General features: G+C 53.0%; 5 protein-coding genes and 1 long non-coding RNA gene across 15 annotated transcripts; 3 read left to right on the top strand and 3 right to left on the bottom strand.

Moving 5' to 3' along the window:
- Positions 1-42,449: 42,449 nt before the first annotated feature.
- On the top strand, positions 42,450-71,463 carry FIBCD1 (fibrinogen C domain containing 1). Its single transcript, XM_042913806.1, has 8 exons — positions 42,450-42,548; positions 49,056-49,130; positions 49,696-50,175; positions 53,430-53,589; positions 53,963-54,099; positions 65,390-65,486; positions 70,518-70,697; positions 71,204-71,463. Exons 1-8 carry the CDS (start codon positions 42,477-42,479, stop codon positions 71,461-71,463), a joined length of 1,461 nt encoding a protein of 486 aa, XP_042769740.1. The 5' UTR covers positions 42,450-42,476.
- Positions 71,464-80,346: 8,883 nt separating this feature from the next.
- ABL1 (ABL proto-oncogene 1, non-receptor tyrosine kinase) lies at positions 80,347-230,397 on the bottom strand. 10 transcript variants are annotated; one of them, XM_042914296.1, is made up of 13 exons: positions 230,040-230,397; positions 229,579-229,648; positions 229,031-229,431; positions 116,770-116,943; positions 115,914-116,209; positions 107,399-107,671; positions 99,956-100,040; positions 98,944-99,121; positions 97,008-97,192; positions 94,517-94,669; positions 93,227-93,316; positions 92,712-92,876; positions 86,605-90,069 (listed from the first exon to the last, which is right to left on the bottom strand). In XM_042914296.1, exons 3-13 carry the CDS (start codon positions 229,164-229,166, stop codon positions 88,352-88,354), a joined length of 3,453 nt encoding a protein of 1,150 aa, XP_042770230.1. In that variant the 5' UTR covers positions 229,167-229,431; positions 229,579-229,648; positions 230,040-230,397; the 3' UTR covers positions 86,605-88,351. The 10 variants fall into 10 exon arrangements, 9 of the variants coding, with proteins under 9 accessions (XP_042770234.1, XP_042770230.1, XP_042770226.1 ...); XM_042914292.1 differs by having other exon boundaries at positions 229,031-229,759; XM_042914297.1 differs by lacking the exon at positions 229,579-229,648.
- LOC122205662 (pyroglutamylated RFamide peptide) lies at positions 80,664-81,146 on the top strand. Its single transcript, XM_042914302.1, has one exon. The coding sequence runs from the start codon at positions 80,664-80,666 to the stop codon at positions 81,057-81,059; it is 396 nt and encodes a 131-aa protein (XP_042770236.1). The 3' UTR covers positions 81,060-81,146.
- Positions 104,999-107,405, top strand: LOC122205663. The gene is made up of 3 exons (XR_006196182.1): positions 104,999-105,299; positions 106,412-106,505; positions 107,124-107,405. It is a non-coding gene; the product is annotated as an uncharacterized LOC122205663 (long non-coding RNA).
- A 4,104-nt stretch (positions 230,398-234,501) lies between the features above and the next one.
- EXOSC2 (exosome component 2) lies at positions 234,502-243,649 on the bottom strand. Its single transcript, XM_042913497.1, has 9 exons — positions 243,495-243,649; positions 242,112-242,213; positions 240,413-240,458; positions 240,100-240,189; positions 238,751-238,816; positions 238,194-238,262; positions 236,646-236,822; positions 235,624-235,752; positions 234,502-235,085 (listed from the first exon to the last, which is right to left on the bottom strand). Exons 1-9 carry the CDS (start codon positions 243,614-243,616, stop codon positions 235,005-235,007), a joined length of 882 nt encoding a protein of 293 aa, XP_042769431.1. The 5' UTR covers positions 243,617-243,649; the 3' UTR covers positions 234,502-235,004.
- Positions 243,650-251,760: 8,111 nt separating this feature from the next.
- On the bottom strand, positions 251,761-266,051 carry PRDM12 (PR/SET domain 12). Its single transcript, XM_042913934.1, has 5 exons — positions 265,829-266,051; positions 263,769-263,959; positions 262,182-262,337; positions 253,489-253,600; positions 251,761-252,170 (listed from the first exon to the last, which is right to left on the bottom strand). The coding sequence occupies exons 1-5, from the start codon at positions 266,049-266,051 to the stop codon at positions 251,761-251,763; spliced, it is 1,092 nt and encodes a 363-aa protein (XP_042769868.1).
- Between the last annotated feature and the right edge of the window lie 13,453 nt (positions 266,052-279,504).

Raw genomic sequence — 279,504 nt, 5'->3', positions numbered from 1 at the left:
TTTGAGCCCCGGGGCGGGAGGCGGGACATGAGGGTCTCGTCGCCCCGGTTTTTCCCGTGACGGATGCGGCAACAAAGTCACCCAAGGCGGAGGGAGGATTCGTGGGATGGTTCCTCACGGTTCCGCCTCCCCATTAACTCTGCAAAGTGCTTCAGCTGCTGATTTCTGTTTGCTCTCAAAGCAGAGATTGTAACCTGATGTTTGTGACCAAGGGTACTTGGTGTCATCACAAGTATCACCTCCGAGGGACCTTCCCTGTGCCCCTCCCCCCACTCTCCCCATTTGCTCTGCGTTCATTAAAATTAGTAAATCACAAGTGGCGCCTGGGTGGCTCAGCTGGTTGGGCCACTGACTTCCGCCCCGGTCACGATCTGGCAGTTTGTGAGTTCCAGCCCCGCCTTGGGCTCTGTGCTGACAGCAGCCTGGAGCCTGCTTCAGATTCTGTGTCTCCCCCTCTCTCTACCCCTCCCCTGCTCACACTCTGTCTCTCTGTCTCTTAATAAGAAATAAACGTTAAAAAATTTTTTAAAAATTAGCAACTCACAGAAGAAAAGCCACATATTTATATCAATGGATGGATAAAATTGAGCAGCCCTTCCCCTGCCCCCCCCCCCAATAAACCTCTAAGGAAAATAGAAATAAATGCCCTAACATGCTAAGGACTATTTTTCAGCTGCAGCCTCTGCAGCTAGGGTTCCTGATGCAAACTAGGTCCTGCCAGCCAGAGGTCCTTGCTTGTGATTTGGAAGGTAGAAGTGGGCAGAGGTGGATTTCTCTGGTGGCAAGAGGGGTCACAGAGGAGGAGGTTTCCTGCAGCAGCATGCTTCCTGTATCTAGCTCCCTGGGGTGGCAGCAGTAGGGGTGTCTTGGCTCCTGTTTTCTGGCCCCTAGATTGCACTTAAAGGGTGAGCTCCCAGAGCCTCGGGCGGTGGCAGCTTCCCAGGTGGGTCAGTTCTGCAGTGTCCTGGCTGTCAGCCCTTCCAGGCCTTCCAGCCATCCCCCGAGCACTTCATTCCCTGCATTCAATCCTTCCTGTTGGAAATACCTAAGCACCTGCCAAGTGCTTGGCCCAGAGCCCAGCCTGGAGTAAGGGGCGGGGATGGTAAACTGCCATCACTATAATGAAGACAAGGTCGTGCAGGCACCGAGAAACAGCCTGATGATGGTCTTCGAAGACATGTTCTTGCTGTTTTCTAAGACAGGTGGTGGCCGTGTGTTTATAGTCCTTTGTTTCTCAGCAAACATATATCGTTGCCCACTGTGTACCCTGCACTGTGCTGGGGCAAGGGCACAGGGGAGAGTTAGACACCTCTCTCACAGCATCTCTATGGATAGATGTCCATGAACATCTTGGGGCTTGGGGTGTGGGTGTGGGTAGGGGTGGCTACTTCTGCCTGGAGTTGGAGCGTGCTTTCCAGAAGAGGTGATAAGTAAACTGAGTCATAAAGGAGGAGTAGGGGAAAGGGTAGGAGGCACAGCATGTGCAAAGTCTCAGAGGTGACTGCGTGGGGCCAGTCTGTTGTGTATTTGCAGCTCTGGGTTGGGGGATTGGTCCTGGGGGCTGAGGCCAGGTGATGTGGAGTGCGGGGCTCCGGGGTGATGAGCTGGGGCTTCGTCTTGCAGAGGGTCTGCGGGAGCTGAGGGTTCATGGGGGCAGGGACTTCGTGTGCCCCCCCTGGTGTCCCCAGGGTCTGCACCGAGTGTAGTTCAGGGACTGTTTGGGGACGAGCAGGAGCCACACAACTGGTAAGGGCTGAACCTACAGGGACTGGGCAGGAGATGATGGTTCCTTCAGGTGGTGCCAGCTGGGTGTTCACCGACCTTGCCCAGTTCCTGGCAGCAGGACCATCCTGCCTCTGCTGGCTGTCTCAGTCGGACTCAGCTCCCGGGAGGTCCCAGGCTCCCACTTGCCTCCTGCTTTTCCAGTGTCTCCTGCCTGAGCGTCACACGCAGCTGCTCACGTTCTCCCAGGAACCACCACCAGGTGGCGACATTGGCCACACTACGGGACTGGCCCCTCTCGCCCCCTGGCGGCCAAGAACAGGTCAGACGTAGGTCCCTGTGTGGTGGAGGGGGGGTTGGGGGGTTGGGGTGCGGGAGGATAAAGTCACTGGGTCCAGGGCGCTGGCTGTGCAAATGGGGAAACTGAGGCCCAGAGAGGGGAAGTGGTTTGCATGCATGAGCCCCATGCACAGAAGGACATAACCAGGTCTCTCCCATCCCAGGATGGGAGTCAGGGAGGGGCTCAGAGCCACAGATGCCTGGAAGCAAAGTGTGGTCCCCGAAGCGTGGGGGTGTCTGTGCACCCACAAAGTCTCAGGACAACTCCCCAAATCTGCATGGCAAAGGGACAGTGAACACCTCTGTGACATCAGGAAAGGGACCTTGAATGAGCAGAACTGTGGACATCACCATTTCGGACACTGGACAATACGAGGCGCACTGCCAACTGTCCATCAAGAGAAGGCTCGGGGTGTCACCTCCCAGCAGACTCACTCATCATGGCCCAGTAAAGGCCCTGCCACCAGGGGCCCCTGTGCACACTTGTGACTGACTAGAAACCTGGTCTTTGCAGGCCATGGAACCTAGGGGCCACGTGGCCTCAGTTTCCCCACCGCTAGAGTTTTCAGGCCCAACCCCATACCCTGCCCATGGTCCTAACCCATTTCCTAGTGGTGGCAGCGAGCCCAGGAAGGCTCTTCAGCAGTGGAGCCAGAGAACATTTCCTTTAGGAAGATGGATAGGGTGGAATCCCGGGGGCCAGCATGGAGGTGGGAGGAGGGGCCGGAACCTGTGTGTGGCTGACAGGGGCTGGGCCTATGCTGGGGACCTAGGGAATCTCTGCAGAGGCCCGGCCGCCCGCTTGGGGCAGTGAGGAACCGTGGCAGACTTCCCTCCCTGCAGCCCACCTACCAAGGGTTAACACCTTCCAGGCAAAGAACGGAAGGAGAAAACCGCTGTCCTGATTTGCTTAATGAACGTTAATTAAAAGGACAGAAGATACCAGACTCCTTCAGGACAGAGATGAAAGGCCTGTTAATTAAATCTGGGGAGATGGGGCCAGGACCCCGCTGATCCCACCTGACAGCTCCTCCTTGGAGCCCGGGATTGGGGGTGCTAGCACAAAGGGAATCGTAGCCCCCTTCCCCGGCCTTGAGGCCCTGCCCTGATGGTCACTCGGGTGGGTCCTGCCCCTCTGGGGTGCCTCGTTTTCCCTACCTGGACAGCAAGAGCATTGGCCGAGGTGGTTTCCCATGACACCCCATCTGGCTCCAAGGCTCTGTAAGTCTGTGCTCTTTGTCTGCGTGTCTGGGCCTCAGTCTTCCCTTCTGTTAAGTAGGGAGACTCTACCTGCTCAGCGGATAGGCAGACAAGGCGTGACATCAGGCTTGGGGATCTGCCCCGGGGAATTTAGTGACTGGCTATAGCTGGCCCCCGGGCCCGTGCTGCCAGGCCCAAGCCCGTCTGTCTGCACCGCGACCACCTTCCTGGGGCACCATCCTGTATCTCTCAGCAAGGACAAGGTGGCCACCACAGAGGCTTCCTGGGGGTCGGGCCTGGGCTGAGTGCATCACATGCCCAGGTAAGCGTAAACAGGGAAACTGAGGCTCAGCCAGAGGCAGTCCCTTGCCCAAGTCAGTGACGGAGCCTGGATTCAAACCCCAATGTCCCTGGCTCCAGAACCTATGCTCTTTTCTCCTTGACTCTTGTTTCATTCATTAATTCATTCCTTCAGGGAGCAGCTGTGCTGGGCGCTGGGGTTGCCACGGTGCAGGCAGTGGGTGGTCCATGAACTCAGGGGGCTTCCTGCGGGATTAGGGAGGGAGACGGTGACCCAGGAAACAAACTGATGAATCAGGTAGTGACAGGTCACGGTAAGAGCCACAGAGGAAATAGATGAGGGGATGGGATGGACTCCAAACGGGGATGAATTTTAGTTTGGGCAGTCAGGGGAGGCTTCTCGAAGGAGGCGACAGATCGGCAGAGGCCTGCAAGATGGGATGGGGGCAGGGTGGGAAGGGAGGGCTCCCACTGATGGGAGCTGACAGGGGGCCCCTCCGCTGTCAACCTCATGGAGCGTCCTTTCCCTGGAGTTAACACGTTCCGACAGGCCGAGGGACATGGCTGGCCTCGGGTATGGCACCACTGAGTCCCCCCACTGCTGCTGTGCCCAGCCAGAACAGGCCTGAGCCCAGAATGAGTCAGCCCTGGGAAGCCCTTCAAAGGGAGGGGGCCCAGAAGGACAAAGAATGCCCCTCTTCTGGGTGGTTTGGGGACCAGAGTCTGGGCTACAGAGGAAGCTCCCTGGACAGACATTTACTGTGTCCATGTGCCAAGCCCTGGGGACGGAATGATGGCAAAGCTGTCCTCGCACTTGGGGGACCCAGATGATAAACCGGTGATTATAACCCAGAGCAGTCAGGTAAGCCCTGGGGCGGTGAGCACCCAGTCTAGAAAGGCCAGGGAAGTCTTTCTGGAGGAGGTGGGGGTCAGCGGAGAGCTGGAGAGGAGATGGTCAGGAAAAAGGGACGGGGATGGGCATTCCAGGAGAGGGAACAGAAGGTGGAAGGCTCAGAGGCAGAACTGTGCAGGACTTAAGGAAGCTGTGTGGCCGGAGGTGTGAGTTTGAGAAGAGGCAAGGTGGCGTGATAGAGGTGGGAGCCGGGGGGCGGGGGTCAGGGTGCAGCACGACATGTCCTGCTGAAGAGCCCACACTTCACCTGGCGGCAGCCGGCGACTGTGGGAAGGTTTCAACAGAGATGAGACGGAGCAGGTTTTGTCCTGGAAACCCCTCCCTGGCGGCTGCAGGTAGAAGAGAGTGGGCTGCAAGGGTGGGCGCGAGCAGTCTGGAAGCTTCTGTAGGAGTCAGGGAGAGAGGGTGGCGGCCCGGACAGGAGCAGGGGCTGGGCGAGCTCTGGAGGTCCCGGAGAGGAAAACCACCCGTCGGACCGGAAGGAGGTCTCTGTCTGGGCCACCTGGGGAGGGGTGCTGTCCTGAACTGGGGCACAGGCTGAGAAGCAGGTCCGGGGAGATGGGGAGGTCACTTTTAAGTACTGACAGCATCTGTCCTGGAGATCATCCAAGAGAGGTCTCCAAGAGGCCAGACGCTTCTCCCTGCTTGGCCCCTCCCTTGCTGTGTGTCCTTGGGCAAGTCCCTTCCCCTCTCTGGACCTCAGAATTCCCACCTGTATGCTAGAAGGTGGCACAGAATGGCCACTGAGGCCTGTCTGGAGTGGCTTCCCCTCCCTAAACCTCTCCCGGGGGTCCAGGCTGCCCCCTCGCCGGCGAGAGCCTCCCCCGCTAGACCCAGCCTCTGGCCCCTGCTAGTCTGGCTCCTACTTCCTCTGGGCACACAGGGTCTAGGACAGCAACCCATGGCCCTGGGACTCCTTGAGGAAATGCCCGTGGCCAGGTCCATGCAGGCTGGCCCTGCCACGCCCAGACCTTGCCCACACACAGCTGAAGTGTGTGAGGTGCTGTTCATGGATGGGCCCAGCCAGGGCTCCCGGGGCCGTGGAACCCACCCCGTGGGTAAACATCCAAGCTGCCCCCAGTGTCTACTCCCACCCCGGACTAGGGATCCCTTGAGGGTATCCCTGACTCACCCCCTGGGCAGGTGGCAGACTGGGTGCCCACGCGGTATGAATGAACGGATGATGAATGACTGGTGAATACATAAATAGTACGTGAAGAAAGGGCCCACACGCCCGCCGTCCTCTCCCACTGGCCACGCTTCCCGGCCACGCCGGCCTCCTTCCCCAAACAGAGCGCATTCCTGCCACGGGGCTTTTGCACATGCTGTGCTTATGCCTGGAGCCCTGTTCCCGGAGATCTCGGCAGCCCTCCCTGCCCCAAGTTCCCTGTATGAAGAGGCCGTCGTCCCAGAGCTCCTGACCGTCCCCTGGGCGTCCTACCGAGGCACGCTGCGTTGTTTTGCTCCCTAACCTTCGCCACGCCGGGGGCGCCAAATCTGCACTCGCTGGTTTTCCTCTGGTCTGTCTCCTCCATCAGACTGTGAGCTCCCTGAGGGGGTGGGCTGTGCTGCCCTCCCCGCCCCGGCTCAGGGCCCAGCAGGTGCCCGTGTGGGATGAATCAATGGAGACGTAGTATCCATCGGGCGCAAAGCAGCAGGAGCAGGGGCGCAGAGTGACCGGCTCCGTGCAGACGCTGGTCCTCACCGGGGGTTCCCCCTGCAGGGAAAACCCGGCCATCAGACATAATTTCATTTCAGAGCTTTTTGTGCTGAGGACAAGGAAACAGCAATTATAAGTCAGCAGCAGAACCCAGCAAGGAAGGGGAGGGCACGGGAAAGCAATACTGCCCTCCAGCTGCCCTGGGGATTCTGAATCGGTGCTGTGAACACCTCTGGGACCATGTTGGGACCCCCAGGCCTGAGTTGGACCCCGTCTGTCCCTAGGGCCTGGCACCACCCTGCAGGGGCTCCCATGGCCTTTGGGTAAAGGCAGCCCCTCAGACCTTACCTCCTCAAATCCCAGAACTCCTGCCTCATTTGGCCAGCCTCTTCCAGACACTCAGACATACTAGGTCCCCTCCTACCCCAGGACCCTTGCACCTACCAGTCCCTCCATCTGAAATGCTCTCTCCCTGATTCTTGTTCCTCCTCTTGGCCTCAGGCTCAGGATAATGTCGCTTCCTGAGGAAGCCCTCCCCAGTAACCCGCTCCTGATTTCATGTCACCTCTAATAGTCATTATCAGTCCCATGTTCTTTGTTCCCACTAGACTGCCACGCCCGGAGGGCAAGAATCGCGCAGTTTCCTGCTCTGTTCCTGACACACACCCCAGGCAGGATTCACACGAGGTGGTCAAACGCAGGTGAGCGAGCGAGCGAGCGAGGGAAGGAAATCGGGTGCAAGGAAGGAGGGAGGATGGACAGAGAGCGGGCAGGAAGTAAGGAGAAAGCCGTCTGGCTGTGAGGCCCAGGCCGTGGTTGGGCTCCTCTCCCAGCGTGCGGGCCCTTTAAGGGGGTGAAGGCCAAGGGCAGGGAAGAAGCTGGCGGGCCCATGACGGGGAAGTGATCTACTCCTGCGCCTCTGCCTTCACGTGGCTTTATTTTGAAAACGTGAACTTTACAAATGTCAGGGAAAGGTGGGATTCTCAGCCGGGGACCCGGAGAAGCCGATTAGCATTCCCCGTGCCAGCGCTAATGGGGCCGTGCATAGGCTGCGGGAAATTTATGCCGCCTGCCGGGGCCGATGCTGAGGCCAAGGCAGGAGAGTCTAACACATAAAACGGCAAGGCTGTCAAATCTATGCGTCCCCCAGGAGGACACGGGGCCACCGTGGGGACGCCCGGAGGACGGGAGGCGGGCGGAGTATGCCCCGCAGGTGGTGGAGGCCACGGGGGGGCCGGGTGGGGTGAGGGGACCCCCCTGTTTGCTGCACCCTGGGAGGGGTGACCCCTCATCCTCCCTCCATCAGGCCGGGCCCTATCCCTGCCCACCGGGCGACCAAATCGTGCTGATTCCTCCTCACGGGGCCCTGCTGGGGGCGGGGGGCATGCTTCCGATGAAGAGACAGATGGTCAGGGAAGCAGAGTCACTCAGCTGGGTGGGTCAGGCCGGTTCTCTCCGACTGTTAGCGGCCTCCTTGCCCTGCCCTCCCCCACCTTCCCCAGTTTCCAAGACAAACCTCGTTTAGGACGGTCCCCACCATCAGCGCCCAATTAGAGTCCCCTCCGAGCGAGCGCGTGGAGGGAGTTCTGCATGGGCCTCGGAGCACTAAACACACCCTTCCCTCTGCTGGAACACCCTTCCCCACCACACCTGCTCCACGGTTTACTGCTGTCTGTGCCCACCCCGCGGCAGGGGAATTTGGGTCTTCAGCGAAGAGAATTCTTTGCAAATCCCCTTTCGGGCACTGCGGGGTCTTGGGGATGTGTTGGGAGCTGTCAGCCTTCCATCTGGATCTCTGTGTGTGTGTGTGTGTGTGTGTGTGTGTGTGTATGTGTGTAGGAGAAGGGACAGTGCCCGGATCTGACAGGGGAGGGAGGCCCCGGGAGCCCCGGGCCACGGCAGGGCTGTCACAGGCCCCACAGCCTGGCTGGGCTGGGGCCAAGCAGGGCTCAGAGCCCACCCTGGGACCGGGAGACACAGAAGGTGAGGGCAGTTGAGGGGTTGGCAGGTTCGGGGCCTCTGGCCCCTCGGGGACAGTCCCTGAGGGGCTCAGGAAGATGCTTTACAGATCACTCCAATCATGGGTGCAGGAGTCCGTATGTGACGAAGGCCCCAGAGCAGCCAGGGAGGGGAGACTTGAGGCTGGTCCCCAAGGCTGTCCAGCTGTGTCCTCCCGCGGGCCGCGTCCTGTCCCTCAGAAGAGGCGGGGGGCCTGGGACAGTGCCGGGGACCAGTGATGACCCCGGGCCCCAGCCACTGAGTGCTTCTGTCACCCCCAGAACGGGGCCTTGCTGAGGGCAGGGACGCGGTCTGCCAGTTCCCGAGACTCGTCACACCCTAAGTGCCGGGTCAGTGCTGCGTATGGAGTGCATGCCCAGCCCTGTGCCCTGAGCCGTGCACAGGGTCTCCTCCATGGTCGAAGCCACCCCTGCTCTCAGATGAGGCGGCCAGGCTCGGGGACGGGGGACCTGCCCGGGCTCCCAGGGCTCAGAGGTGTGAGCGCTTCGTTCCGAAGACGTGGTTGGACTCCAGAACGGAAGCACGGCTCGGCCGTTGGCTTGGGGTTCCCGTGGGAGGGCCAGGCAGGGGGCACATGTCACGAGTCGGCCGTGTTCTCCACACTCAGAAGAGCTAGCGGGGACCGGGCCTCCGGAGTCCCTGCGAGCCAGCGGCCAGAGGCTCGGGCTTGGGTCCTGAGTGGGGACTCCGTGGCCTGGTGACAGACAGAGGCCAGGCAGGGAAGCCTGCCAGCGGAGGCCCCTAAATAACGGGGAGTGACCAGCATGTCTGCTCCCTGTCCTAGTCGGGGGACAGGCTCTGCCTTCATAACGCGTGATCGATGGGCCTAATATGGGACTGGAGACGGCGGGCTGGCAGCCCCGGCCCGGCCCGCCGGCTGCCATTTGCCCATATATTTATTTATTTATGCATTCTCCTCGGTGGCAAAAGCCCAAAGACAATAAAAGAAATTGAATTGCATATCAGATGGGACATCAGAGGGAGATACGGCCATAAATCGCGTCGTATTTATTCCATAAATATCAGTGCCTCCCGAATAGCCAGTGCCCGTTATGAAGTTATAATCAGGAATCTGGTCCCACGACGCTCACCACGGGCTCCTCCCCCACTAGACAAACAGGCTGGGTCCCCAAAATAAATAACGGCTTCCTCTGGCCACCTGCCCCCCACCGAGGCAGGCATCTGCGTGCCCGGACGCTGCCTCCGCCCCAAGCAAGGAGCAGAGTCTACAGGAAAGGGCAGGAGGAGGCTGGCTCTGCAGTGTGCCCAGGCCCCGGGGGGTGGGAGGGGGAGAGTTAGCTTCTCCAGGCCCTCTCCCCCCCCTCCCCCTGCCCACCTGCCCCGCTAACCCCTGATCGGAGCCGTCACTCCCTCCTCTCTCTCTATGCCGGTTTTCTGCCAAGGTATCCTTTCCATTCAGTAAAATGCACACGGTAAGCGTGCAGCTTGATGAATCCACGCACGTCTTCCTTAGCGCTACGTCCCCGTCGCGGGCGCCCCTGCAACGGAAGCTGCACTTCTGTCCCCTCGGGTCATCTCGCAGGTTCTGGAATTTCGGCAGCCTGCAGTCGCGTCGCTTGTGTTCTCTCGTGTCTGTTTTCTCGCGGGTCCTGTGTCAACTTCACCTCCATCCTGGGACCCAGATCAGTGCCTGGCATAGGACGGAGACTCAGCCAGTGTGGGTGGAACAACTGAAAGGAGTCAGCGGCGGGTAACGTGGCATTTTGACCTGACTCTTTTTAAAGGTGGAGGTGAAATTGACACAGCACAAAATTAACCATTTTAAAAGTGCGCAACCTGGCGGCGTGTGGCGCATCCGCGCTGCTGAGCAGCCACCGTCCCCGTCTTGTTCCAAACGACAGCCTTTCGGACGTGGCCTCATCAGCCTGTGACGTGGCCTCACTTTCTCTCTTTAGCAACCGATGTGTCTCTGAGGTCCTCTCCGGCTCCCTCCCAGCCCCGGGTCTTCGTGTGCCCTTGAACTTCTCTTCTCCGGTGTTTACGGATCGTCCAAATATCCCACCTTGAAGGTTGGCTGATGTGCCCAGCGCCCTTCCCGGGGAGGGAAGCGTCTGGTGGGGCTCCCCCTCCCCGCCCCCTGCTGGCCGCTCTGCCTGGGTCCTCAGGTCCCCTGGGCAAACTTCGGCTCTGCCCGTCTCCCCCGTGCCCCTGGCCTCCCTCATCAGCCTGCAAGAATCTTTCCTTTCCTTTCCTTTGGCTAATAACTGGGGCAGGGGAGGAGGACCCAATTTATTCCACAGCAAATAAAGAGCTGCCATGATAAAGTTGGGGGGAGAAAGTTGAAAGGAGGAAAAATACCTTGGGTAATGACATCTCCTGCGTCTTTATATTCGGAAACGGATCGTTCTGGACGCGGGCAGAAGGCCTGATTTAATATCCTCATGGAAAATACTGCACCTGATCCAATTACCACGGGAATTTTGATACAGTCAGCAGTCAAGATGAAACGTTCAGAGGCGCTCGCGGCAGGAGGAAACACAGAGACCGAATTACCCCGACTCCTCTGGGGGCATATAAGCGGTTCGGGTCACGGTAAGGGCACCTCGGGCCAGGCTGGGGGGCTCGACTGAGGCCAGCGTGCTGCCGTCGGCCCCCGTGGCCACGCTGGTCAGTCCCTTGGCAATCCGTCACGTTGCCTTCTAGCCAGCGGGAGCCCTTGGGTTGGAATCCCGGCGTGGCAGGCGAGGGTCCACGCGGAGAGGTGTCCCCACGCACCCTTGCCAAACCCTGACCAGGCTGCTGCCTGAAAACCCCTCCGTGTGTCCTCCTGGCCCAGTCTCCAGGCCACCAGACTGGCTCTGGCTCAGCCACCTGTCAGTTCTCCCTATTACGTGCACTCGGAGCCCTTGCCCTTTGCTGCACAACATTGGCCGTGACTCTAATCCAGAAACATCCGAGCTCTGCCTATTGAACATCCGTCTCCCCCCGCTGGATTTGGGCTGCACAAACATACAGGTGCCAGAGGCTGCTGCGTCTGTCCTGTGCTGGCCACGCAGCCTTGGGGAAGGTTCTAGGCTCCCTGAGCCTCAGTGGACTGACCTGCACACATCCCGGAGGGGGCAGGAGGATCCGGCAAGATGCTGATGAGGAGGAATGTGATAAGGAGCGAAGGTTCTACAGCCAGGTTCTTCGGGGGCCATGACCCTGCTGTGCCACTCACCAGCCCCACGACTCGGTTGCCTCATCTGTGAAATGGGTCATCATGGCAATTACACCGGTTAATATCTATCTAATGAGCTCCATAGCAGGGTTACCATGTTGAGTTCCCCACCCCTTCCTGGATTTTGGTGGAGCTCCATGTATCTTTCCCCCCCTTGAATGGGGCGGCGACTAAAAGCCCTGGGGTGTCCCCACCATCGCAGAGCTGTGGGGCAGGGCCTGGATCAAGGCACCAAGTGTTTCCCACCAGAGTCAGACATTAGCCCATTCACCACTAACCCGTGATTACAGCCGGGTCTGTTACCTCTGGAACCCACCTCGTAGGAAGGGACACGGCAGACCAGGTACACAGGAGGACGTGCTTGTTTGTTTATTTATTTAAAGCTTAGTTATCTTGAGAGAGAGAAGGAGAGAGCACGCGCAAGCTGGGGAGGGGCAGAGAAGAGAGGGAATCCCAAGCAGGCTCCACACCGTCAGTGCAGAGCCCGATGTGGGGCTCGAACCCACAAACCGTGAGATGATGACCTGAGCCGAGATCAAGAGTCAGACGCCTAAGTGACTGTGCCACCCAGGCGCCCCTGTTTTTTTTTAATGTTTATTTATTGGGGGGGGGGGCTGTGGAGGAGCAGAGAGAGACAGTTTACGTACTGAACTGTGAGACGCTGACCTGAATCTACGTAGGATGCTTCACCGGCCGAGCCACCCGGGCGCCCAAGGAGGAACGTAACCTCCTGAGCGAATCAACAACCTGGGTGGGCTTTTGTGCACCGAAAAGATTACCCAGACAATGACTTTGATTTTAAACATTAACATGTGATTCATGAACGTTACACATTCAAAAAATGCACCTCTTTCTTGAGCTTTTAAGCTCACTTTACATACTTACTATTCTATTTCTATTTACATATTTATAAACTTAGCACATTTGAACAATCCTTTGTAAGGGCCCTTTGATTACTGTTTGGTCCCATTTATAAAACTAGTTAATCAAGCGCCTTTAAACATTTTAAGCTGCATGAAGAAGTTGAACGTGTTCCATTTCTTTTTTGGTATATTCAGTGGTCTGAGAACCCAGCCTCTCTGCAGACGGAAGCATATGGTTCATACGCTGCATTTATAAACGCTGTTAACATCGAGCACTGTTTCTGAACTTCCCCAAAGCGCAACGTAAAACCCCAATTCTATTTATCGTTTATCTTTTTTAATGTTTGTTTGTTTTTGAAGGAGAGAGAGAGAGAGAGAGAGAGACAGAGTGTGAGCAGGGGAGGGGCAGAAAAGAGAGGGAGACACAGAATCCGAAGCGGGCTCCAGGCTCTGAGCGGTCAGCACAGAGCCCGACGTGGGGCTCGAGCTCATGAGCCGCGAGATCACGACCCGAGCCGAAGTCAGACGCTTAACTGAGCCACCCAGGTGCCCCTAAGACCCCACTTCTAAATCAAGCGCTCACTTCCATATTTTATTTTTTTATTATTTTATTTTATTTTTTTTTTCACTTCCATATTTTAAATTTAAATCACAAGGCTGGGCTAGTATCTTAATCAGCAAGATAGTCTTGAAACTTAGAAACGCTCACACCTGTGCACCCTCAAGATGAAGATATTATCGTTACCGTTTTGATTCTCTTAAATGTGTCTATTCTCTTTTTTTTTTAACCTTATTTACTTATTTTGAGAGAGAGAGAGAGAGAGAGAGCACGAGCAGGGGAGGGGCAGAGACAGGGAGAGAGAGAATCCCAAGCAGGCTTCATGCTTTCAGCGCGGAGCCCAACGCGGGGCTTGAACCCACAAACCGCAAGATCACGACCCAAGCCGAAATCAAGAGTCGGACGCCTAACCAGCTGAGCCACCCAGGCGCCCCTTAAATATGTCCATTCTTGATTCTAAGCCTTCTTGAGGTTGAACGATGCTAGCCTGGCACGGGCACGATTTTGCTGCACCTACCTAGAGATTTGAGGATTGCGTTCTCAGCTGGCTGAGTGTTTTAAGGACCCGCTGGCCTGGCTGGGGCGCCCACCTGCCCAGCCTCCACCTCCCGGGGCCTGGGCCCAGTGCTGGCCTCCCAGGGGCCCCTGGCTGGCCAGGGTGAGCCCCTCAGCCCTCATTCTTCTCTCTGCTCACGCCCCCCATGCCCCACTTGATTGGATTCCGCTAATCGGTTTACTGATTCATTCTCCCCTGAACACTTCATATTCCTCCTCTCAGTTAGGACCTCCGCCATGGAGGACGCTTAATGACAGATGATTGGATTCTGTGTGCCTCCCAGGGCTTTTGTCACACTTCTGAGGTCACCGCAAGGACGGGGGGGGGGGGTGGGGGTGGAGGCTTGGCCGCTACCCAGGAGGAAGTGGCCGCGAGGAGCTTGGCTGCAGGACCACGCGGCCACCTCAGTCTCTCCACCTTTGCCAGTCGATGTCCGCGTGTCCTGGGCCGCCAGAAGCCACGGAACACTGGGACAGCTGGAAGGAGGGTGGGGAAGGCCTGGGGCTTCGAATCACCCCAGCCTGGACTGCGGGGCAGTTGGCTGCTGGCTCTCTGCACCTCACCTGTGAAGCAAACCGCAGACAAGTGGGTCTTAGAGCTTCCTCCTGGGCAGGGTGGCTGTGAGCACTGAGAAGGGCCTGGTAGCCAGTGAGCCCCAACTAAATGTCAGTCCCTTCCAGGCGGCAGCTGCATCCGGAGCTCCACCCAGGAGAGGCTGGGACGCGGCAGGAAACACCTGCTGGTGGGAGGGGCTGCCCGCAAGAGTTCGCGCTCCTCCTTCTCAACGACCTGGTCAGCACTGGGGCTCAGAGAGGTTAAGTAACTTGCCCACAGTCACACAGCTTAGAAAAGGTGGAGCTGGGGGTTGCCCTCAGGCCAGTCTGAACCCTCCGTCCCTTCGTCTTGGCCCCGGTGCTGTCCCCCTCCCTGTGGCTGTGGGCCCCCAAATCCCGGCTTGGGCCGGACGAGACGGAAGCAGCAGGAGGAGGCAGCCGTGACTGAGCTGTTTACACAGCGGAGAGGATTCCCTTCCATCTCCCATCACTCCCCCTTCAATGATCTCACCACCAGGAACCCGAGAGAATCGGAGCCACTGTGAAGGAGGCATCTCTCAGATGAAAGCTGCAGCCGGCATCCCCGCGACAGGGGCACCTGCTGGCGACGGGGGCACCTGCTGGCCCCTCGGCCCCTCTCGGGGAGGCTCCCTGGGGAGGCTGGGGGATGCGGGAAGGGCAAGGTGGATAGGGGTCTCCTTCTAGCCTCCCCTCCCTCCCCGCCAGCGCCAGCCATGGCCTGGGAAGGTTGTCTTGGTAACTCGGGCTGAATTCCTGCTTACCATCTTGCTGGGATTTCTCTCCCTGTGATGAAAGGCTCGTGGAGGGGAGGAGAGGCAGAGCCAGCCCAGCACCCTCCTTCCGGGGCGCTGCTGACTTCATAAGAGATGCCGCTTTTCTGCAGGAAGCCTCAACCGCAGGCTCATGATGTGCGGGGCGGGGTGGGGGGCAGGGGCAGGGTCTTCCTGAAGCCCGGACCCCCACGGGGAAAGTCCTCAGGTCCCAAACACCCTCCCGGGCTGGAAAACCCCAGGGCGAGCCTGTGGCTCTGGGGACAGTGGAGGCGGGAGGCTCTTAAGAGGGGGCACAGCAGCCTGGTGGTTTGCACAGCGCTGGATGGGCTGGGGCCCCTCTGCTCACGGGCTGGATGGCCTTTCCTGCCGGGTGCCAGGGACGTGATGGCTCCCTGGGGCAGCCCCATCCACATGGGCCAGTGACACCATTGCCAGGATGCTGTGGGATGACCGTAAGCCAGCCTGACTGAGATGTCCACCCCAAGAACCACGGGAGGCAGGAAGCTGACCAGCTTCCTTCGTCTCTTTCTCTCTCTCTCTCTCTCTCTCTCTCTCTCTCTCTTTTTAACCAGCTTGCAGCATTGCAAAATCATCCGCCTTGGACTCAGAAGGAGCTCCAGACAGGGGGTGCCTGGGTGGCTCCGTTGGTCGAGCGTCCGACTTCGGCTCAGGTCATGATCTCGCGGTTCACGAGTTCAAGCCCCGCGTCGGGCTCTGCGCTGACAGCTCGGAGCCTGGAGCCTTGACTGACGTGCCCTGCTATCAAGGAAGAGCATGCCCCACCCCCACCCCCGCCCCGATCTTTACATATGTGGCCATGCGAGCCCAGGGAGGTGACACGACTTGTCCTGGGCTGCCCAGCCACTTGGGTCTTCTCTAGCAGAGGTGGTGGCTCAGCACGGGGGTGAGAGTCTAGGTTGGCCCCACCCGTGGCTCTTTCCTCTGCCAGCTCATCAGCTCCGGCCTCTGTTCGAAGAGACCCTCGCATCCCCCCATAGTGAGGATGGCCTCACAGGCAAACATCCACACTCTAACCAGAGCCCACGTGGCCTAAGCTGTGCCTCCGGGAAGTGACCGTGTCAGAGGCCAAACCCCGTCTTGTAACTGACCATCCCCTGAGACACGAACCCATGACCCGAGTGTCAAGGCGGCTATATTATAAGCACAGAGCTGAGGATGAGAATTTCTCTGATGGGAAGGGGATGGGGGGATGGGGTCGGGGAGGGGTGGGCACCGTAGACATTTTCTAAAGCTGCTTCCTCCTTACCACGGTGCAGGAGACCGGGGATGTCCCCCAGGGCCGGGGGAGGGGGGCGCGGGCAATGCTTCATTCCTCAGTAACGTTGCTGACCACATTGCTAGGTGTTCCCCACTAATCAGAAGAGACTATTTAGTGAGCGCTTGCTGTGTACCAGGCCGTCCCTATGCTAGCTGCACGTTGTGGGGAACGTTATGTCCATTTTACAGATGAGGTAAGCGAGGCTCAGACAGGCAGAGTCACTTGCTATCTTCGGTGGTTCTTCCCAGGGCGGGCCCGTGTCGAGGATGTCAGGGCAAGTGATTTTATGAAGGAAGTGCTCCCAGGAGAAGCCAGTCAGGAATGGAGAAAGAGGACAGAGGAAGGATTAGAAGGCCAACAAGAGCTCCGCTGAGGTCCCAGGCTCAGCCTGATCCCGTGAAGCATAGATGATACCCTGGTGCTGGTCCCATCCCAAGACCGGGAGAGGAGCTTTCATACCTGCCCGCCAGCCAATGGCTGTAGATGGACGACGGGGTCCAGGAAAGGGGACTCAGGGACACCGAAGTCTCTACCCTATTTGCTCTAAGTCATGTATCTGGCAGGCGACAGAGCCAGGATTCAAACCAAGCCCTGTCCCCACCTGGGGTTCTTTTTTTTTTTTTCCCCCTTAAGTTTATTTATTTTGAGGAGGAGAGGGGCAGAGAGAGAGCAAGACAGAATCCCAAGCAGGCTCCGTGCTGTCCGTGGTGCCGGATGCATGGCTCAGTCACGCGAACCATGAGATCATGACCCGAGCTGAGATCAAGAGCCAGATGCTTAACCAACGGGGGCCATCCAGGCGCCCCCAGGCCCTGGGTTCTTAACTACCGCCCCACAGGCCTCACCTCTTCTTAAGCTGATGCTTTGGCTTCACTGGGAGGCCGGCTCCCCCTGTCTTTCCTGCTGTCTCCAGGAAGCCAAGAGGCCATGGTGCAGAAGTGACACGAGCATATAATCGCACGCTTTTATTACACCGCGTATCTACCGCGCTCTATCACATGGCCTCACCACAGAAAATACGGCACAGGGTCTCGTGTATTATTTATACAAGGAGACTCTCGGTGGGAGTGCAGGGGGCGGGCAGCCTTGGATAATACGCAGATGGCTGGGCACACTGGGAAAATCCCCCGTGCTCAGAGGAACAATTAGACACTCCTGACTTAGGGCCCCTCTCCGCGCCTGGCAAAGCAAACAAGCAGACAAATGAGTTGATTTAAAGAAAATGACTCTGTAAATGAGGTTACGGTTGGTGCAGGGATATGGCAGGAGGAGGGAGGTGCTGGATAAGGTGTGTGAGCCGGGGGCACAGGGGGCGGAGCTGGGCACCGGCTCCACCCATCAGCCTCGCCATCCCGTCCCCACCCCCAGCCCCTCCCCCCCCGCCCCTCCCCCCCCCCCCTGCCCCGGCAACCCCCACAGTGCTCTAGGGAGTGAGATCCCCGCCCCCTCCAGTTAGACGTGGGCACGTGACCCTTTCTGGCCAATGAAATCCAGAAGGGCCGAATGTGGGCCCCTCCCAGGCCAGGACATTTAAGTGCAGGTGTGGGACCCTCTAGGCGGTCCCTCGACAGACGGCTGTCGGAAGCCTGAGGGGTGTGAGTGAGGCACAAAGCTTGGCACTGGGGACCCACCGAGAGTCTGGGCTTGTCGCCGGCCCGTTGTGCTCATAGAGCAATTTTACAGCTAAGCAAACAGCTCAAGGGCATGAGGGAACTTGCCCAAGGTCACACTGCCTGGGAGTGGGACAGCTAGGGCTGAGATCCAGTCTGCCTCCACCAGCCCTCAGTGGCTCCCTTCTGTCTCCAGGGACAACTGATTTTTTTCAAAAGACGGTTCTGTCAGTAGGTCCTGTCCAGCCACATTCCAAGCGTTTCTCAAGCCTCCATCCACTCTGCCTAGACCTCTGGGCTTTGGGGTGGCCGCCCTGGTCTTTCCCTGGGCTCCTCCTCCCCCTCCCGCCCCTTGCAAATCCGCTCTCCACTCAGGAACCAGGTCACCTCTCCAGACACGCGTCTCCTTGCGCCACGCACCGTTCAAAGCCCATCGCAGGCTCCCCGGTGCCCCAAAGACAAGGCCTGCGTGCCACAGGCCTCTGGTGACTTCCGTACCTCACTACACCACTCTCCATTTGGGCTTTGCCCCAGCCACACCTGCTTCCTTCAGTCTCTCTGAACACCACACTCCTACTGCACGGGCTTCACACAGGCTGTTCCCACCACTTAGAACGCTTGTCCCTGCAATCTTAGCCTGGCTCGCTCCCACGAGGGAGGCTCTGGAGCCCAGGGGTGGAACCCAGAAACCGTGTGCATGCGTGTGCATGCCTGTGTGTGTGTGTGTGTGTGTGTGCGCGCACGGGTGCCTGTGTAAACTCCACCTTCCCTCACACCTCTGCCCGGATGCCCTCCTGCATCAGCCACGCTGTATTTGCTTGTCCACTGTCCTCCCCTACGGGGACATAGGCTCCCTACAGCTGGAGGTTTTGCCTTGTTACCGTGTACTTTGAGTCTAGCCCAGTGCCCGGCACAAAGAAGGCATTTAGTAAATAGTCACTGGTTGAATGAAGGAAGGAATGAATGCCTTGCATTGGTGGACACCATGAGCGGCCACAAGTCTATGAAGATATATTTGATTTCTCTACCCGTCCCAGTTGGGACACAGACCCAGCCGCCCCCTGACCTGGGGTCTGCACCCGCACCCAGGCCGAGACCCACCCTCTGTGGACAAGCCACCGCCCTTGAGAGTCTAACACCGTTGTGAACTCCTCCTGGCTGCACCTGTTGTCTTGTGCTCTGGGTCCGTGCTCTTTGAGGGTCGTGTGCAGAATCCCTTGCCCCCTTCCAGGAGGCAGGCCTAGAGCCCGTGAGCCCGTGCCCCACGCTGGTTGTGGGTGGTAAAGACCTTGGGCTTCGGGGCCAGAGAGACCTCCCTGCCAGTTACTTTCTCCGGCCGTGGACCTTGGACAAGTCCCTGGACGGCTTGCTGGAGGCCTCAGCCATCTCCCCTGTCAATGGGTGTAAAACAGCACCGTCTTCCAAGGCCTGTCATGGCGATGTGGGGAGCTGACGTCCAGGTATGACCTCAGCCACCCAGTCCTGCCCTTTGGACCTGCAGCCCCCCGGCAGGGGGGCTGCCGACAACAAGAGATTCACAGGGTGTGAGAGACGGGTCAGCCCTCCACAGACACTTTCTCTCCCACAGAATCAGCCAGAACCAGAGGAGCCTTGCTAATGGAGAGTTTCCTGTCTGGAAGAGACGACTCACCTGTCAGCGTTCTGGAGGAGGATGTACCTGTCAAAGGTGTATCACCAGCATCACTTGAGAATGCTGTCACCCGAGGTGGCCCCACCTCGGGAGAAGTGGCTGACGTCTCACCGGGCCGGCAGCTGTCTGGTGCAGGGCTGTGGGGTATGAACGATGGCATTTGGGGTGATTACCCGAGGGGACACGGGACGAGCCTTCTCCCTGAGCCCAGGGAGCGTTTCTAGACCTTCACCGCCACTTTTTTTTTTTTTTTTTAATGTTTATTCATTCTTGAGAGACAGAGAGAGACAGCATGAACGCGGGAGGGTCAGAGAGAGGGAGGCACAGAATCTGAAGCAGGCTCCAGGCTCCCAGCTGTCAGCACAGAGCCCGACGCGGGGCTCGAACCCACCAACCGTGAGATCATGACCTGCGCCGAAGTCGGACGCTCAACCGACTGAGCCCCCCCAGGCGCCCCTCACCGCCACTTTTTATATTAAAGTCCTTGCCACGCTTCCGAACCTCTGGTTCTCTTGCCATCATCAGCTACGGATGAGCAGAAGTGCCTGGAGGTGGGACAGGAGTGAACGCGGCTGTGTTTAAATGGCGCCTGGGGGGGCTCAGTCGGTTGAGCGTCTGACTCTTGGTTTCGGCTCAGGTCACGATCCCAGGCGTGTGAGTTCAAGCCCCGCGTCGGGCTCTGCGCTGACATCATGGAGAGCTTGGGATTCTCTCTCCCTCTCTCTCTGCCCCTCCCACTCTCTCTCTCTCTCAAAATAAATAAACGTAAAAAAGAGAAAATAGGCTACTTGGGAAATGGAGGCTGGTGGGGACGGGGAGCTTGCTTGGGGGTGGGTAACTATGCTTTTGCCCACTGCCCCCATCCTGCCTTGGACCCGATGCTCTGATGCCTCAGTTTACCCCCTGGGTGCCCACACGACTAGATTAGTCTTCTTCCCGGGCATGCCGTGAGGGGGTTCGGACCTGGGCGAACGGCACAGGCCCCTGGCCGTGGTTGGTGGGACCGTCCAGTCGCCCTGCACACCACTTCCTGCATCAGTGACACTTCCCAGCTGGAGGGTTGGAATCGCTTTGCCCGATGCTGGCTGTCGCCGGCACAGGCGATGGCCGCCCGCAGCCTGGGAGCGGCCGGGGCTGACAGAGACCTCGGGGAGGCAGGTCTGGCATCTGCACAAATGGGGAGGGGGGGGGCAGTGGACCCGGCTGCCCCTCTGGTTGGGCCCCCAGCGGGCTGTGTGGCCTGGGCAGCCCGAGGCGCTGGCTGCCACCCCGGTCCATCTGCCGAAATTTCAAAGGCAAATGTTCTGAGAAATAATGGGGCTTAATAAGCCAGGCTGATCGATATTCCATTGAAGGGAAAGGCGAAGGAGAGGGAGAGAGGGGGAGGGGGAGGGGGGGGAATGACCCAGAGAGACCTAGAGAGACCTAGAGAAACACAGAGTGTAACAGAGAGAGAGACAGAGAGAGAGAGAGAGAGAGAGAGAGAGAGAGAGACTCATGCACAGAGAGACACAGGCAGAAATACACAGAGAAAGAAGGAGGGAGAGAGGCAGGTACAGACAGTAACTATACACACTGAACAACGCAGGGGTACAACAGAGAGAGAGAGATGTAGGGCCCCCCGCACCCCCACGACATGCACAGAAACAGAGTCACAGGGGGACCCCGGAGGACGGCGGAGGGATGCAAGGGGTCAGGAGGAGGGCTGTGGGGGTCTGAGCTGCCTCAGGACCTCGGAGGAAGCCGGGCCCAAGGTCAGCCTGGCCGCAGGGGTCTTATCCTTGGTCCTCAGGCCCTCGGGCAGCAAAGTGTGTGGCCACCCCCTGTCCCAGTGCTCAGGACACAGAATGACGGGCCCGGCCGACAGCAGTGCCTAAGGTCATGGTGACAGGGAGGGGTCCCGAGTGACAGGGCTTCCATCGGCAGCTGTACGACCTCCCGCCCTGGGCAAGACCCCGCGTCTGGAGTTTCCTCCCCTACATCTGCAAAATGCCAGGGGTGGGCACCAGAGTGGCTGCGAGGGTTTAAATGAGCAGCCTGTAGTCCAGCAGCAGCTACCCTTTCTGGAAACTTCCGATGTGACAGGCCCATCGGAGGACCCAACAAGCATCCGTGGGTTAGGCACAGCAATGCCCGGTTGCAAGGGAGAGAGTGATTTACCCGAGGTCCTGCACGGGCAGGAGATGTGAACACAACCTCTGAACGTGTTTCTACGCGGGGTCGGTGCCCCGGCAGAGGTGGGAGTAAGGCAGACCCAGCAGCCTTGTCCCTCGTTAAGGTTGGGCTAAGGGCTGGGGACGGGTAGACGTCCACCTCTGGGGGCAGAGAGCCATTCACTCACCCACCCGCTCCCTCCCTCCTCCATTCACTTCCGGCCTTACTAGATTACTGATAAATAAAAATTTTAAAACGAGCTGACTCTTGTCCTTCCCCGTGTTCTTCAGAGGCCTGTACTGAGGGTTCTCGGCCGCCTATAGAATGCGCCTTCTCCAAGCCCAGAGACCATTTGGGAACCTGTCTGTCTGTCCCACGCACACGCTCCCTGCGCTGAGGTGCCCACGAGAAGTGCCCGAGGTGGGTCTGATCTGAGGTCACACAGCTCGTTCTGGGATCCCAGCCTGTGCTCTCGGCTACCTTCCCATCAGTCCGGGACACCTCACCGATCTCCATCCCGCACCCCTCGGTCCTCGCTCATGGCCCTGTAGGCGCGTCTCTGGAGTTCCCTCCCGGGACCCTTCCTCTGCGTGGGGCCAAAGATCTCCACCCCTTGCGTCTATGAATCGTCCCCATACTTCAGTCGAAGCCGGGGCTCCACTCACCTGCCCTTTCTCTGCAGAGCCCTGGACTCTTAACAGCACCACCCTCCTGTCCCAGAGGACGGAATTCATACAGTCAGGGGCCACTCGGCCGACTTTCAGGCTGCCCACAGTGTCCAGTAGCCTCCAGGCTTTTCCTGCATGGCCCTGGGGCTCAAGAGAACAGAGGGTTTGAGAGAAACCGTCCCCCGTTCGACCTGCCTCTTCAAATGTATACTCCCCGAAGTCCCCTTCCTTAAGTAGACTGTCACCTGCCCCTGGGTGTATGTCAGGGGAGTTTTCAAAAGCTGGATTCCTGGGTCTCACACAGCAGATTCCATTCCTTCCAGCCTGGACCTATGATATTTTTTTTTTACAGTGGTAAAATGCATATTACATAAAATTTACCATTTTAACCATTTTAAATGTCAGTGGAAACAAATACATCCACGACGTTGCACAACTGTTCCTACTACCTTAATTCCAGAACTTTTCAGCACCCCAAATGGAAACCCCATACCAAGTAAGCAGTCAGCCCCCATTCTCTCCTCGCCTCCCCCCCTCCTCGTCAGCCCCTGGAAACCACTAATCTGCTTTCTGCCTCCCTGGATTGGCCTACTCTGAATATCTCATAGATGAGGAATCATACAATACGTGGGCTGCTGGGACTGGCTTCTTCAAGGTTCATCCTTGTGGCAGCAGGTGTCAGAACCTCATTCCTTTTTTTAATATTATTTCTTTTTTAACCTTTATTTATTTTTGAGACAGAGAGAGACAGAGCGTGAGCGGGGGAGGGGCAGAGAGAGAGGGAGACACAGAATCCGAAGCGGGCTCCAGGCTCCAAGCCGTCAGCACAGGGCCCAGTGCGGGGCTCGAACTCACGGACCGCGAGATCGTGACCTGAGCCGAAGTCGGACGCTCAACCGACCGAGCCACCCAGGCGCCCCAGAACCTCATTCCTTTTTATGGCTCACTGTTTCTCCGTCACGTGGATCTACCAAATTTTGTTTATCCATTCATCCTCCGATGGACACTTGAGTTGCTTCTGTCTTTGGCTATCGTGAATAACACCGCTACACACCTGGGTGTACAAGTATCTCTCTGAGACCCTGCCCGCAATCCTTTTGGGTGTATCTCAGAAGCGGACTTGCCGGCCGTGCGATAATTCCACTTTTGATGTTTTGAGGAACCCCCACGCCGTTCCCCACAGGGGCCGCACCATTTTGCATTCCCACCAGCAGGGCACAGGGGCTGCAATCTCTCCACATCCTCTTCAACACTTGTTCCTGTTCTGTTTTGGTTTTCACAACGTACGAGCCGTCCTAATGGTACGAGGCAGGATCTGGTGGTTTCGATTTTCTCTTCCCTAATGGACGCCTCTTATTTCCTTTTCTTGCCTAACTGCTCTGGGGCAGAATTACGGTTTTGCTGGTAGTGTTTTCTCATTCTCCGGGCGTGGGGCGATTCTGCTGAGCAGCCTGTGGTGTGAACCCCTGGCTCCCTCAGGTCTGTGTCTCCCCATCTCACGTCAGAATTCTCAAAACGGAGGCCTCAGGCCCTGTTTACATGTCGCACACAGAGAAGACAGATGCCCAAAGAGGGGAGGTTCTCCAAGGCACGGGGAGGTGGGCAGCAGAGCCAGAAGGGCCCAGGCAGGGTAACGGGACCTCAGGCACTGCTTACAGTGGCACCTGTCCTGACCGGAACGGACGCCCGCAGGTTGGTGAGTGTTTTCAAGGTCTCCTGGCCCGGGTCTACCTGACTCCAAAGCCCTTCACCCCCGCCTTCCAGGCACAACCTTGTAGCCAGGGGTTGGCGAACTATGGCCCACAGGCCAAATCCAAAGTTAAGAACGGTGTTCACATTTTTAAGGGATTGGAAAAAGAAATCAAAGTGGAATAGGCAAACCCTAAAATATTCACTGTCCGGCCCTTTGCAGGAAGAGATCGCTGACCCCAGCTTTGCTCGGACTTTAACGCTGGATCCCTCTGGCCAGGGGATGCCAGAGGCTTGGGGAAGAGCCTCACAAGGGCAGTGCCTTCCGGCGGTGCCTTGTCAAAGCCCAAGTGCTAGCCGAGGAATGAGGGACGGCCAGGCTCCCCTCCGCTGCTGCCGCAGCCCCTGTCTGGGTCCCTGGCACCAGACTTCAGCTCTGGGCAGGCCAACCTTCCCCCATCCCAGGAGGAGGTAAAAAATGTGACACCTCAAAGTGGGACATTAAAATTTAACGGGGGCAATGCATATTTAATGGGGCTTAACAAAGCATCCTTAAAGACATCCCAGACAGCCCCCCTGGGGGCGGGCGGGGGTAGGCTGCTGAGAGCGGTCCTGCCCAGGCAGGCTTGCTCCCTCATCTGTCTGTGGTGGCATCGTTGGGACAACTTGGCATTCTACGCTCCTGCCAGAGCCAAGTGCGGGCCTGCGGGCTCCCAGGGAGCTGCCCTTTCATTATTCATACTATGAGGGTGTCTGAGGAACAGCGTGAGCAGGGACACAACTCAGGCTGCCTGGCCCCATTCCAGGAAGCACCCCCTACCTGCCCCCACGGGCACGGTGACCCCTTCTCCCTCCGCCCTCTGATCCCGCCCTCTGATCCCTCACTCGTGGCAGGGGTCACTGCTGCGGCTGGAGGGTCAGCTGGAGACATCCCTAGGAAGGGGCGCTGGGATGGCCCCCCCAGGGGCTTTGGCATAAGATGGGCCCCAGTCACGGACTCCGAGGCCACTGAGAATCAGAGTCACCGAGTCTTAGAATCATGGCATCTTGGAAGGCTGCTACCGGCTCTCCTGAATCTGAACGGCTCTAGCAGCCCGGACTTCGGACCAAATCCCACGAGCACTGGGCTCACTTGTTTCCACCTCACTCCCCCGCCATCTGCACCATTTGGGGGCCGCAGCCTCCTCTCGGAGCCACCTGGACATCCCTGGGGGTCCCCGGGGGCTTCTCACAAGGAGCCCGCCGGCCCTCGCCGATGTCTCGCGAGGGAAGCTCCTGTCGGCCACTCTGCAGTCTCCCTGCCCAGGATGGTGGCCTGGAATTCTCAGGCTGTGGCCGAAACTCACCCCTGCGTCCAGCCTCGACTCATCCTGGGAACTCTCACCCTGGGGACCGGCCACCCAGGGCCGCCGCAGCCCACACCTGGGCCTCCAACGCCGCCTTGATTTCCCCCGTGGCGTGTTTCAAGGGCCGCCCCCGGCCCAATATGTTCGGTACAGAGTTTCCGATCTTGCCCCCCAAGACTGGCCCTTGCCCGAGGTTCCTGTTGATGTGATGGGACCCCCGTCATGGAAGGGTCTGGACCGGATACCAGCATGGGGCAGGGGTGGGGGTCACTCTCGACACCCCCGTCACCGGCACCGTCTCTCCTAAGCCCCTGCTGACTGTCCTCACTCTCTCTCCTCCTCCCCAGCCTGCTTGTAGTGTCACCTCTCTTGGCCTCTGTGCATCCCCTGGTCGCCCCCTCCATCCGTCTCCTGTCACCATCACAGTCAACTTCTCTCTGATCACGTGGAGCCCCTGTTTAAAACTATGAGAGTCCCTGGTTCTCTCCACCAGGGCGTGCAGGGGACACAGAGTCTTGTCTCCAGCACTTCCCCCCCCCACACACACATCCCTTCCGTCCCCTTCCCGCCCCGCCCCTCCCTCATAGCTGCCTGTCCTCTGGTGCCCCTCGTCCTACTCCCCCATCTCGGGGCCCCGGCTCCCTGCCTCCTCACCTGTGACACCTGTTAGCCTTCCCACCTCAACTGCTCCTGGTCACCTCCTCGGGGGGACCCTTCCTGACCAAGTCAGACCCCTGAGGGGGTTCCTGCCCAGCCTGAGGTTTCCGTCCCTTAGGACACACATCACAGAGGCCACTTGACAGCTTTCGGGTGACCCCTCCCCAGACAGAAGCCCGGCTGACCCACCGGGCGCCCAAGGGTGCTGGCTCTGCTGTCGGTCTCCCCACACGGCTCCCTGACCCTGGGTTCAGGTGGAGGCGCCCCACTCTGCCATTTAGTCAACTTTATTGAGCACCTGCTTTGGGACAGGCGCGGTCCCCGGGCCCTAAAGCGGCACTCGAGGTGGTAGCCCCAAGTGTCCCAAGTCGCCCACCCTCAGAGCAGACACGCCAGCCCTCACCTCCTCTGGTCGCCTCTGCCGGCTGGCATCGGGGTCCCGCTCACAGACATGAGCAGGCCGGCGGCAGGGTGGGGGGAGGGGGGCCCAGCCTCACCGGGAACCCGAGGAGCTCGGCTCATGGCCTCAGAATCCGTGACTCTCCACGGGCCGGAGTTTGGGTGTTGTGTCTACAGAGTCCCCACCCGGGCCAGGGTTAAAGACGTGCTTCCAGTCTCAGGGTCTGCAGGGCGACTTTGTGGGGGACCAAAGGCTGGAGGGGCCACAGGAGGCCGCCGGGGGCGCCGGGAGGGAGCCAGGGGCCCTTAAGCACCCCATCCCCCCCGCCCCCCAGAACGGCTCTGATGTGACACCCGGGGGCTTCCCTAAAAGATCTCGTTTAAGCAGAGCGTCGCAGCTGAAACCGAAGGCACCGGTCGCAGCTGAGGGCAAGGCCAGCAGGGACGGGAGTTCGCAGGGGAAGGCGGAGGGGGGCCTTGGCAACATCTGGAGTGCGTGGCCTGTCACGTCTCTGCGTTCTCGCTCGAGAGGAAGCAGGTGTCCTGGCAGCCTCTCCATGTCTCTCCAGCCCCCTCAGTGTTCCAGCCCCTACCAGACGCCCCACACCCACCCTCCAAGATGCCATCAGCCGTCCTCGCATTTGGGAAGTATTTTCAAATTCCTTTGCCGTTACTTATCTCTCTTTTTTAGAAAAAAAAAAAAAAAAAAAAATTCTCCCCAACATCCCGGGGTGTCTCACGATTCTTAGACTCCCTGGTCTTGAGACGCCGGTCGGAAAAGTCTAGGAGTCGGAGGTTCGGCATCTGGGGGACAGGCAGCTGAGCGGTGCGGGGCTCCCCGGCCACATGGGCAGCACAGCCCGCACGCAGGCCACCCGCCCTCCTCACTCCGGCCCCGGCCCTTCCAGCCAGTCGTGTGAGCCGAGGGCAGATATTCCACGGCAAGTTCCCAGCTGCTGGCTTCCGGGGAGAGGTGTTCCCTCCCCATCGACGGCCCGGGGGAAGCCTGTCCACACGGGCCACCCTGCTGAGGGCAGGGTCACTCTGAGCAGTCAGAGCACAAGGCCACAGCTCCCTCCTCTCTTTTTTCTGGGGGTCTGAGGGCCCGTTATTCCCCTGAAGGCCCGGGGGGGACGGCCCATGTGCTGGCTGCAGGAGGGGACCCCAGGTCCCCACCCCGCCCAGTTGAACCCTCCGTGGGCCACCTCACCACCTCCACCTGTCCTCTAGCGTCCGGCCCTGCGACCCCTTTGCAAAGCGACCCCATCACCCTTGTCGTCTTTGATCCGCACAATGCCCCGAGAGGCAGACTTGAGTAGCAGACGGGGAAACTGAGGCCAGAGAAGGGGTGTGACCTAACAAAGCTCATGGAGACCGAGTGAGGAGGTGACTGGCTAAGAAGACGGGGCGCCCGGGTACCTCACCCAGCCCAGGTTCCCCCCACTTCTCTCTCTGGGTCCATCAGACTGGTCACAGTGGGTACCCTAATGGTGATGAGGGCACTTCCTGGCTGTGCAACCTTAGGTGAGCGTCTTAACCTCTCTGAGCCTTAGTCGGGACTGGGTGCAGGCGCTGGCATGTGAGGAAATTTCGGTACAAACGAGTGTAGGAGAGAGAGCGAGAGCCCATGCTAGACATGAGTTGTGGGGGCCCAGAGAACCTTGGGATCCAGGCAGGGGACCACCCCGGCCACCCCCTGCCCAGGACGGACGTCCCTCACTCTAGAGGAGAGGGTCCACTGCATCCCATTGGGTTGGAGTCCAAAGCCCCCATCCTGCCGGCCTCAGATGAGGACCCCCCAGAGGTGAAGCACCTTCCTGACCATCGAATAGCTGAACCGTGGTCGTCTCGTCTCCCCAGGACCTGCCGCCACAGGGCTTTGCCTGGCTGCTCGGAGGAGACCACGCCCTGTCCCCCCCCTCGCTGTCACCATGGTGGTAAGGCCTCTCGGTAGAGGGGACCCCCCCACCCCAGGCTGGGCTGCAGCCCCCACCACAGCACCCAAGCTGTTGGAAATGGGGAAAAATTTAAAAAAACAAAACAAAACCAGATGCTCCTTTGAACATTTCTGGCATTCATAAGGCTAGGAGTTTCGTCCCAAATGCCACTAACTTCCTCTCCCATGCTGTCTCCTGCGTTCTGCTGTAAGCATCCCCACCCTCCTGGCCAGCATCAGGATGACAGGAGGGCCGGCACCTGCCTCTCCCTTCCTCCCTCCCCCCTCCTCACCTCCTCCCGTCTCTCCAGCCATAGAGCCTTCAGTCTGACTTGGTTTCAGCCACCCCCCCCCCCCCCACTGTCTCCCCCCGGGAACCACATTCTCGGCCACTCCATCTGGCCCTGTGCCCAGGCTCATATCTGATGGCCCCCTCACCTGCCCCCTCCTCCCCTCCTGAGAGGCCTTGGCCTTTGCCAGCCCCCAGGGGCCTCCTACCGAGGAAATAAGGCCCCAGCTCCGCACCGGAGAAAGGTGATTCATGACAGGGGCTCGGCTGCCTCCCTCCCTCCCTCCCTCCCTCCCAGGCTCAGCAGCAGGGAAGGGGCTGGGCCTCGCAGGGGGGCGTCAGGTGGCTGGCAGGTTGACTGGGAGGGGAGCGCATCATCTGCCAACCGGCAGGACAAATGGACACAGACCCAGGCTCCAGGCTTCTTTGGGGTCTGGTCAGGGAAAGAACCCAGGGAGGGGTCTCTTCGGGGCCTCGGTTTTCTACGCGGACACTGAGGGGATGTAGGCCGGATGGCCTCTAATAGCCCCTCTGACTCTGATATTGTAGGATTCTAGAACAGCCGCCCCATTTCCACTACCCTGTCTCCATCGCTAAAGGAAAATAAAAGGGAAAAAAAAAAAATAACACCCACCCCATCTAATCCTTTCCCGGCTTATACCACGCAGCTCAGCTCTCTTGCCGGCTCCTCTGGGGGATGATGGAAATGTGAATTTAAATAGAGTTATGTCAAAAGAACATTACCCGGCACAGTCCCAGCAGGGAGAAGCCCCGCCGAGTCGCAGAGGCAGGCTGGTGGTGCACACGTTCACAGGGGAGGCCAGCACCTTCGGACAATTACAATCAGGACAGCTTGATTAGCCTTCTCCCCGCCTTACCCCCTTCCCATGAATCTCCTTAATAGCTAGCTGCCTTCTTTTAGGGCGCTGGGGCCGGCCGCCGGGGACCGGCCGGGTGTGGATAATCTCCTGGTGGCACCATGATGCCATCCACAACTAATGGGGACTCCAAACCAGCTTTCCGGGTGGCTCGCTTTCCCCTCCTGGCTGGGGGCAGCCACCAGCCCGGGAGAGGATTAGCATGGCTGTCTGCTCTGAGCTGAGGGCTCAGGCGTGGGGCTCCAGGCAGAAGGGAGCTGGTGCAGGAGCTGGGGCCGTCTGGGAGGCTCCGGGCTCCCCTGCACAGCCCTGAGCTGACCCTGCACAGCAACCTCCCCCTTCCTTGCTCTTTGCCATCGCCCGGGCACCCTGGAAGGAAGGGACAGTCTGCCTTGCTGACTGCGGGGCACAGAGTAGGGACTCAGGACAGGGCCATCCTTCCCCTGTCCAGGGCTAGGGTCAGCTAGGAGACACGGGCAGGGCTGGCAGCATGGGCTTGTCTTAGAGGGGCCCTTGCTGGCCCTCAGACACACTCTCGCGCCCAGAGTCTCACGGTCTTGCCTAGGAATCACTGCTGGTTCGAACGTTCCAGGGGAGCCCAAACCATCCCATCCCACATGGCCGCGTGCTGACTCTTCTGCGGCCCCAGGATCCCATCTGGTGCCTTTGAGTAAATTAGAAAAAGGTCGGGGTGCCTGGGTGGCTCAGTCTGTTAAGCGTCAGACTTCGGCTCAGGTCATGATCTCACGGCCCGTGAGTTCGAGCCCCACGTCAGGCTCTGTGCTGACAGCTCAGAGTCTGGAACATGCTTTGGATTCTGTGTCTCCCTCTCTCTGCCCCTCCCCTGCTCATCCTCTGTGTCTCTCTTTCTCTCTCTCAAAAATAAATAAACATTTAAAAAATTAAAAAAAAAAAAAAGAAAAAGAAAAAGGTGCCCTTCTCAGACCCACCACCTTTCTCAGCCTTGTGCGGGGCACAGCCTGGACAACTGTTCCAGGCGACCCGACTCATTTCTCCCCCTGAACTCTTACAGTGAAAACTCCTCCTGCGTTATCTCCAAGCAGCTGCACATCCCAGGTGGGCCAGTCCCATCGGGCTGCGAACAAAGCCACTCTGGGTCTCGGTTTGGGCTCAGCTGGCCCACCTTGTGTGCACACCGTGCATAAAATGTTTATGACACTCCTTGGAAATAGACTCAAGGGCTCCAGATGGGCCAAGATTCTCGGTGGGTGACGGCCTGGCTAAGGGGGCCGAGGTGGGGAGGAACGGGCGGGAGCAGAGGAGGCACCGAGTGGAGAAAGGAGAGATCTGTGTGGTCCGGCACGCCCGACTGCTAAGCAGGACTTCGGGTTTTATCCTGTTGAAAATGGGGAGCCCTGGCTGCCTGGCGGGGGGGGGGGCAAGGGGGGAAACGAGAGAGGCAGCATTTGGGGAGCCCATGCTGACGGTGCCGTTTGGGGTAGATGGGTGCTGGGGGCTGGGTAACTGTAGCAAGGCTGGGTGCTGGGTTTGGCGAATGGTGATACAACCGAGTCGCCACAGACCGAGTCTTGGCAGGTTGAGTTGGTGCCCAGGCCCGGTGCCCGTCGGACCGTCTCCATGAGCTTCAGCACCCCGTCAGGCGCCTGTGGCAGCTTTTACAAACATCGGCTCCTCTCTCAGGGCGACCTAATTCCCCGGCCCTTGCGTGTGGACGGCACGGAGGGGCTCACTTCTAACGAACGGAGTGTGTGCGAGATGGTGAGTGGGGCTTCCCAAGAGTAGGCCGTAGAAGGTATCCTGGCTTCCCTTGCTCTCTTGGGTCCCCGCCTTGGAGGGAGCCAGTGGCCATCTTGTAAGGACGCTCAAGCCACCCTAGAGAGGGGGCCGTGGCCGAGGAACGGAGGCCTCCCGCCCAACAGCCCTGGGAGGGCGCCATCTTGGAAGTGGGCCTCCAGCCCCAATGGAACCTTCAGTTGATGCAGCCCCAGGCCATTGTCTTGACTGCCCCCCTCTGAGGGACCCACCAGCTGAGCTGCTCCTGCAGTCCTGCCCCTCGTAAGCTGTGTGAGACGATAAATGTTTGTTTCGTTTGGGGGCGATTTGTAATGCAGCAATCGATAACCGCTGCAGTATTTTTGTTCCCTTTTTTGTTCAGGCTAGAAAATCGAGTTGTGAGGCAACCCGGGCAGGGGGCCTGGTTTCAGCCAAGGTGCCCGGCTGGACCACCTGTCCCAGTACAAAAAGCACCTGTCAGGGAAGGTGTGTCCGAGGGGATGGGCCCAGGGCTAGCTGTAGAGCGTTGGTGTTGCAGATTGAGGGGGTCGTGTCTGCACGATCCCTTCCTTTCTCCCCCCGGCAAGTGGGGAGCTGCCTGGAGGCACGCGGAGCCCCTGTGGACGCCAGAGTCCAGGGGGGCTGCTTTATAAGGGCTCCGCACCTGAAAATCTATCCAGGCGGGCCAGGGGACTTGTTCGCTCGTTCACTCACTCATTCATTCATTCACTCACTCATTCATTCATCATAGCCAAGTCCCTACTCTGTGTCAGGAGCAACCCCATCTCCTCCAGTAAGATCCTCCTCCCCCATCCTTTCTGGAAAGAAGCTCAGACGTCCTCTGCAGGCACACAGGACAGGACCCGGGAGGTCAGGTGCAGACTCGGGCAGGTGGGGGCTGGGCAGAGAGAGGCCAAGGTGAATGTTTCCCACTGACTCCTGGCCGAAGACAGTGTGGGAAAGGAGGCGAGAGAGTCCGGAAGCAAGGCCAGAGCGGGGCCCCGGGGGATGAGGAGTCTTAAAGACAGTTCTGCCCTCTGACCCCATAATTCTCTTCCTGGGAATCCACCCTAAGGAAGTAATTAGTGAGGCCCAATGGTGATGGAGGGCGAGGCTGCTTGCTGTGTGTGGTTTACAGCAACTAGAAAATAGAAATACACGTCCAAAACTAAGTGGGGGGGGGGGGCTTACAAACACCATGTCCCCCAACCCCGACTCTGGAGTCCGACGACCCGGGCCTAAATCTCCAGTCTATAGTTGTATTACCACGCTGTGCCTCAGTTTCCTCTTCTGTAAGTGGGGAGAGTGATAGGATTCAGCTGCCAGTCCCTGTATGGGTCAGACGGTTAGCGCACGCAGCATGCCAAGGTCAGCACCTGGCACGTAGATCGCCTTCTGTACATATCACCTAAGATCATCGTTAAATACGCCTAACCATGAAGGTGAGTTTTGAATTTTTGGGAAATGGGAAATCTTCACAGTCAGGTTGTAAAATGTGCATACAGGGGCGCCCGGGTGGCCCAGTCGGTTGGGCGTCCGACTGCGGCTCAGGTCATGATCTGGCAGAGTTCGAGCCCCACCTCGGGCCCTGTGCTGACCGCTCAGAGCCTGGAGCTTGCCTCGTGTTCTGTGTCTCCTCCCGTCTCTGCCCCACCCCTGCTTGTACTCTCTCTTTCTCCCCAGAATAAATAAACATTTAAAAAAAGAGAAAGAAACGTGCATATGAAACCTCCGTCTGGTAAAACCTGACTTTAGCCCGAGGCCCTTCTCTAGGTCGAGGGCAAGCCCTGGTCACTGGGGCTCAGACGCTCCTGTCACCTCCGTCAGCGCACTTACCACGGCCAGCGTGTGGCACGTCACAGAGCTGCTACAAAGCCACAGGTCACCCGAGAACCTGCCGCATGGTCGTGAGAAGAAATGGGGGACGCGTACACAGCACCTGGCCACTAACGGTGGCTCCCCAAGGAGCAGGGACGTAAACACAAGCGGCTTATCTGGCGGCGATCACCCCAGGGTGAGCTACAAGGGGCGTGAGAAGGTGACGCAGGGAGGGAAGCCAGCCATCACAGGGACATTTCATCCTCTACCCGCCCAACCCCCTCCTCGCTGGCCGAGGGCCGTGGGTCTGGCACCTTCTGGAACTGTGGGCGCTGAGTGCCCCTGTGGGCAGAGATCTGACTGCGCCCACGACACCGGTTTGTGGCAAATGTAGGTAGAGTTTGCCGAGTGCCTACCCTGCACCAAGCCCTCAAGCATGCCCCCATCCTCCTTCCCGGAGGGCCTCGCCTCTGCTCTGTGTATCAGTCAGCTACGGCTGAAATACTGCTGCGTAATACCCACTCCCGGCACTCAGGGACTTACCACCGTGGCGTGTATTTTCCGGCTCGTGGCTCTGCCAGGTTCAGGCCTCTGCCACGCGTCTCCCAACCTTCTGGTACCTGTCTTCCCAGGCCTATTCCTCTCATGGTCCCAAGAGAAGGAAGTGCAGGAAGGGGTCTCTTAAGCTCTAGGCTCAGAACGCTGGCTGTTCCGCACGTTTGCACATAGTCCGGTAGCTGAAGCAAGTCACATGGCCAAGTCCAACATCAGCGGGGTGGGAGGCACAGGAGCGTCACCAGGCAGAGGGTGCAGATACGGGTAATTCTCTAACAGGGAGGGAGGAATTGGAAGCAGTAATCCCAGGTCCCCAGATCCCGCCGGCCACCGGGGATCGTCTGGTCTCATGGCTCAGAGTGGACAGCTCCAGCCTGTGAGGTCGAGCCACCTCTCCCTGGCACTCCAGACTCGGGTGTTCGATGCCCATGCCATGCCCTTCTGGGAGGCCCGGCAGGTGTCTGAAACGTTACGCGTTCAGAACAGAACTCCTGATCCCAGCCCGCACCTGCGTGCTTCTTCCCCCGGATTCCCGTATCTCGGGTATTCCCATACCAGCCTGCTTGTGCCTCGGACCCCTGACCTTGGCATCACCCTTGCTCTCTCTTCATCTTGCTGGGCACATCCACTCTGTCAGCCGGCCCGTGACCGTACCTCCACCACTTGTCCCATATCTGTCCACTCTTTCCGCCGCCAACGCCCCAGTCCGAGCTGCCTCCGGCCCTCACCAGAGGGGAGAGCAAGCAACCTTCTCACTGGCCCCTGCCGTCCCACCAGACCCTCCTGGAGCCCAGCCTCGACATGGCAGCCAAAAATGAACTTGCAGAAACACTGCGCCCCCACCTACCACCCTCTGACGGTCTCCTGTTGTGACCAGTATAAAACCCAAACCCATTCCCGGCCCCGTATCGTCCAGCCCTCCTTCCCTCTCTGACCTCATCGCTGCCCTGGGCTCCAACCACAAGGCCTGCTGTCAGGGTTTAACATGCCAGTCTCTTTTCTGCCTCAGGGCCTTTGCACCTGCTGTCCCCGCTCCCCGGAGAGCTCTCCCTCAGACCTTCCACGATAGGCTCCTTCAAACACCAGCTCCTCCCCAGCCACCCCAGCCACTCTATACGGCAGCACCCTGTCTTATTTTCTTAGAGCGCGTATCTCCATTTGAATGTATCTGGTTCGTTCGCTGGAATTAAGCTCTACGCGGCAGGTGCTCCGTAAATATTTGTGGAAAGAACTTGCCTGCGGATTGGACGTGGGAGGGGAGAGCGGGAGCTCTCTCTGGTCGGGGAAGCTTTCGGGCAGGGCTCCGGAAGGGGGCACAGACCCCACAGGAACCGCAGCTCTCGAGCGGTTGGGCCCACCGCGGGCGGTCAGCAACCTTCCGGGGCTTGGGGTGTGTTTTCCTGGGCAGAGTGCAGGTGGAGAGCGACCCGAGGCCTGTCCGCCTGCTGGACGGTATGGGCGTGAGGCCGGATGATGAGGAGGGTGCGAGGGTGACAAGGAGACGCTTCCCCACAGGCGAATGACCACAGGCCTGTTCTCACGGAGATTCGGGCTCTGACTTCGTTCTACCCTCGCACCGCTAGCGGGAGCGTCCGATGACACGGCCTCGTTGGGAGCCATTTGGCTGTGTTTTCTAAGGCACCAGCCCTCCGGTCGTCGGTGCCGGGTGGCGCGGCCGGTCGGGCGGGGCGGGTGGCTGGGGAGACGGAACGGTGATCGACGCGCCCCGGCACACGCTGACATCCTGACACGGACACACGAGGTTTGGCCGAGACGCCAGCTTCCTCGGAGGCGCGGGTGACAGCCCAGCGGCTCTCCTGCCACTGCCTTAGGACGGGCCCTCTGGCAGGCCCGAGGGGGAAGGAGGACACCCGCCGGGCCACCGTGCACGTCCCCAGAGCCCATGAACAACGGCCGGGGCGGGACGCACGTGCAAATGGGCACAGCAGCCCCATTCGCAGCAGCCCGAACGTCCATCAACAGGAAGGTGGCTAAACACACCGTGGCCGGGCCATCGAGGAAAGGCAAAATGAAGTTCCTATAGAAATCACGACTGGGGGCACCTCCGGGCGGCCGCGTGTGACCGGGAAAGGGGCCCGTGGGAACTTTCTGGGGAGGTGGAAATGGTCATCTAAACCCTACCTCTAAGATCTGTGCCTTTGATCACACGTATGTTAGACTTTGTCTTTTTTTAAAAAAAAATTTTTTTTTTTAACATTTATTTTTGAGACAGAGAGAGACAGAGCATGAATGGGGGAGGGGCAGAGAGAGAGGGAGACACAGAATCGGAAACCGGCTCCAGGCTCCGAGCCGTCAGCACAGAGCCCGACGCGGGGCTCGAACTCACGGACCGCGAGATCATGACCTGAGCCGAAGTCGGCCGCTTAACCGACTGAGCCACCCGGGCGCCCCAGACTTTGTCTTTTTTTAAAGCTGAGAAAAGAGGGGCGCCTGGGTGGCGCTCAGTCGGTTAAGCCTCTGACTGCAGCTCAGGGCATGATCTCACGGTTTGTGGGTTCGAGCCCCCCGTCGGGCTCTGTGCTGACAGCTCGGAGCCTGAAGCCTGCAGCCTGCTTCGGATTCTGTGTCTCCCTGTCTCTCTCTCTCCCACGCTCACGCTCTGTTTCTCTCTCTCTGTCTCTCAAAAATGAAAAAGCATTAAAAAAATGAAAATAATAAAGTTAAGACGAGAAAAATAGGTAAAAAAAGAAGGAAATGAACAGAGGTCAGAAACAAAAAGGGGGGGGGCAGGGAAGGGGCGCCCGGCTGGCTCCGTCTGGAGAACGTGCGACTCTTGATCTCGGGGTTGTAAGTTTGAGCCCCACATTGGGTGTAGAGATTACTTAAAATAAAATCTTTAAAAAAAAATTTTTTTTTAAAGCCAGGGCAGGGAATCTGGGTGGAGATGGGCAGAGAAGGAAAAACTCCATCTGTAGCAGAAAGGGAAGCGGACAGGAAAGTTTCTGCTATAAACGAACACCCGCAGGTCCGTTCTCATGAAGACGTGGTTCGAATTTATTCTACGTGCAAGATGAGGGCTTAACGTGGCCCTGGGTTCGAAGTGGGAAGAAAAGCAGATCTGGGGAAGGACAAACTCGCGGCCCAGGACACCCCGGATTCCCACCGATAAAGCTCTGACAAAGAGGACGCACACAATCCAAAATTACAAAACACGCCGGGAAACACGGCACCGTGACGAAGCTGGCAGCAGGGACGACTATTATTTCCCTGGGGTTAGCGCTCCGGGGACATCGAGGTACACGGTACCTTATAGTCACCGGCACAGAAAAGAGATGGTAAAGTAAGGCACGCCATTTTCAAAAGTGAGGCCACTTGTAGTTGGGACGGGGCCACTGCTGCATCCGGACTTACGAGATTTTTGCTTTCCGCACCCGGTTCCTTTCATTCGGTATAAACATTTGTCACCCGAGCGTGAGGTGCGCAGGGGTCCCCGCATTCCGCCGCCGAGGGTTCTGGAGAAGCGGGGTCAGGCGGCACAGCTCAAATTCAAGACGTGGGGTTCACGAGACGTAGAACCTTGAGCAAGGTACGCGACCTTCACGTACTCCCGTTGTTTCTGTATCTGTCCAGTGCGGACAAGAAGCAGCAGCTGCCTCTTAGGCTCTTGCGAGGAAACCCAATGAGGAAGGGTGAGTGGCCCGCAGGGTGCCTGGCATGGGGTAGGCCTTCCGGAAAACGGTGGCTACTGTGAGTGCTCGAAAATGAAAACCGAAATGGCTCAAGCTCGGGTCACCCGCTGGTCAGATTTCCTCCTTGGGCTGCATTCTGGACCTCTACGGCATCCCCGCCCTCCCCTCCGACGGCCGGACCCTTCACTCTGCCTTGCGCTGACCTTGGCATGGGATGGCAGCCATCCCTTCCGTTTCCCCCCGAACGCCCCGGACACAAGGCGGTTGAGCAGAGCCCTGAGGGTAACAGATGGGAAAGCTACTCTCAGCAAGAGCATACGCACCCCTGAACCAGGGCTGTGCTTCCCAGGCCCCCGTGTGGCCTCTCTTTCCCTCTCCCCCCCTACCCCTCCCCGGCCCTTCCCTGTCCAGCTGCTTTTGCAAAACCGTGCTTCTCCTGGGTTTCTTGCTTCCCTCCTGTGTCCTGCCCGCCCCCCCCCCCCCCCGGCCAGCCTTGAGCCTCAGCTTTTCGCACCCAAATAGTCTACTAGGATGTTCCCCTGCAGAAAAAAACCAGACCTCTGCTTCTGGCTTTTAAAATGACATCGTCCTTGGCTGCTCTGTATTTATTGAGCACTGACTGTGTGTCAGAGGACCTATGGGAAGGGCTGGGGCCACAGAGATAAATGGGCAGGTGCCGTCCTGCCCGGAATGACCAAGTTATCCTGTTCCTGCGCTCCGGTCCTAGCCCCGAGGACCTGGCTTCGGCTCGTCTTTCTCTGGTTACACCCGACGGACGCGCTGCGGGCTACCGCACGCGGCACCCCGGCGGACTCGGGGCGCAGCCCCACACCGCCCCCTCCCAGCACACCACGGCAAAAACGCACACACACACACACACACACGCACACACGTCCGCTCCATGCTAATTTTCGCCTTTGATGGCGGCCTCTAGACTGTCATCACCACTCCGTGTTGACAAAGCATAAAAAATAAAAAGAAAGAAAGAAATCCGCCCTGTCACTTGGATTCCCCTCCCCCCCCGCCCCCCCCCACCCCCGCCGGGCTTGGCAGCCCCCACCCCCGCCCCCGCCTTTGTATTATAGGTTCATGTCAAGGTATGTTGGATTCTAAATTAAATGTCAGCCCACTGTACCTTTCTGGCTCCAGCCGCAGAAAATGAGGAGACAGTGTTGGAGACCATCCAGGTGTTCAGCTCCCCGTGCCTAACCGAGAGGGGTGACAAGCCCATTGAATCACTGCACAGTCGCTTTCCATGCCACGGGAAGCCAAGATAAATTTATTTTTAATGATAAATGTGACTGTCAGAGTTAAGTTGAAACAGCTTTACGGCAAGATCCCGGTGCCCTCGGCAAGCGAGGGGCAGAGGCTGGGCGGGTGAGGGCCAGGGGTCCCGACCTCCCGGCCAGGCAAGCCCCCAGGCCCCACGGAGCCAAGCCCATTTGACATTCCGCCCACGTCTGCAGAGCCGCTGCTGAGACGTCGCTGGATGTCTCAGGCCAGCTCCAGATGACGAAGAGGACGGAAGCTAGTGACAGAGCAGGGCGGAGATCTGGGTTCCAGTTCTGGTTGCTGGGTGATCTTGACCAAGTTACTTAACCTCTCTGAGCTCCAGATGCCTCATCTGTAAAATGGGGGTGTCGGTTTTTGGTGAGGATTACATGAAATAAGGTATACTGTTAATGACTGGGACTCATTCATTAAGCACAGGCGACACGCTTACTGAATGGCAGTTATTCATTATATCATCTTATGTAACTTCCCTGACTCGGTTTTCTCATCCATGAAATGGGGATTGCAAAAGCTCCCGTGTCTGAGGGTGGCAGTGGGTCCAGCACAGAGCCCGGTGTGGGGATGATGTTCAACGGATCGCAGCCAGTCTGAAGGCCAACACCCTGAATGCCGTCACCCAACGATCCTGGTCACTTTCTTATCTCCTTCATCGGTTCTCTTCCTGTCCATTCCTCCAAAGCCGGCATCATGACTCACCGCCCTGTCCCCACTCCCTGCTAAGGGAGGTGCCCTGCATCAGGTCCCCTATGCTCATTGCCCCCCATCAGATTATGGTGGGCACCTGACAGAGGGCAGCTGTTATTGGCCAGCTGGTAATCCACAGTTGACATGTCCTGGCTCCAAATGAGGAGCAGGATGGATCACAGCCTTTCTCTCCGGAATTTAAACTAAAAATGCCAGACAGGAGCTTTCTGTTCGTGGGGCCATCACATCCAGGTGGCCACGGGCAAAAAAAAAAAAAAAAAAAAAAGTAGGAACATGTAGAATTGGTGAGCCAGAGGGAGGAGGAGGGTAAGTGGATGCACAAGGAGGGGGCAGGGATGCCGGGGTAGCCTTGGGTCTAAGCCAAGCACCCTGGGTTCCCAGGTTCCCGCTCTCCTGAGGTCCTGGCTGGTCCCCAGATAGCCTTGATCCCACGCCGGCCAGTTGGGAACACCTGCGCTCTTCCCTGGGGCTGTGAGGACACCAGCCTTGTCAAAAGGGAAGGGTGGGGGCACTGTCCCCTCTGTGGGGCCGACTTCGATTTTTCTTACGCGGATCTCGGGGTCAATGAACAACTGAGTGAGGGTGGCCCTCCCCTCTCCCCGAGACACCAAGTGTGTGAGGTGAATACAGCGTGTAAAGCACTGAGCAAATGGCTGCAGGCTCATGCCAGAGCTGCAGCAGGCCTGATTCTTCTCCTGGGGTGCCCAGGGGGTGGGTAGGCGAAGATCGTCCTTGACACACGTCCTCACTGCACCCTCTCAAGGGCAGGAAAGCGAGGAGCCTGCTGTCCAGCAGGTGAGACAACCGGCAGCCAGCAGTGCCAGGAGGCGCCGCTAGGTGGCGCCCACTCACCTGTCCAACTGTCCTCCCGCGGGCCTGGGAGCTGATCTCCAGCCAGCATCCTCGGGCTTGCACCTGCCGGCACGGCCTATTGTCACTGTCCATTCTCTGCCTTTGCTGTAATGCCTTCTTCCCCAGCCTCCAGACATCCCGGCCTGCCAGGCCTGGCTCACGCCTCTCCTTCTTCAGGATGCTTTCCCTGCCCCCTCAGAGCACGCGTTCCCAACCTGGGTTGACCCTCCGCACCACCCTGTTCTCAGAGTCTCAGTTCAGGGTTTCCCCCTCCCCAGCAGGGTGCTCTTTTGTCTGTACGTAGACACATCTGGAGTTTACCTCCTCTCCCCAAATCAGTGCCACAGACTTGCAGTCCCAGGCGTGTGCCTGCAAACTTCACAATTCCCCCACCAAGAAGGGGGAGGTCCTGATTTCTTTCCATGAGGAAACCAAGGATACAGACGACAGGAAATCTGCCCAAGGTCGTAGCTGGAAAGTTTGAAATCTGCTCCGGTGATTCAAGGAGCCCTCTCTCAGAATTTCGCAATGAGCCCTTCCAAAGAGGGTGCTGTTAATCTTTTGGTACACATGGGGAAACTGAGGCTCAGAGAGGCGCAGTAGCTTGCCCCAGGCCACACAGCCAGGGCTCTGTGCTTTCCGCCACACCCCTCTGAGCAAGCCAGATGACCCCCTCGGTCACCTGCCAATTCCTTTAACCCACAGGGAAGGGGGCGGAGGGGAAGAAGGGTGCGATCCGGAAAGAGCCTGGACTCCACACAGGTCCCGCGCCCCCCAGCCAGTGCTGTGGGATCCTCCCCAGCCACCCAGGCAGCCTCCCCGTGGGGCGCAAACGGGGTGGGGCTGCAGGTGGGGCAGCCGGCAGCCCTGGGAGGCAGAGGAGGCTGCGGCCAAACAGCTGGCGCGTTGCGAACCCAGCTGCCGGTGGGTGAGTGACAGTCGCTCAGACGGCTCGGGGGACACGGGGTCCCGGGGGCTTCGGGGCTCAGGGCGCGGCCACCGCGCAGGCTGGGCGCGGCCCCCACCCCCAGGCAGCCTGCATTGCCTGTGCGGGGCTTGGAGAGGGGCCGGGAGAGGGACGAAGATGGGGTGACAGACTGGCAGCCGGTGGGGAAGAGACGAAGACGGTGCCAGGGAACAGCGTGGCGGGCCAAGGCTCCCCGGGAGCCGGAAAACAGCTCTGGGGAGAAGCGGGGGGCGGAAAATAGGGGTGTCTACTCTGAAGCTGGGGGAGCTGAAGGGATGAAAGAAAGGCGCGGGGGAGGGGCAGCCGGCCGGGCTCCCGCGGCGGCCTGGGGAGGGGGCGGCCCGCCGAGAACGCGGCGTCGGGCCGTGTGGGCGCCTCCCGGTCAGAAGCCACAATAGCATCTCGTTAACCGCGCAGATTAAGGACTTTGTCAATTACCTCCGAAGGCCGCGCCGGGCGGATTAAATGCTTTTAAAAGTGCTGCTGGTGGGAGGGGGCGACTGAGAAGCCCCCTCCCTGCACAAATCCCTACTCTCCGGAGCAGAGGAGGAGGCGGGGGCTGAGGCGGTGCGGGGCGCGCCTGGGGGACGCGGGCGATCCAGCGCGCCGAGCGGCTCCTACTCGGGACCGCGGCGCCGGTGGCTGTGGCGGCGCGGGGAGGCAGGATCCAGGGTCGCGGACTCTGGCCGGGGGCGCCCCCAGGCCGGCCTCGCTGTTGGGGATCCGGAGGGGAAGGTCCCAACGGCCTGTGACTCCAGGACGGGGCGCGCTTGCCGGATCGGAGTCCTCGGAGACCCGCAGGGGGCGCACTCCGGCCGGCCCCACCCCCTGCCCCGCCGGGGTCCCCGGGTGAGGCCTGCGCCCCGAGGGAGCGGGAGCAACGCGGCGCCGCGCCCGGGAGACGCCCGACGGCCCGGCAGGGACGCCCACTGGGCCCTCCCGGCGCCGCGCCCCCGGCGCACGGTGAGTTGGCGAGGGTCTCGCCGGGAGGAAGTTTGCGAGGAGGCGCCGTCGGGGTTTCCCAGGCCCCTCCCGGAGCCGGCTGGAGGCGGGCTGGAGGCGGGCTGCCCGCTGCGGTTTGCCGCCCTCCCGGCTGGCCCCGGGGGCCTGGGGCCGGTTCTGCCCCTTTATCTGGGCCTTTTCGGAGGTGGAGTTAACTATCGCAGGCCTCCGGGGTGTGTGTGTGTGTGTGTGTGTGTGTGCGCGCGCGCGCGCGCGCGTGTGTGTGTATGTGTGTGTGTGTGACACAGAGAGGGAGGGAGGCCGGGGGAGCAATAAAAGGCAAAGAGAGTCCGAGACAAAAAAGACACGGAGATTGAGAAGGAAGGAGGGAGGAGGGAGAGGAGCGCGCAGGGGGAGGCGCGGGAGCGGAGAGCGGGGACCGCGCGCAGCGCGAGCGGCGGGCGGGCGGGCTGGCGGGCGGGCTGCTCTCGCGCTCCCGCTCCCACTGTCACCCGCGCATCCCCGCGCATCCCCGCGCACCCCGTCCTCACCCGCGCACCCCCGCACACGCACCCCCGTTGGCCCGGGCCGCCTGGCGCGGGGCCCCGAGGCGGGGATCTGGCGGGCAGAACGCGCCCCGCGCCCGAGCCCGCGCCCACCTCGGCGTCTTTGCGCTCCGCAGCGGCGCGCCTCGCCGGGCGCCCCCGCCAGTCCTGCCGGAAGATGGTCAACGACCGGTGGAAGACCATGGGCGGCGCTTCCCAACTTGAGGACCGGCCGCGTGACAAGCCGCAGGTACACGCGGGCCCGGTGCGTGGGGACTTGGGGCCCGCGCGGGTGGGCGAGGTGGTGGCCGCTCCGGCCGGCGGGGTGGGCGCCCAGCTCGAGGCTGGAGTTTGGGGTGCACCCCGCGAGGGTCGGGAGGCCTGGGGTGAGGCGGGCGCCCTCCTCTCCTCCTCCTCCAGAAGAGGCTTGAACTTGGGGTGCGGGGTGCGGACGGGGGCAGCACCCCCGCAGGAGCCGCGCGCTGGGGGAGAGGGCCCTCTTGCGCCGCCAACAGCCTCCCTGTGCGCGTGTGCAGAGGGGGTGAGAGACCTATAGTTCGCAGGGTGACCAGCCTTTTAGTTAACTGTGCGACCACAGACATCACACCCTCGCTGAGTGTGTTTCCACCCCTCGGCAATGGGCATCTTAATCACTTGCTAACTCTCCACCCTGGGCACCACCCTGTGCCAGGTGCCTGGCAGGGTGCCGATCCCCTGGATCTCCTCTGGACCCTTACACTTTAAACAGCTCTGTGCCCCCCCCTCCCCCATACAGTAAAGGATCGATAAATATTTGTCTTATGTGAGAAGCCTGGATATCATGATTCTCCGGTTTTAAGACAAGGAAAGCGAGGCTCAGAGAGGGTTGCTCCTGCCAGAGGCCGTGAGGCTCTGCTGAGATTTGAACCTGGGTCCGAGGTTCCACGTCTGTTCATTTGATCCTTCCTGCTGCGTCTTCAGGGGCAGTGGAGGGGGCAGGCTTGGAGGGTGCCCAGGGCTGTGCACTGGAAGGGGGGGGGGGGTGAGGGCAGAGCTCCGGGGCTGGCCAGAGACGGGGCTGGAGATTCAGAGCTGAGCGGAGGGACAGCCCTGGGGCTGCCCCAGGCCGGGTTGCCAAGGGACTGGGGCAGGCAGGCAAGATGAGGGGGCCCCCGCTCGCCAAGGAGAGGAAATAATGGGGCTGCCCGTTTTAAATTTCAAATTTCTCCCAGACAGATGTCATTGGGGAAAGAGCTGTTTGTGTTCGCAGTGGCAAGAAGGGGGTGGCGGGGGCGGGCCTTGCAGCCCCTCACTCTCCAGGGTTGCAACCTGCTTGTTCTGTCCGGACTGACAGGGCCGTGGTGTGGGGGCCCAGCCCTCTACAGTTTGCAGAGCTCTTTCCCGACCAGCTGGCCAACCTCACTTCGTGCCATAGCCTGGGGGTTAGGCAGAGATGCATATTCCCACGTCACAGGGTAACGTGGCTCAGAGAGGTCGAGGCACGGCCCAGATCACACAGCATGTTAGCAGGGGAACGAGGATTCGAACCTGGGTCTGACCCCAGCGCCTTCCAATGCCTTCCAGGTAGTCTGTTTCTTTGTTTCGGGCAGGTGCACCCCCGAGCCACTCTCAGGTGTCACTCTTCTGCTGAGATCTGACTTTTTACCCTCTTAGCAAGAGCAGTCTCATCTCCTAGACTCGTTCAAGGCCATCCCCAGCCTGACCCGTTCTCCTTTCCCATTACCCCCTTACCAGGACTGACTGCTTGTCGTTGCCAAACTCCAGCCCCACACTAGGCTGAACATTTTCAAACCTTTGCAGGTCCCAGTAGCATTTAGCTTGGGGCGCTCAGCTGCCTTTGTCTCGCTGCCTTGCTACCCACCCCCCCCCCCCCCCCCCCCCCCCCCCCCCCGTCTCTACGTCTTCCCCTGGGCCCAGGCTCCTGCCCCTCCATGTAGCTCAGACTGGGAGCTTAGGGGTATTGGCTGAACTGAAGTGCGTGAAGCCCTCAGCCAGGCGCTCTGGGTGAGGAGTCAGCAGGTGCCGCTGTGTCTCAAGGGGAAGGGGGGGGCTCCTGGGGGATCCGTTTGAAATGTGCCTTCAAGGCCTCCTCCCTCTGCTGCTGCCTGGGGGCACATATCCCAGCTGCCCCAGCCAGAGCCCCCACCCCTTGGCTGAGAGCTTGTGGCCCCAGGGTCCTGGGCCAACATCAAACACCGCCTCCTTTCCCCCCTCCCTTGGTGACCTAGCACGTAGACCTAAGCACAGTGACCCAGCCTGTGCCAGCCCCAGCCTCGTTTGAAGCTTCAGGTAAGAGGCAAGCCCGCTTCGTTAGAGTTGTCCCTTCTCCCCCTGGAGCGCGAAGGGGCTTTCACACCCTTGGGGCGGGAGGTGACGGTGGAACATTTGCCAGAGTTTGGAGTCTGTCAGATGAAAGGATCTAGGAATAGACAAGGTTCTCCTCTCCTGGAGGGCGGGGCAGGAAGTCCCCCTGTGACCCGCTCCTCCTGGGCGGGGTTGGGGCGGGGTGGGGGGAGGGGTGGGGGGAGCCTTGTTTCTCAGCAGCCCTGGGGTCACGCCACCCCAAACTTCTCGCAACATTGCGGAAAGAAAAAGAACTTCTCATCGGGAAGTTCTTCCCCTTGTCTAACCTAAACCCTGCGGCATTTAATTCACTCCATGACTGTTTCTGGAGTCTCCGCCTCAGCTGGGATGCACAGCTATGAGCCGGTGCCCCCGAGGAAGCTTACTTAGGGTCTCACGAGGGAAGCAAAAAAAAAAAAAAAACCCTCACCAGTCAGGGACTGTCACAAGGCACCATAAAGAAAAGCAACTGTCTTCTTGTTCCCTGGGGCTTGGGTAGAGGTCACTGTGTTAGGCAGGGGCTGGGAGACAAGGAGGGTGACGTAAGGGAAGAAGGGGCCCACGGGGGTGACAAGCCAAGGACTCCCTTCCGTCACTTTCCGTGCCCTCCTCCGGCCCCCCCCCCCAGCCCCACAGAGCTCACCATCTAGCCCAGCAGGGTGGCTGTGACCCGAAGGCAGGGTGGGAGTGAAGAACCACCTCCCAGAGGAGGTGACAGTTAAGCTGAACGGTATTTGCCTCATCCGTCCTGGAGGGAGACCAAGGTGTGTTGGGAGCCAGGAAAGGAACCAGGCAGGTGCAGAGCTGGGCAGGGCAGGATGGGGGAGGGGAGCCCGCAGGTGCCCTAGGCCTGAGGGCCCAGCGGGACCTGCCCTGGGGGCCTCTATAGCTCTAGGGGGGTTCTAAGCAGGACCTTCAGGAAGGGTCCTTTGCGGCCTCGTGGGGAACGGGTTGGCGGGGCCTGGAGGGCAGCGGGGAGACTGTCACAGTGATTTCGAGGCAGTTGACGGGCTTAGACTGGGGTAGGGCTGGGGGCACAAGGACAGAGCCGGGTGGCTGCCTGGGTGGCGGTGGGGCGGAAGGAGCCCAGTGAGGCACCGGCTTTGGAGGGGTGGAGGCCGAGTTGGTGCAGGGGATCTCCAGAGGGCTCAGGTTAGGGGTGGGGACAGAACCTGGTTCGGTGTCAGTGGGCCGGGTGGGCCATCAGGAGGCCAGGGGCTGTGGGGGGTGGGGAACAGACCCTCACGGGAAGTGTATGGAGACCGCCCTGCCCCCCCCCCAGATGGACCCAGAGTCGAGCTCCTCTGAGGAGTAGCAAAGGTTGGGGAGCTTGGAGCCCCCAGGAGGGGTGGACTTGGGCCGCTCTCCAGGCCCTGCCCCTCTGTCCCCTTCGGCCACTCCCCTAGGACCTTGCAAATGGCCAGAGGCTTCCGATGGTCCTCAGCATGGGGTGCCTTAAAGCCGAAGAACCAGCCCCTCATTCTAGGGGGTCTCTGGGACACCCCAACCCCATCCTGCCTTTGGCTGGGGTGCTCATAGGAGACGGGGGAGGGCTGTGCATTTGGATCCCACCTTGCCTGGCCTCCCCTGGAGGGACGTTTTTCTTCCTCCCAGTTTGATACTGGGAGCCCAGTCTCTGTCTACCGCGGGGGCTCCCGCACTGGCTCCCTGAGCAAACGAGGAAGAAGACCGGGGGGGGGGGGGACGGGGGGGGGGCGGGCTGGGCACGATGGGCTAGCAGGGCATCGAGGCAGCGCGTCCCTTCCTCTTGAGCCGTTTTCCTCCGCCAGACCCCATGGCCGCCTCTGGAGGCTGGGGACACAGAGGAGGCAGCAGGGAAAGACGCCAGCCCTCAACTGAGGCACCTCTGGGGTTTCTTACCTCCTGCCTCCCCTCGGCCACGGGGAGCCAGCCCTGGGGGCCACGCAGGGGACGAAGCCACGTCCCTCCAGCTGGGGGCTCACGTAAGCGGTTAGTGGCAGAGTGGACCTCAAACCCGGGGCTCCTGGCACCTCTCACGCCCACCGCCTGGGACACCTTCCCAGCATCCGCCCTCCTTGCCAGGGGAGGCGGGGGCCCTGTGTGCCCGGACCCCGGGGTGTGCACCCGGCTCTGCCACGGTCGAAGGCTGATAAAGCAGCCCCGGCCCCGTGGCCTGCCCTTTGCGCCCGGAGCCCCCCTTCTTATCTCGGGCAGATTTCTTTGCGAGACACGTAAACAGCAGCCTATAAAAACGAAAAGTACTTCGTGTTTAAGGTGATCTCAGAAGACTAATTCTCCTCTGCTGAGTGGCCTGTTTCATCTCCAACTCCGTCATCCCCCTGCCCCTCAGGGGACCCCATGTGGCTTTCTCGAGCCTCTTCCTCCTCTGCACCCTCCGTCTTCCCTCCAGGGACTGGGGGCTTGGGTGGAAGCAGGTGCGAGAGACGGCGAGGGTCCTGGAGACACCGGGGTGGGTGGGGGCGGATGCGGCTGGCCACTTTGCCTTGCCGGCCGGGGACCTTAATGCCATTCAGTTGGAGGACGTCGCTCAGAGCTGCTTGGGGCAAGGTGTCTCCCCGTGGACTCCGGGAGGGGCCTGATTGCTGACACAGAGCTTTGTCTCGCAAACCCCACACTCCAGACTCTGGCAAGAACATTGTGGGAAGACGTAGCCTCGGCCCGGAGGGTGTGATTCCAGTCACCGGCCCTGGGCTCAAATGCTGGGCCTCCCGCTCGCCTCCCGTGTGTCCTCGGCTCGGGCTCTTCTGCCCTCTGAGCTCTTCCCCGTGAATCCAGCCAGAGAAGGGGGCGCTAGGACGTTTCTGGGGCGGGAACACGGCTGGTGCTCGAGGCCTGGCGGTGCTAACGTGGTGCCCGCCCGTCTGCAAGGCCCTGACCTGCAGGCGACCGGGGGATTGGGGCAGCCTGGAGGTCGCCTTCGTTCCGTGCCCGGCCAGGAGAGGGGGCACACAGGGTCAGAGGCGGCCTTGCCCCGGGGTCCGGGGCTCAGCGTGAGTGGATCCCGGGGCCTTCACATCCTCCCCTTCCGAGCACGGTCACCGAGAAATGGCCTGGCCCATCTGTTTTTCCTCCCATCCATGTGACAAGCGGCAGCTCTGTGCGGGGTGGGGGGAGGCGAGAGCAGGCCCGGCCCCGGGGGGCTCTGGTGGTCCAGCCCAAGTCTCCCGGCTCCTGGGGACACCCAGTGAGTGGATGTTTGCATGAGTACACGAATGAATTCAAAGGTGATGACTGTGGGTCTTGATAAGCATCCCCCTCCCTCGGGGGGGGGGTGGGGGGGAAGGAAGGGGCATGGGAACACGAAGAAGAGCATCTCCAAAACTAGATTGGGGGTGGCGGAGGGCTGGGGAAACAGTCAAGGAAGGCTTCCTGGAAGAGGTGGCCGTCTAGCTGAGCCCTGAAGGAAGAGAGGGAGTTGGGTGGGCGGAAGAGGAGCAGGAGCCGTGGGTGCCTCGGGCTGAGGGACCAGCCTATGCAGAGCTGATTTACGTACCACCGTGGGGAGCCTTCAATTACACCTACAGGACCCCCCCCCCCCCCCCACCGCCCCGCGTCGGAGATGTGAAAACGTGCAAAAACGAGAAGGTGCACCCTGGCAGCAGTGACAGAGAGAAGTAACACTTTGGGAGGAAAATAAACAACCCAACGCCCCCAGATGCTCTGTGCACACTGATCGCCAGGCAATAAAAGCCGCTAATATTTATTGGACGCGCACAACGCGCCGGGCACGGTGCCAGGGGGTTCGCATACTAACTCACTTAAAGATGCATCGCGAATGCAGAAAGTTGAACACGGTGGGTGGTAGAAGGTGCCTGGCCCTGAGAGGAGGCAGGAGGCCGGGGGCGGGGGGGGGGGGGAGGGGCGGTTCTAGCCTGAGCTTGCCTCTGAGGTGCTGTGTGACCCTCTGGGCCTCGCTTTCCCCACGTGTCATGCTCCCCGGCCGCCCCCTTTGGGGCTGTGAGTGATTCGGCCCGTGCGTCTGGGTGCGCGGTGCCTGCTTTACTGACGAGCGGCCCCTCTGTTCTAGCTTCCTTTGTCATCAGCCCCCACGGGGTCCCGAGCCCACTTTGTGCCTCCTCCGCCATTTCCCGCTTTGGGGCACAACTGCCCTGCTGCCCCAACCCTCGCCTCCTTCAAGGGGGGGGGGGGCCATCCCTCTCTCCAGGGTCCCCAGGGCTGTTCTGCCTGTTGGCCCGCTCTGCGGAGACGGGGTGGGGGGGGTGGGGGTGGAGGGGAGGGGAGGTGCTGGGCCGGTCACCCTGCGCCCCCAAGACTCGTGCACGATGGCCTCGGAGGCTGGCCTGCACAGGGGACTTGGGATGTGGGTGCTCCAGGTCGAAAGGGACCTTTAGTGACGGGCACTCATTCCGCTGTGACAGTGTGACAATTCTCGTTGCTGTCACCGTTACAGCTCTCTCTTCCTGAGTCTGCACGGCAGACACCCACGTGTGGGGCAGGGCGTGTCATTATTGCCTCCACTTTACAGGTGAGGACGCCCAGACTCGCCGAGGTGAGGTCCCTCAGCCAAGGTTCCCCCCTCCCCCCCCCACCGGAAATGGCAGCCCGGGGGGCCTGAGGCCGTGGGAGCCTTTGGCCGCAGCCCTTACCGACCCAGGAGGGCTCCAGGGGGGAGGTGGGCCTGCCCCGTGCAGGCCACGCGGAGCAGGGCAGGGGCAGCGAGGGGAAGGGTGCCTCTCTCTCCATCGGTCTCTGTGCCTCTCTGCCTCAGTTTCTCTTTTCGTCCTCTCCATCTCTGGTTCCCTGCGTCTCTCACTCACTCTTGCTGTATTGTTGGTCCCTGTCTGTCTGTCTCCCCTCCGGGCTTCTGTCTGTCATCTCTGCCTTTCTCTCCCCCGTCCCCGAGAGGAAGGGGATCCTCTGAGTCTCGTCCAGGCCTCGCAAAGGCCAGAGGCCCCGTCCTGAGGCTGCCCGCCCCCCCCCCCTCACTGGGCAGAGCTGGAAGCCCAGCTCTGCCCCTGATGCCGCCCCTTCTCTCTCCTGTCCGTCTGTCTGTCCGTCTCTGTGTCTGTGTGCGCGGGGCCGGCCCGCAGTGGCCAAGCTGCGGCTACGTGCTGTGCACGGTGCTGCTCTCGCTGGCGGTGCTGCTGGCCGTGGCCGTCACGGGCGCCGTGCTCTTCCTGAACCACACCCACGTGCCAGGCACGGCGCCCCCGCCCGTCGTCAGCACCGGGCCCGCAGGTGCCAACAGCGCCCTGGTCACCGTGGAGAGGGCCGACAGCTCGCGCCTCAGCATTCTCATCGACCCGCGCTGCCCCGACCCCGCCGACGGCTTCGCCCGCCTGGAGGGCGCCCAGGCCTCCGTGCTGCAGGCCCTGGCGGAGCTTCAGGCCCAGCCGAGGCTGGCAGGCGAGCGGGAGCGGGAGCTTCTGGACACCCTGGCGGACCAGCTGCCCCGGCTGCTGGCCGGGGCCTCCGAGCTGCAGGCAGAGTGTGTGGGGCTGCGGAAGGGCCTCGGCGTGCTGGGCCAGGGGCTCGGCGCCCTGCAGAGCGAGCAGGGCCGCCTCATCCAGGTAAGGGGCCGGGTCTGCACCCGGGGTCCTGGGAGGGGGCTGGGGTGGCTGCCGCTGTGTCCCCGCCTGACGTCGGTGGCCTCGCTTCATCCCCAAGGGCCCCGGGAGCTGGTCCCACCTGCCGTCCAGCAAATGAGCCTCAGGGAAGGGGCTCCTTCGTCCGAGGCCACACAGCTAGAGGCACCAGGGTTCAACCCATTTCCTGCACACTGTCCAGGTGGCCCTGGGGGTTTGTGTAGCACCCTGTGGCATCTGAGAGTCCGGTCAAGTCCAGGGCTCGAGGGGCTTCCCAGGCGCGCCGGTGCAGGTGGGGCAGGACCTTCCCACTTCCCAATGGGTAGTGAATGGAGGTTCAAGGTCACGTGGCTGGTCAGTGGCAAGCCCTCTCCCCAGCCGGGCCTCGTGGCCGGAGAGAGCTGTACCCCCTGCCCAGCGCCCTGTCCCCCATTCATTGCCATCTGATGCTCCCAGCTTTCCAGGGAAGGAGGGACCAGCTGCTGGAGTTCCCACCGGACCCTTAGCCTGTCCCCACCGCCCCTGCCCCTCCCCCACGTCCCCTCCGCACCCGAGTCAGGTCCCAGCAAACACCCCGTAGATCTGGGGGCAGAGTTTCCAACACTGACCGCGCCTGAAGCACCGGCAAGAACTTCCCCTCCTAGATCCCCTCATAGGATCAGGGGCTTAGGGCCATCTCATTGGTTTTCCACCATTTTCCAGAAAAGAAAACTAAGACCCAGAAAGGGACAGTGACTTGTCCAGGGTACAGTGGCCAAGTCAGGCCCGGCATCTGGCCTCCTGATGCCCTGCCCACCCTCCGGCTTTGTACCCCGTCACCCCTGTGTCTCAGGTCCTTAGGGACTAGGAGGCGAGCCCCACCCTGCCACGGATCCCAGCCCCTTCCCGACCCCCGGGACGCCCAGGCATTTGCTCGCCCTGCAGCTCATGAGCAATAGGTCTTTTCCCTCTTCTGAAGGCCGCAGCTGGAGGAATTATAGCCCTTGTCGTCCTGTTTGGGTGACTGATGGGAAGGCACTTCCCCCTCCCAGGGTGGGGTGGGAGGTAGGGTGTTCAGCCACCCCCTCCATCAATCTGGGTCTCATCAATCTGGAGAGACCTCCAGGTTTTCTGGGTGATCTGCCCTCCCCGGGGTGAGTCTCCTCACCTGTGACACGGGGGCGACGGTAGCCTGTTCCCAGGAGGATTGTGGGAGCTCCCGACTGGGCCGGGCTCAGCTGGCATCTGGCGCATGAGAGACCAGCGTGTCTTTTCTTATTACGGTGGAAATTATTTGTAAACTAAAGCCGCGGTCAGCGGGGGGCCACCGTTGCAAATCCCTTTTTGGGATCGTAGTGGCAGGAACCACGGAGTGCTGGTTAATATAAGCACTTGGTAGCACAGTGGCCCCAGGAAGTGGAGATCGCGGGCCCATTCCACGGAGGGGCAGACTGAGGCTCAGAGAAGCAGAGGGCCTTGTTTCGGCTCACACGACTAAGTGCCCGAAGCAGCGACTCTGACATCACTGCCCCTAAAAGCTGCCGCGTCCCCTTTAACGCATCCGTGCAGCTCAGCGAGCAGGGACTGACTTTCCCTATTAATTCGGAGCATGTTTATATGTACATTTTCAACTTTAATCATTTGCTGCTTTAAACTGAGGTCTTCCCTGCCCGCCAGCAAGAGCGGGCTGCGCCTGAGTTTCTCGAGCGTGTCCGCTGGTCCCAGAAGGGTGGGCAGTACCCTGGAGACTTCACCGATGAGCCTGGTGATCTCTGGTGCCCACACCCTGTCCCCTGCGCCCTGGGGGCCGTCTGCATCGTCTGGGCCGCGGGGCTCCCCTCCACCCCCACCCCCACCTGCGGGACCTGTCTACAGGACACTACAGTAAAAGCCCAGGGTGGGATCGGCCACCTTGCCCCAGGGTCCCCCCCTGCCCGGCTCCGCGCCTCTCCCCCAGGCCTCAGCCCTCTCTGCAGAGGAGAAGCTGGCAAGGAACGTAAAAGCTTTGCGGGAGCCCTTGCTTCTGGACGAAACGAGAATCCTATTTTGTAAACTGCTGGCGGTGTGTGTTTCTATTTTCCTTCCTCCAACGAGCTATTGTCTGGCAAGTGACAGGTTCGGGTAGGCTCCACGTGCACTTGCTGGCCGGCTGTGCCCGCGACCCCGCCTCCCCCCTCCCTGTGGTCCTGCAGCCTCCTAGAGCCAAGCCAGGGTGGGGAGGTGACGGACCGCAGACCCTTCAGCCGGCAGGCACAGCCCAGAGGTCCCCGGGGCGGGCAGGGGGAGGGGGTCCGTGCTGCGCCGACCGAGCCACAGGCCTCCAGACCCGGATCTCGGGGAGGGTGGCTGTTAGCCAGCGGTGGGAGTGACACAGACCGGGGACTGAGCACTCGGGCCCCGAACACGTGCTCTGGCGAGCCACCCCACACACCCACCCCGGAAAACCGGGTCACTTGCCCAGCGAATGGAGGAAGGTCCGAGTCAAAACCCAGGGCTGACGCCAGAGCCTGGGTCCCAACCACTGCCCCCACCGTCCTGCCCCCATCCCGGGCACCCTATGTGCCTTTCCTGCCCGTCAACCCCGGGGAAGCGGCCTGAGGTCGTTCTCCATCAGGGACCGCTCCTCCCGGGCCTCAGTTTCCCCATTTGTAACCAGGGGACAGCAACTCAAGTCCTCCCTCCTGGCAAGGCTGTGGGGGTGAGGTGAGGCGGTGGACATGGGAGCTGTGACCCAAGAAAGTGGAGTTTGCGTGGGGGCTGGGCGGGGCGGGTGGGGTATCCCAGGGCCCCCTCCTGTTTGCAGAACCGTCACCCCTGCCTCCAGGGCCTTGCTGGGGGGACCGGGAGAGACCGGGTGAGGGTGTCTCATAGCCTGAAAGGTGCCTTAGGAATTCGTGGAACGAGGTGGGCCAGGTCCTGCGTGCCCTGCTGTCGGCCCCGCTTCGGGGCTTCGTTAAGTCACCCACCCACGTGTACCTGGTAAATGGGTGGGCTGGGATTTGAACCTGGTGCCAGGTGCCCACCTGGGCTTTTGCCTCCAGTCACCTCACCGGGGCTGAGGCCCCGAAATGGATGAGGACAGGGCCTGGGGCGCAGCAGGGGCACGGGTCTCTGTTGAAGCCCCTCTGTCCCTTCCCACCTGAGCCCCCATCCTGAGACCTCCTCGGATGGGGGCCAGGGCAGGGTGGAGACCTGCCGTCACACGAGGAGGGGCTGGCCCGTGCCGGCGGGTGCTGGCAGGGGCCCCCCGTGCTCCACAGCTTTTCTCCGAGAGTCAAGGCCACATGGCTCACCTGCTGAACTCGGTCAGTGACGTACTAGACGCCCTGCAGAGGGACCGGGGGCTGGGCCGGCCCCGCGTCAAGGCTGACCTTCAGAGGGCGCCTGCCAGGGGATTGCGGCCCCGGGGCTGCGCCAGCGGTGAGTGGGGTGCCCAGCTTTGTACCCCCGTGGTCCCTCCCCCACCCCCCTGATAAGGAAACGCTGTTCCTGTTCGCTCAGGACTCTCCGCAGCCAGGCAGCACGGAGCGCCCGACCTGCACCCTTCTGTTGAGCCCTCTCCCGGCCCACTGTGCCCATTTTCCAGATGAGGAAGGCAAGGCTCAGAGAGGGTGCTCACTCACCCAAAGGCACGCAGGGAGTAGCAGAGCCAAGGTCTGCCCCCAGGGCTGGTGCCCTGGAGCCCACATGACCCCGCAGGGTAGACTGACAAATCAGGGAGACCCAGGGACGGAGGGGGGTGGGGAGGGACACAGGTGCCAGGGCACCGGCTTGACTGCGTTCCCTGTCGCAGGCTCTCCGCCACGCGACTGCCTGGACGTGCTCCTGAGCGGACAGCAGGAGGATGGCATTTACTCAGTCTTCCCCACACACTACCCTGCCGGCTTCCAGGTCTACTGTGACATGCGCACAGACGGCGGCGGCTGGACGGTGAGTCTCCCGCGCTGCGCGGCCGGCTTCCTCTCGGCCCCGCAGACGCGCAGGCAGGCCGGGGTGACCCAGGGGACTGTGCCCACGATCCCGGCTACTCTGAGCGGCCTCTCACCCGGCCTTCTGCCCTTGGCCCAGGCCTGCCTGTGTGCCCTCTGGCCCCCACAAACCTGCCTCGAATCTCACCCGGGAACGCCACACCCCCAGAAACCTGCACAGGGCAAGTGGAGGCCATGAACTGAGGCCCCGCCGGGAGCAGATGTTAGACCCCGTCACCTGTCCGTGGAGCCACCTTCTGCTCCCCGATCCTCGAGCCTCTGGGAACACAGTGCTTGCCCCGGGAGTGTCGGGCAAATCGGGGATGGGCTCTGTGATGAAACGGGGCGCCTGTCGCCGATGTGAGTTCAAGGGCGTGTGTAGATGCTGTCTTCTGAGTTACCCGATACGTGATGTGTGTGTGTCCCCTTTTGGGGGGGGCACACGGCAGAGAGCAGAGACCCCGATGACTTCCTGCCAAAGAGCTGTCGTGACTTCCGTGACTTTCCTGCACCTTCTGGTTCCTGGCTGGGTGGGAAGTAGGAGCCATGAAAGGTCCCCACGGCCAAGGGAGGGCGGGGAGGGGTGGCCATGGGTGGCCCTGAAATCTCCCCGGAGCTGGGAGAAGGGGGCGGAGCGGCCCCTGGCTGGACTCTCTCAGTGACACTTGTGGACACGGAAACGTGAACTTCGTACATTTTTCGCGTACTCTCTATTATTCACAAGATATTTTCAGATATTCTTCTTATGCTTCTTAAAAGCCATTTAAACATGTTCCAACCATTCTTGGCTCACAAGTCAGGTAAAAACAGGCAGCAGGCAGGAGTTGTCCCGGGGGGCCGTGGTTTGCTGACCCCTCCCCCCCTCCCATTCTAGAGCTGGGATAGGAAGTGAGCTTGCCGTCTCTCTCCCACTCAAATCAGTGGCCTTCCAACCCTCTCCTGCAGCTCCGTCTTGGGGGCTGGGCTTCAACAGGGCTGCCACTGGCCATTGGGTGACTTTGTATGAATTAAAAATGCATGTCCTTTCCTTTTGGCACACTGGCACCCTGGGCTTGGCAAGATGAGTAGATGTGAGCCTTGCTTCTTGGCCAGATGCCCTAGAGCAGTGAACAACCTATACCACTGTCCCTGGACATCTGCATCCACCCCGAAAGCTGCTCAGCACCCCCCGAAGTCGGCCGTGGTTGGGATGCCCAGTGACAATGAAAGCAGGGCCAGTAAAGCCGACTTTTTAAGGATTCTCGGCCTCACATTTAATTTCAAAAATGGGCAGGTTTTGAGCACCAACTGCGTGCTGGGGGCTGGGGAAGCACAGAGATGGGGAAGGCCCTGCCGCAGTCGTCCCAGACAACTTGGCAACTGCGAGGATTTGGGGGCAAGAAGTGACGGTAAGCAGAGGTAGGGGAGGCTCTGTGCGAGCTTCCTGGCGAAGGGGGCTTTGCTGATAAGCCTTAAGAGGCCGGCGAGAACAGGAAGCGGGAAGGAAAGAGAAGGCTTTACAGGCAGAGGAAACAACCTGACAAGGGTCTGGGGTTCAGGAGGCACGCAGCCTCTCCAGGAAACAGAGTCAACTGGGGGCCGGGGCATGTGATGAGGTGAGACTGGGGCCAATAACCCAGACTGTGGGGTTTGGGCCGGGCGCTGGGGAGCCATTGAGGGTGCTGGAGAGAGGAAAGACGGCATAAGAACTGTGCCTCCGGAGCTATAACCCGACTGTGCATCCTTGAGCGGGGCAGGGAGAGTGTAGAGCAGGAGGCGGTTCCCTCATGCCGCCGACAAGCCTGTAACTGAGCCTCTGCCGGAGAGGTCGGGAGCTTGGCGGTCACGCACTTGGACTCCGGCATCCACAGCCGGACTCGGGTGTGGCTCTCGGTCCTGCTGTGTGATCTTGGGGAAGGTACTTAAGTTCTCTGAGCCTCGGCATCCTTAGCTGGAAAATGGGGATACCCACGAGCCTTACTTAGAGGTCTTAACGGCAAGCAACAGGAAATGGCTGATTTAAGCAGGAAAGGAATGTACCGGAGGGAGGCTGGGAGGCCAGAGAAACCAGCTCAGGGCCAGGCGGCCAGGAACGGAGTCCCCCAGAGCTAGCCAGGCATGACCTGGTCGAAACCGCCCTACCCCAGTGCTGCTGGCACGGAGCCCTGGGCACAGCCACACCTGGGCACGGACACCCCCACCAGGACGGGTCCGGGCCCGGGGTGCAGCCCGCGGTTCCTTTCAAGGAGATCCCCTGTGTCCCTGCCTCTTTGCTTCCCCAGCCGTCGAGCCAGCGGCTGTTCTGACTGGTGGGGCCGGGGCCGCGTGCCTACGACCCTCACCGCGAGGGAGGCTGAGAAAGCCAGCGGCTGGAGCCTTTAGCTGCCATGGTGGGAGTCATCCCTGCCTCCCCCCAAATCTCAGAAGATGGGGAAGGACGCAGGTTGACCGTGTGCAAGGCACTGGCGACCCAATGATGACCGAGATATGTATGACCCCGCCTCTTACCGAGCTCTTTGCCAAGAGGGCGTCCACCACAGTCCAGGGGACAGTCGTGGGGACCCGAAGCAGGGCACGGGGTCAGCCGTCTTCCAGGGGTCCCCAGATGGGCTCCCAGGTCTCTGCCTTTGGCACCTGGGGCCTCAGGGAGAGGCTGGCAGGACGCCTCCGTTTCTCACCAAGAGGCTTGGTGCCATCTCTGCTGTGCTGATGTCCAGGCAGAGGGGAGCGGGAAGCTTCTCCAGGAGATGCGTGGAGGGACCTGAAGGCGCGGCAGGCCGGACGGGGTCAGTTTTGAAAGGGGTCGGCTATCCTGAGCTGGTGGCGACAGGGGAGGCCCGAGTGAGGGCCTGGGGGCCTGGCGAGTGCGTTCAAGAGGGCAGAGCCGGTGTGAGAGCAGCTGAGGGTCCCCCAAAGACCCGGGGACAGACAGACCCACAAACCTCTCTTCAAGCTCCAGAGGAGAGCCCTTACGCCTCCCGGATCCGCGTCTGGGGGCTAAAAGCTCTCTTGTTTTCCTAACTCAGAACATCTGAGTTACGGTGCGGGCCTCTGGGAACCCCCTCGGCAGGCAGAGCAGCCTCAATGCGACAGCCAGTGCCCAGAAATCGGAGTTAAGGGTTAGGACGGGCCTAATGAAAGACCAAGGAGACAGCACAGGCGCTTCCTCTCCGGTGGACGTGACGCCAGTGTCCCGGAAAGTCCATCAGGATTTGGGCCGGGAGGAGGGCGACATCCAGGGCCCGGGCTGCAGGGGCCGTTACAGGGGAGTCGATGAGCAACGCCAGCCACCCGCCCCAGCCCTCCTGCTCAGACACCTGGGTCAGGGGCCCCGCAAGAAAGGCCGCTCTCGGCTGAGAAGTGCTCGTGAGCCCGATAAACGTTAATATCCATTTGGACTTCCGTCAAAAGCAATCTTTGCCCAGATACCTCTGGGCATCTGTCAGGATCACCTCCCTGCCACACGGAATCTCTCGGAAACTCAATTGTTGTTTGGGAAGGAGCCGGCGGCCGTCTCTCTGAACCCGGTACAATCCATCGTCATTAGGCTCCGTGTCTAAGCTGCCAGGCCTCACGTGCGGACACCAGAGAGCTCTCCCTTGGCGGACAGGGCACCCGGGGCTGCAGCCACAGCCTTGCTTCCTGGAGAGACCAGACCCGGCAAGCGTGGGGCTCGGCAGCCCCGTCCGCCTAGGGGCCGCTTCACGGATTATACACCGCTGCCCTGCCTGGTACCCCGCCCACCCAGCCTCATGCGGGTCCGTGGAGCTCACTGTCACACGGTGACTGTCATTTATTCAACCACCGAGCACCAACCACAGGCCAGAGGATTCAACGGCGAGCTCCTGGCCCGGTGGGGGGCTGGGCACAGCAGCTGACTTGTGTGAGGGCCGTAGGGGTGGGGGCCGGGGGCGTTGGGGAGGGCCCCTGACCCAGCCGGGGGCGGCCAAGAGAGGCTTCTGGACGGGGAGGTCCACGCGCTGGGGGATGAGGTGAGAACGGCGTTCCAGGCAGAGCGAAGGTGTGCCCGGTGTTGGGCACGGAGGTGGCAGGGCTCGGTCTGGGTCCGCGGGCGCTCTGCTCTGCTGGCCTCTGGGGCCGGAGTGGCCAGGGATAGAGGAGGGAGGTTTTGTCCCGAGGGTAGATTGGGCTCCTGCCGCCCTCAGGATTTCCCCAGGTGGGGAGTGGCCCAGAGACCTGGGGTCCCGGGCACGGCAAGGGGGGACGCGAGTTCTGTGCGCCCTGAATCGTTACTGCAGAAAGCAGGAACTGCCAGGTGGGAAAGAGGCCACGTGTGGCTCCTGGGGGCGAGGAGGCCACAGAGGCAGGTGGACACATGCCACAAGGCCACCTTTGGGCTGATGCGGCCACTGGCCCTGACTGATGAGCCCAAGCCTTCCCCCCACGCTCATCAAAGCCCATAGTGGCCAGGGGCAAATGAGGTCATGCTGATTGTCACGGCTGCTCTTGAACTTGACGCGTGCACCCAGCCCTGCTCCTGAGAAGCAGGAGGGAAGGCGGGAGGGAGGGGCCGCTTCCTGCTGACCCGTGACTCTGGGCAGGGGGCCCAGCCTGGCTGCCCACCATCCGTGTTCCCTCCGCACCGGTCACACGAGTGACCGCTCGCACCTGTGGCGGTGACGCGTCACCTCACTGAGCCTTACTTTCTCGTCTGCTAGACGAGGCTAATAGAGCGCCGTTCACGGGGGGGAGAGCGGCAGAGTCCTTCGCAGGCCGTGTCCCCGCGAGGGAGGAGCGGGGCGAGCAGGGGTCCGTGCCGAGCCTCGAGGATTCGTTCCCTGTGAACAGAGCAGCCGTGCTCCCTCCTGTAGGATCTTACGGTCCGCGGTGTTTACAGGGGAGGAAGAGTCACCAAAACCGGGGCCGGATGTCCCCATTTGGAAGCTGATGCGTGGGACCAGGCTGGCTGCTTCCAGCTCACCTCCCCCCTGGTCTTGCGAGACTGGGAGGGTCACATCCCCTCTTGGGGCGCCCCCTTTCTGGTCCGGCCACCAGCGTAGCCCTTGTGTCTTGTGTGGCTGCTTTGCAGGGCCTGGGGAGTGGGGTGGCCATGCCCAGGACGCGGGGTGGGCTTGGGGTGTCCCTGCCTCTCTGCCCTGAGGCACAGCCTTGCCCCACCGGGATCTGCCCGTGGCCGTGCTGTCCCTGGGCCCGATCGCCAAACCCTCCCTCGCCTTTGCATAATTACCAACCGGGGGTCACCGACATCGGGGCCAGTTCAGCCTCTCCTACCGCAGGAACCCGCAGCGGGATCGATCCTGCTCTGCGTTCCCACTGGGATTCACCGCGCGGCCGGCTGCTCCCACCGCCGCGAGCTGAGCGGCCCAAACCCCGTTCTGCACGGTGACCACGCTCTCTGCCAGGCGCTTTCCCGTCGTGCGAGGTCAGCGGCTCAGATATGCTGCTAATTGGCTTTGCTGTGCGAGAAAACTCTCCCCTCCCCACCTGAGCTCCCCAGGCAGGGAGGAAAATCCTTCCCTCACTCGGAAGACATCAAAGGAGCCACCACGGATGCAGAGCCCAGCCCGGCAGTGGGATCAGGCTCAGGGAGAGATGAAAAGCTTCCAGCGTTGCTCTTGCTCGAGCCAGGATGCGAGGCGCGGGGCCCAGCCCGGGACCCCCGGCCGGGGCGGGGAGGGGGCTGGACAGCAGGTGTGTGGGACCCTCCGGGGGGGGGGCACTGGCTCCTCCCCACTTGGGCTGAGGCTTCACTAGTCCTCGTGACAGGCCGCGGTGGCTGGGGGACCTGCTGAGACATCCGCGGGCCACCGCGTCCCCAAGCCACAGCCAGGCTCGGCCGCGGCTCCCCGCCGCCCTGCGGGGTCCTTAGGGCCGCGCACGCTAGTAACCGAGCGTGGTGGCTGGCCCCGCGTCCCCTCGAGCCATCTGCCGGGAGAAAGCCTGCCTCCCTCCAGAGCAGTTTGGGTTTTTGAAACTTTTGACGTAAAACGGGGTGCTACACGTGAAGGCTCAGTCTTGGTACCTTTCTTTGCGTTTGATAAACAGCAGCTCCCGGCAGCGTTTGCCAGAAGCCGGCAGGCACCGACTGCCAAGCCCGGGAAGCATGGCAGGGCGCCGAGCCCGGGGATACCACTTCCAGTCGAAAACAAGGAGTGGGCCCGCTTCCTTCTGGGCTCGGCAGCCAGTTCGGAAGGAGAGGGAGGCGACGTCGGGCACACCCAGCACGGGCGCCCAGTTTACGCGGTCACTGCACTGCGTCTTCGCCACAACCCTGCAGGGGCCGCTGGAGGGGCCTGGTTGCAGAGGGGGAAACCGAAGCGCGGAAAAGGACTTGTCCGAGGTCACACGGCCGAGATTCGAACTCCGCCCGGAGTTCAAATCCTGCCTGATTTGTTTTTTTCTTTTTAAAAAAATTTTTAACGTTTATTTTCCTTTTGAGGGAGAGGGAGGGGCAGAGAGAGAGGGGGACAGGGGCTCTGAAGCGGGCTCTGTGCTGACAGCAGCGAGCCTGATGCGGGGCTCGAACTCGCGAACCGTGGGATCATGACCCGAGCTGAAGTCGATGCTTAACCCGACTGAGCCACCCGGGCGCCCCTATAAAATGGCTTCTGTGGCAGCTTCGTCAGAGTCTAGGGAAAATCCCGGGTGCTGCCTCCTGGGGACCCTTCTAAAGTGGCAGAGACAGCCCCGCCCCATCTCATAGGGTTTGGACCCACCCAGCTCCCGTCCCTGGGTCTCTCTGACCACCTGCCAAGACCCTGCTCAGTGTGCGGTTCAGCTGAGCATCTCCTACTCCGGGAAGCCCTCCTGGAACCCACCCCAGCCCACGGCTTAGCCTCCTCTGAGCTCCCAGCAAGTGTAACAACTGTTACCATTATGGACCGATGACCAGCACATGCAACCATCACCAAATCTTTGTGGGTAGGGGCTGCAATGGCCCCCGTTTTACAGATGGGGAAACTGAGGCACAGGGATGGAAGGAGCGTGCCAGGTGAGGGGCTGCCGTGCCCCGGGACTGCTGACTTACGCGTCCACCTTTCCGGGGCCGTGAGCTCTCTGAGGGCCCGAGCCCGCCCGTGAGCCCAGCCACAGCAGGCGGGGCCGGGGCGGCGAGGCTTTCGTTCCACAGCACAGAGACGCCAAGACTTAGGTGGGCACACGGCTGGAGCCCCGGCGGAACTTGGTCTCCTGGATATGCCAGCCCAGGGCGCTTCCTGGGGCTGGCCCAGCTTAGCCACGCCGGGTGGGCTCCCGGGCCTGGGGCACCCCCTCCGCTTTGAGGAGCCCCCCCTCTGCACAGCTCACCACCTTCTTCTCCCCTGCCATATGGGAGCGCAAAGCCCCCCGTCCCCGGCTGAGGTGGGGCGGCTGTGGCCGTCCGCGAGGGCAGGGCCGGTGCTGGGGGGACCACGGAGCCAGGCTCGGGCGCCCAGGACAAAGGAGCCCATCTGTCTCCCGGCGGAGACAAACGCGGGACAGTCGGCCACTCCGCTCGGCCTTCCCCCGCCCCAAGGGCAGCGGCTCCTTCCTTTGGAACCGCCCGGTACCATCTGCGGGACCGTGTGGGCCCAGCCCTCCCTTGGCAAAGCCCCCCAAGCGGCACCTGCAAGACAGGCCGGGCGGCAGGCACTGGCTTCTGAGAATCCGCATCGAGAAAACACGCTCTGTCTGTCTGCCTCCGTGTCACCTGCGACGGCGAGCGTCCAGCATCGGTCACTTTGCGGCCGCAACTCAAGGGAGACGCCCCCGGGAGCCGGGCCACCGAAGATTTTAGCCTCGAGGTTACTCTGTTTCCCTACCTTTTTCCCCTTTTGCGGGGGAGCGGGTGGCAATTCACATCCTACTGGCGGGACAGACGGGACGGAAGCGGATACGTCCATCTTTTACACGCTCCCTCTTCGCGTCTTCCCGTCTGGCTGATCCTTGCTCTGTACTCGAAGGCCTCCTGCCCGGTGACAGCCGTCCACCCAGCGTCCCTGAAGTCCAGCTTGCGGCTCAGCCTGGGGCCCCGAGTCCGAGAAAGCGTACTCCTGGGAAGTCTGGAGAGCCAGCCGTCTGGCCTGGCGCACGCCTGGAACTCGCGGGCCCCGTGGCGCTGTAGCTGGCTTGAGGGCGAGGCCGGGGGGCCGAGTCTGAGATCCTGGCCGGTGCCGTCGCTCAGTGTTTTGAGCCAACGAGTAAGGACAGCCCGTGGCAGAGGCCGGCAACGTTCAGAGCTGTGCTTCTCAGACCGCGGGCCGTGATCTCTCTGCAGGTGGCGAGATCAATTGAACGGTTTGTGATCGATACTACGTTTTAAATCAGAGTGTGATAGATTAGGACAGGATAGAAAATATTAGCGCCCAGCCGTCTTACTAAGGGCAAGTATCATTCCAGGAAGGTTTGGTTTCTGATACAAACGCCTGTGGGTGTGCGCGTCGTCACGTAAACCGCGCCTCCCGGGGTCGTGGTTGTGAAGTCTTTTTTTTTTTTTTTTTTTTGTAATTTTTTTTTTTTAACGTTTATTTATTTTTGAGACAGGGAGAGACAGAGCATGAACGGGGGAGGGTGAGAGAGAGAGGGAGACACAGAATCCGAAACAGGCTCCGGGCTCCGAGCCGTCAGCACAGAGCCCGATGCGGGGCTCGAACTCACGGACCGTGAGATCATGACCTGAGCCGAGGTCGCCCACTTAACCGACCGAGCCACCCAGGCGCCCCAGTCATGGTCATGAAGTCTTAACCGCAGACCCTCCTCGCGGATGTGTCTGGGCCCTTCGAGGATCATGATTCATTACGCCTGCGGTTAAAGCGTTCTCGCTGGCACACAATTGCTGTGGCTTCTAAGCTGGTGCAGACCCAAACCGTCCGTCGGGGACGTCTGCCACCCTTGTTTGACGGCAGTGTGGTTTCCCCGGGGGCAGGGCGGCCCGTGCTCACCCACCGATGGTGCAGCCGGGCCGAGCCCAGCAGCACTCCGGCCTGTTACTGGCACCGGGAAAGAGGGGCTGAGAACAGGGTTTGGAGGTCGGCTCTCTGGAGGGAGACAGTTCTGGCCAGTGGCAAATAAGAGTGACGTGGGTGGTAGGACATTGGCCCCTGGGTGTCCAGCCTGGCCTTGGGCTGGGGTGTGAGGTGTGGGTCAGACTGCCCACTCCATGCTCACGGCCGCCTGGCTTCTGTCTGCTGTAGGGACGAGGGGGTCGGGGGACAGGATTCGGTAAATAAGCGTGTGCTCAGTGAGGACTCAACCCCGGCACCTGCTGTGGCGGGCGCTCGACACCAGCTCATCTTGGGAGCCCTGCCCCCTGCTCTTCGATCAGTCCTGCTTCAGGGGAGGGTGGGTGAGGGGCATGGAGGAGGGCACCTGTTGGGATGAGCACCGGGTGTTGTATGGAAACCAATTTGACGATACATTTCATATTCAAAAGATCAGTCCTGCTTCCCGCGTGGGAGGGGGTCCCCTGTGTCCCGCAGCCCTCAGGGAGATGCTCAGTGGGACATCTGAATGGATGAGGGAGGCGTGGGGGTGGGCTGCTGGACGGCCCAGGAAGGACATGCGTAGGGGGCAAGTCTGGAAGGAAAGCAGGGCATTCCTGGGGCAGGGGCTGCGGAAGAGGGGCAGAGGGAGGCCCGACAGCCAGGCCTGGGTCTCCATGCGGCCATTCTCCTGCAGCGGGCATGCACCGAGCCCCGACCGAGTGCCAGGCCCCGAGCGTCTTCTCCGTGGACCGCCACGGTCCATGGGGGAGGTGCTGCTGTGACCCCCACTTATACAGAAGGAAACTGAGGCTCAGAGAGGTGCAGTAATGGCCAGCGCTCTAGGTGGCGGGGCCCAGGTCCCCACCATCCCGCCCCCCGCCCCCGGCCCCCTGTCTCCCCAGCCCCCTCCTCCCTCCTCCCGCAGAAACGGGCTCCCCCCTGCCTTCTGCCTTCTGGAGGCTTCTCAGGGGAGCGTCTGAGCTTCTGCCAGGATTAAGCCTTTCAAAGGGCGCGTGCTCAGGGTCCCAATCCGGCCCGTCAATACCCGCTGCCCACCACCTCTCAGATCTCTCCGAGCCTGATCGAATTTCCTTCCCCAGCCAGTCCCTTCTGAGCATTTCCACCTGTCGGGGGCCGGGCCAGGTTTGAGGTAGCGAAGCCACTCCCTGACGTCACGGCTGCCCAAACGCCGTGACTGACGGGTCCCCACGGGCAGGGGCAGAGCAGGAGGCCAAGCTCACGGCAGATGATGCGCCAGGGAGGTTCCGGGCGACCGAAATCAGGCTGCTTAGTAATGAATCCGGCCGGCTGCTGGTGCCGCAGCCAAATCTCTAACACCTCGCACGCGGTACAGATGGAGGCGGGGGGGAGGGGGGCAGAGGGGGAGCGCGTGCTGCCTCGGCAAACAAGCAAGAAAAAGGCTTGTTACACAGAACGAGTTGGAAGGGGGGGGGGCGGGAGGGGGCAGCCAGGAACGGGATCGTCAGCGGATCCTGGAAATACTCAAGGCAGCTCTCTGGCCTGGACCAGCGTGGTACTTATTTGAAAGCAATTTAACCGATGGGATTCCTGACTCCCAAATCAAGAAGGTTATTAAAATGGAGAACAGAGGCAGCTCGGCTGCTCATCGGTACCGAAGTCACAGCCCCGTGGGCCGTGGACTGCTGTCCCCCCCGTCCCTAGTCACACCCCCGTGGGCTGCGGACTGCTGGCCCCACCCCCCACCCCCCAGGAGCGGCTGGGGCTCTGGTTCCCCAAGCCCCCACTGATCCCCGGGCCCCGGGCTTCTTATCCCGGGGGGAGGGCATGCGTGGCTCTGGCAGAATCATTTTTCGACACGGAGCTCTGGAGGCTTCCGGGCATGTGTGTGGGTGTTCTCGGTTTTTACCAACTCGAGAATGGATTTTTTGCTCAGTTTCCTTTTGACCCCGGGGAAAGACACTAGGGCCCTTGCCCACGCCTCTTATTTGACCAGTGGGGAAACTGAGGCCCAGGCCGGGGTGGGGCCAGTCCAGGGTCGTCCAGCAAGGCAGCAGAGGTGGGCCCGGAAGCCAGGGTTTCGGCACCCGGGCCTAGCAGGATTCCTTCCTGAGGGGCCGTTTTGGGGGTCTGGGGGCATTTAGTCTGTCCCACCTTGTGCCACCACGAAGGCCCCCGAGTCCCTGCTCTGCTCTGCTCTGGGTCCCGTGCCGGGGGCGGGGAGGGACCGGGGAGCCGGGCCCCTGCCCTCCGCAGGCAGGCAGGTGGAGGGAGTGCCTGGGGCCGGGGACACGTCGGGGTGGGCGTGGAGGGGCCCGGGGGCTGTTGGCCCCAGCTCTCCGTCCTTTGCAGGTGTTTCAGCGCCGGGAGGACGGCTCCGTGAACTTCTTCCGAGGCTGGGAAGCGTACCGGGACGGCTTCGGCAAGCTCACGGGGGAGCACTGGCTAGGTGAGGGCCGGGACACCTCCCTGCCGAGGGGACGCGCCCTCCCCGGGTGGCGGGAGGTCACGGTCTCCAGGGGCCTCCACACACCCGAGCCAGCTCCCAGGCGTTGCCCGGAAAGGCGTTCTGTGCGTTCAGCGTGTCTGCGGTCAGTGAGCAGGAGGCCAAAGGAAGAAGGGGCGCGGCGAGACGGGGGCGGGGGGGGGGGTCCCTTGGAGGGGTGTGTGCGTTTCCAGGCGGGACGGCCGGTGGCCATCCTGGATCCAGAGAGCTGGGGGCAGGGGCAGGGCTCGGTTTCGGGTACGGGGAGGGCCAGACCAACCCCCAAACTGCCCTGCCCTCGGGGGTCTGCAAACGCCCGAGGTGTGCTTGGGGCCCCAAGGCCACGACTCCCAAAAGAGAGGCCACAGTTCCTGAGGCCCCAGGGCACGGCGCTCGTTTCCCATCTTTGGCACACGGTCTGTGCGGAGCAGAGTGAGGGCTCAAAAAGCTCGTATCCATATTATGTTTAGATACTTACTATTTATTTTTAAATTCACGCAGCATTTAAAAATTGGGGTATCTTACATAATGTCATTCGGAAGCATAACAGCCATAAAAAATCACAGGTCTGAGGTCTTATATATATTTGGGAGGGAGTTGGGACTCGAGGTGAGGTTTTCTTTATTATTATTTGAGAAAGAGAGAAAGAGAGAGAAGTTGAGTGGGGAGAGAGAGAATCCCAAGCAGGTTCCATGCTCAGTGGGGAGCCCGATGCGGGGCTCGATCCCACAGCCCCTGGGATCATGACCTGAGCTGAAATCGAGCTGGACGCTCAGGTGACTGAGCCACCCAGGTGCCCCTGCTTTATGTATATGTAATTCACTGTTTTAAAGTGCACAGTTCAGGGTTTGTTGTTGTTGTTGTTGTTGTTGTTTTGAGAGAGAGAGAGAGAAAGAGAGAATGCAAATAAGGGCAGAGAGAGAGGGAGACACAGAATCGGAAGCGGGCTCCAGGCTCCGAGCTGTCAGCACAGATCCTGACGTGGGGCTCGAACTCACGAACCGCGAGATCATGACCTGAGACAAAGTCAGACGCTTAACCGACTGAGCCACCCAGGCACCCCCAGGGGGGGTTAATATATTCAGAGTTGTGCAGCTCTCCTAATTCCAGAACGTCTTCTCCACCCCAGAGAGCTCAGAGCCCTGTGCCCCCGTTAGCAGTCACCCCCATTTATATTTTCAATATATATTAAAACCGAGGTGCCTGGCTGGCTTAGTCGGAGGAGCGTGTGACTCTTGATCGCGGGGTCATGAGTTTGAGCCCCACGTTGGGTGTAGAGGCGGCTTAAAGACATAAACTTTAAAAAACAAAATAAACACACGGCACCGGAAAGACACGCCATGTTTGAATGGCGTCCCACACCCCAGGGCACACCGGCCCCCCTCTGGCCTCCCCAGGCATGGACATCTGGGAACGTCCCCCCAGCAGGGCTGGGGCAGCTGGGCAGGAGGGAGAGGAGGCGAGAACAAAGGCACGGGGCGTGTGGCCGGGCTCCAGGTGGGCGTCAGGAAGGTCCCAGGCCTGTAGGGCTTGCTTTCAGGGGACCTTCTGGGGGAAGGAGAGGGTCAGTCCCAGAGGTGGGACCGGGCACGTGCCCGCTCGCTGTGTGCGCAGAGGCACCCGGCTGGTGATCTACGCTGTCATTTGCCTTATGTCCGTCTCCCGCCTCCATGACTCTGTGATGCATGAGGACAGGACCCTCTCTGTCCTGACCTGCCCTGTGTCCCTGTTACCAGGAAGGAGCCGGCTGCAGGAGAGGCCAGTGTGGACTTCATCACCACGGTCTCTACTTAGTGCCCAGCCCACCTTATACACTTCAGCCTTGACCCCTCACACCCACCCTCACAGCTGCACTGCTGTCCTCCCCTTTTATGGGTGAGGAAACCGAGGTCCAGAAAAGAGTGGTGTGTGTGTGTGTGTGTGTGTGTGTGTGTGGGTGTTGGGGCGGAGGACGCCTGGGCAGGATTCACGAGCTTTAAAGTGTACCCTGAACTGAGTGAATGAGAGCAGGGGCGGGATAGGGGCCGGGGGAGAGAAGCTTCTAGGTGGGAGACCCTTCCCCAGTCCCTCGGCCCCACCCTGCCCCCAGGTGGTTGCATAAAGACAGGGAGAAGCTGGTGGGGGGGCTGTTTCCATATCACCACCCACCCCCTTAGAGCAGCGTTGGTGACCCTGCCACTCACGGCATCTTAATTGAAATCTATCAGCAGCCACCGAAGCTTCTTCGGGAGGAAGCATTTAAGCAGGGCCTTGATTAGCTCCTGGCAGACAGGGAGCCCTGAGGAGAATGTCAACGTAGCCCTCTACCATCCTGGCTGTTCCCTCCCTCTGCTTTTCCACACTCCCCTGTCCCCTTTCATCCAGGGTTTTGTCTTCTATTGAGTTATGGGAGCTCTTTATATATTAAGGTTATTGATTCTTTGTCAGATATACATGATACATATTTACTTCCAGTCATTTGTCTTTTGGCTGCTTTTTTGTTGCTGTTGTTAAATTATTGCTGATTTCCTAGATGTTTTAAATTTTTATGTAGCCAATTCTTGCCAGTTTTTTCCCTCCTATCCTCTGGGCTTGAGGCCCTGCTTTCCCCTCCCGGTTTTCTAAAAATGTCTCCTATCTTAACAAAAAAAATTTTTTTTCTTTAGTGTTTGTATTAGGTGCGGATCCGTAACCCATCTGGGAGTTTGTTCGGGGTGACGATAGGAGGGTTGGAGGTCTGAGTATTTTTCCTCTTTTTTTTGTCTTTAATTTTTTTTTAACGTTTATTTATTTTTGAGACAGAGAGAGACAGAGCACGAACGGGGGAGGGTCAGAGAGAGAGGGAGACACAGAATCCGAAACAGGCTCCAGGCTCTGAGCCGTCAGCACAGAGCCCGACGCGAGGCTCTAACTCACGGACCGTGAGATCGTGACCTGAGCCGAAGTCGGACGCTCAACCGGCTGGGCCCCCCAGGCGCCCCTTCCTCTCTCTTTTAACCCCCCAGCCGCCTCTTCCTCCAGCTTTGATGGCGATGGGGGCCCCGATCTCAGCTCACCATCCAGGGGCCCAGCGAGGTGGCGGGGGGCGGGGCAGGGGGGCGGGAGTGTCCTGGCAGGTCAGAATTTCTGCAGGGGCTGCAGAAACACAGAAAGTGAAGAGAGAGGGAGAGCAAGGGGGTGGAGACGGCAGAGGAACCCCGCAGCCCCCACCCGGCCCCTCCTCCGGGGCACCCTGCCCAGGGGCCCCTCGCGGGCGCTGGGATGGCCCGTCCAGCTTAGCCCAGAGGAATGATGTGCCAAATGTGGGCCTTTGGGCACCAGCCACCACTCAGTGATGGGGAAAAGGGATTCCCCAGCGTCCCTGCCAGGCTGGTCTCCCTCTTGCCCTGTCCCTGGAGCCGATGATCGGTCTCGGACAAGAACTGAGTAAGGGCAAGGCGTCTGGGCCAGTCTGCCTGGGTTCAACTCCTAGCTCTGCCACTTACCAGCTGGGTGACCTGGGCCCGCACCTTAACCTCTCTGTGCCTCATTTTTCTCACCTGTAAAATAGGGATAATGAAGCCCCTGCCTCGTTGATCATGACAGCAGGAGCAGCAGACACCCGGGTAACGTGTGCAGCGGGCCAGGCGCTGTTCTAAGAGCTGTACAGGGATTCTTTAATTAAATTGGACTCATTCTAATTCTGCTGGATTCATTAACCCCCGAGAAGTGCTCGGAACGGTGCCCGGCATTCGTAAGTGCCGTCCAGCTGGTGGCTGTTGTCGCCCCTGCCCTTACAGCTTGTGGAACCCGCCTGGCCCTTCATCTCAGCCCCGTGAGGCCCACTCCGCAGGTGTACCAGCCGGGGCCCCGAGAGAGGGACAGCGGCTTGCTCTGAAACTCCAGCCCGGGGGGGGGGAGCAGAGCAGAGCAGAGCAGAGAGAGGCAGGGAGACGAGACCCTTCTGCTCTCAGAGCCCGGTCCTGGCCAGGTCCCGGGAGAGTAGGGCGGGCGGGGTCTGCCGTGGCCCCTGCGACTTCACGGCGGCTTCTCCTGTGCCCCCGACCTAGACCGTGGGACCCAGGCTTCCCTCCGGCCTCGCTGGGGGAGGGTCCGCACAGCCTTCTCGCCCCGTTAGCTTGCACACCCCGGCCCCACCGATGGGTTTGGAGCTCAGGAGGGAGAGGCTGATGAAGTGTCCCTCGATGCTGATAAGTTGTAATTTTAATTAAACGCCCTCGTAATCAAGAGGTAATCAAACTGGCAGGGAAGCACCTTGAATGTGAGTGTGTGGGAGGGAGGGAGGGCGCGGGACGATGGGGGTGTGGGGGCAGGTACAGGGCCAGGCCCTGGAGACAGCAGGAGACTCAGCCCTCCCACTTCTCCCGCTCAGCCGCTAAGGCAGCATTTATTGAGCACCTATGGTGGACGGAGCCCCGCTCACATGCCGGGATTCAGCGTCAACGGGACAGTCCGTTGCTCTCATGGAGCTTCCACGGTGGGGGGCAGGCCGCGGGGGCACAGAATGATACACACCAACGGGGGGAGCAGCTGGGTTGGCAGAGGTCCTCGACCCAGACAGGAGGCCAGGCAGCCTTCCCCGGGTGCGGCCTGAAAACGAGCAGAGCATAACGTGGGGGAGTAGGGACAAGTGTCCCAGGCGGAGGGAACAGCACGTGCAAAGTCTCAGAGGCCAGGTTCAGGGAGATATATACGAGTCCCAGATCCTTTCCGGCCGGAGCCCTGAGTGGGAGAGAGGACGAGGGGGGTCGCCACCCCCAACCCAGATTTTCTGGGTTCCTTCTGAAACCTACAGTCTTTCTACTGACCTTCCACTCAAACGTTTGGAAAGCAGAGCCCGACTTAAAGCCCGACAGAGAAAACCAAACACGAGAAATGGTCGGTCCTCGGTTTGTTGCCAGACACAGGCTGGCCCGAGCCACGTGCCCTCGGCTCTCGAGTCGCCCCAGTTGCCTCCCGCGGGGGTCACCTTGTGAGCCCCTCCGCCCACGTCTGCCCTTCCCTCCCCGACTCCAGGGCTCAGGAGGATCCACGCTCTGACCACGCAGGCCGCCTACGAGCTCCACGTGGACCTCGAAGACTTCGAGAACGGCACGGCCTACGCCCGCTACGGGAGCTTTGGCGTGGGCTTGTTCTCCGTGGACCCGGAGGAAGACGGCTACCCGCTCACCGTGGCCGACTACTCGGGCACTGCAGGTGGGACCCCGGGGCGGCGGCGGGGAAAGGGGAGGGCAGGTGTGGGGGGACGCCCGCCAGTCTCCCCACTCAGGAGGTCAAAGAAGCCCCAGGCCCGGTGCTTCTGGCCTCCACCTTCAAGTCCCACCTGGCCCCCATCCCGGCAACGCAGAGCACCGGGGCCCGAACTGCTCACCCATTTGGCAGACGGGCAAAGGGAGCCTCGAGCCAGGCAGCAGGACACCCGGGGCTTGTGTTCCGCTGGGCCTCTAAAGTGTGGTGGCTGCACCTCTCTGGGCTGGGTTTCTCTTCTGAGGCGGAGGCAGGAGGGCAAGGAGAGGGAGCGCGTGAAGAAGCTGGGAGAAGGGACAGAGACGGCCAGGAGCCAGGGACAGCCCGGGGACCCCCAGGGCGGCACCGTGGGCGCACGCGAGCCGCACAGCGGGGGCACACGTGGGCCACCGCGCACGTCCAGGGGAGGCGCCCTGAGGACGCAGCGGCGTGCGTCTGTGTCTGCGCCTGCGCAGGGGACTCCCTCCTGAAGCACAGCGGCATGAGGTTCACCACCAAGGACCGCGACGGTGACCACTCAGAGAACAACTGCGCGGCCTTCTACCGCGGCGCCTGGTGGTACCGCAACTGCCACACGTCCAACCTGAACGGGCAGTACCTGCGGGGCGCGCACGCCTCCTACGCCGACGGCATCGAGTGGTCCTCCTGGACCGGCTGGCAGTACTCGCTCAAGTTCTCCGAGATGAAGATCCGGCCGGTCCGCGAGGACCGCTAGCTGGGCGCTCCCCACCCCGGCCCCCCGCCCCCACCCATCCCCGCGCCCCCCGTGGTCCCCGAGCCCAGCCCCACCCTGCATCTCCCCCCACCCCCGATGCCCACCTGCCCGCACGTGGCCGGCCTGCTCACGTGTTGGGGGGGGTTGTACGTCCCCTTCACGCTGTCCTCACCCCTCAGTTCACCTCTGCTGATGGGGGCGGGGCGACTGGACACCCCCAAATTCTGCCCGCCCGGACTTTGGCTCCTGGGCCAAGTGTCTTGACTTCCCGTGCTCAGCAGTCGGCCCGGCACCCCGGCAGACCCTCTGCTTCGCCCGTCCAGACACCCAGCGTTATGGGGGCACAGGGCAGGGGCCGGCGGCACCCCCAGCAGCCTTTTCAGGAGACGGAGGGAGTGTCTGGTCTTTCTGAGTCAGGTCCGAGGCCAGCCGCCTCTGGCCTCGAAATTTCACTTCCCTGGTGCCTGAGGATCCGGCCTCTCCCCCAAGGACCAGACAAAGGCTGGACAGCCATATGCCAACCCTTCCCCCAGGCCGGGGTGTGACTGCCCGTGGGGACTCCTACCCCGGGGCCAGTTTCCGGGAGCTCCCCCACCCCCACCCCTGTGTTCCTGAAGGCCTGGGAGGTCCTCAGTCCCTTTGGCTGCTGCGCCCAGCCTCCTGCCTTCCTGGGGTGGCGGAGCCCCACCCCACCCTATCCTCTTTCCCGCTGTAGGCTGGGGCAGGTCCTGAATCCTCTGGGCCTGGCCGGTGAGGATCTCTCTTTTCTGGGCTGCCGTGGGGCGTGTCCCACCATTCCCAGGGACTCCGGGATCCTAGGGCCCCCTGGCATCAGGCCTGCAGGGGGGAGGGTGGACCAGGAGGGGTTGGGTGGCCGTTAGCCCTTCAGCCCCGAGACTGCTGTCTCAAGTGGGGGCGGCTGCCCCCTGCTGGTGACTCTGGGCACTGCCAAGACTCGCTGGGCAAATGGGGGAGACTGAGGCACCACCAGACGCTCGAAACCATCTTTCATTGAATCCTCCCAATGCCCAACATACTATCACTCTACCCCTCCCCCTCCCCATAAGAACTGGCCAAGATGAGCGGCCCTCAACCTGATATCAACCCGCTGGGACCCCAATGCCTTTGCCCTCAGAACCAAGCACCGGGCTGTTTTTCTACGTTCCTACCTGTGGGGATTTGATGGGGGCGGGGGCGCTTCGAGAGGGCTGGAAGGTCACCCTGGGGGGCTGCCCGGAGGGTGGGCGGGAGGGAGGGAGGGGGTGTTTCCTTCCTTCACTGGAAGGCAGATGAAGACAGGCACATAGGGGAGCGTGGGCTTTAGCTCTCCCTTCCCCACCCACCCAAGTTTGCGGTTCAGTAATTACGTGCCACGGACCCGTGTGCCACCTGGCCGGTCCCCTGGAGCTCCACCTGGTCGCAGCCTCCAGCAGGGTTTCGCAGGACATCTGCTGTGGGCCGGGGCCTGCCTGGGCGCTGGGCAACACCGCATCCCTGCCCTGTCGGCCCCGCGGCTTGAAGCGAACGTGGCCGTGAAACAGACGGCTGCAGCCCAGGGTGAGCAGGTGCTGGGGAGCAGCCCGGCTGCTGGAGGGGCCGGGGAGCCGTGTGGGGTGGGGGAGATGGGGGGAGGAGGGCTCTCCCCTGCCAGTCCCCTTTCCCGTCCTCTAGAAGAGAGCCAGCCCCCCACCCCACCCCGAGCTGCCAGGACCCGCGGGCGCAGTGCAGACTCTGGCTGCGTGGGACCCCAAGTCCTCATCCCAGGGAGCCCCCTTCTCCCCCACCAGCCCCAGGCGAGAGCCGGCTTCTGCCGCCAGCCTTGCAGTGCCAGCCGCTGTTTGGAAAGTGTCGCGCGCTTTCTGATCTGTCATCACACAAACTCCTGGTGAGTGTGATGTTAACGGATTCACAGATGTGCGTGCGCGTCGGGAAGCTCAGGGGCGCTCCTGCCAGGGCTTGGCTGCAGAACAGACGTGTGCCGCGGCTCCGGCCTGGTGTGGGGACAGGTGCGGGTGGCCTTCAGGAGCATCCGGCCGACCTGAAGACACCCGTTCCTGCCGATCCGAGCGCGCCAGCCCCGCTCCCGGCCCAGGACTGGCACAGAGGGCTATGGCCGGCTCAAACACTGGCTGAATGGGCACTAAAGCCGTCACAGTGGGCCAGCGCACCCCCCTTCCTAAAGGGCACCCTTTGAAGGCTGGTGCGGAGCACAGAGGGTCCCTGAACACCCGCTCTGGGCCAGGAGGCTGTGCTGAGCAAAGCAGGCTCTGGCCCCCGGCCTCCAGGAGCCCGCGGTGTGAGGTCAGCGTGGATGGCCATCGAGTGAGCGATCCCAGGAAGAAGAGGGTGTCAGGAGAGCAAGTCGCAAGACGCAGCTCCACGGAGGACGGAGGGACGACAGATGCGTCCAAAAGGTCACCCGGGACCCAGGCTCATTGCACCTGAACTCCGTCTCGGGGGGCCTAAGCTGATGGTTTGACAGTGGGGGTCTGTGACCTAACCAACCCTCCCTCCCTTTCCTTCTTCCACTGATGAGGGGAACGACGAGTCAAGCAGAGGAGGGGTCTCGACACGGGGATCTGGGGGGGCAGTGCACGTGGCTCCAGAAGCTGCCGAAGGTTCCCTTCCCCCAGCACGGGTAGGTTCTGTGCAATCGGCCAGTGGCCTCACTCATTCTGCAACCCCCCTGCCCCAAACTTTGGACGCGTCTCTCGAGAGTTCCACCAGAGGCTGCCTGATGGGCCACCTGAGCTCGCTGCGTCCAGAGGGTGGATGGCGCCTGCACTTCCGCCCTTGGTGGCCTCAGCACCACCCACCACGGGATCAGGACAGCGCCAGGAATAGCGCCCAGATTGCATCGTCCCCTGTGGCTGTGTGCAACTCGGCTTGAGAATGTTCGTCTTGGGGGCAGAAACGGTATCACAGGCCTGCCTCTTCCTGCCCCCCTGCTCGCCCCACCAGCCACCCTCGGTCACACGGGCCTCTGGCTGGCCGGTCTGGGGCCCGAGCTCCCTCACCCGGGATTCGGAAGGTCGGTCAACAGGATCTGCCCCACGTCATGGCGACGGGGGGGGGCTTCGGCTAGGCCCGTGGTCACACCTCTGTCCCGTGCAGTCTGAGGAGCAACATGCCTGCGGGACACGTGCTAAAACAAAGGGCGCTAGGCTCTGGTCCATGCGGCCGGGGGCCTCCCCAGGGCCTGTCTTCACCTGCCTGCAGGGAGAGAGCTATCCCCAGACCCCAAGGGGGCCAAGCGGCTGGCAGGACTCAGCAGACCCAGAGGTTTGGGGCTGGACACGGGGGGGGACTGCCCGACTGTCCACACGCGGCTGGCAGGGTGTGTGTGGAGATGCTGGAGGGCCAGCACGGCTGCCGATGGACAGAGCGTGGTGCGGGACCGAAGCTGGTCTGGGCTGCGGACACTTGGCGTCGTGCGTCCCTGTCTCTAATAAAGTCTTGTGCTGACCCGGCTGCCTCTAACCTTGCTCGGCGCCCCACGTCAAGGCCGCCTCCTGCCCGATTTCCCCAGACTTCCTCACCGTCTTTATTTCTTTTGAAGAAGTGGTGTTTCCCAGGTAGCCCTGTGTCCCCAGAGGCCGCCCCAGATCCTTGAGCAGAACCAGCCGCACACCGGCCAGCAGCTGGGCCACCTCCCGGCGGGGGAGATCCTCCTGGGGCCAGGCGTCCGGGGACGGGCCCGTGCCTCCCACGGGGGTCCCCAGGGTCTCCCTTGTGGCCAAGACTGGAGTCCTGAGGAGCTGAGACTTGATTAAAAACAACAGTCCCTAGTGGCTATTCGTAAAACCAGTGTGAAGCTTGAGGACAAAATCACCCCCTGAGCTGATTTAATGAAGTCCAACATCTATCGAGTGCCCGTATCAGAGACCTGGTGCGGGGCCAGAGCCGGGATGTGCTGGAGCCCTGCCTGAGGCCCCCTGTGGGGGCAGCTGGAGGGTGTCTGCCCACCGGGCCACACGGGGGACAGAGGTCTCTGTCCCGGTGGCTGGAGGCTTCTAGGACATTCACAGAACGCTATCCCCCTTTCATAACGTGTCCCCGGCCAACGGCGTGCGGTCTTACCTTCTCAGTATCAGACCCACAGGGACCCCCTGGCTATGTGGCTCCTGGGCCAGGCCGCAGGAAGTCACCGAGTTGGTCACGGCCACCTGCCTCCCCACAGGCTCACGGGGCCAACTGCCAGGCTGTCACCCCAATACATCCCACTCTTGCAAGGTCACAGCCCTATGCAGAGAAGCAAGGGCCGGGGTGTCTTAAGGAACTGAGGCTGCTGTGAGCTTGGCCATCCTGGGACTTGGCCCTGATGTTCTAGGGAGGTTTCCCCGGGGAACCTCAGTCCTGGTGGAAGAAAGCAGGACCCCCTGAAACCTCTCTCCCATTTTACCCTGACCCCGTGAAAAGCCTCTGTTTCAGGAAGCCGAACGGAGCCTACTGCTCTCTGGCTGACAGCCTGAGCCGTCCTTGACCTTCCCACAGCCCAGAGCCTGTCGATCTGCTGCTCTGGAGGCCCAGAGGTCGTCACCTCTCCCATTGCCCATCCCCTGGAGGGAGTCCAGGAAGAGTACTTGAAAGCAATCTTTCGGGCCGGCTGTTCTTGGGGGGGGGACACCTGGGGACCTCCTCCTACTCACCCCCAACCTCACCCCCACCCCAAGCCCCAACACTCGGGACTTCCTGTGGCCTCTTTTCAGAGCTGCGGGCGCCGGCCCTGAAGGGACCTGGGTCATGGCGGGCCTCACAGCAGAACCTCTTCTTGGAGTTCGGCCTGTCAGAGAGCCAAGTGGAGATTTTCTCCAGGCGGGAATGGGGTGGCCCTGGGGTTTGACCCCACCCCTGCCCTCCCTACACCCCCCCGGCTGAGAAATTTCACAGAGCGCAGCTTGGGAACCCAAACCTCTCTTTTTACACCCACAAGAACTGAGGCACAGAGGAGGCAAGCATCTGGCCCAGGCCTCACAGCATGGTAGGGACCCACCGCGGGCCGCACCCCATCACTAAGCAGCACCCAATGTCACAACCAACCAGCACTAAGTAGGGAGATCAAATGACACTGCTCCTCTGGTCTCCCACGCACACACCAGCCCCTCAGGGGACGGAAGCCAGCTCTGCACCTGCTCCCGTCGGCACATGAATGCACCCGCCCCCTGCACCTGCCCATGGAGAAGCCCAAAGTCAATGCACACGGCTCTTTCTTGACCCTGTTCTCTCCAGACAAGACCGGGGGGAACCAAGACTTCCCGCTGCAGATGGGGCTGCAGACAGCGGAGGATGGGGGTTGGGCCTGCTCCCGCAAGGCCAAGTGCTCTGACCCTCTGAGCCTCAGACTCCCCTCTCCCCCTGCAGAGGGGCAGTATTCCAGCCCCTTCCTCAGGTTGATGGGGGACAGGAAGTGTCCACGAGGCCGTCTCTATTCCCCGTGTGAATGGCGGGGTGGTTCTCCACACCCCCCAGCACCCACAGGCAAAGGTGACGGAGGTCAGCGGGGGTGAGGGCCCCGGAGACTGGGGGAACGCCTCTGTGCTTGGTCCCCAGCCTCGCCGGAGCAGCCGGCTCGGGACAACGGCAGGGCGGCCTAGCCTCACCCGGCACCTGCTCCCCTCATCGCCCTGCTCACTCTCAGTGGAGGGGAAATCTAGGCCAAGAGAGGAGTAGAGGCTGGGGGCCTGGCTGGGCCCTTCACACCCCCTGCTGGTCTCCCCACAGGTGCTCCGAAGACACGGTGCTGGGTCACCAGGTGTGGGGACGTGGGCTCCTGGGGCTGCGGGAGTGGGCACCGGCCTCCCACCTTGGCCAGTGCCCGGAGAACACTCTGTAGCGCTCTCTGCCCGACCGGGAACCGCATCTCTGCTTAGCCGAGCCGACCCTCGCTCCTGAAGCAGACCCCGGGGTCGCTCTGTGATCGGACGCAGCGCAGGCAGAGCGAACAGCCGTGGGGTGAGCACCCCAAGTCGTGAGCGAGGTGTCCAGTCAGTGGCCATGCCCGGACCAGAGGGATCCTGCAGAAACACGTGGCCCGCAACGCAGCCCCCCCGACCCCACGCTCCGCCGCAGGGACGTGCGGGTGACAACGTGGGACGCTCCCCGCACTGATCTGTGAGCCCACCTGGGGAGGAACCGCCCGGGAACCAGCGCCCGGGGAGTGACGGACGCCGTGTCCCCCACTGTGGGTGCCGGCGGTGCAGAGAGCCACTGCCATGACCTTGACGACCCTCCCCAGCCCTTGCCGAGCCCCACACTGGGCTAAGGGCCTCACCTCCGAGCCCCGTCACCATGGCCACTCTCCGCTGAGGCTCAGAAAGCGAGGCCCTGCCAGCCACCCAGCGGACAGCCAGCGCAGTTTGAAAACCTTGCCGGTGGGTCCGTCCTTCCCCGAAAGGGAGTCGGGCACTGAGCTGGGTGCCGGGGTTGTGGGAAACACCGAGCTTCCTTTTTTTTTTCCCTTAAGCGGGCTCCACACCCAGCATGGGAGCCCACGGGACCGAGATCGAGAGTCAGACGCTGAACCGGGCGGCCCCACTCAGCTTCCCTTCTCAGGAACAAATGGACTGTGGTACAGGGGACACGGGCCAGGGGGCTCCGAACCCCTTCCGCATTCCCCCTCGTAGGAAGCAGCCCTCCCTCGTGAGGCCCACGGCCACGCCACCCAACACAGCTGCCCGCCTGACCGCCCACGGGAGCGGCTGTGCGGGTCGGGCGTGGGTGGGCGAGGGGTGGACACCGCCTCCCCCCGACCCTGCTTCTCCGAAGAGTGAGGCAGACGCGACGAACGCAGGACCGTGAAGGGTAAGGGTGGGTGTGCCACTCACACCTCTCCCGAGGGACTCGAGGGTCTGTGCCCGCGATGGCTGGCTAACGATGCTGGCTGCCCCGCTGGAGACAAGGCCTGGGCAAAGGGCAGCCCCCTCGGCTCCCGTCATCAGACCACATCCTGTTTGTGTTGGGTCTTTTATCGAGGCCGGCAGCAGTGCCCCCTCCTTGGCCACCAGCGTCCGCAATGGAATCCCAGGGTCAGGAATGTGCGGCAATCAGACCACAGGGCGGCAAATCTACCCGGGGGCCTATATAAAGCGGGAGAAGCCCGGAGTGGCACCTCCCAGACAGGAGCCCGGAGGCGCCCTGCCCAGCAGCCCTCCTGGGGAGCAGGCCCGCAGCACGGTGAGTACAGCCACGCCATCCCTGGAGGGCACCCTGCTCGCTGGACCCCTCCTCCAGGTCAGGGAGGTGGTGACCAAACACCTCCTCTCGCGGCCCTGAGATTGGCCACGGCTGCCCTCCGGGGCTCAGCCTCCGTCTCCCCCGGGGGCTTTTCCTGCCTCGTCCTCAACGTCGGGGACTGAAGTCCCGACTCGTGCTGGGGCCCATTTTCGGTGGCGGATGTCCCAACTTCCACCACCCCTGTTCTCGAAGGGGTCCACGACCCGCCCCCCGACGAGGGGAGAGAAGCCACTTCCTTCTAGGCATCGACGCACCCTTTCTCGAGACCCAGAGGCCATCTCCCGGCAGAGTCGTCCCCCAGATGGGATCCCGCCCGGCCCACAGGGCTGCCGGCTGCCTTGTGGAAAGCCCCCCACTCCGCCCAGGCCCTGATGGAGAGGCTTTCCCGAAGCAGGCGAGACTTGACTTCAGCTCCGGGGGAGGAGGTGATAGAAGTTAGAGGGCTGGATTTGGGTAGAGAGGAGGCTGCTTTTATGACTTTTTCAAAGCTTTCTGGCTGAGTTCCCTTTGAAATGTCTTCAAGGGAGCCATTTCTGGAAAGAGCTCTGGGGAGCCCGTGCCTCTTCTCCAGAACCAGCTCTTTTTTCCAGCCTCAGCTCTCCTCGGAGCACCAGCCAGCTCCGACTCGCCATGGTCATTACCAGAAAGGCTTCCTTTAGGAGGGAATGAGCAATTGCTGCCGAAGCAGGGGCATTTTGGGAAGCTCTATTTCTGTTTCAAATCCCCCCGTGGACTGCCATCCACGGGGTAGAGTAGTGGCTCTGAGTCACTTAGACCTGGGCTTGAATCCCGGCTCTGTCACTTATAAAGCCGTGACGTCTCGGGCACATCACCTGCTTGAGCACGGCCCCCTCTGTCACAGGGAGTGAGACCCTCCTGCGGGAGGGACGTGAGGGCGGCACCGGATGGACAGGGCCACAAAGCACTGCCCACACACCCGGTGCGCCAAGCTGTCCGGCCATTAGAATCATGAATCTCAGGGCCTCCACTTTCTAGTTGTGGTCCAGTCTCTTAGCCTTCTTGACAGTCTTCTCGGCTGAAAACATGCTTACTGTGAGGACAGTCTGCCGAGGTCACACGGACGGGGCTCACAGGTTTTAGCTCAGGGCCTGGCACGTGGGTGGTGCTCTGTAGGGATCACTGACAGCCCGGCCACGTCCACATGCTTCTCCCCAGGTGGGCATGTTAGGCCAGGAACATCAAATCCATTCCAGCTTCCGGGAGCAATTCGTTTCCGTGGTAAAGAGACATTAGGTCCCAGCTACGCGGCTTAGCCACACCCGTTTAGCATCGAGTTGAAGACTAAGACAGATCGATGCCATTCATTCCCTACCTTGTGGCTCTGAGATGATATGGCCCAAGAGTCAATAATTATTTGGGGCTCCTGGATGGCTCAGTCGGTTGAGCTTCCGACTTCAGCTCAGGTCATGATCTCGCAGTCTGTGAGTTCGAGCCCCGCGTCGGGCTAAGCGCTGACAGCTCAGAGCCTGGAGCCTGCTTTGGATTCTGTGTCCCCCTTTCTCTCTCTGCCCCTTCCCCGCTCATACTCTGTCTCTCAAAAATGAACAAACGTTAAAAAAAATTTTTTTTTTAAATTATAATAAAAGGAGACCGAGCCCAAGTTTGTGCAGCACTCGGGGGCTACGGGCACCCCCCCCCTCCGCCCGGCTGTATGCCATCCCAGCAGTGGGGGGTTATCCGAATGCTAAGCTGCCAAGGCCGTCAGATCCAGGGGACCACGGGAGAGGAGACTCAGCCTAATTGGTACAATCAGCTCCTGAGCCTGCTAAGAAAATAAAGGCCTGCTCCCCCAGCATAGTGACACTTCCTCAAGCTGCCTGCAAGTTGGGCTCAGCTGATCCCCCAGCCTTTGATGGCTGCCCGGGCCCTGGGAAGCACTTGACAGGTTGTCATGCAAGGCCCACGCGTGCAGCCTGTAACTTGTTCCTCTCTTTCCTCCCGGGCAGATGATAAGCCCTTACTGCCTGCTCCTCCTGCCGCTGGGCGCCTGCTTTCCTCTGCTGGGCACAGAAGAGGCCGCCGCGGGTGGCGTCAGAGGCGAAATGGGCTGGGCCCACCTGCCCGGGGGACACCGAGTCTCCCTCCCACAGGGCTCCCCCCGGCGGCCGAGAGCTCCGCACCCACTGGGCCCGCTTGTCACGGCCAAGGAGCTGCAGACGTCCGGCAGGCAGCGTGCTGGTTTCAGGGTCCGGTTTGGGAGGCAGGATGACGGCAGCGAAGCGACCGGCTTCCTCCTGGCGGATGGCGACAAGGCTAGCGGCCCGTTGGGGACCCTGGCTGAGGAGCTCAGCGGTTACAGCAGGAAGAAAGGCGGCTTCAGCTTCCGCTTTGGCAGGCGGTGAAGGGGCCAGGGCATCCTGGAAGGGGCTTCTCCGTGGACCCTCCCCGCTGCTGCTTCCAACCCCCCTGCCCTGTCTTCTCCTCGAGCCCGAAAGACCAGAATACTAAGAAGGCGTGAGGAATATTCTAATGAGTTCTTAGCAGTAGGATGGCTTAGGTGGGTGCTTCCTTTTGATTTCCAACTTTGCTGAGGCCAAAACCTGGACGGGGTCCAAAAAAGGAAGCAAGCCGCATCCCAGCAAGCACCGCCCTGATGTAGCTCACAGACCGCCGTCTGTTCCAGCCCCCTTCCCGGGTGGTCAGGTCTCAGCAGTCCCCTGGCCGAGCTGGCGGCCCGGAGGCTGGGCGGTGTCAGCTGCGCGGTGGACGCGGCTGGGCCATGAATATGAATAAGCAAAGCTGGCTAAGCCGAAGGCAGGTGGGCTGATGCTGATGCTGACAGCGGGGTAGTCAAAGTTTTGACAGTCTCCACAGGGACGTCTGGAGCTGACATCCATCCATAGTGGAGCCCTGACAGCGTGTTCCATCGGGTGTAGCGTGCGGTTCTGGAAGTTAAAAAACAGAAACAGAAACAATCTTGCTCTCCGTCCCATTAACACACGATCCCCTCTGGCAAGAAAACCCTGCTTGTGGTGTCGAGATGTCGTTCGGACCCGGCTGCCCCTTCCCTTCTGATACCTGTGCTCGGCGGTATACCTGTCCGGTGGGTGATGAACAGGGCAAGAATACATTTTTGCTCTGGCAAGGCTGCCCCTCGAGGGTTCGGGATATGAATGTGCCGTGTGTGTCTTTTGAAATAAAACTTGTAACTGCAAAACCGTAATGGGAAGCTAGCTCACCCGATTCTTGCCTACAGGTCCTCTGTGCCCCCAGGAATCTGGGTTTTTCCTGAGCTGCAAGTGCCTTAACTCTGGGGAGATGGAAATCGTGTTGCCGGCACCCGCACCTGTCCCAGCATCCCCTTAATTGGCAGCTGGTAATACCAGTGGTCAAAGGTGGAGGGAAACGCGGCACGAGGTGTATTTTCCTGCTGCACTCGACTGCTCCTTCCGAGGCTTTCTCAAAGCAAAGAGCATTCGGAGAACAACTTCTCTACCCCAGGGGAAGCCAGAGCTCAGCCTGGAGTGGCTGCAGGCCCGGGGCAAGGCAGAGCAGCTCTTTCAAACGCTGCTCTGCTGTGTCCTGCAATCCCATCCCCTGTCAGATACGGCCGCGTGATCCTGCTCCCTCCCAGGCTGGCTTCGACCGACCGAGATGAGAGCCTGGATTGATGTTACTATGGCAACATCTCCCCTCCTCCTTTCGAGCTGCAGCTTGGCCCTGTTCACAATTGAATAATTTTCCATTGAGCTGTCACAATTAATTGGTGGATTTTTATTAGCCTTTTAGAACCACACTGGGTTGGGCCCAGCTTGGCACCTCGGAGCATTTCACAGTGTTTTCCATTCTATTAGTGACTTAGATTCCCCGGCAGCAGCTCTCAATCCTCGGCAGCCAGAAAGCCACTTCATTAGGGGGTGACAGATCTGAGCCACAAAAGAGCCAAGCTGACTGGGGCGCGGAAATTGGGTGGCAGGGTGGGACAGGAACACAGGGATCCAAACATCACCTTGGGTTAAAGTGAGCTGCCTTCCCCTGGAGCTCCTCGCGGCTTCTCCCCTCCGCGCGCCCCGCCGGGACAGGCGCCAGATAGCGACACGGAGTCTGGGAGGCACATCGTACTCCCTTTGGCTTCTACCGCTGTCCAGGGAAGGGACGATCCGGGATGCGTCCTGCTAATGTGACAGACTGGTGGGGATGGGACACATCCCGGGGTCTTCGTCTGTTGGTAAAGAGAGGCAAACACTCAGCCCTCAAGCCACAGAGGGTAAACCTCGAGAAAATGAGTCCCAGCGTGTCCAACAAGGACAGTTCCGGAGCTGAGAATAGACATCGCAGGGTGGCCACGTGAAGGAAGTGAAATCCCAGCCCAGGCTCTCGCCCCAGTCTTGGCTCATTTCCACTTCGTTGGGGCGGGGGCGGGCAGTAAGCTGGATCCCTCCTCCCTTCACTCACTGACACATGCAGGGAAGCCAGAGGACATGCTTGTGAAAAGACCAGGTGAGATAGGACAGATCGAAGGCCGAGGGCAGAGGACCACCCTGCAGCCAGGTGCCCTGGTGACCCTCACTTGGCCAGTTCCTACTCTTAGAATGAAAGGAGCCACCTCCAGGGTCACTAACTGCAGGAACCTGGAGGTCACCGAGGCTGAGCTACTCTGGCATGCGTTTACCACGCAGTTTGGGAATACACTGGCTGGTTTCTAATTGAGTAGGATGAGATTAACCTCAGAGAAATCGGAGATAAAGAGGGGGAAGGGGAGGGCCTTCAGAGGGGTGGATATCCTGTCATCACTTTCACCCTTCAACAACCATCAGCAACAAGGGTATTCTTTCCAGTTGCTTGTACATTCGAGCGCAATAACCCCGAACATCTAAACGATCAAACCGTTAAGGGCATTGCTCTGTTCAGTCCACTCCCGCGCTGTATCTGGCGACACCACCTCTTCAGTTCCCCGCCCCTCGCTCTACCCCCCGAGGCTTGGTCGAGGTTTGGGGGCCTTTCACGCCACCCCCCGCGCCCTCCTTGGCGGGGACGATCGCTCTCCAGATTAGTGACGGTGAGGTTCTTTGGAAAACATGGACTTTGCAGGCAGAGATTAAGCTCCCTGTCTGGGTTTGCTCTAGCTGGTGTGATGGGATGGTCTCCTCCAGCCCAGGCACCTGTCTGCATCCTTTCCGGGTGTTGATGCAAGACGCACACACGAGAGCCTTCATCTTGGGCGTCTAGCTAAACACTGGATGGGGAGTATTTTTGTATTTTCCCCTATGTTTCAAACATTAATAAAAACGTTTTAAGAAAGGAGGAGGCTCATGGGGCAGGCAGCGGGCCATCCAGCAGCTGCTGAAGTAAATAAGGAGCCACCTTGTCCTAACTTTGCCCCAGGACCAGAGACGCTGCAGGACAGAGTCCCTTGAAGACCCCAAGTCAGGAAAGGTGCTTTTACCCTCCGAGCGGGGAGCTGGGGCCCTGCCCACGATGTTGGGTCGCCATCAGGGAGGTGGGTAGGCATGACAGGGACACCGTGGCCGGTCAGTCTTGTCCCACCTGACGCCTTCCGTGCCAAGGCAACATTTACAAATTGATTTCCCAGGACACTCCATTTGGCAATGCCTCCCGTAAAACCTCCCGACACCTGAGAAGCTGGGTTGGCTGCAATCCTGGACTTTCTTTTCTTCCACGACGGAGGGAGGAGCCCGACTGGAGCCCAGACCTCTTCTGCTGGCCACGCTGGGGCCACCTACCACCATCGACGAGTTAGTCCAGCACAATATGGCAGCACATGCTGTGTGACCCGGGGCAAGCTGCCCCACGTCTCTGAGGCTCAACTTCCTCACACATCAAATGCCGAACAGCGACAGAACCTCCCTCGTTAGAAAAAAAAAAGTGAGAGGCTGTCACGTGGTAACGCGCGGCGCATCTGTAGTGGCTGAGGACGCCCACGTGTGGGCTGTGATTTTAAGAAAACTCCCACTGGAGTATGACACACATGGAGAACGGGCTCCCACTCTGCGCACAGTTCCATTTTCACCAAGTGACAGACCCGCTGGCCGGCACGACCCAGACTGAGAAACACGGTGTCACCTGCCCCCCAAGAGCTTCCCTGCACCCCAACCAGGCGCGGCCCTCCGTCCTGACTTCTAACACGACACCACAGGCTAGCCGTGTTGCCGTAAATAAACGGAAGTTTCTGGCATCGCTACTGCGTGTCTGGCTGCTTCTGTTCAACGTTACGTTCGCATGACTCGTGTCCACGCGGGGTTGCGGCCAAGAGTGTTCGTCTCCGCTGCTCCGTAACATCCCACTAGGTGAACACATCGCAACGTTCTGCTCCTCTGTGCTGACGGCATCTGGGTGGTTTTCAGTCTGAGGGTTTTTTTCCTGAGATCCTCACTCTGACGTTTGGGCTTGGATTTTGTGAAAACAGCATCAACGGCAGCTGCTGGCCCTTCTGGCAGGCTTGACCCTCGGGCGCTCCTTGGTTCCGGACCTGCAGGGCAGGCCTCGAAATTACCCGAAAACCGTGTGTGCACGTACGTGGGTTTTCGGGGGCTCGATCCAGGTGCGCGAAGTCCTCAAGGGGCTCTGTGACCTGACAAAGGGCAGGAACCACTAGAACAGCCTGGAACGGCTAGACCCAAGTAAGTTTCTGAAGCTCGGGTGACACACGGAATGTTCTTGAGAGAAGACCTGTACTTCCCCCTGGCACAGCCACTGCGGTGACAGGCACGGGACACCAGGCGAGAGCCGTGCCCGGCTGCAGCCTCACTGCTGGGCGTCAAGAAAACGGGACAATGTGTTCTAAGAGGGCTCCGTGAAGACTCTGGGCCGGGCCCATGTCTGGCACGGAGGAAGCAGCCGTCGGCTGTGGCCGTCACTCCCAAGTCACTGTGCGTCTTCTTTCCGACGCCAGAGCTGTCCCTCGAGGAAGGCCCCCTGACTTGGGAGAGCTGGGGCCTGGACACGGCGTGGCCCGGGCCTCCGTGAAACGAGGGAGGGGCTCCTGCAGCCCCCGGGTGCGGGCACACCCCGCGGTCCCACCAACCCTCACCGCAGGCCGGCGGCCTCACCTCCGGCCCGAGACAGGCAGCACGGCGGCCTCGGAGGGTCCACTCAGCCGTGGTCCTGCACACGCTCTGGTGAGCAGGACCCGTGTCCCCTGACAAGGCTGCTGGCTTAATAAGTATCATTATCAGATAGCACCACTCACTTCCCTGACTGCCACTTTCCAAGCTGTCAGCTGGCGTTAAATGCAGGCCAAGACAAGGAAACGGCTGCACGTGCCCCCTCGGTCCCCTCGGTGGGGGGCTGGGAGAGGCCACGGCGCTGCAGGTGGCATTTCCAGGCCCCCTGCCCCTCCTCGTGCACACAGAGAAAGGAGACACGGGGTGGGTGGGTCACAGCGCGCGAGGGGCGCTTCGGGGGCCGGCGGGGAGCCGAGGCGGGGTCACAGGCAGAGGAAAAAGGCGCACCTGTGGAGGGACTAACACTTCCAGGCCAGTGGAGCCCAGGACGTACTTCCTCCCGATTCAATGACGCTGTGACGGCCTGACAGCTGGAACAGCCCTTGGACTCCTCTTCCTCCCGATTTGGAAGCAGGGCCCACGCCCAGTGCTGCGGGCAGATCCGTGTCAAGGACGCAAGAAGGGCCGGAGGCCAGGGCAGGGAGGGAAACCGCATTTGGCAGGCCGAGGAAGATGCCCGGATGCAGGATTCCCACTGCACTCCTGTAAAACCCACCCCGGAGCCTCCAGCCCCTTGAGGGCAACGAGGACCCCCCCTCCCTCCCGTCTGCACACCACAGCCCGGAGGGACAGGGAAAATGACAGACCAGACCCATCTGCCCGAGTTCTAACGTTGTAAACATTTATTTAAAAAATACTACGGAGAGATGTGGATTCAAAAAACAGAGTCATATACAGAAACAAAATGTACTGGACCAAAAAAAAAAAAAAAAGACACCATAAGCATTTGAGAAGGGAAAATAGTGGAAAACTATTTACATGTCATTTATAAAAGAGCAAGTCTATAAAAGAGTGTAATACCGAGATATAAATGCAAAATATAGTGGCACGTCATGTGAACAAAAAAAAATCAGTACCTTATAGAAAGAGGCGGTCGAGGGGACCTGGGTGGGGTCGGTTTTGCTTTGTCTGCAAGGCCGCTGGTGGTGTTCTAGCACCTCCCTCAGTCTGTGTGACACAGAAGTCTGGGGGGGGAGTGGGGGGGCAAAGAGGCGATGAGCTGTGAGGACAGCACAAATCGATGCAGAGGGAACCATCTCTGCCAGAGAAATAAAGAGCAAGTTCGGGTGATGAGGCCGGTGTGAGGTCACGGGGGTACGGGGGTGGAAGGTGGTCGCGCCTGGGCCCGGCAGGGGGCCCAGGCAGGTGCCTGCCCCCCTCCTTCAGCAGCTGCTCTAGGTCAAGGTCAAGGCGGCCTGGGCCCCTGGCTGGAGAGCCTGGTCCTGGGCAGCCTGGGGAGAGGAGACCGAGGCCTGCTCTTGGAGACACTTTCTGGGCTTCATCTGTTTGTGGTTTTCTCCATCCCTGAAAACCCCAGCAGAAACAGTGGGTTGCATGTTGGTTGCTCGTGGCGATTCAACAGGACATTGGCCTCTTAGCGCACAGCCAACAACGGTTGGGGCTTTGGTGCCACAGTCCTCCTCCTCCCGTGCACCGGCGGCCGGTCCTTCTGTGCCGGAGGCGACTGGGCTGAGCTCAGAGCCATGAAATGCTCCGGAAAACTAAAGGTTGGCTTGTCACACAGGAAAGAGCTCTGCATGAATCTACTTGGTCTCAGAGGAGTACAAGGGAGGAGAAGGAGATCGGTCAGAAATCAAGACCAAGTGCCTTTTCTGGGCACCTGGAAGCCTGAAAAGAAGGTAGGCTGGGCCCAGCCCCGGGCCATCTGGGTACCAGCTGTTCCCCCAGCCAGCCACCCTGCCTGCCTCCCCTGACCCTGCACGCCGGACTGCGACCCTCCTACCCTTCGGACTCCAGCTTTCCATCCAGGCCGAGCAGTGCCAGAAGACAGCAAGGACCCAAGGGCCGGCTGGTTTTAGCACCCCGTTTCACCCCCCAAATCAAGAGCTGTCCTTCACACGGGGCGATGTGAGGGCACCAGCCCCCGGCAGCTACGGAGGGCAGAGTGACCAGCTGGCAAGCGCTTCCCAGGATGTAGTTCTGGAGACGGGTCTTCTGCGCCGGCTCCCTCCATGGGGTAGGTGGGGAGGACAGCTCCTCGGGCCTCGGTGACAAGGCTCCTGTTCGGGGCGCTCGTTTCCTGCGGGAAGCGGAGGAGAAGGCATACCCAGAAGAGGGCCTCCAGAAAGACCAGCGGAAAGGAAATATGCTCATCTGCTTTCACCCCTGGCCGGAAGAGCTCAGTTCTGGAGCACTACGTGGGGAGGCGGCCGGCGGGCCGACCGGAGTCCACAGAGCAGGAACTCCACAGATAGAACTCGGGACAGAGGCGACTCAGGGAGCCCGGGCTGGGGGAGGGGGAAGTGCGGGACAGTTGGCACAAAACACAGGTAGTCGGGCTGTGTTCCACAGTGGCCCTTGGCTCCGTGTGGCGCAGCGCTCCCGGGCCAAGGTCCCAACTCACTGGTCTGGCGTCGGCCACTGTCACAGGCATGGGGAAGCCTTCACGCAGTGCAGGCGGCTCCGGCCGGCCTCACGCCCGGCTTCTGCTACCTCTGTACGATGTCACTGATCTCCTTCACGGAGCTGAGGAGTTTGCTGAAGTCCTGAGTGGCCGCCGGGCCACTCCCTGCTGTCGCCGGGCAGATCTGAAGCTCCCGGAGATTATTCTCCAGTTTGTTGATGGCCTCGCGGAAGGCGAATTTGTTCCTCATCTGCTGGATGGAATCCACATAGCTCACGCAGAACGTGTACAGGTTTTTGCCGGCTTCCAGCACGGCGCTATGGCTGGCCATCTGCTCGGAGTTCTTGGAGATGGCCAGGCACAGGGCCTCGGTGCCGTCCAGGACCACGCTCTTGGTGATGGTGCCGCTGGCGATCCGCTCCGGAGGCTGGCGGGTTTTCCGAAGAGACACGCGGGTCGATATGAGAGGGATGAAGGCAGTAGACGCGGGCTGGTCCCCGGCCAGGGCGGAGGCTGCTGACGGCAACGTGGAGGGGGCGGGCACCGCGCCGGCTGGGGCCCCCGCTGGCTTGCTGGACGACTGCGGCTTCGGCGCGGACGGGAGCGCGGGCTTTTTGACGCCCTCTCCCAGCGGACTGGGCTTGATGGCGTCACTGTTCACAGCATCCACGACCACAGCCGCGGCTTTCGTTTTCCCGCCAGTGCTGGCCTCCCCGGCCGCTTCCTGGGTCGGGTTCTGAGCGGGCTTCCCGGCTTTCCCCACGGAGGCCGGCGGCGGGGGCGGTGGGGCAGGTTTGAGCTTGGACAGTTTCCCCTTGTCTCTCCCTGGGGACTCGGAGGAAGGCTTGTGCCTCCTCGCTCTGGGCTCCTCGGCGGGGGCCTTGCCGGTCCCTCCGGACGCACCTGGCCCTGCTCTGCTGGCGGGGGGCACCGGCTCAGCTGTGACAGGTGTCCCCAAGGCACCGGACTTGGCGGTCTCGTCCTTGTGGGGAAGGCCAGAGGAAGGAGCCCCCGTGACCTGCCTGCGGAGGAGTTTTGGAGTCAGACTTGGGGGGCTGGAGCCCGGGCTGGACTCCCCCGCGTCTCGAAAGACCTCATCGGCTGCTTCCTCGGTCTTTTTCACCAGCCTGGGTGGGGGAGTCACCGTGCCTCTGGCCGCCTGGTCGGACCTGTTCTCACTCGCCCGCTTCCGAGGCAGAGCCGGCTTCTCGCTTTTGTGCCCTCCAAACGTGGACGAGTCGAACTGCCTGCCCGTGGACTGCAGGTCCCGAGGCAGTGTGACGGACCTCCACTCGGTGTCCCTGGCTCCGTGGGGCACGCAGGAGGCCGAGCAGGACCGCAGGAAGCGCTTGCTGGAGCTCCCGCCACTCTCCTCCTCGCTGGCTGCTAGGCGGCTGCTGGTCAGCGTACTGGACTTTTTCCACAGGTGGGGAGACCGGAAGCCTGCACCCCCGGACTCCCGGAAGGCTCCGTTGGGGACGCCAGCCCCGCTGCTGGGCTTTGGGGACTTGGCTGGCTCGGCTGCGTCCGAGGGTGGGAGAGCCGGTGCCCCGTTGCTGGTTTCTCGGCCCTCTTCCTCGCCGGCCCCCTTGCGCTCGGGCTGGCCGTCCATCTCCCGGAAGGAGCTGCTGCGTTTCGGGGGCGTTGGGGCCGTTTTCTTCTTCTTCTTGATCAAGGCACTGAACAAGTTGGTCTTTTTGTCTTTGGGAAGCAGGCGCTCATCCTCATTCAGGCCGCCATCCTGGGGACCTCGTTCTTTTCGAGGGAGCAGTGGAGACACAGGGGGCTCATGGTCCAGAGGATCTGAAACACAGTGGGAAGAGTTTAACAGCTTCAGACTAGAGGCTCCTTTGTGAGGGGGAATCTGGGGCTGGCCACCGGCTCCCCAGAGGACCAGCCACGGGTCTGGGCCCGGACAGGCCTGCGCGTGAGCACCAGCTCCGCCACCCTCCCCCGTGCCCCCCGCCCCCCAGCCAAGAGGCCTAGGCAAGGGACGCCTCTCCACACATCCTCAGCGTTCTCATCTACGAAACGGAGAAACAAAACCCACCCGTAGACGGGGCGCCTGGGTGGCTCAGTCGGTTAAGCGTCCGCCTCTTGACCTGGGCTCAGGTCACGGTCTCGTGGTTTGTGAGATCGAGCCCCGTGTCGGGCTCTGTGCGGACGGCACGAAGCCTGCTCGGGATATTCCCTCTCTCTCTCTCTCTCTCTCTCTCTCTCTCTCTCTCTCTCTCTCTCCCCCTCCTCCCTCTCTGACTGCTCCCCATGCTCACACTCTCTCAAAATAAATAAGTGAACACTAAAAGCAAGAAGAAAGACCCACCCGCAGCGTGGCTGTGTGAATACAATGCAACATAAGGAGGACCTGTCCCAGCTTCTGGCACGTAGTGGCTCACTGTTGCCCCTGTCGCTACTGGTGTTATTAGGAAGAGCACGGGTCTCTCTCCTTGAGGACGGCAGCACAGAAAGCCACAGCACTTGTCACCCCTGCACCGGGGCTTCCTTTACAGCACAGAGCCCCCTCCGTGCCACTGTCTGGGGCGTGAAACCCACGACAAGGCCGAGCAAAGGGTCAGGCCCCGCGCCCCACGGACCTGCCAATCATGGTTCCTCGGAGGTGGGGCCTGAAGGGAAGGGGACGCTCGCGGCAGCGACAATGGGTTATTATGCTTGGCAAACAAGGACTGACCTTTACAGATGTTTAAATGGGCATTCTTTACACACGAATAATAGCTCCTAAGAAATCTTTCTGGTGTTGCCAAGCTCGGGGCCAGTGAATGACAGAAGTCGCCCTCAGGGGGCGGCTGTGAGGAGAGCGGTTTTCTGTCAGCACCCGAGCAGCACAGGGGGCGTCCTTAACCGCAGCAGAGGTACAAGGGGGCGCCCCTCAGGACACCGGGTGGCACGCAGGACACCCGGCTCGGGGAAAGCTGAGGACCTCCCCAAACCTCAATCCAGCAGAAGGGGGCAGAGAAAGTGAGATTCTAACGACCCGTGCACAGCCCCATCGCAGGACCCAAAAGCCGGCCCTCTCGGCTCACCAGGAGACGACACGCGAATCCCAACGGCCGAAAATGAACAGGGCTATGTATCACCGGGCTTCTCATAAGCCTGAAGTTTCCACGGTGGCCTCTCCCCATTCCCACCACTGAATTGCCGAAATCATGACACCCGACAGAAGGACAAAGGTCCAAGGTTCTGGATGGTCTCTATGCCACAGCCTCTAGGGTGGGTGAGCAGGGCGACCCGGGGGGTGTGGAGGGAAAACATCGTAATTTGGATTTCTTTTCTTATATAAACCTTCTAAGTGTACGTTTTTGGTATATTTTAAGTTACACATATTTGCACAGTCATACACATCTACACCCAGGCTTCCCGTCTTTTTTTGTTTGTTTTTTTTTTTTTTTTTTTTTTATTTTTTATTTTTTTAACGTTTTATTTATTTTTGAGACAGAGAGAGACAGAGCATGAACAGGGGAGGGGAAGAGAGAGAGGGAGACACAGAATCGGAAGCAGGCTCCAGGCTCTGAGCCATCAGCCCAGAGCCCAACGCGGGGCTCGAACCCACGGACCGCAAGATCGTGACCTGAGCTGAAGTCGGACATTTAACCGACTGAGCCACCCAGGCGCCCCTATGTTGTTTGTTTTTTTAACTGACATGGGCACACAATATAAAAAAAAAAAAAAGGGGGAATCCTGGGACTACAGATCCTGCTATGGCTAAACATCCCATAATTCGGGCTTTGCCATGCCCCTTCCCACTCGCTCGGTCTGTGGTCCATCAGAGCATCCCCTAGGAGCCTCTACGAACCCAGATTTCTGCGGTTTGGGGGGAGGACGGGGGGGGCAAGCGCTCCACAAGCATGTCCTAACTCAAAGGAGAGCACGGCGCACGGGGGCCACCAGGTCCCCATCTGCGAGCAGCATTCCTGCGAGCATCCTGAGACCCCCGCACCACCCCCACCTCGCTGGCTCATCTAGGGAACGGTGGCCGACAGGATTTTGCGTCAGAGACCAGGCGCGGACGCCGGCTCTGTGCCACGGGCGTCTCTCGGCTCCGTCCGTCCCAGGGAGCTGTTCGTACCAGCGTTTTTGCCACAAGCTGCTCTCTACCTGGTTCAATGTTTACTGTTGCTGTATCTGCCCTGCAAGAGCAACCACAAATGCCGTGAATAATCCACGAGAAGGCGGGTTTGTCTTCCCCATCGGTTTCATCAGCACCTGTGCCTACCTGACTGAGCTAACTACCGAAGCCAATGGTTCCTGATGATTCCCAAGAGGAGGGTGGGCCGCCGTGGGGAACCTTCTTCTTTTCAAGCTGGACCACTGACAAGGAATTAGAGTTAGCCCGCCCGCCGTGCAGGCGCACTCACTGCTTCCCATCCGCCTACGCTGGCCCTGACGGTGTGGACCCCTCTGGGCCTGGTGGGGGTGGGGGGACGTACCGGTCTCTCCTGGGCCCTTGGAGTGGGGCGTCTCGGGCACGTCAGTGGGGTCTTTGTGCTCCGCGGCTCTCCTGGACGTTCTCGTCTTGGTGGGCAGCTCTGGGGCCTGCAGCAAAGTACTCGCAACCCCTCGCACACCTTTTTTCCCCAGTTCCTTTTCCACTTCTAAGAACCACCGAAAACAAAAACAAAAATCAGCGGCCGTTAGTAATGGCGTCAGTCTGGCGTTCTCTCTGTTTCTCAGGCAAGAGTGGTCATCCACGCGCAGGTACAGAAAAAGAGACGCAGATGCTGAGAAAACCGCACTCGGTACTTTCCAGAAAGGTGCGTGGCCACAAGACAGAGATCTCCACGCTCCACGCCTCTGCCCGGCCTTCTGGTCTCAGATAACTTGCTGGCCTGGGGCTCTTCTAGCCGGAAGTGAAGAGCTCCACCGGGCTGGAGCCCCGCCCGGCCGTCCCTTCCATCCCAACCTCTCGCCCCACTGCAGGCACCCCCAGGAATGGGCACTTTACCATCTGATATGCTGGACTCTTGGAACATGGTCTCAAAGGCTTGGTGGATTTCAGCAAAGGAGGGCCGGTCGGAGGGATTCCACTGCCAACCTGGACAGACGAGACCCAGGCAGACCATGCATGAGGCCCTGCTAACAAGTGTGGGGCTAGTAATTCTCCAGGAAGATCTGGTGATGAAAGAAGCACCCCACATCTTGCTAACCATCTTGTGCTGGGACAAGTGACAAATGTCACCGTGTCCTGCCACAGACATTAAGAATGCGAAAAGACCTTAGACACTGGCAGGAATATGGACTGTAGAGCCCCAGAGAGTTGTGACAGCAAGAAGTGCATTTATAAATCTTTTCCCCGGCCCCACTCAATCAAGTGCAGAGAATCACGGAGTCACGTGGCTTCCATTTGACCCTCACTTCTGGGTTATCGAAGTCTAAAGTCCTCACCAGTACAGAAAGGCTCATTAAAACAAGGTTAACATGAGGATGATGGACTGACGGAGGCTCGTGTTGGTAAGGATGCAGAATTAACTCTCCCACACTTCTGGTGGGAATACAAATTGGTACACCTTTCCTAGAAAACAATTCGGTAAAATCTTTCAGAATTTAAAACGCAAATAGCTCTCTGGACCAACAGGTCAACTTCCACAACTACTGGCACAATGTACGGACGTCTACGTAGGAGGGCGTTCATCCCGGCTTTGCTCACGATGGCAAAAGCCAAACACAGGTGTAAAACAAGGAAATGTCCATCAAAAGGGGAAGAGATGGATGAATACATCATTTAACGGCAAGCTAAACAGCTGTATAAAAATAAGGGGATGGAGAGAGGACGGGATCTTTGAAATATGGACATGAAACTGACGTGAGCCTTACGGCTGTGTGCAAAAAAAGTTGAGGGAGTTGTTTTACACACACACACACACACACACACACACACACACGAAATAAAACCAACCCAGGTGAATGTCACCGGGAGTATTTGCCTATTACAGCAGAATGTTTGGAGGCAGGGCCCAGGAATTTGCATTTTTAAATAAGACATCTAAGTTTGGTATCCATCCATCCCATTTCTGCATGAAAAACAGAAAGAGCCTCACACATAAATACTATGTATAAATAACGTGTATCGAGACACGGAATCTGAGTAAGCATGCAGCTGTTATATTAGTTGTTTCTGAAGAATGTGAATAAAGACAGGAAGGGAAATACTTTTTTACTTTAGGAAAACACTCCTGCACGGGAATTTCTTACAAAGCCCACACAGAAGTTTTGCCACCGGCTGGGGAAGACTCACATGCTCGCATGAGTTCGTAGACCTTCTCTGGGCAGCCTTCTGGGCGTTCCATGCGATAGTCTTTCTCTAGCAGCTCGTATACCTGGGACAGGTCAATTCCTGGGTAAGGTGACATACCGTAGGTAGCAATTTCCCAAAGCAGTACTCCAAATGCTGCAAGGAAAAAGAGAGAGGAAGGTTGTTCAAGATGTGGCAAATTTAACTCTCCTGCATTTGAAATTGGTTACCCGTGTAGTGGACATTATAAGCACCTATGCCCTCAGGGGGCGCCTGGGTGGCTCAGTCAGTTAAGGATCCGACTTCGGCTCAGGCCATGATCTCACGGTTCGTGGGTTCGAGCCCTGTGTCGGGCTCTGTGATGACAGCTCAGAGCCTGGAGCCAGCTTCGGATTCTGTGTCTCCCCTCTTCTCTCTGCCCCTCCCCCACTTGGGCTCTGTCTCTCTCAAAAATAAACATTAAAAAAAAAAAAAAAAAAAAAAAAGCAGCAGCCACCACACCCTCAGAAGCAGGCCAGATACCAACATTTTACCAGGCCTTTAACGACCAACAGCCCAGGACAGAACCAGACTAAAACGCACCGCAGGGGAGAAGAGACTGTACTGATCGGCCTCTCCAGGGTCTTTGAGGTAAGGTGACCATCTTTACTGGGATTTGTGATGCAGGGAACTTAGGGCTGGAGATCAGGACGCCATTTCTACTCCTAGTTTTGAGATCACCTGGCTAAGGGTCTCAGACGGGCCACGTCTCCTTTCGGGGCATATGAGATTATCTCCAGGGCCCCTTCCAACTCTAAACATTTCATAAAAATCTTACAAAATCTTTGAAAGCCCAGATTGTAGGTTTGAAATCCCAGATCCCACTGAAGGGATCCAAGGACCCCTTGGAGAATGCATGATTCAGGTTCAGGGCAGGAACGAACCTGGAATATCTTAATCACTCTAGACAGCACAGACGCCATCAAAGACTACAAGGGAGTCTTGTCAAAAGGGAGCAATCTGGCCAAACAGGAGACACTCTGCTTATCAATAAGGAGAAGAACTACCGTGGCTTAAAACACATCAGATACATCTAAACACGTCATACACATATATACGTATATATCATCACAAAAGGAAAAACCCAAAAAACCCCAAAAATGTACTTGGTCACCATCCGAGGGTATTAAAAAACTAGCTCGTTTGCGTGACCCCTGGTAAGCCCGGGCAAGGAGACAAACAACTATGCGGCCTTTCCTGTGTGAACTATACCCTGAAGTAACCCCACAGCAGATGAGGGTTTCGTCTGACAGCCGTACTGAGCTAAGCCGGGAACGAGGAGTGACAGCATTCGAGAATTACCGTCTGGCAACCCCTAATAAATCAGTGGATCTCGGCACTGGGGATTAGAAACTGCTAAAATCACAAAAAAGAGAGCAAATCGAGCAGTGTGCAGCTACAAAGCGCGGCACAGCGCGCCCAGTGCTCCTGCTAAAAGAAAAAAGTCAAACCCGAACGTGACCAAACTGTCCAGATCCCACTGCCCATTTAGTAGGGGTACCGAAGACAGAGGAACGCATTAAATCACAGCACGGGGTACAGCGTGGGAGACTTGCAAGGACACGTGAGGTTTCTTCCACAAACAGCGAGCGAGCGAAAGGCAAATACGGAGAGGGAGCCTGCAGACCAGAGGGCACTGACGGGGCATCAACCGTCCACCTTGTGTGGACAGTATCCGGATCTCAACTCAAACGGACCACGACAGCGGGACTACGAACACTTAACTGGAAACGTGAACACTGACTGGATCGTAATATTCAAAATGACGATCAATTCGGGGAGGAAGGGCGATGTGGTTACAAGAATAAAAAAGAGACACCTTTAAGAGACTCATACTGAAGTATTGATGGACAAAATCAAATGCTATCGGGGGTCTGTTTCAAGATAGTAAGGGTCGGGGCGGGGGGCGGGGGGCGGGGTACAGGGTTCAGGAGCGCCATGAGGCGACGGCCGGTAAAGCTGGGTGACGCGTACCTCGGGCTCACTGTGCAATGAGCATATGCTTCTTCAGCGTACGCTTACTACCTGCTGTAACAAGTTCTTTAACAAAAGACACAAATCAGATACTGGCACATGAAGCTTCAGGGGGCAATATCCTACGTAAAGCCCAAACCAAACTACAGAAAATCGTGGGTGCCTGCAGGCTGGGCTAAGTGCCCCCACAAACCCAAGCAGTAAGCTCGGGCTGGAGATGGGAAGTTAGGGGGCGGGGGGAAGGCAACCTGAATTATTCTGGAAGAAAACTCCGCTTTTACTTCATTTTGGAGAAAACAGGGGAGCAAAGATTGTAAGGTGAGAAAGGAAAAAAACGGTAAGAAAGAGAATTAAGGGATGAAGGAAAACAAATGAAGGAGTGAGAGGGAGGCAGCGAAAGGCAAGGAGACAAAGAAAACCGGGACAAGGAGCCCACGCTTGCGGGTGAGGGCCGACCGGGAGCCACAGCGGCAGCCCTTACCCCAGACGTCGGACTTGATGGAGAACTTGTTGTAGGCCAGGCTTTCTGGCGCTGTCCACTTGATGGGGAACTTGGCCCCGGCGTGGGCTGTGTACGTATCCCCTGTCATTAACCTGCTCAGGCCGAAATCAGCCACCTTCACCAAGTGGTTCTCCCCTACCAGGCAGTTTCGGGCAGCAAGATCTCTGGGGAAAGAGAGAGAGTTCAGCCGTGAGAGTTGTGGCTATCGCGTTCCCGGCTCCGCAAATCCACCGCCACTGAGGGAAGGCGCCCTCCCGACGACCGCGTCCAGTCCCCCGGGAACCTGTGCCCGTGCCTCAGCATCCGCCCGGGCTCCCACCGCGGGGAGAGGTAGCAGAGGGTGGGCGGGAGCAAGCTCATTACCCTGGGCCTCAGTTACCGCACCCGTAACACGAAGATGATGGCAGTGCCTACTTCGTAGGCTTGTCGTGAGTGGTCGTGACTTAATACGTGAAGCGCTTTAACTCACACCTGCCTATCTGCAATCACCTAAGGGTCTGCTGGGTTAGGACGGCTCTACGGCAGGCACGGGGGATGAAGGCACCAGCCAGTCCTCAACTGGGAGAAACTTCCATCGGAGGGAGTCTCCATGTGGCCTATCCAGACTTGACAGAGGACAAAATAAAATAAAGCCCATAGCACTCCGCCCCCTCCTCCTCCCCAAACTGTGTTTCCTACTTTCCTATTTCCTCCTGATGCGTATCCGAACGTATCCTAAAAATTCTCTCCCGTATAATCGGCTTCCTCTCGCCTCCGGATTCTCCCAGGGAGGTGGGAGTCTAATCTCTGGTTCACGGATGTTAACCATGAAATCACAAGGCAAAACGCAACAGGGGGATGCGACGAGGCAGCACCTTTAGGCGATGGCTGAAGGTAAGATCGCCTGATCGTCAGCAATCAGAGAGCAATTAAATACAGAAGACTTGTGCCTAATAGGATTTTGGTAAAGCGTTTTAAGTCTGTGAAATGAAGGGGGGACAGACGTAGCCATGCAAAGCGAACCACAAGTCAAGAAATCTCAATTTGCAGCCTCAGAGGGTTCACCCTTTGAGTGACAGGCGCATCGGAATCAGGCTCTCGTGCAGCACAGGAAATCTGTCTTACAAGGAAGCGCCAACGTCTCACACATTCTACTCTCGTCCCTCGCTGTGAAATCTCATGTACGGGTCTCATGCTTGAGTTAATTGGGGAGGAAAGTTCAGGGCGGTGGCGTGGAGAACGTCTTGTATAAAAGTCACCGGCAAAGCCCATCGGGTTCTGTCCTGCTCGGACAGAACCCTCCTTTGCCAGGAAGCCATTTCCACCAGCAAAGAATGCGAACAGCAAGATAATTGCGGCCCGCTTGAAGGTCAAAGCCCTCCAGGCTTTAGAACAGCAAAGGCGCTTAATTCAGGACCGCACTGACGCCGTCCTGACAATCGTGGACGCGTCCCCGGACCGGAGGACGGCAAGCTAAGCGGAGAATGAAATAAAGGAAAGGGGGGGGCGGGCGCAGAAAACACGCCGCTCGGAAACAAAAGCCACGCGCCGGCTGTACCCGCGGGGCGGTGTGGGTGCGACGCCAGCCCCCCCCGCGGGGGAGGTCACTCCTGGTGACACCGAGCACTCTGCCTCCCCGGGGAGCACGGACGCCTCTGAGGGGCTTCGCTGGATATTCCGCTCAGTCCAAGATGCTCCCGAGGGAAGTGTTTCTTACCGCGGGGATCCACTGCCCCGTGGGCCCAGACGCGCGCCCGGAGCTGGCAAAGTCAGGAACCCGGCGTCTGCCTCTGTTCCAGCGTCCAACGTGCCGCCGGCGCTGAGGCGAGAGGCTGAGCCCTCACGCCCTGTGGGCTGCAGCTTCGTGGAGGAGGCTGCCCGGGCCCCACGCCCGCTCCGCGGCGCCGCGAGGAGGGCTGCTCCGCCAGGCCCCTACCTGTGGATGAAGTTCTTCTTCTCCAGGTACTCCATGGCCGACGAGATCTGCGTGGCCATATACAGCAGCACCACAGCGTTCACCTCCTGCCGGTTACACTCCCGCAGGTAATCCAGCAGGTTCCCATAGGTCATGAACTCAGTGATTATATAGAACGGGGGCTCCCGGGTGCAGACCCCTGCCAACAAGACAGACATTGAGGGCTTCGGGGGGCCGCTCTGCTCCCGACTGCACAAGCACCAGAAAAGGACCCCTGAGGGGCGCCTGCGGGGGGGGGGGGGGGTTCGGTCGGTTAAGCGTCCGATTTCGGCTCGGGTCACGATCTCGTCATTCACGAGTTCGAGCCCCGCGTCGGGCTCCGTGCTGACGGCTCGGGAGCCCGGAGCCTCTGCTTCAGATGCTGTGTGTCTCCTTCTCGCTCTGCCCCTCCCCCGCTCACACTCCGTGCCCCTCTCTCAAAAATAAACATAAAAAAAAAAAAAAAAATTAAAAAACAGAAAAGAAAATGAAAGAAAAGAGCCCCCGAAACACGTTCTGTGTCTGCCCCAAAGTCTGGGGCCCGACGTCTAATACGGTCCCAAGCACTCGTGGCTTGTGATGTGTTCCTGTGGGAGGGAGGTGGCCACGCTCTTTTCTTCCTCTCGAGCCCCTGAACTCGAACAGAAGACGCCGCCACCGAGCGCAGAAGCGAAGGTCAGGTGCACACCCCACAGCCCACGTCACCCCCACGTGGCGACGTCTGCTCGCGGGAGAACTGCAGCGAAGGGACTCTCGAAACCTCTGGTCTCAGAGGCCGGCTGAGACTTGCACCGGACGACTTTGGGGTCTCCACTTAAAGCAACGGCCTATTCCGTCCACGCACACGCCATCCCGCATCGGCCTCCTTGCCACCATGGGCCGAGTGTCGCCAGAGGACAGACGTCCACGTCAGACGCGTTCCCCTCCTCTGTCATAGCGCCCGCATCACCCCAGGGGGCGTAAGAGAGAGGCCGTCTCTTGAGAGCTCACTCACCCAGCAACTGCACGAGGTTGGGGTGCTTGATCTCCTTCATCACTGCGGCTTCTTTCAAGAACTCTTCCACCTCCATGGTGTCCTCCTGGGGGAGAAAAGGGGAGGAAGTTGTCTCAGCAAAGAAAGTGTTCAAGCAGGAAAGCACGGCTTGAACGGTTAGTACCAAGTGGAGCCTCGACCGACAACCACCCCGGTTCGCCAGGGCCGACCTGCACGATGCCTGCAGTGGATCGATTACTGCCCCCCGTGGCGTAAAGAATTTTCCCCTTTGATGGGGCGCCGGGGTGGCTCCGTCGGTTGAGCGTCCGACTTCGGCTCGGGTCACGATCTCACGGTTCGTGGGTTCGAGCCCCGCGTCAGGCTCTGTGCTGACGGCTCGGGGCCCGGAGCCTGCTTCGGATTCTGGGTCTCCCTCTCTCTCTGCCCCTCCCCTGCTCACACTCTGTCTCTCAAAAATAAAAAAAACATTGAAAAAAAAAAAAAAGAAGAGTTTTCCCCAACAATAAATATATGTTGGCAACTTGCTTCTGGGGGCTGCTATGCAGAGGATAGTTCTATTTCCTTAAAGAAGGGCTGGTTTCCAAGGAGTCCTAAAACACTTAACATTAAAAAATACATATATATATATATGTATCACCTGAAGAATCAGAAATGTACCCAATTTAATGGAAGAGACCCTGACACAAAACGATACTATCCTAAAGAAGAATACCACCTCAAAACACTCTGTACCACAGAGGATGCCCGAAATGCAGAGCTATGGGGGTCTCAATGAAGCAATCAGCACTATCCACCGGGTCGATTTACGGGTTCTACAATAATCCTCCCCAGCAGCCCCCCTGACGACGGATTCACGGGTATCGTCAGAGACGTCATATTCTAGCAAGTTCACCGTATCTAAACGCCACGCGGAGACAAAGAATATTAGCAAACGCCCAGAGCAAACGTGATGCTATCCCCCCATCTCACGTGCTCTGGGTGGGGGCTCAACTCGAGGGGGCCTTGCCCCTGGCCCCACACACCACAGTTGGCCCCGTTACACGGGAGGCTTGCTGTGGCCTGCATCAGGCAAACCTCTTTAGGACTTAAAGAACCCACTGTCCTCTGACTGCCGCGACCAGAAGCCAGCGGGTGGCCAATGGCGTGGCCCGCGTGCGTGCGAGAGCCTGGCCACGAAGGCCAACGAGACAGGCAGGACACCACCCTCCGAGTTTCAACACGGAGTCCACGTCTGCCCGGAGAGAAAGACCGCGTGGCAGATGGGGAGTGAACGCCTGGAAAACTAGACTCGCCCAAGAGCAAAGCTTCATCAGGCTTATTTTCAAGGCGGAACCTTCCAGGTCGTGCCTGCCCCTTCAGGAGGCAGAGCACTCAAAGGGTCCCGACTGCAGCCTCCCGGTGGCCGCGCCATTCTTGCCCCTGCACGTGGAGATTTCCAGAGGACAGGTCAACCTCTACTCAGCACGTTCCCGCTGCGGCCAATCATGTCTACAAGCGGAGCGTGACCGCTGAGGATACGTGTCAGCCCATTATCACTTAGTCTAGGGCTCTCTGAGGCTGAAACTCAGATGCAATTGGCTGCTCTTTAAAAATCGTGGGCTGCTCTGATGTCAATGAGACATCGTAGGTAGTCTCTGTGTCAAGCCGTACGGAGGGCAAGAACTCATCCCTGCCACCGCTCCGCTGGCTGTTCGATTCTTGGGAGTCCTCTCTGCTCCTTAACACGCTCCGCAGAGCGTGCCGTTGGCGCGTCTGAAACACCGGGTGACGCGCTGCCGTCAAGGGCTGGGAAGCCTTCTGGAATCCGCCGAGACGATGCTGCTCACGTAGGGACCGGGGGCCTCAAGAGCCTCGCCTGGCCAACAGGAGGTTCACGACGCAGCTCTCAAATAAAGCTTTCTGGGCAAGTGGAGCTTTCCTTCTTTTCAAGCACCACAATAACCAACTCCGCACAGTGAAACCATCTCACAGAGATCGTGGGCTCTGATGGCTCCTGCCGCTTTTCTAGAAGAACCACGTTCTAGATCTTGAGAGGCGTGGACACGTGAGAACAACGATACGGCTTTCAGAGCCATCCCTCTCCTCTTTTTGCCCGTCTTTTTGTCTTCCCCCTCATTCCTACACACTCACACACACGTGTGGATGGTATAAATAATTCCTTGTTTTTTTCTTTCAGGGCAATCGGCGTGAATTTGTCTCCCCCTGGTGGAATCCGGCCGGGTTCAACCTACAGCTGCCACTACCAGCAGCATTCTCTTCTAGTAGCTGTGTTAACCGGGAAACTATCCTGTTATGCTCCTTTCCTTTCATTTAAACTCTTTCTTTTTTTTCAACGTTTATTCATTTTTGAAAGACAGAGAGAGACAGAGCGCAAGCAGGGGAGGGGCAGAGAGACAGAGGGGGACACAGAATCCGAAGCAGGCCCCAGGCTGTCAGCACAGAGCCCGATGCGGGGCTCGAACTCACAAACCGCGAGATCATGACCTGAGCCGAAGCCGGATGCTCAACCGACTGAGCCACCCACGCGCCCCTCCGTCATCTTTTCAAAGAGACATCTTCCACGTACGGAGTAAAATTAACACAGATAATTAGGGTGAAAGCACCACTGAGTGAACGCGGAGTTTCGGCCTTGTCCGTTGGAAGTCAGGTGGGTCGGCCGGCTCTCCTCATGGGGACCGACTGGCCTGGCCCAGATGCACACGAAGGCCTGGCAGGTACAGGGGTGGTTAGAAGGATGGCTTCAGAGCTACGTGGATCGAGCCCTGCCGCTGTGTGACCACGTACAGAGCTCGGTTATTCACACGCCAGAGAAGAGAGGTCTCTGAACAAGGTCCCGTCTACACACCGGGAAAACAGCAGCATCTGTCTCGTGCGCAGAGTCCCGAGCACCGCGCCCAGACGCGGGCAGCACTCAGCCGGCAGGACCCGCTTTTACTGTAACGAACACGGCTGAGAAGCCGGCCGTTTTCGTCGTGTCACAGATAGGCACTCTCTGGACCCAACATCTTCTGTTTTTCTGGTTTTCTAACCAGCTTCATTCACCCTTTTTGCTCCCTGGCCTCGCCCCCAAGTGAAGGTATTCTCCGGCATAACGGAGACATCGGCGGCTCAGTGTCCCACGGGTGCCTCCCTGAGTCTCAGCAGGGACCAAGTCCCCGGGGGGAGGGGCTAAGAGGTCCGTTTCCCCCTCGCTCCCTGGTTCTCAACCAAGTGGCAGGGGAGCAAGGTTACGACCCCAGGGAAGCAGCATCCCGTACCCGCCAGAGACGGGGCTGCAGAGATGGGGCCGAGCTTCGGAGCCAGACCGAGGAAAGCGGTTCACCCGCCAGGTCCGCGGAAACAACCGCACACCGAGCCCCCAGAACTCGGGTCCTCGGGTTCGCAGGCGTATCCAGCCCACGGCCAGAACAGAACCCGCCGCGAGAGCGCGCAACGGTGGGTTCCAGGTCGCGCGGCCTCTCTCCCTGACGCCCAGCCCCCTCAGAAGTCAGAGGGCCAGCGCGTGCGACTGTCCAGGGCCATCCTGGAGCCCTCGCTTCTCTGCTCATTTCTGCAGCTCTCTAGTAGAACCAACTGCCTGGGGGAAAACACCAGAAACAAAACCCCAACGAAAACAGGCTGGCGGAGCAGGGCAACGGAGGCACTCTCTCGGCACGGCTGGCCGCGTGCAAACTGGCACCGGGACAGTCTCCTCACGGCCAACGGGGAGAACCCCTGGGGCACGGTCTGTAACGGCAAAGTACCGGAAAGGACACAAATGCCCGCTGAAGGCTGCTAGACGCCGGAAGACATCCACGCGAAAGCAAGACCCCCATGCGTATACCGATGTGGAACGGGTGCTGAGCCACGTGGGGTGGCCACCAGGAGGTGCGGGGCAGTGTCCACAGCATGCTGCCCTACGGCTAGAAGGGACACCCACACGTGGACTACTTCCGGAAGGGCACAAAAATCCAGGGGGGAGGATACTGTGTGCATACATTACCTATTCAAAAAACAGGTAAAGAATTTAAGCCTCAACATTTTTCATCAACGTTATCTTCCACTTTTCTAATGGTAAGTCTGTCAGGAGCTTAGGAGCCAATCCTAATGCCACGTTAGATCGAGAGCAGTCTTTCCCCGATTCTAGGACTTCCAGAACAGCTTCATAGGAAGAAAAGGGGGGGTCATAAACAAACTTCTGGAATACAGCTCATTTGAAACGTGGGACTTCCCTGTACCGGACGGTTGTTTCTCTCAGGCACATCCCACCTTTAGCATTGATCACACGCAGGTAAAGTTAAGCCTAGGACCTGGTGAATAATGTCAAAATTCAAACTAGCAGGTCCAGTCGGTGGCCTTTGCTGTAATTCCAGTTTCCCGCCCATAGGGGTCAGCCTAGCACCCTCCTGTCTCCCGTTTTCTGGTCTCGGGCCCTGAAGGTACAGGACCCAACGCTGCCTGGTGGATCAACACAGAGTCCGGGTTAAAGCAGGGTCTTGCCACCCCCTGCTGCTTCAAGAGGGTCTGCCTCTGCCCTCTGAGGGGCCAGCGACACAAAACAGGCAGGATGGGACGGACCAGGGGATGGTGGGGAGCAGACTGAGACTCAGGTGCCCGGCTGGGGTCTGGTGCCAAGAGCCGCCAGGGCTTTCCAAAGCGTCCTCCTGAAGAGCAAGGGAGATCTAGAGGCCACCCGAGGGGAAGTGAATGGGGGGAGGGGATGGGGATGGGAGTTGTCTAAGACGCATGACTGTGGTTGACGTATTTTGCATGGTGTGTGAGGGGTGAGAACTGGAATGACGATTAAGGAAAGGAGGAGAAGAAAGGAGCTGGGCTTTGGGGCAGGATGTCTGGGCCGGAACCCCGGGTCTGCGGCTCCCCAGCAGGTAACACCAGGCCAGTTGCCTGGCCCGCCCGCACTGCACGTTCCTCAAGCCTGAAATGGCAGTGACAGGCGGGCCCTTCCCTTACAAGGTGCCTGTGAGGATTAAGTGAGATGCTACACACGGAGCGGGGCACTCAGACTGCAGGCCCATAGTAAGAGCTCAATGAACAGTAACCATAACTGTCATTTAGAACCCACTCAAGGTTCTCAACCTCACCTCTCCAAGGGCGATAAATGCCCCAAATAGTGCTATCAATCTTACTGGACAAGCGGGAACCCTATTGTAGAGATGTGCCTTATGCCGAGGAGGAGGAAGAAGGGATAATTTACTTCGCACTTGCCCAGTACTGTACTGATTTTGGGTTGACACATCTCTAGAATCTGACGCCTTCCCTTTTCCCTAATGAGCTATCACCTGGGGTGACGACTCCGAGAAATCCACACAACTGGATTCTGTACTTTTTTACCGGCTGTAGGACTGTAAGTTAATAAGGCTCTTGGGGAAAACCGTTAAAAGTATAAAAAAACAAAAGTTTAGTAGTGTATCATTAGAGAAATAGACTCTAAAAGGCACCCAACTTCCCGGTAAGTCTGATTTGCAGGTACAAGAAAGCCACCACTGCCAGACAAGTCCCTCCAGGAGGCGCCCCTGCCCTGACTCCCTGGCGGCAGCTCAGGAACCAAGGTCACAGCGTCAGCTGCTGGACTGTGTCCTCCCCACGCTTCGAGTAGTGCAAACTCTCCCTCTTTCTAACGTTTTCAAACAAGCCTTGCTGGGTGGAAACCAGGAATTCTGTGCTTTTGTTCCTCTTTGTTTCACGTGTGCAAATACTGGCGAGCGTGTGGGTGATGCCCGGGCCTTTAACAGTTTCTCAAGCTGGTCAAGGCCCGGAGGCCGGCCTGGTGTTCAGCCCTGTGCCAGATCGGGACACTGAGCACAAGCACACGCCTCTCCCTGGACTTGCCTGGTCTGGGGGTGGGGGGACGGGGCAGCGGCCGGTGCAGCGCATATCCAATCACCTTATTCCTGCGGATCAGACCCTTCACTGCGCCCCACTGCCGCCAGGAGAACGTTCCCGGCTCCGTAGCCTCCGTGACTTACCGTGGGCTCTATGCCCTCCGCCTCTGTCCAGGCCTCCGCTCCTCTACTCTGGCACCAACCCACCCTGCACTTTCTCCCCACCACGGGGAGCTCACCAGTCCCCCCCCACCCCCACCTCGTTCCTGTGCGGTGTGAGGGCACCTCGCTCCTGCCTCGGGCCCCGGTCACCCCACGCTGCAGGTTCTGTCATTGCCCGTCTCTCCTCCTAACTGCGCTGTTCTACCTACCTAGGCTGGCCTGAGGTGCAGAACTCTATTCTCACAACCCTAGGGCTAAGCCCAGGGTCTGGCAAGCAGAAACGAGGGTCTCGCTAAGTGTTTATTGAGTTTTTAAAAAATCATGTCTGGAAAGTATCCAGGAGTCCTCAAGTGATCCCAAACCATGCTACCCGCCCCCCCCGCCAAAACACACAAGCGTCAGTCCTGCTCCAAGGGCTGGTCTAACGGGGGTACGTTCAATATGAGCGCCAGGAGGCACCCTTGTTTTCTAGAACTGCAGACTGCGAGTCTTTCTCTGAAGCATCACTTTACACGAGCCAGAAACTGTAATTTCCACTTTGCTGCACCTCTGAGCACAGGCGGCAGGTAAGTAACAGAGTCCCTGAAAGGCAAGCGATCTGGCTGCCCGGGTCTCCAAGCACGTGCCCGACGGGCTCCTGAGAAGCGTGTGCGCGCCGGGGTCCCTTCCTCCAGCCGGGTGGATGTTTCCCTTCTTCTTGTCCAACGGCTACAGGAGGGCCTCCCCTCAGCCTCCGCGTGGTTGTCAGGGTAATCGGTTCGCTTACAGCAAGTGCAAATGGCACAGGTCAACGCTAGGGGACGCTCTGGCCACAGGTAAAAAGCTCAGATCACATCCTGAAGGCCGAGGGCCCCAGATGCAACCCGCTGCTTGGCCTCAAGGTTTCAAAGAACTTCAAACCCCGCCCAGAAACTACGAACACCGTGCGTTAGTGCAGACGAGAGAACGATGGCCCGGAACCCGAGTCAGAAGCCCTGACGTTCCCTTCGTGCCTTCGTCCGCTCCCATTTCCGGCAGTCGGGACTCACACTACACAGAACTGGATGGAACCTGCCAGGAACGCCCAACGCGCTTGCCTTTCAGATCTGCCAACAAACACCCACTGGAGAGTCCAACGCGTTTTGGTTAAATCCCCTTCTTTCAAAACTCACAGCTTTTCCCCTCCTTCTCCTGCTTCTCAATAGGAAGTGATTCAAAGGCCACACGGACAGGACAGAAACCCACGGCTTTAAAAGATTCTTGCCATGGAATGAAAAAACTTCTCCGAATGACTAATCTTTTTACACCAAAAACCACAGCGTGTCTCAGCACTCGCCCTACGTGGAGGCACGGAGTCTGGGAGGGGGACTGAACCTGTCGGAAGAGGTCGGCCGAGGCCTGCAGAGGCCCTTCCTGGGCTGCCCACCGGCAGCAACGAACCGTGTTCGGCCGCGAGCCGCGGCGGCAGCCCCAGACCTACCTTCAAGGTCTTCACGGCCACCGTCAGGCTGTATTTCTTCCACACGCCCTCGTACACCTCTCCGTACTGGCCGCCTCCCAGCTTGTGCTTCATGGTGATGTCTGTGCGTTCCATCTCCCACTTGTCGTAGTTGGGGGACACGCCGTAGACGGTGGGCTTGTTGCGCTTGGGGGCTGGGTAATGGAGAGTGGTGATGAGCCCGTCCGCCACAGTCGAGTGATGATGAACCAACTCCGCCAAAGTGTTGAAGCGGCTCTCTGAGGAGACGTAGAGCTGAGGGAAACAGACAGCACAGCCTTCAGCCCACAGACACACACACACCCAGACACCTCTGCTGAGCCTAAGTGAGTGTGCAGAAAATCACTTAGACTGTGCTCCTCGACACGTGCTGTAATTTACTTGCTGAAGCAGAAAGATACAATAAAATGCCTCAGGGCCTTTGCACCTGCTGCTCCCTCTGCCTGAAATCCTTCGGCCACTTAATCATCATACGCCTGGGTCTCCCTTACCATTCCGAGCCCAGGGTAAATGTCACTGTCACTGTGCCACTGGACCTAGTCATCACCCAGCACTAGTCATCAAATCACCTTCCTTCCTTCTCTGCATTATACTTACCGCTGGCTGATCGGTCCCTGTTTATCTGCTGGATTACTTCCTGTCTGTCAACACCTTCTAGAATGTCAGCTTCTTGAGAGCAAAGCCCTAAGTGGTCTGTTTTTATCCTGGATCCCCAGTGTGGAGAACAAGAAATGAGCACATAATAGGCACTAAATAAATGCCTGTTGATTACATTAACGAAGAGCAGAACTTAGTATTTGCAGACTAAAAAAGAAAGTTTTTTTTTTTTTGTTTTTAGTTTTTTTTTAACGTTTATTTATTTTTGAGAGACAAAACCTGAGCGGGAGAAGGGCAGAGAGAGAGACAGAGAGAGGCAGACACAGAATCCAAAGCAGGGTCCAGGCTCTGAGCTGTCAGCACGGAGCCAGATGTGGGGCTCGAACCCATGAATTGTGAGATCATGACCTAGGCCGAAGTTGGATGCTTAACTGACTGAGCCACCCAGGTGCCCCAAGAAAGTAATTGTTTAAAATTACACTTATTACCTGAAACCTAGAATTATTACTTATAGTTATATAATTACCCAGATCTAAACGGTGACCCGAGATGGAAATCACTAAACAAAACAAAAATCTCTTTCTCATTCTCACTCCCTCGATCTGGGCTAAGGAGCACCAGAGGCCAAGGCTTGCAAACCCCAGCTGGATGCCACCATGGGTGCCCCTGGTCAGCCCATGCCAGGAATGGATCGGGGGTGCACAAGGGCCACACAGCCTCCTCCGCCGTGGGGAAGGGAGGAGAAAGATTATAGACACCAGTGCACACAACCCGTCCACGTGTGGTTCTCGTCTGAACACACAGGAAAGGAAGGGAAAAGAGCAGCTGACAGACAGCAAGTAGTGATGGTGACAGCTATCTTTCTTCTTCTTTTTTTTTTTTGTTCGTTTCAGGGAGGCGGTGAGGGAGTGCTTCCACATTAAACAATTCCACGTTGCAATCCACACAGGACATCTGGGCTCCAGGCAGACAAGGGATCAGTGAACCTACCAGCTCATGAAGGGCAGCCAACGAGTGTGGGAAGGGGGAAAGGACACTAAAAATCATGACTAGGTGTTCGTAAGACTTGCCCTGACTACAGAGACAGAGGAGGAACGCGGGTTTGAAAGAGCGGTGATGCCTGGGGCAGGAAGACGAAAAGGGAACAGGACTCACCTATAGCTGTAGTATCTTGATTACCTAAAAACAGAAGAGGGGGGGTGGGGTGGAAACAGAAAACGGAAGAAAAAGCCTGAAGCACACAGCAGCCCAAGGCCTTGGCTGTCGGTTATGGGAGGCTCCCCACCACTTTCTGTAAGTTTGTAATAGGAAAGAATTAAAGTATTTTCAAAGAAGAAAATATTAACGAATGCATGAGTCGATGCCATTTGCAACCCTCGAGAGGGTAAATAGGATTCTTTATCACTTGGGGAGATGACAGAGTTTTAAAACTCAGGCGAGCCAGTGGCCAACTCTGACTTGGGGGTTTGTAATTTACACTCTTTTGGTTGCAATCCTAGCGAAACAAAATTCTTGAGCAACCCAAGAACTGTCGAGAAAGAGCCTCTAGCTCTGGGGGACTCGTCCCTCTGCAAGACGGTGCCCCCCAACGGCAGGACCTTTCAGGGTGAGGAGAAGGCCCACCAGGAGGCCCCACCGAGAACCTGACTCTGAGTGAACGGCTCTAGGGACACGTGAGGAGTTGTGCTCAGGGCGCACGAAGGTGTTGGGAGGAGGCAGGGAGCACAGGCACTGCCAGCCTGGGAGCTTGCCCCGAGCCGAACGTCCACACGGTGACGTCCTTGGCATACCTGTCAGTGGGCAGGGCCGAGCGGGATGTGGGGACAGCCCCTAATCCCACCCCTCTCTGGAAACATCTGTCAGTTGTCCAACTACCTCACTGCAGGTGCCAAGTGTTCCAAGCCGTCCTGTTTCGGGGCAGCTGTTTTCGCTACCGTGGAGTGTAGACAAGAGGGAAGAAGTGCTCCCTGGAATCCAAGCCCGCCCCCCCCCCCCCTCCCAGCACTGGCACAGTACGAGCCTGTCCACCTGCTGGGTTCCCCAGGGCGGCGGGGGGGGGGGGGGGGGGGGCGGGGGTGGGGGTGGGGGCGCAGGTCACCTGGGAGCAAGGCTCATTACCTACTTCTCCCCTTCTCCCCGGCAGCTTGCAAGGAGTGCTCTCCAACCCGAGGATGGAGTTCCCTCAACCACCCAGAATGCTAATGGCTCCCCAAGCCCTCGTTTATGCAGAATTCGTGCTTGGTCCCCTTTGATTCCCTCACAGGCTCTTCCTGCTAGAGATTTCAGAGTTTCGGGAGGTTTCGCTGCTCACACCCACTTTATCCTTTTCTGTAATTAAATGTACAGACCCTGTGACTTAGAGTTCATCTGTCAGCATAAAATTTACATACCGACGCTTATTAAATATTAAAACTACTCTCCCTTCCCAGCGCAGTGCACGACCATCTTCTAACAGTCAAGTCTGGAGGCTTCCTTCTGGTTAGTTCTGAGTTCCGCGCATTCTGCTAGTGAGCTGGGTGGTCTGCATCAGGAATTCATGGCCCGATCAAAGAAAGTGAAATGAGCATCAAGATGTTCAGAGAAGAGAGTGAAATTAGCATCAAGACGTTCAGAGAAGAAAGTGAAATTAGCATCATGAATGGCATGTCTTTATCCTGCGCACCTGATCACATAAACACTCTGGCTGCTCAGCCGAGACTGGGCCTCTTCCTGATCGCACAGGAACCCCAAAGATAGGACCTGTCAAATCAGCTCACCAGAAACAGCTTTTCCTCCTGACAGCCACACGGCCAGGCTTATCAGCGCTTAGTCCTGTGCCCCCTTTAGGGGCCTCAGACCCCGGAGTCCCACCCGGGAGGTACTGGTTACAGGTTACAGGCAGCCTGGCCTGAGAGCTTCCAGAGTCCAGCAGGAAGGCAAGACTTACTAATTAAGCAGGACTTAATAATGCTCCGAGTCTCCCGGACGAGGGGCAAGTCAGCCACGTGTTAGCAGGCTTTTCCCCGGAATGCCTGCACCTGCCAAGCCACCGCCAGGGTGGGTAAATCTTAAAAACTCAAGAGGTTGCGCGGTCGGCCCGTCCTGCCACCTCTGCTAAAGCTTAAGCCCAAATTCCATTCCTGTCAACCTGAACCTGTCACTTCGGCAGACCGTGACAATAAGCGTCGCCTGGGAACTTCTTTGAAGAAAAGGACAGACTCTATCAAGGGCTACAAGGAATTGTGGAACCTGACAGTGGCATCCCACAGAAGTAAATAAAGTGCAGACACAAATAGCCAGAACTAAAAATGATCCAGGCAGGGGGCTGGCGGAGAGGAATGCGCCTTTGACTCCACTGAGCTGGCAGGGAGCTCGGAGAAAGCACAGAGCGCGACACTCTGACCCCAGGGTACGTGGGGGTCTCCAGACTGTCAAGAGTCCTAGGAGCGGCGATGGCTCGGTTTGGTGCGGCCCGTGCAAGAGTCCAGCTCGAAGCTCCCCGAGCCCCGGGGCCGACTGGCCGGCCACAACTGCTGTCGAGGCTTAGGAACATGACAACAGCAGCAGTCCAGAGCCAAGAGGGCGGAGGCACCAAAGAAATCTTTTGGGGCCTTGCAGAAGAGTCTGCCATATTCAGTCGTTGTGTGAAGATTAGCTGTTTGAAAATAAGAATTAAACTTATGCAACCCCGGCCCGGCCCTCCTACCGACCTTAAATTTTCCCCTCAGAAATCCAAAAAGGATTGCATCAAGGCTCTGCTATGTGAGTTCTTTTTTTTTTCAGGGCCGAGCCACACGGTCTCATGCGTGGCTGTGATACCGCCCCCACTACCTCTGACGCTGTTCCCCTCATTCCAGGAACATGATCCCACCCCACACAGCCCCTCAAGTGCAGGCCTCACAGAGAGGCGCCTCCGCAGATGGCCGGCCCGATAACCCCGGGGGCTGAGCCGCCTCCAGGTGCTCGGACAGCTGAAGGGAGGGGTCTCTGCCAGGGAGGGAAGACGGCAGGAGGCCCAGCACGCTCGGGTGAGGCGCCCAGTGACGGACACCGCCCGGTCGAATGAGTTCCCTGTGCTCCAACCCGGAATGAAAGGAGCCCCTGGCACACCCCTGGCCGGCTTTTCGACCGACGGGTTGGCATCCTCATCGGACGCCTCTCAAATTCCCTGAATCATGTATCCCACACGCAGGCCTTACTCTCTCCCTCTGAACAGTATTTTGGACCAACCGGCGGCTCATGAGTCGTCAAACTAGATCATGCCTGCCCGAATCTGTTCCTAGGATGCCTGATTAAACAACTCCGGGGAGGAGAAACCGGGGCCCCGCGCAGCACAGACCTCAACTGATTACCGCTGGATAAACAGCACCGATGGGAAGCAAGCTGTCAGCTCCGGGAGATCACCTCCCTCACGGGCGGGGTGCTCTGCTCTTCTAATTCACTACAGAGGAACCCTTGTGGTCTGAAGGCACGGTTTCACAGGGCCCGCCACCCTGGAATGCACCCTTGCAGAATGGAAGGACCCAGCTCCACATCCGGGGTAGGACGAGGCCCCAAAACACAAGCTGATAGGGCCGGTCTGTGGTCACGCATCAGCAAGCCCCTGTGCTCCTGTACAAACCTCTGCCGTCACGAAAAGCACCAGGTAGCAGCAGTAAGGACTTTGGCCAGAAGACTGTGGGATGTGCGCGAAAGACAACAGAGAAGAATGTGAAAAAGAGAAATACACATGCATTCGTGTTGGGTGAGGAGAGCCATAAAAATGCTAAGAGGGTTAGGAGGAGGGGCCCAGCCCTACCCGACATTGAAACATACTTTAATTCTGGTATGGGAAGAGAACAGAGAGCAGATCGACAGACCCAAAATGCATAAGCTAATCTGGTATATTTCAAACATGCAGGAAAAGATAAATTTAGTAAATGGTACAGGGATCCCTCAAAACACGATGCGCGTACGTTACACGTTACGAGAGACCGTCGTGGCCCATCCGGGACAGAGGTTTCCACGAGCCTGCTAAACACAGTGTTGATGAGGCGGAGGGACACAAGCCCTCCTACATTTCTCATAGAGGCCGCGGGTCTCACCAGAAGCAAGGGGAGGAAACACATCTGTCCAATTTCTACGGGAGGTAATCTGACAACACCCACATAAATTTTTTTTTTTTTTAAATGTTCATTTATTTTTGAGACAGAGACAGATTGTGAGTGGGGTAGAGGCAGAGAGAGAGAGAGAGACACAGAATCTGAAGCGGGCTCCGGGCTCCGAGCTGTCAGCACAGAGCCCGACGCGGGGCTCGAACTCGTCAACCGCGAGATCATGACCCGAGCCGAAGTCGGACACTCAACCGACTGAGCCACCCAGGCGCCCCAACATCTACGCAGGTACTGAATGCACAGAACCTTCAATCAGTTCCAGCAACTTACTTCGCATACACTTATACCCAAAACAAAGTATGTGCGATATGTTCAAGCCGCAGGATGTGACCCACTAGGGGGTCTATGAAATAAATTGAGGGGATTCTGGCCAGAACTTTTAAAGAAAATGAAACTGAACTGAATGGAATACAAAATACCAAGAGTGCATCACCTCTAGCGAGGGTAAGTAGGGTTTCAAGAATCTTCTGTTACCAGTGAGGACTGGGTGCTACTGTAAATGTTTTCATACAGTGTGCCAACATTATTTTTTTTTTTAAAGGTGTGAAAGCCACCTCGTGTTATTTACAACAGCCAAAGATTGGAAACCACCTAAAACTCAACCCCCAGGGGACTGCTTCAGTGAATGATGGTCCATCCGCGCGAGGCATTCATTAATAAGAATGAGATGGCTCTAAATGCGCTGCAGGAAAGCAATCTTCAAAAAATATTACTAGGTGGGAAAAGCAAGATGCAGACCAGTGAGGAGTTTGCATCATTTGTGCTTTTTTAAACGTAAACCTGTACTGGGGAACTCTGAAAGAAACTGGTCACGGTTGGGGGGGGGGGCCCTCTGGGCAGGGGAATGGAATTAGGAGACGGAATTATTTCCCACTCTAATTCATTTTGCTCTTTTTAAATTTTTTTTTTTTTAATGTTTATTTATTTTTGAGACAGAGACAGAGACAGAGCATGAACAGGGGAGGGGCAGAGAGAGAGGGAGACACAGAATCTGAAAGAGGCTCCAGGCTCTGAGCGGTCAGCACAGAGCCCGACGCGGGGCTCGAACTCACGGACCGTGAGATCATGACCTGAGCCGAAGTCGGACGCTTAACCGACCGAGCCACCCAGGCGCCCCATGTTCTTTTTTTTTTTTTTTTTAAAACATGTGCACACATTACGTGTCATTTAAAAAACACATCCAGCATCTAGACCCAGCCCGATAATCTGCTACCTCCGCCCTCGACACTGGCAGAGTGTAGCAGGGTCTATAGCAGGGCCCGAGCCTGGTTCCATCGATCACGTAGGATGTGATTCCAGGCAAGACATGTTCTCCCTCTTAAGTTCCCATCTCCTTAATGCAAAAATGCCGTAGTCCACAGCAACCTCTGCCCCGAGGACTGAGGTGAAGTTTATTTTTTATTTTTTTTGCATTTATTTATTTTTGAGAGGCAGAGATGAGCAGAGGAGGGGCAGAGAGAGAATGAGACAGAATCCGAAGCAGGCTCCAGGCTGTGAGCTGTCAACACAGAGCCTGACGTGGGGCTCGAACCCACAAACTGGGAGATCATGACCTGAGCCAACGTCGCATGCTCAACCAACTGAGCCACCCAGGCGCCCCCTGAGGTGAAGTTTAAATGAGACTGAAAAATGCAGCGGCCAACAGCAGGACCCCAGAAAATGTTAATCCCCCCCATCCCTTCATGGACTCTTAAGTAGTGTTCATATAAAGATCACAAAACCACATATATCAACTCTTACAAAACTACAAGTGAGGGGGTGCCCAGGTGGCTCAGTCAGTTAGGTGTCCAACTCTTGGTTTCGGCGCAGGTCACACGATCTCATGGTTCATGGGTTCGAGTCCCGTGTCAGGCTCTGCACTGGCAGCACGGAGCCCGCTGGTGATTCTCTTTCTCCCTCTCTGCCCCTCCCCTACTGTCTCTGTCTCTCTCAAAATACATAAACTTAAAAACAGAGGCGCCTGGGTGGCTCAGTCGGTTAAGCGCCTGACTTCGGCTCAGGTCATGATCTCACAGTTCACAAGCTTGAGCCCCACATGGGGCTCTGTGCTGAGAGCTCAGAGCCTGGAGCCCGCTTGGGCTTCTGTGTCTCCCTCTCTCTCTGCCCCTCTCCTGCTGGCATAGTCTCTCCCTCAAAAACGAACATTAAAAAACAAACAAAAAACCCAAAAACTACAATCTGGGTTTGGAAACCTCTTGATATGATGATGCGATCTCATTTTTGTTTAAAACCTGTGTGTGTGTATGTATGTATCTGCATGTAGACACATACACACGTGATCTTATCTGTAGGAAGAATGTCATGTACTCATTTGGGGGAAGTGCTCTTAAGGGGTCTTTTACCCTAAAAGTACCTATCTACTTACTGCAACTTCACCCACTGGAGATGAACTGCTACCACGATAGATTTTTTAAAAAGGAAGAGACTTAATATCTTACAAGAAGTGCGTCCAAGAACCAACAGGTAATTCCCCGTCTTATGAAACAGCTAACCACAAAACCCCAGCAGGACAGGCACAGGGCCGCCCCGGGCCCATGGACTTATCACATCACGTGATCAGTCCTCGACAGAAGGGCTTTCACAGGCTACCGGAACGACGTCTGCGGTCCCTTGAAGAGGCCATCTTCGAGCATCTTCCCCGTTGAGCTTTGCTGCGGTAACTTCTCGACCCCAGTGGCAGGAGCTCTGGGTCGTCCTGGCCAAAGGCTAGACGCCCATCCCCACGCGCCACCCCCAGCCGGTCAGCTGCCCCGTCTGGGGTCCCCTACCTTGCCATCGGAAGCGGTGTTGATCCTGTAGTGGTACACCCTCCCTTCGTATCTCAGCGAGATGGACCTCTGGCCGGGGCTGCTCTCGCTCTCCCGCACCAAGAAGCTGCCGTTGATCCCGCTGCTCAGCAGGTACTCGGCGGCGTTGCGGGACACGGGCCCGTGGTACCAGGAATGTTTCTCCAGACTGTTGACCGGCGTGATGTAGTTGCTCGGGACCCACCCTTGGCCATTTTTGGTCTGGGCCTCACACCATTCCCCATTGTGGTTGTAGCCCAGAACCCGGAGCTTTTCACCTTGGAAGAGAATCAAACCAGACATCAGCTTCCAACGCTGGCTTTGTTCATTCCCATGTATTCTTATAGGATTACTAAAACGTCTCCAAATTCCTAACTACCTGCTTCGCTGGAACAAATCTGCATAAATATACGCATTTGTGGGTCCGTGGAAGAATACAGAACATGCAGAGAAATACACAGCCTCGGTTTTCGTAAATAATACACGCTGCGTTGCCCAAGTGTTCTGTTCCTAACATAAGGACGTTTTTTAGGGAAAAGATACTTTTTCTTAAAAAATAAATAAATAAATAAAAATAAAAGTGTTTTCCGTGTCTGGCCCATGTGTCCCTTTCACTATGAAATAGGGAATGTGCGTTTTCTAAGGACTTCTCATATAGGAACTCTTCTCCTTTAGGAAAAGTGGCTCTCTTATAAAGATGCTGGGCTTTTTTTTGGGACCTCCCTGCATTCCAACTTTAAAGCTGCTCTTTCAGTCAGTGAAGGGGTATTCAGTCAAGCCCCAGTTTCCCCTGATTTCTGTCTCTTGCAACCCCCCATTTGGTCTGTGGCCCTTTTACCTTTAGTGATGCTTAGGGTGTTATCCCCACTGGCCACAAAATCATACAGTGCAACAAAAAGGTTGGGGTCATTTTCACTGGGACCAGCAAGAAGGTTTTCCTTGGAGTTCCAACGAGCTGCTTCGCTCAGACCTTGGGGCTCAAAGTCAGACGCTACTGGCCTCTGAAGGGCTTCTGGAAGAGAAAAGAAGAAAGGAACAGGAAGAGGTGGGGGAAAAAATCAGTTTCATTCTCAGGAGCAAAAACAGTCTGCTTCCATCATTATACTTTTCTAATTTATTTCATAACACCCACACGCATTTTGTATTAATAAGAAAGGCCGTAGAATAAAAACGACCCTTCCTTCCCCAAACCTTGTGAAAAGCATCAAGCATTTTCCTTCCAAGGTGGCAATTACTGTTCCTAAATGGCTTCAGCTTTTTAAACTCATTCATTCAAAATGAACTCAGTTAAAAATGGAAAGCAGAGCCTGCTTGGGACTCTCTCTCTCTGCCCCTCTACCCTGCATCTCTCTCATTCTCAAAATAAATAAATAAAACTTAAAAAAAAAAAAAAAAAAACTTAAAAAAAAAAGAAAAAAAAACAGAGGACGCCTGGGGGGGGTGTGGTGGGGAGCTCAGTTGGTTAAATATCTGACTTTGGCTCAGATCATGACCTCATGGTTCGTGGGTTTGAGCCCCACATCAGTGCTGACAGCTCGGAGCCTGCTTCAGATTCTGTGTCTCCCTTTCTCTCTGCTCCTCCCCCACTCAAGCTCTCTCTTGCTCTCGCTCTCAAAAATAAATAAACATAAAAAAATTTTTTTTATATCTCGTTGTAATGAACCGATACAACATGAAAAACGAGGGTCTTTCGATGCTAGCTTTTTGTACTCCTGACTGAAGTGAACCTTTAGGAATTGTATTTGCTAAAAGTAAATCCCAAATTCTGTCATTACTGTTTGGTCGTCTCATTTCATGAATCATGAGGGCAAAGATCATTTCAAGGAAGAGGGTCTTGTAACACTGCCATTTCCTAGAAGCCTTGGTGATGGGCTGGGCCCCCATTCTCTTGAGTGTTCATACGGGCTCTAAAGGCACACCTAGCACAATCGTGATGGGGGACTGATCGATTAACCAAAAAAAGCTAGTTAAAAGCAGAAAATTATCTTTTTCAAAGATGTGGGATCTCCCACCCCCACCTGAATGCATGTTGGTTTGCTGGCCTTGACTCTGCGGGGACAAGGCCTGTCCTTTCGAGGGTGGGCACGTGCGAAGCACATTCCCAGCTTCAGCTTGCTGCAGGCTGGGGGAGAAATGGGAGCCATATACCATCTATTGGCTTACGACTGGCTCGCTCTCACCCGGTCGGGTAGCAACGTTTAAAACCACCCGTCTCTACTGACTATGTCTGAGGCGTCCATCTGAAGTTCACAGGTACAATTCTCTTCCTACAACTGCATTTCACTGGTTTCATATTGAACAAGTAATTAAAACAACAAGCGTATCTGAAATCAAGAGACGTGGAAAGAAACACAAGGGGCTCTGGGGGTGGCCAAGAGCAGTAAGCGGCAGCGGAGTGGCGGGGTTGGCTGCCCTATCCCGTGGGTCCCGGGCACTGGGGAGGCAGGTGTTACAGGAAGCAAGAGCATGATGGTCAACCCAACAAGTCGGTCACGTGGAAGCGAGTCCAAAGAGCTTCCATTGTGGTTATATTAAGTAACACCATGAGCCTCAGGATTCTTAACGTGATACATATCGACAGAACAAGATAAATCCTCCACTGGGGGGGTGGGGGAGGGAGGAGGAGGAGGGAGGAATGGACCAAAGCATGAATAAGCAATTCACAGGAAATTTAAATTACCATTAAACTTGGGAAGTGAGTTAGGCCTGGCTAATAATCAAAGAAATGCAAAGTCTTCATCAAATGGGCAGATCCATTTTCTTGAGGCTAAGTCGGTGTAAGGCTTGAAATGCAACTCTCATGCAAAGCTAGCGGCTGCTGTAGAAAGCACTAGACACGTTAGGAGGGCAACTGGAAATACAAATCGAATCTCTAAATAATTCCATAACCTTTGATCTACCTCCAGCAATTATCCCGAGACCCACATGATTATTTCTAGATACTGATTGTTTTTAACATTTCTTAAGTGTTTATTTTTGAGAAACAGAGAGAAAGCGAGCGTGTGCACGAACCTGAGCCGAAATCAAGTCGGAAGTGTAACTGACTGAACCACTCGGGCGCCCCTCTATATGCTAATTTTGAAATAACAGCACAGAAAAAGAGAAGTACAAGGTATCTATCAATAAAAGATAAGTTAGTTTGTGGTCCATCCGTAATACAGAATACATTCAGAACATCATTCAAGATATTTTTACAAAAAAACTACTACTGGCTTGGGAACATACTCATAATAATGCATTAAGTGCTCATACTACAACCTGTCATTTGCAGCGTGATCCCAATTTTGTAAAAACTGAACGAAGTACGGAAGGAATTGCACCAAACTGTGAACAGTAGTTGACAAGGGGTGGGGGTGGGGGGGGGGGTAGGATTACAAACATATAACATTTTCTTTATTCTTTTCTGTATTTTGGCTCATTTCTCACAATGGATGTGGGTTGTTTTCAGAAAACAGTGACAAAAATAGAGAAACGGCCATCGTAAGTAGAAGCCAGCTGACACTTCCATAATTGATCATCTAACCTGAAAAAGAACCCTGGGGGAGGAGGAATCTCCTCGTGCTGTCCTGGAAAAACATTTGTGCACCTCCCTCTGGAGTCCCAACCTCGCGGCCATGAGCACACAACTCTGGCAGACCAGGCCCACACAGGAAATTAAACCCAAGTCATGAATACAGAAACGCTTTTCTTCTCAAATGCCATTTGACCTCTTCTATCAAACATTCTGCAGCATCTGGATTTGATCAAAGTTACATAATCAGGGGGAAGTGGCCTGGAAAACACCTGGAAGAGGCAGAAGGCCGATACTCGCCCAGGGCTGCCTGTGGATTTCAAGTCAGGGTTCAAGAGGGACTGTCCCCGACAGGGAGATGGACGCTGGGAATTTCTCGCGAGGGGATGAGCCCTTTGTCAGGAAGGAAAGGGCCTCCCACTGCTTTTTGATTCACCAGGACGTCAGGAAATCCAAGGCAGTCTCTCCGTTTTCCTCCCTAGTTCTTACTCCATTCCACAAATTTATGGCCGAAGCCCAAAGGGAAGTAATGCCCACGCACGCCTCTGGATGGAGACATTGAAGTGTAGCCACAGTCCGACACCAAAACCTTCCAGTCAATTCCCCATCCAGGCTGATGTCAAAATTGACTCACGATGCATAGATGCCAAGTTCCTTGCTTCATTTCATAGTGAACTGTGCTCGTCAACCTTACAAATGATCACAGCTCACAAGGCCAACACTGCAGAATGTACTTAAACCTTCCTGGCTTAATGCGGGGACTTTCTGCCAGGCCCACTGTCAGGAAGTCGGACCCTTAAAGAAGCCCCGAAGCTTCATTCAAGAAAGATGTCCAAAATAGCTCCCCTTTTCTGTTCTTCCAATGGATCTTTTGGCTATTGTTAAGTCTTGGGAAAGAAATTTCAGCATCTGTTGGGGCGCCTGGGTGGCTCAGTCGGCTAAGCATCCAACTTCGGCTCCAGTCACATGATCTCATGGTTCATGAGTTTGAACCCCACATAGGCTCTATGCTGACAGCTCAGAGCCTGGAGCCTGCTTCGGATTCTGTGTCCCCCCCCCCCCCCCCGCCCTTCTCCTGCGCTCATGCTCGGGCCCATGCCTGCTTAACTTATTTCTAAGTAAATATTCTAAGTATTCTAAGAAAATGGCTTGGGTCTTTAAAGTACAAGTTAAAGATCTTCTTATACAAAAATAATCCTTTCTTAAAGTTGTGAGTCAGTGATCAAAAATGTTTACGGAAGATTCTCAGATAAGGCGTATCTGGTCTAGACGGCCAGGGGCTGCCCCTGCACCCACCAAGGGCAAACAGGAAGATAAGTAAAATGTTGGTGACCTTCAGGGGCCCGTGAGGCTACTTCACAGACCCGAGGGGAGCGATTTCACCTCCAGGGAAAACATCCCTGGGAAGCTTCCCACCTTCCTGTAGGTGCTGGTGCCCAAGGCCTCGGTTTGCTCTGTGAGTACAGAGCCGAGTGGGCTCTCCTTCAGTGGGGAGGGGAGGGGAGGGGAGGGGAGGGGAGGGGGGTCGGGAGGGGGCAGGGTGTGTCAGGCGTGATAAACACTCCCTCTCCTTTTGCTCACATGCAATTCTTTAAACCCTTGTTGTTTATTCTTATTTCCTCTGTGGGCCTTTCACTATTACCCTCCAGTTCAAGGAATCTCTGTAATTCAGAAATCTATAAAACAGATCCCTCAAAAAGGAGGGAAGGCTTCGTGTTTTATTTCATACTCGGTTCCAACTGATGAGATCATGCTCAGACTATTCTCAAGTCAGTATACAACGGTCTCCTACAACTTTTTAGAATATGAGCTTAGAGGAAAAGTATTATTTCCCACAATCTGAACTTGATGAAAGTCCTTTTACCCACTTTCTACACGGTCCTTTATTTTGTAATTTACACCCTCACCCAGAGCGGCTAAAATTATTTAAAAAACGGGCTTAGTTGAATACAGCCTTGGCCTTAACATCACACTTCACAACATCTTCCCAGCACCCCCAAACACTGTGTTAGCTGCTGGGGAGCAGGGGCAGGGCGAGGTGGCAGTGATGCGAAGAATCCCCACACGGCCTCTGCCCCTTGGGGGAAGAAAACACAGCTGGTGAAAATGTACACGGCCTGGATAGCAAAAGTCAAATAGAAGACCAAGTGAATTTCTAAGAACGCAGACATTGGGGCGAGGAGGTGTGAGGGGCCCGCTCACCAGCATTACACAGAAGGGGCTCCTGAGTAAGACCTCGCCTGGCAAGGGAAGCAGGATTAACATAGGGATCCAAGGCGAGCCCGACACACTGAGGCTACTCAGGGAGGGACCTTCATCCCTCTGCTGTGGACCCTCTGGTGATGTCTGCGGATGCCTCCAAAAAAAGTCAGGGACGCCTGGGTGGCTCAGTCGGTTGAGAGTCCGGCTTCGGCTCAGGTCATGATCTCGCGGTCTGCGAGTTCGAGCCCCGCGTCGGGCTCTGTGCTGACGGCTCGGAGCCTGGGGCCTGCTTTGGATTCTGTGTCTCCCTCTCTCTCTGACCCTCCCCCGGCTCATGCTCTGTCTCTGTCTCAAAAATAAACACTAAAAAAAAAAATTAAAAAAAAAAAGTCTGCAAATGCAGAGAATATGGAGGGCTGTAAGGGAAAACAGCTGTATGGAAACAGTCCTCAAATCTTAAAAACAGAAATTTATTTGTGATACAGGGCTTCTTCATTAATGCATTAAGTATCTACTTATTAATGGATTAAAGAAACAAGATCTAGTAGTAACTACTATCATTTCAAAGTTCTGATATGTGTAAGTGATAATCACAACTGTTACAGGACACGAAAACATTGGATTTCTACTGGTGACAAAGTCACCAGTATTGCTAACCTGGCTGTGGTTTGTTACCTACGTTCTTAAAAAAATGAAATACTAATTTTCAGTTAGAGGTTAGTGAAATAAAGTTCTAAAATTTTCCCATCCAAGGAAATGGAGCCCCTGAATTCTATCCCAGACCCCAAGGGCTTTCCAGGCTAACAACTCCTACACTATAGATTTGGTTCAGTAGAACCCCTGTAATCTGACAGGGAGAGGGGCCTACAAAGAAGGCTGCTATAAATTAGTGAGAAGTCCAAATCATGCAGTTTTCTTTTTAAATAAATGCAGTTTGGGGGCGCCTGGGTGGCTCAGTTGGCTAAGCGTCTGACTCTTAATTTTGGCTCAGGTCATGATCTCAGAGTTCATGAGTTCAAGCCCTGTGTTGGGCTCCATATGGACAAGACAAGAGCCTGGTTGGGGTTCTCCACCCCTCCCCTGCCTGCTCTCTTTACTCTCTCTCTAAGTAAATAAACTTTAAAAATAAATAAGTAAACAAATAAATGCAGTTTTAGCACTTCCCACTTACAGGCATTATAAGCATTAAGCTAAATGGGTTTCTGGAGAAAACTCCTTTTAAAAATAACAAGTAAAAAAAAAATAATAAAAATAACAAGTAAAAAATAAAGTTACTTAAAATTAGACCAAGGTGGGGCTCCTGGGTGGCTCAGTTGGTTGAGCTCCCGACTTTGGCTCAGGTCATGATCTCACGGTTCATGGGTTTGAGCCCCACATCGGGTTCTGTGCAGACAGCTCAGAGCCTGGATCCTACTCTGGATTCTGTGTCTCCCTCTCTCTCTGCCCTCCCCTGTTCACGCTCTGTCTCTCAAAAATAAACAAACATTTAAACATTTAAATAAATACATAATTAGACCAAGGTTTAAGTATTTCCCCTGGAATCTTTACATGATAATGTTCCTAGCAAATCAAGTTTAGGAAACAGAATTCTCCGCGTTGTCTCTATCAGCAGTCCAAGTATTAACTTTCTGAAAGATACACAGAGCCAGTCCCCTCCATCAAAAAGCAAAAACATAAAAAGAATTCTGGATCGCTTTCTAGGACTCTGTTGTCAAAGAAGCCTACGGTTACTGGAGACGGAGCATAAAGACGGACACCTCACCATCTTCAAACCACTCTGAATACGGCACCCCCACACCTCACCCCTGCCTCATCCCAGCTAAGTTTACACCCACATCGTGGCCACTTTTCCTCCTCAGTCTCCCTGATGGGTCCTGTCCTGTCCGTGTGGCCCACCGTGCCCTTGACTGGTTTCCCTGACTCTGCCCACTGCGTTGTGCCTCCACACTGCCACCAGAGGGGTCTTTCTAAAATGCAGCTCCGACCGAGCGGCTCTCCTATTAAAATCCCACGGAGAAGGCTGCTGGCAGAGGCGGAAGAGATCCTGCCCGTCACTGGTCAGCCACTACGTACTAGCAGGGTCACCTGTGGCAACACAAAGAACAGGACGGTCAAGTGCCCTGCAGGGTAGACTGCGGTTTGCAGATTATCAGGCAAGACGCGGTTCCTAGCGTGTAACAGGCCCTCTCAGTATGGCTGGGGTCATCATCAAGTCCGAGTTCCTGAAGCGGGTACACGAGGCCCTGCAGGGTCTGGTCTGCGACCAGCTTCTCCCACAACCCCTGGTCCCCCATTCCAGCCTCCCCAAACCTCTGGAAGCTTCCCCCACCGAAGCTTGTTGCTGCCCCAGCTTGTGAGCACTGTGACAAGTGCCATTTACTCTCTCCAGAATGCCTCCCCAGCCTACTTTCCATCCTCCTGGACTCACCCCTTCTAGTGAGCCTGACTGGTCCTCCCTCCTCCCTGCACCTCACCCCTAACTGATTATCTCCCCTTCACCTCATAGGTGAAGAATCTGTTAGCCTGGGCTCCAGGGTGGACAAGCCTTGTTTAAATTCAGTCTATCGTGCCTTGAAGACATTAATTTCCCAGCCTCAGTTTCTCGATTGCACAATAGGGCAACAACAGTATCTACTAAACCGGGCTGTCAGAAGGGCTCCACGCACACCGCAGGTGGAGAATTTCTGCACAAACGCCACGTGTGGTACCTGGCCCTAGGACCCTGCCCTACAGGTCAAGTACTTCTTCATTTATTATTGTTCCCACAATAATGTGAACTCTGGGGCAGAGACCAGCATTTTTTTTTTTTTTAATTTTCTTTAATGTTTATTTTTGAGAGAGAGAGAGAACGAATGGGGGAGACACCGAGAGAGAGGGAGAAACAGATTCCGAAGCAGGCTCCAGGCTCAGAGCGCTCAGCCCAGAGCCCAACGCGGGGCTCGAACTCAGGAGCCGCGAGATCATGACCTGAGCCAAAGTCAGATGCTTAACCGACTGAGCCACCCAGGCGCCCTGAGACCAGCATTCTTATCACAGCCTTCACCCTCTGCCCCGGGCTAGGCAGGACATACAGCACCACCAGGTGTTTATTTAAATGAACAGCTAGGCAGAACCCCTTGCACTTGACTGTCTTTAGCCACAAAGTAAAATATTAAGTCTGGAGTGAAGAGTGTACCTTAATTATCTGTGAACCTGCAGAAACAGCAGACAGCAGGATGGAGAGCAAATGGCACTTTACCAGGAATGCTTTTATAAAGATCTAGGAAACGCAATCATTTTTTTAAAAATGGAATGTAAACCATGGTCAAGATCCCGAAACACAGCGCAACGTAAAAGTACGTTTCTCTGTGCTTTCACAAGAAACAGGACTCGTGACAGGCCGGTATGGGCAGACGGCCCCTCCACACACTTTTTTTTTTTTTTTGTCTGTGGGGGAGGAAAGGGTCCCCAGATCCTGGCACTGGCCCCAATTCAAACTGTGGGCAGTGAGCCCGCTAATCAGAGAAGCATTTACTCTGTCACAGGTCCTTTTCGGCAAACTGAAAGCCTCCCCTTCTGCCTTGCCAGGCCGGGGATGGTTTGCGAGTACTCACTTCGTATGTCCTGATCTCCCTGAAAAGGTCATCAAGGATGCCTGGGTCAGGTTAGACCCGACTCACCGAAGGGGCTACCCAAGGGCAGATGAATCCCCGAGAATGTCTTGTTTGCCATTATTCCCCCTATTGCTAACCTGAGTAACTGAACAGGACCATAAAAAGCTATCTGGGTTCCAAAAAGCAATGGCTGATTCTATTCACGGCCCACCTTTTCAATTCAGTTTTTTCTTTTTTTTTTGAAAAAAAAAATTTTTTTTTAATGTTTATTTATTTTGAGACAGAGAGAGACAGAGCATGAACGGGGGAGGATTAGAGAGAGGGAGACACAGAATCCGAAACAGGCTCCAGGCTCTGAGCTGTCAGCACAGAGCCCGACGCGGGGCTCGAACTCACGGACCACGAGATCGTGACCTGAGCCCAAGTCGGCCGCTCAACCGACTGAGCCACCCAGGGCGCCCCTTCAATTCAGTTTTAAGGCATTCCGTGTAGGGTGCTACACTACCCCCCCCCCCATAAGTCTATTAAGCAGACTCTCTCATGACAGGTGTTTTGAGAGGCCAGGCGACAGAGGCAGAGGTGAAGGTTACTCACGTGCCTCTCCCACGGCTTCCCATCCATCAGTCTGCATGGCTCACACTCAGCCCCTTGCACTGCTTTCTCTCTCTCTCTCTCTCTCTCTCTTTCTCTCTCTCTGGATCTTGCTCTCTCCCTTCCTCTCCTCTGGATCTCTTCCTCTGCCCACCTCTGCCATCCTCCCCCCGTCCCGTGTCCCCTGGGTTCTCCCTTCCTGGTCTCAGCCTTTCTCCTCTTGGGTCTCTGCCTCCCTCTCCTCCTTAATTCCCACCTCTTTCTCTTTCTCCCTCGTCTGTCTTCTCTGTCACCCAACACAGACAGTGTAACAAAGTACCTAGGTGTGGGTTAAGAAAGAAGGATCTGAACGCCAATTTCGGGGACTGACAACTCTCATCATCGGAGGGCAAAGTTAGACTCTCAAATGTCAGTAATTAGCAAGCTGTTTTTCCAAACGGCTTTGGAAGTAGAACTTCAACGAGGCAAGAAAACAAGATTGACCATAATTTGCTCTGTGTTCTTTTTTTAACCAAGGTAATCTTGGGCCCAGCCGACTATGAAAAATGACTTAATCTGCCCTCTCTGAGGCTCAAATTCGGGACCTTCCGATTAGGAGACGGACGCCTGCCAGCTGCACTAAAAAGGACAATTTAAAATTGACCATACGTTGGGAATTATTAAAGCTGGTGATGAGTACAAGGAATTCAATGGGCTGTGTGCTTTTCCTTTAAAAAAGTAAAACAAAACAAAACAAAAAAACCCACAAGCCCCCCAAAACTAAGAATTTATTTTATGAATCTTTCTGGGTGTTTAATTATGATCCGCTATTACAGACGGAAAGTTAAATTCTTCCCATATCCCACTTGATCTTATGGTCTTGTATTTACCTTTTCCAGTTTTATTGATATGATTTACATATCACATTGTGTAGGAGTTTCAGGCGTACAACCTAACAACTTGCTGTATGTAGACTGTGAAAAGATTAGTTACCACAGTAAGTTTCGTTAACATCCGTATCACCACACAGTTGCACGTTTTTTCCTTATGATGAGAACCCTTAAGATCTACTTCTCTTAGCAACTTTTAAATATACGGCACAGTGCTGTTAACTATACTATCTATAGCATAACTATATAGTTACATCTATAGTCTAACTAACTATACAGTGCTGTTAACTAACTATCGTGTTGTACAACGGTGTTATGTATTTTTTTTTTTAATTTCTCCGTCGACCATTTTTCCTGTTTCTATTTCGGATCAGCGATTACACTGGCAAAATTATGACGATTTTAGAACAAGGTAATGAGAGGTAGATGTTCAGTCTTCACATCTTTGGAGCTGTGGAAAGAGTAAGATGCCAATCATGAATCAAGGGGATTCCTTTTCCACAATTAAAACATTCAGCATGGGCGTAAGAAAGGATCTGGGGCAGGGGCGGCGGGGGACGCCTGGCTGGCTCAGTGAGGCGAGCGCAGGGTTCTTGATCTTGGGGTCGTGAGTTCGAGCTCCACGTTGGGTGTAGAGAATACTTAAATAATTAAAACTTACAAAAAAAAAAAAAAGGATCAGGAAAAGGGAAGATACTTTTCCTTAAAACTGATGATAGAAGTATTAATTTTATAAATCAGAGCAAACACGGAAACAAACTGTCTTGTTAACAAGAAAAACTATGGGTAGGTTCAGCTCGATTCTGTCATGACTTCAGCCATTGGAGAAACTGGCAATGCCAACCTTTTAGACTGCTCAATATTTGTTTAAAGTTACAGCTGATATGTGCTAACATCCTGCTCTGTGCCAGGCTCTGTGCTGAACAATGTAAGTGAAATCTCTCCCGCAAATCTCACAACTCAACGAAGGAGGGCCTACCACGAGTTGTATTTGGAAATGAGAACGCCGCCGAGGCTCAGACAGCACGATGCCCAGGACCAGCGGGCAGCAGGGTTGGCATCCAGGCCCCGGCCGGCTGGCTCTGGAGCTGCGGGTGTCACACGAGAAGAGGACTCTGCAATGCCCTAGCCACGAAACTGTCTGCATTTAGGGACCTCTCAAAGGAACCTCATGCGGGTATAAATGCAAACAGTCAGCACTTTATCGATTTCAAAACCTTCACGTGAACCATCTCCTAGATCCCCAAAACGATCCTCTCAAGGTTGGCTGGACAGAGGATGTTGGTTCTTTCTGTCTTAGAGGCAAAGAAACAGAGAGGCCGAGAGAGGTTAGACAAAAATGGATCTCCTGACTCCAAATTCAGAAGCATTTCCAAAGGGCACAGGGGCCTTTCTCCTCCTCCTCTCTAGAAACCTCATAGCGGCGGTATGCAAATAAGGTAAGGGTGTCTACAAAGCACCTGGTGCCAGCGCCTGTCACATCATAAATGCTCACCAGTTTTAATGTCACCTCAAGCGAGGAGAACTGGCTGGCTTTCCATTAGGTTCCTGGAAGAGGCTGGCATTTTCTTTGTTACTAAACAAGGGAAGCACGTGATGAGCCCAGGAGAGAGTATTTAGAAAGAGAGCCTGGGCTGCTCTACAGAAGTTCTAACACTGTACATATCTGTGCAGCTGGCACCACATAAAGTATTTGCCAGAAAGTTAACTGCTGAAAAGCAGCATTTTAAAGCGGCCCTTAAAATAAATTTTGCAAGTTCAAGAAGAGTTCACTTCACATTACTTTTGATTCCACACTACAGAGCTAGCATATACATGTACAATATTCATGAACGATGTATGCAAATACACACGTAAACAAAGAAGAGTGAACTGGGGAAAAAAAAAAAAAAAGAATTCAAATGGCCAGTGCTCGGGGCGCCCGGGGGGCTCAGTCGGTTAAGCGCCTCACTTCTGCTCAGGTTCGGGGGTTCGAGCCCCAGGTCAGGCTCTGTGCTGACAGCTCAGAGCCTGGAGCCTGCTGCGGGATCTGTGTCTCCTTCTCTCTCTGCCCCTCCCCCGCCCGTGCTGTCTCTCTCTGTCTCTGTGTGTGTGTGTCTCTCTCTCTCAAAAATAAACATTAAAAAAATGTTTTTTACATGGCCAGTGTTCATGTTTTTTTCCACATCTCTAGGGGGAAGCAATAATCAGAAAGCTGGGTGTTTGAAGTCAACCTAAGATTGTAAAGCTAAATGTGGTCATGGTGAATACATACTGCCTATAAACACACATTTCCACAAAGTTGGAACGCAAAATTCAAATGTTTTAAATGCTCATTATACGCATACAATATCTCCAGAAGGACACACAGGAAAACTCCTGAGTGACTGCCTCTGGGTAGGGAACCTGGGTAGGAGACACAATTACTTTTCACTAAATACCCTTTTAGAATGTTCTTTTTTAAAATCATGTACAGCTATTTTAATATACATTTAAATTTTCTTCTGCGAAAGATGTTCATTTTTATCAGTATTAGCCTTCTAGAAAAGAAAGAAAGAATAGCCTTATTTCAGACGTTCTTGAAGCTGCCATTTCCACATCCACAGAGAGTGCCAAAGGTCACAGTCACAGTTGGTAAAGCACCGAATGGCTGAAACTCGGCTCTCTGGAGCCAGACGGTATGGGTTCAAATCCCAGCATCACCACTTGCTAGCTCTGGGACCTTAGACAAGTTTCCTAAGCTTCTGGGGCCTCAGGTTCCTCATCTGTAAAGTGGAAATAACCACAGGGCCATCATGAGAAACACGCACACCGAATCATATAGAAATACTGAAACACTGCTTGGCATATAGTAAGCGTTTAATTGTTGCTTTGACAGCTAGGCCTGGGGAGCGCATAGATGCATGATCAGGTCGCATTCACGGCGGGAACCATCTTTGACAGAATGCAAAAGCTGACTTATATTCGACTCTCTGTGCCCTGAGCTGCCTGCGCCCTGAGCGGGTATCAATAAACACTAATTGATTGACTTAGGAGGTCAGTAAAAAACGGAAAGGCTGGACAGGAAGCAGTAAGACGCTTTAGATGAGATCCACCCCCTAAAATAAAAACCAATAATTCAACTATGCACTAAATCTCCGGTTTACCCCAAGAAAACAGTCTGCCCTAAATCTCCGGTTTACCCCAAGAAAACAAAAACAATGTCACAGCTCTGAAAGTCCAGTTCATCTACTCCGCCCGTGGGCGTCCATCTGCAAATGGAGATAATGCCTAACACTAACTCGATACAGATGTAAATGAGAATGTGCTCAGAATTTTGAGCAACTTGGAAAATAAGCGACGCATTAACTGAAGATGATTTTGGCCGCTTCCAATGCCAACTTTCAGGGACAAATAAACCATCTCCTCCCTCCAAATGGTGGATTTTGTGAGCCGGCTCGAAGGCCCAAAATCGCAGGCAGGGAAGAGGGATGCATGTCCACATCCTGCGAAAGCAAGAGCAAACAGGTTTCACCTGCATCACTGGTGTTTATGGTTTAAGCTGCTTATGTGACTCCAGGCAGGCCCTCAAATCAAAAAGGAAAAAAAAAAAAAAAAAAAAAAAGGTGGCTGGTGAGGGTCACGGGGGTATTAAAAAAAAAAAAAGTTGGAAGGAAAAGAGGTTAGACCATTTATGAGGCCTTCGTTTATTTCTCCTTCCTTTTAAAAAGAAGTACGTTACAACTTCATGGCACACTAGCAGCAATCCAACTTGTTCTCAGATGAGCTTTACGTTTCTATTCCTATTTTAAGTCCTCAGTGAAAATGACAGAGAAATACCAGCAGGATTTCGTCTGGGATGTCCGGTCCCTACGTCAGGTCGATTTCAAGTCCAAAATGACGACCCCCACGCACCCTCCCCGGTTCACTTTCTTTCAGTTGTTACTAGCAAAGAAAAAGAAAGACAACAGGAAAGAAGGGCACAGGGGATGAGAGAAGGGAAGGAAAGGAAAGCAGAACGGAAAAAAGGCAAAAAGAAAGATGCTCCTGGTTCTGCACTTTTTATGGAGCGAACCCAACATGAGGCCCCCCCTCCCCCGCCAAGTACGCTGGACTCATTCACAACGCCTTCCTCAAATGTGTAACTTCGCTTCCCCCATCCCCGCGAAAAGGGAGAATTCCTAAGACCTCGTCGTGGTCTGCAGATAAGAGTGGGTTGGGGGTTGGGGGCGCGTGGGGCGTGGGGTAGAAAGATCACTTGAAATTCCGCATCCATAAATGGTAGAGCGGTGTTCCTTTGTACACGACACTTAATGAGAATCACATGTTTCACAAACACGGGTCGACCTTTTTGACACATAATTCCCAATTCACGGTGGAAATTCCACAACGTGGGCTCACAGGGCCGTTCGGGCCTGTAGAGTTCGCTTTCTCAAACTTTCTCGGGGAGAGCCCCCCCCCCCCTCCGGCTGGGGGCCCGGAGACACCGCCATCCCGGCGTGGGCTCCCAGGGTAGGGCGCGGGGACCGGAGCCCCGCACCCTCCCGCTCGGCCCGCAGCGCCCAGGCAGGGTCGCGGGAAAGACCAGGAGAGAGCAAGAAAGGGTGGGGGGGGGGGGGGCAGAGAAAGGGAAAGGGAAAGGGAAGGGAGGGGCAGGGAGGGCGCGGAGGGAGCGCGCGCGGGCGGGCGGGCGCGGCCCGGGAAGGCCCGGCCCGCGGCCCCGCCGCCGCCTCGAGCGCTCGGCGCCAGCCGGCGCTTACCTTCCAGGTAGCAGCTGGAGGACGAAGAGAGCCCCTTCTTGGATTTGCAGCCCACCAGCTTCAAGCAGATCTCCAACATTTTCGCGGGCCGGCGGCGTGGGGGCCGGCGCCCCCCGGCTCGCTGCGCCGCGCGCTCAGGCCCGGCGCGCCCCGCTGGCCCCGCGCGCCCTCCCGCGCCCCGGCGGCCCCGCCACGCCGCCTCGCCGCCGCCCCGCGCGCCCGCCCATGGCCGCGGCCGCGTCTCCGTCTCCGCTCCGGACGCGCCTGTTAACAAAGGGCCCCGAGCCCGGCCCGCGAGGCCCGCCCCCGCCGCCGCCTTAACCCCCTCGGCGCCGCGCCGGTCGGCCGGCCCCGCTCGTCGCGGGCGATCGGCAGGCCCGACCCGGCCCGGCCCCCTTGCCGAGATCCAAAACCAACCCGGGGCCGGTTTCTAGGTCCACACGGGTGCTGATTTCAGGTGCAGCACCGAGTGGTTCTCAACGTTGCCGAGTCCTAACGGCCCAAAAAGGACACACGGGCTACTCTGGCTGCCGCCAGCGCAGGCCTGCTCGGCCACCACTTTTGCAACCTCGAGCATCTCCGTGGCGAGACGCCAACCTGTACCGCTTACAGCCCAGCTCGGCGGGTGCGCGGGGCTCAGGCAAACGCTGTGTCCCCAAAATGTTGGTGAATAATGCAGATTCCTCTGCAGCTACCAGTGCTGGTCTCATTTCACGTTCACGGAGTCTACAGTGATTAAGGCTAACTCAGTGGGTGTATAAAGAATGAATAATCAGAGCTAGAACCAACATGACAACCTCACAGGTATGCAACACGTTTGTCAAATCCTACATTCAGACTAGGAGATGGTTGGAAACGGGAGGAGAGGTGTGAGTTCAAGTTCAAACATAATTTCTGATTATATGTAAAGGGAATTGAGCTTTCACAAGGAGAAATACTCAGAGGCAGGGCCTGGGTCCCTTCTTTGCCTTATTTTCTTCCACAAGGATTTTTTTCCCCCTTGGTTTGGTGAGTGCCACAGGGTACCGTTATTTGAAACCCATTTCATTGCCGTTCAGGGCTCAAATATTTATAGCTCTGGTTAGGACTGATCATATACAATATTATAACAAAATAACAATAATCACAATGGTGTATTATGTGACACAAAATCAGAAATCTAGATCAGCGGGAAGTAACAGGGAACCCAATCATGCCAACGAATTTAATAAATATCATATATATTTCAGTAACAATAAGAAAAGGAATTTAATAAGTAGTACGAAGTAACTGCCCTGCAACAGAGAAAAAAAATCAATGTAGCTCACATCTTAGAACACATGAGTAGTAATAAGAAAGGATGCGTGGAAGATCTTAGGAGTAGATCTGATGTGCGTCAGACTCTTAGGAGAAACATGGTCCATTCGTTACAACGCTGCGTTTGCACAACGATCCTGTGAGGACTGGGGTGGTTATTATCCCAAATCTTCAGGGTAAGACCTGGTAGTCAGGAAAGTCAAGCACCCTGCCCAAGGTCCCGTAGTTGGAAACCGACGCTGGTCTGCCTGGTTCCAAGGATCAGGCTCCTGACCGGAGGATTACACTGTACCCTCTCATCAACAATAAATTCCAAATGGATTAAAGCCTTGGAGATCTGTATCTTTGGTTAAATAGCTACCATATCGGGGCGCCCGGGTGGCTCAGTCGGTTAAGCGTCCGACTTCGGCTCAGGTCACGATCTCACTGCTCATGGGTTTGAGCCCTGTGTCGGGCTCTGTGCTGACAGCTCAGAGCCCGGAGCCTGCTTCGGATTCCGTGTCTCCCTCTCTCTCTGCCGCCCCTCCCCTCCCCATATAAATAAACATTAAAAAAAAAAATAGCTAACATATATTTCAGAGCCAGTGTTGGTTAAGAGACCCTGGCTACGAACAGTCAACCCCAGAAGGCAAAGCTGGACTCATTTGTTATACTTTCCAGCCTATCCTGTAACAACAGAAACCTGGGTATCTTGGAATGGCTCAGTAACAAGATCTTCATGTAGGTCTGCCAAATACAGCACATAAAAATTCACAAGTGGACTGGACGTGACTCGTGCGTATCACCGGGGTTCTCAGCCAGGGCATTAATAACTTTTCGGAAGTGTCCTACCGAATTGTGATCGGTGTACAAAATGTGTTTGTCCCGCAACTGAGTGGTTAGTGCTGTGGCACCAGCTCAGGCCTCATGAGCACCTAAGAAGGCGCGGGCAGGACGTTAAGTGTGCACCTGCAGACACAAGAGACGAGCGTGGTGACTGTGGGTGCCATCTAGACTCTGGGAGGCACGCTCATTCTGCTAGAGGGCCTGCAGGTAGTGCCAGCTGACTGGCTTAGTGTTGTCTTGAATCTTTCAAACTCCCAAACGTAGCACCAAAAATAGAATTGAAAGCGTGCCACCAGGACAAACTGAAAAATACAGTATCTGTTTTGGTGCCCTTCCGGAAAGTTCTTTATTACTGGACCAAACAATAATAAAGCGTGTCACTGATACAGCATTTCAGGTTTAAAGAGCCGGACTCAAATCGGCAGCTTAGTGCCAACAATTATACGTTGGCAGGCATTTTTGCGGCTCTGACCGCTTCCTTGAATACTACCAGTTAATACAGGTCCGAATACTTGTTTGCATGTGAGGCACTTCATGTTGGGATGTAAGTTTATTTTAAAAGGCTAATGGCTATTACGAATATTCTCTTCTTGAATCTAAAATGACCTTATCCTCTCAAATCCTCTTAAAATGAGTAATGCTTATAAACTGCATCCAAACCTTTTAAGTTATAGTTATAAAAGCATGCATCCACAGGTCTGGCGAAACACTCTGAATCAGCAACAACAAATATTGAAAATTTTGCCAACCTGTACACTGCCAGACCACACTGGACCCAGCTTTTGATGCGTTTGAAACTCATTTGCAAGGTACAAAAGGCGCTGTTACAAGCAAATAAAGGCGAGCCCCGATCTTCTTACAAGAATGAAAAAAAGACCCGAGAAAGGTTTCCCTTGAGCAACCTTAAATCCAAAGGCATGAACTTACACAAGCAAAAAAACGAAAAAGATGTGAACTAACGTGTTGGTTTGGTTGCATCCAGTTTGGGAAAGAAACAGACTTTTAATGTGCACCTGATACGTGCCAGGCACCAGTGTTACAACGATCCCATGAACTTTGGGTAGTTTAATTCCATTTCACAGATAAGGAAACTTGGGGGGATGGGGAGAGGGCTCTGTCCAAGTTCACACAGCTCTGGAAGCGGTATGGTCCAGAGCCCCTGACCTTTCCAAAATGGCACACGATTTTCAATTTAAGGGAAAGGGTAAGATAAGCAAAGCTAGAGGTTGAAATAAAAATCGTTAACTGTTAGGGAAAACGTCTTAAAAGAAAACAGTTCAGAAAACTAGAACTATTGAAGAATATTTTAAAACGTATTAAGTATATATCGTTTTTTTATTTTCTAGGTTTATTTATTTAGAGAGAGAGTGCACATGTGAGCATGAGAGGGGCAGAGAGAGGGAGAATCCCAAGCAGGCCTCAGCACAGAGCCTGACATGGGGCTCGAAGTCAAGAACCTTGAAATCATGACCTGAGCCGAAATCAAGAGTTGCACGCTTAATGGATTGAGCCACCCCCGTGCTCCAAAAACCACTGTTTTAGAAGAGAGAAGAGGTGCTTGTTTTCACTGGAAATAGGACAAACGTGAATGGATATTTCTAAAATTTTCTCATTTGAAACCAATTTTTTCCTCCATCTAGGAAACACACAACTCTAGAACAAGTCACCAAAAGAGGACCCTTCTCTTAAAGATTTTAGGCTAAAGACAATTTTTTTTTAAGTTTGGAGTTCAGTCCTATTTAAATGTGGGGGGGGAGGTGGGGCAAAAGTGGGTCAAGGGAAGGAGACAGGAGCTGCAGGATGGGGGGTCAGGTGGAAGGGAGACAGGTGAATCCGACATGGGGCCTGGTGTGGAACCCCCCCGGACCAGATGATCCCAAATGTGACAGACCCCTTCCCTGTTTCTGGCCCAGCCAGTAACTTTGGGGGGTGGGGGGCGGGAGAGCAAAGATCTCGAAGTAAGCGCATGCTATTTTACACGCACCTGCCAACAAAGCCCACTTCCTCTGACTCTGCAAACACTCTCCCGCGAGAGCCTGCTGGGTCCAGTGTGGGTCCAACAAAAGGAAAATGCGGCTCAGAAGACCACATCAGTCAGTCGCATCCATTTTGGCCACTGTACAAGGACACACGTGCATCTCTTACAAGTTTTCCCATGAGATAGCACTACCTGGGGGTCAAGTGTCACAAAGGCCTGCTGACTCTGGACTGGTAAGACGGGGAGGCAACACGGCAGAGGCTGAATGAGCTACTCACGCAGCCTAGCTCCGAACGGCACGTGTACATCATCCACTGTGGTGGCCTGGGCAACTGACTTCACCTCTCAGAGCCCTCATTTCTTCGACCGTTAACACTGGGGGTGAGGGGCTATCTCACAGGGTTACGAAGATTAAACATAATGTATGGAAGGTGCTCCATATACAGTAGCTATTGTTATTTCCAAAAGAGCCCCCTTACCAGATCAGATGATGGTCTGTGTTCCTGCGTAAGTCTTACTGGGACTAAGTCAAGAGCTAAAATTAACAAATGTGATATGTGAAAATGATTCCAGAAAGCACGGTCTGAGGGAGTGAAAGTAGTCTGGAGGTTTTCCAAGGGACAAGGAATCCATTTATTTTATTAAGGGAAAGAAACACTAGCTATGGAGTAGGAGTAGCAACTGAGATTGAAATGTCAGAGTCCTACCTTTCATCCGAAAGCCAGGGATTGCAACCACAGCTTTGTGGCAAATCACAAACTCCACACCCCACATCTTTAATGGGGGCCGATTTCAGGACCAGGACTTGATGAGCTAGCCGCACACAGTTAATACTGATTGTTTTGTTAGTTCCCCTGGTATTTCCAGAGCTACAATTCTTAGCTGGGGGCCAAATTCGAACTGCCTTAGAGTAAATCTACTTTCTAGAAAATCTCATTACATCAAGACTCTACATTTTTATAATTAACAAGTCAAACATAACTATTAAACAATAATTTTTCTCTAGCTGGAAGCAATTTATTATGGGTATGCCCATTTTTAAATTAATTTTAATTTTTAATCAAAGTAATACACATGCAAGGTTAAAAATCAAATAGTACTGAAGTTTTGTAATAAAAACAGCAATCCCCTAACTCCATCCCCCAGTTTGCTGCCCCAGAAGCAGGCAGCCTCCTTCAGATTTCTAACTAATATCCTCATATTGTTTCTGGAGTCATCAGCTTTCCACATTATATTTGGTAGCATCCCAACCTCCCTAAACAGTAAAATCACAATTTTTGGTTAAATCAATAGTGTTTACATTACTGTGATGATATAAATATTGTTCACTGTTCTGCCAATAATATACTATGAATATTTCCTTTATTCATTTAACCTAGAGATATTAATTACCTTGATTTTTTTCATTTGACTAATCTTCTATAGATCTATTACTGTTTCCCCCCAAATATTTCGAAGATCTGTTAAACACCTGGTAGTATTTTTTCCAAATACTAAAACACTTAAAATATTCTCAATTCTAGTTATTGACTTCTGTTCTTCTTTTGCTGGAATTCACTGTCCAGTGCCTTCCTGAAAAGAAAAAAAGGTGAGGGGGGGTGGAAGGGTGGGTGCTGCAGGTCCAAAAAATGCCTTTCTTCTATGCTACTCTGACAGTTTGGCTGGGTATAGAATTCTAGGTTAAAAATAACTTTTCCCTATAGGAACGACCCAACACTAATATCATCCTCAATGGGGAAAAACTGAGAGCTTTTCCCCTAAGGTCAGGAACAAGAGAGGGATGTCCACTCTTGCCACTGTTATTCAACATAGTATTGGAAGTCTTAGCCTCTGCAATCAGACAGCACAAAGAAATAAAAGGCATCCAAGTCGGCCAGGAGGAGGTCAAACTTTCACTCTTCGCAGATGACATGATACTCTATACGGAAAACCCAAAAGATTCCACCAAAAAACTGCTAGAATTGATTCATGAATTCAGCAAAGTTGCAGGATATAAAATCAACACACAGAAATCGGTTGCACTCCTATACACCAACAGTGAAGCAACAGAAAGAGAAATCAAGGAACCGATCCCATTTACAGTTGCACCAAAAACCATAAAACACCTAGGAAGAAATCTAACCAAAGAGGTGAAAATCTATACACTGAAAACTATAGAAAGCTTATGAAAGAAATTGAAGAAAACACACACACAAAAAAAAAAATGGAAAAGATTCCATGCTCCTGGATAAGAACAAATTTTGTTAAAATGTCGATACTACCCAAAGCAATCTACATGTTCAATGCAATCCCTATCAAAGTAACACCAGCATTCTTCACAGAGCTAGAACAAATAACCCTAAAATTTGTATGGAACCAGAAAAGACCCCAAATAGCCAAAGCAATCTTGAAAAAGAAAACCAAAGCTGGAGGCCTCACAATCCTGACCAAGCTATACTACAAAGCTGTAATCATCAAGACAGTATGGTACTGGCACAAAAACAGACACTCAGATCAATGGAACAGAATAGAGAACCCAGAAATGGACCCACAATCGTATGGCCAACTAATCTTTGACAAAGCAGGAAAGAATATCCAGCGGAATAAAGACAGTCTCTTCGGCAAGTGGTGCTGGGACAACTGGACAGCGACATGCAGAAGAATGAACCTGGACCACTTTCTTACCCCAGACACAAAAATAAACTCAAAATGGATGAAAGACCTCAATGTAAGACAGGAAGCCATCAAAATCCTCGAGGAGAAAGCAGGCAAAAACCTCTTTGACTTTGGCCACAGCAACTTCTTACTCAACACGTCTCCGAGGCAAAGGAAACAAAAGCAAAATGAACTATTGGGACCTCATCAAAATAAAAGCTTCCGCACAGCAAAGGAAACAATCAGCAAAACTAAAAGGCAATGATGGAATGGGAGAAGATATTTGCAAATAACATATCAGATAAAGGGTTAGTATCCAAAATCTATAAAGAACTTCTCAAACTCAACACCCAAAAAACAACTAATCCAGTGAAGAAATGGGCAAAAGACATGAATAGACCCTTCTCCGAAGAAGACATCCAGATGGCCAACCGGCACATGAAAAAAATGCTCCACATCACTCATCATCAGGGAAATGCAAATCAAAACCACAATGAGATGCCACCTCACCCCTGTCAGAATGGCTCACATTAACAGCTCAGGCAACAACAGATGTTGGTGAGGATGCGGAGAAAGAGGGTCTCTTTCGCATTGTTGGTGGCAGTGCAAGCTGGTGCAGACACTCTGGAGAACAGTATGGAGGTTCCTCAAAAAACTAAAAATAGAACTGTCCTACGACCCAGCAATGGCACTACTAGGCATTTCTCCACGGGATACAGGTGTGCTGTTTCGAAGGGATGCATGCACCCCCATGTTTATAGCAGCACTCTCGACAATAGCCAAAGGACGGAAAAAGCCCGAATGTCCATTGATGGATGAATGGATAAAGAAGATGTGGTATATATAGACAATGGAGTATTACTCGGCAATCAAAAAGAATGAAATCTTGCCATTTGCAACTGCGTGGATGAAACAGGAGGGTATTCTGCTAAGTGAAATTAGTCAGAGAAAGACAAAAATCATATGACTTCACTCATATGAGGACTTTAAGAGACAAAACATATGAACATAAGGGAAGGGAAACAAAAACAATACAGAAACAGGGAGGGGGACAAAACAGAAGAGACTCATAAATATGGAGAACAAACTGAGGGTGACAGGAGGGGTGGTGGGAGGGGGGATGGGCGAAATGGGGAAGGGGCACTAAGGAATCTACTCCTGAAATCATTGTTGCGCTATATGCTAACTAATTTGGATGTAAATTTTAAAAAAGAAAAAAGAAAATTAAAAAAAATAACTTTTCCCATTTAATTTTGAAGACATTTCTGCACTAGCTTCTATCTTCCAGTATTGTTTAGAAATGCAATTCCGCTCTGATTCTTGATCCTGCACATATGACCCTGTTTTTGTCCTTGGGAGCTCTGGAATATCTTCTAATACCCTTAGTGTTCTGAAATTTCACAATGAGACAGCTCGAAGTGAGTCCTTTATCAGCCCCTTGGCTTATTTGTACCAATGGTGGGGGCAATGCCCCTGAGTCCAGAGCCCTTAGGGCAATCTGTCAATATAATACTTGTAGGTGGGAAGGAGAGCCGGCCATCTGCTGTAGAGTTGGGGAGGAGCGTAAAGAATCTAAACCAACTTTCAACCAATCCCCTCAATTCCAGTTATAGGCCTTACCGCCCCCTGCTTTCTGTACTAATGCATCCAACGTTAATTCTTTTTCTCAGGATCTTACAAGCACACCGGCTCACTTCTAATCGATACCTCTCTCAGAAGGAGTTAGGTTTCAATTTGCTTTTGACTATCTTCCATTTTGAAAACTGTGTTCACCTTTCTTGTCCAATTATCCTTTTTGGTTCTTTTGCCCTTACGCATTTTCATTTAGAAAAAAAACCATCTTCATATTATCATTTCACAGTTGGGCTTGGGAACAGAGATAAAAACAGGTCTTCAATCTTTAATCATTTTTAATCCGAATCTCTACTGCCCATTTTATAGATGAGGTAACTGAGGCACAGACAGATTAAATAACTTGCATGAGGTCTCACAGCACAGTATGGCAGAGCCAGGGAAAGAACCCAGACCTCCAAACTCCCTCGTTAGATTTTTTTTCCATTATGTCACACCCGCTAGGTAGCTACCGTATCCATCATCAAGAGCTGACAGACCAGTTTAGGACACCAGGCTGCAAAACTATTTACAGTTTGCTGCACACCACAGGTTTCAAATCATAATATTGCCGGTGGTGAAGAAGCAAGCAAAGCCTGAATTCTTACATCCATTTACAAGTCAAGTTATAAACAGATACATGATTATTTTTTTTAGTGTTTTTATTTATTTTTGAGACAGAGAGAGACAGAGCATGAGCAGGGGAGGGGCAGAGAGGGAGCGACACAGAATCCGAAGCAGGCTCCAGGCTCCGAGCTGTCAGCACAGAGCCTCATGCGGGGCTCGAACTCACAAACCGCAAGATCATGACCTGAGCCGAAGTCGGACGCTCAACCGACTGAGCCATCCAGGTGCCCCTAAACAGACGTATTATTAAACAAATATAGTCTGGGATAATTGGTATTAAACTCTAAGTGCAAGAATTCAACTCAGAGAGGTTCCATGCATTTTCGTGAATTGTCTTTGTCCCTTTACTTTAGTTAACTTTTATAATAAATGCCAAAGAATTTTATTTTAAATCCCTAAATCTCGTTTGCTTGCCTCTAACCTGAATATTGACTAAAGAGTAGGCTAACTCCAAACCAAATCAAAAATAGCAATGTTACAAAAGTCAAAACGCTTCAGACAATTATCTTTAGAATAAGGTAAGCTTAAGCACAAACTTTATGCAGAAACACTGATAAAGGAAAAGCCCGAATGGGCCAGACCCGTTTTCTTTTCAAACGCTGCTTTTGGCTTTTATAGTTTTGTTCACTTTGACCTGGGACACCAGTGGTTAACTTTTCCTTCTCTTTCTCTAAGACTGAAAGAATCTGGCCAGCAGAGAGCAGGCCAGGGAGATCACGTTACTTGGGGGTGGGGGAGGCAGGCAGCTGGAGGGAGGGTAGAGAGAAGGGCCAGTAGGGAAGGAAAACACGTCCTCTGAACCTCCCCACAGTGCAAGGCCCAGCAGGGATCAGGAGGTTCGCAGAGGGGCTGGTGTTTATCCGGGTTATCTCTGGGGCAGCTGAAGGGGGCTGTGCGAGCATGGGCTCCCTGGGCACGAAGGTCCTCTGAGCAGCCCAGAGCTGCGCCCGGGGAAGGCAAGTTTCTCGACAATTGCTAGTGAGGCCTAAAATCCTAGAAAGGAAACACTGAAGTTGTTTTTATGTTTGCTTCTTCAAAACAGTCAGCACCGAAGTGTTCTGTTGTCAAGGTTCTTAAACGCACCCAAAGGACAAATGGATCCGCAAGACTTCATCCCTGCACTTGTTAGGAGTGGCTGTGGTCTGCAGAGGAGCAAAGGCGTGGCGAAATAAATGGGACTGCTTTTCTCCTCCAGAAGCGACAGATATGGCGTATTAATCCAAAGCCACATAATAACCAGAGAAGTATGGCTGCAGAGAACCCTGGAGAAACTGCTCGTTAAGGGACACTGCGGTGATGTCAGGAGGAAAGAGTCACTTGAAGAGAAAACGGCATAGAGTTCTGCTTCCAAAGTCAACCGGCAGAAGCTGTCGGCCTGTCCGCCACCCCAGCTACCAGCTGGTGTGTCTAAGCTTGATATTCAGTAAAGCGGCGACTCCCAAATCGGATTTAACCACGAAGTGAATTTTCAAATTTTCGAACCAATGACAATTCATATTTATGGCTGTTTCAGCATAAGAACATTCTGATTGCAATTCTAAAAAACAGCATTAAAGTTAACTCCTCAGTAAGGCTTGGGCCAATAACTGCAGATCAACTAGACTTTCTTTGAGGAAAAATGAATGGGCATCCCACGCAGACTAGTTACAGGAACCCCCAAGCAAATAATGGCCCCCCAACGTCTGTTCTCCACTCTTGCCCTCAACCCCTAAGTTTTAGACCTCAACCGTGTTTTAGATGGATATGCACCACCACCCCGCCATGCCCAGAATAAAGACGACACTTCCCAGTCTCTGCAGCTCAACATCACCATGTAACTGAGTTTTAGCCAATGGCATGTGAGCAGAAATGACAAGCCCCTTTCTTAGAAGGAATGGGAGGCAGTCTCTCTTCCACTTTCCACTGCCTGTACAAGGACAGGGCAGCCAGAGTGGCCATTTGGATCTTGAGGCAGAATCCACATTTCACTTTTTCATGTTTATTTATTTATTTTTGAGAGAGAGAGAGAGAGAGAGAGAGAGACAGAGACAGAGAGAGACAGAGCATGAGCAGGGGAGGGGCAGACAGAGAGAGAGAGAATCCCAAGAAGGCTCCGTGCTGTCAGCACACAGCCCGACGTGGGGCTTGATCTCATGAACCATGAGATCATGACCCGAGTTGAAATCAAGAGTGGGACGCTTAACCGACTGAGCCACCCAGGCGCCCCGAGAATCCACATTTTAAAGAGCAACAAGATGACAGCGTCTCCTTATACAGCCAGGACTGCTAATGTCAGCCTGTTGCAGAAGAAACAAACATCTAGTTTGTTTAAAACTGCTGGTGTTCTGGGGCGCCTGGGTGGCTCAGTCCGTTGGGCGTCCCATTTCAGCTCGGGTTGTGATCTCACGGTTTGTGAGTTCGAGCCCCGCGTCCGGCTGTGCGCGGTCAGCACGGAGCCTGCTTCGGATCCTCCGTCCCCCTCTTTCTCTCTGCCCCTCCCCTAATCAAGGGAATGAACACTGAAACAGCGAGCCACTCCTTTCTTCCCCCACAAAATCAGCAATAATCCAGAAAAGCAGCAAGACTCAGTGCTGGCAAGAATGCAAGCAAACAGGCACCCTCTAGTCCATGTTTCCTGCAAATGTAAATGGGAACATACTTTCCGGAGAGTGATTTAACAATTTTTCCATCAGAAGCCTTTTAAGATGTCCCCAGGCTTTAATGCCACAGCTTCATTCTGGGGCATTAACTTCAGGAAGAGTTGGTGCAAAATTTATTGCGAAGCTGTTCTTACAAAGATTTAGTACAAGAATGTTCATCACAGCACTGTTGATATTGGCAAAAGGAGGGAAGGAAGGGAAGAAGGGAGGGAGGGAGGGAGGGAGGGAGGGAGGAAGGAAGGGTGGGAGGAAGGAAGGGAGGAAGGAAGGGAGGGAAGAAAGAGGAAGGAAGGAAGGAAGGAAGGAAGGAAGGGAGGGAGGGAGGAAGGAAGCAACCTAATTGTCCAATGGCCGGGGATCAAATGAAATGTTGCATTCACATGGTACACCACTAAAAAATAATGTTTTCAGGGGGGCGCCTGGGTGGCTCAGTCGGTTAAGCGTCTGACTTCAGCTCAGGTCACGATCTCACGGTTCATGAGTTCGAGCCCCGCATCAGGCTCTGTGCTGACAGCTCGGAGCCTGGAGCCTGCTTCGGATTCTGCGTCTTCCTCTCTTTCTGCCCTGCCCTGCTCATGCTCTGCCTCTCTCTGTCTCAAAAATAAATAAAACATTAAAAAAAAATTTTTTTTAACTGCTGGTGTTCTACATCTGTTATAACAGCCACGTAGCCTTTATGCTAATAGTATTAAAAGACCAATTCTAACTCACAGAAATTTAAGAATTCCCTAAATCAACATTTCATTTTCTTTATCAAAAACTGTAAATTGGGAGCCTGGGTGGCTCAGTCGGTTAAGCGTCCGACTTCAGCTCAGGTCATGATCTCACGGTCTGTGAGTTCGAGCCCCGCGTCGGGCTCTGTGCTGACAGCTCAGAGCCTGGAGCCTGTTTCAGATTCTGTGTCTCCCTCTCTCTCTGACCCTCCCCTGTTCACGCTCTGTCTCTCTCTGTCTCAAAAATAAATAAACGTTAAAAAAAAAAAATTAAAAAAAAAAAACTGTAAATTGGAGAGCAAGCATCTGAAACAGTCTCAGAACCTTTAGAAAATGAAGAAGTGTCCTAGATAATCAGGATAAGACACACAGCCCAGTGTCCCCTCACAAAGAACACTCAAATATCACACGTTAATTATTATTACCTTTAACCATCCCCTCCCCTTTCCACAATCTCTGGTCCTGGTGTAAGGAAAAAAAAAACCAAAAAAACCTCATGTGTTCTATCATATACCTGATAAAGACCCTGTATCCAGAATAACAGTGAAATCTTATCCCTCAATAATAAGATAGCATGCAAACCAATTTAAAAAAACAGGTGAAAGACTGTAATTGACGTCACCAAAGAAGAAATACGAATGGCTAATTGCACGAAAAGATGTTCAGCATCATCGGTCATGCAAGAAACGGAAACTACAACCACAAAGAGATTCTCTTTCACACCCACTCGCTTAGCTAGAATCAAAAAGATAGACAAAACCAAGTGTTGGCGAGGATGGGGAGAAAACTGGGGCTTTCATACACTGCAGGTGGGAAGGTAAAATGGTAGGACCACTCTAGAAAACAGCTTGGCAATTTCTTAAAAAGTTCAATGCATACTTTTTTTTTTTATAAGAACCAGCAACTCTGCTCCTAGGAATCTACCCCAGAGAAATGAAAACACATAGTCACACAAAGACTTGTCCGTGAGTGCTCAGAGCAGCATTATTCATCACGGCCAAGAACCGGAAACAATCCAAATGTCCGTCAGTTGGTGAACGGAGAAACAAAATGTATATCCAAAGAATGGAGTAACACTCAACAATGAAAAGGAAAGATGTGCTGATCTGTGCTGCAACATAGATAAACCTCCAAGATCTGCTGCAGGTGGAAAAAGCCAATCACAAAAGACCACGTATTATTGCACGATTCCATTTATATGACATGTGCAGAAAAGGCAGATCTATAGAGACGGGGAGCAGATTAGCGGTTGCCCGGGGGTAGGGGTGGGATCGACCATGAAGGGGCACAAGGGATGTTTTTGGCACGATGGACATGTTCTAAAACTGGATTGTGGGGATGGTAAATTTGTTGGAAATCAATGAATTGTACACTAAAACAGTGAATTTGATGGCATATAAAGGATACCTCAAAAAACCTAAACAAGATGGGTGCCTGAGTGGCTCAGTCGGTTGAGCATCCGACTTCAGCTCAGGTCATGATCTCGCGGTCCGTGGGTTCGAGCCCCGCGTCGGGCTCTGTGCTGACGGCTCAGAGCCTGGAGCCTGCTTCAGGTTCTGGGTCTCCCTCTCTCTCCGCCCCTCCCCCGTTCACGCTCTGTCTCTGTCTCAAAAATAAATAAACGTTAAAAAAAAAAAAAAAAAAAAAAAAAAAAAAACTAAACCAGAAAGGAAAAAAGAAGGTGTTCTATGAGTTTGACCCTTTTCCCTAATTGGATGTCATACATTTGCAAATATCTTCTCCCATTCCGTCGGTTGCCTTTTAGTTTTGCTGCTTGTTTCCTTCACTGTGCAGAAGCTTTTTATCTTGATGAGGTCCCAGTGGTCCATTTTTGCTTTTGTTTCCCTTGCCTCCAGAGATGTGTTGAGTAAGAAGTTGCTACGGACAAGATGAAAGAGGTTTTTGCCTGCTTTCTCCTCGAGGATTTTGATGGCTTCCTGTCTTACGTGTAGGTCTTTCATCCATTTTGAGTTTATTTTTGTGTCTGGGGTAAGAAAGTGGTCCAGGTTCATTCTTCTGCATGTCGCTGTCCAGTTGTCCCAGCACCACTTGCCGAAGAGACTGTCTTTATTCCGTTGGCTATTCTTTCCTGCTTTGTCAAAGATTAGTTGGCCATACGATTGTGGGTCCATTTCTGGGTTCTCTATTCTGTTCCATTGATCTGAGTGTCTGTTTTTGTGCCAGTACCATACTGTCTTGATGATTACAGCTTTGTAGTATGTCTTGAAGTCCAGCATTGTGAGGCCTCCAGCTTTGGTTTTCTTTTTCAAGATTGCTCTGGCTATTCGGGGTCTTTTCTGGTCCCATGCCAACTTTAGGACTGTTTGTGCTAGCTCTGTGAAGAATGCTGGTGTTATTTTGACAGGGACTGCCCTAACTGGATGTCATACAAAGGATGAGACAAAGGATTAGAAGTGCTTCAGGCCTGGCTGCTGGGTTCCATGCAGCGAACCCACCCAGACCATGCCCTACGTGTTGCTGGTAGGTGGCATTTTATGTAGAGATGCTTCCAACGAGAGCCACGTTCCCGGAGAGCAAACGCAAAGCTATCCCACCCAGCTCTGACACCTCTCCTGACTCCCGATAGAGTTCCTGGCTCAGGAGTGTGTGTCAGGGGGAGGACTGAACAGACACAACTAAGGTGATCAACACCTGGGTAGGAGTGGGGAGGTGTATCTCCAGTTGATTAAAACAGAGACATGGGAGGAAGCCAGCAATCTGAAGCATCAGAGACTGGGACCTACAGCAACACATCTCCCATTCATGGAAGCACTTGGATTCTCTCCTAAGCAGCAGGAGCTTTCCGAATGTAGCCTTCATAGAGGCCTGCAGGGCTGCGACTTTGAGAGTTCTCAAACATATACGTCAGCCCCACCCGTGTTGCCGGACGATACAGTCCCGACCGTTAAACCTCTCCCAGAGACCAAGTGTCGTGGTAAATCACCTGAGATCACAATGTTAAGAAGAATATTTAAGATCTAATGCAAGAAAATTTCCAGGGAGTAAATAATATGGTCCAAAAGTGCTGGGGCGGGAAGCAATCAATTAAATTAATTCACCATAAATATTTCATGAGTCTTAAGCTTCTGATAAAGGAATTCCAAAAGTTAATCGGTCAATAATTCTCAATACTCTCTGGTCTTCTCCCATATCTTTCTTCATTTGATCTGCAAAACAACCCATGGAAGGAAGTAGGGAAGAAAGACTCCAGATCCCCAATGACGCCGCTGTGACTGAAGTCCAGCAGAAGGAATCCCACAAGAAGGGGGACTCGAGAAGCCAGACATCCTCTGAAGCGGAGAACCCACCTATGACCCCTGTGCCTGGTGTCACAGCCCCACCCCACACACCCCTGGTAAAACAGCGGTCACCCCAAAGGAGAATGACAGACAGTTCCTGCTTGAGAGAGAACTGGTTCTTAATCTTCGCTTCTTGGCCTCATCTGATTGGTAGAGCAATCATGAAGTTCCTGAGTGCTCACCACTTGTCAATCCGAGATCTGACTTGTCATCAGAGATTTGAGAATGTTCCATTCATTCACCAAACATATAGAGCCAGCTGTGATGGAGATGATAGAAAGGAAGGAGACATACTTGCGGGCCTCCAAGGATGCATGGTCTTGGGGGACAGGGTGGGGAGTCTTGCGGGAGAGGGTCGGGAGTCTTGGGGGAGAGGAGAGGGAGGGAGGGAGGAGCAGACACTGAAACAAAGAATTACAAGAGGGAGAAAAATTTGATAAGGGTGTGCACAATAGCTACAATAGCACAGGAAAAGAGGCTAATTCTGCCTAGAGATGCCCGGAAAGTCTTCCCGGTGGAGACACCAGTAGTGCGAAAATAGTGGAATGAGTCTTCCGAAAACTGTTTTCCTTTCAGAGCTTAGAAATTAACTAAGAGCATACAAGTAGCCCACGCATGTGAACAGTGCTGAACTGACTCTCCACAAAGGTGCAATGGCAACGCAGTGACGAATTCTTTTGAACAAATGGCCCCGGAACGTTGGGCATCCATACGCAAGGCAGCCTTGCACCCTATTCAAAATTTAATGCAAAACGGGTTCTAGTTCTAAATGTTAAATAAAAGCTTCTAGAAGAGAGTCTTTGTGATTGTGGGTTAGCCAAAGATTTCTTAGGTGCAATACCAAAAGTACGGACCTTAAGAGACATAACGGATTGGACTTCGTCAAAATTAAAAATGTCTGCTCTTCAGGGTGCCTGCGTGGCTCCGTCGGTTAAGCATCCAACTCTTGATTTTGGCCGAGGTCGTGATCTCACCGTTCGTGAGATCGAGCCCCACATCAGGCTCTGCGCCGACGGCATGGAGCCTGCTTGGGATTCTCTCTCTTCCTTGCTCTCTGCCCACTCCTCACACCCCGCTCGCACACGTGTGTGTGTGTGCAAGCGCTCTCTCTCTCAAAATAAATAAATAAATTAGCGTTCTAATTTTTTTTTTTTCTGCGCTTCTAAAGATACTATTAAGAGAGTGAAAAGCCCAGTCAAAGGCCAGGAGAAAATACCAAGTGCTGACAAGCATATACTTAACATAAGACCTAGCAATTCTAGGGGCGCCTGGGTGGCTCAGTCCCTTAAGTATCTGACTCTCGGTTTTTTGCTCGGGTCGGGATCTCATGGTTCGTGGGTTCCAGCCTCGAGTCAGGCTCTGTCTCTTCCCCCGACCCCCAAAATAAATAAGTAAACTTAAAAAAACTTTTTTTGTAAAGACCCAGCAATTCTATTCCTGATTAGTTATCCAAGAGAAATGAAAACACGTCCCCACAAAAACCTGTGTGAATGTTTACAGTGGCTGTATCCCCAATCAGCAAAACTCAAAGAAAACTCAAATGAAAATCAGCAGCTGAATGGATAAACACACTGTGGTGCCTTCACACAACGGAACACTACTCAGCAACAAAAGGGAAGGAACCATGTTGCTTTCACACAACATGAACGAATCTTACATGCGTCACGACTCAAAAGGTTATATGCTTCGTAATTCTATTTATGCTATTCTGTAACGGGCAAAATTCTAAGAACAGAAACTGAAAAGTGGGGCTGAGAGGTTGGCTTGACCACCAAAGGAAGAAGGGAACTGTAGGCGTGATGTTCTACACCCGAAGTGCGGTGGCGGGGACGTGGCTCCGTGCATTGTCAAAACTCATACACCAAGAGAGTATATTCTACCGTATGTGAATTCTACCTCAAAAACAGCACTCTCTTCCTCCCTCGAGGCCCCACTCCCCCAGGGAGTCCGCTGCTAGGACCCAGGCTGGCTGCTTCCCTGCGAACGTGCCCCTGTGGGACCGTGAGAGGGCTCCACTACTGGGCTTGGAGTGGCCTGGCCGGTGGGGATTCTCTTAATGGTGCTCCATGAGCACTATCGTCTATGTCATCTGTGTTTCAGTCTCTCTCTTCCTCCTGCTCTACGGGACCCAAAGTGGGACACCGATCAGAAGTACAAGCAGCAATAATAAGTAGTTTTACGCACTGTCACCTCAAGGTGGGAGAAGTGCGCACGCTGAAGGGCTGTCTTTCTCTAACACAAGCCTCCCTGCGCCTGGGCGGGAGAGCATTGCTGGTCACGGAGCAGAGGCGGCTGTGGGTGATGGAGAGAAGCCGTGCAGGAGAGCAGGGCCCTGGGTTCCGGGAGGTTCTGTGAGGCCCGGGGAGGTACCTGCCCCTCTCCCAGCTTCACTCACCTGCAAAACGGAGGCTGAACCCCACAGCCGTTACGATCCTGGCAGGCTCTCAGTCTGTGAGCTGATTCAAAGTCCGACGTAAATTTTTCTCAGTTTCTCCTTGTCGAGGGCTTCTAAACAATGACCAGACATTTTCTTCACTGGGAAGAGCAGTCTGCTACCTTATAAATGCCAGCACTGTACCCTAACCTAAGACTGGCTTCCCCTTATGAGGTCTTTGCCCCAGTCAATCTTCACAAATGGACTTAGGAACCCTTCGGCCCCAGGAGGATGAGGGGCAGGTCTCGGGCAAACCATATCGACGATGTGGACAATCAGGGGCACCCGGGTGGCTCAGTCGGTTAAGTATCTGACTTTGACTCAGGTCATGAACTCGCGGTTCATGAGTTTGAGCCCCGCGTCAGGCTCTGCGCTCACAGCTCAGAGCCTGGAGCCTGCTTTGGATTCTGGGTCTCCCTTTCTCTCTCTGTTCCTCCCCTGGCTTGCTCTCTCTCTCTCTCTCTCTCTCTCTCTCTCTCAAAAATAAATAAAGATTTTAAAAAATTTAAAAAAGAAGAATATGGAGAATCGGCCCTGGCTGGCTGCGATCAATCCCCATCTCAACACTTCCAGAGCAAGTGTTAAGCAAGCAAGCCAGAAAGCCTTATAAAAACAGCGTCCAGAGACCTGGGTGTTCAACTTCCTGCCAGTGAGTTGTATGAAGACGAGGGGTGTGGGGCTTATCACTCTTGTACACAGTCTCCTAAGGACTGAGAGTTCCACTTAATTCCTCAGTTTTTCACTATGCAGGTGACAAAACTGTCTGTGACTCTGTCCTGTAGTTGCAGATCGTGAAGGGAATGCTAGCTCTTGACTCTGCCTAGGGTTTGCATATCTGATCCCCAGTTCTCAAAAAGCCCAGAGAAGGAATTTGACAAGATTCAATATCTATCAAAATTACAAATATATTTACCCTTTGACCCGGCAATTCTGTTTTGGGGGATTTGCTCTACAAACTTACCTACACATACACACACAACTGAGTATGAACACACACACACACACACACACACACACACACACACTCTCTGTCTCTGTCTCTGTCTCTCTCTCTCTGTCTCTGTCTCTCTCTCTCATTGCAGCACTGTTTAAATAGTAAAGCATCTATCACTAAGTTAAATAAACTCTGGTCTTAGCCTTCAAAATGGGGTACAATTATGTCTGCATGGGGGTTCACGAAGCTTTCCAAGAAATTTGCAAGTATATATTTAAAAGGAACCAAACTTCAGATCCTCAATTTCATACATACTCTGTTCTAAAACGGATCTGCCTGAGAACAGCCCCACCAGTTCTCCTTCCTACTGCTGCTTTCACAATCGCCACTTCCTTCCTCTCAAAGGAGAACACCTCTCATAAGTCCCCATAGGCTTAAAACTTCCTGGTCACCAAACTATGGGACAATCTGAGAATACATGGCTTCAGGGCGGAAGTTTTCTTTCAGAGCAAAGCAAAGGGAGCATCATTAAGAGGTAAACATTAAGTATTCGGCAAATGTTTACCGAGTACCTACTAAGAGCTACGTACTGTCCTAAGCTCTAGGGTTACAACACGTAGAACATAGGGGGAAAAAATCCTTCCCTCCAACAGTTCACATTCTAGTAGAGGGAGAGAGACAACAAAATAAACTAGTAAATCACAAAATATGTAAGAAAGTAAAAACTGCTAGGGAGAAAAGCAAGTAAGAGGGATTGGGGATGCTGAGGTCAGGGAGTGAGGATTGTATTGTAATTTTAATAATTTTTTTATTTTTTTTAATTTTATTTTTATTTTTGAGAGAGAGAGAGAGCGCGCGCGCACGTACGAGCAAGGGAGAGGCAGAGAGAGAGAGGGAGACCAGAGGATCCAAAGCAGGCTCTGCACTGAGAGCAGAGAGCCCCACATGGGGCTTGAACTCACGAACTGAGTCGAAGTCCGAAGTCCAACCGACTGAGCCACCCAGGTGCCCCAGATTGTAATTTCATTTAATTCTTCTTAAATTGTTTTTAATGTTTATTATTTTTGAGAGAGAGAGAGAGACAGAGAGCAAGCAGGGAAGGGGCAGAGAGAGAGGGAGACACAGAATCGGAAGCAGGCTCCAGGCTCTGAGCTGTCAGCACAGAGCCTGATGTGGGGCTCGAACTCACAGACCGCGAGATCATGACCTGAGCCGAAGTCGGCCACCCAACTGACTGAGCCACCCAGGTGCCCCGCCCCGCCTCCCCCCCCACTTCCAAATTGTAATTTTAAAGAAAGTGATCAGAAAAACCACTGCTGAAGATAAACAACTGAGCAAAGACCCAAAGGAGAGAGAATGAACTATGGGGAAAGCACTTTCCTGGCATAGGAACAGCAAGTACAAAGGCACTGGGGCAGGGAGGATGAATAGGAAAGGTTCAAGGAAGAGCAAACAGGCCAATGTGGATAGAACAGGGTCAGCAAGAAGGAGAGTAATAGGTAGATAGAGGTTGCAAAGGCATGGGAAGATCCTGCCTGCCTAAAGTGACTGTTGGGGCTTTGGTTTTTACTCTGAAGGAACTGGGAAGGCACAGGAGGCGTGGGGCAGAGACAGGAATCTGATTACATTTGAAGGGATTACTCTGGCTGCACCAGAAGAAGCCGGATATCAGGGTATCAGTGAGCAACGCTGACCTGCTGACCTCGGAGAATGACCTGGGAAGTGTCTGTTCCCTCCTTTCCTATTTTCTGGGAAGGCTGCACTGAATTCATATTATTTCCTCTTTAAATGGTTGGTAGAATTCACCAAGTGAAGCCATCTGGGCCTGGAGTTTTCTTTACGGGAAGATTTTTAACTGCAAATAAAGTTTCCTTAATAAGTTTGGCGCTATCTGGGTTGCCTGTTCCTTCCTGAGTTGGCTTTGGCTGTTTGTGTCTTTCAAGGAATTTGTCTGTTTTTCCCAGGTTGATGATTCATTCACTTATTATACTTTTGAGATCTGTAGAATCTGTGTGATGTTACCTCTTTCTTTCCTAATATGACAATTTTTGTGTTCTCTTTTTTTCCCGGTCGGTCTGCCCAGAGGTTTATCCATTTTGTTGCTCTTCTCAAAGAACTGGCTTTTGGTTTCATAGATTTCTTTACGGTTTTTGTTTTCTAGTTCACTGATTTCTACATTGGTCTTTTTTTCTACTTAATTTGGGTTTTACGAGCCTTTATTTTTCTACTTTCTTAAGGTGGAAACCCAAGGCCATTTATTTGAGACCTTTTTTTCTTTTCTAACGTAAGGGTTGAGTGTTCTATAAATTTCCCTTTTGTTCTATCCTACAAATTTTATGTTACATTTTCACCTGCATTTGGTTCCGAATACTTGCTAATTTCACTTCTGAGTTTTATTCTTTGACTCATGGTTTATTTGAAAATGCTATCTAGTTTCCAAACAGTTGAAAGTTCTTCCTGACATCTTTCTGTCACTGATCCTTCATTTAATTCCACTGTGGTCAGAGATCATACCTTCTATAAATTGAACCGGCTTGTATATACTGAGACTTTTTTAATGGCCCAGAAAATAGTTTATCTTGGTAACAGTTCTGTGTGCACTGGAAAAGAATGTGTATTCTACTGTTCTGGGGTAGAGCGTTCCATAAGCATAAATTAAGTCACGTTAGTTGATGATAATGTTCAAATCTCCTATACACTTATTAATTTTCTGTCTAGTTGTTCTATTTGTTATTGAGAAGTGTTAACAGCTCCAGTTTGTGAATTTCTTGCAGTTCTATCACTTTTTGATTCATGTATTTTGAATCTCTGTTAATACATAGATAAACATTTAGGATTATATCTTAATGAATTAACCCCTTATCATTATGAAATCATTATGAAATGACTCTCTTTATCCTTGACGGTATGTTTTGTTTTAAAATCCACTTTGTCTGGGGCGTCTGGGTGGCTCAGTCAGTCAAACGTCTGACTTCAGCTCAGGTCATGGTCTCACTGCTCGTGAGTTCAAGCCCTATGTCAAGCTTTGTGCTGACAGCTCAGAGCCTGGAGCCCCCTTCGTATTCTGTGTCTCCCTCTCTCTCTCCCCTCCCCTGCTCATATACTCTCTCTCCTTCAAAATAAATATTTTTAAAAAAATACAAAATAAATAAAATCCACTTTGATATAGCTACTCAGGTTTTCTTTTGATTACTGTTAACATGGTACATCTTTCTCCACCCTTTTGTTTTTAACCTATTTGTATCTTAAAAAAAATTTTTTTTAATTTATTATTGAGAGAGAGAGAGAGAGAGAGAGAGCGAGCAAGCACGGGAGAGGCAGAGAGAGGGAGACACAGAATCTAAATAGGCTCCAGGCTCTAAGCTGTCAGCACAGCCTCAATGCGGGGCTCAAACCCACAGACTGTCCGATCATGACCTGAGCCGAAGTCAGACATCCAACCGACTGAGCCACCCAGGCACCCCTTATTTGTATCTTTATATTAAAAGCAGTTTCATTGTAGGCAGCCTATGAATGGGTCTTATTTTTTTAAGTTTATTTTTTTTTTTTTTTGAGAGAGAGACAAAGAGATAGAAAGAAAGTGAGAACAGGGGAGGGGCAGAAGGAGAGAGAGAATCCCAAGTAGGCTCTCCACTGTCAGCACAGAGCCTGACACGGGACTTGATCACATGAACCATGAGATCATGACCTGACCCCAAATCAAGAGTCAGCTACTTAACCGACTGTGCCATCCAGGCGCCCCTGAATGAGTCTTACTTTTTTATGCAATCTGACAACCCCTGCTTTTTGTTGGGATGTTTTGACTTTTACATTTGATATAATATCAATATGGAATTTAACCTAACATCTTGCTATTTGTTTCATAGTTATCAAATCTGTTCTTTGTTCATTTCTCCAAGTTATTCTGCTTTCGTTTGGATGAATTAATTATTTTTATGATTATATTTGATCTTTGTTGGCTTATTAGCATAACTCTGATGCTGTGGAGTTGACCATACACGTCTTACCTTACCACAATCTACCTTCAAATGATACGTTACTTCATACGTAGCGTAAGAACCATGTAAGAATATACTACCGTTCCTCCTTCCAGTTCTGCCACTGCTGCCACAAATTTTACTTCCACCTAAGCTACGCATGCCACAACATGTCATTACTGTTTGTGTTTAAAACACATTTAGGGGCACCTGGGTAGCTCAGTTGGTTGAGCGTCTGACTTCGGCTCAGGTCATGATCTCGAGGTTCGTGAGTTAGAGCCCCGCATCGGCTGACAGCTCAGAGCCTGGAGCCTGCTTCAAGTTCTGTGTGTCTCCCTCTCTCTCTGCCCTTCCCCCACTCATTTGCTCACGTGTGTGTCCCCCACCCCCCACCCCCCGCCTCTCAAAATAAATGTTTTCAAAAAAGTTATTCAACGGCCGTATTTACTGGTTCTATCATTTGTATCACTTCTGGCCAGTTGTTGGTTGTATTTTCCACTTCTTCACACACCTAGTAATTTTTTATTGGATGGCGGACATGAATTTTACCATGCTGGGTTACCTAGATATCTTTATATTGGTAAAAATATTTTTCAGTGTGTTCTGAGATACAGTTTGGAAAAGTTTGATCCTTTTAAGTCTTGCTCTCAAATGTTGTTAGACGAGACCAGAGTAACATTTACTCCACAATTAACTGAGGCAAGATACTTGTGATGGCTAATTTTATGTGTCAACTTGACTGGGCCACAGGGCACCCAGATATCTGGTTGCGCATTATTCTGACCAAATCTACTAATTCTATTCTGCCCTCAACCTACTAGTTTTTATATACATTAATTTTTAAACTAGTGAATGAATTATTTTATTTTTTAGAAAGTCATCATAGAGGTTAAGCGACCGACTTCGGCTCAGGTCATGATCTCCCAGTTCATGGGTTCGAGCCCCACGTCGGGCTCTGTGTTGACAGCTTAGAGCCTGGAGCCTGCTTCGGATTCTGGGTCTCCCTCTCTCTTTCTGCCCCTCCCCCACTCGTGCTCTGTCTCTCTCTCTCAAAAATAAAACATTAAAAAAAAAAGTCATCATAGAAAATAGGTCTGGTCTGGCTTAGCCTAAGAATGGGAACCTCATATTCTGCAAAATGCTGGAACCTAAAATGGGGTTCTCTAGAATTCAGGCCGTATTAGTGTAGCTATTTATGGTAATTAGGTCACTTTGGATTGATTCCAAGGCAGATTTATCCTACCATGAAGACAACAACTTATGCGATATTTTGCTCAAAAAAAGAGTTAAGCTGTGAGCCTCGTCGGGGCTGAAATGATGTCTTATATACGATCCCTCTTTGTACACCTAGGGTCAAGTACAGTACGCAGCCACTCATCATTGATTGGCTGGGTTGGCTGAATTAATGACCTAATTCTCCTGTTAAGCAAATGGTATTATAGGGAAGTTCCATGAGCCTTGCTCTCCAAGGACAGTGATAGACCTCTACTGTTGGAGGGGTCACTGGGACTCCACTCGGTGATGCTTGGTCTTTGACAAGATTCTGGAGATACTAGATTTATGTAAGTACTGGTCTAACTAAACCCATTCTCATGGGGTCTTTGTAGTCTGGTCCAGAGGACCAAACACCTGCTCTCTTCATCTTTTCACTCAAAGGCACTTATAACTGATATAATTCCACCAATATGAAACTGCAGTTGCCACTTCGAACATTTTGTTATGAAAGAGATTGTTCAGGGGCGCCCGGGTGGCTCAGTCGGTTAAGCGTCCGACTTCGGCTCAGGTCATGATCTCGCGGTTTGTGAGTTCAAGCCCCGCGTCGGGCTCTGTGCTGACAGCTCGGAGCCTGGAGCCTGCTTCCGATTCTGTGTCTCCCTCTCTCTCTGCTCCTCCCCTGCTCATGCTCTGTCTCCCTCTGTCCCAAAAATAAATAAAAACATTTAAAAAAATGTAAAAAAAAAATTAAAAAAAAGCAAAGAAAAAGATGGTTCATCTAAGAGACATCATAAATTCAAAACAAAAAGGGAAGAAACCTCATGAGGGGATTCTCTGTCTTGCCTGTGTAAAAGACAGATCATCCTGTTTAACCAGGACACCTCCCTCTCTTTCCCTTATTAATAAATGCTGGCTTTTTAAGGACATGGCTTAACAGGACTGTCAGGGACCTGAATTCCTATGTAAGTCGGATGTGTTGACTTTAGTTCTTGTGGGTTCGAGTGGGGTTCCCTGCATCTAAGTCTCCCCTCCGTACAGGAAGAAGATACGCCATTTACGCCAGCGGGAAGCCAGCTTCCTCTCGCTTCTTCCTTCCTTCCTTTCCCACTTTTTCTCTTTTCTTGGGAGACTCTGGAGATTAATTAATCATAAGTCATTGTTCTGTCATTATGTGCGTACCCAAGAAATATCTAGTACAGATAAATAGTCCAGAATTTCCATAAGAAAGAGAAAAAAATGTACTTCTACTTTTCTCTTACTAAAATTGTAACTCAAAAGAAAAAGTCTAAGTGTGGGTTTGGGTAGCAGTCTGTAAAAAAAAGAAAAAAAATAGTTTATGTATTCATTTTGAGGAGGGGGCAGAGGGAGAGAGAATCCCAAGCAGGCTCCACACTCACCACAGAGCCCAACTCGGGGCTCGATCCCACGACCATGAGATCATAGCCTGAGCCTAAATAAAAAATGAGACACTTAACTGACTGAGCAACCCAGGCGCCCCACTTTGGGGGGATAAAAGTCTTGGTTCGTATACTTAGCTTGGTATACCCAAGAGACTTAAAAGTCTTTTTGTATATATGACTATAATAGGTCTATTTATATTAAAATTGTGTTATATTCCTGATAATTAGATGATTCTTTGGAATATAAATAAGAGTAAGTTTAAATTAGCTTAAAAATAACTCTACGCTTCCTCCTGATTTTATTATGATATAAAAATAATGTCACTGCAGTAATTAATCGGTGTACGACTTGGGTTTAATTTCTCATTATTTAAACCTTCCAAATTAATAATAGTAGTTCTAAGGGTTCAGTAAGATCTGTTTCTACAAATTATTTAAAGTTACAAAAATATGTAACTGTATTTAATGAAAAGAACTTATGATAAAATATCTTTTAAAAATTATTTAATCGCACAAATTCTTATGTTTCAATTCATAAATATTTGATGTGTTGACCTAATTTTATTTTCCAGATGTTCAGTCAAACTAAAGATCTCTCAAACTAATAACAAATTGAGTTAATTAATAATCTGGAACTATGGACAATTTCTAATTAACGGAAAAGATCCGAATATTTGGCACTACATTCAGTTTTAAATGACCCTTCCTCCTTATTCTTTTTAACTTTATTTTTAAGTAATCATTACACCCAACGTGGGGCTCAAACTCAGAACCCTGAGATCAAGAGTCGTTTATTCTGCCGACTGAAACAGCCAGGCGGCTCTCCTTATTTTTTTCATTTATTTTTTTAACTTGCATTTATTTATCTATTTATTTTTAGAGAGAGAGAATGCACATAAATAGGGAAGAGGGGTGGGGGAGGGAGGGAGAGGGAGAGAGGGAGGGAAAGAGAGAGGGAGAGTCTCAAGTAAGCAGGCTCCATGCACAGCATAGAGCCCAATACAGGGCTCCCAGGGTCATGGGATCATGATCCGAGCTGAAATCAAGAGTCAGACACTCAACCAACTGAGCCACCCAGGCGCCCCTCTCTTCCTTAATTTTATATATAAAATACCTATGAATTAACTGGACACGTAAATTTCTCTAAATGATGTAGATCCATGCCTTTTTGTCATCTTAAAATTTGTTAAAGTGACATAAAATATATACTCAAGGGGAAAAAAACTGCTAGACAATTCCCAATTTCCTGTCTTCTAATACTTTTTTAAGTGTATTTACATATTTTGAGAGAGAGAGAGTGCACACGCACAAACAGGGGAGGGGCAGACAGAGAAGGGGAGAGAGAGAATCCCAAGCAGGCTCCACACTGCCAGCATGGAGCCCGATGTGGGGCTCAAACTCACAAACCATGAGATCATGACCTGAACTGAAATCAAGAGTTGGGCACTAGGGGCGCCTGAGTGGTTCAGTCAGCTAAGGCTCAGGTCACGAATTCACGGTTCGTGGGTTCCAGCCCCACGTCGGGCTCTGTGCTGACAGCTCAGAGCCTGGAGCCTGCTTCGGATTCTGTGTCTCCTTCTCTCTCTGCCCCTCCCCTGCTCGTGCTCTGTCTCTCTCGGTCTCTGAAAAATAAACAAACATAAGAAAAAAGAAGAGCTGGGCACTTAACCGACTGGGCCACCCAGGCACCCCACTAATTTTCTCTTACGTCTAGAAACTTTTAACTTTAAAGTTGGTGAAATAGGTACGAAAAAACAGGAATATGTGTATAATAAATGTGGTTTGATTTTTTTTTCATTAAGGAAATTGTTAATTAAGATGGTAAATCAATATAATCTATATGGTATTTAATGTCCTGATATAATTAATTATATTTTACAACTAGTTAGAAACTTTACTCTCATCATCATTTACAGAATTATGTTTCTATGTATCTAAACACATACCTAAGGAAGTGTATTGATTAATGCAAAATTTCATATGTGATCAGAGATAACAAAAGACAAATTTGAGGGTAAATTATTAATGGCAAATATAAAGGGCCTGAAGAAAACAAACTGCCTACAGATGGTGAATCTGAAGTAAATAATGAATTCTATTCAAAAATCATGGCAATGTTGGCTCAATGTTAATAAATTTATTCATGAAGGAAATGCCTTATAAATCTTTTATTGCCAACAGTTAAATGGATAATAGGCAAAAAATAAAATTCAAATCTGGGTTATCTCTCTGTAAAGTGACCAAGTTATGCCACTGCCAGATAATAGATTCCTTTCCTTTTTGTCATCAAAATATGATGTTAACTGTCTGAATTTTCTGGCATAGGCAGAATCACTTTGAAAAAAAGTCTTTTTTTAAAGTTCCTGTAATCATTTTATTTACTGTTGTGTGTTTCCAAATTATTTCCTTTAGCGATTTCTTGGTTTTGGATACTATGACTTATGTCATATATACAGAGGGAGTAGGGACGTGCAATAAAAAAAGGATTTCTGACTTGATAAATCAGAAAAGTGAAGCCAGGAATGAATGCCAAAGAGAGCGGGTAATCCTAGAAGAGAGAGAGATGGGGTGATATCCAAGCTCTCTACACTCATTCTCTGATTGACCTTTGAACTACTCACACTCATGCAGGGACAGACCCAAAACAGCTGGCTAAAGACAAAAACTCCGAGAGACAGGAGCTGCCCCTTGAGAAGCAAGTTTGCAGTTTAAACCCAATGGAGAAAATTACCTGATAAAAGAAATAAAGCAATGCTTACTGGAGAAAAATAACAGAATCTGGAATTTCTACAAGTTGACACTGATAATGTCCAGGATACAATTCAAAACTAGTCAACATGCCAAGAATCAAGAAAATGGAACACGTTTTAGTTCATCCCCAAGCCTGTTGATGAAACGAGATGAACAAGACGTTGGTATTAAAAAAAAAACAATTAAGTTTATTTATTTATTTTGAAAGAGTCAGAGAAAGCACAAGTAGGGGCTGGGGCAGAGAAAGGGGGAGAGAGAATCCCAACCAGGCTCTGAGCTATCAGCATGGAGCCAACATGGGGCTCAAACCCACGAACTGTGAGATTATGACCTGAGCTGAAACCAAGACTCGGATGTCTAACCAACTGAGACATCCAGGCACCCCCAAGAGATGAACTTTAATGTAAAGACACAGGTAAGTTGAAAGAAAATGAACAGAAAAAGATACAACATGCAAGCATAATCATAAAAGACTGGAATAGTCATATTAATATCAAATAAAATCAACTTCAAAACAAAATGTATTACCAGAAATGAGAAAAGGATAAGTTTATCCAGAAGACACATCTACCACAAATAGGTATGCCCCTAATAACAGATCCAAAATACCTGAAGCAAAACTGATACTACTAAAGGGAAAGACAGTTCTACAATAGCAACTGGAGATTTTAACACCATCAACTGACTGAACTAGACAATAAAAAAAAAAAAAAAAAAAAAAATCAGCAAATACACTGAAAATATGAATCACCTTGACTTAATAATATTTATAAAACTCTACTCAAGAAAAAAGAATGCCCATTCCTTTCAAGGTGCATTTTATATGGTACATCTATTAAGACAGATCTATCTAGATAAATAAAGTAAGATCAATATATTTAAGTAGATTAAAATTGTATAGGGTATGTTCTTTGATTACAACGGAATCAAACTAGAAATCAATACCAATAAGATAACCAAAAAACTCCTAGTGTTTCAAAATTAAACAACATGCTTCTATTTTTTATTTTTATTATTTTATTTGAGAGACAGAACACATGAGATGGGGAGAGGGACAGAGGAAGAGAGAGAGAGTCTCAAGCAGGCTCCACACTCAGTGCAGAGCCTGACTCGGGGCTTGATCCCATGACTTTGGGATAGTGACCTGAGCCAAAATCAAGAGTCGGATGCTCAACCAACTGAGCCACCCAGGCACCCTAAACAACATGCTTCTAAATAATCATTCAAAGAAGGAATCACAAGAGAAATTAGAAAACACTTTGAACTGAACAATGAAAATATAACTTATCAAAATTTGTAAAATATAGGAAAAGTAGTGTCTAGAGGAAATTTTACAGATTTAAATAGCTATATATAACTTATGTAAATGTCTACATATGTGACAATCTGTATGAAATGAACAAATCCCTTGGAAGATGCAAATTACCAAAACTATGCAATAACCAGAAAACTCAATATCCATGAAAGAAAGAGAATGTATAATTAAAAACCTTCTGACAAAGAAATCTCCAGGCCCAGGTAGTTTCACGTGTAATTGAAACATTTAAGAAAGAAATAATATCAATCTTTCAGAAAATTGCAGAAGAAATGCTTCCAAACTCATTTCAGGGAAACAAGTATTACCCTGATGCCAAAACTAGACAAAGATGTCACAAGAAAAAAAGAACTACAGGCCAATATCCCTCATAAACATAGGTATGAAGATTCTTAACAAAGTGTTATCATATAGCAAATCCAATAATACACAACATATATCAAGTACAGTTTACCTTGAGAATGCAAGGTTGGTTTAACATGTGAAAATCAATGTGATTCACCACCATAGTAGAAGAATAAAGGGGAAAAATCATATGATCATTTAAGCAGATGCAGAAAAAGCCTCTGACCAAATTTGATATCACTTTCATGACAAAAATTCTCAGTAAACTAGGAAGAGAAGAGAACTTCTTCATCCTCATTTAGGGTGTATACGAAAGCCCTACCACTAACATTATACTTAATAGCGAAAGGCTCAATGCTTTCTAGCTAAAATCAAGACCAAGGCAGGGATGTCCACTGTTATGGCTTCTATTTAACACTGTACTAGAAGTCCTAGGTAGTGCAATAAGGTAAGAAAAAGAAATAAAAGGCATGACTATTTTTATTTGTGGATGACACAGTCTTCTGTTTAAGAACAGAAAAATATACATTCCTTCAAGGGCATGGTATATTTACTTAAACATATCGTAAGAAATAAAACAAGATCAATACATTTAAAAAGATTGAAATAATACAGGGTATATTCTTTAACTACAATGGAATCAAGTTAGAAATCAATACCAAAAAGATAGCAACAACAACAACAAAATTCCAAGTATTTGAAGTATTTGGAGAAAACTCTAAGCAACCAACACAAAAAAGCGACTAGAACTAATAAGTGAATTTAGCAAATTGCAGGATACAGTATCAGTATACAAAAGTCATTTTTATTTCTAAATGTTAGCAGTAAAAAGTTAGAAAGATATGGGGTGCCTGGATGGCTCGACTGGTTAAGCATCCAGCTTTGGCTTAGGTCATGATCTCGCGGTTTGTGAGTCTGAGCCCCACATCGTGCTCTGTGCTGACAGCACAGAGCCTGGAGCTTGCTTGAGTTCTGTTGTCTCCCTCTCTCTCTCTGCCCCTCCCCTGCCCCTGCTCACACTCTGTCTCTCTCTCTCTCTCTTTCTCTCTCTCTCTCTCTCTCAAAAAAAAAAAAATAATAATAATCATTAAAAAAATTTTTTAAGTTAGAAAGATAAATTTAAAATCAACTCTAGGGGCGCCTGGGTGGCTCAGTCGGTTAAGCACCCGACTTCAGCTCAGGTCATGATCTCGTGGTCCGTGAGTTCGAGCCCCGTGTCGGGCTCTGTGCTGACCGCTCAGAGCCTGGAGCCTGTTTTGGATTCTGTGTCTCCCTCTCTCTCTGACCGTCCCCCATTCATGCTCTGTCTCTCTCTCTCTCAAAAATAAATAAACGTTAAAAAAATTTAAAAAGAATAAATAAATAAAATCAACTCTATTTACAGTATCATTAAAAATACTGAGTTATACATTTAATGAAAGATATGAAAGTCCTGAACACTGAAAATTATAAGACATCACAAAGGAAAATTATAAAAGACCTAAATACATAGGGAGACATACTATACTCGTGGACTATCAAATACTGACTGATTTCCCATGAAGCCAATATTAAGATGGCAATCCCCTCAGACTGACAATAGACCTAAGGCAATCCCAATAAAAATCTTAATAGGTTTTTCTGAAGAAATTGACAAGCTAATCTTAAAATTTATATGAGCAGGCAAAGACCTAGAACAGCCAAACAATTTTGAAAAGAACAATAAAACTGTAAGATTTGCCTGAACTCAAGCCACATTATAAAGCTACAGCAACCAAGACAGTATGACATTGGTGGAAGAATAGACATGTATCAACAGAACAGAAGAGCCCATATATAGGTCTATATTTACATCAGCAAACCCCAGAAAAGATAAACTCAAATAAATTGATACCAACCCATATGCTAGTTAAACTTCAAAAAACTAAAAGCAAAGAAAAAAAATCTTCACGGCAGACAGAAATGGTATCTCACCTACAGGGGGGAAACAATTTGAATGACAGTAAATTTCTCATCAGAAACTACAGAGGCCAGAGGGAGCGGAACAAATTTTCATGTGCTGAAAGAAGAAAACGGGCAACCCAGAATCCTATGTCCACCAAATATATCCTTAGGGAATAAAGAGAAGACCAAAACATTATCAGATAGAGGAAACTAAGAGAATTGGTGGACAACAGATCTACACTAAAAGAACAGCTAAAGGAAGTTCTCTAAACATAAAGGAGACAATAAAAGAGATTTGGGAACACCAGGAAGAAAACACAACACAAAAATATGGATAAATACAACAGACTTTCCCTTTCATCTTAAGTTTTTTAAATTGTGCATGACTGCTATAGCAAAAAATTGTAACATTAATGTGGTTTTAAACGCAGAAGAAGGGGCGCCTGGGTGGCTCAGTTGGTTAAGCGTCCGACTTCAGCTCAGGTCACGATCTCGCGGTCCGTGAGTTCGAGCCCCGCGTCGGGCTCTGGGCTGATGGCTCAGAGCCTGGAGCCTGCTTCCGATTCTGTGTCTCCTTCTCTCTCTGACCCTCCCCCATTCATGCTCTGTCTCTCTGTCTCAAAAATAAATAAAACGTTAAAAAATTTTTTAAACGCAGAAGAAATATTTAAGACGATTATATTATAAAAGGGGGAGAGTAAATGGATGTTAAAAGAGGTAATGTTTCTGTGCTCCACTCAAACCGGCAAAATAATGGCACTGGTAGACTGTGATAAGTTTTATAGATAGATAGATAAAAATATAGATAGATAAGGCAACAACTAAAAAAGCTATACAAAGATATATCTTCAAAAATACTACAGTTATATCAAAATGGAGCTCCAAAAAATGTTCAAGTAACTCAAAGGAAGGCAGAAAAAGGAAAACAGAGAAATGTAAAACAGAGGGAAAGAGGGGAAAAAACAGAACCAAAAATCCAATGGCAGACTCAAGCCCTAACATATCAATAATTACATTAGTTGCAGATGGTCTAAACACACCAATTAAAAGAAAAAGATTGACAGAATGGACTAAGACGTTGCCTTTATATAAGAAACTCTCACTTCAAATATAATGACATATGTAGGTTGAAAGTAAAAGGTTGTAAAAAGATATTTCATGTAAACTTTGATTGAAAGAAAGTCGAAGTAACTATAGTAATATCAGACTTCAGGGCAAATGAAATTATCAGAGGTAAAGAGGGGCTTTATAGATGATATACGGTCAAGTCAGCAAGACTGCATAGTAATCCTAAGTATGTAAGCACCAAACAACAAAGCTCCAATATATAAAAAGAAACAACTGACAGAACTCAAAGGAGAAACAGACGTATCCACCATTCTACTTGGAGACTTCAACACTCCTCTCTCAACGATCGCTAGAACGCTTATTGTTAGAAGTCAAAGACCATCCACCAACAGTGTCTATTGCCATTTATAGAACAGTACACTCAATAACAATAGAATACACAGTCTTTCCAAGCGTCCAAGACAGATCATATCCTGGGGCAGAAAACAAACCTCAAGATTTTTAAATAACTGAAATCTGTATATCCTTGGGCCAGAATGGACTCAAAACTAAATATCAGTAACAGGAAGATAAATAATAACCTCCAAATACTTGGGACCCAAACAGTGTACTTTTAAAATAATTCATGGATCAAAAAAAGTCTCGAGGAAATTTAAAAAAAAAATACACTGAGCAAAATAAAAGTGAAAACACCACCTATCGAAATCCAGTCATTTTAGGAAACAATATGTCATTTATCTCTTACAAGCACACGCTTGTCCTATGACCCAGAAATTCCACTCCTAGGTATTTCTCCAACAGAAATAAAAGTATACGTGCACACAGTGATGAGTACAAAAATGTTCACAGTGGTAGCATTCATAATGGCCGCCCAAAAGGAAGCAACTCCTGTGTTAATCACTGGTAAACTGGTAAGCAAATTGTGCTGTACCCACATAATGGAAAACTACTTGGCAAGGAAAGGAAAAGGAAAGGAAAGATTAGTACACCGACAACATGTATGAATCTCAAGAAGATTATGCTACGTGGAAGAAGTCAAACACAAAAGTCTCTGGTTTCTGTATGATTCCACTTGTATGAATTTCTTGAAAAGGCAAAACTACAGACACGGAACGCATATGGGTGGTTACCTAGGGCCAGTGGTTGAAGGGAATCAAAGAGAAAAGGACACAGGAAAACTTAAATGGTGAGGAAACTTCTATAATCTCAACTGTGATGGAGGCTACGTCATACACCAAAATTCATCCAAATACACACTTAAAAATAGGTGGATTTTATTATATGTAAATAATACCTTTATTTTTTAATAATTACTCTAAAAAATCACCCAACCCAAGGCCCCAGTATTCTATAAACATCCTTCCCTGACTCTGTCAAGTGAGCGTTCGAATTTCTCTACTACAAGCTTTTCTCTCTCGACAGGTTGTTGGGCACAGACCACTTTCAGGAAATAAAATTCCCAAACCTCCACCTCCCTGGGTACGCTTCCCTACGCCCACCTGCCTGAGAGGATGCACCTGACCTGCAGCCTTCCCAGTAATTCTCTCCCACGCCCTTGCTCGGCCACCCTCCCTGCACTTTGCAAAAGCAAAGCTTCCGCTCACTTGCCCTAAACCTCACTACAGAGCACTACTTACGGGTATGAACACCCCCCGGAGGACAAACAGAGCTACAAACACTGGCGACAGTGGAGCCTTCTTTCCTCATGGCACCTTAAACCCACAGTCTTGTGACTCTCCAGTTTTACCCATAGTTCTATTGATGGTAAAGCATGGGGTTCAAAGAGGGATCCTTGGGGTCACTCTGAATTCACGTGTGTCACAGAGTGGGGTGTAAAGCCAATTTGCATAACCACCTTGCTTCTTCCACCCACCCCCCCCCTTCATGTTCTAAAGAATTCACCGCCCCTGTGGGAAGAAGCCTGGAGAACAAAGTCAATCAAGAAAGAGTTATTAGTGGGAATACTGAAGGCACAGGTGCTTTATTTCATCCAGATAACAAACCACGGCAGAGTGCTGTGGAATTTTCAAGAAATAGAAAAAGCATGCTGGAAAATACCAATCAATCTCATAGTATGCCTCCTCTGCATTTTCACTGTTCTCAGTAGTGAGGGGCTTGGCGATTTCCATTTGCCAAAAGATTCTTAAATACTGTAAATCCGCGTTTATTTTTTACTTGGGCCTAAGTCTCCTGCTCCTTGTACCTTAACTACTTTTGCTGATGATTGGAATAATATACTTAGCAGCTTTAGATGAACTTAACAGAAAAATTAAATTAAATTAAATTAAATTAAATTAAAATCACTGCAAGCAACGATTTAGTAACAATCATTTCACCTTTCATAAGCCCCACGCTTAATTTTGGGTTCAATGTCTTCTCTGCCTTTTATTCCTGGTGTCTACAAAGCAAATCAAATTGTAATCTCAGAAGCAGAACATCCACTATGATATACAGATGTAGAATAACATGTTTTCAAAATACAACCTAGAAAGAAATTCCTTAAATATTCAAGAAGCCAGAAGGACAGGGTCTGGTGGATGGATATTCAATGTTCTCCATGAAGGGATGATAAGAGAAAGAGACAGTTACGTATGAGCAAACCTTACCTTTGTAATAAAACCTACTATACAACCAACAAAGTATTCATCAGCGTAAGAATTAAAAGCTAATCTTTGTTCACTGGAAGCTGTATCAATTCTGACCTGCCAAAGAAATGAAAATCAAAGAAGGGGGAAAAGGAACAGGCACCTGGTCTAATAATCTCTTGATGTAGCGTCTGGGCTGGAGAACAGGCCCCTGGTTTCTGGCAACAGAGATCTGCACCTGGAATCACAAACACATCAGTCCTGGAAGCGGAAGAATATCCTGTGTTCTTTCATTGCCAAGATATTCCTATATGGAAAATGCCTGGAATAACTGTCACACACAAACAATAAAGAACTTGGCAACGAAGATTTAAATGTTAACCAGCATGTTGTTGAACATTTTGTAGGTAGTCACCCAATACTTAATAAATACGAAGTTAACGTGTGTAAAGCACGGACGTGAGTGTGTGACACGGGAGGTAGTAAGTTTGCTATTATTATCATTATATCGCACTCTCGGTGGAAAGTGTCTCACTGTTTCATTCATTCAGTTTCTACTAAACACCTACTATATGCAAGGTAATCTGATGTGTGCTAAGATCTGATATAGGACAACGTGGGCATGGTCTCTGCACTAAGGCGGCTGTCCAGTCCAGGAGGGGAGGGGCACCGAACAAAGCATCACAATAATTAATGTGTGATTATAAAGTGAGATGCATTCCCCAAAGACAAGAATAAATCCTATGGAAGAATGTAACAAAAGGAAAGTGCTTCTAAAAAAAATTCTCAGTGGGCCGCCTGGGTGGCTCAGTCAGTTGACCGTCCGATTTCGGCTCAGGTCATGATTTCATGGTCTGGGGGTTCGAGCCCCATGTCGGGCTCTGTGCTGACAGTTCAGAGCCTGGAGCCTGTTTCGGATCCTGTGTGTCTCCCTCTCTCTCTGCCCCTCCCCTGCTCACGCTCTGTTTCTCTCTCTCTCTCTCAAAGATGAATAAACATTAAAAAAGAAATTAAAAACAAAAACAAAGAGGGGCACCTGAGTGGCTCAGTCAGTTAAGTGTCTGACTTCAGCTCAGGTCATGGTCTCACAGTTCATGAGTTCAAGCCCCACGATGGGCTCTGTGCTGACAGCGTGGAGCCTGGAGCCTGCTTGGGATTCTGGGTCCCCCTCTCTCTCTGCTCCTCCCCCACTCATGTTCTGTCTCTCTCTCTCAAAAGTAAACCTTAAAAAAAAAGAATTTTTCATGTTTATAAAGTGAAAAACACTCCCTAATTTATCTGGTTTTGTCAATTGACATTTTTTATTTAAAAAAAATTATTTTTTTATTTTTGACAGACAGAGACAGAGCATGAGTGAGGAAGGGGCAGAGAGAGGGGGAGACACAGAATCCAAAACAGCTCCAGGCTCTGAGCTGCCCGCAGAGAGCCCGATGCGGGGCTCGAACTCACGGACCGAGAGATAATAACCTGAGCTGAAGTCGGACACTCAGCCAAGTGAGCCACCCAGGCGCCCCTGTCAACTGAGATTTCTAAACAGAGTCCTTTAAAGGGAAATATACCTAAACAACAAAGGATTTTGGTCAGTTTTTTTTTTTTTAATTTTTTTTTTTTTAACGTTTATTTATTTTTGAGACAGAGACAGAGCATGAACGGGGGAGAGTCAGAGAGAGAGGGAGACACAGAATCTGAAACAGGCTCCAGGCTCTGAGCAGTCAGCACAGAGCCCCACGCGGGGCTCGAACCCACGGACCGTGAGATCATGACCTGAGCCGAAGTCGGACGCTTAACCGACTGAGCCACCCAGGCGCCCCTTGGTCAGTCTTATGAAATGACCGGTACCAAATTAAATCTTTAGACTACTGAACACAGTAATCAATGTATCACATCTGAACACAACTCTATTCGTAAGTGCAATAACTTCAAGCAGAATTTTCTAATCTGTCATGCTTGGGCACTTATGATATCGTTGGGAAAACATTTTTAAAAATAAGTGCAAAGAACAGCTACAAGGAACAGACTATTCTGAAACCATTTCCAGGAACAGGGTTTGTTTAAACAAAACGTATTAAGTGAAACCAGCTGCATTAAGGGTCGATGCCATCTGAAATGGAATTCTAAAACCACCCACTTCATGGGATCAGGGTAATTATTCCTTCCGGTTGCTAGAAATGAAATAGCGGCCAATACAGGACAGCCTGGCAAGGAGGAGGTCGCTGCTGAACAAAAGGCCCAGATGAACAAAAAGCTGAACAAAAGGCAGGTAGGGACTCAACAGAAACCCAGGGTCTCGCTGGCCAGCGCACACCACATGCTTCCACACCCCCTTCAGACGAAGTGTGCTGGGAATGGGAAGGGAGCCCCTCTTTTGGGGGTGCCAGCAGAGAGGGGCCTAGAGTGAGGAATAATCAGCATATTCCACCAGGGGGTCAGTTGATGCTTTCACACAAACTGACAGTTTAAAAAAAAACAAAACAAAACAAACCACTCCACTAATTAAATATATGCTCTAGGGAGCTCTGAAATGCATGTTTTCCTATCTGAAAACGAAAACAGATCTCGAGGAAAATGGAGCCTGAATTATAGCTAAGGTTTCGTTACTTAAAATCACCTTCCTCGGCTTCTAACAAAAAGCCTAAGAACGAGCTTGCTCCTTTGAAGACTTACTATCAGAGAACCTGCCGAGAAGTCATGTGACCCGGCCAGCAAGGATCACCAGTTCTGAGTGTTTCCCAATGTACCGCCCGGCATAGCCAGTAGGACCGTAACCAAAACAATGCAGTTGAGAAACGTGGCCGTTAATCATTTTATTTTGGAAACCAATTAGGGGATGATGAAGGAAGAAAAAACAGTGATTCATTTGTTTTGATGAAATCTGGCCTTCAAAAGACAGAACAGCCCAGGAAATAGGCATATCCGGATGGTCTAAGGTATCTTAAATGTGGCCTTTAAAAAAAGAGTCTTCCCAAGCTCACTAAATGAACAAAATAAATGAACTCGACTATGACCTATTCTGGTAACTTTATGGATGGAAGCTCAGAGGTTAAAAAAAAAAAAGTATATGTGTGTGTGTGTGTGTGTGTGTGTGTGTGTGTGTGTGTCCCCGAAGGGCAGTCACAAACTTGGCAATTTGAAGCACTCAAAGCAATAAGATACAGAGTGCCATGACCTCCCAGGTCACCTGGAGGATAATGGTGGTGTAGGTTTGAAACTGCCCTCATTAGCTGAGTTCATCTGCCTCTCAAAAGCAGGCAGAGCTTAGGACCAAAATTCAAGCCAAAGTGTGCAGTTTACAACACAGCTTGTATGGACTCGAGCTGTTTCTCAGAATAGCCTGAAACTTCTAAAGTGAATGGAGAGAGTAATCCCAACAATGTCTTCAAAGGCATAAGGAACATTTCAACGACAGAAATCCTGATCAGCACGTGGACACCACTAGTAAACAAAATTCATGATAATCTGGGCCCGGGCCAGACTTCCAAATCTTTGTGGAGAATAAAGGGGGGCGGGGGGCAGATGCTGAGTTACTGGAGGAGTTAAAGGAAACGTGGAACGAAACAAATCTGTGGAAACCGCTTTTGAAGAAACTCCTCAGTATGGAAGGAATGCTAAGAATAAGCAAAGTCCGTGCGATTCCTGGTGGCTGATTAAAAGGTGTTGCTCCCTAAAAAAAAAAAAAATAAAAAAAAATAAAATAAAAGGTGTTGCTCCCTGTCGCACTATATGCTACCTTGGATGTAAATTAAAAAATAAATCGATTAATTAAAAATAAATAGATAAAATGCTAGAAACTTCAAAACAAAATGGGAAGTCAATATGCTAACATAAACTTGTTAGAAAACAATTAAAAGTGAAAAACAAAACAAACAAACAAACGACAGGTGTTGTTCCCTATGTCAGTGACAGCGGAAAAAACAGTGCTGTTCCTTAGCTCACCTTGTAAGCCATTACCATGGAGAGGAAAGACGGTATTCGCGGCAGGCATAAATGAGAAAGCAGACAGAAGCCGCGAGGTCTAATCCCGGGACTCCACCACTTCCTACCTGCACATCACACTCAAGTCACCCAGCCTGTCTACACCCGGTAGACTATCCATACAACTGGACGGTATCCGCCAACTCATACGCTATCGCACGGGATCATGTACTACCACCGTGTTGCCAAGTACAACTATGTAAATAGAAGGGACAATATGATTGGAGCTATCTCCTAACATCTCCCACTCAACATTCTTCACGCCTCTTACACCCTCCCCCAACTGAGTACACCGCCCCTTGTGCCAGCCAGGGCCGCCACATTGGAAATCGTATTTGACATGGCTGCTGTTTGTTAACAGAGAAAGGGATAAAACTGGAGGACTGGGGGACGAAGAAACTCTTAAGATAACCAACAGGGGCGGGAAGGAGCTGACGGAAACTGGAAATGAAAAAAAAAAAAAGGAGAGAGAGAGAGAGAGAGAGAGAGAGAGAGAGAATTAAGATAATAAGCAGAGTGGGGTGCCTGGGTGGCTTGGTCGGTTGGGCCTCCGACTTGGGCCCACATCACGATCTCACAGTTCATGAGTTCGAGCCCTGCATCAGGCTTTGTGCTGACAGCATGGAGCCTGGAGCTCACTTCCAGTTCTGTGTCTCCCTCTCTCTCTCTCTGCCCTTTCCCTGCTCACACTGTGTTTCTCTCTCTCTCTCTCAAAAGTAAGTAAACATTAAAAAAAAAAAAAAAAAAAAGATAATAAGCAGAGAAATGCAAGTTGTCATGTCCCTGGCAACCTGGTAGGCTTCCACTTACTTGTGGCCTTAGGCTACCATGTGGCCTCCGGAAAGTCAGAAAGTCGAGTTCTCGGTTGTGACCAGCTCAGTGTCCAGAGAAAGGAAAGACGAGCCTTCAGCAGTGGGGAACTTAGAACAAGTTCCCCGATGCTGTCAGGACTCGGCTTAAGTGACGGTGTATTCTGGCAAAAAGCTAGGGCTTACCCCAGAGGGGAACCCCAAGGCGTCCTCCATCCACTTCCCAAATGGAAATGCTCTTCTGCTCTCAACTTTATTTCTTGCTCCCATTCTGTCTGGCTCGCAGAAACCTGATCTGGGCTGAAGTCCAAGCTCGATCCTAAACCAACGGGTATCCTTAGGCAAGTTCATTCACCTCTCTGGGTCTATTTAACATCTTCCTAAATTTTAAACCTTCTTTCTTGGGGTGACCGTCCTTCTCGAAATATGTACTTGAGAAATTCCTTTAGTGATGGGTTCTCAGGGGCAAATTCCTCGTTTTTATTTATCTGAAAATGTCTGTATTTCATTCTCCTTGTTGAAAGACAGTTTCATAAATATGATTCTAGGTTAACACCTATTTTCACTGCCTACTCCGGAAATACTATTTTCCTGTTTCAGGGCTTTTACTCTTGCTGTAGAAAAGCCAGCCGTCACTCGGTTGTTTCTTTGTAGGTAATCTGTCTTTTCTCTCTGGCCATCGGAAGAATCTTTTTCTGTCTCTGATGTTCTATAGATTCATAATTTCTTTCCTTTCCCTTTTGATTGCTTTAGAATTTGATGGGCTTCCTGAACCTGAGAATTTCTGTCTCTCTACCACCCTTAGAACCTGGGTCAAGGGGCCCCCATCCTAGATTCCACAGTGTAAAAGACTCCAGCTCTCTGCACAGAGTAAGAGGTCCAAAGGCTCGGGGATGTGTCCACCCAGAGCCTGACTACCATATTCTAGGTATCCTAATCAGCTCCAAGCCCACATTCAGGGTTTGCCTGAGTCTCTTCCCCATTCTACTCTGAAAGTGGAATGCACCAGCAGTGTGGGCATAAGCCAGAGGTGTCCTCTAGTGGCATTTCTGTGAGGAGTGTGAACAGGGGTTAGACATGCAGGCGGAAGTATCTATGCATGAGCGCATCAGACCCCTCACAATACGGAATAAAGCTGGGGGAAGAAAGGAAGAGGGCTGGGCTATATGCCAGGGCCTAGCTCAGTCTATGCTGTTACATGACTGTAGAGTTCGAGGACTATAAATTTAAACCTGGCTTTCTAGGTTATTATGAAGGCATATTTGTCAAGGTCGAAGTATAGAATACATTTTATTCAGGGTGCCTGCCTGGCTCAGTCAGTAGAGCATGTTACTCTTAATGTCAGGGTTGTAAATTCAAGCCCCATGTTGGACGTAGAGATTAAATACAATCTTTAAAAAAAAAAAAAAAGAAAAGAAAAAAGAACATATTTTATTTAACGGTTCGTTACATTGGTGGCTTTTTAAAATATTTAGATACATGGTTTGTGCGCCTCCAATTATACTCTTGCACCGGCCTCCACAAATGAAAGAGGGAGACCGGATACTTGTCAATTGTGAAAATTCTCACCCATTACCTCTTTCAACACTGCTCTTTGCCATTTCCCATACTTCATTTCCAATCTTCTTCTGGAACTCCAATTAAACGCAAGTTGGAACTTCTTGCTATACACTCTGTCTTGTAACTGCTTGTATTTCCCATTTCTTTGTCTCTCTATGCTATAGCTTGTATTACTTCTTTCAGATTTGCCATCCAGTTCACTAATTCTCTCTTTGGCTCTATCTATTCTGGTATTCAACCCCTCCTTGAATTTTTCATTTCAATAATTATGCTTTTTATTTCTGGATATTATGTTTGGTTTTCAAAATAAATTTGCTTAGCTGTTTCTAACAGCATCTTTTTCTTTACTCCTATTTTCAATTTCTTCTTTTGTTTACTCTAAGTATTAAATGAATTTACTTTATGTTCTATATCCAGTATTTCTAATATCTGAAGTCTCAGAAGTCAGAACTTACTATTATTTCTACTGACTCTTGCTCATGATATCTTGTTTTTGGTGTGCATGTGTGTGTGTCTGTCTGTCTCCTTTTTTGGTGTGTTCATATTGATTAAAATGATTTATAGGAACTCTCTGAGTCCAGAGAAGACTTCAATTTTCTTTTGTCAAGTACTCAGGGTGATTAAAAACCCACTCCACTTTATTTTTTTTTTAATGTTTTTTTTTATTTTTGAGAGTGAGTGAGTGAGTGAGCAGGGGAGGGCAGAGAGAGAGGGAAACACAGAATCCATAGTAGGTTCCAGGCTCCAGGCTCTGAGATGTCAGCACAGAGCCTGATGCAGGGCTTGAACTCATGAACCGTGAGAGCATGACCTGAGCTGAAGTCAGGCCAGATGCTCCACCAACTGAGCCACCCAGGTGCCCCCACTTTATTTATTTTTAAGTAATCTCTACACCCATCATGGGGCTCAAACTCACAACCTCAAGATCAAGAGTCACATGCTCCACCGACTGAGCCAGCCAGGTGCTCCTGCTCTACTTTAAATCAAGATTTCCAACGTGTAGCTACTGGAGGTCACACAAGTCAGTGGGGAGGACAAATCCGTGTGGAGGATAAAATCAGTTTCCAAACCCATGTGGGAGCTGGTCAGTGGCCACGAGTTTTCACGTGACTTGTTTTTTCTTTGCTTTCAACACAAACCTAAGTATGAAATGATTTTCCTTGCTATCAGTCCCTGAGTCTACCTCTTCTCTGGGAATGTAGCCCCTCTGAAGTCTTGGCTTTTCAAGGAATGGTCTTGGATTACTGACCCAGTTCTCTACCCTAAGAGGAAATTAAGGCTTGTCACAGGTACACTACTGCCCTCCCTCACCTCCAATAAAGTTCTAGGTCATTAGGATCTATACATCCAGGTTATCATCGATGGAAGGTTTTATGAGGAGCAGATTATTTACACGGCCACAGAATGTTTTCCCCATAGATTGCTTTTTTGTTGCAGGAGGGAAACTTGCAACTATCCAATGAAGGAACCAGACCATACCTTGGCCATCATCAAAACTAGTATCACTAATTTCAGACAGAAGGATACTGTGTGCACCCAGATGTGATACCATGAGAAAGACACATTACCCCTGTAGTTTCCTAACAAGGAATGGGTAATTTGAGTCTAATAATAAGGAAACATCGAACAAACCCAAACTGAAAAACATAAAATAACTGGCCTATGTTCTTCAAAAATATCAGTGCTGGGGTGCCTGGGTGGCTCAGTCGGGTTAAACGTCTGACTCGATTTCGGCCCAGGTCATGATCTCACCGCTCATGAGTTCGAGCCCCACACTGGGCTCCGTGCTGACAGCTCAGAGTCTGGAGCCTGCTTCCGATTCTGTGTCTCCCTCTCTCTCTGCCCTTCCCCCGCTCACACTCTCTCTCTCCCAAATAAATAAACATTAAAAAAATTCTTTTTTTTAAGTATCAGTGTTATACAAGACAGAGATACTGAGGAACTGTTCCAGATTATAGGAGATTAAGGAACGTTAACAAATTAATGCCATCCATGATCCTGGACTGGATCCTACACTTGTAGGAGAGGAAGGGCGCTACAAAGGGCATGACTGGGACAACCAAGAAAACTGGAACATGGACCACAGATTAAATAAGAACATTATCATCAAACTTGAATTTCCTAAAATTGATAATTGTACTGTAGCTAAATAGGAGAATATCCTTGTTCTAAGAAAACACACTTGAAACACTAAGGAATAAAGGGATAAATGTTATAACCTAATCTCAACTGGCTCAGAAAAATGAATTTTATATCCATACACAATTCAGAGGAAAGACAGAGAAAAAGACACGGGGTGAGGGAGGGAGAGGGGGAGAGTGATAAAGCAAGTGTAATCTGGCAAAATGTTAAAAATTGATACACCTAAGTAAAGGGCACGTGGGAATTCTCTGTGCTATTCTTGTAAGTTTCTGTAAGTTTTGGGGCGCCTGGGTGGCTCAGTCGGTTAAGCGTCTGACTTCGGCTCAGGTCATGATCTCACAGTCTGTGAGTTCGAGCCCCGCGCTGGGCTCTGGGCTGACGGCTCAGAGCCTGGAGCCTGCTTCGGATTCTGTGTCTCCCTCTCTCTCTGCCCCTCCCCTGCTCATACTCTGTCTCTGTCTCTCAAAAAGTGAATAAACGTAAAAAAAAATGTTAAGTTTCTGTAAGTTTTGAAATTATTTAAAAATATAAAGTGAAAAAAAGGGTGTGGTCAAGCTTTAGCCAACTAGAGACACAGTAAACAATAAATATACACAGAGTACTGTATTGATCTGTGAGGAACCTAAAACTCTATTTTACCTATCCAATTCCACTGAAGAAATAATGTAAGAGTTCTACTCCTGCTTAAGTTACAGAAAGCCAGGGGTGTCTGGGTGGCTCAGCTGGTTGAGCATCCAACTTTTGGTTTCAGCTCAGATCATCATCTCACAGTTGTGAGATTGAGCCCACGCCGAGCCCCGTGCTCAGCATGGAGCCTGTTTAAGATTATCTCCCTCCCTCTCCCTCTGCCCCTCCCCTGCTTGTGCATGCTCTATCTCTCTCTCTCTCAAAAAAAAAAAAAAAGAAAGAAAAGAAAAGATCTAGAAAGCCATAAGAGAACATCACTCCCATCCCAACAAAACAAAACTAGAGACTCTATATAATGGTGACTTTTCTTGAGCTCATCAGAAAGCTGAGGTCACAAGGTAACCAAGTGAACTGAATTCTAAAGAGTGACAAGTCCCTCGAAGGAGAGGCAGATATGCAAACTGTATGACCTTTCACAAGCACGAGAGGAAGAGGTGGCTGCCACAACATTAGGGAAGAGGAAAACAGTTTAAATGATAATGAATTCTTACAAAGCCAAATGTGGCCCTAATAGAACATATCAAATCCCTGGGAGTTCCAGATACAAGGGCTGTCCGAACTCATCTACAAGCCCTTTTCCACGGGGCCTCTACCCAATGGTCTTGCGAAAGACTGGGAGCAGAGCAGGAGACTGGAAAAAGCCCCCTTAATACAGAACTGGTATAAAATCTTGCCCACTTCTTGGACCCTTCTCTCACACAGTGTAAAAGCCTTAATCCACAGAGGGGAAGGGGAGGAAATCCTCCCTAGCCCTGGGATCTAGGCAAAGATCTCCCTTTTCCAGGGATGGGGAAAGGCAAAGTCATCGCTGGCCAGATCCTGCACTGATACAAAGCAGAAGTCGACTACCACTGGGGATGAGGGGCACATGGAAAATTCTATCCCACCCAACGTCCTCCCCACCTGCCACATATACAGAGACACTCCTAGAGAAGGTAGAGTTTAGGTGCCACAGAGGGTAGGAGGGCTGAAATGCTCCGAAAGCCCCACCTGCAAAGTCCAGGCACCCATGACATGCCTAAGACCAAGGACCAAGAGAACCAAGAAACTCCCTGCCCCCGACCAGGAGCCTGGACATTATCGCTAGGATAATGAGAATAGGGTAATGATAATATAGGTAGATCAAAAGTAAAAGGATGGAGAAAGATATTCTAAGCATTATCAAAAGAAAACTGGAGTGACTATCAGACAAAGCAGACTTCAGAACAAGGAATATTACCAGGGACGAGGAGGCACATTACATAATCGGAAAAGGTCCATTCAACCAAAAGGTGTAACAATCCTAAATGTGTACGCGCCCGATAACAGAGCTTCAAAATATAAAAATAAACAGGGTGCCTGGGTGGCTCAGTCGAGCACCTGACTCTTGGTTTCACCTGAGGTCATCATCTCACGGTTTGAGGGACTGAGACCCGTGTTGGGTTCCTCATTGACAGCACAGAGCCTGCATGGGATTCTCTGTCTCTCTCTGCCCCCCTCCCCTTCTCTCTCTCTCTCTCTCTCTCTCTCTCCTCCCACAAAATAAACTTAAAAACAATATATATATATATATATATATATATATATATATATGTACATGTATACACACACACACACACACACACACACACACACAGTAAAAACAAAAGTAGTAATTTAGTCTTTCCTTTAACTCTGATAGACATTTCTTCACTTTTCCTCCATCATTATGGGTCCAAATTAGCCTTTTCACTTAGTAAGTTACTATGTGATTGGCTTTTAAGGCCAAGGGCCAGTTTCAAAATATGCTGTATTTTATTGTAGCACTGTTTGGGTTGGCAAAAGAACTTAAATGCCCTTCTATGACAAGCTGGAAGAGCTTCCACCGCACTAAGAGGGAGGAAACGACAGAAGAGGAGCTCCGTCCCAACAGAAAGAAGAAGGTCCAGTCCTTCCATCGGGTCGGAGTGTGAAGAGAAGAGAGGAAGACGCAAAGCCACACAAACGAGTCATTGCTTCCCTGGTGTACCAGTCAGGGTCCAGTCAAGAGAAATTTGAACAGGGAAAACTTAATATAAAAACCTAACAGAAAGACATCCGCTGCTAAGAGGGCTTCCCAACTGTGGGTTCTTTAGAGTCTCTATTTGTTTATTTGGCACCCAGTAACTATAGGGCCAAACTGACTGGAAAGTTTAAATCTCCCCTCCCATCCAGAGTCCTTCCCCCGAATCCCCTCCTTATCTAGCTCACACACCAAACCAGCATTTCCCTGGTCCTAAATCCCCCCAGGGCCAAGCACCAGAGAGCTAGGACCAGCAAGGAAAGGACTTAAGAGTATACAAGAGCCTCCCCTTGACCCCAAAGATGGGGTTCGGACCTCTGCAGAGAGGGTGCAGCTCCCAGAAATGCACAGCCCGCCGGTGACAAAGATGCTTGCCAGAGGGAGTAATCCAGAGATGGTCTACAGAAGTGGCCCATCACGTGGTGGAGACGCTCAGAGCGTGTGAATGGGGTGGAGCTGAGCCAACAACCTGCTGGGTGGTCTGTGACGGGGCTGAAGTGTTCCTGGGCATCCTCACAGCAGCCCACTGAAAACCACACGGGAAGTAGGACAGGAAGCCCCTCCTGCCACCTTTCGGCGTCGCTGCAACATCCTCTATCGGCAAAGCCTAACACCAAGCCAGCTAGCAAAGGAGAAACGTTTAGATCCCGCATCACAAAGGAGGGCAAAGAATGGATTTGGACACGAGAGGCAATAAACTGGTAACAGGCACTTACGTAATGAGGGAAAGGTGGGGACAGAAGGGTAGTTAGATTGAGAGAGGAAATAATGGCCTCTTGCCTCCCTTTCTAACTGAAACTCTCGGAGAAGATCACCTTGCAGGACGTAACCTCCCATTGATGCCGATGTGGATGGCCACGGACTAAAAATGGTGACACAGCATGGCAGACTAAGGCAGAGAAAGGATCTGGGCTGTGGCACTTGGTGCCTCCTTAGTTTCTGTGTGGCTAGAAAGGAACTCAAGTTCTTTCCTCCCTACGGAAAGAAACCAAGTCGAGAGCCACGGCATCTGCCATCAGGTGAATGTACTGAAGGCAGACAAGGACAGCCCCTGGACCCGACAGAGACAAAAGAATAAAACACAACGTCACTGATCACACCTCAGGGACAAAGGTCCCGGGGACCAGACAGACCCAGATCAACAAAGCACGGACAAGGAGCTCTCTCCCCACCACAGAGGTCTTTGTCCCCCAAGGCACCCAGATGCATTTTTTAATGTTTATTTATTTTTGAGACAGAGACAGAGCATGAACGGGGGAGGGGCAGAGAGAGGGAGACACAGAATCGGAAGCAGGCTCCAGGCTCTGAGCCGTCAGCACAGAGCCTGACGCGGGGCTCAAACTCACGGACCGCGAGATCATGACCTGAGCTGAAGTCGGACACTTAACCGACTGAGCCACCCAGGCGCCCCCAGATGCATTTTTTAATGGGGACGAGCAGGGGAGGGTAGGAAATGGGAAAGACTAAGAATTTACCCAAAAGATGTTTAAACCAAAATAATAGGAGACCTTGTTACCTGGCTAATTAAAACCCCTTCCTTAACTTCTCCCCCACCACAAGATGGCAATTTATGAGGAAGACAGATAATGTCTCTGCACAACTGGGTCATAGGATATAAGTCTATGACCCTGTTGCATTACCACATCTTCAAAAAGGGAGGGAAAAAAAACACAAAGAACACATCAACTTGTACATATAAGGAATATTATACTTCTTCAAATCTAATTATTAAACCATGGCATTCTATCGGTTATAGGCTCCATCCTGATTTTAGAGATGGTTTTAAAATGTGAAATAATGTCCCCTTTAATTCATTAAAGCAGCTCTGAAAAAATACAGAAGAAACTAGCAAGGTAAGACCTTTTAAAATGCCTTCTCTCACTCTTAAAAACTGAGAATAAACTGAGGGTGGATGGGGGGTGGAGGGGAGGGAGAAGTGGGGTGATGGGCATCGAGGAGGGCACTTGTTGGGACGAGCACTGGGTGTTGTATGGAAACCAATTTGACAATAAATTTCATATTAAAAAATTAAAAATAAAAAAAAAGTAAACGCCTTCTCTCGTTGCTTTAATTTTCTGTGTCTATGTGTACTTAAAAACCACACGTGTCCAAACATCCATACAGTTCATTTTAAATTCTCTCCTTACAAGACAACCTTATCATTCTCGATTTAAGGGAAGAATGTAAATTCCTACCTAGACTCATACTAATTCCAACAAGTATTTCCAATTCACAGCCATGTAAGTTCAAATGTAACTTAGTGCTCTACCCTTTGCATTCCGGGGTGTTATCTTTTTGGTCCCCTCTCCCCGTTTTATTACCAGAGAGCACACTGTGTGAATCGGTAAAGGAAGGGACGCAATCTCGACAGCAGGCGTGAGGACTGCCAGGTCCTACCCAGGGTATGTTATCACCACCTCCACCGGCTCGGGTGTTCACACAAAGGAGGCCAGAAAGATGCAGGGTCGATTTAATATTCCACGTGACGGTGCCCCTCGGGCGGTTATTTTCAACTTCAAAGGAGTCTTCACCTCCATCAGACCTTCCTCAGGCCATCTAGTTCATCCTAAATTCTTTAAGCGGTTCCCATTTAAAATGCTGCCAAGATGTTGGGGCACCTGGGGGGCTCAGTCGGTTAAGCGTCCGACTTCAGCTCAGGGCATGATCTCACGGTTCTGTGCTGACAGCTCAGAGCCTGAGCCTCCTTCGGATTCTGTGTCTCGCTCTCTCTCTGCCCCTCCCCTGCTCGAGCTTTGTCTGTCTCTCAGTAATAAATAAACATTAGAAAATAATTACAAATAAACATTAAAAGGAACTTTTTTTAAATGTCACCGAGATGTGCGGGATTTTTAATACGGAGTGCGTGTTGGATAACGTTATTGGATTCGTGCTGATTTTCTTTGTGCAGCAATGGTGCTGTGGCGGCGAAGGACGATGTCCTCGTTCTTGGCTATCATGAGACTACAGCCAATTTCCAGGTGGTTTGGTTAAAAACGACAACAAAAAAGGAGTGTTCGGATGTAGAGATGTGGAGAGGGTGGCGCAAGTGTTCACAGATGAACCTACACGAGGACAACATTGCTGGTCCTTTGCGCTGTTCTTGCAACTTTTTGGAAGCTTGAAAGTTTTCGTAATAAGAAAATAAAATAGTAGCAAATGCTCTTGACAAGCACAATCTATCCTTCTCAACACCCTCAGGGAAGGAAATGCCACAACTTCCCACGAAGCCAGTGCCGCTGCAGCATCTTAACAAGGACGGTCACGACCGCGGGCGGAGCAGTGACGCCACGGAGGCCCGTGTGCAGGCGCTGCACCCAGAGATCCCGCGCCTCTCCGTGCATCCTCTCAGTGACCCTGGGAGGTGGGGGTGTGACCACCACCGGCACCTCACAGGAGTTAGAGCCAAAGCTTTAGAGGGGTAACCCAGTAACCGGCTGATCCCACTCGAGTTAGGGTAGATCCAGAATTTACACCCGGATAGACAAACTCTGGCGCCCACCTTCTTTATACGGCCAATCTCTTCAAACTTGGATCAGGATTCATTCTTGCTCGTGAAAACTGTTAGCAAGTCATAGCCAGCATGTTTTTCAAAAATTACATAAAATAAAAAGGATCACTATGATCCACAGTGAAGATATTTATCCACAGACTTTCTCTCTCTCTCTCTCTCTCTCTCTCTCTCTCTCTCACACACACACACACACACACACACACACACACACACACACGGTCGCAGCAGAGTACGTATTCTTCATGGAGGTCACATGTTTGAAAGCCACTGCGTTATTCTATGTTGCCTCCTCCTTCTCTTTCATTTCCTGCCCAGAAGCCTCACTGTTCAGGAGACTAGGGAGAAAAAGCAATACAGATTTAGACTGTTAAGGGAAACGTTCCACTGGGAATTCTCTAATCTCAAAATAAGCCAAAATAATATACTTTTAGTACACACTAATAGATAATAAAGCAGCTGGCAAATTTGCCAATATAAAAGACATTTTCAAGTAGGAATCTGGATAATCCCCTTGATGTTTGTTATAGTAAGATGTTATCTGCAATTCTATTAAAAGCTATCAATTTAAAATTCAGGCTGAAATACTATCTGTAAATATGGTCAATGCTTACAATGAAATGAAAAGATTCTTCTCTGGTGATTCTTCCCCACTGAGAATCTCAATGCACGTCAACACAACTGTAGGTCAAGAGTAACCAGGAAAGGGGTGCCTGGGTGGCTCAGTCGGTGAAGCGTCCGACTTCAGCTCAGGTCATGATCTCACGGTCCGGGAGTTCGAGCCCCGCGTCGGGCTCTGTGCTGACAGCTCAGAGCCTGGAGCCTGCTTTGGATTCTGTGTCTCCCTCTCTCTCTGCCCCTCCCCTGCTCATGCTCTGTCTCTCTCTGTCTCAAACATAAATAAAAACATAAAAAAAAAAAAAAAAAAAAAAAAGAGTGACCAGGAAAACTCCACTGAAATTCCCCAAGAAATCCAAAAGCAGCCGGGGTGGGAGGAGAAGGGGGTGTGTGGATGCCAAGTGAACGGTAGAGAAATTCTTTCAACAGAGCACCCCCTGCAAGCCAAGTACCTAACCGTATGTCCTGCTTTCAAAGGTCAAATGGGAAAAGTAAAGGAATACACTCATTCCACATGTGTTTATGATCCACCATTAAAGGAGGGTTTCCTGTGAATTAATCTTACCATTACCAAATGAAATCATAGGAAGAAAGTACTCTGTCTTTAAATCCAGAGCTATTTTTCATTCCGAGTTTCTGTTTGAGGCCATTACGGCTCCCTTGGGACCACGCTGACTCACTCCATCTCGGGATGACGCAAGCAAGCTTCTCTGCACAACTTCAAAACAGTCTGTGAATGTACCCAGGCGAAGGGTGCCTTTGGGGCCAACGGATCCGTCGGGCGCCCGTCCACACAACGGCCAGCACCAGGCAAGTGATGGAAGTGTTCGTCTCATCTTCGATTTCGTCGTGGTCTGATCACTTTTTTCAACTGGCAAAACAGCTTGACCATTTACTTCTAAATCCTCTCTTAATGCGTCCATCCCGTTTGCGACCTCGTCTCTACCTTCGCTGCCCACTCCGAGTCCAATGCGCTTCCTTGGACTTACTTGGTCATATGGTAAGAAAAGAATGGACACGTCTGGAGTTGCCTCCTCTGATCTTTTTATCTAACAGAAAAAACCCAAAAACACCTCCTCAGAGGGAGTGGGAAGCGACTTCAATCATCCATGCTCCCCTTCTCGTTTCTGGAAATAACGCGCGCTAACCGTCACTCAGTATTTCTTCCGGTCCTAATACAGGTGACACTCAAAGGCTCGCCTAGGCTCCTACATCAGTCCCCATGTGTGCCCACCGAAGCTGGTGAGCATAAGTAGATATATGACCGGAGTGGCAAAGGCAGACCAACCACCCAGCCATCAGGGCGAATAGCATCAGCCCAGGGCATGTGCCAGGCTCAGTGCGGGCACTGGACACAGAGCAGAGTGACCGGGACAGTCACAGCCCTTCCCTGCCACACTAATGGAACTCATTGTAAACATGGGAAGTGCCAACGAGGACTCACACGGGTCCTAGAGAATCTGCCTGAGACCGGAAGGGTCTCAGGAAGTGACCTGGAAGAGAAGAGTGTGAGCTATGGGGACGGGGGGGGCGGGATTCACTTGCAAAGACTGGATCCACGTATCGCTAGGAGGTGAGGAGAATCCGAAACTGAAGCTGCGAGAGGTTTCATCCGGGGACTGGTCAGATGCGGACACCCCCAAGGTCACGACCAATACGACAAACAGACAAGACGACATCCACACGGCCTATCACCAGGTAACTTCACTGTCACCTGGTTCACCACATTTCCAGAAGGCCCTACAACTTCCTTCCTAATAAAACAGACAACCAAAAACCAGAGGACGAGCCAATGTAAAATGTGTTTGCTTGTATTAAAAGTGGTTTACATTCGGGGCTGATCGTTTTCACACAATGTTCTTTTTGAGAACACTCAAATTATAAAAGGCCTCTGCGGTGCCAGAAAGCAGAGAGGGCTCTATTAATACAATAGCCGAGCAGCTGTAAATCATAAAACCTCTAGTAATCGAACTAAAATGCCAGGCTTGGCCAGTAGTATCTCAAATACAACTGCACCGTATTTCTATTCTCTCCGTCCCAAGACATCGGCCACCTAGGAGCATCCAGACGATGACATTGTTTTAAACCCAAAGTAATTCCCCACGTAACAGATCACTCATATGCTAAATATATTGTTGTTTGCCTTGCGGTGGCCACGTTGGCTAGAGGCATTCCGTCATCTCATGCACCCATTTCTCTCTATACGTTTATAAGCCCCGCCCCCCCTTCCTAAGCATAAAGGGCTAAACAGTATAAGGTCCTCCTGTGACATACTCTTGGGCACTAAGGTCTTTGATGTATCCTGAGACTTTACAGACTTCGTTTCAGAGGTGAATCTGAACTATACTATGCCATAAATCAGCAAGTTCTAACCTAAAGTAAAAAAAAAAAAAAAAAAAAAAGGCAGAGGACAGCAAAGAGGCAAAGGATAGATAGAATTTTTAAAGCGAATGACTTTGCCACTGTGAGTGATGACTTTCTAAAATGTCCTGCTGCTTTTCCAGTATCTCTCTCTTTCTCCCTCTGTTGATCTACGTTGCCATGACTACCACTTGAATCATCTTAACAAACTGCACACACATCCCCAGTGCTGTTATGGCCACTCTGTCACTCTAGATCGGCTTTCATTCACCTGGCAGCTGCTTAGGCCATTGTCAGGTCACATGGGGACTGACTTGTGACCAAGTAATTAGAAATCAGTTCTTAGATTTCTTTTTTTTTTTTTAATGTTTATTTTTGAGAGAGACAGAGACAGAATGCGAGTGGGTTAGGGGCAGAGAGAGAGGGAGACACAGAATCCGAAACAGGCTCCAGGCTCTGAGCTGTCAGCACAGAGCCCGATGTGGGGCTCAAACTCACGAGCTGTGAGATCATGACCTGAGCCAAAGTTGGACGCTCAACCGACTGAGCCACCCAGGCGCCCCAGTTCTTAAGATTTCTTAAAAAAAAAAAAAAAAAAAAAAAAAAAAAAAAAAAGTCATAGTTCCCACCAATATGTGATAATATTTAAATCTCACTCCTAATTCCTTTTTTAAAAATGTTTATTTGTGAGAGAGAGAGAGAAGGGGTGGGGGAACAGGATCCAAAGCAGGCTCTGTGCTGACAGCAGAGAGCCCAATGCAGAGCTCGAACCCATGAACTGTGAGATCATGACCTGAGCTGAAGGTGGACGCTTAACCAACTGAGCCACATAATTCTTAATTAGCCAGAGTGTTTTTTCTTCCCTATTTACCACCATTTTTTTTTTCAAGGAGAAAATGACAAGTTTTCAAAATACAGGGAACTTTTTAAAAGAAGTCTAAATAATTTGCTCTTGATAATACCCTAGAGGTTAATATACATTCGGCTTAATGGCCTATGTTTTCCCTCTCTGCAGTAATCCATAACCATCAAAGGTATTAAAATGATGACTCCAGGTTTCTGGGGCAAGATCGGGGACTGAGCACATGAACTTACCCTCTCTCCTGCCTGTGACTCCTTTAAATTATAATAAAGGTGTTTTGTTTGTTTGTTTAAGTATTTTACACTTATTTATTTCTGAGAGACAGAGAGAGATAGGGCGTGAGTGGGGTAGGGGCAGAGAGAGAGGGAGACACAGAATCCCAAGCAGGCTCCGGACTCTGAGCTGTCAGCGCAGAGCCCGACGCGGGGCTCGAACTCACAGACCACGAGATCACGACCTAAGCTGTAGTCGGCCGCCCAACCGACTGAGCCACCCAGGCGCCCCTATTTGTTTTTTTAAGTCTAAACCCTTTCTAAGTCTGTCCGTGAAATGGCAGACAGCCAAAAACCCACACCTGACCCACCTCTCCACACCCAGACGGCTACCTCCCGGTAAGGACGGGTCCCCTCTAAAGAAATCCAAGTAGTCTCAAAAGTACTAATGCGGTGTTCATGCCCCAACGTAACAGAAGCCCTCTGAGAGGGAGTTTCTTAATTCCCCTCCTCGTTAATCCAGAAAGGCAATTAGCCAATCTACAATCCCTCCTTGTACTGGTTGTACAATTCCTCGTCTCACTTTATTTACTTTTTTTCAGTTTATTTAAGTAAACTCTTGACCCAACGTGGAGCTCAAACTCATGACCCTGAGGTCAAGAGCCTCAGGTTCTGCTAACTGAGCCAGCAAGGCGCCCCTCTGCCCAGGCCCACTTCAAATCTAAACGGACAACTGGGATCACAAGAGTATGGGGGAAGCCCTGGAACATCACAGAGAAAGACCAAGACAAACAGACGAACCCTGAAGGAAACAGAATTGGCAAAACTGGAGACATTTTTTTAAAACACCAACACCAACCAATATCTCATTCTTGTTCCCTCATTATAAAAGTATATTCTGAGTTTAATATTCTAGGGTGGCAATAACTTTCTCTCAGTACTTTTAAGACACTATTCCACTGCCTTCCGGTTTCCGTGACTGCTGTAGAGAAGTCTCCCTTCAGTCTAACAGCGTTCCTTAGAAGGTCGTGTGTTTCCCTCCGATTGCCTTTAAGGCCCTCTTTTTGTCTTTGGTGTTCCAGTGCATTCCAATTTGCCTGGATAAGGTTTTTGGTGGGGTTTTTGTTGTTGTTGTTGTTGTTGTTGTTGTTATTTTTTTTATTTTAAAAAAAAATTTTTTTTTTCAACTTTTTTTTAATTTATTTTTGGGATAAAGAGAGACAGAGCATGAACGGGGGAGGGGCAGAGAGAGAGAGGGAGACACAGAATCAGAAACAGGCTCCAGGCTCCGAGCCATCAGCCCAGAGCCTGACGCGGGGCTCGAACTCACGGACCGCGAGATCGTGACCTGGCCGAAGTCGGACGCTTAACCGACTGCGCCACCCAGGCGCCCCAGTTGTTGTTATTCTACTTGGGATTTGCTCTTGTTATTCTACTTGGGATTTGCTCTGATTCCTACATCTAAAGATTCATGGTTTTGAATATTTTTAGAAATTTTTAGCGTTATGACCTCAAATACTGCCTCTCCCTGGTTATCTGTATTATCTTCTTCTGCCTCCCCATATAAGCCTACATTTGATATCCTCAAATTCTGTTCTCTGTTTCTCTAGACTTGACTTTCCTATTTTTCATCTGTGTCTTTCTGTACAGCAATCTGTGAATTTCTTCATCTGTGTCCTCCAACAGTCTCTTCATCTGTGTCTACCTTGTTTAACCCATCCACTGAGGTTCGAGTTTCACCGACGACATAGTTCGGCTCTTCTTCAATTCTTCCTGATTCTTTCTTCATAAGATTTTTAGTCCTGTTTTCTGTTTCACGTTTTACTTTCTCAAGTATTTTAAACCATTATTTTATATTCCAAAACGGATCACTTTAGTGTCTAAAACTCTACCCTGGCTCCGCTGTTCTTTTTTCCTGCTCTCTTCTCATTCACGGTTGTTTCCTCCTGTTTTTAAATTTTGGGCTCTCAGATCAGGCTTGGAGAGGTTTTATGATATGTGGGAATCCTGAGCTGAGGCTGGGATAAAAGTAGGTATATTCCAAGACATGTACCGATGTCTGCCAAGCACCTGGGAACTCTACCAACTTAGGCTCTCTTTAAGATAATTTCTCTTCTTCCGATTTCCCAGACTACATAGATCAAGTAAATTCAAGCAAAGCTCAAGAGAAGGCAGGCCTCGGGTAAAAATTATCCAAGGAGATTTTCTTTTCCTCTCCAAGCATGGACCAACTCAGACAAGTTTCTTTTTTAATCCTCCACCAGTGGGCTTACTTTTTCACTCTACCATTTTGCTAGAGATCTAGGCTTGCAATGACAGCCTTACATGGGGGCCTCAGTTCAACTTCCCTGTTCACCACGGGTCCAAGACTCTGTCTCCTGTACCGCAAACAGCCTTTGAAACCCAAGTCTCACAGACACCCACCGTGTGACCCAGACATTCCATCCCTAGTTACCCAAAATCATTAAAAGCGTATGCTCATACAAGGACTTGTTCACAAATGTTCCCAGGCTTTATTTGTAATAGCCCCCAAATGGAAACAACCCAAATGCCCATCAACAGGTGAACATATAAACAAATTGTGGTATATCCAGACAATGGAATAGTACTTAGCAATAAAAAATAAAACACTGATACACACAAAAACATGGATGACTCTCAAAATAACGTCAAAGAATATACAGCATATGAATTATATTTTCTAGAATTTTAAATAAATAAAAATTAATTTACACTAACAAAAAACAGGTAAATGGTTGGGGATGGTGGTGGGGGTGCGGGGGGAGACCAGGAAAGGATTTTAGAGGGTCTTTAGAAACTTCTGAGGATGACTGATATTTTCATTATCTTAATTGCGGTGATGATTTATTTCATGGGTATACATATATGTCACAATTTATCAAATTATATAACTTTAAATGCACGCAGCTTATTATATATCAATAAAACAGTCTGGGGGAGAAAATAACCCCTTGGTTACTGAAACCAGCAGACTCAAAGACAGCTGGAGTGTAAACCTGCCCATCTTATTTTCAGCTTATCCTTTTATTTTTTAGGCCTTCCCTCCTCTCTTGCAAGTTTAGCTATTTTGTCAATAAGACGTCTGTTATGTCTTAGGTATCGTGTCCAGGTGGATTTTCAGAATAGCTCATCTGTCGTTTCACTAGCAGAAGTCTCCCCCTCATCTGTCTTTGAAGGCGATGCTAAATGTCCCTAAAGGTCTATCATGCTGTCCTCTTCCTCCCCCAAGCTCCCCAGCAGAGAAAACCTTCAGGCAAACATACAGTTGGATCACAATCTAATGCCTGTGGACCGTATATTTTCCTTTCCTCGGGGTCTTGCTCACAATACGCCCTCTGCCCACAATCTGCATCTCCTTCCTGTGCCCTTGGGCGGGGGCAGGGTACACACTCGGGGCAGGGTCCTAGCTGGGGAAGGGTGAAATTCCACCTCATTCCCGCAGACCTCTCCATACACCCACATACTCTCTCCTCTCACCTTCACCCCCCCAACACCACTCCCACACTTGTCCCTGACCAGGCAGCCTAGTGGGGAGCAGCTCTCCTCTCGGCCACTCTAATTCTTCTTACCTAAATTATTAATGTGAACAAAATAATGCCTAGCATTTGAATTAAATGTTTGAGTGTCATCTTGTCTATTTGGTTCCTGAAAAGCAGGACCATCTGAATCTCCCACAGAGCTAGCACAATGCCTGTGCCTGTGCGGACAACATAAATACCTGGCAAATGAATCAATGGACAGGAGGGAAAATTCTTCGGGGAAACTACTGTGATGGGAGCGATCTCCTCTCCCTCCCAAAGAAGCACAAGTGCCAGCCAGCCTGAGATTCTGGTGCAAATAACCTAAATCCAGCCGGTGACAGCAGTGACTCCTTAGAAGTATCTAGTTCAAGGGACGCCTGGGTGGCTCAGTCGGTGACTCTTGGTATCGGCTCAGGTCATGACCTCATAGTCGTGAGATCGCGTCCCGCGTCAGGCTCCGTGCTGAGCATAGAGAATGCTTGGGATTCTCTCTTTCCCTCCCTCCCTCTCTCTCCCCTCCCCTCAAAATAAATAAATAAACATTAAAAAAAAAAGAAGTATCCAATTCAAATCTGTAAGGCAGACACACTTTGCTTCTCAACTAAAATGTTAAAACTGGGGCACCTGGGTGGCTCAGTCGGTTGGATGTCCAACTTCGGCTCAGGTCATGATCTCACGGTCTGTGAGTTTGAGCCCCGCGTCGGGCTCTGTGCTGACAGCTCAGAGCCTGGAGCCTGTTTCGGATTCTGTGTCTCCCTCTCTCTCTGACCTCCCCCCGTTCATGCTCTGTCTCTCTCTGTCTCAAAAATGAATAAATGTTAAAAAAAAAAAAAAATTAAAAAAAAATAAAAATAAAAATAAAATAAAATAAAATGTTAAAACTGTTCTGCCTGCAGTAATTGTTAGGCAAACATTTTAAAAATACCAATGAAAAACAATTTTTTTATGTTTATTTTTTTGAGAGAGAGAGAGAATAAGCAGGGAGGGGCAGAGAGAGAGGGAGACAGAAATCCCAAGCAGGCTCCGCACTGTCAGCACAGAACCCAGTGAGGGGCTCGAACCCACGAACTGTGAGATCATGACCTGAGCCGAAACCAAGAGTCGGACGCTTAACTGACGGAGCTACACAGGCGTCCCAATGCCAATCTCTGAAGGAGAAATATTCATGATGTTTTATTTATAGATGTATCTTTTTTTCCTGTTAAGCACACAAGCTTTTCAGTGAAGATATCTAGAAAATATTAAAGTATAGCATCAGTTAATGTATAATAAATTTCACAATGCTTAAGAAAGGACAAGTGATCCCATGTTCTAACATCTTCATAACGTATTGGGCCAATAAAAGGACAGGACTCCATTTCCCTATTTGGCCCCCAAAACTCAAAGCACAAATGTGCAGAACAAAAATTGGCACTCCAGCTGCAAATCCCTGCCTAAAATTCAATGCCGACCCTAACTTTTTGTTTCGTTTCGTTCTGTTTCATTTTGCTTTTCTAAGGGAGCGCCACCATGTGGCGAATGATTTTAGGACACTTTTAACACAGCTACCGATAGGATGTGTCACAGTCAATTCATCACCCAAGGTACCAAAGCCTGTAATCGGGGGCGGGGGTGATGTGGAGAAGTTGTATCACTAGGGTCTACAGCCCCATCCCACAGCACCTGTCTTCTACAAGAAGTACAATTTGCCAACTTTAAAGCTGTTATTTATTTCACAAACACATATACAGCACTTACTACGCGCCTGCAACTGTTCTAAGCACTTTATGAATATTTAGAAGGCAGCGTGTGTGTGCCAGACACACAGTAAGCACTCCACGTGTCCAATAAAATTTAAAATTACCGAATGATTTATATTCAATACAGCTCTTCCCATATAAGGATTCTGAAAAAACGGCCCATATTATAAGTCTCAGTAATCTTCTGAAAAAAGAAAAAGAGGCAAAACTGGTAGAAGTAAAGAGGAGAGAAGCCAGAAGTCTGTCTGCGCTCTAAAAGCCTGGTGAATGGATAAACAAACTGTGGTATATCCATACAAGGGGATACTGCTCAGAGACAGGCGGGTAACTGCTGATCATGGGTGACAACTGGCTGACTCTCAATGTGTTACATTAAGTGAAAGAAGCCAGATGGCGGCGGGGGGGGGGGGGGGTGGGAGGGGAACCACCATATACTGTCCGATTCCACTTATACGACATTCTGGAAAAAGCAAAACTATAAGGACTGAAAACGGCTCAGTGGTTGCCAGGAGCTGGGGGCGGGGGAGGGGATGACTGCAAAGGGGGCAGCGCTGGGGAATTCTGGAGGTGATGACATTGTTGTCTGTCTCGAATGTGATGGTCATTTCACAACTATACGCGTTTGTCAGAGTTCACAGAACTGTAGGCTAAAGAGAGTCTTATGCTCTTTAGAAACTGTACCTCAATGAACTTGACTAAAAATATAATAATATGAAATACAATAAAGGGCCAGGGGCGCTGTTTGGCTTTCCAAATTAAATATTGGTTATGTTTTCAGAAGCTAGAAATTGCAATCGATAAAAGTTAAAAACTGACTCGACTTTTTGTCTATAACCAACCTACTCTACTTGGATCTCTGGCCTTTATCAGAACTGCCCTTTATACAATTTACTCAGTGCTGTGTAACAAGCACTATTCTGTTACTTTACATTTACTGTCCAATTTTCTGTCTCAATTACAGGAATATATGAAATAAAGAGTGAAACACGCCCCTTCCCCTCTCCGTCCCATACTCCCCCATCCATTCCACTCCCAGAGACCACCACTACCAACAAACCTTTTCCTACACGCCTACCGACCCACAATTTTCTCTGCATGAAGAGGACTTACTACACTTGCTTTTCTCTTGAACGTGTTCAACAGGTTCCATGTCAAGCCACATAAAGCTACCCCAACCTCAACAGCTAGACAGACAGTGTGGCACAGGACGATGGCCACAACTTATGTTGCCATTCCATTAATGAATATTGAAGCTATTGCCAACTGTTCTGTTAGGTTCTTTACAGAGGTTCCCATTTAATTCTCCCGATGACCCTACAGAGTGGGCCTATTATAGGTTAAGTCCCCCAAGACTTGAAAAGACGCACTCACTCGTTCCTTCCTTCAACAAACACTACCCTGGGCCAGGAACACGACACACACAGTCAGTCAGTCTCGGCCACCATATAACTCACTGTCTTTCTTCTCTGCTCTCCGTTACAAGCAACGATCCCCTTGACGAGCGCAAGACAGGGTTGACATAAGGAAGGTTCTAGGGACTGAAGAGAGGTCCTCGGCCCAGGTGGGGCAGGGCGGTCACTGGTGAACGCTCCCCGTGTCTGTTCTTGGCATTGCTCTCCTCCATCCCCATCAGACTGAGGACACACAGCGAGAGTCACCACTGGCGCCATCGTAAGGGGGCTCTGCTCTTGCCAACAAATGTCTTCTGTCACTCCACGGTGCCGCTAAATGCCACCTCACACCGCACTTCCCACGAAGTTGCGTACCTACTTTGCACAGCGTAGACTGTTTTACATGCTCACAAATGTAGCAGCCAGGGGCACTTGGGTGGCTCCGTGGGTTGAGCGTCCAACTCGTTTGGTTTCGCCTCGGCTCAGGATCTCACGGTTCGTGGGTTCGAGCCCCACGTCGAGGCTGTCAGTGCACTGTCAATGGGGAGCCTGCTTGGGATTCTCTCTCCCCCTCTCTCTCTGTCCCTCCCCTGCTAGTGTTCTCTCTCTCAAAATAAATAAACTTTAAAAACAAACAAATGTAGCAACCAAGTAAATCCTGCCACCAATCAATACTTCCAGCAAGGACAACAAACGGGGCGCCTGGGTGGTTCAGTCAGTTAAGCGTCCGACTTCGGCTCAGGTCATGATCTCACGGTCCGTGAGTTCGAGCCCCGCGTCAGGCTCTGTGCTGATAGCTCGGAGCCTGGAGCTGCTTCGGATTCTATGTCTCCCTCTCTCCCTGCTCCTCCCCTGCTCACATGCTGTCTCTGTCTCAAAAATAAATAAAAATTGAAAAAAAAAAAAAAAAAAGAAGAAGAAGAAGGACAACGAACAAGACAAGGCCATGAGCTCTAAGGCTTCCAGGGGCCGGCAGCTAAGCTCAAGAATGAAGTGCTCAGGCAGGCTCTCCCATTCTAAGGGATGTTGCTAGAAAGACAGCAGGCAGTCAAGCTCCAGCAGAGGGGCCATGGGAGAGGGCAGGGTTTGCGGGAGTAAAATCTCCTGGTTAAAAAAATCACTATGGAAATTTAAAACTAGATCTCCAAGTAGAGAGAACAGTGTAAGAATCCCCATGTACCCCCATCTACCCACGTACCACCCGCCCTGGCTGCAACAGGTACCGACTCACCGCTGACTGGCTTTCATCGATCCCACCCACTCCGCCAGAACACCCACTCCTCGGCTCACAAATGGATTTCCCCCCAATGTTTTAATGTATTAACCATTATTATTATTATTATTATTTCTTAAGTAAGCTCTACACCCATTGTGGGGCTCGAACTCATGAGCCCGGGGTCAAGAGTCGCATGCTCTACTGACTGAGCCAGCCAGGCACCCTAGATTTCCAACCCCCCCCAATTAAAAAAAAATTTTTAAGTTTATTTGTTTGAGAGAGAGACAGAGACAGAGACATAGAGAGAGGGGGAATCCCAAGCAGGCTCTGCACTGTCCACGCACAACCCGACAAACTGCGAGACTGTGACCTGAGCCGAAATCAAGATTCACTCCACCAACCGAGCCACCCAGATGCTCCCCCCCCAATTTTTATACTTTGCTTGAATTCAGTTCTTACTGAGCTCCAGGTATTGCAATCACATCTCTGTTACTCTACAGATGCCACTCAATCTTTTCCTTCCAATTTACCCATCAATTAAAACAGAGAACAGGTCGTTTCTATAGAGTTCTTAGTCTAAATTTTGATGACTGAGTTTAACAGGCTAGGAGGTGTATTTCAATGCGTCTTTCTGTGTGAAAACTTTCTTTGCTCAAATGCAAGTGCCGACGTCCTATGTCTGTGCGCGTGTGTGTGCACATGTGCGCACACACCTTCTCTCGAAGAGCCGTGTCATGGCTGGTTTGAGGAGTCAAATGTGTTTCTTTCTCACACAACCTGCAGCTCTCCCGGAACTAAAACTCGGTAGTCCCATATGAGGCCAGGCTCTCCAGGGCATTCTGAGGCCAAGTGAGCCTTTACAAGAAGGAGATCACTGAGGGTATTCCGGGAGGAGAGCAAGCAACTATATCAATAAATACACAAGGCATTTCAGATGGCACGTGCTGTGAGAAATGAAGAGGAAAAGAGTCAGTGCTGGCACGGGAAGCCTGGATCGGGTCGGCAGGGAAGGCCTTTCCTAGCAGGTGCCACATGGGCAGGAACCCCCACGATCTGAAAGAGCCAGGCCCCGGCAGATGTGGCCTAAGAGAACCCCAGCAGAGGGAAGGGCAGAGCCCGGGGCAGGCACTAACAGGGAAAAGCACCCCAGTAAACAAAGGGGGTGACGGGAGGGGAAGTCCCAGAGGGACACCAGGCCCAGACCACATGGGCCCACGGGCTGTGGAGAGAAGTTGGGAATTCTATTCCAAGAGGCCAACCCGGCAGGAGACGGAAAACTGAGATCTGATGTAAGTGTCTGAGGAAAGGTGTCTGACGGCAGAAGGAGAACAGACACGTATGAGAACAAGACCAGGTTGGGAGGCCGGGGAATCTTTCGGGACAGAGTCAGCGGTGGCACAGGGCCAGGGTGTTAGGATTTCTCTGGGATTCATTCTGGAGCATCTGCTGCTTCACTGGATGTGGGGAGGAGGGGTAAGGGAGGAGTCAAGGATGATGGGCGGGAGGGGGGGGGGCGGGCAGGGCACCTGAGGAGATGAAGTCATGGCCACAGGCTATCACCCTTTCCCCAGGTCCTAAGCCACCAAAAAAAAAGAGACAGGAAGTGATCAAAAGGTACCAACTTCCAGCTATAAAGTAAGTTAAGACTCGGGTTTTGCAATATACAGCCTAGGGAATAATATTGTAATGTTGTAATATTACAATATTACATAATATGAGAATAACACTCTAATGATGTTGTAATATGACAATATTACACAATATGACAATCATAATGTAACGGCATTGTAATAATTTTTGTACGGTGACAGATGGTACCGAGATTTATGTTAGCGATCGTTTCGTAATGTAATAAACGCCGAGTCACTGTTGTACGCCCAAACCTAATATAATACTGCAGCTCAACCACATTTCGATTAATGTTTTTTAAAAAGGACTGGAATGTGAAGACCAGGTTTGGTGAGAACCCATCCACTTGACAGAAGTCCCTGAAAGCACATGTGCCTTTTCACCGTCACCTCCGTAATCACAGGGCACACTCTCCTCTGTACCCTGACAAGCCAAGCCCAACGCCGCCACCCGGGTGGGCGCCCACGCGGCTCTCCAATCTCCTGTCGGATGCCAGCTTTGGAAGGGGCCTCCAAACCCGGGGCCTCTAAGTTTTCCATTCTCTGCTCAGGGTCCCACTCAGAAGTTTGTCTATGACCATCGTTCCTCTCCCTGGACCGACGGTGAGGCATCCGTCCTGCCCAGCCAGACCCTCTTGCCACGCTGTGGTCATGCGGCTTGCTCTGGTTATTCAGCGTGGCCGTGAGCCAGCCGGCAGGGGCACCCGGGGAGGCCAAGAGTGCTTGGTATGTGTCTACGGAATGCCCCGGGCCACATTCTTCTGAGCGCACGCCAGGGCCCCGGGGCTCTCACAATGAGAAGCTCCCGGGCAGCAGTTTCTGGGGGACCCTGGGAAACTTGTGGGCGATGACCCACACCCACTTGAACTCCATCTTGCCAGATACAGTCTAATGAATTCACCGATTCTGGGTTGTATCTTCTCCCTCCTCAGGGAAGCACTCAAAAGGAGCCTAACACCCAGTCCTTGTGACAGTTCCCTTACCTAATTCTGCTGGCAAACCACCCAGCCGACACGAATGACTGGTGGATTCATTGGGTCAGTGCCGGGACTGGGAAAACCTGGTGGGCTATTATGGCCTATTAGATTTACATAACTTTCCAGAATTTTAGCATTTGTTAAAGCACTCAAACTGTGGCGTAAAGAAGAAAGCAAAGGGTTCCTGAGGTGCTTAAGAGAGATCGGAAGGCTGATCAAAAGGTCAAATTATGGCTCTGTGCCACCCAGTGGCTTGGACTCCTCCCTCAGGAACAAAAATGAATATTCATTTATTATTGGCGGCGGACAGGTAGACTGATCTACCAGATACGCCTTCCAGAGGGGTAGTTCGCGATATGTACAAAGCCTTTAAAAGTACCTATTCTTTTTTTTTTTTTTTTTTTTTTTGAGAAAGAGAGAGAGAAAGCACGTGAGTGGGGGAGAGGGGGAAAAGAGGAGGGGGGAGGGGAGACAGAATCCCAACAGGCTCCATGCTAGATGGGGAGCCCTATGCGAAGCCCGATCCCACAACCCTGAGATCATGACCTGAGCTGAAATCAAGAGTCGGACGCTCAACTGACTGAGCCACCCAGGTGCCCCAAAAAGTATCCATTCTTTAGGTGCAGAAATCCCACTTCCAGAAATTTATCCTAAGGAAATAATAAGGAATACAAAAATGAATCGTGAAGATTCTGGAGGAAGAAACCATCGACAACGTTAAGTGCTCAATAATAGAGGATTAGGGGAATAAAGTACGGCATCCCCACATCTGTCGCAGGTATCTGCTTTCCAGCCTGCTGTACCTCAGCACAGTGCCCCTCCTCCCTTAAGACCTGTGCAGGGAAGTAGGTGAGAGGTACCCAGGTGTCCCTGGTTGGTGGCCGCAGCAACATCATAACCACACCAGAGCCTTGCCCTGTGCCTCTAACAACCCCCTTGAGAAGCTGATAAGGACTATGGACTTACACACACACACACACACACACACACACACCAAAAAACAAAACTCAGGTGAACACACGTTTGCATATAATTTCAAGAGGCCTAGAAAGTCCAAAGAGAAGCATACCATTCATATTTAAGAAAAAAAATCTGGGCACCTGGGTGGCTCAGAAACTCTACTTGTCAAAAAAAAATTTTTTTTTTTTGAGAGACAGAGTGAGACAGAGCACGAGTGGGGAAAGGGCACAGAGAGGACAAAATGTGAAGCAGGCTCCAGGCTCTGAGCAAGTGTTCAGCACAGAGCCCAATGCGGGGCTCGAACCCACGAACCGCGAGATCGTGACCTGAGCCGAAGCCGGACGCTCAACCGACTGAGCCACCCCGGTGCCCCTCAGTTACTCTGCCTGTATCCTCTGAACTAATTACATCAATCCAAACTCAAGGTGTCAAGAACACAAAACCCAATATCCTTGAGCTTACATGTAACAAACACAAGGAAATAATGGGCCACGTGTGCCAGGAAATCTGTACAAGCTTTTTGGATCCATTTGTCAGAACAAGAATCTGATCCTGCTAACTACGTTGTTCAAACGAGACAAGCACAGCCCCCTTAAAGGGAAGAGGGAACCTCTGACGTGTGAAAAGGTCAGACCCAGAAGACCCAGATGTATATTTCCCCAGGCCCAGAGGCAATAAAACAAAACAACTTGAAGAGCTCTGGAGACAGGCGGGTACCCCAAAACCTCCCTGCACAGGATAAACGCTCTCCAGAAAGCTCGGCGCGTATTTTCTAGGTAAACTCAGCTATCTATGTTCCTAGAAAGGAAAAGCTCCCTAAAAGGCATGGGGATGGCCACATACATCCTGGCCTCTGTAGCCGGGCATGACCTGGCCTCTGCCCTCGCCTGCCGCCACTCTCCCACGTCCACCCAGCACCTTCGCACACGCGGCTCCTTGGCCTGGAACGTTTCTACGTCTCCAAACCTCCTCCACGGTTCCAGTCTCAGCTTCAATGTCTGCTCCTCAAGGGCAGCCTTTCCTGCCCTCCCCTCACCCCCATTACGCTAGATGCGGTTTCCCTGGTGCTGGCCAAAGAGGTCGTCGTGGTGGCAATGACAACACACAATCACAACTAAGATTTTTTGAGTGCTTACTATGTACCAGGGCTTTTCCTCATTCACTTTAAGTGTGTTACTTCATTTACTCCTCACTACTAAAATCAAGGATGTGGGTGCCACCACGATGCTCATTTTATAGCCAGTGTAGGAGCCAGCCTCTACATCGGTCCCCAGTGACTCCCATCTCACTTGTTCCGTCCCCTCCCCCACTGAATAGGGCAGACGTGTTAACCAACAGGATACTGCGGAAATGACAGCGGGACTTCCACGACTAGGTCCCAAAGACATCGTGGCTGGGGCACCTGGCTGGCTCAGTGGGTGGAGCGTGTGACTCTTGATCTCGGGATCATGAGTTCGAGCCCCATGTCGGGTGTAGAGATTACTTAAAAATAAATAAGTAAATAAACTTAAAAATAAAAAAAGAAAGACATCGTGGCCTCTGCCTTGTGGTCTCTGGGACTGCCTAGTCTGGGGACGCTCAAGTAGCCTATGGACAGGTCCCCGTGGTAAGGAACCGAGGCCTCCTACCAGTCGGCACCGTCCTGCCAGCTGTGAGAAGCAGTTCCTCCAGCCCCAGTCAAGCTCTCAGATGACGGCGTCCCAGCCAACATCTAGGGCATAGTCTCAGCAGAGGCCACAAGCCAGAACCTTCCGGCGAGCTCACTTCTGACTTCCCGGTCCTGAGACACTGTGGGGTAATACGTATTTTGTTGTTTTAAGCCACCGCATTTCGAGGTGGTTTGCCATGCAGAAAGAGACGACCAACACTAATGGGAAAACAGGCTTGGAATGTCACCAGCTCACAGTGACACAACTCGGAAGTGCTCCAACCAAATGTCCGACTCTTGCTAGAAGGACTCCCGAGCCTGAGTTCTTACTCAGCCTCCTCCACATAAGGATGAGCATCTCAACAGATCGCACACAGGCAAGAACCATAACTGTCTTTTCTAATGCTGTAGCCCTACCAGGCACCAGCAAAGTACACGCGGCACATCACAGGTCTTTTGTTAAGACGATGAACAAATAAAGTGACTAAAATGAAAACGATCACAAAAACGTACACAGCAACAGTGGGATTACAGGTGACATGTTCTAGTGCCCATCTGGCTAAATTTGATTCTATTAAAAATTTTTGTTAATGTTTTTATTTATTTTTGAGACAGAGAGAGACAGAGCATGAGCAGGGGAGGGGCAGAGAGGGAACGACACAGAATCTGAAGCAGGCTCCAGGCTCTGAGCTGTCAGCACAGAGCCCGACACGGGGCTCGAACTCACGGACCGTGAGATCGTGACCTGAGCCGAAGTCGGATGCTCAACCGACTGAGCCACTCAGGCGCCCCTTAAATTTTTTAATGTTTTTATTTATTTTTGAGACAGAGACAGACCATGAGCAGGGGAGGGGCAGAGAGAGGGGGAGACACAGAATCCAAAGCAGGCTCCAGGCTCTGAGCCATCAGCCCAGAGCCCAATGCAGGGCTCGAACTCATGGACCACGAGATCATGACCTGAGCTGAAGTCGGACGCTTAACCGACTGAGCCACCCAAGCACCCCAACATTTTGCTAAATTTTAAAATATTTCCACAATGTACACGTATTATGCGGTTCATTTCACTTCAATTCAATTTGAACTGGGGCCTGAAAGAAAATGAAGTCAATCATCCAAGTGTCACAGGGCAGAGGAACTAGAAATCAGTGCAAAGGCCCTGTGGTTGAAACAGATTTGTCACGCTTAAGCAGAATGTGGGCCTACGTGGCTGTGGGAGGGATGCCGGGACACAGGCCAGATCTCACTTTGGCTCTTACTTGTTAGTGAAACGAGAAGCTACTAGAGGCTTTTAGCAGAGGAGCCACATGATCTCATTTGCATTCCTGAAAGATTACTCAGGTTTATGTATGAAAAATAAGTTGTAACGCAGGGAGCATCCGTAGGAAGACTACCGCACAACCCCAGACAAAGGGATGGACTGGATGAGCGGATTCCTGTAGACAGTTCAGCACAGTGCCTGGCACACTGCACGCACCCAGCAACTGGGGTTTCTTTCTGTTGTAGACGCGCAGTTTGCAAATCACGACACACACAGGCATCACTATAAACTAGAAAGTGCACACACATGCCAACAACAGAGAGTTTTAAATTACCATGTTCTATATTCAATGGCATGAAAAAATGGCTTACAACATACTGGTAAGGTGCTTTGTTTGTTGGTTTTGAAACAAATGAACCACAGGGCGCCTGGGTGGCTCAGTCTGTTGAGCGGCCGACCCTAGATGATTTCGGCTCAAGTCGTGATCTCTCTGTTTGTGGGCTCGGGCCCCTTGTCGGGCTCTGGGCCGGCAGTGCGGAACCTGCTTGGGATTCTCTCTCTCTCTCTCTGCCCCTCCCCCATTCGTGCATGCACTCTCTCTCCCTTCCTCTCAAAATAAATAAATGAATGACTTAAAAAAATAAATAAAACAGATGAGCAACAACAACAACAACAAAACCCAGCATACACAATATGACCCACACAATATGGTGTGGCTATAAGCAGAGAAATGTATCTGAGAAGTTTCCACAAAATCGTGCTCTCAATGCCTGATAATGGCAACTGTCTCCTTCATTACTAATGCCTAGCGATGACTCAAGAAAATAAAAGGGAGAGGCGCCTGGGTGGCTATGCCTGTTAAGTGCTTGACTCTTGATTTCAGCTCAGGTCATGATCCCAGGGTCATGGATGGAGCCTGCTTGGGATTCTCTCCTTCCCTCTCCCTCTGCCCCTCCCCCACTCCCTCTAAACAAACAAACAAACAAATAAATAAAATGTAAGGAAGAGTTGAAGAAAACGGAATATTCCAGGATTTCTTGCTTTTGTTCTCCTGGTCCTAATAATGCATCAAAACAAAAACCTTTCCTTCCCAAAGAAAAGAGAGAAGGCTAGGAGAGGCTTCAGGGTAGGGAAGGGCTGGCGGTCAGAGAAAAGACAGATGCCGCTTTCCCTCCAGAAGTCAGTGATCAGATGTGAATGACAGGTCAAAGACCGAAGAGTCATGAAAAAACGTGTAAGGGCAACTTCCTTCCTTAAAAAGGAGAAAGAGAAGCCGTATAATAAGAACTTAGCATCCTATGTTTTAAGCAGAAAAGCCATCCCCTAATATTTTCAGGTCTTTTTGCCAGGATCAGTGATGCGGCCACTTGGAAAAGATCAGAACACTTCCTGCTTTCAAGAAGCCCTGACATTTGTGAGACTTGGAAGGGTCTATGCTAAGAGAACAGAAAGAAATCCAGGAACAACAGATCTCTTGTTACCAGCCGGTAGCTTCTACTACCAACCCAAGAGGAACAGGAGTCCTAATTGACAACAGTGTTCCAGTCCTTCGTAGGGTAAGTCCCCACACCAAGGACTCGCTTCAAGGAGGGGGTAAGAGACCAAACACAGCTGCTGTTGTTTACCCTGGTCCAGCACCAGGATATCTGCAGGCCAGGCAACGGCAGAGTTAACCCCATTCGGTCCACGATCCAAGCAGAAGGTGACAGCATTTCAAGCCAGCTATGCGGACGACACGAAACAACCACAGCCAGCGGGGCCTGGAGGTGAGCCTTCCGGGGGTGTGACAGGAGCAGGGCTCCCAGCCTGGCCCCACCACAGAGACAAACCCTTTAAGCCGGCTTCAACCAGACACACGGTCTGTGCGCAACCATTATCCCAACAAACGGCTGATGTCCTGGGAAGCGCTCACCCCTTGCTCCACAGGAGCCTACGGCCTGCTGCCCCCAGGCCAACACAGCCCCGGAGAACCTTCGGAAGGCAGGATCAGGCCTCCCTTGACTGTGATGAATGACGTGTCCTCTCTTAGTCAACCTCCCAAACCCAGTGACACGGGGATGATCTGGGCGGAAATAACAAGTTAGAACTGACAGCTAGTGAAGACAGAGGAAGAATCCATCCCAGGTCTGTCTGACTCCTGAGCCCAAACTCTGTGAGCGAGACAGAGATAACGTGTCAAGCAGCCAGCACAGCGCCCAGGTCAAGGTCAGCCCTCGGTGTAAGTTAGCCAACCAAGTAATAGTAACCACATCCCTGAAGGAAGGTATGAGTGGGCGCATTTTACAACTAAAGGATCTGAGGCAAAATTCCTGGGGGAGAAGAGACAGTGTTCGGGGTGTCCCAGAGGGGCCACGGCTTCTTGGCTTTCTTAAAATCTTTACCAAACTTCTCTGGTCTGTTTTCCATGAAATTGAGATTCTCAACAGGAAAATGGGGGCCTGCACGCTGCTCGCCATCTGGACTTCTCCAGGAGTCACGAAGCCTTCCCAAGCGGGCTGATCTCAGTCTGTCTTAGAACAACCTGTTCTCGCTGAGTTCTGAGCACGTGCTCTGGCTGGCCTGAGCTTCTTCATTTAGAAAGCAAGCTTCTAAAAGGGCCCCAAGCTGCCCAATAAAACAAACTGAGTCCCCCTTCCCATCCGGCTTTCAGCCTTAACTCCCTGGGGTACGGCTGTGGAGTGAGGGAGGCGGGCGGCACCAGGAGGAGCCCAGCGTTGCCCAAGCGTTGCCCGGGCCCAGCGCCCGGGGGCCTCCAAATGCCCAAATTCCACAGCCATGAGCGGCAGGGCAAGACAGGGCTGTGTTTACATTTCGTTTTAAAACACCCCCAGACGCACTCGCCTCGGAACCGCCTTACAGTCAGGGCAAAGGGGATCCAGATCGGCTATCGCACATCAGAGCACAGCCGGCCGCTCCGCCAGCGTGAAGGCCCCGGGTGTGGATGGTGGAAGAGAATTCGGCAAGTCGCAACAGCAGAAATGGCCCCTTCCCCTGGGCTCCCACAAGCCCCAACTTCTCTTTCTGAGCAAAACGCCATCGGGTTGCCTTAGACGCTGTCAAGATCATCCCCAGAGGTGAACAGAAAACGAGACAGCACGATGCACGTCAATGGCTTGAAAGCGAAAAATACTTCCATTTCCAGCGGTGCTGAAATACGGCTGCAAAAGACACTGGACTGAGTTGTGTTTGAAGATGTCAAACGTTTTAAGTTGTGAGGAAATAAGGGCCCCACTGAATCCTCCGATTTGAAATCTGGAGACCGCTGCACTCGGGTGTGGGAAAGGTCTACCTTTCACGGGACCAAATAATTCAAATATCCACCCAAACGCAGAAAGCCTGAGAAGCGGCTCTCTCCAGGAGAACTGAATGGGAAAGCTTCGGTGCCAACCTGGTTTGTCAGAAATCCAGGACACGGGAAGGGGAAAACACACAAAACCTCCCAAATTCAGGTGCTTTTCAAAACCAAAATCCACCCGAAGCAGGCGGTGGCAGGGAACCGCACATTTGTTGATCGGTGCTTTTCCGCTCCCACTCCTCTTTATTGGAAAAGTGAGTCCCCCTTTGCTCACGGAGACGTGATTCCTCTGAGAGGCGACACGGCTTACAGAACAGGAGACGACAATGCTTTACAAGCTGTTTTTGGATAAACGAGAAGTGGGGTCAAGTCTTTTCTGCGTCGACAACAACTCCTGATACGAAAGAGTGTTCTCTCTGTCCAAGGAAGCTCCTGAAAGACACGGGGCCTGGACAACGTCCTTGTCCTCCTGGGTCACCACCCTCACGGCCGGAGCAGATGTGCACAGACAGCAGGTCACGGACCAGATCTCTGGAGACCGGGGAGGGCCGCAGTCAAGCCGAGGCCCCTGGCGCTGGTGTTTACACAGACCTCCACGATTCCAGAACCTCCACGACCCCCGTGAGCCCAGGCAAAGGAGCTGCAGGGCCAGGAGCAACATCTCAAGAAAACAGAGCTTTGGTTCTTCCCCAGACGGAAAAAAAAAGGGAGAGCTGGTCCAAAGGGTCTCCGAACTGACACACTGTTAGAGCTAACACACCAAACATAACTCACGGGAAGTTAAGTCCTCCCGGGCAGTTGTTCTGACCGTTATAGTTGATTCTCTCCAGAGACCCAGACTTCCCAGTCACGGTGAGAACCACAAATGACCCGTAAAGAAGTACCGAGTTGAGTGACACACACGGACAAACCACTGTGGGGAGGCGCGGACGGAGGCTGTTAACCCAATCCCGTTACTGAAGCGTGTCCAGAGCCCAAAGCCTTACCTTCTTCTGCTTAAGTAAGAAGCACAAGGAAGTGCCCACTTCTGGGAATGTCGCTCCCATTTCTGACCACCAGACTGAAGTTCATGGGATCATCTTTGTCTCTTCCCCTCTCTGCCCACTTGGCCGGCCGTCAACCCCACAACCAAGATGGCTCTTGGTGTCCTCTCCCTTTCATCAGGCTGTCCTTACCTCAAGTGTCCTTCCTTCCAAGCCCAACCTAAACTCGAGTTTCAGATTAATTTTCTAAATCACAGCTATGATCTTTTAACAAGTTCCTTCAACAAATATTTATTGAGGGGCGCGCCACAGTGGCTCAGCCGGTTGAGCATCGGACTCTTGGATTCGGTTCAGGTCATGATCTCACAGTTTGTGAGATCAAGCCCGGAGTCGGGCACTGTGCTGACAGCACGAAGCTTGCCTGGGATTCTCCCTCTCCCTCTCCCTCTCTGCCCCTCCCCAACTTGTGCGCGTGCGTGCTCGCTCTCTCTCAAAACAAATAAAACTTAAAAAACAAACACATATTTCTTGAACATCTACTACGTGCCAAGCATTACTCTAAGTACTGGGAATACTTTTGTGGTGCTAACACCCTACTGGGAACTATCTATAACTCCCACTGCCCACCAAATATTTCCAAAATCTTTGCCTTGGCACGTAAGGTCATCTCTGAAGTAGCCCGAACATGCCCCTCCTGCCTTAATCCACATACTCCCCTGAATATTCCAGCTAAACTATTCCTAATTTGTTTTGCCCTTTCCCACCTGAAGATACCTTCCCTCCCTGACTAGGTAAGTCTCTCTGGGATCATCAGTGTACATTCGATAAAGGTACACAGAGAAGCGAGTGTCCCAAGAGTTCGAATTCCACCTTTGTCTCCCTATCTTGCGCCTCTTGAATATCCCCAGGGTAGATTAATCGCTGCCTTCCACGGCACCCATCCTACCGCTGGACTGCTCTCACTGTTGGAAAGCTCGTTCCACACCAAGCCCAAACGCCCCTTAGTTTGTGACTTCTACCCACTACTAATTCTGCCTGCCAAAGCAGTGCAGGGTGAGACCTGCTTCCTTCCACAGGAACTGTCCTTTAAATATTTTCAGACAGGGCCCCTGGGTGGTGCAGTCGGTAAGCGTCCGACTCTTGATCTCGGCTCAGTTTAAATAAACAAACTTTAAAAAATAAAAAAATAAAAAAAATTTCAGGCAGCTAACATGTCTTCCCATAGTCTTTCCTCCAAGCTAAAAGACTGCCCAGAACACTCATGTGTTCATTTTTTTTAAAATTTTTTTTTAACATTTATTTACTTTTGAGACAGAGAGAGACAGAGCATGAACGGGGGAGGGGAAGAGAGAGAGGGAGACACAGAATCCGAAGCAGGCTCCAGGCTCTGAGCTGTCAGCACAGAGCCCGACGCGGGGCTCGAACTCACAGACCGTGAGATCGTGACCTGAGCTGAAGTCGGATGCTCAACCGACTGAGCCACCCAGGCGCCCCTCATGTGTTCATTTTATAAACATTTACTGAACATCTCCTATGTAAAAAGCACTACAGTATAATCTCTGCCCTAAAGACATTTAAGAGGGAGTGACAGAGAGGCAATTATCGAACAGTATGATAAATATCACAGTGCTAGGCACCGGACGCATTGAGAGTGGACAAAATAATATCTCAGTATACTTCTGTATCACAGATAGAAGGAGTTACCAGGTGGTATTCCTAACAGAGGCAGCAAGACACTATAGTTTTTTCGTGTTAACCACCTCCTTCTGAAGAATGAAATGAAGGAAGGAAGGAAGGAAGGAAGGAAGAAAAGCAACTATTACTGATTGTTACTCCGAGGTAGGCAATCCAGCAGGCACCCCTACGCATGCATTCTAGACTGCACCCTCATAACAACCCTAGGGGATAGGTTTTATCCCATTTTAAAGAGGAGAAAAATGAAGGCTTAGAGAAATGCCGTGTCCAAGGCCTCTGACCAAGAAAGTAGCAGAGACAGGATTCAAACCTAGATCTTCCCGATTTCAGAATCTGGGCGCTTAATCACTCACTATCTGGTCAGCAGGTGCTTGCCCTTTGTTTGGTCATCATCCCCTTTGAGAATCTCAGAAAGCAAAGGCTCCTTGCAAAGAAAAATGTCACTGTGCACATTCACAAAAGTATGCATAAGAGCTCAGGGGTCAGAAGCTCCGTAACTGTATGCGTGCATCTTAATAATCAGCGTAAGACCCTGGGGCGAGGCGAGTAGACTGATGCTCAGTACCCACTCCCTCCGCCCCCAACATTCTGCCACGTAGCACTGCAGAGGCTGGAGAGCTGAAAACGACCCATCAGCGTCACCGACTTCCTCGCAGCGAGGGTTTGAGTATGATTTAGGTTTTCTCAATCGGATGACCCTCGTGTGAGATCTGGAGAGCAGATGCGAGGGAGGCCGAGCACACGCCTGCTGCTTCCGCTGTTGCTGGGGCAGGGCCAGCTGTGGAAGCGCTTGGTTTTCCGGGGCAGAACTAGGGGTCCCGCCCCCAGGCATTAGCTCCACAGAGAAGCAGCAGCATGGGGTCGACTGCAGCCAGGGGCGTAATGCCCTTGACTGTAGCCGTGGTTCGAGAGCTGGCAACTCTCTGAGGACAGAAGAGGCTGCAGCTTCCTTGGTGGCCCAGGTCTGGGTGGTGACTTTGGGAATCATTCACAAAGCTCAACCTACAACGCGCTTTTTCAGCTCTCCCAAGAAGTCGGTTAGCTATAAAATACCCTATAATAAAGCCCTCCCGGTTAAAATGAGCTCCCGTGGGTTCTTGTCTCTGTAACTGAACCCAGGCCAGCAGAAAATCTCCGTTCTACATTTTTAAAAATAAGTAACTGTTGTACAGATCCCAAGACATAGGTTCGGTCTCCATCTTCTGCTTTATTAATGTTTCAAAAAAAAAAAAAAAAGCCTATAACCCACAATCAAGCTGTAATTTTTAAGACTAAGGGGCCCCCCAATTTGGGGAAGAACCGGTTGCCCCTCTGGGGGCCTGAGGAACAGTTGTACATCGTGTGTTAGGCACACAGTGTTAACAGCACAGGGCTCCTCTTCACACGGATCTATCCTGGGTCTGCATTACCAGTGCTCACAAGTGACTGGTAACCCTTCCCCTTCCTGAACACACAGAAGAGGACATTCCCAGGCCTCTTACAGTGAGGTGAGACCTTGTGCCTAGTTCTGGACGCGGGTGTAACCGGAAGCGACCATGAGTCCCTTCCTGGCTGGAGAACTCACAGTTCTCGCCACTCACTTGCATTATCTCAGTACCAGGGAGGCAGCACTTTCCAGTCATGCCGGCACAAGATGGCGGGGCCACCATCAGTCTGGGTCCCCGCGAAACTACGTGGGGCAGAGCACCCCTCAGCCATACCTGCGAGACATAACCCTCCGGGTTAAGCAACTGGGATCTGATGGCTGTTTATTACCACTGCAAAGCCTAGCCTCGCCGGGCTCGTCCACCACCCTGAGAAACTCTCACACACGTGCACAAGCGCATGTGTAGATGGACGTTCACTGCATCACCGTTTGTCGTTATGGAAAAGGTGGAAGTCACCTGACTGGCCACAAGTGGGAGAGGGGATAAACTATGCCTTAACCATATTACAGAACACCCTACAGCAGTTAAATGAGGTCCCAGATCTATATGCATTAACACAGATAAATCTTAAATACAACGCTCGATTAAAAAAGCAAGTTTCAAAAGGATGTGTACAGGGTACCACGTACATATCCTTAAATATTATATGATTGTGTTTTGCAGGTTTCTTATTTTTTTCAATTTCTTATTGGGGGGTTTGTGTGGTTTGGTTTGTTTTTTTTTTCTTTTTGAATGAGAGCGTGCACGTGCACTCCCTCACACGCAAGCAGGGGAAGGGCAGAGGGACAGCAGGAGAGAGAGAATCTCAAGCAGGCTCCATGCCTAGCACAGAACCCGACGCGGGGCTCGATCTCACAACTGCTGAGATCATAACCCAGACCAAAACCAAGAGTCGGACGCTTAGCCCACTGAGCCCCACCCAGGCGTCTCTTGCCTGTTTATGAACCTGTTCCAACAAAGGTTGAAGCCTCTTCCCTATTCGATCAACACTCCCTGCCTCCCCAATCACCCCAGTGCCACCAAAAGAGTAGCTTAAAAGAAAAAGGCACATGTTATGGGTAGGAGTAGTCCCCCCCTTTAAGTTATGCCTACTCTGCAAGTGTCAAGATCTGGAAGAAATCAGTTGAAAAGTCAGTAATGAAACAGCCTTTGCCAGCCAGCCGCTAAGTATTCAAATTTACGTGGCAATATATTTTTTTTAAGTAACTGAGAAAATCCTCCACAAGCACTAGCATTCAAACAGAGATCTGGTATCTCACATTACAAAGACCAGGGGACGATTTCCTGAAATCATAATCATCATCATATACATTCACGAAGCATCTTACAGTTTCCTAAGCTCCTGCACAGACACCAGCTCATCTCGGCCTCCCGCCGCCCCGGGAAGGAGCGGAGGGCTCCCCCGGCGCCATCTGAGAGCTGGAGACACCAGACTCGGTGGCATATCCCATCAGCTAAGTGCCTTCTCCAAGATCACATGGCTTGAAGTATCAGCACCAGAGCCAGAAGCAACGACTTATGAACGGTAAATGTTGGGTCAAGTCAACACACTCTAAACTCACACCACTAACAGCCACATAGCACATCAGAAAGGTAAAGCCCCACAGTCTTTGTGGAGGAGGCGGATCCTCCTAGGTGAGCGAGGAAATGCCATGTAATCCTGTTTTTGAGCCGTGACTATTTTAAACATTGGGCTTTTCAATGTCCAGAGACTGAAACTGGGTACTATTTATTTATATTCAAATATTCAACCCCAAATGTTCGTTTTGTTTTTTTTTTATGGGAAAGGGTCATTTTATTTTTAATTGTTTTTAATCCCACTATAGTTAACATACAGTATTATATTGGTTCCAGGTGTACAATATAGTGATTCGACACGTCCCTACAGCACCCAGTGCCCAAGTGTCTATTAAAAGCAGCACAATCAGAATAACAAATACTCTAGGGGCACCTGGGTGGCTCAGTCGGTTAAGCGTCCAACTTCAGCTCAGGTCATGATCTCACAGTCTGTGGGTTCGAGCCCCGCGTCGGGCTCTGTGCTGACAGCTCGGAGCCTGGAGCCTGCTTTGGATTCTGTGTCTCCCCCTCTCTCTGCCCCTCCCCCGCTCACCCTCTGTCTCTCAAGAATAAATAAAACATTTAAAAACATTTTTAAAAAAATAACAAATACTCTAAAGATACGTCCTGTATTTTGCCTCCGCTCATTTATTCTACTCTGCCCCGCCTTTCTGACCTGAGGGTTTGATCCTCAGATGTACTAAACCCCCTTCACAACTTGGTAAGAGCTCGAGCAGCAGGAGTTCCTGTGCTGGACTGAGTCGAGGACCAAGGAAGAATGTAGCACAGTTAATTACTATAAACCACTGCTTCGAGAGAAAGCCAATGGTTACTGCATAAAATCTAGTTCAAAAGGAGCACCCGGGGGGCTCTGCTGGGGAGGTGTCCAGAAGCTGCTTGGCAAGCTTCTGCTCTGAGACAGTAATGCTCTGCCTTCCTTCAGCTGCTTCGGCCCACTCTCTTCTTCTTCAAACTTACAAAGGCAGTGAAAAAGGAAAATTAAAAAGTATGAAGTCTTCACATGAAAAGATGGTCAACATCAGTAGCCATCAGGGACAGGCAAATTAAAACCATAATGAGAGGGGCGCCTGGGTGGCTCAGTCAGTTGAGCTTCCGACTTCGGCTCAGGACATGATCTCACAGTCTGTGAGTTCGAGCCCCACGTCGGGCTCTGTGCTGACGGCTCAGAGCCTGGAGCCTGTTTCGGACTCTGTGTCTCCCTGTCTCTCTGACCCTCCCCCGCTCGCGGTCTGTCTCTCTCTGTCTCAAAAATAAACATTAAAAAATAAATAAATAAAACCATAATGAGATACCCACTAGGATGGCTACAATAAAAAAAATACTGATAATACCAAGTTCTTGTGAGGATGCCAGGAATTCTAGCACATGAGGATCCTGGTAGGGATGTAAAGCAAGGGCCACTCTGCAAAACTGTTTTGCAGTTTCTAATAAAATGAAATATACACTTACCATGTGACCCTATAATACCCAGGCCTAGTCCTTGCCTGCAAGTGGTAGGCTGAGAAAAAGGTCCTCTAAAAGATACATACAACATACTCACGGGAACCTGGATTATTTTACGTGGCAAAAAAATGGTGTTTGAAGATGTGACTAAACTAAGGATCTTGAGCTGGGGGGATTCTCCTGAATCATCCCGATGGGCCCTAAATGTAGTCACAAGGGTCCTTATAAAAGGGAGGCTAAGGGAGATCTGACGGCATAAAGGGAGGAGGAGAGTAACAATGGAAGTGAGGGTTTAGAGGGACATGAGGAGGGGGTCACAGGCCAAGGAATGCCGGTGGCCTCCATAAGCCAGAAAAGGCAAAAAAGGGGTTCTTCCCCGGGGCCTCTAGAGCGAGTGAGGCCCTGTTGACACCATGACTCGGGCCAGGCGATACCAATTTCAGACTTCTGGCTTCCAGAACAGTCGACAAGAAATTTCCGTTGTTTTAAGCCACCCAGTTTGTGGCAATTTGTTACAGCGGTCACAGGAAACTAATATGCTAAGTAAACTGAAAATTTATGTTCCTACAAAAACTGTACACAAAGTTTATAACAGTTCTATTCATAATCATCCATAACAGGAAACAACCCAAATGTCCCTCAACAAATGAATGAATGCACAAATTACAGTATATCCATACAACAGAATACTACTGAGCAATGAAAAGGAATGAACTATCGTTACATACGATGCTTGGACGGACCTCAAAGGTGTCAGACTCAGTGAAAATGCCAGTCTGAAAAAGTTATATACTGGATGGTCCCATTTATAGGACAGTCTCAAAAAGACAAGACACTGACAAGAACAGGTCAGTGTTTGCCCGGGGGTGGGCAGGGAAGGGGGAACGGTGAGGGGTGGGGGCACACAGAGCATATTTACTTTAAATTCCTATGAATTCCTTTAAGTTGACAGATTCCCAGAAAGTCACGAAGAAAATTATCCATCGTAATTATCCATCACAACAACATAAAGACAAAATACAAACACTGCGGACCCGTCTATTTCTTAGGCTTTTGTCTGTACGATAAATCCTTCTGACCAGTGAGTCCGTTTCACTGTGCAATTCTTGGCTGGGTTGACAGCCACACACGCCTGAAAACCTCAGCGCTCATCCCTAGCAGCCTAGCCGCCATGTATTCCAGACCAAATGGGTTTTACCAACCTATCTTCCATCCAGATTCATCGATAAAACCTACGGGGACTCTGAGAAAAGAGCCAAAAGAATGAAGTGGGCTGAACAAGGAGCAGCAGATTTAAGGATTAGGTAACCCTGTCCTGCAGAAACAAGAAATTCCCTGAGGGAGTGGAAGCGCCCTCTCGGCCCCAACAACAAGGAAACCCTCAGAGAAATCCCCAAGTGCTGATTTCCTGCGGAGGGAGGGAAAGGGCTCCACGGCTCACATCCTCCAGCCGCTCTAAGGAGTTCTTTCTCAAAAATGCTTACAGTTCCACAGGGGTTTCCTCTAGAATTTTCTTGAAGCGCTAGCATTCCAGTATCGTCATATGGTCGGATGTAACCCACAGGTCTTATAGATAATCCTCAATTACCAACAATGTACAAGCTTGTCACGGGCAAGCTGCTTATCACAACATTATTACTGCTAGGATTTACTTCTTAATCTTCCTCTGGTTTAGTCCCCTTGGGCCTGCTCCTTGTTACGAACAGATACATGATTTCAGAATTATAAGCAACAATTACTATTTGTTAGGAGCTAACCAAGTGCCAGGCACTATTAGACATTTTAAATTTATTATCCCATTTCATTCTCTCATTAATAGTAAATCAAGCAAAGGGGCGCCTGGGTGGCTCAGTCTGTTGAGCGTCCGACTTCCCCTCAGGTCATGATCTCGAGGTTTGTGAGTTCGAGCCCCGCGTCGGGCTCTGTGCAGACAGCTCAAGGTCTGGAGCCTGCTTCGGATTCTGCGTCTCCCTCTCTTTCTGCCCTTCCCCTGCTCGTGTTCTGTCTCTCTCTGCCTCTCAAAAATAAGTAAACGTTAAAAAAAATTTTAATAGTAAATCAAGTAAAAACTACGATGCCCGTTTTGTGAATGAAGAACCAAAGACTCCAGTTAAAAAGACATGCTGTAGGGGCGCCTGGGTGGCTCAGTCGGTTAAGTGACACGCTTCGGCTCAGGTCATGATCTCACAGTTTGTGAGATCGAGCCCCACGTCAGGCTCTGCACGGACAGCGCGAAGCCTGCTTGGGATTCTCTCCCTCTCTCTCTGCCCCTCCCCCACTCGTGCTTGCTAGCTCGCTCTCCCTCAAAATAAGTAAGTGAACATTAAAAGAAAAAAAGAAAGAAAGAAAGAACTTGCTGTATTCCCAGAACCTCACAACGTACAGAGATCGCACTCAACTAATATCTACTAAGTACAAGCTGGTGTCTACAGTCACACTGCTTAGTAAGTGGTACGCTGGGACCTGACTTCAGATAAAGCCAAAATTTCAATGTCACCCACCTCCCTATTTGCCTAGGAGACAGACACAGAAGCAGGAAACTGTCAAAGTACAACAAAACTCCTATACGTCCCACAGCCTGTATTTTCGTCTCCGGGAAGGTTTGGTTTAACTTACAAGCCACACTGTCAAGCCTTACTTTGCCAGTTCCGCTTTGTGCATTTTTACCTGATCTTCAATTTGCAGGGAGTAGTAACAAATTTCACTCTTTTAAACACAGAATTTTAGCTACAACCAAACAAGCGGGAATTTGATAATCAGACAATTCTGGGGTTTCATGAGACCAAACATGACAAATCTCCCCACTGATCTACGTTTTTCCACATGCATTTCAAAGAACAAGAACAGAGACTGGTTATCACAACAAATCAGGCTGAAAATATGGGGGAAAGAACTTTATTTTTTTTTAATGTTTATTTATTTTTGAGAGAGACAGAGACAGAATTCGAGTGGGTCAGGGGCAGAGAGAGAGGGAGACACAGAATCCGAAGCAGGCTCCAGGCTCTGAGCCGTCAGCACGGAGCCCGACACGGGGCTCGAACCCACGAGCTGTGAGATCATGACCTGAGCCAAAGTCGGACGCTCAACCGACAGAGCCACCCAGGCAGGCACCCCAAGACTTTAGAATAAGAAACCTAAATGTGAGGGGTGCCTGGGTGGCTCCATTGGTTAAGCGTCCTGCTTCGGCTCAGGTCATGATCTCACAGTCCGTGAGTTTAAGCCCCTTGTCGGGCTCTGTGCTGACAGCTCGGAGCCTGGAGCCTGCCTCGGATTCTGTGTCTCCCTCTCTCTCTGCACGTCTCCCACTCACTCTCTGTCTCTGTCTCTCAAAAATGAATGTTAAAAAAATTAAAAAATGAAAGAAACCTAAATGTGAAAGTCATTTTCCCCTAACTCTAGGCATCTCCATTTCCTATCAGAAGCCAGACTATGTGGGCAGAAAGGAGGAAGGGAGAAACAAGGGGGTCTCAAGGACTTCACTACTGTTTGAGGGTTGGTTGGTTTTTTCTTTCTACAGAAAACTACAAATCAAAAGAGCTGGGTGCTCCATCAGGCAGGCCAGCGTAAAACTACCTGCACACCAGACAATTAAAAGGTCTAACACCCTTCTCGCCACCCTACCTTCACTCTTTGCCTACTTTTGTCTCCAGAGAAGCAAATAGCAGAAAAACATTCAAGTCCACAACTTCAAACACAACTAGGGCAAATAGATATACGTGAATGATATGTTTGCTCAAAAAATGATTGGGGGGCGCCTGGGTGGCTCCGTCGGTTAAGCGTCCGACTTCAGCCAGGTCACGGTCTCGCAGTCCGTGAGTTCGAGCCCCTCTTCGGGCTCTGGGCTGATGGCTCGGAGCCTGGAGCCTGCTTCCGATTCTGTGTCTCCCTCTCTCTCTGCCCCTCCCCCGTTCATGCTCTGTCTCTCTCTGTCCCAAAAATAAATAAACATTAAAAAAAAAAAAAAGATTAGGGATAAGGGTACGTGACTGTTTACAAAAACAGACGCTGTCGCTCCACCTGACGGGAACCACCAGAGGGTTTTAAGCTACAGAATCCTCAACTTGGACTGCAATTTAGCATAAGGGCTCCGGCGTTACGTGGCACTTTAGAAAATAACACGCCAAGGGCTCCGCACAGTGCCCGGCCAGAAAAACTCGCATGGCACTCGCATGGCAGCCATAAAAGGTTAAGGAATACACGACACCACTTGGTGTCTAAGATGGGTTATTTATGTGCGGCCCACCATCCGTGAACCAGGTGGCTTCCAGTGTCTCTAAGGCACTTCAGGAAAGATGGAAGCGTTCTGCTGGACACCCCAGCCCGCGGAGACACAGTTTCAAACGCAGTCATCAGTGCTTCTCAGAAATAAGTCAGGAGAACACACCGCACCGGGGCACCGGGTGAATAACCGAGAAGCCACGTGCACATCCCAGCTGACTGCTGCTGAGCACACGTCCCAGAATGACAAGCAGGGCAGTGGAAGCACGTAAGTTAAGTGGTGAAAAGTACCCGTGCTTTTCACAAACGGCCGTCCTGGGAGTTTAGCCAAAACCAGGGACGAGCAGAAAACACGCAGGACACATCACCTCGGCAGGCCCGGGAGTGAGCCACGCGCTGCAGCAAAGGACTAGGACCACAGGGCAGATGGCCGTGCTCCCCTCTCTTGACAACCGGTCTCGGAGGGGCATGGAGTCCCCTGATCGCCACGGCCTGGGCCACACACAGCACAGCCCCCGCGGCACTGGCGCCATGCACCGGCAGGCAGCTGGGGCACTCACCGGTCCCAACCAACCCACTCTGTCCCTTCCCCCGGGCCCTCATCCAGTTTCCTTTCCACTACAGTTTTCTTACTTTGCTCTTGTTTTTCTCCGTCCCAGGTTGTAAACACCTGAGGACAGGCGAGGGCCAGCACTCTGCACTCTTGTGTGCACAGAAGCCCCGCGTCTTGGCCAGGGCTCGCACCCCTGCAGGGCCGCCACTACTCCCGCTCCCCTCCTCCCACCAGACCGCCGTGGCCTCTGTGGGCACCAGGCAGCCCCCACGACTAGCTCTCGCACCTAACGGAGCAGTCACCCATGCGGTGTGGGGACCTGTACCTAAGCACAGAGAAGCGGCTAGCCTCCGGGTCCTTTCCAGCCCTGAGATCGGAGGGTATCCCAGGTGCCAGGTCATGGCTCTTAGACCATGTATTTGTGTGCATTCGTTATGTGAGTCAGTACCAAAAACACAGCCCACAAAAAGGTGAAAACCTAAAATTTCTATCGAAATAAACTCTAAACCCCCCTCATTTCAGTGTTGTGAACATTTTCAAAAGGATGAGTTCATCCTCAGAAAGTAATGTCTTGGGTAGAAAAAAATACTCAAGCTATCAAGATGTACTTGATTTCAACCCCGGCTCTGTAACAAATCAGCAATGTAATCCTAAAAAACACTTTGTTACCATCCTGGACCACAGCTTACTCTACCGAAAACCAGGAATACGGTCTATGCTACCTATACCATAGACCGAAAACGAGTGCTCTAAAAACAGTTAAACCTTTCACATCCACAAGAGACAGACACCCTTTGTAATTTGGGATGCTACAGAATCACCAACTTGATTCATCACCAGCATGAATTAGGATATGACACTGCAGAAGTATAGAGGTTTAGGTTGAATCCGTTCATCACCAGGGAAAATGCTGTTGTTTGTTTCGCCTAAATGCTTGATACTGGATTGGCTGCCTTTCGTTCCTAAAGCTGCAAGGGCCAAAAAGAAAATCCATTAAGTGAAGGTTCCAATTAGCAGTTTAGGTATGACTGTAAATTCAGCGTCATACTCCTGCACTACATTTCCAGATGCAGTTAGTGGCCACAAGCAGCCCTGTCAAAAGAGAGATGAGAACGAAAGAAAAGACACTGCTGTGGCCCCAACAGGGGTCTCCTCACCGCTTAACAGCCATGATGGAGTTGAACAAGTGCCCCCTTGCCCTGGCCCATTTGCTGGACCTACCGCTACACTGTTGAGTCAAAGGCGGTAACCATTTTCCCCAGCAGATGGCCGATGGTGGTCCTTAGGATTGTAAACTGGAAACAAGGAGCCTTTTGTTGTCCCCTTGTTCCAGGGTAGTCTGCTGTACAACCCCCGACTGACAGTACATGATACAGAGTTGGTACTGAGATAATCAATGAGATTCAACTGTGTATTTACTGAGCATCTAGTCTGTAAAAAGTATAATACTGGGGGCGCCTGAATGGCTCAGTCGGTTAAGTGTCTGACTCTTGATTTTGGCTCGGGTCATGATCTCACGGTTCATGAGTTCGAGCTCCACGTCGGGCTCTGTGCTGACAGCATAGAGCCTGCTTGGGATTCTCTGTTTCCCTCTATCTCTCCCCTCCCCTGCCAGCATACCCACACACACACTCTCTCTCTCTCTCAAAATAAGTAAATAAACATTTAAAATATATATTAAATATATGTTTGTCAAAGTACTTTATAATACTAAATTTATAAGTTAAAAATATTTTAAGATAGTAATATTTTAATTATATATATATATATGTTGGACCCATGAAGATGTATAAACATGGTCTCCACCATCAAGGAACCAAGAACTAAGTGTCCAAGAAAAACAGAATTAAAAACAACACACAGAAAGGTGAATCTGGAATAAGCTGATGTTTTGAAATCTTCAACAATTTATAGAAATCATTCCACCTTTATGATTAATAAGGAAAAAAATGTCTCCTGAAGAGGTCTGCTTTTATCAATCAGAATTCTCTATCTTCCATTATTTATTCCGAGGATCAAAGTAATCTACAGATTTAGTGTAATCCTAGTAGAAAATCCTCAAGTGTGTTTTTGTTTGGGCAGGAAACTGATAAAACTGAGTCTAAAATGTATTTATAAATACAAAGAAGCAGGAAAAGCCAAGACAATCTTGAAGAACAAAACTGGAGGTCTTAAGACTTATTTTAAAGGGGTAGTATTTCAGATAGGATGGCCCTGGCGCAAGGACAGAAAAACAGAACCAACGAACACAGTAAGGAGTTCCCAAACAGTCCCACACATAGACGGATACCCGATTGATGCAGCAGCAACTGTGCTCTTCAGTTAAAGAACTATAGGTCAGTGTGGAAAAAATAAAAATAAACCATCACCCCAACACAATAAAATCAATTCCGGGGTGCCTGGCTGGCTCAGCGCTTGAAGCGTGTGACTCTTGATCTTGGGGTTGTGAGTTCGAGCCCCACGGTGGGGGTAGGGGTAGAGATTACTTAAAAAACAAAATCTTGGGGTGCCTGGGTGGCTCGGTCGGTTAAGCGTCCAACTCTTGATTTCGGCTCAGGTCGTGATCTCACGGTTCCTGGGTTCTGGCCCCATGTCGGGTACGCAGCCTGCCTGAGATTCTCCCTACCCCTCTCTCTAACCCTTCCCTGCTTGCTCTCTCTCTCTCTCTCTCTCTCTCTCTCAAAACAAATAAATAAATAAAATCTTAAAAGGTAAAGAAAAATCAATTCCAGGTAAACTGTAGATCTGTGTACGAAAGGTAATGGAATAAAACTTCTTCATGAAACCAGACACTAATGTAGCACTATATGTTAACTACACTGGAATTAAAATAAAAACTTAACTAAAAGAAACAAAAAACAAAAAGAAAAACTTCTTCATGACCTTGGGGTAGACGGATCTCTTACATAGGACATAAAAAAGCACCAAGAAAAAAAATTATTAAATTGAACTACATTAAAATTAAAACCTGTCAGTTCATCAAAGATACCATTCAGAGACTGAAAAGGCAAGCCACAGAGCATGACTCAATATTAGCAGTAAATATATCCAATAAAAGACCTGTATTGAGAATATATAAATAACTCCTACAAATAAGAAACATAACTAGAAAAATGGGCAAAAGAGGTGAACTGACAGGTCACACACACATGCAGACATTTATACCAATTTACACATGCACATACACAATGATACATATGTATAACATCCAAATGGCCAATAAGCATATGGAAAGGTGCTTCATTTCAGTGAGTCCTCAAAGAAGCTAGTGAATCAAAACCACAATGAGACAGCACTGTGCAACCACAAGAAAAGCTAGCACTTTAAACAGGGACAGTATCAGTTTGTCAAGAATGTACAGCAAAGGCAGTCTCCTATCAGACATCCTTTGCCTTAAGCGAGTATTTGAGACGCTGGTTCCAGGTGTTAAACAACAGGCGGGCAGGACTGTGATCCCAGAGAGGAGAGAAAAACACAAGGTGAACAGCCAGTCACCTCTGACTTCCTGCCCTGGGGCAACTTTCCCAGCTGCAGTGCAGGGAGCTGGAACCCAAACAGAGAGCCACCGTCTCCTGGAAGGTCTCCTGGAAGTCAGGAAGCCGAGACCAGGATTCGTGGCTGTGGAGGCACCTAGAAAGTGTAGGGCAGGACATATAACAGGAGGGGGTGCATGGGGGGCCGAAGAGGAGGGAAGTGCCCCGTGGGTCCCTGGCAGGGGGCTGGGCAGCACACACGCGCGGTGAGATTCTAGAAGGCCTAACAGATAGCAGTGGCTGTGAGGGTGGCACCTGAGCACTGAGAGATGAAGCTTTCATGGTGTCAGCCGATCCTGCATGGAGAGGCCGCGCTGAGCACCTCGGATCTTTACTTGACATCCCAGAAAGGCCAAGCATTAAGTCTAAAGGACGCCCTCTAGAGCAAGGGCCATGCCTCTGGACTAAGGATGCATCCAAAGCTGACTCACTCTAACAAAGCATAAAACCAGGCGAGATGGTCAAAAGAACAGGCTAGTCACTGCAGGTTAGAAAAAAACCAAAACCCTAAAGTAAGACAACTAGATCCAGAATCCCTGCAGTGTGACATCCACATACCTGACATACAACAAAAAATTATTAAACATGCAAAGAAGCATGAAAATGTTGACTCACAACGTAGAGGAAAAAGCAGTCAATAAAAACAGACCCCAAGATTACCCAGATACTTAAATTAGCAGGCAAATTCTTTATTATAAATACCTTTAAGAATTTGGAGGCAAAGATGGGCCTAATGACTAAGATGATGGCGAAACTCAGTGGAAAACGCAACCTATCTAAAAGAACCAGATGGAAATTTTAAAATTGAAAATACCAGAGCTGAAATGAGAATCTTAAAGAGATTAACCATGGAAAACTGCAGAAGCATTAGTCAACTTGAAGACAGATCAACAGCAATTATTGGAAAACAAGAAAGGCAGGGGTGGGGAGGAACCTAAGCATTTAACTCAAGAAGCTAGAAAAACAAAGTAACAACGGAGAGAGACAAAGACAAAAAACAACCAAAAACCAGAGTGTTGGGGACCCAACAGAGGTTCCAAATACACGAAACAAACTGCACGTTCACAGTTACATTCCCATCCTGAATACCACACTCCTGTGCCTCTTTTCTTTTTCTTCATCAATCTTGCTGAAAGATTTGGCTATTTTACTGATTTTTTTTCCACATTAGCTCTCGGTTTTATTGGCATTTCCATTTCTTGTATGTATGTATGTATGTATGTATGTATGTATGTATGTATATCTTGGAGAGAGAGAGCACGCAAGCGGGGGAGAAGGGCAGAGGGAGAGAGAGAATCCTAAGCAGGCTCCACACTGACCATGGAGCCCAACTTGGGGCTTAGCCCCACGACCCCAGAACCAAAATCAAGAGTTGGATGCTCGGGGCGTCTGGGTGGCTCAGTCGGTTAAGCATCCAACTTCAGCTCAGGTCGTGATCTCAAGGTTCGTGGGTTCAAGCCCACGTTGGGCTCTGTGCTGACAGCGTGGAGCCTGGAGCCTGCTTTGGATTCTGCATTTACTTCTCTCTCTGCCCCCTCTCCCACTAGCACTCTCTCTCTCTCAAAAATAAACATTTAAAAAAAAGGGGGGGTGGATGCTCAACCAACTGAGCCACCTAGGCACCCCGACATTTCCATTTTTTTTTTTAATTTTTTTTTTCAACGTTTTTTATTTATTTTGGGACAGAGCATGAACGGGGGAGGGGCAGAGAGAGAGGGAGACACAGAATCGGAAGCAAGCTCCAGGCTCCGAGCCATCAGCCCAGAGCCTGACGCGGGGCTCGAACTCACGGACCGCGAGATCGTGACCTGGCTGAAGTCGGACGCCCAACCGACTGCGCCACCCAGGCGCCCCATCCATTTCTTAATTTCTGTTTTTGTTGGTACTAGTCTCTTACTTCTGTGTACTGTGGATTACTTTGTTTTTCTAGCTTCTTGACTTAAATGCTTAGGTACCCCCCCCCCCCACCCCAGTCTTTCTTGTTTCCTGATAATTGCTCTTAAGGCCAAAAACAACTGATAGAATTGAAAGGGGGAGGTAATCTACCACTATAGCTGCTGATTTTTAATACCTGCCTCTCAGTGAAAAAAGAGACCAAAAAGAAACTCAGCAAAGGTACAGATAAAATAGACAAAAAGTAAGTAAGGATGTGGAAGATTTTAAACACTATCAACCAACTTGATCTAATTCACATTTACAGAAAATTACAACTGCAAGATATAGATTCTTTTCAAGTACAAATGGAACATTCAGTAAGATAGGTCATATGTGGGGCCAGAAAACTGGTCCTAGTAAATGTCAAAAGACTGAAATTTACAGAAGATATTCTCTGACCACAATGCACTTAAGTTAGAAATCAATAAGATACCTAGACTCCCCAAATGTTTGGGAATTAAACACCTCGAAATGATACATCAGGGGCACCTGACTGGCTCAGTCAGTAGAACATGTGACTCTCGATCTCAGGGTCATGAGTTCAAGACCCACATCGGGCACTAGAGTTCGCTTTAAAAAAACAACAGTAATAAAATTAAAAAAGCACATCAGAATTTGTGTTCAAGAAGGAGGTGGGACCCAAGCAGAGTTTTGAAAGGCAGGCAGGTTGTGAACACACAAAAGCGTAATGTCAGGGCACAACCACCAAAGAGGCAAAGAGGTAGGGAATGGCTAAATGTGCTCCAAAGAGGCCTTCAGGGAGACCTTCCCTTTACTGAAGCTCACCTTCTAGATATCGATTTTAACCTTTTCCCCCTAGATCCAGAGAATATGCTTGACATACTCCTATGGGTATAATTCTCAGCTCGAGCATATTAACTCATCCTTATGCCCCCGTTCAAAAAATGCACAATTTGCAACACGCATCACAACACAACAGCATATATCACATGGAGATCTGTTTAAATAAGGTAAAAATTCTTCTGGTTAAATCATTTTTGATCATCCTCCTTTATCCCACAACTGAAATTCCTGCTTTCCTCTGTATTACCAGCATATTTCTTTTTTTAAGGTTTCTTAAAAATAATTTTCACTTATTTTGAGACAGAGAGAGCACGCAAGTGGGAAAGGGGCAGAGAAAAAGGGAGAGAGAGAATCCCAAGCAGGCTCTTTGCTGTCAGCACGGAGCCCGACGCGAGGCTCGATCCCAGCAACTGTGCGATCGCGACCTGAGCCAAAGTCGAGAGTCGGATGCTCAACTGCCTGAGCCACCCAGATGCCCCTAAACATAGTTCTTAAAATGGGCGATAAGGTTTCATGAACAGTAAGAAGGCCATACAGAATGTATTCGCCGACAGGAAATCACGGGGTGCCTTAAAAAAAGGTACATGTACACTGGTCTGCATTTTCACAGCTCACAACTCAGTCCCCAACGTAAGTAGGTAAATGTCATCTTTCCAAATGACTTCTTTTTAAGAATCTGACTCATTCGACTTCAATACTTGTAGACTCCACACTCGCACGGTTTCCCACCTGCTGACATATATGGACACCAGTACAATTTACCAGTGATGGGAATTAGTGTTGATTTATCATACTCCTATTACCTTCAACAAAGTTTTACTTGAGAACCGTAAAATAGTTTTCTTTAATGTCCATTTATTTTGAGAAAGAGAGAGAGCGTGCATGCATGTATGCATGGTCAAGTAGGGGAGGAGCAGAGAGAGAGAGAGAGAGAGAGAGAAAGAGAGGATTCCCAGCAGGCCCCACGCTGTCAGCGCAGAGCCCAACGCTCGAACTCCCAAACCATGAGATCATGACCTGAGCTGAAATCAAGAGTCAGACACTTAACCAACTGAGCCACCCAGGCACCCCAAGAACTGTAAAATAGTTTTTTGTCTATAAATTTTTTTAATGTTTGTTTATTTTTGAGAGAGAGAAACAGAGCACAAACAGGGGAGGGGCAGAGAGAGAGGGAGACACAGAATCCGAAGCAGGCTCCAGGCTCCGAGCTGTCAGCACAGAGCCCGACGCGGGGCTCGAACTCACGAACTGTGAGATTATGACCTGAGCTGAAGTCAGACGCTTAACTGACTGAGCCCCCCAGGCGCCCCTGTAAAATAGTTTTCAAGTGAGTAAACAATTTCTTAAAACCAGTTTTCAGGTAAACTCATAAGTAAAACATGTGGCATTACCAAATTAAATAATACCCCGCGGGACATAGATGTACTAACTTACAATCAGAAAATCCACAAATAATTTATTTCTTTTAAAAAACTCAAATTTTTTAAAGCATTACCTAGTAAAGTATTACAAAACTTATTTTTTATTTTATTTATCTGTTTTTTTTAACTAAACTCTACCCCAAGCATGGGGCTCAAACTCACAACCGTGAGATCAAGAGTTGCGAGCTGTACCACCTGACTGAGCCAGCCAGGCTCCCCAACCGAACTTTTAAAATTGAAATGGACTTTTTACCTTTAAAACACTGGGGCCGCTTGGGTGGCTCAGTCGGCTAAGCCTCCAATTCTTGATTTTGGCTCAGGTCATGACCTCACAGTTCGTGAGACTGGGCTCCAGGTTGACATCCAAGAGCCTGCTTGGGATTCTCTTTCTCCTGTTCCTCCCCTGCTCACAAGCTTGCTCGCGCTCTCTCTCTCTCTCTCTCTCTCTCTCTCTCTTAAAATAAATAAACTAAACAAAGCGTTTTTTAATTAAAAAAGTTAAACACTTGTTACCAAGAATAGGAAAAATTATGTGCAAATTTTTTAAAATCTGCAACTTTTTGATTTAGGAAAAAAAAAAACAGTCCTCAGAGAAACAGGATTTAAAACTTAAAAACGAGGGGAGCCTATGTGGCTCAGTCAGTTAAGCATCCGACTTCAGCTCAGGCCATGATCTCACAGTTGGTGAGTTCGAGCCCTGCATGAGGCTCTGTGCTGACAGCTCGGAGCCTGGAGCCTGCTTCCGATTCTGTGTCTCCCTCTCTCTCTGCCTTTCCCCGGCCTACACTCTCTTTCTCAAAAATAAACCAACAACAACAACAAAGTAAAACTTAAGAATGAGTTAAAATCATTCCCACTCAAAATTCAAATGTCACCACCCCCCAAAAACGAATCAAACTAATCCTATATAAAAACGTGAAGTCCTAATTTCATAAACTACCGAATGTCGCCTCACACTTTTGGAAGGTTCATACTCGGGAGAGTTCTCCCTTGGGCCTGTCGCTGTTCTCACAGCTTGACATGCACCCGTAAGCTGGTGACCCCCACGTTCCCTCTCCAGCCGGGACTGCTTCCCTGAATTCAAGCCTGTAGACTCAACCGCGTATGTGACATATGCACCGGGACGCCCAATAATAGACATCTCAAAGGTAACATGCCCGGATCCTCGTCTCCATTTCCTGCAACACACCTCCCCAAACCCCACTTGTCTCTTTTGCAGTAAAAGGCGACTCCATTTTTCCAGGGATTCAGTCCAAACACCTTGGAGTCGCCCTCGACTTCTCTCAACCCTGCACCCCCCCCATCTCAGGTCTAACTCAGCAGCAAATCCGGGCAGCTGTGCCTGGATAGTCCCGCCATCTGACCCCTTCACCACTGCCGCCGCTCTGGTCCAAGCCATGACCGTCCTCATCCAGATTGGGGCAACCAGCCCCTAAGTGTAATCCGTTTCCTCTTTCCCCTCCTTCGGAATACAGCAGCCGGGGACATTTTAATAGAACAGAAATCGGGTCCTGTTAATCCTCTCTCAAAATTCTCCAAAGGCTTCCCAAACCACACAAGTGAAAAGTCAAAAGTCTTCCAATGGTCAACAAGGCCACATTCTGCTCCAGCCATCCTCTCCTCACCCCCATTTTATCTCCTACCACTCTCCTTTTGCTCCCTTGGTTCCAGTTACTCTGGGCTTCTCCTCAAACATGCTAAACAAGCTCTGCCTCAGGGCCTTTGCACTGACGATTTCCCCATTATTTCCAAGGCTTGTTCCTCACTTCCCACCTTTGCCTTCAGGTCTTTATTCAACTGTCACCTTCTCAGGGAGGCCTCCCTAACTAAAATCGCAGGGCCCAACATTCCTTAGCCCCTTTTCTATGTTATTTTTCTCTCCAGAACGTACTACCGTCTAACATACTCTATACTTTACTTACCTAGCTTACTTATGGTCTGTCTCCTCCCACTAGAATGTAAATTCCAGGAGGGCAGGGATGTTTTTTGTTTGCTAATGTATCACCAATGACTACAACATTCCCTGATACATAGTGTGCTCAATAAATATTTGTTGCAGAAAGAAGGAAACTACTAAGGAAAAGAGGTTTACTAGTGAATGCTTTTATTCCTCTTTTACCAACTCTCCCGAAAGTGAATTTTCTGTAGTCAAGCCACTGAAATCTGGAAGGGACATATGGTGCGTGAAATAATACCATGGTTTCCTTTTTGTTCTCCCTGTACATATGACTAGCCATTGTGACCCTGAATGATCCTGGCAAAAAACTGCCATCTGCCCTCTCCTTCCAGATTCACCACTGCCGCTCTCACATTGCAGCATTCTTGGCTTCCAGGTCCGTGTCGGATCCAACAATGTATGTTATGACTGCAAGGTGGGTTGTTTTTTTTTTAATTTTTAATGTTTATTTATTTGTGAGACAGAGCGACAGCATGCGAGTGGAGGAAGGGGCAGAGAAGGAGAGAGAGAATCCGAAGCAGGCTCCAGGCTCTGAGCTGTCAGCACAGAACCCCACCCGGGGCTTGAACCCATGAACCATGCATGAGATCACGACCTGAGCCGAAGCTGGACACTTAACCTACTGAGTCGCCCAGGTGACCCACGACTGCAAGTTTTTTAATCCAACCTATATGGATATTAACCAACTCTAGAAAGATCACCCTACGAAGGATCAAGAACAATCTGTAACACAAAATGAGACTGTGTTGCCCTAGAAAAAGATACCCAAGGTCCAAAGAAATTGATTTGTCTTCAGTAAAACGTGAATTAGGCAAATTCTTTCATAAAAAGCTGCTGCAAAAGAGGGACAGTTTGGTTGGGCGGCCATCAATTCAGTTTTTGCATCTTTTTATGTTCTGCATTCTAGCAAATTTGTCACAGAAAGAAATCACAAAGGCAAAGTAAGAAGTCCAAGTTTTTCTCCGATTCCACCTAAATCCCAATTCCCATACCATGCTGACTCATCTCCAGATTGCTTTTCACCTCTTAGCACTACACAGATGCCTTTCAAGGGTAGTATTTCATGGTACACCTGCAATACACAGCCTTATGTGTCTTCGTGAGAAAACTCCTAGAGCCACAGTTCTCAAACTTTCTTATCTCGGGACCTTTTCACACTCTTGAAAATTACTCAGGACCCCAACAAGCTTTTGTTTATATAGGTTATCTCACCAGAGTTTACCACATTAGAAATTTAAACTGAGGGGCGCCTGGGTGGCTCAGTCGGTTGAGCGTCCGACTTCGGCTCAGGTCACGATCTCGCGGTCCGTGAGTTCGAGCCCCGCGTCAGGCTCTGGACTGATGGCTCAGAGCCTGGAGCCTGCTTCCGATTCTGTGTCTCCCTCTCTCTCTGACCCTCCCCCGTTCATGCTCTGTCTCTCTCTGTCTCAAAAATAAATACACATTAAAAAAAAATTTTTTTTAAGAAATTTAAACTGAAATTCTAAAATTTATTCATTTAAAAACATTTTTATTACTGGAAAATAACTGTTGGCCACCAAAAAAGTAGCCTTTTTAGATCACTGTATTTATTCTTCTTAGAAGCTACACCAAAACGCCATTAAGTGGTCGTTTCTTAAAGGTTAGTTGTGATGTAGAACCTAAAACTGTATCAGGGAACTTTTGTAACATTAAAATCCATTGGCCCACCTTGCACCCTGGATGGATTTTTTACCTGTGTGTGATTTTAGGATCCCACATAGTGATCACTTAGAAAAAATGGGTTCACTGAATTATGCAGATTTGCTGAATAATACATTTCATTATAAGCTATCAAAGCACCGCACCTGTAAATATCACCACCGATCTCTACCCCACAGTAGCAGATACAAGTTTTCCAAAATCCTAATTTTCATTGGAAAGCTGAAGTTTTATCACTGGCAACATACACTGCCAGTTGCTTTCTTGAAAGACTCCTTTATCCTTTTTTTTTTTTTTTTTTAGACTGAATAACCGTTGTTTGTCGGTGGCAGTAAAATGAGAGTAAAAATGGCAGTCGGTGAAAAACGCAGCTAGTTCAGCACGCAGCTCAAAGAACGGCCCATCTGCTTCTCCTGGAGAGAGAACCATCATACCTCAGTGCACAGCAGAGACGTTCACGTGCACCTTCTCATTTCACCCCACAGACTACGGGAAAAACCATCTCCACGAGCGGCAACAGTGAATACATTTAACCTGCTCTACGACTGCATCGAGAACATTCCGGTGAAAACCAAATTCTTATTTCATTGTATTGTACTCATCGCGAGTGCACGGCACGAAGGGTACGATGGCTCCTAGGACAGTCAGGTGCTGCAGCCTTGATTCACGCTAAGGAGCCTGCATGACTTTTGCACCATTAGTGCAAAGAGTGCAAACAGCATCTGAGAATTGTAGTAATATGAACACTGTTTTAACCTCTCGACCCTCTCGGAAAGGGTACCAGGGACACCCAAGGGGATCATACTGTTCTGTGCTAGAATAGCTTCCTAGAAGTGAGATTCCTGGGTTATCGGTATATACACTAAATTCTGCTAAGTGTGACCAAAGCTCTCCAAAAAGTCTGTACCAATTTTCACTATCCAAGGCTGCATGATCGTCACTAGTTAAAAATGTAAATAACTAACTCAGGGGCGCCTGGGTGGCTCAGTCGGTTGAGCATCCGACTTCGGCTCAGGTCATGATCTCGCGGTTTGTGGGTTCGAGCCCCGCGTCGGGCTCCGTGCTGACGGCTCAGAGCCTGGAGCCTGCTTCCGATTCTGTGTCTCCCTCTGTCTCTCTGCCCCTCCCCTGCTCACGCTCTCTCTCTCTCTCTCAAAAATAAGTAACATTAGAAAAAAACTTTTTTAATGTAAATAATTTCACTTTACAAATCTTGAATTGGGGAAGCACCAGAATATAACAAACTCCAATATCTCCCGGTCTAAAACCGGTGCTAAAATGTAACTAATATTTCAAGGAAAAATACAATTCGAGCACCCAAGTTATATAGATGAGGCAAATATTTTTCTGTCAGAAAGTAAAACCTCAACGGTCACATGCAAGTGCAAGGCACAGAGACCTCTGTTGACCGTGGTCACCCATCGTTAAAAGGCATCTGAGGCTGAATTTCAAAGCAGATGCCGCGTGCGCTCTTCTAACATTCGCTAATGGAGCGGGTGGGGTCGATATTCCTATATGAAGCACACGGTTCGAAAAACGTCAGGCTACAGCGCGACGGCCAGGGCCCTAATTAAGTGGTCCACGGCCGGCCCCTGTAGCAGGCAGGAGTCTAAGCCGAGCCTTCGCTTTAAAACTTCACGCGGAATTACTGGAAAGGTGCAGTGGGATACAGACAGTCTGCAATCAAATGCCAACTCTGTTCATGCAAATGTCGACGGCACCCTTTCTGGCCCCAAATGTCATGCGAAACAGGGAGACAGGGGAAGCTACAAGCCCCATCGCCGGGGAAACGATCACTCCTGGGTAAGGCAAAGCACCTAGAAACAGCCGGGTTTCCTCGATCCGCAAAGGACACTGCTTCCCCACTGCATTTTTTTTTCCCACGAAGCTCCAAAGTGGGCATTTTCAAGTCCTACTCAGGACTGAAAAGGTCAAGGATATTAGCGTCCACCAGGATCCGTAGGTCTTAACCCTTTGGGGAGCACGGGCCACTCTGAGGATACGATAAGAGCCCCTCCATGGCTAAAGCAGTGAAGGATCTTCGGGGAGAGCCCACGCCTTGGGTCGGAGCAGGATCGTGGACTCTGATCCGAGAAACGACTTAAGTGCACTCTCCTCGGCAAACTGGAAGAGTAAAATGGCTTATCTAAGGTCAACAGTGAGTGAGAAGGGCAATCAGGCGAGAAATGAACAACTCGGGAGAGAGATTCTGGACAAAGCCACACAGAGTCCCCAAGTAACTTCTTCTGATACGAACACAGTCCCTCCACAAACTAAGAGAACACGACAGCAACACAAGTTTCAAGTACAGCCGGAAGGAAAGGACACAAGGGCTGAGGTTCAAGAGTGCCTTGTGCACTCCTAAGCTGAACACACCAGGAAAAACAGGGTCCGAAAGCTTGAAAAGCACTCACCGTGTTCCACAAAGACATTGCAGTGCGGACCCCCGTGCCTCGATGACTCCTTCTTCCCTGCTCCTTTGATAAAGTGCAGGGCAGGCAAGCTTGGCCTCCTCTGGTCCCCAAGAACTTTTCCAGGCTGCTGCCCCATAAAGTAATGATAGGCACCCCTTTCCAGAAGAGGGTTCCAGATCCTCCAGAATGGTCAGCGGGCTTAGAAGGAAACAGTACATACGGGGGATTTCGCATTCGCCGAATCGCCCCAAGTCAGTACAGTGAGGTCAAACACAAGTGAACACACGTAAACAGCAGCTCCGAGCATGTCCGCGGTCGATCAATTCGAAGCCATGCAACTGCGGGGCGACCCCACAGTTCCTTGAGTTGGAGTGTCTTTCACGGGCTGGGTAAGTTTCTTCCTTTCCAAGAAGAAAAACAAATATTCACAGGGATGCTGGAAAAGGGTCAGTAACACTAAAGTCATCTCGATTCCCGCACATAAAGGAAACGTGGATCACCTCTGGATGCTTCTCCAGAACTTTTCCTGGGGAAGTCGCCCACCCTACCTCCTATCTCGGTTTCTTCATCTTCCGACAGGTTTCCTGCCAAACTAGCTGCCGCTCCTGCCGCTCTACCCTGCGCTCCGGAAAACGACACGGGTCACCCAGACTTCAGCGAGGGCTTGCCCTCGCCTCGGATGACAAGGAATGCATTGCCAGCAACTTTTAAGTCCGCTTTTTAAAAGGCCTGTGAAACCAGTCCAGGCTTTTCCTCTGCATTAAAGTTTTTGTTGGGGCTGAGACTAAAGGGACCGTAGGTGACATTGGAAGAGGTCAAGGCATTGGAGGCTCCCGGGAGCAACCTGGGGGGGGGGGGGGAAGGGGAGGCCACTTGACAGCAGGGAGGGGATATGAATGGGGGGCGGGGGGGGGGGGGGCTCCGAGGCCAAACTCGGGGCCGGGAGTGGGCGCGAGGGGCGGCTCGGGGGTAAAGGGGAGGCTGCCGGGGCGGGGCACGGGCGGCTTACTCCGGGGCGTCGCTCCTCCACGCCTCAGGAAACGGGGTGTCCCAGGTCTGGGGGAAAACAGAGACCACCCCCAGTGCCCCAGAGCCAGGGCAGGGCTGTACGGGACAGAGCACGCTCGCGGCCCCGAAGGCGGGAGGCGGGCGGAGGGGGGAGGAGGCCCGGCCGCCTCAGCTGCCCCGAGCCCAGGGGTCTCTGCCCGAGACACCCCCTCCCCCGGCTCCGGACGTTGTTACAGCCGCCGCCGCCGCCAGGCAGTCACATCCCCGGAACTCCGCCGCGGGACCCAGCCTCCCCCCGCAGGTGGGGGCCGTGGACAACCGAGGGGCTCCTCAGCCGCAGGACCCGGGGACCGGCTCCGGCTCCGGCGCTGCTCAGGGACGGACACCGACCCCCGCGGCCGCCATGATGGATTAGGAGCCGCTCCACAACGAGGCCAGGCCCCGCCCCTGACCCCGCCCCCGCCGACGTCCGGCGCGCGCCTCGCGGGGACCCGGGCCTTCCCGGCGCCGCTCTCGGGGACGCCGCCGCGCCCTCCGCCTCCGGTCTCCCGACCCGCCAGAATTCGGCCCCACACGACCTTTTAAATGTGGTTTTTCCGAGCGCAAGGTGAGCGGCAAGGAAGCCCCGCCTCCTCTGTACCGCCATTGGTCCCTGAAAATCCGGGTCAGGTCTCTCTCCTGCGTCCCATTGGCCGGTGAGGGCAGTAGGCTAGAGTTCCCGGCCAACCCCAGTCGGCGCGGGCCGCAGGGCATGCCGGGGGTCGTAGTCCCGAGGCGCCCGCTCCTGTCCGCGCGCACCCGAGACTTCTTGCCCTCTGCTCCCGGCTCCTGAGCTTCGGTCCCGCCCTCCAGGGAGCCGGTGGACTCTCGCCTGCCTCGCGTCGGGCTGGCCAATGTCTCTCCTGCGCGGGTAGTAGGACCGGCGAGGAGCCAAAGCAAGGGGAAAACTGCGGATTGGATTATCTCAGAACCGGAGTTGGATTACTTCCTTAAACCTCTTTAGGGAAGAGGGAAATTTGGCCCGCTCCTGGAAACCAAGGTATTTGGTGCCTTACCCTCCCTCCGCAAATTCTCACCTTTTCCGCAAGAAGTATAAATATTAGAACTGGCGAAAAATAAATGACTGAAGAGCATCCGACCTATTGCGAACGAATTTTCTTTGGGTATCCAGAGGCTCCCTCATCAAAGGAACCGCTTGTTAAGCACCTCTCAGAGGCTAAACCAGGCGTAATCGCAGCTGTTTGAGCTAGAAAGAGCCTTTAAGATGAAACGACCTCATACATCCATACATGGATTTGCAGGAGAACACCCTGTTAGCTGAGAAAATACGGATTGTTGGGCTAGCAGGCCCAGAGACAATGACCCAACACACCAAACCCACACTTGTCATAACCCATCTCCTGCAACTGGAAAGCACCCACCAGGTCCCTTAGTCTTCACCCTTTATGTGTCCCCATATATGGGATATATGCCCATTTATAAGGAGATCCACTCATTCTAGTGCCTACTCTGTATCGTAATGCTTTTCACAAACTACATTATCTAGTTTAACCCTCACTGTAGTCCGGTGAAGCATGTAGTATTATTCCCCATTATGCACTTGAGGAAAAAGATTCAGAGACGTGACTTGCTCAAGGTCACTTGCCTAGTTAGTATGTGACCATGTCACCATTTGAGCCCGGATGAGTCTTGCTGCAAAGCCCACGATTTTTCCACTGTGCCATTCAGTATCAAATAACTTGACCAAATGTTAGACCATTGACTTTTCAGAAGTTGCTGGCATTAGGGAAGAAGCTACATTATGGATGTCGTAGCTACATTATGGATGTCGTACGTCCAGTTACGGATTTTCGAAATATTTCTGCTGGATGGGGAAATGGTAGTGACTTAACGGTAGCATCGAGAATAGTCGTGTACAGGTACTGAATGTGAGCATATGAAAACTTGTACCCGAAGTTGGAACTGAAATGTATTAATTGATGTTAGTAGGTTTAGCTTTGCTCTCACAAAATAATCTGGTTGACACTTAGTCCTGACTCATAGTATCATTCTTCAAACATTCAGCGCCCTTGTTCTCCTTTATTTACCTACGATCTTACCCTGATCAGCACCCTTTTTATTTTTAGCAATTTCGCTTTCTTCCTATTCATGCTTTAATCGCATCCTGTGCATCATCATTCTCTAGTTCAGCTTAAAATTGAGCAACTGGATCAAATTCTTTTTTTTTAAGGTTTATTTAGTTTTGAGAGAGAGAGACACAGAGTGTGAGTGGGGGAGGGGCAGAGAGAGAGAGGGAGCCACAGAATCCCAAGCAGGCTCCAGGCTCTGAGCCGTCAGCGCAGAGCCCCACACGGGGCTCGAACTCATGAACCATGAGATCATGACCTGAGCTGAAATAAGAGTCTGATGCCTAACAAAATGAGCCACCCAAGCACCCCTAAAATTTTCTAATACGCGTTTCTTGAACTAATTCATTCAACAAGCATTTGAGTCCCCTGTGTGCCAAGCACTGCTCTAGCTGGCATACAATGGGGGGCAGGGGGACACTCATCTGTGTCCAGAGGAGCATACCTAGAGGGAGGGACAGGCAGTGAGCAAAATGGTAGCTCAAGGGATTGGTCTCAGGGCTGGAAATAAAGTTTCTGGACCTACATTCTTTCACGAACAGTCCAAGCCACTCTCTAGATTATTATTCTTTTTCATTTGAGAGAGAGCATGCCTGCGAGCAGAGAGAGGGGCAGGGGGAGCTGGAGTAAGCAGCTCCTTCCCACAACCCTGGGATCATGAGCTGAGCCACCCAGGTGCCCCAGTCCAACCCATTCTCTAAAAGGCTGCTTTCCCTCTAAAGCTTCAGCCTATTCCTGATCCATAGTTCCTCCTGAGCTTAATCAAGCCATTTTCTCTGAACTACTTTCTTCACTGGTTAAGTGAGGATCACATCTGCTGGCTGTCAAGAGATCTTGTTTGGTCTTCCACAGGGTGAGATTATGCTGCAGGGGTCAGTGTGGAGGCCACCTGCACCTGATCTAAATGCGTATCCAATCTCCATTTTCCACCAACCCACCTTCTGGTGGTGAACCCCAAGCCTAGACTACAATATTTTCTAGAGACGCACTATGCTCTTTTCTCCCTGTAGAACATTGTAGAATGATACTTTTGAGGACTTAAAACTAAAATCCAGAGCCCAGCAAATGCCTGATAGTCAGAAACCAATGTTGCCAAACATTGAAAAAATCCCTTCAGGTTCAAATATTCATTAAAAGTAATTCAGTTCAGTCTAATTTTGTCCTCACTTTTACAAAGCAAAATCAACCCATGAGTTGCTACAGGAAGTAAGTACCAGTGTAAAAATTTCAGCTTATTCCATTTTCTTAAAAACACACAATGGAATTAACACTCAACAAGGGCGCCCTCTAGTGGGCCACGGACAGTAGATCAGCCCAAAAAGGTGCTTTCAGATCTTCACCCTGTTACCATCTGGCAGATAATTGCCATTCTGTATATACTGAAAGTACAGAATAGGCTGGCAGCCTGGGAGAGACCAAGGGAGACCAAACTTTCAAAGAGCTTACAAACGATCCCCGCCCAAACTCAAAACCAAACCAGGGACTTCGACTTCCCCCACCCCCTCCCTTCCACGAAGAGGCATCCAGCCTGGCATGTGTTCTGAACAAGATGCCAAGTGAGCAAAACTAAAGTTACAACACAGCCTATGGAACATTCAGTTGTCTGCAAACTCCTCAAACAGATGATACACTCTGGAAAGCAAAAAAAGAGGTAAAATGATACCCCTGAGTAACGTTCCAAGGACAAGAAACATACTGTTACTCAAGAGCTGAGCTATAGTTCATAACCGTCAAAGGCAGTGTTCAGTCACTACCGTTGAAACTGTCCTGGGTTTACATTTTCCTAGGCGACCCAAACAGAGTATTTAAGGCCTCTGTCAGAATCTGTATCTGCTGAACCCTCCTTCAACTGGACTCAGCTCTCGTTACACAGGACACAAGACCAGAAAGTGATGTTAACACATTTATAAATATATAAAAATAGTTCACTACATATGTGAAATAAAATAGCACTTTATAAAGAGAGGGCTTTTAAAAAAAAATGTTTCCCCAAACCTGAATCAAAGTACCCTCTTTAGATAGTCATTAGGAAAACCGATGCATGGGAATTCTAGCATTCCTCAGTGAGAATTCCAGCCTCTTGTTTTTCGCCCTGAATTATGCCAAAGTTAATGCATTACTACTTCAGCTACAGGATGAAGACAGCTTTTCTTTTCCCACCTGCATTTGTTTCCATGTTCCTCACAGCACCCAGAGCATTCATTCCATTATCGATAATTCGACTTCTTACAAATCACCCTAAAGGCAGGACAGATTAAGGCAGCCAGCTAGAGATGTACTCGCATCTATCACCAGAAGGATCATGCAATGGGAAAGAACATTCCAGCCAAGCAAAAGGCCGCTTGGTTAACTTTATTCTTCTATTCGACTGCCGGGTTGACGTCACTAACTATATTCTTCAATGTCGTACTTGTGCTGCAGAGGTGGACATAGAGGCCAAAACGGACAATCTGGGGGTCAGGGAGGCTGTGTTGCTTATAGGGGCAGTTTCATGGGGGCTTTGTGCCTTGTGAACTGATGGTGAGTAGAAGACAAAAGATTCTCCGTATTATTCGAGGATGGGAGGCCACTTGGCTGGAACACCACGTGCTTTTAAAGGCTCGAAACTACCCCTAGTGCCGGACTCTGCAGGCAACCTAAGGGACTGGCAGTACATTCCCCAGGCTTTGCCTGAGAACAAGAGAGAGCAGCCCTCTGGGCCGGAGGCGGCCCAGTGTGGGTTAAGGGATGAGTTTCACGGTTCTCCGCTGAGCCACACTTGGGGACCACAAATCAGCTTCTTCAGTTTCAAGAACTGCTCCACTCAGGTACACGCAGTCCTGTCCTTCAGAGGCCTCTCTTCATCCCTCCTGTTCTAAAAGCCTCTGGCGCGTTTCCATCACTATTTCCTCCATTACTTCTGGCTTTAAGATGTCTTTGATCTAAAGAAGAAAAGGTATTTGCTCAGAAAAGAAATCAACCATGAGCAACCATAAGCCAATCCAAACGCAGAAACCAAGCATGGCTACCATAAACCCTCTGTACTCCTTTCATCTGTCAGAGGCTAAGTACTGCGAGACAGGATCTGCTACAACCAGCTTAACAAGTCATCAAGAATCCATGGTATACGGTGACAGGAGCAGAGATATTCTCCCGGCATTCACTAACAAGCTACAATTTGGGATGGGCAAGACGACGTCCTGACAGCTGATGTCATACACTAGTCCCCCCAGGGACCCCCACCCCGCGCCCCCAGATCCTCGGACTGACACTAGACGTTGAGGACGTTACAAGCATCTCGGGGAAACATCTACCGGCCACCCGGGAGGGCTGTCCGCCAGATCGGGTTCGTACCGACGGACACGGTAAAGGTGTCTGGGAGACGTGCTTGCTATCGCTGAGGAGACACGGGAGCAGACGACAGACACGCGACGCCGACTCACAGACCGATGGGGAAAAGGGAAGGCCCGGGCGGAGTACCTGATGCGGAAGGGACGCCTCATAGCAATACAGGATACTGGTATCGTACAACATCATCCTCTGAGTGACCAGCGAGACGATGCAGTTCCGAAGCCGGGAGATCACCTCTCGGTCAGCGAGGGAGACAGGCTACCGGCGGACGCAAAGGGAATATAGAATCAGAACGACAGTAAGAGGACAGTCCCAGCAAGTCACAGAAATCACTTCTAATTTAAACAGTATCAACTCTGGGACTCCCAACCAACCAAACGGCTAGCTCCGAGGGAGACGAAGACAGATGACCCTTCAGTTGCTGTTACCCTGTAACTTGCTACTTCTGGCGACAAAGATCAAACCAGTTCCATTCCATCTCTTGAGAAAAAGAGAACGCATGGGGCGCCTGGGTGGCTCAGTCCGTTAAGCGTCAACTTCGACTCAAGTCATAATCTCGCGGTTTGTGAGTTCAAGCCCCACGATGCGGTATCTGCTGTCAGAGCCTGCTCCAGATTTTCTGTCCCTTTTTCTCTCTGGCCTTCCCCACTGGTTCTCTCCCTCTCCCTCCCTCCCTCCCTCCCTTCCTCCCTCCCTCCCTCCCTCTCTCTCTGGCTCAAGATAAACAAACTTAAAAAAAGAAAAAGAAAAGGGGTGACTGGGTGGCTCCGGTTGGTTAAGTGTCTGACTTCAGCTCAGGTCATGATCTCACGGTTCGTGGGTTCGAGCCCTGCCTCGGGCTCTGCGCTGACAGCTCGGAGCCTGGAGCCTGCTTCGGATTCTGTGCCCCTCTCTCTCTCTCTGCCCCTCCCCTGCTTGTGCTCTCTCTCTCTCGAAAGTTAAGTAGTTTTTTAAAGTTTTTCTTTTTAAATAAATAAAAAGAGAAAGAGAAGGCAACAACGTTCATGAAGACAGCTCGACGGAGACCCACACTAACGCGGACGACAGCAACCATATGGTTTAGAAACAGCCAGCCCGCCTGTCCCAGAAGCACAGCGAAGACTGAGCACCGCTCCGCCACGAGGGCAGCAGCAGCAGCAGCGTTTCCTCACCTCCAGGTTTGCAGTGAGGCCCCCTGCATCCTCTTCTTTGTGGCCAGGCGTCGGGTAGATCCAGATGAAGCCGTTGGTGCCCAGAATCACCGACGCACCACACGGCAGGTCATGGAAGTGAGTCTTCTGCCGCTTCACCAGGGAGGGGGACACCTGGACCAGAACCCCCTGACCTAGCTGGAGGAACACAGCACACGCGAAGTCACCGCAGGGTCACCCGTGCAGTGCGGGAAGAGCGGACCACAGGACGAGGCAGAAGCAGGGCCGCTCCTATCAGCAGCCTCAGTCACAGTCACTGGACGCACACACACCGGAAACATTCCCGGAGAAGGCTTCCGGACGCAGAGGTGGTTCACGAGGCCGGAGAGAAGGGGATTTTCCATACTCTCCTCCCACCTTCCCGTCATCCCAGGGTCGCCGCGCCAGCAGTCAGAGCAGCCGGAGCTAACGAGGACGTGAGCCCGTGCCTGTTTCGGGCCAAGGCGCACTGTCCCGTTCCACCTCGATCCCAACCACCTACCCTGCCCGTGAGATGCGTGCCGCCGGGCAAGAGGACTGGCCAAGGGCTGGGTGCAAATCTACCCCGGGTCCTGGCAGGACCACTCCAAGCCCCCATCCCGCTGAGGGAGGGTCTGCAGGACCCAGTCCCGTGAAGGTCGGCACACGCGGTGCGCAATTCTACCCACTTCAAGGCTGTCAGCGTGGCTGACCGTGGCCGCTCCACCAGGGAACAGTCTTCTGTTCAACTCAGGAAACGAAAAGGTTCACCCAGATGAAGCCAAGAGACTAGCGAGTCGTAATGTGTTTTAGAAAGTATGCTGTCGGGGCGCCTGGGTGGCTCAGTCGGTTGAGCGACCAACTCGGCCTCAGGTCATGATCTCGCAGTTGGTGGGTTCGAGCCCCGTGTCCGGCTCTGGGCTGGCAGCTTGGAGCCTGGAGCCTGCTTTGGATTCTGTGTCTCCCTCAATCTCTACCCCTCCCTCGCTCATGCTCTGTTACCTCTCTCTCTCAATAAATATTAAGAAAATAAAATAAAAAATAAAGAACCTATGCTATCGTTAAAAAAAATAACAGCCTCAGTAATGTAACCTCATACAACACCTACGAGAAAAGCAGTGACATTTCATTTAGAGGCTCAAGTGGCAAACCAGCCCTTCCTAATAATGAATGATACCCATTTTATTGACTGGACATTTGTCTGGAGCCAAGGCCATCGGGTTTCAATGCACCACCTCCCCTCGCTCCCAGGACAGCCTCTACCCCTGGCCCCTGCGTAAAGCGGCAGTGCCCCCAGGAGGGAACAGACACAGCAGGGCCTCCGGGCCCACGGTCACAAGAGCTCTCCTGCCGCAACATCGCCTCAGTAGCAGGAGAATTAAAAGCTGTCGTCCGTTACACTACTGACCCACAAGCCAGCCGGTGTGTGGGATGCCAGCCTGTAACGCTTAACTTCTGGGGTTCTTCAGGGCCGAAATCCAGAGCCTTGGGGATTCAGAAAAGGATTTGAAGTCTCAGGTAGCATACAGGAACAGCAAGAGTCCAACTTACTTTTCCGTATTTCAGACTCCTTGTGTGCAGAGACACCGCTCCATCAGAGAACACTGCCTGGACTTCCGCCTGGCCAGGGTGATAAAGGAACACACACTTTCACGTCACCTGCCTTCCCTGTGTCCCTGATCCTTCCTCTCCTCCTTCCCTCCCATCCCCAACAGTCCCACTCGCAGCCTTAGACAGACCCAGAGGACATCAATGGGACCTAATCTCTCTCCTCCTTGGTTCCCGTGAATATCTTGACACGAACAACACCTTTTCTACTCCCTGGATCAAAGCTAACATGGCCATGAAAAATGGAGTCTAGCTTAAGGCACGGGCCACCCCAAGTTACAAAACCCACAGAAAGGACTTGAGGCAGCAGGTCTGGATAAGAGCCGGAGAGTCCGGTTGGGTTAAGGAGGTGGAGAAAGACAGCAGCGGAGCCCTTGGCCTTGATCTAGGATTCAGATCCCCGCCAGGACATGTTTCTCCTGGTGGAGACATAAAATTTAAGCCCCATTTCCCAGTTCCAGGTGAAACACAAAGATGCTGTAATGCAAGGTGCAGGATACACTGATAAGGTCCCCTTCCTGCAAGAAACCTCTCATGGCCAGCTCATCTTCCGCAGATCTTCTCCTCTGAAATACACAAAGAGATGACATTGCTTAAGTCAGACAGACCCTGCGGAAAGATCTCTCTCCACCTACTTTCTCTTTCACTTCCTCATGAGATCTCTGGAACCACAGTATTCAAACACCAGAGTAGGTAACCAGTGTCACTCAAGGAAAACCAGAGCGATCGCCACTACTTTCTGTCTCACGGACCTTCCCACGGCTCCTCTTCCCCTCTCCCGCCCTCCTCTGGATAATATCCCAAGTCCTTCCGCGCTACTGAAAACGCTCCCAATCGTGCCCAGCCCACTTTTCCACACTCACCTTCCGTGGCGGCCCTCCATGCTCCAGTAGGCCCAGACTACCTCCTGCCTGACTTATCTTTACTCACACGTTTCCCATTAGCTCAGATTCCCTGTGAAACTCTATCCATCCTTCAAAGGTCAACCCCAGCGCCCCGCTTTCCGATGAGCGCGCACTCCTTTTGTACGAGCGCACGCCTGTTTATCCTTCCGACTGCCGGGTATTTAGATCACTTATTTCGTTTCCCCTACTCATCTGTACACGCTTTCAGGAACTCGGTCACGCCTCCTTTATCTTGCGTTCTCTGGAGAACCTAGCACAGCGAGCCTCTTTGCAATACATGCTGGGCTGAAGAGAAAGGCAAACCGTGGCATTTTACAAAAGGCTGCCCCTCAGGTACAGCAGTTGCCTGGAATAACCAAATGCCATTCAATTCATGAAAAGCTAATCTAAGCACAACTTTCCAAGGCACACATTCACTGTGCAAAGCTGATACACCCAGGAAAGGAAAATGGGCGCCAAGCATCTGAGAGCTTCTCTTTTGGGATCGCTCCCCATGGCTGTTCCAGATCCTACCACATACCAATTGCTGCTTATTTGGGAGGCCTGGGCCAAGTAAAAAGCCTATGTGTGGGGCGCGTGGGTGGTTCAGTCAGTTAAGCGTCCGGCATCGGCTCAGGTCATTCTCTCCTCCTGGCTCATGAGTTCAAGCCCCCCATCGGGCTCTGTGCTGACAGCTTGGAGCCTGAAGCCTGCTTCGGATTCTGTGTCTCCCTGCCTCTCGGCCCCTCCCCGGCTCGTGCTCTTGCTCTCTCTCTCAAAAATAAATAAACATTAAAAAAAAATTTTTTTTTAATCTTGTAACTGTAAAAAAAAAAGTATACGTGTAATCTAGACAGCAAACAAGACTAAAAGAGGCAACCTCACTAAAAGCAAAGTTCTCTAGTGGAGGAACAGACCCCAGCATTCTTGCTAGCAAACTACAGTACCAGCCGGGAGACCCTTACCAGCTCTCCTCCAGGAAGGTTCATAGATGAGAGAAGCAAGACTGAATCCAGCCTAGAGTTGGTCTCTACCTTCCACCTCTTCTGTTGAACCTGCAGAGAAATTTCACAGTTGGACAGACTTCAGGGGCAAGAGCTCATATCATAAGCAACCAATAATCCCTACTACAACAAGCCAACTGTTTACCTCAAAGGGCACAAAGAGTCCAATGCAATTAATGCCCACTGGCATCACTACATAGGGAATGACTATCCCAGCCATTCAGTCACCAGCTTGCTTTTACTTTGTAAAAAACCCATCTGGTATCGACTTTACCTCTGTGATTCTCCCCACTACAATGTCTCCTACTTCACCATTGTATCTGAAAGATAAAACAAAAGGTCGTCCATCAGTAAAAAGACCTCATCACAAGACCAAGCATCATTCGTGATTTCGGTTAAACAGGATGAGGGCCTTAATTACATGCCACATTTAAATAGGGTAAATTCACATAACTATGCTTTTTAAATTTATTTTCCCGGAACTGATAACTTCAAACATTCCTACATGTATAAAGTCTTTGTTAATTATTCTGAGACAAACCATTTATTCCAAATAGTTCATTAAGCCCGTAACCCCTACTTTGTTAATTACATGCCACTGATAAGCATGGAATATTTCCTGCTGGGCTCTGGAACATAGATGGCTTCTGCATCAGCAAAGGAGGAGGAGACTGAGACAGGACCCCACCCCACCCCACCCAGTCTACATACTGTCTCCTGCACCCACAAGGTGCTCACCTCCGGCCCCTGTGTTAGTTCCCTATCCCGATTCTAATGATGAGGTGTTCCATGCTGAAGGCTCCGGCCGTGGACCTCTTCTCTCTTAGCCCACATTCACCTCTTGGGGAGCTCCTCCAACCGAACGGCTTGAAATACAACCAATGACTATTCCGTCCCGAATTCCAGACTCTACTCAACTGCTGGCTACGCAGCATCTCTATTTACGTGACTTAGAGGCATTTCCAAATGTCACCAACCTAAAAGCAAAGCTTTCCAGCGGCCCCCTCCCCAGCTCCCGTCACAAACTGGTCCCCTCCCAGTGATCACGGTCTCAGTAAATGGCAACGCCGTCCCTACAGTTGCTCAAGTCAAAAAGCTTGGGAGTCCTTGGAAGACCCCTTGATTTCTCTTTCTCTTTCTCTCTCTCTCTCTCTCCCTCTCCCTCTCATGCTCCGGGACAAGCCCAGCAGCTGATCCTACTGGCTCTACCTTCAAAATATACACGGAAATAAAAGGCATCCCAATTGGAAAAGAAGTGACACTATCTCTATTCACAGACGTGGTCCTACATATGGCAAATCCCAAAGAATACAAAACCCAACACTGTTACAGGATGAAAAAAACAAACTCAGGACACAAAATGTATGCAGAATCAACCACGACTCCTCACTCCTACCGCCATCTTAGTCCAAGCCGCCATCGCTTCAGATGATGAAAACAGTCCATTAATGTGTCTCTCTAAGCCTGCCCCTGACCCCCTCTCAACACTCCTCCAGAGTCCAGAGAAGTCAGACCAGGCCCCTCTTCTGCTCCACCCCTTCCAGCGGCTTCCCAGATTGTACATAGAGTGGAAGACAAAATGCTTACCGTGGCTACAAAACGGGCTGTCTGCCCGCCTCATCTGCCCCTACGCTCTCCCTTGCTCGCTCTGTTCCAACCCTACCGGCTTCCTTTCGGGAGCTAACCTTCTAGGTAGTGCACCCTGCACTAAGTACTTTACATGTCCTATTTGAATAAATTCCAATGAAAATCCCACAAGGTAGGTCATGCTATTATCCTCATTTGCAGAGGAGGCGACCGAGGTTTGGAGAGGTCAAGTAATGTGGGGAAACCTTTGAAGCCCCCGCTTACCTATGGTCATCTATACCCCTTTCCACCGTCACGTTCAAGATCGCAGACCTACTGAACCGCAGACCTAAGGCAGGTGGGAAGGAGGGGAACGACACAAGAGAATACACACCTTTTGTTCTCACCTGGTTTTCAAGGCTTTCACACAGATCAACTTGTTTACCCTCTCCACGGAGCCAGCCACAGATGCAATGAGCTTCTCTTCCCCCATGTAAGTTCCATGGCCCCTGTTACAAGAGTAGGATACAAAGAATACACTTGAGATGACCTCTCCTTCCAAGAACAAGGGTATTCCTACCGGGATCCTCCCACTGTAAAGCCTGGCTTCTCTCTGCCCACAACACTCCTTCTTTAGAGAGCTTCACGGACATCTCCTTTGGCTTACCCCTGTCTACTCAAATGACACTTTCTCCATTGGGCCCACCTTGACTATCCCATTTAAAGTAGTCCCCCCACCAGGCTGCCACCACCCCCACCATATCTCCAACCGCATTCCACTGATGCTGCTCAACTTTTCACTTCCCCCACTGCAGTTATCGCCAAACATACCAACTCATTTGTTGGGCTCATTGCTTATTATCTGTCTCTGTTGAGAGATAAATTCCACTAGGACAGAAGTTTCCACTCTGATCACAGTTGTACCCCAACCACACGTAATTTAAATATATGTTGAATTCAGGAAGGAAGGACTGACACTTAAGATTCCCTAGGTTCCAATAACCTCAAACTAAAGGGCTAAAGAGCAACGCTATAAATGCTGTACTCCCCTCCTCTCCAAAAAGTCCTACACACCACTGGTGTTTATCTCTGATGGTGACAGAATGGTGAGTTTTGCTTCTTTTCTTAATTATCGCCTCATCTAATCCTCGCTTCCCTATCAAACAGTTACTGTTATCATCACCATTTTACAGAAGAGAAATCTGACGTTGGAGAGAGAATACAACCAATAATACGTGATGGCGAAGGGCTGGAACCTCAACTGTCTGGGTCAAGAGCCTGCTCTCTTAACTACACATATTGTACTGCCCTCAGATTCGAAATGCATATTTGGGTGCGTGCGGCACAATATATTTCTATGCCCTGAGCCCAAACAACTGCTGATTCCAAAACCGAGCACCTGGCTAAGCGATGTCGCTGAGAGAAGAGGAGACCAAGTCAGAAATGCCCACAGTCCCCTCAATCTGAAAACTGGAAAGAAGTCTCTGCTCCGAACCCCCACCCCCAGGGTTGCAGGTCTCCAACGAAGAAGAGGAAGTCTCAGAGATCAGGGTCTCAGGCAGAGCACCCAAGAGTCCTTGATACCAGAGCTCAGGACAGAAGAGCTTCCAAGGGCTGAGGCAAACGCAGATGGGGACTATTTCCGAGCCCAAGGACTCAGAAACAAGGGGACTGCGATGCTCAGATGTGCCCTGCGTCAGGCGCGTACTTAGGTGCAAGGGAACAGAGGCCACGTGCAGAGAGCCCAGCAGCCGCCCTGTGGGGCCCCGAGTCCCCAAATCCCCACGTACCGCATGAATCCCGTGTCCGTGGTGATCGTGTCCCCCGGAACCACCAGGTGTTTCTTAGTATCGCGGTCCAAGCTCTCGCTAAGGGGCTTGCGAGCGACGGGAAGCCTCATCTCCATCGCCATCTTGGCGCCAAAGAATGGCGCAAGCGCAGTCCGGCCGGGAACCGCGACGTCCGGCTCCGCAATTCCCTGTGGTCGCTTGGAGGGGCGGGGCGGGGCGGGGCGGGCCTCGGAGGAGCCGCCAATGGGAACGCACAGCCTGGTGGCCATGTTGACTATTGGCAACCATTAGGCTAACATGAAGGGAATGAGGGAGCCGAGTTTCCATTTTTACTATTGGCAGGGCTTCACCTGTGGAACTCTAAAAGCTCAGGTTGGATGGCGTTTGATTTACCAAAAATCTCTCATAATCATCATCCCGTTTATTGTTTACCAGGTAGATAATTGAGAAATGGGCCTGTGAGTTTCCTTCCAACTCTAAGTTGCTAAAATGTGATTCTTGATTCTTTGGTATGAGAGAGCTTAGTAGGATGGGGAGCTGGGACCTCCAGAAAACACTAGCTGGACAGAAAAAACGAGGCCCTTTTCATACTGTTCCTCGTAGCCCGGTATTCTACGTTACCGCCTCCTCGTGGGTGCTGGTTCAACACCAACCATCCGCATCTACACACAAACGGTGCTCCAGATGCTGGTTCTGTTCTTTCTTGACAACTTCTTTTGAGTGAGCTGGGTTACTCTGACTTAAAAGGAAAACCGCCTAAGAAAAATATGCAAACCTTGCAAGGCAGATATATTTTGCAGGGAGGGCAAGTACATAATATAAAGATCCTGGCTTATATTTTCTCACACAACAAATTGAGCGCTCTCTGTGTGCCAGGAGCTGTTCTAAGGATCCAGTGGTGGACAGAGGGATGTATATGTGGCTTTATCTCGGCGTCTGGTTTCCTAGGAGTGTTTCCCTCCTCCCTTCTCCCTGCCTCCCACCACCCTCTCCCTCTCCCCTGCCCTGCATGGTTTATAGCATCCACAGCCTCAGGGAATTGGAGCTGATGATGCTTTATGCACAGGGACCCTAAAGGGGATTAAATGAAATAACTCGCACCAGCCTCGCACATTGCGTTCGGTAAATCAGATCCATTGTCTCCTGAAGAACCCTCAGACCAGCTGTTTGATAAATCTCCAAAAAGACATTTCTTTCTGAGCAAAGCTCACAACTACATCTGTCAAGAAAGCCAATCCTGCAAGGTGGTCAAGGATATACATTCCAGGGTTCGGTGAGTCATCTGCTAAGCGGGCAGGCCAGACACGCGCCCTTCTGTCTGGCAGAGGAGTAAAGCTACAGTAGTGGGAGAAGGGTCCATCTGTTGAACCTGGCCTCAGCCATAAGAGGGCAGTGGTGTCCTTTGAACCGGGGTAGCTCAGTCAGCTAGGGAGCTGGACCTGGGAGTGCCCCTAGGCCAAGAGCAGGGTGCTCTCGACAGCATCCGCTTTCAGGCCAGAAAGGACAGGCGTAACCTCAGTCCCTCCTGTTGTCACATTGTGCTCACACGTTCAGCCAGAGCAAGCTTTCAAAAGCGCATCGGGTTAGGGGCGCCCAGGTGGTTCTGTCAGTTAAGCGTCTGACTTCAGCTCAGGTCATGATCTCACGGTTCGTGGGTTCGAGCCCCGCGTTGGGCTCTGTGCACACAGCTCAGAGCCTGGAGCCTGCTTTGGATGCTCTGTCTCCCCTCTCTCTCTCTCTCTCTCTCTCTGCCCCTCACACCCTGTCTCTCTCTCAAAAATAAATAAATATTTTTTTTAATTTTAAAAGAAAAGAAAAAACACATCAGGTTAACCCACTTGCCTGCTCAGAATACTTCTGGCAGCTTCCCTTTACACCAAGAATAAAATCCAAACTCATCTTCCCTGGGCCCTGACTGTCTCTGACCCCCCCACCCCCCCTGCCCTCCTCCCATCCCGCTCCCTTACTCACTCCAGTGCGGCCAGACGTGCTGGTCTCCTCTGAGTTCTACACCCACCACACTGGTGGCCCTGCCGAGCCCGGTGTGCTTTGGGTGCTCCCTGCGTGGAATTCTCTTCCCTTCAGTCTTTGTGTGACCGGCTGCTTCTCCTCATTCAGACCTCAGTTCAAATATCACCTCCTCAGAGAAGTCTTCCCTGACCACCTTATCTGGAATAATGCTCTGTCGCCTTTTTATCACTCGATTCCTTGTCTCATTTCTGGTCACTGCATATCCTCGTTTGTTTACTGCAGACTTCCTCCCCTAGAATGTGAGTACTCCCAGAACCAGAACCAAGGACTTGAGGTTTTGTTCACTGTGTATCAGTGCTTGGAACTGAGGCCCCTCCCAAGGTTGGCCGTCGCCTAGAGATAGTGCCCCAAGGGTGTGCCTTTTAAATGTAAACCGACCAATCCAGAGCCCAACCTCTCAATCACCTCCTTTCCAGGGCTCACTCTGGGCCACTACCCACCTGCCCTATACCCCAGGATCAGGTACCAGACGAGTAGGGACAGGCTCTATGTCCCCAGAGCCCGCTGAAAATATTCAAACCACCCCCCCCCCAAGCCTGCCTGTCCTGCCACACCCATCCCTTTCCCTGGAAGCTGGAGTAAAGGCTCCTTCCCACATCTTCTCCTTGCTTCCTCTGCCTCCTGATCCACCCCTGTGGACTGTGCCCTGCCTCCGGGTTCCGGGGAATTGTGAGAATAGCAAGCTTCTTCCTTCTTGACAGTCGCTTCCTTGTTTGCGTGTCTTGCTGTGCCCGATTAAAACCAATCCCGCGCGCCCCTAGAATAGCATGCAATAAATATTTGCTGTGGAAGCGAATAAACGTATCCAGCAAGCACTGGCTGTTACCAGCACCGCAGTGCGTGGCAGGGGCTACGGAGCCAGTTGCGCGGCTGCCCCAGCCATCGAGGCGCTCAGTCGGGAGTTCAGGGGGGAGCGAGGCTGGGATTTGAGCCCAGAAAAGAAGCGTTGGACACTTGTGCCAGTTGCGCCGAGGGCACAGGTGAAGTGAAAGTGAAGCCACCAACAAGGACATCTTGAAGAATGTGACAGCAGAGGCAGCAGGGACTCTGGCCTGGAGCCCACTGGCCACCCCCGGGGCTTCACCCTGTGTTCTACTGCAACGGGAAAAGCAACCGCAGAAACTTTCTGGTCAGAGATGCGCACAAAGATTTCTGCACAAGGATGCTCATCGAAGTATCACTTCTCCTGAAAACGTCAGAAACAACCTCAATGTCTGCAGCGGTTTCCTTTTTTTTTTTTTTTAATTTATTAATTTATTTTGAGAGGGAGGGAGAGAGAGACAGCATGAGTGGGGGCGGGGGGACAGAGAGAGAGGGAGAGAATCCCAAGCAGCCTCCGCAGAACCCGTCGCGGGGCTCGAACTCACGAAACCGAGAGACAGCATGACCTGAGCTGAAACTAAGGGTCGGAAGCCTAACCGACTGAGCCACCCTGGAGCCCCTCCGTGGCGCTAACCACGTCCACGAATTTTTCGATGCTTCTTCTGCCCCCTTGTATCTGGGCAGGCTTGAGACTGCTCAGACTGACAGCGTATGTCGTCAGTGCCTCTGTGTCCCTCTGGGGATGGGTCGGAATAGACCCTGCAGCTGCCAAGGGTTCTCTTGGAGCCCTTGTCTTTGAAGCCCTGAGCCCACGTGCAAGAAGTGTGACTTCCCCAAGGCAGCCACGCTGCAGGAAGCAGTCAGAAGGGGTGTTAACTGTCCGCCATCCATAACTTTCGCCACTTTCCACAGACACGCATCCCAGCAAGCCAGCTCTGAGGCGGGAAGGCAGTTGCAACTTCAGGACATCTGTTCCCGTTTCAAGATATCCAAGGACAATGGACATAGCAAAGGGTAGGAGTAGAGTGCGTGGACAGCTGTCTCAGATGCCCTCTGCAGGATGCCCAAAGGAGCCACAACCCTTCTCACCCAGCAAAGGCATCCCTGTATTAACAACAGCTTCCGTTTGTTTATTTTTTTAATTTTTTAATATTTCTTTTTGAGAGAGAGAGAAAGGGACAGAGGACCTGGAGCGGGCTCCAGGCTGACAGCACAGAGCCCGACGCGGGGCTCAAACTCACAAACCGTGAGATCATGACCTGAGCCGAAGTCAGAGACCCAACCGACTGAGCCACCCAGGCGCTCCAACAACTTCCGTTTATTGAGCCCTTACCCTGTGCCGGGTACCAAGCCTCACTCATTTACCTGCATCATCCCACTGAATCCTCACGACATCCTTTTCCATTTGAGGAAACTGAGACACAGAGACATTAATTGACTTGCCCTAGGTCACACAGCTAGTGAAGGGAGGAGCAGGGTTTCAAACCCAGGCTGGGTGGCCTCTATCTAGAGCCCTCTACTCCTGGAGTTCCTGAACCACGCAACAAGATGAGAAAAAGACAGAAAGGGCATCTTGATTGCAAAGAAAGAAGTAAAACTGTCTTTATTCGTAGACAACACGATCGTGTAAACAGTAGTCCTAAGGAATCTACAAAAAAGCGTAAAATGAGTAAGCGGGTTTTGCAAGGTTGAAGGACACGAGGTCCATATACAGTGCTGGTCTACACTGCATCCCTGTGGGATAAGCAGAAAGCCCTTTGGACCGACTCCGTGGGTTGCCTGGGAAGTGGTTGGCCTACTGGTCCTCATGAGCATGGTTTCTAGGGTCAGCCGCCCTGGTGAAACGTGCTCTGCCAGTCGTGGCTGGGTGATATGGGCAAACGACTTCTCATAGCTCAGTTTTCTCCTGCATCAAATGAATATTAATAGAGCATCACGGAGGGGAAAAAAAAGAACATCAGCTTCGTGGGAGGATTCCCAGAATAAATGCATTTAGATCCCTAAGGCCAGAAATTTCTGTGGCTGTGTTTGCAGGCTTTGCGGGGAGGACGGGGTGTGCACTCTGTGGAAAGGGGCCTGAGGCTCTCCTGGAAATGCCAGCACATTTCATTCAGTACAAGGTCAGCAGCAGGCGTAGCAAATGTGCTTTAGTCTGCAATTACAGCCTGCTGCCACCAGGTGGGTTCTGGAGCCGGGGCTGTGGACCCTGGGATCTATCTGAAGCAGGGACTTCACAGAAGGGAATTAATTGTCCATAGGGAGTGATATCGATTTTTGATCGAAGACACCACTGACTTCTCTGAGGTCTGACTTCCCACGCTCCTTCTTTGGGAAGCCAACATTACTCTCTGGGAGGCATGGCATATGGGTCAGGAGGGTGTTTAACTGCATCAGCATCCACAGGAAAGGGGATTCAGCTTTTTTTCGTGAAAACGAGGCCTCTGGGGCCTACAGCGGGAGGAGGGTAATACCGGGGGCCACTGAAAGGATCAGAAGTTTGGTGGTGAGGTTTCAAAGGAGAGGCGAGGTTGGTGACAGGGGGAGAGGAGTACCAAGGGTGACTTTCCCCATTTAGCCAAGGGGAGGACACCCCAGATGGGATGTACGTCCCTACCCATGCCCCCATCTACCAGGATACAAGACCAGTCCCCCAGAGTATGGGAGTCTTTCGGAGTACCCGAAACTCCAAATGGGGATGGCCTGAAGATAAAAGTGTGAATTCAAGGGGCGCCTGGGCGGCTCAGTCGGTTAAGCGTCTGACTTCAGCTCAGGTCATGATCTCATGATCATGGGGTTCGAGCCCCGCGTCGGGCTCTGTGCTGACAGCTCAGAGCCTGGAGCCTGCTTCGGATTCTGCGTCTCCCTCTCTCTCTGCACCTCCCCCATTCACACTCTGTCTCCCAAAAATAAGTAAACGCTAAAAAAAAAAATTTTTTTTTAAAGTGTGAATTCAGGGGTGCCTGGGTGGCTCAGTTGGTTGAGTGTCTGACTTGATTTCAGCTCAGGTCATGATCTCATGGTTCATGGGTTGGGGCCCCGCATTGGGGCTCCACGCTGACAGTGTGGAACCTGCTTGGAATTCTCTCTCTCCTGCTCTGTCTGCCCTTCTGCTGTTCTCTCTCTCTCTCTCTCTCTCAAAAGTAAATAAAAACATTTTTAAAAGGGGTGAATTCAAGTGCCTTCAGATATGTGTATGTGCCCATGTACACACGCATGGCTTTATGAGGATGCACAGAAGTATCCCTGTGGGATGCCAGTGGCTTGGAAGCATGACCCTTGGCTTGCACGAGCTGCATTACAGGTGTGAACTCACACTCCCCAGTGTGCACACGTCCTCCTGGCCGGGAGGTGCTGGAGAGGAGAACCAGGGCCTGGCCCTGCACTATGGCCTTCCTGCCCTTTCGTCTTCCTCAGGGAGGGTCTGGAAATGGGTGCCCAAAGCTTTCGGAAATTCTAGGCACTGGGAGGGCACTTGGTGGCCATCTGGGTCCACCCGCACTGGCTGTTTGAATTCTTTCAACTTGTTCACAAAATGGGGGGGAAAAAGTGAGTAAAGATTTTGGGCAAGTAACAAAGTGGGACACCAATATCTGAGAGTCAGCGCTGGGAACCACAAAGAATATGCTCGGCCCCGTCGGAGGTTCCCGGTTGCTTTGAATTGTGGCCTTCTCTTTAGGAGCTGACACCCCGGTTGTGACAGAATTTTCCTTGGGGAGGGCACAATGGTGACTTTCAAAAGCAGTGAAATAACCCTTCTTCCCACCCCCTCTCCAGTTGCTAGGCCCCTTCCATATTTCCTTTTCCTGCGGACAAACGTGTCGACCCCTTCAGATGCTAAGTGATAAATGTTCCAAGTAATTTTTATTTTAGAATACAAGAGAGGTACAAATGTATTTACAGTTGTACATATACAATCAAATAATATATATCACAGTTTCGTAAATATCCTTTTAGATAAATATTTACAAAGTTAAAGTGACCATTTTCTGGAAGTAGAACACAGTTTCTTGAAAACTCTATACATTTTATACTTTTCATTACTATTATAGTTTCTTTAGTTTACAAAACGCCCTAGGGAATTCTGGTAAAGGACTGCAAGGTGGGACAGGCGACACCAGAGGGCGCCCTCGGCCAGAGTTTGGGGAGACTCGGGAGGAGGCAAGGAGGGCGCGGGTGGAAGGGGCGAACCCCCACCCCGCACCCCCGCCGCCCCCACGCCCCGGGATCCCGCACTGTTTGGAAGTTCTTTGCCGGCGGAGAAGCCAGTCTTGCCCTCCTCCCGCAGGCGTGTGGCCAGAAGGGGAAGGGAATCTTCCTCTTACCAAACATAAATCAGACATGAAGGAGAGGAGGCATGGCTCCAACTCTCCCATTTTACAGATCGGTAAGGGGTAAACCGGGGCCCAGAGAGGAGGAGGGCCTTGCCCGGGTCCTCCGGTGGATTTCCGTTTGCCCTCGCGCTCAGCCTGCCCGGCACACGCACAGTATTGGTGCTTCGGTCCCTCCCCGGGAGCCGGCTTTGGGACTAAGGTGGCCAGAAGAAGAGAAGGGCCCGCCCACGAGGGAGGAGCAGGTTTCAGGTCTCTTCCGGCTGCCCCCGAGCCCCGCCAGCCCCCAAGTCGCAAGGTCGTGTCCGTGACTCCCGACCCTGCGGGGGCACCAGTCCCCAGAGGCAGCCGGAGGTGCGGTGCGCGCACCGGCCCGCACCCCCGCCCTCAGGCCCGGGGCGGTCGTCCTCCCCCCACTCCCGAGCTCCCCGTCCCCGCTGAGGCCCCGCCACCCCCGAGGGATGCCAGCCCGGGCGGCCGGCTCGACGGCAGCGGGGAGACTCGGGGGCGAGGCCGAGCGTGGGGACCCCCGGGGAGGAGGAGGAGGAGGAGGAGGAGGAGGAGGAGGAGGAGGAGGAGGAGGAGGAGGAGGAGGAGGAGGAGGAGGAGGAGGAGGAGGAGGAGGAGGAGGAGGAGGAGGAGGAGGAGGAGGAGGAGGAGGAGGAGGAGGAGGAGGAGGAGGAGGAGGAGGAGGAGGAGGAGGAGGAGGAGGAGGAGGAGGAGGAGGAGGAGGAGGAGGAGGAGGAGGAGGAGGAGGAGGAGGAGGAGGAGGAGGAGGAGGAGGAGGAGGAGGAGGAGGAGGAGGAGGAGGAGGAGGAGGAGGAGGAGGAGGAGGAGGAGGAGGAGGAGGAGGAGGAGGAGGAGGCCGATCAGCCGCCCGTCAGTGTCCTCACCTGCGAGACTGAACGAAGACTGTTTGCCTAGGGGGTCACTTCCGGGGCGCACCTACGGCGCGGGGCACCTCTGGCCGGATCGGGAGGGGGGGGGCGGGGTCGAGTCAGGAGTGATAGCGCAGTCCCGGCCCGCGCCGCGCGGGCGGGAGGCGGGGCGCGCGGGCGCGGCGGGCGCGGGCGCGCGCGCGGCGCTCACAGCACCATGGCCGGCAGGTGGTGCGCGGCCGCGGCGGCGGCGGCCGCGAGCGCGGGCGCGTGCGCGTGCGGCGCGGGCAGCGCGGGCGAGTGCGCCTGCAGCGCGGCGCTGGGCGGCCGGTGGCGCGCGCTCTTCTGGTGGGCGCGCAGGCCGGCCAGCTGCGAGTAGGCGCTCTGGCACACCTGGCACTTGTAGGGGCGCTCGCCCGTGTGCAGGCGCACGTGGTTGCGCAGAGTGGACGACTGGCTGAAGCGGCGGTTGCAGAAGCGGCACACGAAGGGCTTGTCCAGCGTGTGGATGCGCATGTGCGAGCGCAGGTTGCTGCGCGAGTTGAAGCCGCGGTGGCAGATGACACAGCGCATGCGGCCCGCGGTGCCCGCCGCCGAGTCCGCCGGGTGGAAGTCCTCTGGCCGCGCGGGCGGGGCCCCGGGGGGGGGGGGGAGCAGGCGGGGAGAGGGCGGGGGAGGGGGGGGGGAGAGAGCAGGCTCGTTACGACCCGCGCCCCCGCGGCCCGGCACGCGCGCACCCCCCGCCACGCGCGCCCTCCTCCCGGCCCCGCCTCGGATGGACCCGGGCCAGGCGGGTGCGGGGTCCCGAGCAGACCGGTGGGCGGGATGAGAGGGGCGTCAGGGAGCCTGGCTTGGGGTCAGATAGGAGTTGGATCCAGACTGTGCTGAGACCTCGAGGCCTTAGTGACTTGGCCTCCGAAACCTCAACGTTCCCATCTGTAAAACGGGGACCTACTACGACCTCATGGGGTTATGCACAACTTGGCCAGATGATCACAAAAAGCTGCACTTTACCTCCCTTAGCCTGTATATGGGAAGTACGTGGCTCAAAGTAGCCTTCTATAAATGACTGTCTTCCATAAAAGGCCCCCCCAAATACCATTTATTCATCCCACAGATATTTCCTGGGTGCCTGTTATGTACCAGGGAACTGCGCCTCATTTTTCTCAGTGCTGAGATGGAAGTAATAACAGCATCAGCCCCAGAAGCTGCTGTAAGGATCAGAGAAATTAGTGTTTGTAACACATTAGCCGGAGCGCAGGGTCTCAGCTTTGTCCTCTCAAATTAAAGACGACCAAATTTCGCGAGGGCTTTATGAGGACCCAAGTGGGATGATAACCCGTAAAGGGTTTAGCTCGATAAACTTGGCATGAAATAGGTCTTGTGCAAGTGGTCTCTATCGTGATGACCAGTGTCCCCCCACAACCCACGGAGGCAAGGCACGCTCTGCCCCACCTTCAATCAACATGTTTATACCAAGCACCTGCCCCAGGCCCTGCACCGGGGACAGAGGGGCACGTACATCGCCAGAGCTGGAAGGCAGTTTAAAGATCATCTCGCCCAACATCTTGCCTTCACAGATGGAGAAACTAAGGCAAGATGGTGAAGCAGAGCTGCTCCCGCTGCTGGGCCCCTTGCTCCTTCCGCTACACCCTCTGCCTCTCTGGTGTCTCCCCACGGAACCTGCCCCCAGATCATTTATTTTGTCCAGGAAACACACTGCCGTTCATGCGGGGACTGCGGTGGGCAGCTCCAGGGGCATCGGCCTGCTTGGGCCAATAGTCTCCTGTGCTCAATACTGCTGGAGGTGGAACCAGGATCCCTGGAGGCCAGGAGCCGCCCTGCCACAAAGACATGCGCACACACACACACACACACACACACACGCTCACTCTCTCATTCTGGGTTCATCGTGGCCTCATGGAGACTACTTACCATGCTTGTTCTTTTTCTGCTCCTCCTCTAGTCCGGGCACACCAGGGATCCCCAGGAACGTGTTGTGTGAGTTTCCATACCACACCAGCAGCTCCTGGTCAGGAGGGATCATCTACAGGGAAGAGAGCAGGATGGGGTTAGGGAGACAGCGGTCCCAGGTGTGAGACTCAGGGTGTCTGCACATCCCCCCTCCCCGCTCCCCCTGCCCCGGAGCCAGGAGGCAGCTGTCCTCTGCCTGCCATGGAGATGTGGATCCAGTGTCAGCCCCGAGAAAGCCACCGTAGGCGTCCCCAGCGAGCTGCACAAACATAGACGTCCGGGGGATGCTCCGTCTGGCCCTCCGCTTCCCTCTCCCAGCCCAGGCCTTCTCGCCATCCCTGTCCTGGCTCCGCCGCGGGAACACAGCTGCCACCCAGCCGCGTAAGAGCTCCCGAACTGGCAGCAACAGAACGAAGCCTTGTAGCAAGCAGAAGTTCCGGAAGAAGGTAGGCCAGAAAACTTTTCGTTTCTTACTGAGGGGAACCAGAGTCAGCCAGCCCTCAGGTCTGCAGGGCTGAGGCAGGCGTGCCCCAGGAGCGTGGGCTGCGGGGCACCCTAGGGGACTCGGTTGCATCTTGTCTGAAAATGTTCTGGCAACACCTCTCATCCAAAGCGCCCACAAGGCAGCACCACATCACAGGTGCTCCTGTCCCTGTCACTGTCTCTGCGGGACTCCTTGCACACGGCAAATGCTAGAAAAGAAGCATTCCGATTGAGAAACACCCTCACCTCAGGAAATACTGGGGCACACGGACCTAAAATCCATTTCTGTGGGAGAGAACTTCACAAATGATGACAGGGCCACTCCCCAGGGCGGGGGTGGGGGGGCGGGGACCTGCCCCAGGGAAGGGGTGAAGGCCCTGGACAGTTCAGGGAGGCTGTGGAAGGCCTGACGTGGCACTAACCATAAACCCCACACTCCGGAGGAAAGGGGGGACATCCCAAGGGGCCCGCCAGGCCTTTGGCGATAGCCAGTTAGCCCCTCCCAATCGGGGAATCTTCAGGCCCCGGCAACTAAGACAGATGAGAGAGATGGGGCGCCTGGCTTTCTCGGTCAGTGGAGCACGCCACTCTTAATCTCGGGGTTGTGAGTTCGAGTCCCACGTTGGGTGTAGAGATTACTTAACAATAAAATCTTAAAAGGGGTGCCTGGGTGACTCAGTCGGTTGGGTGAGTGTCCAACTCTTGATTTTAGTCGTGGCATCAGGCTGTGCATCGGGCTATGTGCTCAGGGTGGAGCCTGCTTGGGATCCTTTCTCTCTCTCCCTCTGTCCCTCTCCCCTGCTCGTGCTCTCCCAAATAAAAAAATAATAAAATAAAATAAAATCTTAGAGAGAGCGAGAGAGAGACAAAGGAAAGAGGAGATGGGCCCCACCCTCCCAAGCCTGCACCCCCGAGCTGACTTTGGCATTCAGCCCGTGGGTCACTCTCTGACCTTCCCAGAGAAAGCTGGACACCCCCAGGCAGCAAGTGGTTTGTTCGCCTCACGGGTCGTCTACCATCTGAACGGAGTTGCAGCACCAAAGTTCACACGGAAACCATCTGGGGGTATCTGGAATCACGCAAGGATAGGAGCCCCCTCCCTCGGGCTCCCTGGTTGCAGAGAAGGCCCCGCCCCTTCCGTGGGGCTCTGGCCTACAGACCCCCACCACAGGCGGAACCCTTCTAGCCACCACCGCTTCCTTCCCCGGTCAGAGCTAGGACAACCCTCAGACCAGCCAGCTCTGCTCGATCTGAAAGGAGAGGAGTGGGAGAGGGCAAGTGTGTGAGGGGCCTCGTCACTGCGTCCTCCTAAGACTCAGCCCGGGGTCCCCGGGTCCCTTCCCAACAGCTCCCCCTCCCCGCCCCCACCCATGGGGCATCACGTCGAGCCCTCAGGGTCAGTGAGTGACCAGAAACCAAGCAGAGGATGCCAGGGTTTGAATATGGAAAGTGCAGCCCCCGAACCCCAGGAAAATTAGGTGGTGCCTCAAAGAAAGCAGGCAGACTAGAACTTGGCACCACAGGGACAGTCCTCAAGGTCATTCACAGTCATGGCCGCTGTCCCAGAAGTCAGTGGGACAGCGGTGGAGGCCCTGCTGGAAAGGGGTCAGAGAAGACAGAGGTTTTGTGAGTCTCCCTAGAAAAGAGGAGGTTGGAACCAGAACAATTGAAGATCAGTTCATTGTCAGAAGGCTGCTCTCTGAGGGAAGGTGTGGATGGGCCCTCCGCCATCTGGTCCCTGTGTGACCCTAGGCCAGCCCTTGGCCTCTCTAAGCTTGTCTCCTCAAATGAGGGGGTGGGGGAACATGAGCCCTGAGGTCCCCCAACTCTGACACTCTGATCGCAAGTCATCTCCGACACCGTCCTGACTCCTAGCTTCCGTTTCCAGAATCATGGTTCCAAAGCAACAGGCTCCCCGTCAGACTGTCCCAACAGGAGATACTCCCGCAGAGGGTTCTGACTCAGGACCTGAAGTCACGCTGTCAGGGGCCACCTGGGCTCCCTAGCTGCCAAGCCTGTGACCTCGGGCAGCTTGCCTTCCGTCGCCGGGCCTCAGTTTCCTCGACTGTAAAACAGGGACAGCACCATTGCTCTGGTCTCACGGGGTCAGGGCTCCGCAGAGCCCCGCACATAAACCTTGGCGAGGTGGACGGACACAGGAGCGCTTGTTATAATTTTCCCCAAGCCCACCAGCCTCTCAGGAAGCTGGCAGCGCTCCGTGGAGCATCAGGTCCCCCAGTGGTCCCCACAGAGCCTGCAGTGTGGCTCCGGCCGCTGGCACAGTGAAAGCCCAGGATGACTGGTGGCTTTGCCTTCGGTGACCCGACAAGAGCACAGGCTGGGGCCGCGTGCGCCAAGCACGGGAGCCCGAGATCGGGCCACTGCTTCCGGCGTGGCTGGGGCAGGGGCACCTCCAGGGAGGGCAGTGATGTGCATGGGAAGTTCAGCAAGCCCCCGGCGGATGTCGCCCTGATCTTCGCCTCTACCTCCAGACTCTCAGTGTAGGAATCAAGTATCTAAGTCAACACCAGCCTTCTCCTTGTAATAGACAATAGCGATCGTTATTAAATCTAAAACGAACGCGACAACAACAATGGTGAGGAACCAGAAGCCAAGAACATCTGGGACTACACAGATTCTGAGTATTATTATTCAAAATGGTTGTTTGGAGGGGCACCTGGGCGACTCAGTTGGTTGAGCATCGGGCTTTGGCTCAGGTCATGATCTCACAGTCTGTGGGTTCGAGCCCCGTGTCGGGTTCTGAGCTGACAGCTCGGAGTCTGGAGCCTGCTTCGGATTCTGTGTCTGCCTCTCTCTCTGCCCCTCCCTGGCCTGTATTCTGTCTCTCAAAAATAAATAAACATTTAAAAATTATTTAAAAAGTGGTTGTTTGGAATATTATTTAAAAAGATTTTTTTTGAAGTTTATTTATTTACTTTGAGAGTGAGCACAAGGAGGGGAGGAGCAGGGAGGAGAGACAGAAGCCCAAGCAGGCTCCACGCCATCAGCACACAGCCCCACGCGGGGCTTGAACTCACGAACCGTGAGCTCACAACCTGAGACGAGATCAGGAGTCAGACAACCGACGGAGCCACCCAGGTGCCCCAGGAATATTATTTTTTAAATAAGAGCTTCAATATCGACTTTTGATATAGAGTGACGCGTGTATTTACCGACACATTTTTTAAACGTCCGAAAATTAATTTTACTAGTTAATTTCAGAAATTGAAACCACGATGCAGACACGTTGACCAAAACGTGTCAACACATAAGGGGGGGTATATAACGACAAGTAACTCTCCCTCCCATCCTGGATGCCCAGCCACCGTCACCAGTTTTCTACGCTTCTTTCCACAGAAGGGTTTGTCATTTTGAGACGATTAAAACATGCTGACTTAAGGTTCGTGAGGAGCAGAGTGAATTCTGCTTTCTAGAAGAGATAGCGGATTTTTAGAAAAGCAATGAACAAATATTACTTTCAAGCTATATACATACACACACACACACACACACACACACACATATATATACATATACATACATACATAAAAGAAAGAAAATCTCTGAAGAAGAATCTACTGGAATTGGGAACGACACTGCTCGCCAGATCTGGAGAAGCCACCAGCACTGGGGAAGGTCAGAAGTGGAGCCTCTAGGATCTTTCCCGAGCTCTGGGAAGCCAGAGGCAGCCCCTGACCTGGACATCTGGTCCCCGCTTGCTTACTGGTACCCCTCATGCAATAACCCCAGAGACGGAGACAAGGAGACCCTCAGACCGGACCCGTAGCCTCCTCCCTGAGATCCTGGCACCATTGTCCACAGACTCCCAGGGTCCCGGCAGCTGACCGCCTGAGAGCAAAGAACAGCCACGGTGCCCGTCAGGCCTTCCAGATCCTTCTGTGGTGTCTTATGGCCAACACTCTGGCGTGGCCCTGGCGGGACTCTCCACTGGAGCCCGGAGAACCAGAATCAGCTATTTATTCACTTTTCTGGACATTAGGCGCTGGCTCAGGACACACAAAAAAGCAAATAATTCCCAAAGAAACCGAGTCGCGTACCATAAAATCTACGTTGCCAAGACTTGGGGGGAATATCGGGGCCTGAGTCTTTCCTTGACAAATTACATAATCGCTCCACTCATGCTCTTAATTTTTATTTTATTTTATTTTAGAGAGAGAGTGCGCAAGTAGAGGAGAGGGGCAGAGAGAAAAAGAATCTTAAGCAGGCTCCGCGCTTAGTGCAGAGCCTGACACGGGGCTCAATTCCATGACCCTGGGACCGTGACCTGAGCCCAAATCAAGAGCGGGACGCTCAACCGACTGAGCCACCCAGGCGCCCCTCTCAACTTGTGCTTCGTAACCTTCCCTGTCAGCCCAGAAGTTTTGTTCTGCCCCATTTCTGAATTTTTATTATAAGTGGAAACCGACCGGTTTGGGGTTGTTTTCCTAATAAAAATTTATGTCGCACTATTGAACATGCTCCCAGGAGGCTCTGAGGCCCTCCCTCCCTTTCCCCGGGCGGCGCAAAAGCCCTCGTCTAGAAGGATCTCCGTGTCATCTGGACGAATATCAATTTCCATCGTGCCACAGATGTCCTGACACACCAATTAATAGAGTTCCAACAAATACATATTGGCCAGGGAGGCCCCATGACATGGTGACCAACAGCTTTGCCCTGGGGGGGGGGGGGGGGTCAGACAGGCCTAGATTCAAATCACAGCTCGCCAACCTCCTGCGATCTCCTTGAACTTTAGTTTTATCATCATTAAAACGGGGACAGTGAGTGGCGCCTGGGTGGCTCAGTCAGTGGATCATCCATCCGACTCTTGGTTTCAGTTCAGGTCACGATCTTACAATTTCGTGGGTTCGAGCCCTGCGTCCGACTCTGCGCTGGCAGTCCGGAGCCTGCTTGGGATTCTCTGTCTCCCTCTCTGTCTGCCCCGCCCCTGCTCGTACTGTCACTGTCTCTCTCGGAATACATAAATAAACCTTAAAAAAAAAAAAAAAAAAAGACGGGGACAGGGGACAGTGATAGTATCTCACAAAGCTGAAAGGTCTCGATTCGTAAAAAGTTGCTCAGACCTTAGATCCAGGCCCCCATCACCTGCGGCAAGACTTACTTGTTCAACACTGAGTGGTCACTTGCTATGTGCTCGGCGCTTTCTAGAAATGTCATTTGAGGCACCTGACGTTCCAGTAAATGCTTCTGTGGCCAAATCGACGAGGAGAATGGCCCAGGAATAGCAGCCAGATGCCAAACCCGCCTGGGGGTTCTCCACCGACTGGCTGGCCTTGAAACCCCAGCTCCATTTGGAAGGCTATTATTTTGCATTTGTGGGGATTTCGAGGGCAGCCGCCGTGTATGCTGTTTATTGCAGAAAGATGTTCCTTCCCGTTTTGGGGGGCAAGTAATGGGTTCCCGTTACGGAAAATAAACAGCAGCTCTGAGTTGACAGAAAGATTAAGACAATGGATCATGGCCAAGGCCCAGCTCCTCGGCCGACTCACACACACGCACAGAACAAATGGCCCACGTATTCCAGAAGCTTCGGGGAGTGGCCCGGGGGAGCAGCAATTTCTTCTGGTGGAGCCTAGAAGGGCCAGGGAGCGCTGGCCTCTGCCCTGAGGCACGGTGGGTGGTCACCCCGTCCAGACCTGCGGTGTGCAGGTCCCATAAGGGGAATCTCACGTTGCCACACAATGGTTTGAGAAGACTGCCATCACGAGGAAGGTGTCCAGCTTCATTTATTAAAAGTAAAATGAGGGGCGTCTGGGTGGCTCAGTGGGTCGAGGGTCCGACTTCGGCTCAGGTCATGATCTCCCGGTTCGTGAGTTCAAGCCCTGCGTCGGGCTCTGTACTGACAGCTCGGAGCCTGGCACCTGCTTCAGATTCTGTGTCTCCTTCTTTTTCTTTGCCCCTCCCCTGCTTCTGCGCTCATGTGCTCTCTCGCTCTCAAAAATAAACATTTTTTTTTAAGTTTAAATGAAAGTAAAGTGACATTTTGTGTTTCCTTGTCCCTCACCCAAACAGTCCCCTCTGTAGGCTTGCCAACCCTGGGCAAGCATTAACGGCAAATCAGCTGGTGTTTAGCTCACGGTATCATATGTGATACGATTTCCTTCCCCTTATCCTTTTCTCTCACCTTAAATCCTGATGAAATGCAGGGTTTTATTTTTTTTAATCTTATAAATTCAGATTCCTCCCTGGAGATACCCTTCAGCCACTGTGCCCTCTGACTCGGAATTTCTGTAGAAATTTCTATTGATGTTTCCTGACTCTGGTGAGCCTTGGGCTGGGATGCCCACACCGGGAGATGAGACTGAGAGGCCCCCGAGTCTGTCCCAGCCGGGAGTCCTTTGGCCCGAATCGTGTGAACGTTCCTATTTTCTCTCATGCGCACGCGCGTGTGCACCTGTGCTCGTGTTATGTGTGTGCACGCAAGGAACACGAAGGGTGTGCGTCCCCGGTCTCTTCTGTAGCGGGATGGCCGGGACTGGGTGCGCAAGTAGGAGGATGTGCGAGTGAGGCTGGGAGGGTGGGAGGGGTGAAGATGCAGGGGTGCTCTCTGCTGGCAGTGAGGCTCAGCCACACCCGAGGCCAATTTGAGGCCAGCCGGTGGCGGGGGGGGAGGGGGTCCTTGTTCCCACAGAGTGGTGGCCCAGCCACATGGTCACAGCGGCCACCTCTGTCCTGGGCCTTAGGCCACCTTCAGCCCTACCTTCACGCAGCCCCATGCTGCTCCCCCTCACTTGAACCCCAGTCCAGAAACTGCACCTCGCTTCACCCTCCTGGTCCCCCTCCACTTCCTGGCCCCCCCCCACCAGGGCCCACCCTTCAGCTGGGACCCACTCCCCGGCCACACCAGTACCCAGGCAAAGACCATCCTGCTGTCATCTCTGGGAGATTTCCTGGAGCCTGGTGACAGAGGGACAACTGGACCCCGGTTCCAGAAGCTGCTAGGCCCCAGTGCCCCTCAGGCCTTAGAAAGACTTGGGGCTCCGAATCCCGGGGAGAAAATGGACTACAGGGAAATCATTCTCCTTCAGACTCCTCCAAAACTCAACCAAGCCCAGCCCCACCCTAAGGGACACTGCCCCCTTCCACTAGCGGAGTGGAAGAATGAGGTCCAAACAAGTGTGGGGGGAACATCCCCCTGCTGTCCCCCCCACCACACACACACACACACAGCCCTTACCACCAATCTGCCATGGGGAAGGAAGACAGCTTGTTCCACTCCGGGGCCAGATGGTAAGCAAATTTCCTACCAAAGGACACTGTCCAAGGAGGGTCCCGACAGCATGGCCATCATGGCGGCCACCAGTTGGCTTGCTTTGCGCCGTCAGCCCCTCCCCATACACCGTCAGCTTTTCTGCCTCTGCCCAAGCGTTTCCCTATTGGGAACACCTCCTTTTCCCATCCTCCCGAACCTTCCCGTGACCTGGGCCCGGCTTAGCTACCCCCAACCATGGGATGTGATATTTACGTGTCTGCTCTCTCTCCCTTTCTCTCGCCTCCAAGAAGTTCCACTCCACACGGGCATTCGCACTAACATTGCCCCCGCAAGGCTCGGTAAGAGCTCCTGAGTCGTCTGCCACCAAGTGAGACCCAGCTTCCTCCTCGTGGAATCCTCCCTCGTGGATTAAATGCACAGGGATTATAAACGAGGATGCAGACACAGAGCCTAGGAGAAGCCTTACACAGCAAGGGATCAATACGTGATAGCTGAGACCAGAGTCGTGATCCACATGTCATGAGCATCCCACGCGAGCAGGACAAGGAGCTAAAATGCTGCAGACACAGTGCCCTCCCTCCCATCCAGATGTTTTCCCCAGGCTGCCTTCCCGCGTCTTGCTCTCTGTATCTCTTGGCTTCTGGACCCCAGGACACCCTAAGCAGCTATCCAAGGACCTCACCGCTGAGGTGCCCGTGACATCCACAAGGGCATCGAGTCAAAAGTTCTGTCCTTTCTGATCCACAGCAGGAAACCTGCCACGAAGTTCGTGCTCCCAGGGACCGCGATGCGTGGGCCCCGGTCGTACAGCCTGAGCAGGGCCAGCGGGGCCCGAAGGCAACACCCTTCCATCCCCTGCGGTTCCCGGGACCGACGCGGCTGCCTGCACACCTTCTCCCGGCCGCCCCACGCTTCCTTACACAACAGGACACACGCTCACCTCAATGGCCTTGTAGAAGATGCTGGTGCCAATCTGGACGACCTCCAGGTTCTGCTCCTGCTCGTTACGCGCACACTTGATATAGGTCATCCAGCTCCGGTGGTCCTCCTGGCTGGCATCGATGAAATAGCGCACCGTGCCGTCCTCGTTGAACACCTGCCCGCAGGGAAACGAGGGACGGAGTGAGGCAGGCTGTGTCGCAGGCGCCACCTGTGGCCGGGCCCAGGCCCGGCAGATACACACACACACACACACACACACACACACACTCCCCGTGCTCGCAACAGCCCCAGGGAGGGGAAGCAGCTCTCATCTCAGTCTCCCAGCGGAGAAAAGGGAGGCTCAGAGCAGCGCAGTGACTTTCCGGAGGCCAGGCAGCTAGAAGTGACCAACAGGGAGTCGGTCTCCCGGGCCCCACGGCCCCTGCTGCCATGGGCTCCCCATCTCCAGAGGAGAAGGGTCTCCAGGGATCACCGACTGGACAAAGTGGTATCCAGCTAACCCCCTGGGGATGCAGAGGTGCTCCTCAAAGCAGCGCAGAGCACTGGCCAGGACCTCAGAGGGGGGGACACGGGAGCCTGGAGAGGGAAGACTGGCTCACGGTGACACCCTGGCCTGGCCTAACCCCCCTTGTGGGACCTACCAAGAATAGTCAGAGACCAAGCTGGACCCCAGCTTGCTAACCTAGCAACAAATGGGACCGGTAACTACTGGCCCAGGCCTCCAGGGAGGGAGGAGGTGAGGTCAGGAGAGGCGTCTGGACCATCGCCCTGTTCCCTTCCTCCTGCTCCTGTGACCGGAAGCAAGATGTGTCATATTGGGCTCCTCCAGGGACGGTGAGGTGGGGGCTGGGGGGTGGATCCATGGAGGGAGGGGGAATGAGATCAGGGAGAGGGTGTTCCGAACCCCCAAACTCCCGGCAGCTGCTGCGGCCAGAGCCCCAGGAAGCGGAATTGTTTGGGGGAGTGGCTTTGTCCTCCCTGGCGGAGGAGAGAAGGGTCAGAGGGCCTGGGATGAATGGAAGCTTCTCTGGGCTTCAGTTTCCTTCTGTAAAATGGGAATAATAATTCATTGGGCTGCTGAGATAGTCTGGTGGAATGTGGGCCCCTGACCTGGAAAGCTGACTCAACACCAGTTTGTCCCCGATCATTTCCAGTTGTCATCGTTCTGCCTGGGCCGAGAAGCCCATTCCTAGGAAGAACCCACAGCTCCTGTGGTTCTCCATGCTGGCCACCCTCACACCCAGGCCGGGTGGCTCTGAGGGGTTTTCCTTGCAGCTTCCTCCGGTTCCCTTCCCAGCAGTCGGCAAAACCCTGGGCAAGCATCGGCCTCTCCTGCTCTCTCTCAGTGCCCTCCTCTGCGAGTTGGGGCCAACAACAGTCCCAAGGGTGGGCCGGGGGGGGGGGGGGGGGGGGACGAGGGTCAGATTTTCCAAACAATGGCCTTCCCGCGAGCGGTTTGGGGAGGCTCCTTCAGGCATCCAGGTGCAGGATCGGGCTTCAGGGAGCGCTGGGGCGCCAGGGACCAAGCGGCGTCTGCCTGACTCCAGGATCCCGCCAGAGCCCCTCTCCCCCGGCTGGAACCCACCTCCCACATGAGGTTGTTGTTCTTGCAGATGTCCACATGCTCTGGGGCGATGACGCGGCCGGTGAAGGGGCCCATCTCGGTGCCGGCCTTGATCCACGTCTTGGAGAAGATGCCGAGGCCCTCGCCGGGGATGGAACTCTGCGCGATGATCACCTCCGCCGGCAGCACCAGGCTGGACAGCTTCTGCACCTCTGTGACCGCCGCCGGGGCAGGGGGACCCGGTCAGAGCCTGAGGCAGGGGATGGCCGGCTCTTCCCCACCAGGGACCCAGGCCCGTCCTGCCTGGCCCGACCGACCCCAGGCCCGCCCTGGAATGACTCTGCAGAAGTCACTGGGGTGTGTGTGCGCGAGGAGGAGTGGAGGGCGCAGGGTGGAGTCTCCTCCCTTTGCAACCGGGGGACCCTCCGTACCTTCCAAAGCAAGAGATGCTTTGGGGCTCATTTCTAGGGACGCTTTTCTTTCCTTCTTTCTCTTTCTTTCTTTCTTTCTTTCTTTCTTTCTTTCTTTCTTGTCTCTCCACTAATTCTCAAAGCATCCACAACCTCCCTGCTCTCCACCCTGGAAGAGTTCAAGAACTACCGTGCCCGTCGCAGCGCGCGGGTTTACAAATGGGTAAACTGAGGCCAGCTCCCAGGAGGAGGCGGTAGCCAAGACGAGACCGCCCTTCGGCCCCGGCACTCAGCGCTCCCTGCGCCTCCCCGCACGGAATCTAGGGCGGCGTGGAAGGACCCCGGAGGCGGCCAGGGGCTCTCACGCTTTTCGGGGTGCGGAAGGCCCCGCACCTCGGGGCGGACTGGCGACAGCGCTGGAAAGAGACCGCAGGCTGCGGGAGGCGGCGGAAGGTCCAAAGAAACTCGGGCTGCGGCGGGCCGCCTTCGGCGCGCTGCGTGTGACCCGGGGTCCGCCTGGGTCCCCCTCCGCGCCGGGGATCCGGGGCGCCAGAAAGGGCGGCGCCCGGATCCAGGCGAGCCCTGAAGTCGCCCCTCTGGGCGGGAAAGAGCCGGGAGGCCCCCAGCCCCCCGGGGAGGGGTCCCCCCCGGCCGGGCCCGGCAGCCGGAGTGGGGGCGGCCAGGCGCACAGGGGCGTTTTCCATGTCTTACAAGGTTCCCCTCTAAGCTACCTGGGAAAATAGCCGGCGAGCGGGCCGGCTGAAAGGGGGGGTTAAACGGTGTCCATTGCGGCGCGGCCGGCAATTTGTCACGCTGTTAAAGTGATAGCATTCATTCGGCTCCATTCGAAAGAAATTGCTAATTCTAAATTCATTAGCCCGGGAAGAATGCTGTAGCAGTAAATTGTAGCTCAATGCGGAGGGGACTTGTTTAAAAGGGGCCGAGGAATTCCCCTTACAAAGAGGGGGGATTAGGTGGTTGACATAGCGTGAATGGAAGTGGAATTAGTCTGCACGGTAAATTAAGAGAGGAACAGAAATCGTCACGGGGGAAGAGAGGGCGACGCGCAGAGATGCCAGCGTCGGGGAAAGATATTGTTTGCAGGTTGATGAATGAGGAGTAAGACCTTGAGACATCTTAAAGAAAAGAAACTTTTCTCGCTCTCTCGCTCTCTCCCTCGCTCCCTCCGCGGCTTTCTCTCCCGACCCGCCCGCCCCCCGCCCCCTCCCCAGCCCCCCCCCCTCCCCTTTTAAAGTTCTCGGTTTAAGTGGGAACTTTCGCGGGTCAAGCCCAAGTTAACTAAATGAATTTTAAACCCCTTCTTTTTGAGTCAACTGCTATTACACGCCTAGTAAGGCTTTAAATGCCGGGAACCCGCCGGCTCAAAGGGGCGAGGGGCGGGCAGGGGTGGGGGGGGGGGGGGAGAGCCTGGGGGCGCCGGGCCCCGCAGCCTCGACGCGGCTGCTTCCCGCCCCGCCCCGCCCGGGCCTCGCCGCTCGCGCCCCGGTTCGGCTTCCGGGAAACTGAGGCCCACGGAGCACCTGCAGCGCCCAGGCTGGCGCGAGCGGCCGCGACGCCCCTGGTCCCGGCCGCGCCCCGGGCGTCGCCAGGCAGGGGAACCCGGGGCCGCCGGGAGGCGGGGACGCGACCGGCCTCGACGGCGCGACTCACCGCCGGAGAAAGACTGCGCCAGGACCTCGGCGGTGAAGGCCGTCTTGGGGCTGGCGTGGTGGCTCTTGTCCTCGAAGAGCTGCTCGCCCAGCACGTTGCGCCAGCGGCCGTACAGGAAGCTGTGCAGGATGTCGGAGGTGATGACCTCGGCCAGCGCCAGCCCCGGCGCCTTCAGCCCGGTCTTGAGCACCAGGGCCTCCGCCGGGAGCACGGAGCCCATCATGGGCGGCCCGGGGCTCGCCGGCGCCGGGGACGGACGGCCGGGCCGACGCGGGGATGCGGCGGGTGAGAGGGGAGCGGAGGAGCGAGAGAGGAGGGCTGTGCTGGAGGAGGAGAAGGAAGAGGAGCAGGGGGAGGACGAGGACGAGGAGGAGGAGGAGGAGGAGGAGGGGGGGGAGGACGCAGGAGGGAGCGGGAGGCGAGGCGGGCTGCGAGGAAAGTGAACGAGGGGGAGCGAGGCGGAGAGGGAGAGGAATCAGCAGAGGTGGCAGAGGCTGCGCGGAGGGCCGGAGAGACGGGGGTGGAGGCGGAGGTGGGTGCGGGGGGTGCGGGGTGGGTGGGAGGCGGGTGGCTGCCGAGAAACGGCGGCGAGGGGCTCTCGGACGCGCGCTCGCCTCTCGCACACCCGGCCCGGACGGTCTTCCCCTTGGCAAAATCTCAGCGCCTTTATAGGAGCCGCAGTGACCCTCCTAATTGGTTATTAATGACCCCCTGACGTCGGACAGACTTGTTGTACCCGGCCGGGCGCGAGGAGCCCTCGCCGCCAGAGCTCAAGGGGCGGGGGCGCGCAGGCCGCTCCGAATTGTCCCTCTTCGCTCCTCCCGCCCCTCCCCGGCCCTTCCTCTCTCGCCCCCCCCCTCCCCTCCTCTTCCTCCTCCTCCCCCCGTGGGAAGCGCGGGGCTGGGAGGGAGGCTCAGCCCGCGGCGAGGAGAGGAGGGGACGGAGCAGGGGAGGGGGCGCGGAGAGGCTCGCCCGGCTTCCGGGGACCGGACTGGGCCGGAGGGGACGCCTGGCCTCGGGCCCCGCCGGCCCCGCGCCCACCCACTTGTCCCAGGCCGGCTCTGCGCTGCTCCTCCCGGCCCGGCCGGCCCGGCGCTCCCCTCCCCTCCGCTCCCCTCCCCTCCCCTCCGCTCCCAGGCCCTCCCGGCCCGGCCCGCCCCGGCCCGGGCTCTCCGGAGCTCCGGGCCCCAGGCCGCAGGCCGCGCTGATCCCCCGCTGCAGACGGCGCTGCCGGAGCCTGGCGCTTCGCTTCAAACGGGCCGCTCCTCCCGCCCCGCTCGCCGCTCGCTGCTCCGCGGCCGAGTGTGAAACTCTTCCCCGCGCGGAACGGGCTGCGCGGCGGGGCTGCGGCCAACGCTGGGGCCGCCCTGCCCGAAACGGCGTCGTGGGCGACCGGTTCCCGCCTCTCGGGGGGCTAGCGGCGCGTGGTCCAGAATAGGCTTTTCTGATGAACACCGGGGGAGGGGGTGCTGACAGGGGTCCCCGGGCAGTGAGTGGGAGCAGCCGGGCTCCAAAGCGAACGTTCTCCGAAACCGCTGGCAGCCCCAGGAGAGACTGCGGTGCGCGCGGGGCTTGAGGCTCCGGCCTCCCAGCTTCCCCGCTCGGCTGCCACCGAGGGAGGCTCGCAGCCTTCGGCACTCCTTCCTTCCGGCCTCCTAGTTCTCGTTCTTTCCCTTCTGGCCTCCCTCTTCTCTCCCTTCCTCCCGCCCCCATTCCACCAGGGTGCTTTCGGCGCTGAGGTTCCCAGGCACCCGCAGCGCCAGCACGGTGTCTCTCGGCCTCTTTCCGGAGACGAGGAGCTGCTGAGCCTCGGACGAGGCCACGGCTTCCTGCAGGCTCTGCCGACTTCTGGGGTTAGCCTCAAGCCCCGACCCCAGCCCTAGACGCGGGAGGGGCATCATAGGGACACCTCCTTCCCTCCCTGCAATTTCAGGTTCCGTTAAGGGAGCCGAGTTTTCTGGGGGCATGGTTTGGGCTCACGGATTAGCTGGAGGAAGGGGACTCTCCAGGCTTCCTCCGCAACACGGGGGACTTGCACGGAAGGTCGGGGGCCTGGCCTTCCCGTTCGGAGGTCACTGCCCTCCCCACCCCTTGGCAAAGAACTCCTTCCACCGTGGGGTCGTGGCCTTTGCTAGGCCATCCTCGCACCTGACCGCCGTGGACCCCCGGCCTCCGCCTGCCCAGTGCGGGCCAGTGGTCCCCGGCATCCCGGTGTCCGCATCGGCGCTTAGGCTAAAGAAGGCGGCAACCGCAGGCCTTCAGACCCAGGGCCCGGGTGCGCCTGGAGGCTGATGCCCAGAGGAGGCTGCTCCGGGCAGAAGGCGCGACCGTCGGGCCTGGCGCCAGCAGAGGGCAGCGCTGCAGAGGAGCAAGCGCAGCTCGCGGGTGAGGTCCCGGAACCTCGAGTCCCTTGCAGATGCCGCCGGAGGGCCACGCCGGCTCAGGCTTGAACCGGGGGTTCCGTGGGAGGGGGCCGACGGCGTCCGAGCCTGGGTGCCCTCACTCACGCCTGGACCTTAGCTTCTGGGAGGACGTGGTAGAGGGGGAAACGCGCCCGGGCGTAGGAGACCACGTCTGAGAGCGCCGCCGGGAGATGAAAGGAGGCTGAGGGCTTCTGTACGTCCTTGGGACGGCCTTTCTGTCTGGGCCTCAGTGTCCCCGTCTACACAACGGCTTAAGCTGGACTTTGCGAACCGAGGTTCCTTCCCACCTGGACCCATTCTGGGTCAGATCACTTTCCTCTGAAAGCCCGGAGGATTTTTGCCAATTCCCGGGCCACACCCCCCCGGGAGAAAAGCCCTCGCTCGGGTCTGTGCGTACCTCCAACCACGGGCGCAGCATTTGGGACCTGGACCCCAGCTCCGGGTCCGAAGGTGAAAGGACTGAGGGTTCGGACCGCGCCTAGGGAGCCCGATTCCTTTCCCCTGGACCCGAAAACCCGGGGAGCGGTGCTGGGGGCGGGGATGGGGCGGAAGCAGCGCCCGGGGCTGCCTTCCAGCTCGTGCGCCCGCCGGCCCCGCGCGCGCCTCCGCCGTGCGCTCTCAAATTTTGTGCTTCTGGTCCAGCCCCGGACCCGCCTGAACCGCGCGCCCCAGGGAAAGGGCAGGGCCCATTGGAGTCGGGGCGCAAGGCCGCGCCCCGAAATGCGAGGGAAGAAAGACATTGCACGTTCCGGAGTTTCTCCGCGGATGAGCCGCGTGGTTTTTCGCGGGGCCCAGGCGAGGAGTGTGTCGGCGCCGCAGCCCCCTACCCTACCCTGGCCCGGCCCGAGCTCGCAGGCGCCGCCCTCCTCCCGCCTGCGGGCCGCTGTTCCGAGATCTCTTTAATATTCATGGGCGTTAATAGAGAGGCCCCCAGTATATCGGTCCATTGTGGGCGGCTCGTAGGGCTTGAATAGGCCCCGGCCCTCTTTCTTCGGCGCAGCTTCCCGAGGGGCCGGGCCAGGAGTGAATGGCCCCGCTTCCCGCCCCGCGCCTCCTCCCCCTCGCGGGGAGAACATCTTTATCCCCGCCGCCGCCGCCGTCGCCGCCGTCGTCGCCCCGGCCCCCATTCACGCTCCCGGGCTCCGGGCGGAACGAATCAATCGGCCGCGGCTCTTCGGAGGTCATCCGCGTGGCCTGGGCTCCCCCTTCTCCCGGAGCCCACGGGAGTGGACAGAGGGATCGGCGGCAGGCCGACGGACCCACGGACTGAGGGACACTTGGGGGGGGGTGGTGGAGGGAGCAAGGGCAGGGGAGCCCCGCGAGGGGTGGCCGGCCCGGCGCCGGTGAAGAGGGACCCAGGGTCCCGCGGCCGCCCGAGACCGGCTCGTATCTACCTGTTGCCCCGCACAGAGCGGAGCGTGGAGAGAACGGGGCCCACGGCCCAAGCCCCTCTCGAGGCACCGGCGCGCGCCCCTCGGGGCCCGGCGGCAGCACCCCCCCGAGACCCGGGACTCGGGGTGGGGGGCGGCCCAGGGCTCCCCCCGGCCCCGCGGCCCGGCCCGCAGGGCGCTTTCGTTCTCGCCTCTGCGCCCCTGCTCAGCCCGGGGGCGCCCCGGTCCAGACTGCGCGCTTCGGCGGGGCGTTCCGAGGGGAAGCCGGGTGCCCGGCTCCCGCGCCCTCACTCAGCCGCCCCGACTCGGGTGCAGGGGGGGCGCGAGTCGGCCAGGCGGGGCCGAGCGCCCGGGTCCCCGCCCCTCCCGCCCCGCGGGCCCTCCGAAGCGCAGAAAGGAGCCCATTGTCCGCCGGGAAATACATTTTTGGGGGCCGAGTGAAAGCCCGTCTTTCTTTTGAACTTTAGAAGAAAGTCTTCTGCCCTCGCCCCTCGGAGGGAGAGATTTGTCTCCCCTCCCGGGGGCCCCCGCGCGCCTCCTCCTCCCGAAACATCTGCCGGGGGAAAATCCACCCTGGAGGGCAGATCGCGCTCGCTCTAAGCCCCGCGAACTCATTAAAAAGATATTAGCGGCGGGGGCAGGTCCCGCGCAGGTATCGATCGGCCGGAATGAGCCCGAGGAAGAAAAGGCGAAGAATGCGGTCGCGCCGCGTCCCGACCCCCTACCCGGGTCCCCCGGCCCCCTGCGCCCCAGCCCCGCGGCGGCGGCGGCGGCGGGGCCCCCCGAGCGGCCCGCGCGGCCGGCTGCCTCGCGACGCGCCTCGCCCCCCTCCCCCCCTCCCGGGCTCCCCTGCCTCCCCGTGCCGGGCGCCCCCACCCCTCCGCGCCCGCACGCGGGGTCCCGGCTCCTCCCGCCGCTCCCCTCCACCGCGCTCCCCCCGCCCGCGCCGCCCTCCTTCTCCGGCGCGCTCTCCTCTTTCGCCAGCTCCGGCCCCCTCGCCGGCTTCTCACACCCTCTCGGCCTCCTCCTCCCATTTCTCGCCCGTGCCGAGTCTCAGTCTTTCGGGTCCCAGTCCCGCCGTGGCCCAGGGAAATTCCTTCCTCTCGTGGGGCCCGCGGGTCCCCCGGCCCCCGTTCCCGCGGGACGGTCCAGGGCTCCAGCGCCCCCGCCGACGCCTCCGAAGGCCCGACGGGCTGCGAGGTGGGGGTGGCGGCGCGGGCCCGTAGAAACGGTTTTGACGGACGTGACTCGGGCCTGGCCTGCCCGGGGCTGCCGGGCGGAGCGGCGGCCGCAGCGCCTTGAATAGGGACGGCGCCCCCGCCCCCCTCAATCTAATTAGCCTCCCGGGCCGGGGAGAGACAAAGGCGCGCCCCGGGGCGCCCACGTCGAGCGCGTCTGAGCGGAGTCGGCGGCGTCCCGGACGCCAGGTGACCGGCACGCGAGTCTCGCTGGGCGCCGAGGGCAGGGACCCCCCCCCCCCTTCCTTGCGCCTTCCAGAACCCTCCGCCCCCAACGCCCGCGCCCGGGCTCCCAGCCCCGAGGATGCCAGCGCCCAAGTCGGAGTGACAATCGTGACAATCGGCGCAGCGGGACCCAGGGGAGCTACAACTCCAGGAGAGGCACGGCGGGCGGGTGTTGGACACAGGCTTATGGAGGGAGGCGGCGAGGGACGGAGACGGAGGGAGACTGAGGCCAAGAGAGGCCGAGATGGAAGGATCCAGATGAAGGTTAAAGTCTGCCACGTGGAGACACAGGGACAGGTAGAGATGAGAGGAGGTCGAGCAGGGATTCCCAAAGTGCCTGCGGCTTTTGAGAGCTAGAGAGATGGCCCAGAAGCAGGAAGAGGGAGGACAGGGGAGGCTAGGGACAGAGACATGGGGCAGGGTGTGTGTGGGAGGATGGGGGGGGGCGGTGGGAAGCAGGCTGGCAGGATGGAGAGAGAAGGAGGCTGGCTGGGGAAGGTGGGTGTCTCCAGGCCCTCTGGCATGGCCCTTCAACTCTGATGGCTTTCCCCCTCCTGTGGGTCCTGGGACAGCCCGAAAGAACTACCCGGACCCCACACCATCTTCCTTTCCAGAGACCCTGCCCCCGTGGCACCCAGCCTGCCTGGCCTTCCTCCATTTCTCGGCTGCCTGCCTCCCAGCTCTTGCATACACCTGCTGCTGTCCGCCTGGGATGCCCCGGAGCAGAGGGGGTTGGGGCAGAGAATTATCCCCTTGGCTGCCATCCACACTGTATCTGGCCTCACGGAGATCCCGAAGGCTCTGGTCATTCTTTAGCCCAAGAAACATTTATTGAGTGGCCACCGTGTGCCTGGCTCTATGCAAAGCCTTGGAGCACCCACGTGACCAGGGCAGCCGCAGTCCTTGCTTTCTCAGACCAGCTTCCAAGGCTGGGTGGGGTGGGGGGCCACCGTGGTGGGGCTGGACGCGGTGGCGGCCTCTTTTAGGCCAGTCTGGTGGCCCCGATGCCTCTGTCCGCGTGGCTTGGATCTCATCTGTAAAGTGGGAACAATAACCCTGCCCGTGTCGTAAGGCCTGATGGGCCCAGTGAGTGAGCTCACGCGGAAGAGATGCCTGCGGCCGTCATTCCTAACGACGGCTTCCAAAGACCACGCCACCTGTGGGTCCTCTGGGACCATCTGGATACGCCCCGAGGACCCGAGGATGTGAGTCCAATCCTGGCTCCAGCAGGTACTGGTCTGGAGCCCAGGCACCAATTCCCCCTCTCTGAACCTCAGTTTCTTCATCTGCGAAATGGGGATAATGATAGAACCTCCGGCGGCAGGGCTGTCCTGCCGAATAAAAGACATAATGCATGGAAAGGTCATAGGATCGAAAATGTGCTCCATATACAGAAAATATTAGCAACCTCATTACACTTAAAAGTAACACGTGGCCACGCTTGGAAATGTGGGAAATATGAAAGCGCTGGGTGGGTACCAACTACGGCCAAAGGGACACCGAAAAGCAAAACCAAAAGCATGTACTCGCACCGCTAAGACTCCCCCCCGCCCCTCACTGGCTCCAGCCTCTCCCCTCCTGTCTGTCCAGAGTCTGACTGGGGGCAATTAGAGACGATAGGCTCATCTGAAGACCAGTTAAATAAGTTGTAGCTACAACGAAGCGGAAATTTACTGCTTCAAATGCCCAGTAGGTCCCAAATTGTATTTATTCTGGAGGCTCCTGGACACTCCAGACTCTCAGATCGTCGTGTATTTATTTTAATTATGCGACTATCTTTGACGCACCCCCACCGTGTGGCAGGCTGGTCCCTGGAGACTTGAGTTGAAGGTAAATTAGTTCACCCAGCAATCTCCCGAGCACTTGCCCTGCGCTAGCCCGGTCTGAGCACAGAGAGGCCGCGGAGGACCCACCCACCTGGATCGATGCTCGGGATGCTGAGGTTTTCCTGAGCAAGCTGGCGGGTCCACAGATCCCAGGCACACGGTGAGCTGTTAGCCAGGGAACCCGAGTCTCATATCCTCGTCCTCCAGCTGGTGGGAACGTCCTCCTGCTCCTCACGACTCTCGTGAAGGGGGTGCTTAGAGCCACCGGCCCACCGTGCCCCATGCCGGCTCCATACGTCCTACCAGGAAGCACGAAACTGTACCCTCGCGTACCCAGATCGGCGGCTTTAAATGTGTGTCGAGCAGGGAAATGCTGTCTCCCGATGAACTCGTAAGAAGAAATCTGATTTAGAGAACAGATATAGGACTTCGAGTTTCAGCCCACCACGTCGAGAACTCAGACGTCACCCCACTGTAGTCCTTACAAATAAGAAAAAGCTGGGGGCGCCTGGGTGGCTCAGTCGGTGAAGCGACTTCGGCTCAGGTCATGATCTCTCGGTTTGTGAGTTCGAGCCCCGCATCGGGCTCTGTGCTGATGGCTCAGAACTTGGAGCCTGCTTTGGCTTCTGGGTCTCCTTCTCTCTCTGCCCCTCCTGTCTCTCACTGTCTCTCAAAAACAAGTAAGTGTTTAAAAAAAAAAAAAAAGGAAAGGGAAATGCTGGACACACTGAAAACCAGCAATTTTCCCAGGACCCTTTGGAGAACTGAGGTTGAAAGGCAACTGTTACCCAGCGATCTGGGGAGACGGGGAACCTGGCGAGTCACGGGCAGGATGTGTTCACCCGCAGCAGAGTTGCTGGGGCCACAAAGGTGCAGGAACACATCGTGGCGATTTTGACAGATCGCTGGACGCTGAGTGTGGACGCGGGGGGAGCCATGGTTTTTTACCTCCAGGAACCCCACCAGGTTCTCCAGGAGGAGATCTGAGCAGAGACCAGCTAGTGCCCCCAGCACGGGGAGGGGAGAGGCGTCCTGGTGAAATTCACCCAGAGCCTTATCCCAAACTGGGGAGGGGAAGTCTCCTCTCCCTCCAGCTCCCTCCAGACTTCCTGTCTCACCTAAGGGAAAACAAATGGACAATCAGACATCATCGGCAGGAGACAGAGCTTCCAAGAATTTGCGGGGAGTAGAGCAGCCGGAGAAGGGAGTGGGAGGCAGGCAAGGAAAAGCTCTTGGACTGGAGAAGCGGCCCTGAGAGCCAGGCTCACTAAGACACGGACCCACCACTGAGCAACTGTAGAGTGTCCCGGTCTCCTGGACCTCCCCTCCTCCACACCGGCAGGAGCTCCAGGATGTGGGTGGTGATCCCATCTGTGTGGGGGTGGTGATCCCAGCTAAACGAGTTGCAAGGTTCTATCTGAGGAGGAGTGTGCAGGGAAGCCCAAAGTCAAGACAGGAGGTGAGAAGAGACACTAAGAGAATTTGAAACCACAGATGCTGGCAACTCCAGCAAATATGACATAGCCTCACTCGTAGGCAGACTCACGTACTCCTTGCGCTACAAGCCTATTTACCTCGGTTCCTATTCTCTGCTACAGCGGGTTTGGCTCTCAACAGCAAAAAAATCACAAGGCATGCCAAAAGGCAAAAACAAAACGAGAAGACAAAACAAACAACAGACACAATCTGGAGAGACAAAACAATGATCAGAACCAGACTCAGGTATGACCCCAGTTCCAGAATGATCGGACAAGGAACTGAAAATAACTATGATTAATATGTTGAGCACTCTAGTAGAAAAAGTGGGCAAAGGGGAGAACAGATACGCATGTAAGGAGAGAGATGGGAACTCTAAGAAAGAATCGAAAGGAAATGCTAGAAATTAAAAACACCAGAAGGGCGCCTGGGTGGCTCAGTCGGTTAAGCGTCTGACTTCGGTTCAGGTCATGATCTCACAGTTTGTGAGTTCGAGCCCTGCATGGGGCTCTCTGCTGTCAGCACAGCACCTGCTTGGGATCCTCTGTCTCCCTCTCTCTGTTCCTCCTCTCCCCGCTCTCTCTTGCACACGCATGCTCTCTCCCTCTCTCAAAAATACGTAAACATTAAAAAAAAAAAAAAAGCCACTGTAACAGAAGTGAAAAATGCCTTTGGCGGGCTCATCAGTAAGCTGGCTGTGGTGGGGGAACGAATCAGGGAGCTTAAATATGTGTTGATAGAAACTTACCAAACGGAAGTGCAAAGAGCAAAGAAAAATGAAAGACACAACAAGATAGCCAAGAACCGTGGGACAATTAAAAGGTGTAACAGATGCGAAATTGCAGTCCCGGAAGGAAAAGAGAGAGCGATGGGGCAGAAGGAATATCTGATGTGATAATCCTGGCCACGGCGAGGTGGTCTGTCTGCTGGAGCCTTGCCTGGCATCTGAGTCTGGAACTCGGTAATGAACCTTGTGGTATGATTTTGCTGGAGGCCCGTATTCAAAGCGCAGTCCAGAGTTAGAACATCCCTCATCAGGAACGTGACCAGCGACGGCATAGCCAGATGGAAATGGGTCGTGAGCTAACAAGTAGCACAAGTCAACATGTTGTCGGTCTACAATGGGTTCAATTACGATTTAGATTATAGATCGGTTGTTCTCATGAATATACACGCAAAAATTCCAAAGAAAAATGTTAGCAATTCAATCCAATGATATACAAGAAACACTGATAACAGATTGTGACCAAGTGAGGTTTATTCTAGGAATGCAAGGCTGGTTTAATATTGAACAATCACTGTAATTTGCTATATTAATATTAAAAAGGAGATGAATCATAGGATGATTTCTTTAGATGCAGAAAAAGCATTTGAAAAATCTGGCCCCCAGTCATGATAAAACAGAAACAGAAAGGAACTCCCTTATCTGATAAAAAGTGTGTATAACAAATGGACAGCAAACATAATTAATGGCGAATTATTAAAAGTGTTCCCGCCGAGATTACGGATGAGACCAGCCAGGATGCCCTGTCCCTACTACTTTTGCTGAACTATGTACTGGAGGCTTTGGACAGGGCAGTGAAACAATCGATTTTTTTTTTTTTGATTTTTTTTTTAACATTTATTTATTTTTGAGACAGAGAGAGACACAGCATGAATGGGGGAGGGGCAGAGAGAGAGGGAGACACAGAATCAGAAGCAGGCTCCAGGCTCTGAGCCATCAGCCCAGAGCCCGACGCGGGGCTCGAACCCGCGGACCGCGAGATCGTGACCTGAGCTGAAGTCGGACGCTCAACCGACTGAGCCACCCAGGCGCCCCAATCGATTTTTTTTAAATGGCACAAAGATTGGAAAGGAAAAAATAACACCGCTGTTATTCGTGAATGACATGATTTAGAACAAAGAAAATCCAAACGAATCTACAAGCTATTAGACTTAATAAGGAATTCAAACAAAGTCATTGGAATCCAGGTCAATACATTTAAAAACGACTTTTCTAAAACCAGCGACAAAGAAATGAAAAGTGACATTTAAAAAGTACCATTTTCTAGGACCCTGATCACTTAGGGAGGTGGTTTTGTGGTAGAGTTTTTTTTCTTACGGTCTAATTAATTACTAAGCAGTATCCTTTCAATTATGATAGTTGCCTGTCTACATGGATGAAAACACTGCAAAAAGAAAAAAAAAAGTACCACTTATTTATTTGTTTATTTTTGAGAGAGAGTGTGAGCAGGGGAGGGACAGAGAGAGGGGGACAGAGGATCCCAAGCAGGCTCTGGTCTGACAGCAGAGAGCCCAATGTGGGGCTCGGAACTGTAAACCGTGAGATCACGACCTGAGCTGAAGTCACTCAACCGACCGAGCCGCCCACGCGCACCCCCCCCTTGTCATCCTTCTCCCATCCGACTCCCCCGCAGTGAACTGAAGGTACGCGGATTTCTGGAGTGTCGTGGGAACTCAACAGAGTGGCCACAGTGAGTACAGCTGGGACAGTTTGGGGCCCAGGTCCCTGCTTCCCAGGGGGTCCCGATTAGAGAATCTGAGGCAAGAGGGCCAGACACAAAGGATCAAACTCCTTCTCGGTGTGCCTGAAATAGGATTGCCTTGAACATCAGCTTTCAGGCCAGAATGGAGCCGCCTTGATCCACACCCCCGCGCGCTGGCCAGCCCACACGTCTGTGACACACGGCGATGTGTGTGTGTGTGTGTGTGTGTGTGTGTGTGTGTTTGGGTGGGTGGGTGGGGTCCCGGCTTCTCCCAGAGTTGCCTCACCTGCCCACGAAGGCCGCTCTTTCCTAACGGCCTGGCCGCCATGGCTTTGGGGGACCAACAAACTTGATCTGGGGGTCCTAGGATCCTGGGGGAGAGCGGGAGAGCCCAGAAGAAGCCAGAGAGAGGGTCAGCAGCGAGGCCGATGCCTTTTTCGGATCGCACAGTCAGCCCCTGGCACTCGCCGCGGAACGGGAAAAGCCACCGGAGCAGAGGTCCAGGACTCAGTCATTACCACGAGCTGCCATGTTTTGAGTGCTCATCACGAAGCAGATGTCAAGTGCTGTACATACTTGTCATCGAATCCTAACTCAGCCCCTGACCAGGTGGATAGTTCTCATCCCCATGCTGCAGTTGAGGGAGCTGGGGGCACGGAGTGCTGAATAATTCTGGCCACAGCGTTTCACCCACCGGTACGTAACCGTGTTTAATGCGTGTTTCCGTTCAAAGACACCTTATCTGGGGGCGCCCGGCTGGCTCTGTCGGTTAAGCGTCCGGCTCTGGATCTCGGCTCAGGTCACGATCTCACGGTCCGTGCGTCTGAGGCCCGCGTCGGGCTCTGTGCTGACCGTGCGGAACCTGCTTGGATTCTCTCTCGTCTCCCTCTCTCTCTCTGTTCCTCCCCGGCTTGTGCGCTCTCTCAAAACGAAAATAAGCAAACTTCATAAAACAGTAAAGACCCTTATTTGGGGCGCCCGGCTGGCTCGGCCGGAGGAGCGCGTGACGCTTGAGTTTGGGGTCATGAGTTCAAGCCCCACGTTGGGGTGTAGAGATTAAATGAAATAAATAGGTATAAAAAAAATGAAGACCCCTTATTTCATATGTATTGTCGGTTCATTGACACCGACTGCTTGCTTGTACTTAGGGCTACTGGACGGCACCGTGCTCAGGGCCATTTTCAGTACAGGAAGCACAAACGTTGCAAAACCGTGGCACTGAATAGACTGCCAGACGGACACTTGCCTACAGCCCCAGAGCCGTGACGGGCAGGCAGCGCGTTGCCTCTGTTTCCCTCGGCGAGAGACCCGTGCGTCGCGCAACTCCGATTGTATTTTTTTGGCCGAGGACATCCACGGAAGCGCGGTGGGTGTTCATCTGGAGATTATACACAACCGTTGGTGAGCAGGGGCATTCGTAAATGCGGAACGGAAGACAACGGGCGGCTGTAAGGGCCTCACAGGGCCTGGCCCACGGTCGGTGCTCAACGCTAACTTTCCCGGCCGCTCCCCCACCGTCTTGGCTGCCTTGCTTGGCGGTCCTGACGCTCCTGGGGGCTCTCGAATGCAGCCCTGGATGAGGACAGCATAGAACTTGGCACAGAACCGGCCCCTCCACTTGTCTGAACGAGGGCAGGTCATCTGGATGACCGCTCAAGTCACGCGGAGCCCTCGGCTGTGAAACGGGAAGAACCCCCCTGTCTACCCTCCAAGATGTGGAGACCTTCATCCGTCTCCTCTGGGAAGGGACCAGAACTCCCTTGCTGGATGCTGCTATAAGTCCCTCGGGACAAAGGCCAGCAAGGAGCTTTGTTGTTACGGGGGTTCCTCGACTTCCCCTTCCACCCCATGCCAGGCATGGACCCAGGGCCAGCACCCCCTGCGGAACTGTCAAGCCACTTTCTGGCCATTAATCTCTAAGAGTCTGTTAGGACCATTTGCATTAGCCTGTCTAAAAAAAAAAAACCAAACAAACCCGGCTGGGTCCCCGGGGACCAGAAGTGGGGCTCGGAAAACTGTGCCACCGCAGCCGGCTGGGAGCTGAGGCTCCGTGGCGTCCAAACGCCCTCGTGGGCCGGGTCCTGTCTCATGCCATCTGGGCCCCAGCCAACCCGACTGTGGGGGCCGCAGGGCACCACGGACGGTCACCCCTGAAAAGGGACACTGAAAAGACGGCACCCCCCCCCCCCCCACCCGCTGAGAGGGCAGGGACGTCGATGGAGCACGCTGCCGGGAGCACTCCCCACCCCCAGCCCAAACTCTCGGGTCGTTCGGTAACAGCCCAGCCCGGTCCTTGAACACTGCCCTCGGGAGGCGGGCCGAGGCCAAGTCCGGGGGCGTGTGGTGGTGGGTGGGAGACGGGAGGCGGGGGGGCAGGGTTCTGGAGTCAGACTGGGCACCCGCCCCACCCCCGCCTCCCCAAACCCAGACTGTCCTTTCAGTGATGACCATGCAGCTTTCTTAATGGAACACAATCGCTGAACTTGGTACATTTCAAGCACTTTGGCCTTCCTTCCAGGACACCAGACAGCTGATGAAAACCATCTTCTGTGGGCGCCATGTTAATGAAGGGCCAAATTTCATATGCTTGCAAACTTTCCCCCCTGCCTCC

This window comes from Panthera leo, chromosome D4, assembly GCF_018350215.1.
Source record: "Panthera leo isolate Ple1 chromosome D4, P.leo_Ple1_pat1.1, whole genome shotgun sequence".
Taxonomy (NCBI): Eukaryota; Metazoa; Chordata; class Mammalia; order Carnivora; family Felidae; genus Panthera; species Panthera leo.
This window is presented reverse-complemented; position numbering and strand designations above follow the sequence as displayed.

Coding starts and splice junctions, on each gene's coding strand:
- FIBCD1 (XM_042913806.1), top strand. CDS start 42,477: ATGGTCAACGACCGGTGGAAGACCATGGGCGGCGCTTCCCAACTTGAG. Junction 50,176..53,429: donor AGCAGGGCCGCCTCATCCAG/GTAAGGGGCCGG, acceptor CGTGCTCCACAG/CTTTTCTCCGAGAGTCAAGG. Junction 54,100..65,389: donor CAGACGGCGGCGGCTGGACG/GTGAGTCTCCCG, acceptor CGTCCTTTGCAG/GTGTTTCAGCGCCGGGAGGA.
- LOC122205662 (XM_042914302.1), top strand. CDS start 80,664: ATGATAAGCCCTTACTGCCTGCTCCTCCTGCCGCTGGGCGCCTGCTTT.
- ABL1 (XM_042914292.1), bottom strand. CDS start 229,166: ATGGGGCAGCAGCCTGGAAAAGTTCTTGGGGACCAGAGGAGGCCAAGC. Junction 94,670..97,007: donor CATCAAGTCCGACGTCTGGG/GTAAGGGCTGCC, acceptor TTTTCCTTGCAG/CATTTGGAGTACTGCTTTGG. Junction 92,877..93,226: donor AGAGTCCAGCATATCAGATG/GTAAAGTGCCCA, acceptor GGTGGTTCTTAG/AAGTGGAAAAGGAACTGGGG.
- EXOSC2 (XM_042913497.1), bottom strand. CDS start 243,616: ATGGCGATGGAGATGAGGCTTCCCGTCGCTCGCAAGCCCCTTAGCGAG. Junction 238,817..240,099: donor ACCTTCCTGGAGGAGAGCTG/GTAAGGGTCTCC, acceptor TGTGTATTTCAG/AGGAGAAGATCTGCGGAAGA. Junction 238,263..238,750: donor AGGAAGGGGACCTTATCAGT/GTATCCTGCACC, acceptor CACCCTGGCCAG/GCGGAAGTCCAGGCAGTGTT.
- PRDM12 (XM_042913934.1), bottom strand. CDS start 266,051: ATGATGGGCTCCGTGCTCCCGGCGGAGGCCCTGGTGCTCAAGACCGGG. Junction 263,960..265,828: donor GGCGCAGTCTTTCTCCGGCG/GTGAGTCGCGCC, acceptor CGGCGGTCACAG/AGGTGCAGAAGCTGTCCAGC. Junction 262,338..263,768: donor ACAACAACCTCATGTGGGAG/GTGGGTTCCAGC, acceptor CCCTGCGGGCAG/GTGTTCAACGAGGACGGCAC.